The sequence below is a fragment of the Lynx canadensis genome, chromosome A3 (genome assembly GCF_007474595.2).
Source record: "Lynx canadensis isolate LIC74 chromosome A3, mLynCan4.pri.v2, whole genome shotgun sequence".
In the NCBI taxonomy this organism is placed as follows: domain Eukaryota; kingdom Metazoa; phylum Chordata; class Mammalia; order Carnivora; family Felidae; genus Lynx; species Lynx canadensis.
The window spans coordinates 115,296,097-115,584,454 of record NC_044305.1 but is presented as its reverse complement, the minus strand read 5'-3'; the positions used below and the strand labels follow the sequence as shown (position 1 = coordinate 115,584,454).

At 41.4% G+C, this 288,358-nt stretch overlaps 1 protein-coding gene across 1 annotated transcript; it reads left to right on the top strand.

Annotated features, from left to right (window-relative positions):
• The first annotated feature begins 97,938 nt into the window (after window positions 1-97,938).
• Window positions 97,939-281,392, top strand: LCLAT1 (lysocardiolipin acyltransferase 1). Its single transcript, XM_030311367.1, has 6 exons — window positions 97,939-98,092; window positions 162,555-162,723; window positions 172,939-173,137; window positions 205,558-205,704; window positions 211,490-211,606; window positions 277,404-281,392. The coding sequence occupies exons 2-6, from the start codon at window positions 162,559-162,561 to the stop codon at window positions 277,901-277,903; spliced, it is 1,128 nt and encodes a 375-aa protein (XP_030167227.1). The 5' UTR covers window positions 97,939-98,092; window positions 162,555-162,558; the 3' UTR covers window positions 277,904-281,392.
• The last annotated feature ends 6,966 nt before the right edge of the window (window positions 281,393-288,358 follow it).

Below are 288,358 nucleotides of genomic sequence, written 5' to 3'. Positions count from 1 at the left end.
CTTCTGCAAATGTATTTGTAGTTACTATAGAGGTTGTTACAAGCCAGGGATAGTTGGATTCCTGCCCCGCCCTCTCCTCTGCCAAGCTGGGCTGCTCGAAATTCGACTAGCGTCGGTGGAACGCCCACAGGTCTACGGTGTGTCTACCACTTGTTAAACACACCTCGGGGGTTACTTTGTTTAATTCACAAAACTGCTCAGCAATTCGGGGACTCTTGTCCCAATTTATGGACGTCAAACTGTGGCTTAAAGAGTTTTGGGGCCCTTGCCGTGGCTTCAGCGAGCGGATGGCCAGGATTCAGGCCTGGGTCCGTCTGAGGTTAAGTCCAGGGCTCTTTCAAGCCTCCTCCATGAAAGCTTTCTAGACAAATCCTACTTGTGTCCAGCCATTCTAGATACTGCCCAGTAAAACAGCCTGGCAGTAGCAGATACCCTAGAAGATTTGGCCCAGAGGGACAGATTCAGAGCATGGGGGGGAGGGGGAGGGGGAACCTGAATTCTAGCTGGTTCTAATTTTAGCTAGCTCCCTTCTCTAGATCTCAGTGTTCTCGTTTGTAAAGTAGAGGGAGTGGCCCTCTGAGCCACTTCCTGCCCTGCCCCCTCCACCCCATGACTGCCTGTGCGTATCTGCAGCCAGCTGTGCTTGGTTCTGGGTCTCAGTCTGATGTGTCGACATGTCCAGGCTCTTCCTGCCTGTGCTTGACCTGTCCCCAAAAAGGTACCACAGGCCTGCTTCCTCCATGCCCCTGAACTGTTTTTGCTTGCCCAGATTCCCAGCTCCCAGGAGCCCGTCCCACCTGCATGGGACAGTTAGGGCAGAATCAGGATGCTGGAAGGTGGCACAGCCCCCTGGTGGCTGCAGAGGTGGCAACCTCCGGGGCCTCAGCTGAGGACTTCCTCCAGCAGCCTTCCTGAGTAGGTGCCCCATAACAAAGCAACTCTCAGGCCGTCTTAATAAAAAGGTAAACACACACTGCCCTGTGCTCATTTTTTAATTTTCTGATGTGCGTGGAACAGTGTGGAAATTGTGGAGTTGTTAAAAAAGAAATCACACAGTAAGGTGGTATCACAACTCTTCAGATGGGTGAGAATTGTCATGAATTCCAACACCATTGCTCAGACTCAATACTCAACTGTTCTCTGGAAGCATCGTCCACCCCCAAGCTGTTCTCAGCAGTAGCAGAATCGCTGGATTGCTGCAGGCGACGGTGGTGGTGACAAGGGTGGGAACCACTCCAAAGGGGCCATCTGTTCCAGTGGTCACTTGGAGGTGCTAGGGGTACAAGACAAACAAAACAGCCATGACCCTTGACCTCATAGAGCCTAGCATCATAGGGGGAGGAAAAGGACAATAAACAAGTAAAGTAACAAATAAATATGTGATCTCAAATAGAGAAAGAGCTAAAAAGGCAAAAAGCAAAGTGGAATAATGGAGAATAAAGGGGTGTGGAGTGGGGGTGGTGTTCAAAGAGAAGCTTCTATTAAGGCAAGGTTGACAAGGAAATTTTATTTGAGTTAAAAGCCAAGGAACCCGGTTGGGAAAGAGCCTGGGGCAAGGTCGAAGACCTTAAACAGGGGTCAGCACACTTTTTCTGTAAAGCGTCAGATAGTAAACATGTAAGGCTTCGTTGTCCATAAATCTCTGTCTTGCTGATGTTGCAATGAAACTTTATTTACAAAATACAAGCAAGCCGTATTCTGCCAATTTGTGCCCTAAAACAAGAAAACACGGGGTGTGTGTCAGGAAAGAATGAGACTGGCTAACACAGAGCAAAGAGGGAAGTGTCTCGGGTGAGGAAATGACAGGAGTCAAGTTATGGAGGGCTTATAGATCAAGATAAGGAGTTTGGGTTGGATTCCAAGCACACTGGAAAGCCTGGCAAGGTTTTAAAGCAGCCAAGAGACATGATTTGATTTACATTTTTAAAAGATTACTCTGCTGTGTGGAGAAAGAACAGGAGAGAGGAAAGAGAGGAAACAAGAAGACCCACCTGCCATCTACTGCAATCATCCAGGGAGAGATGCTGGTGGCCTGGTCATTGGGTAGAGTGAGGAAACATGGATGACTTTGAGATGTGATTTGGAGGTAGAACCAGAAGGACTTGCTGATGGAGGAATGTGGGGCTGGAGAACTGGGAGACCTCAAGTATGGGGCCCAGGTTTCAGTCTGGAGCAAGTGGGTAAATCTACTGAGCTGTTAAAGATGGAAATGGGGGATCTGGGGCTAGGGGATCAATCCTGGGATGGAGATCAAGAGTTTAACTCCAAACGTGCAAACTTGAGATGCTAGTGAGGCGTCCGAGGGGAGAAGACTGATAGCACGTACATCAGGATCTCAGAGGATGGGTTCCCTGGGTCAAGACAACATGCCTCCTTTTCTGGTTCCACCTGGTCCCCTCGACCCTGGGCTTTGGTTCTCGCCCTGACTCCTAGATGGCCCACCCCCACTAACACTGCTGGATGACCCTCCAGGGATCAGGGTCAGGCTCCATAAAGACTTACTTCCATGACACCTGCCATGTCAGGAGTCTCAGTGGCTCCATAGCCTAGGTTCAGCCCACCTAACCCCCTGGAGTCTCTGACTTCCCCACTGCTACCTGGAGGGGCCCTGAGATATAACCAGAGAGTGCAAACGACTTCGTACCACAAGGGGCAAACTTTGATGGATGTGAAACAGGAGATGGGAAGGAAATGGCAGATACATTGTTTACCTTCCCCCTCCCACAACATTTCCGAGATGTGGCCAGGTGCACAATACAATATACCACCTTGCACTTCCTTCCTTCTTTCCCTGTCTCATTCCTTGTATTCCTCAGTCCAACTTCCCTGGGATTATATCCTCCAACAAAACACTAGACCCTGAGTTTTGCCTCAAATTCTGTTTTGTAGGGAACTAGGCTAATATAAGGGGTTTATATGCTAAATCTGGTAAGCATTATTTATTGATTTCATGGACATTTACAAAGCACTTGTTCTATGCCGGGTATTATTCCATGTATCTTACGGATGTGAACTCATTTTATCCTCATAACACTCCTGTAAGGAAGGTATGATTGCTATTCCCATTGTAGAGATGAAAATACTGTGGCAGAGTTTAAATGGCTATGTTGATTAGCGCTTTCCAGTAGAAACGTAATGCAAGTCACATATGTAGTTCTAAATATTCTAGTAACCGCATTAAAAAAGTAAGAATAAACAGGTGAAATTAGCTTTAATAATATGTTTTATTAATTCATATAGCTTAATATAGCCAAATATTATCAATTTTAACTTGTAATCAATATTAAAAATCTTCATAGGATACTTTACATTCTTGTTTTCATATTAAGTCCAGTGTGTAGTTTATATTCACGGCACATCTCAATCTGCTCTAGCCACAATTTAAGTGCTTAACAGCCGCTTGTGGCCAGTGACTCTCCTCTTGGGCAGTGCAGAAATAGATGATACGTTCTCTTGGGAGCAAATGAAAGCATAAAGAAGAAAAGAGTGCCCTCCAGACTTGGCTGGCATTCCTCAAGCTGAACAAAACATGAATAAAGGTTATCTTTTCTCAGTAAGAGGACAGAACAAAGTAAGTGGTGGTTATTTTCCTCATTTTTCTTAATTCTTTGAGAATTACTGTGATACATCTGTCAATAAGAGCTGACATAAAATACAGTGAATACATAGCAAGCAAGTGTTTATACTTGGCTGGTATTTTGCACGTACTTGCTAACGTTTGAGGGTTTTATACTGCACACAAATAAAATTTGGGTATTTATTACTATTAAAATCATTCCCCTCATTTGTGTGGTTGAAATAAACTTTCAGTTGAATTCAGTTTCAGTTTGGGTGATTACTTGCTGAATGCATGCCGTGTGCCAGGCTCATGCTGAGTGCTGGGACTATAGCAGTAGATGAGATGGATGAGTTTTCCACTCTTCAGGGAGCCTACAGTCTGGTTGGAGAGTAAGAGCAGTCGTTAGGATGCAATGACAAAGCAATATGATGGTTGTTATGGAAGAGAAGGGCGGGGCGCTGGGAGAGCAGGTAGAGGGACACCTGACCTGGAATCGAAGTTTAGGGAAGGCAGCAGGGAAAAAGTGATGCCAAACTAGAACCCAAACCATGAATAAGAGTTAATTAAACGTCAAGCGGGTGAGGGCATACGATGGAGACTTGGTGTGATGCAGGCGGAACTAAAGCCTATGTAAAGACCAGATAAAGAGGGTACAGCATGTTTCACTTACATGTGATACTGAAATAACAAAATGAACAAACAAAGTAGAAATGGACCCCAAAATACAGAGAACAAACTGGTGGTTAGGGGGTGGGGTGATGGGCAAAATGGGTGAAGGAGAGGGGAAGTATAGGCTTCCAGATATGGAATGAATAAGTCACAGGGTCAAAAGGCACAGCATAGGGACTACAGTTAATGGTACTGTAATAATGTTGTATGGTGACAGATGGTAGCTACACTTTGGGGTGAGCGTGGCCTAAGTTACAGAGCTGTCGAATCACTGTTGTGCACCCGAAACTAATCTAACATTGTGTGTCAACTATACTTCACTAAAAAAGAAAAATAGTAGTGCATAATCTAAAGAGAGAGAGAGGTTGAGAGAGAGCAGGGCACATTCAAGGATCCAAAATAAATTCAGAGCAACTGGATCAGAATACAAGGTGGGCACAGCGAGAGGTGAGGTCAAGGAGGTAAAGAAGAGACGGAAGAAGACAGAAGCTTTGACTGATTTAGACGGCATTTCTCAAAGTGTGGTTCCACTGAGCACATCAAATGCGCTGGAAATGCTTCTTCAAAATGAGAATTTCTGGGCTCTTTCTAGGGCTGGGTGGGGTTTGGGAAGCACTGTGCTATTTACTTCTGTGTTTGGAAGCCTCCATTATAAAATGTTTTTGTTTAAATGAATTTTCATGGCATTCATTCATTCATTCACTCATTCATTCATCCGACAACATTTGCCAAACACCTAGTATGTGAGTGGAAAGGACGTTTCATGCTCTACTCCCTAGTAGGTAGGGATCTACTCAAAGTGGAGCCACAAAGTCAAGGACAAAACCTTCTCTGGAGGTAACTTACAGTCATCTGTCACAGAGGTCAGTGTTAAGATCTCTTTTTAATGGACTTTCTTTTATTTTTTTAGGATTTTTTTTTAAGTTTATTTATTTTGAGAGAGTGAGAGCCTGAGCGGGGAAGGGACAGAGTGAGAGGGAAAGAGAATCCCAAGCTGGTTCTGAGTCATCAGTGCAGAGCCCGTGAACCGTGAGATCATGACCTGAGCTGAAATCAAGAGTCTGATGCTTAATCAACTGAAACACCCAAGTGCCCCAAGGATTTTTTTATTTTTAAGTCATCTTTATACCCAACATGGTGCTCAAACTTACAACCTAGAGATCAAGAGTCACATGCTTCACTGACTGAGCCACCGAGGGGCCCTACCTTTCTTTTAAATGATAAGGAATGCACAGTGATGTTTCCAAATCTGATGAGGCCAACAGCTCCTCTGGACAATGATCTGTCAAGCTGATCAAGGAAAATTGCACGAAATATTCACAAAGCTGTGGAGGGAAAAACAAACATCATATGAAGTTTAGTGTCCCACAGTTAGGACTGGTGGTTCTAGAGAAAATACATCCACAAAACCTACAGACTGTTGATCTCTGGGTCATAGTGACAATCTAGGCAAAGTCTCCAGGAAGGATCACACACTGTTGCTGTAGAACTGGCTCTTAGGGCCCATAAGGCCCCTTGGAATGTTACCAGGTAAAACAACCCAAAAGAAGCCAGGCTGAGAACACGATGGAAAGATGTAAGGTGCCCCATATCTTTAATTCCAAGTGATAACTAATTGCAAGACATACCATTAATTTAATAACAGATTTTGGGGGCAACCCTACCCCACCCCGTCAAATGTACACCCTGATTATAATACACATCCTAATTTCATCTATTCTAAATGTAAAAAAGAAAAGAAAAAAAAAAGTGGCCCCTGAGAACTGACGTTATTTATTGAGACCCTACTTTGTAGCCTCATTTCTTTTAGCCTCATTTTAGTCTAACAATCCTCTGGGGAAGCACAGACTTGATAACTAGCTTAGGGTTCCCTGACCCCCATAAGTGGCAAAGCTGAGTTTCAAATTCGAACTTAGCTGTCCCCTAACTGGGATACACAGGACATTCCAGAGGGTCATCAGGCAAAAATAGTAATCAGGACACCACTTTCCAGACCCTTGACTTCCATAGGCCCTCTTCCCTAAAATGGAGCTTCCTGGGAATAAGAGAACTCACACACTGAGACTGTCCCAACTTTACAAAAGAAGGGGGACCCAACATGAGGAACAATTCCCTGGAGTGGTCCACACCCACAGGGTCTGTTGCACTCCTGCACAGGTGGTAGGAGTGATAACAATCTTCCTTTAACAATTTTGTTCTTTTTTCCCCCTGCTTTCATCAAAGAATGTATACTCTTAAGGGAGAGTCATATAGGAGCAACGAGAAAAATTGAGCACTAAAATGGCTTTCTCCACTTTCAATGTAGTCAATAAAATACTTTGAAGCATTAAAAATAAATCAGGGGTGCCTGGGTGGCTCAGTCAGTTAAGTGTCTGACTTCAGCTCAGGTCATGATCTCATGGTTCATGGGTTCGAGCCCCGTATCGAGCTCTGTGCTGACAGCTCAGAGCTTGGAGCTGCTTCAGATTCTGTGTCTCCTTCTCTCTCTGCCCCTCCTCTGCTCATGCTCTGTCTCACTCTGTCTCTCAAAAATAGATAAATATAAAAAATAAATAAATCAGGACAGAAGTCTGTAGAGGAAGTAGGAATAGTAACACACGTTCAAGGAGATAAAAGTATGTAGATATTTTGCATGTTAAATTAGATTTTTCATACATTTTAAACTGGATTGTAGTGGGTATGAAATCACAGATGCTATAGTCACTGGATATCATATTTCATCAGATAAATTTAAAAGTGTGATGTAACAGTTAGTTTTAAATGTCAATATTTACAATATGCCAGAAATCACACCCTTTGCAGCTATTTAAACTTAGATAAACAATTTTTAGATTTCATTTTTAGGATGTGCTGGAGGCAGGGAGTGGATACCCGTAGGAAATTATATTAGGGCTGCATAAATGAGTGAGCAAAGTTGCAGGCCACTGCCCCTGCCTGTCTGATGAAATTCTGCACTGTTTTTCACTTCTCAAAACTGGTCTCTAGGACCTTCTCAATATTTGGGTAATAATTACATCAAAAGGCAATGAAGACTGGGGCTGGGGGTGGGGGGTGGGGGAAGGGATGAAATGGGAGTGGTTGGTAAATTTTTTAGTTATGGGTAAATTGGGGGGATCTAATGTGCAGCATGGTTAATAATATGGTATTGTATACTTGAAATTTGCTAAAAGAGACCTTAAATGTTCCTGAGCTCTAGGAAGTAGGTAAGAACTAATCTATATTGACTGAATTACCTACCAAAGGCCTGGACCTATTGAGGCTTTGCACCTATCAGTCTTTACTGCTCATGGTGGGCACGATTATGGGGATAATTAGAGACTCAGGGTGGTAAAGGAGTTGCTAATGCAACTTACAGCTGCTCTATGCCTAACGGCTACCGGTAAACCCTAGAACCAGGATTCAGCTCTGTCTTAATCCAAACCCAGTGTTCTTCCATTGGACCATGCTGCCTCCAGGAATCAGAGAAAAATCTGGGTCCACATTGGTTGTTTCCTTTCTCTGTGTAAAACAATGTAGACCACACAACCTTGCCCAATTCTTTCCTCCATTCCTCCTCACATTTTCTGAGGCCGGAGCATGGCCTCCCTCTAGCGTTGGGGCAGAAGGCTGGAGAGGCAGCTGGACATCTTCCAAGAGAACTCAACCACGTCCTCCCCTCCCCCCACTTCCTTCTCTGTCCAGGCTCCACAGTGAGCCCCAGACTTACTCCTCCAGAGCCACAGTGATCAAAGGAAGGGAAGAAAACAGTGGCAAGCCAGATCCCCTCTGACTTGCTGCTGAATGGGGATTTTGGTCGGATGTTGAGTTTACCTGGAATGCCCCGGTGCTATTTTGGGAAGGCAGACATCCTATGAAAACAATGAAGTGGAAAAGAAAACAGCAAAAGCAAAATCCAGAAGCCCAGTTGTTGCCAAAACAGCCCCACGCAGCCCTGGAATCACAAGCCAGTCACGCAAAAAGCTGAGACACCAGGTGTCCAACTTACCAGCAGGAAATGTCTGGTATAGGGAAGGGTCCCTTTGAAGTTCCCGACAAGTCGGTGACAAGATGGAGAGATCCTGGGAACAGCCTGCAGGTTAAGAGAAGGGCACGACCTAGCTTGAGTTGGAGGTTCTGCTCCACCATTCCTTAGGCAAGTAGCCTCATCCAGAAGATGGACAGACTCATCATGGTTGCCCCTGGGTTTCTGTAAGAAGGCAAATGAGGGGTGCCTGGGTGGCGCAGTCGGTTAAGCGTCCGACTTCAGCCAGGTCACGATCTCGCGGTCCGTGAGTTCGAGCCCCGCGTCGGGCTCTGGGCTGATGGCTCAGAGCCTGGAGCCTGTTTCCGATTCTGTGTCTCCCTCTCTCTCTCTCTCTCTGCCCCTCCCCCGTTCATGCTCTGTCTCTCCCAAAAATAAATAAACGTTGAAAAAAAAATTAAAAAAAAAAAAGGCAAATGAAATGACAGAACCATAATATGTTGTGTAATACTATTTTTGTGCAATCTCTGAGAGGACTAGTTAGTACTGTATAACCAGCGATTGTCCTTAAAATTTCTTAAAGGAACAGAGAACACACCCATCTTCTACATGTAGCTTCTCTAGGATCCCAGAAAAGAAGCATGTTCTGTATCATTCTCTTTTCCACCAGGGTTGGGGGAAACTCCATTCTGAAGTAGTCTGAGTCTGTGCATGGCTGGAGCAAACAGGAATCACAGTCATATAAATGAAAGTTTAGATATGTTGACATTGATTTCAGGTGAAAAATTTTCAACTACTGGCTTGTGTACAATCCTTTGGTCAAAAGGCCAAAAAAAGGAGGAATAAACAAGAGGAAAGCAACTTTTAAAGGAGATTGGGAGCTCAGATGGAAAAGCCAGACAATAACAAGTGTTGATAAAGATGTGGAGACAATCAGAACTGTCCTACACTGCTCTTAGGAATGTAAAATGGTGCAGCCACTTTGGAAAACAGTGTGGCAGTTTCTTGAAATGTGCAACATCGAGTTACCATGTGACCCAGCAATTCCACTCCTAGGCATCTACCCGCAAGAAAAAGAAGAAGTACAACCACATAAGAACTTTTCTGTGCATGGGGATACCTGGGTGGCTCAGTCGGTGAAGCATCTGACTTCAGCTCAGGTTATGATCTTGTGGTTCATGGGTTCAAGCCCCGTGTGGGGCTCTGTGCTGACAGCTTAGAGCCTGGAGCCTGCTTTGGATTCTGTGTCTCCCTCTCTCTCTGCCTCTATCCCACTCATGCTCTGACTCTCTCTCTCTCTCTCAAAAATAAAATAAACATTAAAAAAATTTTTTTAAACTTTTCCATGCATGTCCATAGCAGCATTATTCCTAGTAGTTAATGAGTGAGAACAACCCAAATGTCCATCAGCTAATGAATGGATAAACAAAAGTGGTATATCCACACAATGGATTATTATTCATTCAACAAAAAAAGGAAGCACCAGTACATATTACAATGTGGATGAATTAACTTATGTCAAATGTCCCAAATAAGCAAATCCATAGTGACAGAAAATGGGTTAGTGGTTTCTGGGGGCTTAGGGAATGGGAGATGGGGAGTGACCGTTAATGGGTATGGGCTTTCCTTTTAGGCCAATGAAAATGTTTTGGATTTATATAGTGGTGATGGTTGCACAATTCTAAATAGCCTGAAAACCACTGAAATGTACACTTTAAAAAGCTGAATTTTGTGGTAGGTAAATCATATCTCAATAAAGCTGTTGAGAGAGGAAGAGGGTAAGCAAGAAATCTCAAGTCCAGGATGTGGAAAGTAATAGAAGTTGCCTTAAAGGAACAGAAGAAATAAAACGTGACTTGTTTGATGAGAATTCTAGATTGTAGGGAATGATCATCTGGGGGAAAAACCAAAGTTTACAAACTGAATAACTAGATTGTAGGGAATGATCATCTCAGTGGGGCGGGGGGGACCAAAGTTTACAAACTGAATAAACAAATTTGTTTAGGGGAAGAGAAAGAGAAAGAAATTCCACAGAGCCAGGTGGGACTGAACAGAAGGCCACATCCCTGTAAGATCCCCAATGCATAGTCTGACTTTGCTTTGTAGCCTGGGAGCTCCCTGTGCATATTATATAGTATTTTGGTTCTCAATGGACCCAAATACTATATGGACATAGTCACTGGGGATTTATTGAGAATTGATTGTGTGCTACACGCCTTGCTAGCTCTGTGGGGAGAGAGGAACTGAGTGGAACCTGGGTCCCCAAGAGCTGCCTCCTGGCTAGCCCCGAGTCCTCCAACTCACCTTTCCCTCCAAAGTCCAGAGCACCTGCCAATCTCTCCCATCCCACTGGTGGTCAGAATTCTAGGCCCTCCTTCATCCCCCTTGCCCAATCCCTGGGAATTCTGCAGTTACGTCTCTCTCAATCCAGCTTGTTTCCAGTGAATGCTTGATCAACAGCCTCATACGTCTGTCCCCTGTAGCTGCCATCTGCTGTCCATGCGGCTTCACCCCACACATGGCGCATCTCCCTCCCTGCATTCCGCAAAGAAGCAAGGACACAAGACAGCTGGCGTAACTGACTTTTACAGTTTGGCAGAAATCAGGGACGGGGTGATGGCAGAGCAGAAGAGAAGGAAAAGCTGAAAATGGAGGAGAAGCCACCACTGTGCTGTTCCCTTGGCCAATCCTGCCCCAGGGACCTCTCATCAGCCAGCCATTCCGGTCCTCACGGCTCCACCCACTGCTGCTGTTTTGTCATAGAACTATCTCCTCCTCCTTCTCTTTTCTTCTCTCCTGACTCTGTCAGCTCTTCAGAGGAAAGGCCCAAACCTCTTTCCTTTAGAGCTTCCAAGGATCCTTCACACATATCTGTTATTGTATTATAGGGAGCCATTTAACCCACCTTTTTCCCAATCCTCTCCCACCCAGCCGGGGTACAGACTGTGCCTAGTTTGGGGGCGGGGGGAGGTGAGGGAAAGTGGGAAAGACATCTGCCTTCCGAACAGCCCAATGTTTCCCAGGGCAGCTCTGACTGTGGTCAGCTTTTTCAGGCACCACTTTCCAGCCATTAACCCCAGTACCTGTCCTCGAAGTTGCAGCAACCAGACAACTGACTGTGGGCTGAGCCTGGCACCGTGGTCAGACTCAAAGTCCCGGCTGGCACATCTCTGTCCCGGAGGGTGGGCACTGCTCTACAGGTGCCCCCCACAGGGACCCAGATGATGACAAAGTCTGGCCCTGGTGTGTTAGTTTCCTAGGGCAGCCATAACAAATTGCCATGAACAGCCTGCTTAAAAACAACAAAAATGTATTCTCTCACAGCTCTAGAGGCTAGACGTTCAAAATCAAGGTGTCATCGCCAGGCCACGTATCCTCCAAAGGCTCTAGAGGAGAATCCGTCCTCACCTCTTCTGGCTTCTGCTGACTCCTGGCATCTCTTGGCATGTGGTGGCGCATCTCCAATTTCTCTCTCTCTACCTTCATAGGTGTTGACACACTCTCTCTCTTCCTCTCTGTGTATCTCTGTGTCTCAAATCTTCCTCTCCTCACTTTCACAAGAACACCATCATTGGATTTAGAGCCCACTCCTGAAATCTGGAACTTAATTAATCCTGCAAAGACCCTATTTCCAAATAAGGTTGTATTTGTAGGTACCAGGACTTAGGATGTGCACACATCCTTTGCGGGGGGGGGGGGGAGGAACTCAATTCAACCTACCACACTTGGCCCAGGGCTACTTTAAAACTCTGGCTTGTCAGCTTTGTGGCTTCAAACATGCCAGAGAGGAAGGTCAAAGAAAAAGTAAGGGGGAAGGGTTGCAGACCCTGGGATCAGGGCAGTGGAAAAACAATAAACAGCAGAAGGCAGGAAGGTCCTCTGTCTAGAGTTCCTTGCTCCCATCCTGCCCCATGTCTCACCCCTTCCCTCTCTGCAGCATCCCAGATTCTTAACTTCAGATGAAGACAGAATGAGCCATCTCTTTCCTAAAACATCCAGTGGAACTGGCTACAGAACATGCAGGAACCTGTAATCCCAGGAGCTTAGCCACCCCCTCCCGGAAACAGACATCTGTCTCTGTCTACTGAGTCCCTGGACCTCACCCTCACTGCGGTGGGGAGAATATGGCACTTTGACCCCACACAGCCCTTCCATTATTCAGCAGCATTCAGCAGGTGCATACAGGCTGCTGGGATAGAGTAGGTCAAAGTTATAAACCAGATGCTTGGTGTTTGAGGTGTTTTCCTCATACCCGTTTCCAGGTCCACAGAACTGAGCATACGCCCAATTCCAAGGATGGAGGAAGAGGTCATTGCAAAAGGGTAGGCTCAGGAGCCTGGCGGCCTGGGTTTGAATCTCAGCACTCTCTTCTTGCCACTATGCAATCTCAGGCAGGAGAGGCGGGCTTACCCTCTCTGAGCCTCAGTCCCCTCTCCTGTAAAATGGGGGTAGCAAATGTAGCTGCCTCGCACGGTTGCAAGGCTTGACTGAGGCAATGCATTAAAGAAAAAACAAAAAGGTGTTGATTTAAGAAAACAATAGAAGATTTCAGCTGCCTCGTTCAGTGAGGCAGTCCTACCCAGATGCAAAGTTTTAAGAGTTTAAAAAGAGGTCAGTTTCTTGAATCATGCCAGCTCTGCAGCCTACAGAAGTGCCGACAAGGCACCAGACTCTCTCTCCTTCTTGGTTTGCAGGAGCACAGTCCTGTCCCGTCTGAGGGCTGGCATGCCAGCTGAGAGATAAACAGAATGGACTCGGAGGAGGACATTGTTCTCCAACAGGCCTGGCCCCAGCCCAGCTGGGGTGAGCACTTCCTTTCCAGAGCTCCAAAAGGCGACAGTCCGAAAGATAATTAAAAATCAGCTGGCAGTGGTTACCGAGAAAAAGGCTCTGAGCTCCTTGAGTGTGGAGCAGACAGGGCATCCCAGGTTATTAATTAGGCATACCACATTTGCATGGTGTAGAGGACAATTGTCAGGTTGGGAGCTGTCAGCTTTAAATAGTGTTTGTGCCTCTCGAGGACCTATTGGCAGCGGAGGTCAGAGAGGCTCTCCAAGTCAATTTTCAGGAGTCTGGAGGAAGGGTTGACAAACAACCTGCACTTTATCTAGTTTACCCTGCAACTCCAGGGACATTCCAGAAAGTCTTGGTTTCAACGGTTTTTCACCTGGGCCTGTGACACAGGTCATATGCTCACTCACCCTTCCATCACTGGAAAAATGAAAGGGCATAGAAATAAAGTATGTGACGCAGTGCAGGGATCCGGAAGTCCAGAAGCTCCCAGATGTGTGCAACTGTGTGTGGGCAACTCAACACACCTCTGCACGCACCAGTCTCTGTGACCAGACGGAGGGATGACATAGGTCTAAACCAGAGGTAGAGAATGAAGATGTGATTTATCCCACTCCTGGGACCCTCCAAGGAGATGAGACTGCCAGAGAAGACCAAGGCCACTGCAGGCAGAGTAGCTGGCTGTCCTGACCCGTGCCAGGTTCGGAAGATGACCCACACTGTGTCTGGATCTGCTCAAGTTGAAGTTTCCCTTCTCATCTGCCTTTGAAATGCCATCCTTTCCAGTTATTGTCCCTAACACAGGGTATTTCATAAGCTGGCCCACTAGAGTGGATCTTGCCTGTCACCCTGTCCTAGGCATGGACTCACCTTCTCTCCTCTGTCCCTACTTCTGCCCACATGCTCAGAACAGCAGCTTCCATGGTTGTATAGTACAGCACTGTCACTATGGTTACATTGGTCCAGATATATAACTTAACTTGAGAGAGGATTTATTTTCTTTCCAGGTGTTCCAATAACAGGTAAAACTTGGAAGCTATAGGCTATCATCCTCTGCCATCAAGACTGGGAGCAGAAAAAGCATAGCAGAAATAAAATCAAATGATCCTGAACTCTAATCTCAGCTCCCCTACTTACTAGGCTCCCCTACTTACTAGCTGTGTGTCTCTGGGCAAATTACTTAGCCTCTCTGAGCCTGATAAAAACAGAACCATTCAGAGTTGCTGCAAAGCTTAAATGAGGCTATACATCAAGAGCCGAACACTGAAAGGCGGTCAAAAATGGTGATCCTCCTTGCCTCTTCCTTCCTTAGCTTCCAAGATGGGGCAAGATCTGGGCAGCCAGGGTGATGTAGTCTTAATCCACTGTCTACACACAAGAAGAGAGCTTAATAGAGCCCAAACACAGGCCTTGCTGACACACGTGAACATTTTATAGGAAGGTTTGAATATGATTCAGTTGTAAAAGCACTTACAAGGGACATCGTGGTGAGTATGATAGGGTTATACTCTCGCAGTCTCCACGTGTGACATACAAACTCCAGACAGTCAGCAGGGCCCATGGATAATGTGGTGAGATCATGCTTCACCCATCAATGAGGACCCCTTGCAACAGGGTCAGGAAAAATGTGGGTTGTGCCAACCCTAGGGCTGCTGGCACAATCTGTCTAGGATCACCAGAGGAGAACCATTGTCTCTCAGCTCCTCTGATGCCCTGGAAGCCGGAAAAGTTACTAGAATGTGCTGGAGAAGAATGGTCATGTAAAGCTCCATAAAAAGAGATGGCAGTTCCATCATGCTGGGAGGAAAGAGGTCCGGGGGCAGCAAGCAGCCTTGCAAGTGAACGTGGTAGCAGCCTACGAGTGGGAGCAGGACAGACGCATAGACTCTATTTAATGAACGACGGCCAGTGTATAGTGAGCTCCTATCATGGGTTAGGTCTGGCACTACATGTTTTATTTGAGAAGACTTATTTAATCATCAAACAATCCTATGAGGATGATACTATTTGAAACTTCACAGATGAGAAAACGAATGCTCTGTTTGGTAGAGAGATTTGTTCAAGGTCACCTTGCCATGAAGTGGTGGGGCCAGGACCCTAACCTAGGTCTCTATGAGTCCTGGGTCCCTGAGTCTCCATTTCTGCACTGTTTCCAATATTGAAGCTGAAAAACCCTTGGGAATCTGCCCTCTGGGACTCACTCGGTGGTATGTATCACCTGGGAGCTTGCTGGCTTCTAGCCCCACCAGAACTGCTGAGTTAGAATCAGCAGATCAACAAGGTGTTTTGAATGAACTTTCAAGTTTGAGAAGCCCAGCTCTGGATTAAAAACCATCATTTCTCATGTGGTTTTCTCCAATCACCAGTGCTCTAGGATGTTAATAGGATTGAAAAATTTTATGGTCAAAAGAGTTTAGGAAAAAGTGAGTTGAATAAAACCAAACTGGTCTCTGTGTTACTGGTTCTCTCGGCACCTTTAACAGATTGATGTATATATATTACGATGTGCTAATTGGGGAGTGGAGTTTACAGTATACCTCAAACTTATTTGACCTTTGAGACTTTTTTTTTTTTTTTTTTTGAGAAACAGCTTGCAAAATTGGTATACCAACTAGCTCACTTTGGGAATGACTGATTTAGACTAACTGCGTTATAGCACAGCTGTGTAAATGAGGTGGAGAGAAGCTGTTGATTTGCCCAAGGTGGCAGTCAGCTGGTGACTGGGCCGGGCTTGCAGTCAGGCTTGCAGACTCTGTGTGCCCTGCTATTTCCAAGGTCCCGGGCTGGGAGGCCCAGAAATTAAACTCCAGTCCTGACCCCTTTGCCTCCTCAGCTCTTTATCCCAGTCATGAGAAAGTTACCGTGCGCCATGATCAAACACAACAGGAGGAGAACGGAGTCAAACAGGCTAACCCGTGTTCAAACTCCTCTCGAGAGGCAAAACCACAAGCCTGAGATCACAGAGCTGACAAGTGGTAAAGTGAAAGGAGGGAGAGCAGGTGTGTCTGGTTCCAGTGCCCGGGGCTCCCTCCCTCTCTCGAGGCAGAGATCCTTCTGCAACAGGCAGAGCTGAGTCCAGAGATATTTTACAGGGTGAGTCCTGAAGAAAGAACCAGGCCTCCCCCCAGACAAACCTTGGAAAGCTCAACCGCAGAGTCACAACAAACAGTGAGTCACATCTCAACCCTTGGGAGAAAAAAAGGGCAGGGTGTGGTGGCCAGGAGAGCTTTGCCGGGGGGCAGACATTGAGGAGGTGCCCACTGCCACGATGAGGAGCTCAGATGCTAAGGGACTTCTTTGGATCTTGAAGATGCAACTCTTCCAGCTTCTGCCAAAGGTTCGGTGGCTGGGTAGCCCATATCCTGGTTACACAGCAGGCCCTGTGTCTGGGCATCTCAGGGACAAGTAAGGTCACAGAAGCAACTCCCTGAGCAGCTAAAGAATGGGTTCATCTCCCCCAGGTGTTCCTGCCTTCCCTTGGGACCTTTTCCTGCTTTCCGTCTATTTGGACACTCAAGACTTCGGGTGATCATTTGACCTCAGACCTTAAGAGTTACGGAGAGAATGGAAGTAAGTCATTCCACTGAGCCATAGTGCCAGGCCTGCCGAGAGGCACTTTGCACACATTATCTCATCCTCCCTACGGTTCTGTGAGGCACGCACTATTTTCTTCCTCATTTTGCAGGCTAGAAGGCGAGGCACAGAGAGGTTAACTGGTCTGCCTGAGGTCACCAAGTGAGAGAACTGAGATGTGAGCCCATAGCCTTTGGAGTCTAACACCCTTTTAGGAGTACTTTGAGTCTGGGGAGCCAGGGAGAGAGAATAAAATGTGGGTTAGCAACACCCATACACCCGTGAAGGGCAGTCTAGCCCCGAGGACCCATGGTGCTGCAGGGGAGCCACAGAAGGCAACACACTCAGACCCCAGCCCACACGGATTCAGCCGGAATCCCCAGGCGGAGCCCACACATCAGACTGTTAAAGCCTCTGAGGTGCTTCCGAAGAACGGTCACAGTTGAGTACCGGCCTCCTTGCTTTACAGATGGGGACACTTGGTCCAGGGAGGTGAAGCAGCTTCCCCATGGCTGTGCACCCCATAACACCAGGGAGGACCCCATGCGAAGTCTCCTTCAGCTTGATTCTCCAACAGCTAGGACTGGCTTTCAGCGCCACCTCTCCAGCCAATGAGCCACGTAACCGTGAGTCATTTACCTTCATGACAAAAGACTTATACACATTTAAGTGCTCTAGATGGCATGAGGGTTCAAGGAACTCCAGTGTTCTCCCAACCCAGCCCTCACCTCCAATCCAGCCCACTTTCTACTAAAGAACAGCAGACAGAGACATTTATGAGCAAGAGTGGGGTTGAGAATCTGACCATCCTTGAGCCTTGAGGACAGGGCAGGACTTGGGGTGCCGTGGAGGGGTTGCCTGCCCCCAAGGAGTCCTGGGAAAGGACCCAGATGCCGTACCAGTCGGCAGGGAGAGGTGCCTGGGGGAGGAGGTGGGGCTGAGATGGCTCCTACTGAACTAGAAGGCAGCCCGGAGCTGGGTCCCTCCTCCCAGGAAATGCAGGTGGTGCCACCAGGTGGACAGAGGTGCTTTGCCTTTGAGAACCCTGGCAAGGTGCTCTCCAGGTAGGGACAGCTGAAAGGCAGCTTAAAACACGTGCTTCCCCTCCTGCGCATGCCTTTGCTATACAAGTAATTGGTTGACTAAAACCCGGTACAAATACCCTAACTGTTAACAGTGTTTATTTCCAGCACAGTGGGCTTATGGGGGACTTTCACTTTCTTGGTCATCTGTTTCTTGGGCTGTTGGCTTTCTCATAACAATCACTGCACTGCCTTTGTTATCATAAATAATGAATTTTTTTAAAGTTTTTCTTTATTTATTTTGAGAGATAGAGAGTGAGCAGGCGAGGGACAGAGAGAGGGGAATAGAGGATCTAAAGCAGGCTCTGTTCTGACAGCAGAGGGCCCAATGTGGGGCTCGAACTCACAAACCCTGAGATCAGGCCAGAGCCTAAGTTGGGTGCTTGACTGACTGAGCCACCCAGGCTTCCCAGTAAATAATGAATTTGTAAATGCTGGTATAAGGATCCCTGCTTTTCAAAAGTTCATGTTGTGCCACCTCACTTTTACCAAAGGCCTGTAAAAATTTTTCCTAACCTGAAGAAATTCGAAGAGGGTTTTTGCTTTTACGAACCTGTCATCTCTTCTTTGCTTTCCGCCAGACTTAGAAAGGTTCTGTGGGAAGGCCCTACTTTCAGAGAGCGGGGGGAAACCTGGATCGGTATTTGCAAAACATCAGTTACCTGCGTCGTCCTGTGGACTTTCAGGGAACATCAGTCATTTGAAGAAAGACTTTTTTAATTATTGCAGCCTGGGCACGATTTGGTGCCCTCTCTCTGATCCTCGCTATTTTAAATTTTTTTTTTTTTCAACGTTTATTTATTTTTGGGACAGAGAGAGACAGAGCATGAACGGGGGAGGGGCAGAGAGAGAGGGAGACACAGAATCGGAAACAGGCTCCAGGCTCTGAGCCATCAGCCCAGAGCCTGATGCGGGGCTCGAACTCACGGACCGCGAGTTCGTGACCTGGCTGAAGTCGGACGCTTAACCGACTGCGCCACCCAGGCGCCCCGTGATCCTCGCTATTTTAAAGGACAGCTTCCTTAGCCCCGGGGTGCCCTTGGCTCTTTCAGAGGAAGCCTTTCTGGCCTCATCAGCTTCTGGCCCTACTTTGTCCCACCATCGAGAGCACCCCCTTCCCCCACCACCTTTCTCTCCACCTCACACCCAGGTGTGTGCCTGTAGCTCTGTCAGCTACAGTCACACTGGAGACTCACACCTTTCACTCCTCGCGCCTCAACAGCAAAAAGACACCAGCCTCTAGTGTATAAGGATTTATTACCCCCTTACCAAGTGACACCTCTCAGTGCAGGAGGGGTGGGGAGGGAAGAGGCCCTAAAACTATGGCTGTGCTGGAGAATCCTGATTGTTCTGTACCAGAAAGTGGCCCCAAGCCTGGCTGTCTCCAGAGGTGATGTCGGGAGGAGACAGCAACAGGGAACACCTCAAAATGAGCAACTTCCCGAAAAGTGACGTGAAGGTAGCCTAGGTGCACAGGGGTCAAGCCTCTGGAGTGGGCTCCCAGCTTCTCAGTGTTGTTCACCCTGGGCCCTGCTGCTCTGCCCAACGAGACACAGCCAGGTGTGGAAATGCTTAGCAGAGCACCGTGGAATCACATCGTGTTGGTTTAGGGACAGTCACCTGGGTGCACGCTTAGCCAAAGTCCCATCTGCTGGCAACACTAATGAGAGTCTGACAGATCTCCAACGTGGTGGTAGCTTCAGAAGGAGGCATCAAGGGGATCGTGACTGTGCACGGTCTTCCCTTGTGCACTGATTTGAGAGAGTAACCCTGTCTAAAATGAGACGCCCCCATAAGTGTAGGATCCCCAGCTCCTTCATTTGTGCCAACGTTCCTTTGTTCTCTTTCTGTCCAGCTCCAGACTCTTGTCCCCAAGTTTTTGACCCTACCCCAGGGATGGAAAGCCAAGTGCTCCATCACAGATGACTCCTGGAGTATCTGGGTTGGATCAGAGGCCACCAGAATTTGGTGTGTGGGGGGGATCCTTCTAATCCTGTAAGGCCCAAAGGGAGTAGAGAGCCTGGTATTCATGGAAAAGGCATCACCTGTCTCATAGAACTCAGCTGGAAAGAGTCCTGCTCATGGGTGCCAGCCTCTTCATAGTTACAGGAATCTGAATTATGAAGACACTGGACAGGGGACAGGCCCCAGGCTGGAAGACAGATGAAGTATTTCTCTGGAAGGGAATCTTGGCCCCGTGCAATCCTGGGAAGTGCCAGGGCTTAGCTCCTAAGTGAGGATTGCTGGTGCTGACAGCTGGGAGTCAGGGTTCTGGGGCCATTCACTGAGGAGGAGCCAGTGGTCCTGGGGCAGAAGGAGCCCTTCCGGAGGTGGGGGGTCATGTGGAGGCTCTGGATTCCCTAGACACCCACAGGCTGGCCCCTCTGAGGGCTCCTGGGGTGTCAGAGCCATTTCATAAGCACCTGCCACACTCACCAGCTCAGGCTGAATGCTTCTGGAGTGTGGAGAGTGGACAGAGGGGGAGAAGCAGGCTTCCTCCCAGGCAGCTCTGTGGCCCAGAGGAAATGTAGACACTGCATTTGCCCCGGAGTTGTCTGCTGGTTGAGAGAATGCTGGTTGAGAGCACACACTTGGGTGGGTCGGAAGACAGAGGTTCTCATCCCACTCCTACTGGGTGCTGGCTGAGTGCTGCAGACAACCCGCTGGACTTCTCTGAGCCTTAGTCTTCTCACCCACAAAGTAGGATAATAATACCATGATCAGAAGGTTGTTGCAAGGCTACAAGAAAAAAGAAGCAAAAGGTATAAAGGTGTGTCAGAGAGTGTGGCCTGCTGTGGTAGCTGAGCCACACGCTGGCAGGGCAGGGAAGGACAGGTTGGGGGGGGGGGGTGTCCCAGACAATGAAAAAAATCTCTGTGTCATCAACAATGTCTTCTGCTTATTTTGTTTCTTTTTTTTTTGGTGGCGGTGGGGGGGGGGCAGTCCTTCATATTATAAATAATTTGCTATAATGTATATAATTTTATCTTTCAAAATAGTCTCCTAGATTTTTTTTTAGAATATATTGTCAAATTGGTCTCCATACAACACCCAGTGCTCATCCCAACAGGTGCCCTCCTCAATGCCCATCACCCACTTTCTCCTCTCCCCCACCTCCCATCAACCCTCAGTTTGTTCTCAGTATCCAAGAGTCTCTTATGGTTTGCCTCCCTCCCTAACTTTTTTTTTCTTTCCCCTCCCCCATGGTCTTCTGTTAAGTTTCTCAAGATCCACATATGAGTGAAAACATAGAGTATCTGTCTTTCTCTGACTTATTTCACTCAGCATAATACCCTCCAGTTCCATCCACGTTGCTGCAAATGGCCAGATTTCATTCTTTCTCATTGCCAAGTAGTAGTCCATTGTATATAAAAACCACATCTTCTTTATCCATTTGTCAGTTGATGGACATTTAGGCTCTTTCCATAATTTGGCTATTGTTGAGAGTGCTGCTATAAACATTGGGGTACAAGTGCCCCTATGCATCAGCACTCCTGTATCCCTTGGGTAAATTCCTAGCAGTGCTATTGCTGGGTCATAGGGTAGGTCTATTTTTAATTTTTTGAGGAACCTCCACACTGTTTTCCAGAGTGGCTGCACCAGTTTGCATTCCCACCAACAGTGCAAGAGGGTTCCCATTTCTCCACATCCTTCCAGCATCTATATTCTCCTGATTTGTTCATTTTAGCCACTCTGACTGGCGTGAGGTGGTATCTGAGTGTGGTTTTGATTTGTATTTCCCTGATGATGAATGACATTGAGCATCTTATGCTTGTTTTGTTTCTAATAAAGCATGTGAGGAAAGGAGAGGAGCTGTCTATAGGGAGAAGGTTCTAGAACACAGGGTGGTGGTGGAGGGGAGGAGGTCACGATGAGCAGATATTTCTCCTCCTGTGTGGTCATGAAGTCTGCCCACATATTTCTGATGTCCCACTTTTCAGATAAAGACTCCTATTAACCAAAATAAACTATACAGTGAAGGGATCGGATGGACTGAATTTCAAACTCCAAGAACAACCTGGTATCTACTAGATATCCCGAGGCTGAGAAACCACCCTGGACACACACACGTGTGCCCACCCACATTTGTGCACCATTGCTCATGCACATTTTGTTCCTGGGGTTCAAGTTAGAATAAACTGGTGTTTGTGGGAAGCCATGGATTTGTGCTCCAGGCTTGGGAGCCTCTCTGCTGCTGCCATTAGGTTGAGAGGACTGAGGCCCAGGGCCACTCTCTGGTCTGGTCTCTGCATGATCCCAGTGGCAAGGTGGAGAGTGGGACCACAAGCGATGCAGCAAAGAAGAGGAGGATGGGAGACAGGGGTGTGGGGCCTTGGCTTTATCACATCCCCAGAGGCACCCAAGAGATAGCAAAATGCCAGGCTCAGGCCTGGGAAGAACCCAGAAGACCAGCCAGTGCCCAGCCAGTACACCTGCATGGTTGGGGTAAAACCAGGGGGACTCAGGAGTGGTATTTACAGTCCTCTTCCCCCAGTCCCCTTGACCCAGGACCAAGCTGTGTGGCTCCTGAGAGTAACAACATTGAATCATTAAGTGATTCATTCATTCATCTAACAACCATTTCTGAAACAGATCTATATTCTGCTTTGGGAAGGAGCTCAGAACTTATAGCTCAATTCTCCCCTGAATGTTTCTTGCATTCCCCCTTTCTCGGCAAGATGGAGAAGGCCTTCTGAAATCTGAATGTGATGTGAGTACCACCACCACCACCCCCAGTACAGCAAACTCCAGTGGAGGGCAGGGTCTGTTGCCTTGGAGTGGAGAAAATTCTCCTTTGCCTCATGTGCCCCACACTTTGCCTCCTCCCTGTGTCTTCTCAAGCTGATGCCAGGCTGGATCAAAATGCCCTGGCCTCATTAAGCATCACCCTCATGCCCCAGCAGCCATACCATCAGGCAGACACAGACAGATGCTCCAGCATGGGACTTACTCAACAGACCCACCACAACAGAGAAGGTGATTAACTCTAGCTTGGGAGAGTGAGGGAAGCTTTGAGAGGGAGGGAAGAGATGAACTCAGCCTGAGAGATGGCTGAAGGGTTGATGGAAGGCTGAGGGAACATTGTTGGCAAAAGCTGACAGGCGAGAACAAGTGAAGGCTGAATACATTTTGATGGATATTCAGATGGCTCCCTGACTCTGTGCCAATCACTTCCTTGTACATGGTGGAAGGAACGTGGGTTTTGGAATCCGAAAGATGTGGCCACATACTAAACGTTGTGACCTTAGGTAAATCACTTAACCCCTCTGAGCTTCAGTGTTCTCGACTGTAAAGTGGGGGTGGTCCTACCTACAATACCCATCTCACAGGTCCTACCTACAATACCCATCTCACAGGGTTGTCTGAGCTTCAAATACATTATCCTGTAAAGCAACATACCAGTGATGACTTTGTACACAGCAGGCAGTGAGAACTATGTCTCCGCCTTTCCCTCCCTCCCTTCCTTCCTTCCTTCCTTCCTTCCTTCCTTCCTTCCTTCCTTCCTCTGGCCTCCACCTCACCTTCCCTCAAATGCCAAGAAGCTACTCTGCTCTCCCCCTGTGGTGCCATTCTCCTCAGGAGACTGGTAGATAACTGAGATCTCCCAGTTCCACAGAAGCAGGCAGTGCAGAGAGGAAAATGGGCTCCAGGCCAGGGCAATATCAAAAGCACTGGTGATTTGGGGGGAGCACCTGGGTGGCTTTCAACTGGTTAAGCATCTGGCTCTTGGTTTCAGCTCACGTCATGATCTCATGGTTCATGAGATGGAGCCCCATGTTGGGCTCTGCACTGAGAGCTCAGAGCCCAGTTGGGATTCTCTCCCTCCCTCTCTCTGCCCCTCCTTCACTCATGCGCATGCTCTCTCAAAATCAAAAAAATAATTTAAAAAGAAACACTGGTGAGGCTTCAGTGGGGGAGCTAAGGACAGCTGGAAACCAACAGGGAGAGGGAGGAGAGGGAGACAAGAGTGGGGCCAAGTTGTTTTTCATTCGCAGAATTTCCAGCTCCAGCCAAATAACATCTTTAAATACTATTGACATGACAAAGCCAAACTTCTTGGCTTAGGCTTGAATTTTTTCTGTTCTTTTTTTAAATCCAGAGTTGAAAAATGTATCTCCTTAGAACTCTGTCTCTAAGCCCGGTCCTTTCTGCCTGTAAGGGTCCAACTTGGAGCTGGTCTGGTTTGTCAAGGTCAAGGAGTGGTTACCTGGGCTCCAGCAGTGCACAGGTGAGGGAGGAAACAGAATTCTGCAGAAGGCCAGGCATAGAGAGTTTCTCCTGCCGGAAAGCGAGCCTCTTAGATACCCTTTCCTGTCTCTCTGTCTCTTTCTCAAACTCCTGTTCCCCTTCACGCCCCTGTGTGTGAGTGCTGCCTGTGTGCTGTGTGTCTGCTGTAGTGCTTGCTTTTCTTTCTTTCTTTCTCTTTCTTTCTTTCCTTTTCTTTTTCTTTCTTTCTCTTTCTTTCCTTCCTTCCTTTTCTTTCTCTTTCTCTTTCTTTCTTTCAATTTACATCCAAGTTAGTTAGCATATAGTGCAATAATGATTTCAGAAGTAGATTCTAGTAATCTATCCTGTATGTATAACACCCAGCGCTCATCCCAACAAGTGTCTTCCTTAATGCCCCTTACCCATTTAGCCCATCCCCCTACCCGCAGCCCCTCCAGCAACCCTCAGTGTGTTCTCTGTATTTAAGAGTCTCTTGGGGGGCGCCTGGGTGGCTCAGTCAGTTAAGCGTCCAACTTCAGCTCAGGTCATGAACTCATGAACCATGAGTTCGAGTCCCACATTGGGCTCTGTGCTGACAGCTCCAAGCCTGGAGCCTGCTTGGGATTCTGTGTGTGTGTGTCTCTCTCTCTAACCCATTGCCTGCTCACACTCTGTCTCTCTCTCTCTCAAAAATAAATAAACATTTAAAAAAAGAGTCTCTTATGTTTAGGGCCACACTCTTAATGAGGAAGGCTTTCCACATCTCTCTGCAGCTAGGACTGCAAGAATCTATTGAAATGGAGAAATTAGGCAACTATTTCAGTTCTTTGGGTTTTAAACTACTTCTGTCTAAAATAACGAGGTAATCAAGGTTAAAGTGGGTGGTTCATTGTTCTCTGAATTACCCACACAATTACTTTAATTTCCCCACTCCCTTGGTGTGTATAAGACATAATATTAATATCACCCAGGTCAAAGAGCACAGATATCAAATAAGCCATGTAAATATAGAGATTCCCTGCTCAGTCTCTCCACAGGTGGCCTGTTTAGTCATTTACTCAACAAATATTTTTCAGGCAATAAATATTTATTTTGCCAGACACCGTGCTAGGTATCGGGGATACAATAATGACCAAGCAAACACGGTCCTTATGCAGGTGGATTGTATATTTTGGAAAGGGAAACAGGTGAAAATAATTAAATGAACAAATATGATGATTGGAAATTATAGTAAAGGTCAACACGAGTCAAAACTTTTTCTATCCTTATCATAAGCGATTTTGGGTAACTGTCCATAAAAATAACTAACACCCGTGTGTGAAGTCAGACACCTGTGATCCTATCTGGTTACCTGTATAATCACTACTCTGGCCCTTTCTAGGCCAAAGGCTCTCCCCAAGGCTATATTAAATTAGCAGGTTTGCAGGACAAACCACTGATCAGGCATGAGAGGCCCTGAGCCTACAGCCTCTAATCTCTGAGTGACCTCGAGCAAATCATTTTAGTAGCCTTCTTCCAATCAATAAAATGGGCGACATACCTACCCAGCCTACCTACTCCACGGCATGCCTGCGAGGACCAAGGGGACAGTGGGGGACAGAGCTCTACAACCTGCAGAGCTCTAACTAAAGGAAGTGGTGTGGATGAAGTATCTCCATAAGGAAGTTTAGTAAATGTGAGCAGAAAGGGAAGGGAAGGGAAGGGGAGGAAATGGAAAGGAAGGGGAGGGGAGGAGGAGAAATAAATTTCTGTTGTTGTCATATTTAACCCCAAACAGCCCTATGAGACAGTAACATCCTTGTCTGCAGATGAAGAAATTGAGGCACAGAGAGGTTTAGGCAGCCATACTGCTGACCCATGAGGAGCTGGGGTTTGATCTGTCCACCTCCAAAGCTTGACTCGTCACCACAAAGCCACAGCTGAACCAGTGGAGGAAAGATGCCAAACTCCCTTTGCTTTGAACTTGACACTTTTAATCCCAAACGGGGCGACTGGGAAATGCCACAGGTGATTCCCTTTCAAGAAAGAATGCAACAAATTCACACAGCTTCAGGGAATCCATAGGATTGACTCACCCTCTCTTCCTGGATGAAAAAACACAAAGGTTCTGTAAAGTTCAGGTGATCTTCCCAAAGCCACATAACTAACTAGCGATAGCATCAGAGAAAAGAAAAAAAGGAAGGATAGCTTGTTTAAATGTTTTTCAAACTGTGGATGCTACTCACTAGTCATGAAATTAATCTGTGGGTCATAACCAGGAGTTTTTAAAAATGAAATAGGATAGGCTAGAAAATAGAGGACATCATATCTAGTAAAGGGAGATAATGCTTCACGTACTTTTCAATTCTCTGTGTGTGCTTCCATGTGTGTACAGAGCTTGGGGTAAAATGACCATGGGTCATAGTCCAAACCCTTGGAATGCCACCAGCCTGGGGAGTGAGCATGGAGGAGGAAGAAACTGGTGGGATTGACAGGAAGTTTGAGCAGAATCCAAAATTTGCTCCTCCGATGGAAGCAAAACAGGTCTAAAATAACCGCAAGGCCTATTTTTAGCACTTGCCAAAATTACCTTTCCTCTGATCTCTGGCATTGACCAGGAGGGCTTCTCCAAGCTCATGGGGTTCCTGGAGCCTTGGAGCCACCACACAAGGAAAAGGCCAGGAGCCAGGCTTTTCTATAAACCCCATGGGCGTCTCCCTTCCTTGCTTCCTCTGCCTGCCTGGGTATGAGAGCCTATCCTTGGAGTCAGGGAACAGCATCCTCCACAACAGGATGTAGCATAGGACCACCACTGCCCTCTGAGTCAGGCCCCCAGTGCTGGGTGTGAGCCAGGCTCTGGCCCCACTTAGTCACTAAGGGACACTTTAACCCTTCAGGGAATAGGCACAGATGCAGCTGAAGGCCTGGAGAGTTCAGGAGAACTTTCCAACCTTCCACAGACTCAGGGCCCAAGTTCCTGCACCTGGAGCCCACCCAGCACCCAAAGCTTGAGGTGGGGAGCAGACAGTGTTTCAAGGATTCCTCCTTCTGGGTATGCTTAGGCACGTGTTAGTGTGCATGAGTGTGTACGTGTGCATGCAAGGGCACGTGCCGCTGGGCGAAGATGTGGGTGCAGAAGAAACTAGAATCATCTGGAAACTTATGAGGGAACACCAGAAACCCTGTATCTGGATCATGGGAGGGGTTGGCAAGGGCCCTGCTGTCAGCAGAGGCACCAGCCTCTACTTTCAACATGTGTGGAGATCGGGGTGCATGTGGCACAAGGAAAGTGAGGGTTAAGCTAGTCCTGACACCAAGGAAAACTGTCATGCCTGATGGCAGATTATAACTAAAGAGCCAACCGAGTGGTGGTAGAAAAAGTAAACATTTGGCCAAGGTGTGTAAAAGAGCACTACAGTCAATATCAGGAACCGTTCAACATTTTGAGACGAATTTCCATAATTTCTAAGGTTGAGCCTTGGTGAGAAGGGGCCCTGGGCCCTAGTTTCAATAATGATCATGCTTGGTGTTTTATCCTAGGGAAGTCTGACTTTGTTGCAGGTGTGTTTGATTCCAGTAAGCCCTGCTCATGGGTGATCAACCTTCTTGGAGTGTCACTCCTGACACAGAGCTGCTGTGCCCACAACTTACAATATCCCTAAGGGAGTGTGGGAGATCCTGAGAAGCAGTGCTGATCACTGCACTTCCCGGGGAGAGAAGTGCATGGTCAGGGACCGTGGCTGGTGAGAGGTGAAGCCACGTGCCTGAGGGCCCTGACTCCCAAACCCTAATCTGCAAGGCTGGGCTGTTCTCCCTCTCTACACAAGGATCTAGTTTTTTTCTGAGAGAGAGAGAGAGAGAGAGAAAGAGAGAGAAAGAGAGAATCCCAAGCAGTTTCCATGCCCAGCACAGAGGCCAACGTGGGGCTCAAATTCACAACTTTGATATCATGACCCGAGCTGAAATCAAGAGTTTGCTTAACCGACTGAGCCACCCAGGCCCCCCCCCCCACACACACAAGGATCTAGCTTAAAAGGCCACAGTATCCAATGAGTGGACACACTAGGCTTCTAATCCTACAGCCTCTCCTTAAAAACTTTGTGACCTCAACCAAGCCACTTAACCTTTACAAATTTCATTTTTCTCATCTCTGAAAAGGAGATAATAATGCCTGTCTCCTGGTCTGTGAGGATTAAATGAGCATAGTGAGCAAGAGGTCCTAGCCCAGGGTGGTCAGAGTCAGGTCCACACTGGGGCTTTCCTTCCGTAGAAGGTTGGCATTGATTTAGAGTCGACCCTCAGGACAAGGAGGCCCAAATGCTTGTCCGCCTGGGTTCTCGGTGTTCGGGGTGGTCTCCTGGCAGCCAGCACTCCTAACTCAGTGAAGTCTGAGACTTCCCCGCCCTCCCCACAGCCTGGAGGGAGCTCGCAGGCCCCAGCAGGCAGACTTGCTGCCACAGCTCCAGAGCAATTGTGGCTTGGAAAGAATCTCTGGCATGTGTCATGTTGTCCCCCAGAAGGCATGATCCATGGTGTGTTGGAGAACTGCTTTGTTCCGGGGCCAAGAGGTCAGTCTGTAGGAGGGTGACCCATAAGGCTACATGGTAGACAGTTCCCCTCATCCCTCACACCCCCTCCCCTGTCAGGGTGGTATCTGCCCTAAATCATCCACCCAGCTAGGGGGATCCAGCTAGGAAGCCCATCCAGCTGGGGGATAGGCAGCTTGCACCTAAGGAGCTATGGCTGTGGGGTAAGGCTGGGCTTGGCGAGGAGGGGCCAGGGTGTGGTTTCCTCACCTGGGTGACCAGTAGCAACAGGAGCTGGATGGGAAAAAGTGGTGGGAAAAGTTTGGGGACCAAGTTTTCTCAGCTGTGTTCAGACCCTATGCAAAGCATGTCTTTTCCTGGTGAACTGAAGGCGTTGGACAACACCATTTCTTTCTTTTTTTTTTTTTTTTAAGTTTATTTATTTATTTTGAGAGAGACAGAGACTGCACGAGTGGGGGGGGGGCAGAGAGAGGGAGAGAGAGAATCCTAAGCAGGCTCCACGCTGTCAGCAAGGAGCCCAATGTGGGGCATGAAGCCACGAAATCAAGACCTGAGCCGAAACCAAGAATTGGATGCTTAACCAACTCAGCCACCCAGGCACCCATGGGCAACACCATTTCAAAGGTCCCCTCTAGCTTCATTATTTTCAGGCTATAAATTCCTGGGGTTTTGTTGTTGTTGTTTGTTTGTTTGTTTGTTTGTTTACCAGGCTCACTGTGCTGTAAAACAGGAGGCCCAGTTCAGCATGTTGAAGTGGACGGGATGGGGTGCAAGATGGGGAAGGGGTAAAGAAGGGAAGGGGTAAAGAAGGCAAGAAGTAAACACAGAGGCTTTGGTTCTCCCGGTCAGAAGACTGGTCTATACAATGTCATTTTCTTTATTTTTCTGTAATTGGATGTATTTTCTATCTCAAACCCCATTCTGGCTGATGCAGAGAAACCAGCATCGTTGCTTCTAGGTTAATCGGTCACTGAAGTCACTCATTTCAGGACCCGGCGCTATTAAATTTGGGACTTTTGTTCTCATTCCTCCCTGAAGTTGATGCTAAGTTCGGGATCTGCCACATCTGTGCAGAGGGGGAGGCAACGTCTCCTGCTCAGTCTGTCCCAAGTTCAAATGAGATGTAATGTGTCTCTGTCTGGTCATCAAAGATACCCCCCGCTCTAAGCCTGTATACTCGCTTTATCTGGCCCCTGGCCAGCTGCTCCAAGCTGCTACATCCTCTCTGCACCATGCTTGCCTGCCACAGGCCCCTTTCAGGACTGCGGTTCCCCTGTGGTCATGCTCTCTAAGCTCATTCTCACTCCCCCTGCAAGGGCCATGGGAAACGAGTGTGTGCAGGGGGTGGGAAGTGTGTGTGTGTGTGTGTGGGTGGATGGGGTTAGGGGTGTTGCCTGCCTAGACCTGCTACTCTGCCTCTTCCACTCTGTGTCTTTGGAGCACACCATGGTGGCCAAGAGGACCCCCCGAGGCTCAGCATCTTCCCTGGACTTCCCAGGCAAGTGAGACACAGGTATTCGCGATGCCTGAACTTAAAGCAGAGGTCGGCCATTTCTGCCACCCCAGGCTCCAGGCGAAGACAAGGCCTCCTGTCTTGTAAAGCCTTGGGGTCACATCTAGCTCTTTAAAATCTCTTCTTCTCTGGGTCGATTGGGGAGGGAGGGTGGGGGGGTAAAAGGTAGAGAGGAACATCAAAAACAAGGGGGTACATGTTTTATATCACATCTTCTTTTCACCTTTCCTCATACTTGGACTGAGACCTTGGGCTTCCAAGCACTTGGTATCTTTGCCATCTAGTTCCTGTAAGACAACTACCCTCTTACTGTCTAAGTGGGAAAGAATCACACAGCATTAACACTTCACATATCAAAGCCTCTGGAAAAGGCTGGGCAGCAGGTCAGAGATGGTCCTAGGCTCCAAAGTGCCTTTGACAACCATACGGAATTGCTGATGTCCCCCCCCCCCCAAAAAAAAAAAAAAAAAAAAAGTCAAATCATCAAAAGCCTTCCCCTGGACTTTCAGGTCTTGCTGTTCGAGACCCACCCCCTTCTTCTCCTCACCCTCTCCTGACTGTAACCTCACAGGCCTTGGGGCAAATTTCTCTCCTCTCTGAGCCTCAGTTGCTTTATCTCTAAAATAGGGTTAATCATTCCTATCTCCCTGTGCTATGCTGAGAATTCTAAGCTATAAGCTAATCAATTTTAATAATAACTTAACTAGAGGGGCTCCTGGGTGGCTCAGTAGGTTAAGTGTCTGACTTTGGTTCAGGTCATGATCTCATAGTTTGTGAGTTTGAGCCCCATGTCGGGCTCTGTGCTGACAGCTCAGAGCCTGGAGCCTGCTTCATATTCAGTGTCTCCCTCTCTCTCACCACCCCCCCCCACTCATACTGTCTCTCTCTCAAGAATAAATAAACATTAAAAAATTTTTAAAAAGGGGCGCCTGGGTGGCTCAGTCGGTTGGGCGTCCGACTTCGGCTCAGGTCATGATCTCGCAGTCTGTGAGTTCGAGCCCTGCATCGGGCTCTGTGCTGACAGCTCAGAGCCTGGAGCCTGTTTCAGATTCTGTGTCTCCCTCTCTCTCTGACCCTCCCCCATTCATGTTCTGTCTCTCTCTGTCTCAAAAATAAATAAACGTAAAAAAAAATTAAAAAAAAACTTAACTAGAAATAAATTCTAGTACAGAGTCTGGCATATAGAGGGTTTAATAGGGCCTTAGTCTCTTCCAACCAAATTTCCAGCCAACTGGAATGTAGCCTTGTATTCACAGCTTAGCTCTACTAAAGTGCCCCTCTGTCTCCTCACCCACACGAGATAAACTTTATCTAACCTCCACCGCCAAGGCTCCTCTAAAATGCTACCACCCCCAGGAAGCACCCTCAGAACCAGGATGAGGCTCCCTTGGCCCCTCTCATCTGAGAACTATTTATGCCCACGACACCTCTTCTATTTATGATGTATTAAGCTTGTTGAGTGCATGAACATTATCCTGTTTTATACACCTTGCCCATAACCATTGCAGCCAGCCTGACCCACCCCTGAACCACTACCCTTCGAGCTTGCCAACCACCACTCAGTGTTCCAGGCAGCTATCCAGGGCCACCCCCTCACTCTCAACCTGCTTGTACATTGATCCCATTCCACCAGACTCCCACTCTCGGATCTACAATTCTGATATCAAGTGCTACCTCTGGCCTTCCAAGTGGGCGTTATTTGTGCTCTCCAGCTTGGCTCAAAATTTGGCTCTTAGCTGTCCCCACTCTTAGCCTTGACTCCAATCCCTGCCCTAGTGTCACATGCCCCTACTGTCCAGGCCTTTGTAACCAATACTATAAAGACTGTGTGTGTGTGTGTGTGTGTGTGTGTGTGTGAATATAAATTCCAAAGATTGCTGAAATGTCCCAAATGACTATGGCAGAAAAATGAGAGTCAACCAGAGCCAACTTCTCCTGGGTTATAGTCACCATTTCCTGCCAGCTAAACAGCCATTGTCTACTTGCTGGGAGAAAGGAAGACAAGACTTGTATATCTGCCCTAACAGGCCTAAAATAAGATACTGCTGAACAAGGATGAGGGGCTTGCCTGTATTTTCATGAATATCTCTGTGAAAACTCTGATAGAGAGTTGGTCACTAGGTACCTGAGCCAATGGCTGGGGTGTCAGATCCCCATTGCCTTAACCCATTCAGGCTTAGGGAAGACCTGTCTTGGGCTCCCAAAGTCATGGGGTATGAAGGGGGAAGTGTGTTGTCACCATCCTGAATTCAAAGTCAGTAAGATAAAAGTGGAATGTTCCGGAGTGCCTACATGGCTCAATTGGTTAAACATCTGACTCTTGATCTCAGGTCTTGATGTCAGGTCATGAGTTCAAGCCCTGCATTGGGCTCCACCCTAGGCATGGAGCCTACTTAAAAAAAAAAAAAAGGATACGACGTGAAGTGAGCTTCTACAAGGCTTCTATCTACATTGAGAGGGAAGGCCTTTCTTCCTTCTTTTAGTACATCCTTACTGGGTCCCTTCTACAAGGGCCACGTACTGTGCTGGGCACTAGAGGTACAGATACATGAGACAAACACAGGCCCTGCCCTCACCGAGGTTGCAAGAGTTACAGATGATGAAACAAGGAACAATGAAGGAGTATGATAGATGCTGTGACCTGGAGAGTACTTGGCAGGGGAGAGCGGTGCTGAGGGCTACAGTTAGTCAGGAAGGTTTCCTGGGCAAGGTGACAGTTATGGGGAGACTGGTGTTTTAAGTCAAGGAAACAGCAGGTGTGAATGACCACTGGCCAGTGAGAGAGAGGACATGACCTTCTGGGCACTGAGAGAAGTTGATGATTAGAACACAGAGGGCAATGTGGGAGGGGAAAATGAGGGGCCCTCAGAGGTAGGAGGGCACCAGAAATGGGTGGGTGAGAGTGTCTTCATGGAGCTGATCACTTAGTACTCATTTCTTCACTCCTTTCCAGCCTTAGATCCTGAGGGGAGACTGCAACTCTTTTTTTTTTTTTTTTTTTTTTTTATGCCATCTATAGTATCTAGGATGGGGCTCTGCACACAGTAAGTGCTCAATTTATACCTGTGGAGTATTACCAAGGATGGGGTAAATGAAAGATTAGGAACTTAGCTCTACATAGACACCCTTGGAAAAAGAAAGAATGCACTTCCAATCACATGATCTGTAAATTTATGGCCCTGCAGTTGTGATTTTATAGCTAAAACAAAATACTCGTTAAAAACTAATAGGAATGTGTAAAATCAGCACTGGCAAATCTCAGTTGGCAGGCAGGAAAGCCTGGCTCCTTGAAGCCTGCCTGGTTCCACGGTCAAAACATGCCTTGGGTAGAGATCCAGAGGTGAAAAGTCATTTGGTTCTGGGAGCAAGAAACCGACTCAAACCCAAAGGAGCAGGTTTGAGCTCTCTAGGGCAAAATGACACTGTGTGCCTCAAATTATTACAGACAGCCAGCTTAAATTATTTCACAAGCACATTCTTTGCAATGGGACTTCAGAAGAGGCAGCCAGCACCAGCCAGAGTCACTAGGGGCAGGTGGTAGGACATGAGACTTGCACTATGATTGGACCTCAGCCAGGCTGGAGGACAGCAAGACTCCCAGAACCCACCCTGTTTGTCCTTCAGAATCCCAGGGACCACCCGACTCTTCTTCCTTCTAGCCAACCTCTTCTGTCTGGGCCCTACCACTTAGCTGGCTGTGCCTTCTCAGTACATTTTCTGTCACCTCTATGCATACATGGGCCACCTCCAAGCCAAGTACCTTTGTCAATCGATTTCCCAGCAATTTAGAAATCGTGAATACAGACAATCTTGTTTTCTGGTTAAATAACATCTTCAGATATTTTCTCCTCTTACCCCAGATCGCCTGTCTAGATCCTTCTCCCCCAACACTCATTTCCTTCCATTGTTTGATTTAGGAGTTGAATGAGTTTTCTAGAAACACACCATAGAAATAAATCCTCACAGGCAATGCAATAAATTATCTAAGCTATGCATGACTGATAGAGCCTTTTGGTAGGAGACATTGAAGAATGCTGATCATGGAAAAACAAAATTCAAGAGGCCAAATTTTACAGGGAGCAATTAGTTTTAAATAAGAACATGTCAGAGGCGCTGGGGCATTGGAAACTGGCTGTCCCTGCCTCCTTTGTAAGTTGGGTTTACTAAATGGAACATAATGATATGTAACCAAAATACTGGAAGACCATTTCTTTGCTAAGGAGACCCAGCCAACAAACACAACGGAAAAATAGGAGTGATACCTTTCACTCTGGGTTTTTTTTTTTAACTTCTAAATCTTCTCTGGGTGCTAGAGGAAGATCATAGAGCCTTGGAAAGCCCTGGTTGTCTAAATATTCACTTGAAAAAGTTCCTTGATTCTCCTGAGCTGGGTACAGATAAAAATGTCACTTTTCCAGAAAGAGAAGCAGTCATTGGTTAAATATCTGTATTTGCCAACCTTCTGTCCCATGTTAAGAAAGGGATTTTTTATTTTTAATAAAAATGTGCATTGTCATCTAAATGATTGGCTGGTTTTTGCCCTCACTAGGAGCCTACAGAGAAAACTATTTGGGGTTACAAAATGGGAAAAATTAGTCACCAGTGATTCACAGAGACTATAAATATGTGGCTATATTGTTCTCTTATTTACGATCCAGCTGGGATGAGCTGTTTGGGAGGAAGCAGGAAGATACACAACAGCACCAGTGTTGAGCAGAGGCCCCACTCAGTTTTCATGGAGAGAGCATAACCCCCAAAACCTCCCTGTCAGAGCCTTTTTGGTCTCAGTGCTCAGTATGGGCTATGCAGCACCAGCCCCTGGAGGGCTGTCCTAGAACATCTGCTGGGCTAGAAAAAGGAACAGGAGAGTGACAACCCTCTTTCTCTCACAGGGCTGTCTGTGCTGCCCTGGGGGGTGTTGCTGACATTGCCATTTCCTGAACTGGGGAGAAAAGCAAAAGCAGGGACAGGGGGAAACTGGCAGCTGGCAGAGTTCAGTAGCCTATTCCTCAGGATTCCAGAAACTCATGCCCTAAGTACCCTCCCCCCCCACACACACATACACCTACATACATACATAAGTCATTCGCTCATTCATTCATCTACCAAAGTATGTTGAGCCTGCAGGCTATGAGGGAAATGATGGGGAGAAAGATGAGCCCAGCCCTGTCCTGACAAGAGCTTTCTGCCAGGTGGGGAAGAAGGGTATCTGCCCAGCAATGACAGTAGAGACTGATGAGTTTGAGGACCAGAAGATTCCGCCAACGTGAAAGCAAAGCAAAGGTGCATCCAATCTCGTTACAGGCCAGGAAAGGCTTCTGGGAGGATGGGAAGTTTCAGGTGACACATGTGAGGGAAGGCTAAGATTCAGCAGGGCAAACCTCAGAGGTGCAGAGGAAAGTAGGTTTGAACAGGAGGTAAAGTTGATGCAGAAAGAGCTGCCTTATAGTTTGAAGCATAAGAGTATAAATTGGAGGGACGATGGCCCCCCACGTGAAGAAAACAAGGGATCAATGGTAACCTTCCCAGGGTCTCATTATGGCACTCTCTGAAACACTGGGTAGCAAGTGTTTAATCTCTGGGCTCATATACCACTGCCTGGATCTGCTTTTTCTCAACATTTTCACTCTGGGACACTCTTACTGGCCTCAGAGTCCCCAATGCAGCACCTAGGTGATACCAAAATGGGAGAGAAGGCATGATTTATTGACCTAACAGTAAATGCAGTTTTTGTTATGAACTTTGTAAACACCATTTTTAATGGCTGTATACTATCCAATCATATGAATATACTCTATCTATCTCCTTGTTATTAAATAGGCTGCTTGCTTCCAAATTGTATTTAGATAGTATTGTGGTGAGCAATGCTGTGCAGCTAGCTTTTTCTATATTTGAGATTTTCTTTATAAGAAAATAGGAGTGCTTTACATATGAGAGTACTTATTATTCCATACCCCAGCTAGCTTTGATTACATTCCTTTTTAAAAGTCTCCAGTAAGTAATGATTGAAAAATTTATTTTCTCCTTTTCAACAGCTGAGAAAATGGTAGATCAGAGGCTTCTAACCTTGCTCAGCATGTGCAAGTTAAGAAGTGGTGATGCTGGGCTTTTAAGCCTGGTCGGTCTGACTGCCAAGTCCTCATCCACACCACATCTGTCCTCTCAGTAGAAAGGCTTGGTGGAAGGAACTAGTTGTCAGGACAGCTGGATCCTACTCCAATCTTTTCCATTAACGAACTAGTTCTCTTTTAGTCTCAGTTTCCTTGTCTGTAACACCTGGGTGCTCCATCTACCCATCTGCCTTCACAGAGCTGTCAGGATGAAATAAGATCATGAATAGGAAGACTCTCTGGAAATTCTAGAAAGTTCCACTTGATTATAGACTTTAAAAAGGCATAAGCCCGGCATTCTATTTCCTCTCAAACATATATCTAGTTCTCATGTTTATTTAGCCTTCACATATGGCAGTTACTATGGGTTAAGTGCTTCATAAGGATTATCTCATTTAATTCTTCTAAGTGCCAAAAGCGTTAGATGTTGTTTCTATTTTAGATATAAGAAATGGAGGCTATGTCTCACAGCCAGTAAATGGTGGAGATGAGTTTGAATCCAGGCGATCTGACACCAATGCTTAAGCTCTTACTGTTGTAAAATGTAGGTTTTACTGGAGCACCTGGCTGGCTCAGAGAAGCATACGATTCTTGATCTCGAGATTCCAAGTTTGAGCCCCATGTGGGGTGTAGAGATTATTTAAGTAAGTAAAACTTTTTTAAAATGTAGGTTTTATTATTATTCAGGTAGAATGAGGCCAACAGATCAGGAGATGATGGCCGTTGAAAATATACTTTGTTACAGTTCTCAAGAGAAGGGGGCACTCCACACACAGGGCCACACAGGGAAGGACCAGGGTTGGTAAGGAGGCAGAGAAGTGAAGGGAAAACATGGGCAAAAGTCTTTACAGTGGTTTTCCTAGGACAGAATGGGTGAGTCAGGGTAAGCAGGTAATACAGGTTTAGGATTGGCTAGCTTGAATAATTTCAGCAGGCTCCCTGGGATATAGGGACTTCCCCTAGTTACCTGGTACCTGTCCCTGGGGTGATTGTGGCTAATGGATAGGCTCTGGGTTTGTTGGTTTGTATATGAAACACAGATTCACAGGGGAGTCATGTGCTATCTCTAAGAATTAGCTAGCCCTGGAAGAGGTAGTCTCTCCAGGATTAGCAAGACCCCCTCTGCTGGAGCACCAAGAATAGAGAAAACAAAATACAGAGTTGATCCTTGAACAAGATAGGGTACTTTGGTAGGGGTACCAATCCACCTTGTAGTCAAAATCCACATACAACTTTGACTCTCCAAAAACTTAACTACTAATAGCCTACTGTTAACCCAAAGCCTTAGCAAGAACATAAACAGTGAATTAACACATATTTTGTATGTTATACTGTACTCTTACAATAAAGTAAGCTGGAGAAGAGAAAATGTTAAGAAAATCGTAAAGAAGGGAAGATACATTTACAGTACTATACTGAATTCATTGAGAAAAAAATCCATGTATAAGTGGACCCATGCAGTTCAAATTTGTGTTGTTCAAAGGTCAACTGTAGCTAATGCACTGTGTGGTAAACTGGGCTGCTTTGTGCAGTGGGATGACTATCATAGCTGAGAGGATTACCGTCACCATCAGGGACCATCATAACAACAGCAACAATATCCCATTCTTGTCCAAATATAAGGTTCGCGAGGACAGGGACCATGCAGCACGCCACACACAATAGCACTCAGGAAGGATTTGTTGAATGAATTAATGAATGAATGGTCCTATGCCTGCTGAATGAAGAACACATAGGCATAGGTGCTCGATAAATATATTATTTTCCTCATTAGGTAAGCAAAAGGGCATTGAGAATACCAGAGAAAAGTGTCTCTCAGTAACCTTTTTAGCCAGGATTTAGAACTATGTGCTTGCAAAGAGCTCTTCCTAGAGGAATATAGTTTTCAGATCTTGTCCAGTGCAAATCTCATGAAAGCCACAAGGACTCTTAACTGTGTCTTCAGAAAATATATGCTGACTCTTCACCTGTCTAGTAATCTGATTTTGATCCTGTCTCTCCACAGGTCAAATGTCTGCCTTATTCAGGCTGTCAGTCACCTAGAGAACACACTCAAGAGATTCTGGCTTTTTTCCATCCTTACATTTCTGCCCTTATCACCAAAGTCACCCTAAGCATCTTTAGTCACTTATGTTTATTCATGTACTTAAGAGTGTTTATTGTGCACAATTATTTGGAGTGGTCTCATTCATAATTTATGACTATCTTCAAGGAGGATCTGTACAGCAGAGTCCTGCTCAACACATTCAAACATTTGTCATAACTGGGGTTTCTGGGAGTTGACAGGTGGAGGGCAAAACACAACTTTTGTGTAGGCATTCTGAGCCCTAAGAGAACGTCATGCTGCTGTATCATGCAAGCAACACTGACAGTTCGAAGGAGTGTTCTAGTGCTAGGTGGGGAGCTAAAAAGAGGACTCCCTACCCTCAAGGCATTTACAAAGCATAAAGAGCAATAAAAACAAAAAGATCCATGGCATTTAATATTGTCAATATAAAGGGATAAATACATTTAAGACAACCATTGACAAAGGAAATATGTGAATAGCAAAAGAACATAATGCACATTAGATTCTGGGCTACTCCCTTCTCTAGGAGTTCCCAAAGCTCACCCAAGCAGTTTGGCCTCCCATCCCACCTCTTCATTGCCATTACATGTCCCACCCTTCTCCCCATCTTCTCTCCTGTCTAGTCAATTGGAAGGGCACTAACTCTCGATGCTGCTTTAAAAAAAAACAAAAACAAAAACAAAAACAAACAAACAAAAAACAAGAACCAATGGCTGTGCAAAATAAGAAGGGCTAGGAAGTAGGAAAGAAAGATTGAGGCTTCAACTCAAGGGAGGACCAGAAAATATCACCCCTTACCCAGAGGCTGTTATGTCCACTTCCTTCTCCAGCTCCATTCCAAAAACATCTCTCTACATCTATTCAGGGATGCCTGTTGCCATGGCTACTGGGTGACAGATGCTTTTTGAATATGGTATGTGAAGAGCTTTTCCAATCTGCAATCCAACCTGGAACAGGTGGCTATTTTTAGCTACATGCTGCTAATACATACTTTAGAAAAGTCAGCTTTTTGCCTTGTACTTAAACATCACCTTTTCCTACACTCCCCATTTCTCTGCTCAAGTGGCTTGACACATTTATAGGAGTTTTATTTACCATGACTACAATGTGAAAGACACTACAAAGACCCAAATGATCAGGCTATATTTCAGACTCGGGACACTCATTAGGAAGTCAACACAAGCTCTGGGCGGCATGTGCCAGCTCCCTCTTTGAGATAGAGGCTGCCCTCTCCAGGGAAACTCGTTGAGTTTGATCCCCAATTTGATGTTCAGAAATGCTGTCACTGTCTTGCTCAGGGTCTCTGTGCTCGTCTCATCTTCTGTTTTTGCTAAGTTCTCCATTTTATGTGCCCAAATCTGTGCTATCATTTGTTAAATAATATTTAGGATTCTGTGTTTTTCCTATTCATGTGTGAAGGAAGCCTGGTTTAATGAAGTTATAGACTTCCCCCACCTCCAATTTACTTTGACATTGAAATCAAGGACATTGATGTGGCCTCGAGTTACCATCCTAAAGTTACCTACTTCTCAAACTTCTCAAACCCCAAACCTGAAGTCCCCCAGGCATTCTCTCCAAACATGTAATATACTCCACTAGAAATTTTACATGGTTTTCAATGCCCATATCAAACTCCACACACCCAAGAATTCCTGTGCCATCACTCCTTGCCTCCTAGTTAAAAGTATTCAAGCATTCCCTTATTTCTCTAGGTCCTATTTCATGATTAAATGTATTGAATATTGGAGCACTGCACACAGCTGCTGGTGCTATGTTATTTGGGCATTTCTTAACTTCTTCATGGCCACTGGCAGCTTCCTGAAACCAGAGAGGGAAGTTTTTCTCCATTCATGTATATATAATGCCTGATTCTGGGCTTTGACCATAGTAGAAACTCAGGAATAATTTGTGGAATTGAATTGCTATATAAAATTCTTCAGACAACATTTCTAGTTTCACCTCTTGTCACTCACCTTGAACCTAAAGTTTTCTAGATCTCCTTTTCCTCATCTGGAAAGGAGGAATAATACATATTTCAACTTCACTTACAACTTTATCATTAGAATCAAACAAATTTGACTTTATAGGTGACAGCTTCTAAGATGAAAACACACACCCCTCAGAAATGATAAAACAGAGCAGAGTGAGGAAGTACTATAGAAATACTAGAGCTCCAGGAGGTCCAGAGAAATTCTAGCAGGCTACCCATGAAGGACAACAAATTAAAGTAGGGTTAAGATAGAGGATGAGAAGGAGGGAGGAGGAGCTGTAGAGAATAGATATGAGAGCACAGTGTAGTCACAAACTATACACAGTCCAGTGGGGACAAAGGGCAGCAGAGCAGAAATATCCACTGGAAGGAATGACAGCATGGGGTCTTGAAAAGGCAGAGCTCAGATCGACTTACACATGTGCTGGCCAGGGCTTTGCTGGGAACAGGGATATCCCAGTTCATAATAAGGAAAACCAGAAGGAGAAGGGCCCCAGACCAAAGTGGAAGAATCAGTCAGAGATGGAGCCCAGAAATCTAAATGTCAGTGATAGCCACAGAGTATTTTGACTCACATAGACTCTGGACCATTCTTTGAGAGACACTAAGTGAGACAAGACAAATTAAAACTAAGAAGCATATTGGTTAACTATTGCTGGACCAAAAACCCAGAAGCAGGAAAGTGGCAATAGAAACAAATCATTGCATAAAGCCTGGGAAGCAAGGAAGAGACAAAAAAGGCAAATTTAAGAGAAAAACAAATATAAGAAAATATGTTAACATGTTAACACAAGTATAGGTAAAGGAAGACTGGAGGCAGATACACATGAAACAAATGGCATAAATATGCAGAAGGCTAAAAAGAAAAATTGGATGTAGATTGATATTCATTTTTCAAGGCTAAAGATGAGTAGAGAAATTCTCTATGTATCAAAGATCTAGGTTTACTCCTGGATTCACTATTTATCAAAAAGCTGGTTTTATCCTGGTTGAAGGATAACAACCATGTAGGGAAAAGTTTTTATGGAGCATATATGGAACTCTGGACTAGTAGGCACTACTGATTCTGAGACCTGCTGATATGAATAAGCAAGAAGATAAATAGAGGCCACATGAGACAGAATAGTCAGTGAAATTCGAAAGAATAAGTGGTGTGTAATGACCAAATAGTGAACAAGTCAGATGGGCAAGAGCGGGGAGGGTCAGTGAGGGCTCAAGGCAAGTGATCTCAGGACCATGGATAGCTCTGTGTCTGCTGTGTCTGGGACAATGGTGGCCTTTAGCCCAAAGTTACCTTGACTGGAAGCACTGTCTGGGTCCCATTTTGGATGTTAAAGGATCTGTTTGCCCAATCAAGGTATAAATCTTTAGATCTGGGGAATAGTTATCCATCCGGTGGTCTTTAATAACTCTCTTCAGCAGTGGTATGGGGTGGTAGAAAGAAAAAGCACTGGGCTTAGAATCAGGAAGTTAGGCTTGGCTCCCTGCATTGTGATTTGCTAGATGTGGAGGTTTAGTGAGGTCAAACTTGCTGAAGCTCAGTTTTCTCTTCTGTAAAATGGGATTTATGAGACTTTTCCTGTTTCCTATAAAGACCTACTGGGAAAAATCAAATAAGAGTATTCATGCAAAAGCACTTTAAACTATAAACTTGGGGCACCTGAGTAGCTCAGTCAGTTGAATGTCTGACTCTAGATACTAGCTCAAGTCATGATCTTGCAGTCATGAGATTGTGCCCCATATCAGCCTCCGCACTGGGTGTGGAGCCTGCTTGGGATTCTCTCTCTCCCTCTCTCTCTGCGTCTCTCTCTCTCTGTGTCTCTGTAACACCGTAGTAAAATATGTGCAGTTGTTGGAGTTAACTTCTTACAAAATATATTAAAAGGTTCCACAGATACTCTGCAGAGTAAGGAGACAGAGGTGGCAGGACAAAGCTGTGTCAGAGCCCAATATCTCCAAAAGCAGAAGGAAGGCTCTGAAAGGAAGGTGGGTTTTCAGAAGCTATGGGAGCAGGTTGGAAAGATGAACAAATGTGAAAGAGAAAGTAAAAGAATAAAATGTAGAGTAAAAAAACAGGCTTGAAAATATATATGACTTCCCCCCCCCCCGCCAAAAAAAAAGCCACAAGGGAAAGGTTGATTATTTTATGTAAATTTATGGATGATATCTGAAACAAACCAGAATGTCAAAGAGGTGAAGTAAATTTCTTGGAAGTTCAAAGCCACTTCAATAATATCAAACTTCTTTCTGTAATACGTAAAACAAAAACAAAAAACCTCTTTGACAAAACTGGATTCCCTTTTTTGTTACTTTTAAGACTTAGTTTTAATCTAATCTTATTACAGAAGTAATATATAATTATTATAGAAAAAGTCAGGAGAAATAAAAGACAAAAGATAATATTAAAAAACACTCTCAATCCTATGACCCCAAAGACGATTTTCTAGCTCTTCCTTGCATACAGAAGGATCTAGGTCACTCACATTTAAAAAAAAAATATGGGACCATCATCACACCACTTTGCAATATCTCTTTTTGTTTTTTAGAGTTTTTTAATGTTTATTTATTTTCGAGAGAGAGAGAGACAGTCACGAGTATGGTAAGGGCGGAGAGAGAGGGAGACAGAATCTGAAGCAAGCTCCAGGCTCTGAGCTGTCAGCACAGCCTGATGTGGGGCTCGAACCCACAAACCATGAGATCATGACCTGAGCCAAAGTCAGATGCTTTACCAACTGAATCACCAAGTCACCCTGCAATATCTCTTTTTAAAAAACCGAAAGTCACATCTTGTCATATCAATAATAATAAATATGTGGGCAACACTATTTTAATGGCTACATATAATATATGCTATATAAATATATTTTACTTATGTAACCATTTCCTTATTGTTGGTTAGTTTGGTTATTTCCAACATTTCTTTATTGCATACTGTGCTATAAGGAGTTTGTGCAGTGGATTAATCCTGTGGGTTCCGGTGACAAACTTTTCTGAAGTCAGCTCCCAGATTCCCTGCATATCAACTGCATATCTTTGGGAAATTACTTAGTCTCATTAAGGCTTAGTTTCTTCATTTGCTTAATGAGTTTAAAAATAGTACCTACCAAAAAGTATTGTTATAAGTGAAATGATATATTTAAAATACCTTATACAATGCTTTGTGCATAATAGGTACTTAGTAATAATGATAATAATTTTTAAAAATCTTCATAGCTAATCTCTGTACTCATCCTTAATTATTTCTATAAGATAAATTTCCAGTATTTTTTGCACCAAAGGAAGGACATCCATATTTTTTAGGACAATGCCATATTTTAAGTGTAGACAAAAGAATTGTCATGAGGAAAAGGGACAAAGCCAAGCCAGATGTTAAAAAGTTGTCTATGGATACAATTATTTAGGACTCATTGCTATTAAACTAAGAATGAGCATATCCTAAAAGCAGCAATATCACTTCTAGGGAAATATCTTACAGAAATAATTGCATGAATATATATGTTAAGCACATTCATGGCAGTAGTATTCATGATAGCAAAACTGAAAACAATCTAATTATCTCAATAAGAGAATGATTAGACATATTATAGTAACCCATACAGTTGAATATTAGACAACCAATTAAAAAATAAGGTAAAGCTACATATGTTAACTTTGCATTGAGTTCCTGATATAATGTTTTTGGGGAAAGTGGAATGACAGCAAGGAAGCATGATCACACTCTGTGTGACAATGTTTAAGGATACAGAATTCAAGTGTCATTAGTTACATGTGCTAGCCATAGGACAAAGCTAGATAATGCATATAAAAGGTATCTGAGTGGTGCCAGGGTGGCTCAGTCGGTTAAGCATCCAACTTTTGGTTTCAGGTCAGGTCATGATCTCACAGTTCATGAGATCAAGCCCTGTGTCAGGCAGGGCTGACTGTGCAGCCTGCTTGGGATTCTCTTTCTCTCTCTCTCTCTCTCTCTCTCTCTGCCCCTCCCCTGCTCTCTCTGTCTCTCTCTCAAAATAAATAAATAAACATTTAAAAAAAGAAAGGTTTCTGAACACTGTAAGGGCTATGGATATTATAAACTTACTAAAAGAAAAGGACTTACTAATGAAAAGGACAGGATATATATGAAAAAGGTTATTACAAAATGAAAACCAACTCTTTTCTGATCACAGAAGTCCAGGTGTTAAAGCAGTAAGGAAACTCGAGTAATTATCTTATCTATCACTTGCCTTTCAGTAAAGTGTATTTATCCTTGTATGTAAATGGAAAACCAGAAGTGCACAGTTAAGTGACTGACCCAAAGTCACAAGGCTCATAAAAGTGGGGTGATGACCAAGATCCTCTCTCCTGATCAAAATGGAATTCTCAAAGTCTTGGAAACTTGGCAAGATAAAATAGAGAGTATGCAAATTCCCATTGGAACAGGAAGAAATTGAAACTATAAAAAAGATTATTAAGGGGAGAGGAGACTTAACTCCCTTTTCAAGAGACCATAAAGAAGTAGGACATGCTAAAAATACATTAAAAATGCTCAAAGGAAGGCACCAACCCAAAGACTTTAACAGAATAGCTTTCCCCTCACTCAGGAGTGATCAATGCAGAGCATTTTTTTCTCCTATAAAGGCGAAGGAAGTGAAGCGGAAATAGCAAAAATCAAAGAATAGATGAGGGAAGTCTCCATCGGCAGGGTCATGGAGATGAGTGAAGATAGAGAAGATTAATGAAGAAAAAGGAAGGATCTATAGATATCTCAGAAAAAAGATAGATGAATTGGCACATGGTGGGGAGAGCGCCAGAATGAGGTTTACCTCCTGAGAGCCATTCACAGGACAGCCCTGCAAATGATCACAACAGATCAAAAAAGCAGCACCCATCAGGCTGATGATAGGGGCCTGCTCCTGAGGCTAATAACTTCATTGCTAGGGACCACACAATTTCCTACAAATCTAGCAAAGTAGGGGAAAATGGTAAAGTGACCAACAATGCCTCAGAATGGTGTCAATTTAAAACAATGTAGGGATGTTGGGAAGGAAATTGATAGCTGAAGGAGAGAAAGCTTGTCAAAACTTGATACAGTACAGAGTCTCTGCAACCTTCCTATTCTTGGAGTTTCCACACCTCTGCTCCAGCTTGGCTGGCTTCTCTCTACGTCTTTACAAGGGAGAGTCATTCGCAGCACTGTGCCCATCTTCAGAGCAGAAAGAAACAATTGACACTTTTCAGATGAAACCTGTACAGAAGACCAAGAATATTTGAGAAAAATAAACCCAGACCCCATTCCCCCCCAAATACTCAAAATGCAGTAATTATGAAAATAGATAACTAAAGCTTAGTTTAATGAACGTGCCATATCCTAGAACAGTCCACAGCTCAACGCAACTCCATCTTGTCCAGTTGTTCTCAGGTACGTTCAAGAGTCGGTCAGTCCCAGCATGGGGTGGCTGGTCTTCTGTTCTACACTTGTCTTGGGCATAGCTTCACAAAGGGTCACACTGGGCATCTTCCCAGAAGTATGATATCCTCAAATTAACTCTTGCACGAGAAATAGACTTCTCATCCTCTTCTCCAGCTCAGAGCCCCTGAGTGAACAGTGTTCACTGTGTCCGTTCCAGAATCACCTAGCTTTTTCACTGCTCACCCAGCCAACTGCCCCCATATCTCCTAGTGCTTCACAGGACCCATTCTCAGGGGATAGTTTGGTTTTTTTTTTTTTAATTGCAACATCCCTGCTCTTATACTAGCTAGGATTACAATCAACTGCAAAAGAAACTGTAGTTTAAACAAATAGGAGAGTCACAGTTTAAGCATGGGGTCAGAGGCAGGTTGAGGAGACCAGTTGCTCAGTCATTCCACTGAGGACTTTTTCTCTGTGGTTGACCTCCTGGATTTCACCTCCTTGCTTGTTGCCTTACAGTTGCAAGATAGCTACTTTCCTTGTAGCCTTGCATCCACATTTCAAAGCAGGAGGATGGAGAAAGGGTGAAGGGCTTTCTCCTTACAAGGCTTTGTATTTTTACTCCAGAAGCTAAGACCTCCCCAGTGGACTTTTACCTACATTTCATTCACCAGACCACATTACATGGTCGTGCCTAGCAGCAAGGAAGCTTGGAAATGGAGAACTGTATTTTTACTGCTACACTGGGAAAGGCACAAGAGAAATTTTTAGTGAATACTGATAAGCTATTGGATGATAAATGCCACAGTTACTCCTTTGGCTCCTCAGCACCATGGACACCTTATTCCTTTACATATTCTCACCCCTGCCCCCCATCACCAAGGATGAAAACACAAAGTCTCATCAAGTTCAAATTCAGGATCTCTGGTTACTGCACACAGTTCCCTGTCAGGTCCATGTGTGCTTTTGATGATCACAGCCTGTAAGTTGAAATGACAGCTTATCTGCCCCAATACACCTGTTATAGAAAGGTAAGAAAGAAAAAGGATAATAAACACAACACAAAAACTCCAGCTCAACTCAAAGAAAGGAAAAGTAGGAAATACACATTGGACCATAGACTATATCGAATCCTGCTAGCCCTGGCAGGAAAGTAAATTCCTAGTTGACCCATCTAGCAGACCCTGGATCTGCTTTCTGGGAGGAAATCCTTTGCCCATTACTCTCAGTTGCTATATCCTGATAAAATCTCTCCCATACTAATGGCTGCCGGTATTATTATACCCATTATAAAGATAAAAAAATTAAGTCACAGAAAGTAACTTTGGCCATGGTCATACAGATCCAGGATCCAAAATCAGATCATTAGACTGCAGAGTCCCTGCTCTTTACCATCAAATTTCCTCTAACAGAACGGGAGTTCTGCTCTAAGGGCCCAGGGAGAATTCTTGGCGTTCACATTGAAGAAAAGGCCAAAAGAAGTAAAAAACTAAAAATAATGGAAAGGACCACCTAGAATTGATCTTAGAAAATAAGGTGTCTGAACCAACATTTTCTGGCCAAGATTGCCTCTTATAGGAGATCATCAGGGTCCCATTAATGGAGCAATGATTCCCAGAAGGAGGAGATCTCGGCATGTCTTCTTAATAATTGTGTTGGTATGTCACCTTTAGCTTAAAGGCACTTTTATACACCTTCCATTTGATCCTTACAAACGTGCTGATTGATGAGCCCAGAAGATTGTTATTATCCCCATTTTATCACGTGCAAAATGGGACTAGAATGACTGTCCAAGGAGGCAAAGGCTGGAACTGAATATAGGTCTTGTGATTCCCTAGCCAGGTGTTCTGCTCCCAATACTGAACTCCCAGTTCACGATAGAACAGATGGAGAGCTTAGTTGGCAAGGTGTGGGTATCCACACCATGCCAGACATGGGGCTCTGTGGTATACAGGCATCATTGGCTCATTAGGTCTTAACGGCAAGCCTACGAGGTCAGTTCTACTAGTATCTTGATTTTACACTGAGGGAACTGAGGCTCAGAGGGCCTAGGTAACTTTTCCAAATTTGCCTGACTAGTCATGAAAGAGCTGGATTCAAGACAATATAGGATTAGGGGCAGAAGTCAGCCATCAAAAAGTGATTTAGGGAGGAGTTGATTCAGCAGCACCAATCTTTGTTCCTCTAATTGTCCTCTCGTCATGAAAGAATTTGCAGACAGGTGGCTAAGCTAGTGTGAGAGCTGGAGGTAGAGAAGCAAGCCACAGGTACAAAGAATGAACCTTTTCTGAAGGTGAGCAGGAAAAAAGAACAAAGGATTACAATCTTAGAGATTTAGACGAGAAAGCAAAATTGCAAAAACCTGTAATTATGGTGTCAGGAGAACTGGCCAGAGGAGGAATGACTGCTTTAGAAAAGACAGAGAAAAAAGGTGAAAGGGATGTGTGTGTGTGTGTGTGTGTGTGTGTGTGTGAGCGCGCACGCGCATGCTGCATTCATTGGAAAGTGAGAGACAATGTTTGCAAAAATATATATATGGTTTGGGTGGTGGAAATTATAAATGCATTTAAAATTTAGCTAATTTTTAAACAGTTTTAAGTGCTAAGAGATCCAGGGAGACAATGCATGGGAAATGCTTAAATTATACAGTGTTGTACAAAAGTAGAGTGGTACTTAGTTTTATATGAGTGTATTTATAATAAAACTGGAAAGACAAGGAGAAGCCAGGCCAAGGGGCTGAGCTGACACTCAGCTGGGCTCTGCTGCAGCTCTCCTTGTGCGTTTCTTACCCGAGAGTTCCCTCTTCATCTTGTTTTATTACAGCTCTACTATACCTCTGGAGCTGAGTGCCAAAGTGGTACAGCTGTTGAACAGCTGGCCACGTTCACCCCAGGTGGTGGTATTTAAGGAATCCGTTGAGCAATGGCTCCACTTTGTGTTGCTTGGGGTTTGCAAAATCCCATCAGGATCCTGAAAGAGCAGAGTCACCTCATAGGAGCCCCTGAATTGGGTAGATGGAGTCCCAGTCCTAAGTTGGAGCAGTCGGTCCTGGAAATGAGGGAATGTTGCACTGGGGCTGCAGGATGGGCAAAGATACCCGAGAGGTGGGGGAATCTCCCATTTGTAGGGAAGGCAGCTGTTTCCTTTCCTGAGAGTTTCTAAAATATGTGATTTGCTTGGGTAGCCACCTCTCTGGCACAGAGAGGTGACACTTTTGTTATTTTTCCGGTGACACTTGGGCTGAGATGGGCTAAGGGGAGATTTTTCAAAAGATGAACCACTCTTAAACCAGATGCCATGCAAAGCAGCTTCTTCTACCCCCAACCCTGAGGGGCAGGCCGTGTGAACAGAGTCCAGGGCTGTGAAGGGACTTTTGCAGGAATCATTCAATGATCATTTCCTTAAAATAAAAAGTCTCCCCCTGAAAGAGCTTTCTGGCAGGCCCACGCTGGCAGTGACAGACCTGTGATGGTGAGGACACATGCTTTCTGCTTATTCTAACCTGGTACACTCAGCATTGCTGCTCCCAGCTCTGGGATCTGCTTTGTTTTTGAGAAGTCTAATCATGCTGGAGACAAAGGTTTACAGGAGTGATTCCCAGTATTTTTGCTTCCAAGTGCCTCTCCTAAACATTTGCTTTGGAAAGATTTGGTCTCCAATCAATTAAATGACTTTTTTTAAAATGACCCATTAGATGACTGTTTCTTCATGTTCTAATTAATCATAGATGAATGTGTTTGCCCAGTCAAGTTTCCAATAAGCATGAGCACTTGGTGTCCCCACATGAGGAAGTACGATTGCAACTTGGGTGCAACGCCATTTGACATTTCAGTTGACCTTGAGCTTTGATGACAGATAAATATGCTTCTTCCCCTGGGCTTCTCAAAATGTTTGAACACCATTGGGAGACCCAGGACATACAATCTGCCTTCCTGGGGAACATTGCTTTGAGGTGTAGAAGATGACAATTAAGGTGACTGATGAGGGGGACACTCAGAACCAAGAAATCTGGCTTTAAAAGGTATACTTAGGAAAGAATGGATCACCTCAAGAAAGGGGAGGAAATGTATACTAGAGAGAAAGAAGGAAGGAGAAATTCTGGAAGAGGTGATCTAGATTTGATGGAGTTTGAACTTTACGCCCTTTGAAGGGCTGGCCCTCTCTAAGGTAAAGATTACAAAATTAGGTATTAGATCTCGAGGAGTCCTGCAGCTTAGGGTTCACTAGCTTCCCAACAAATCTGCTCTGGCCTGTGAAAGGCTTTCTTGTGGGGCTCATCATTCTGCACAGGTGACCCTAGCACAGCTGAGATGTAGCTCCTGGTCTGCTTAGCAGGCTCTTTTCCCAAAATAGCAGCAGTGATCATCTGTCTTGACACCTTGACCCAAACCTGATCCCCTGACCTTAGTTCTGTGTGTTTGAAACCTCTATATGGTTTCAACCTTTGTTCTGGGGCCATCTATCTACTTTATGCCAGGAATTGGGGATAAAGAACTGAATAAACTAGGAGGAGCCAGGGTGGCTGAATGGATTAAGTGTCAGACTCTTGAATTCAGCTCAGATCCTGGAGTCATGGGATCAAGCACCGTGTCAGGCTCCATGCTAAGTGTGGAGCCTGCTTAGGATTCTGTCTGGCCCTCCACCCCCTGTTCACGTTTGTTCTCTCTCTCTCTCTCTCTCTCTCTCTCAAAACAAACAAAACAAGTGAATAAGCCAGATTCATCCTCCAAGGAGAGAGCATAATAATAGTCATGACAAACATAGAAACCAATGTTTAAAGTGGAAGTTGGCAAAGGAGATTCAAGGTATGCATAAGCAGCTCTGGAAACCCCCCAGAAGGGGTAATCAACTCTGTCGGGGATGGAAGGAGAGAACACGTGGGGAGTCCAGAAAGATAAAGTCCACCAAGCAAACTTTTCTCTACTCAACACTCAAGCTAACATCAATGCATGCATAGGCTTTCCTCATATTTTCTACAAAAATGTGATTGCACCGGGAAACTCAGGAGACAGAGTGATCTGGGTTTGCATCTCTGGTTGGCTACTTACTAGCTGTGTGGCATTGGGGGATGATTTAAAAAATTTTTTTTGTAAATCCTTATCTGAAAATAGGAAAAAAATAATATTCTTATGGTTGTTTGGAGAATTAAATAAGTCAACAAACGAAGGCACAGGTGTCCAACACATAGTAAGTTGCTAATATATATTAACCATTATAACATGCATGTTGCTCTCCATGACTTAAATATACATCACTTTGCATATCTCCATGAAATATGTAGAGCACTACCTTTTTCATGGCTGCATACTATTTTGACATGGCTATGGCAGTTTACATAAGCGGTCCCCTATCAATGCCTGTTTGGGTTATTTCTAAGTATTCTCAACTACAAACAAAACTCTAACAAATAACTTTGCACATGTATCTTTGCACAATTGTGCAAATATTTCTGTAGCATTTGTTTCATGAACTGTGCTGCCACTGAATTTGCCTATTTGGGTGTTTCACATATACTGTCAATCACCATCAAATGGGGCACCTCACTTTAAATTTCCAGCAATGGTAAATGAGACTTTTCCCATCTATCTACCAACACGAGGCACTACCAACCACTTAGATCTTTCCCATGAAGGCTTTATTAGAACAGAAGGGAACAAGAGAAAGTCCAAAGAGGGAGGCAGGGAAGCATAAGAAAGTACACCCACGGGTTCAGAAGTCCAAGGAAGGAGGGGGAGGTTGAGAGCAGAGGGCTAATGTCCCATGTGCAGGCAGACCTGTCTCTACCCTAAGAGTACTTGGTCTTCAGGATTAAGAGCAGAACCAGGAGAGTTCTGGAAACATTCATTGCTCAGGGTCTCATGACGCAAGCCCACAGCACTAGGCCATGTCATCTATTCCTTTTGAGGGAGGCCCGTGGCAAAGTCTCCCTCAAACCTCTTGAGCTTCAACCTAAGGCTAGCACAGACAAACCAGTGATTTCAAAACCACATTTTGAGAACACCAGTCTGTGGCATAGCTTTCTATGAAGAGTTTCCTGAACAGTAGAGAAGTTCAGAATCTAAGCTCAGGTACTTTTCAAGATCAGCTCTTATGCTATCTTTTACCCTCAGTGGCAATCTAAGGCAGGAGAATGGCTTTGGATTCATGTAGACTTTCATTAAAGTCTACAACTCTGCCACTCATTAATGTGGTGATGTGAATCTCAGTTACCTCATCTGAGAAATGGGGATAATATTCTCTCTAAGAGGGAGAATCTTTGTGTGAAGGTTACATGATAAAATCTGTGTGAAGGGCTGGGCTCCTTAGCGAATGTAAGCTCCCTTTTCCCCTAATCCAGTGTGGAGCAGGTGTGGGTCTGGTGCCCACAGGCACACTGCACATGAGGCAGATTAGTATGCTTGAGTTGGACTTTCTGCAGAATTTAAAAAAAAAAAACAAAAACCCACCATCCCAGTATCTACTCTCTCAATGCACTACTTCTATTGACAGATTATTTGTGACAACTCAGTGAAGATGATTAAAAAAAAAAAATAACAGCAGCACTGAATCCTATGCTTTAAGTGAGTGAATTGTATGGTATGTGAAAGACTTCTCAATACAATTGTTATTTGAAAAAAAAAAAAAAAGGATTATCTCTGGAGGTCAGTTTTCTACCTAATTTTGCGGCTACACAGAACCCAATGAGAATGAAATGTAATTACATATTGAAATGTCAATCTTTGTGCTTTTCTATGCTTTCTCAGTCTTAATTCTCTTTACGACATCTATGTCATTTTGGAGAAAATTAGGATTATTCAAGCAGGAGTGCAAAGGGGGAAAAGCCAGTGTTTATTTTTTTTCACTTCCAAATTTAAAAATTTTGAAAACGGGATTTTTGATTTATACAAGGAGGATGTTGTTGAAAGGAAAAGCTCATGCCGTCAAAGCAGGCGGCCCTGACAGAAACAAGATAGTTTATGCTCAACATTGAGTGTTAAAGCATGGAGGAAGACCTGCTTCACTTTAGCCTCTGCCCCACCCCCCAGGAAACCAGAGAAGGTCTCTCCGGGGGGAGCAGGATGGAGCAGGATCCTGGAAACCAGTGGACTGGGGTGGTATGAGGTAAGGGTGGCAAGGAGGTTGTGGGGGATTCATGGAGAAAAGTGGAGTCAGCAGTAACCGGCTGAGTCTTCACCATTGACAGGGGCTACCTGCTCTTAAAGATCATACCAGTGGGGTGTGCCCAGCCTGTTGAATGTGAAGAACGGTAGGGGCACAAGTCACTATCCCATGAGGGCCTTCTCTCCATTGCTGTCTGCTCACCACCTGTGGATGTGATACGCGTTACATTCGTCCATACACTAAGATTTTGCTAAGACCCTTCGCAATTGCTCTGATTGCCTGAGGTCGTCACTTCCTTTTCAGTGGCCCCAGGTGCAGATTCTGTAAGCACTGAGTGAGGACATCCTGCAGGCAGAGAGAGTCCTGTCTTCCAGCCTCAACAGAAGTCCCACAGCCTTACATGGTCCCCCACTGAGTGCTTTTCCTAAGTACTTTGTGTGGGAGTCCTTAGCTATCGTTGGGTTCTTTTTATCCTTTATTTTTTAAGCTCAACTTCTACTCTGTCCAGTTCTTGCATCAGCCACTGCTCTGCTCCCTGGCACCAAATGAAAAGCATGAAGAACCCATTCAGCTCACTTTCTGAATCATTTGACGTTTTCCAGACTTTCCAGCTTAGAGGTAGCCAAGAGGAGGAGCAGACAGGGGAATGTGACCCATATATGATTTGTCACCTCCAACATTACTTTGTCAGGAAAGTTTCCAGCTCAAAGAGTGGAAGGATTGAAAGGGAGGACAGGAAAGGACAAGATTCTTGTTGTCCAAAAAAAGAACAAAGGGAAGGGGTGAGGGATGAAGTCACTCTGCCTCTCCAAGGAGCCCCCCTCTAAGAAGTGCCCCTCTCCCAAAAATGCCTTCACAAGAGTGTTGAGATTAAGATCAGGGAAAGATAAACAACTCAGCTGAGATCCAGGATGAGCTGAGTTTGTGCTGGCATTGATGTCCAAGTCAGACCCTGGCTCACCAAACCCAGCAAAACCTTGAACTTTAAAATTATGATGAGATTTTGTTGTGATTATTTCCAGAGGAAGAGAACGATGAAGAGAAGCAAGATTGCTTAAAATCTTCTTTCTTCACCCTGGAAAATGTCCCCTGATTTGGAAAGGGACAACGCTAAAGGCAAAATCTTGAATATACACCACCATAGCTGAGAAAGGATGGGCATGGAGTGCCTTAATGACAATTCACGTGCAGAGAATCCAGTAGGAGTGTTGAGGCTTCAGTGCAATCTGGGCCTGGGCTTTGTTAAAGAACAGGGCCTGGAATATGGAGATGGCCCCTTTGTACCTCTCACTGGTTGGACTATATCTGAAGTGCTGGGCTGAGTTTTAACAAAGAAGAGGTCTTCCAAATGACAGACACTGTCAACTCACTACCACTGCCAGCTCTTACCACTGCCCTACCTCAAACCTGGTGTCCCCAGATCCCCAGAGCAAATCTGGAGTGGGGCAGAGTGTTGAACATCTGTGCTTCCCCAGATCCACCCACATTTCCTCTGGAAACCACCCCTCTGTCATTCTCTGCCTCACATGGTCAGCTGCCCACCTCTGAGCTCCAGAAATGTGCATATGACACAATTCTGGGACTTGTTATTAGAATTCTTAGGAAACATAAGTTCATTTTTAGCTGAATGTGAAACTAGGAGGAAATGAATGAGAACTGCTAGAAGCTACAACTTGGAAACATCTGCCTAAGAGGAATATCAACTTAGAGCTGAGAGATAGAGTCACCTGGGTCCAATAGTTCCTGAACCAGGAATCACCCTCAGACCAATACCTTGGAGTTATATGAACCAGTAAGTTTCCTTTGTGCTTAAAACAAGATGAGTGCGGTATCTGCCCTTCCAAGCAAAGGAATCCTGATAATACAAGAGAGGTTGGTAGCTTTCATCCAACCTTCTGCTAAAGCTTAGATTTAAATAACAATTCTTAATTCGGACTGTTCCTACACCTTCTTCTCTGATCTTTTCACATGGTAATCATACCCAGGATCCAGAATCCCATAGGCATGAGGCTTAAGAACTTGAGTTACTTCCATTGTAGGTGTCCCTTCTTCCCTTCATATTATCCCAGTTGGTATCTCTGTACTTCTTCCTTAATTTTGACTCTACAACCTAGACCCCCAGAGGGCTCTGGATTCTCGGTCTGGGACTCTGCCTGCCTATTTGGAACTCCCAGAATTGGCCTTTACCTGACCAGGGCCTGAACCTACCGTGAACTTTGAGCACTCTCTGACTACTCCCAAAGCACTTCCTGACATTCAGGTCTATTCTTCATCCTAGGAAGAAGGGTCTTCATCTACCCCTTAAGACACTTCTTGACTCAAGCATGATTCTGACACACACCCAAATGGGAAGCCCAAAAGGGACCAACCAGGATAGCAAAGAGTCTGGAAACCAGGTCCTTAAAGTCAGATGCAATCAAGTGGTCACATTCGGCTTGGAAAAAAAGAAGGTTAAAGGAGAGACATGATGTTTTCTGCAAATATTCATAGGACTATCATATAGGACTATAGCAAATGGGTGAATGTCCCAAGGAGATAAATATAGAGTAAATAGAAGAAATTATTTTGGATTGTTTTTATACACTTGAGAATTGCCCCTGACTTTAGCAAGAACATTTTTTAACATCCTTGTCATCCCTGAAATGCCAATCCCCATGCAGGTCAGCAAACGCTTGTGGATGGATTTCTAGCAATGACATCTGGGGGGAGCCTGGGGAGGCTGGTGTGAACTTGGAGGGCACCTTCATGAAGAATACCCACTTCCCAGAGCCGGAGCAAACTCCTGGACCTCAGGAGTCTAGGAGTACGAATCATCGCACATGAGCTGAGCTCAATCCCAGGAAGCTGAAATATTTACTCACTGGAGGACAAAGGAAGAGTCCTTTGTGCTAAATCAGGAGGCAGCCATCTTCCTAAGACTGGTGGAAAATGGGGGCCCAAGTTTAATAATGGTAAATCTATCAAAACCAAACGGACATAGCTCACATCCTGTGGGCAATAAACATCCACAGGTGAAATTTTATAAGGTTTTAAAGGGAACTTTATGAGTTTTGAGGGAGCCTTAGTATAAACTGAAACCAGCCATGGAAAAACAATATAATGTGAACTGTGGAAAGCAATAGCTAAAAATTCTGTCACTGTTACCGAACCAAAGAAACTATTCAGGGAAAGGAGAAAGATATGCTGGACTTTACATCTCTACAATGATTTCTGGTGAGGTAGACTGTCCTACCAGCAGCATTTTTAACTCCTTGACAGCCAAGACAATGAAAGGTCTCGTTACCCATACAGCACCTGGTACAATGTAGGTGAATATGTATGCATGCACACGAAATATTTCTGAGATGGGCAATAACGTTTGTGAGTCCTTCCATGGGCGTGTACTCCCCCCACTGTTCTGGGGACTTTCTGTATTGCAGGCAGAAAAATAAATTCTGAGTGTTAAGAACTTTACCAAGGTCACATAGTTAATAAATAGTTGAACCCTGATTTGAACCTGTGTCTGTCTGCCCCTAGAGCCCATGTCCTTTCAACCACATCTGCATTTGTCAAAACTTTGGGATTTCATCAACCAGTATGTTCCAAAAATACTCAAGAGAACCCTGATTGGGTTGCCAACATTTTGTTGAGAGGATATCATTAAAAATTGAGAAAGTTAAACTACAACAGCCCCCCGCCGCGAAAGAGGACATGATCTCAGAATAAAGAGAATAAACTGAATATTATGAAATACCATTCCTCAACATGTGTACATGCACGCGTGCGTATATGTGTTTATGTGTGCCTGTAAAAATACTGTCATTGACAGGCACCCCCCTGGCTGTTAACACTGCAACTCTCTGCCACATTTTATCCTCCTTATCCCTCATAGCACCTAGCACAACGTTCTATACAAAGTAGGTGCGTAAGACTTGCCATTGAATAACAAATATTACAGGCTCTTTTCTGTTTGATCCTCTGAAAAGACCTCACCGATGCGGGTTCTTAGGGGGATCACAGACCTAGACAACTTGCTTCATCTTGTTTAACTTTGCACTTATGGCTTAATAAAAATGGGACTGTGCTATCACCACCTTCTCCTTGCCTCTAGAGAATAGCAAGATTTCTCCTTTTGGCAAACTCTATAAATACAACTTCATGTTGGGGCGCCTGGGTGGCTCAGTCAGTTAAACGTCTGACTCTTGATTTCAGCTCAGGTCATGAATTTGTGGTTCCGTGAATTTGAGCCCTGCGTTGGGCTCTGTGATGACAGTGTGGACAGGGCCTGCTTGGGATCCTCTCCCTCACCCTCAGACATAATTTAAGCAAAGGAGTCAAGGAGGGGTGTGCAACTTTAAGAGGTGAGTGGGTACCTTGGCCTGGGGGTTCTGTGTTCGAACATCTATTCTCTTGTCCCACTTCTTCCACTGGGTGACCTTAAAAAATTCTCTTCTCTTCTTTGAATCTCAGTTTTTTCATGTACAAAATGAGGGGGGTCGGGTCAAAACATCTCAAAGGGTGCTTCTAATCTTGGCAATCTGCACCTCTCCTCCATCTGGCTGATTGCAGCTCCTTCCACATCAGGGCTCCCTTTGTTTGAGAAAATCTGGAATTTGGGGATGGAGTCAACGGCAAGTTGGCCCTTGAGGAAGATTCTGGAATACGATCGCACAGCTGGTTAGTGATTCTACATGAGAGCAAGATCACTTCAGGGTGGAGTGTCAAAGTTTACCAGACATTATCTTGGACCAATTCTCCTTTTTCCATGAGACCAAATCATTATCCTCAAAAGCATTACTAATTGTGCATATCCACCAGATGCTGGAAGGCCCTAGCTGGGAAGCAGAGGACCCACACAGGGGGTCATCCACCCCACTCAGGTTTCTCCTTGGCTCGGCATACACTGGAGGGCCTGGCAAGAAGCCAGGCTGTGCCCTGGAATAAATGACTTGTCCAGTCACCAGCCATAGCCCCAGGAGGGGCTCTCATACCCACTTGGCCTTTCATTTATCTTTACAGCATGAAACCAGCTATCCTAGAAGACTGCCTCACTGAGGGAAAGGTTTAAGTTACAGGGCCTAACTTTAAAAAAAAATTTTTTTTTTTAAAAGACTTCCTTCCCTTTTAATTTTAGAATAGTGACTTCTCCTGGCACCTGCCAGAACAGGGCTATTTGGATGTCATCTACAAACAGAAAAGAAGGAGAGAGCTGGCAGACTGGCCTGCCTGCTGGATTGACTCTGGTTGCTTTTTCACATACAGATCAAAAGCCTCCTGAGCAGTTAACCCTCAGCAAGGGAATGACACCTACAAATAGAGACGACTTAGCAAAAGTGAACATGCGCTATGTGGAAATGCACTGCATTCTTCAGTGCTGGAGATTTCCGATCACCTCTGTAAATATCCTGAAGGTGAGCTTTGGCTCCACTATGGAACATCCCTGGGAACAATTAACCATGTTAACCTGCAAGAAGTAAAGTTTCTCAGACTCTTGGAGATTGCACAGTAATCCTTTCTCAATAGAGACAACTGGGGGAGAGGCGGATTCAGGTCTGTGTGTCTCTTTCCTCTTGGTGATGCCTTTTACATGATCTCTGGTGATTAGCATAAGAGCTAGAGTGAAGTACAGAAAATGAAAGTCTTGGGAAAGGCCCAAGATCAAAAAGAGATGCGAAGAGTTATGTGTCCAAACAAGAAACACAGAGGACAATGTGAGAATGAGTTGCTCCAAGAAAGGTTTCAAGCAGTTTGGCGAGCAAGCAAGAACACAGAGGCCCCCAGAGAAAGCTGACTTGGGGAGGAATGCACCAAACTAGGAACACGCTTCTGAAGAAATGCCATTGAGTGGGAGATGAGGGTAGAACACGGTTCAGGCGTCAGGGTACAAGGTCCAACCTGACCTCTACTGAAGGCCCAGAGAACCAGGAGAAAAGGCTCCCCATTTTCTCAGCAGCCAGGGAAGTCAGAGGAAAAAGCCAATCTAAGGGCAGCTGAGAAAGAAGGGGAAGGAATGAGGGGGACCTGAGAAGGAGGTGTTGGGTGGAATTGAATAAGGCTCTAACCACCAAAATGGTGGTCAGGCCCCCTAGGAGACAGCACGTTTGACCTATTGCAAAGGGTTATGGAGAAAGAGTTAAGAAACTGAAAAGGCAAAGGGAAGCCTTCTATTTAGGAACCCCCTGGAACATCCTACCACCAACCTGGTGAGCCACAGGGGCTGTTCTCTTCCTTCTGTTGATGGATTCCTCCCACATCTGTGACTACAAGAGCGTGTCAGCGTCACAGAACTAGAGATAAATCCTGCCTCGTTTTACCAATAAAGATGCCCCAGGTCACCCCGAGAGCTGGCGGTAGAGCCCTGCCTGGAGCCCCTCCTTCCCAGGCCCAAATCAACCTCCACTCTTCCATCAATCTCTGGCACCCACAGAGTGTGCATCTCTGCGACACTGTTTTCGGAACCTGAGAGTCTCTCAAAGTATCTGCCTGTCTCTCTAGAATGTTCTAGAGATCTTCCCATCTCGGCCCTCTTGTTCACATGAACCTCGTGCCATACATAGCAAATCTGTGTCCCCTGAGTTCACAAGGGTGCAACAAGCCTCTGTTCGTCATTGTGGGCCAGCCTGTGGCTGTTTTTAACTGCCGGCCCTGGAGCCTCTCCCGGCCTTGGCTTTGGGTCCACAAGCTTCTCATCTCCATTCAGGACAAGTATGTGTGTAATTCGGAGGTGGGGATGGTGTGTAGAAGCACAAGGAGCAGGGAAGCGTGTCCACTGAAACCTGTGCCCAGTGTCCCTGCATATTTCCAAATACAGATGGGGGAGATGATCACAAAGGGGCCTGGCAGTAACATGGCTGAATGCTGACTACATTCTGCCCAAGTCCAACAGTGAACAACGAAACTCTTAGCTCTGAGAAAGGTGGATATCCTAGACTTCTGATTATAGGTTTACTGTTTAAGCCCAAAGCTTCTGTCATTTTGCTTGAGAACTGGTTAAAGGTTAAGAGGATGCGTCCAAAAAAAGTCCTCTAGACAGGTTCCATTAGACCGAGACCCTGTATACATCCAAGCAGAAAAGCAGAAAATGAGATGTAGGGACCAGAAGAGAGACTCCGCAGGAGGAGCTGGTTTCTGTCTGAGGGGGAAGAGCTGTCAGAGGCTTTGCTCTGGAGAATCACCGGCTCCAGAGGAGCCCTGAGCTGGGACGGAACCGAGGCTGCAGGATAGGCTGTAGGAAATTATTTTTCTCGAGTCCTGGTGTGTGGGCTTTGCCAGCGTCTTCAGATATTAGAGGCCCCACTTTTTATTGTTTAAAGGTATATGACCGTAGTTCTCCCACGAAGGCCCTCCAGAGGCTATTTGTTTCTTTCGAACCAAAAAGAACTTATCGAACACCTGTTCTGAGCCAGACACCCTGGTTGGAGTTCTAAGCTGAGCAGGAGCCGTGTCCGCACAGAACTGCGAACTTAGGATCAAGGAAACTCGAACAGCCTTTAATTTGGGAAGTTTTCAAAAGTTTCCCAAAATTCTTCCTCCCCGCATTGCTGAGAAGTCCGCTCCCCAACAAGTCTGGCTGCAGATGACACGGAGCCATTCTCTGATGGAGGCAGGTAGCTGCCAAGACATCTGTCGGGGTCCCCTTCCACTTTCGCTCTCCGCGGCCACCCGAGCGGTCACCTGAGCCAGGTGGCGAGGGCAGGCTGCTCCCGACCTCGGAGGCCTTCCAGGCCGGGTGTCTGGTGCTCAGGGCCCCTGGGCGGAGTTAGGGTGGGGACAGATGTGCCTCAGCCCCTCCTTCCCCTGGCCCAGGAGGCTCCCCTCCGTTTGTACCTACGGAAGGCTTTCCCTGATGTCAGTGTGTGGGGGTGTTGATGGACCCCCGGAGAGGATTTAAACATTGAAAACCGGGCCTGGCCAGGGCCCCACCGGATGATGAGAGAGCAAGGGAGGAAACAAAGTGCTTGTGTTAACAGAATGTCATTTCCAACATGATTCAGGCCCGAAGCTGAGGCAGGAAAAGGAGAGCAAATGCCTCTCCATTCATCACTTCGGACACAGCTATTTTTAGAGCGCACGGCAGCTCGGCGCCCAGCTCCGAGGGCCCGGCCGTGGAAACACTGAGGTCGGGCGTGCCAGCGCGTGGTGTGCGCGGCGTGCGTGGCGTGTGCATGGTGGTGTATTCGTGGGCGTGCATGGTGTGCACGTGCATGTTATGGGGGGGGGGGCGTGAGTGTTTGTACGCGGCTGCGTGGGCGTGGCGTGCGTGGGCCTGTAGGGGTCAGAGGAGGGGGCTGAGCCGCAGGCCCTGAGCTGGCGGCCTGTGTGTGCAGAGGGAGCGGAGTGGAGGCAGTCGTGGGGCGATGGGTGAGGGAGATGGAAGGGCCTGGGACTCGGGTGGGGCCTTGACTCACCGAGCACCGCTCCCATCCCCTTGGTGGCCTGACCTGCCCCTTCACGGACACACGGGAACGTCTTCCAGGCTGAGGGCAACGCCGCCCGTGTCCTGGACTCTGTGGGATGTTGGCGCGCCGCGGTGCCTTGGCTTTGCTGTCACAGCCTTGGGAACATCTGGCCACAGGAAGGCCTCCGAGCCCAGGTGAAGAGGACAGGGCGTCTGGATACTGCGCTGGCGTGTGCGAGACAGAGTCTGCACCAGCAGCACCTAAGCAACAGTTTCCCTAAAGGACGAAATCTTACCTGGCTAGACACCTGCCTAATCCCGCGCGCGCGCGCGCCCCTTTTGCAGGGGACAGAGAAGAAATTTCCTTTCGTTTTCACCCATCTCTGGCTGTCTTCCTCCTACCAAAGGGAAAGGGAGGGCTGCCTTGAATTCAGCCCCGAGGCAAGATTGGTCCGGGGTACAGCTCCAGGCGGTCCTCCTCAGCCCAAGTCCTCTCTCCACCTATCTCAACTACCCTGCTCTCCCAACTCCAACTCTGCGGGTCTCTCAGCCTCGAAACGATGCACGAACTACCCATCGTGGTGAGAACTAACATCAACAGCCTGGGATGAGCCTCCTCCCTTCCTTCTTTCCTCTAAGCTCTCTAGCTGTGTTGCAAGGTCTACAGAAATGCAGTGTATACTACGTGGGCCTCAGGGTTGATTCACTTTCCATTAATACCTCAGCTGTCGCTGAGGTTCTGGCCAGTTTTGAACCTTCTTCCTGGCAGAGAGGATTTAGAGGACTTCCTGCACAGCCATTGGATGGCTTTCCACAAGCCAACACTACCAGGCAAGGCATCCCACTGGGTAAGTCCCTACTGCTACTTATCCCAGGAGAGAAAGGACAGCTCCTGTGAAGTCTTGAGGGAACTGCCAGCACATTGTAAGCAGGAGTCTCCCTTCCTGCCCGACGATAGCACCCAAGAGATGCAGGAGACTTTATCTGCTTTGCACCATGGCCTGGGTGGTAAGAGGATGGAGGGAGAATTGGCAGGGTGGGAAGAGGGGACAGGTTCATTTATTTTCACCTGTGTCCTCTTCTCCTCTGAAGAAGTACTTATTATTATAAAGTTATCATAAAGAAGTACTGTCCAGTCAGTAACTAGCAGGAAAAAAAAATGCACTTGGCTGTGTTCAGGACTACCGGGATCATGGCAGGCAGATGAGGAGCAGTACGGCCTGGGAAGCCAAGTGCCCAAGTCCCAGCTCTGCCACCAGCTTACATCCATTGTGATCCTGAATCAACCATTCACCTCTCTGGACAAAGAAAGAATGGCTTGCACCAAATGATCGTAGTTCCTTCCCAAAAGTGCCCACAAAAAAAAAAAAAAAAAAAAAAAAAAAAAAAAAAAAAAAATATATATATATATATATATATATATATATATATATATAACTAGGGAGGCGGGGGCTTCTAGGAAAATGCTCCTTGGAGAAGTCAGTCCTCACTCTGTTGGTGGAAGCTAACAGACAGCAATGGCTAACAGTTATCGATCCGCCAAACTCCAGGCACTGTGCACATCTTACCACCAAACCTGACAAGAATCCTGCAGGATAGGTGTTATTTCTCTCAGTGTGTAGATGATAAAACTGAAGATCAAAATGTGAAACTGATCTCTCAAGGTCACAGACTGGAAAAGGCAGGACTCAAGCCTACATCCTTCTAATGCCAAAGCCCCGTGTGGCTTTGTCACACCATGCAGGAGAATATTCCTGTTCCTTTGTTCCTTTTTCCATTGTGAGCATCTTTTTTTAAAAGGTCTGTTCCTGGGGCGCCTGGGTGGCTCAGTCGGTTAAGCATCCGACTTAGGCTCAGGTCATGATCTCACAGTCCGTGAGTTCGAGCCCCGCGTCGGGCTCTGTGCTGACAGCTCAGAGCCTGGAGCCTGCTTCACATTCTGTGTCTCCCTCTCTCTCTGACCCTTCCCTGCTCATGCTCTGTCTCTGTCTCAAAAATAAATAAACATTAAAAAAAACTTCTTTAAAGGTCTGTTCCTTCACCGTACTCCACAAAATTACTATGAAAGAACAGCCGTGCTGCCCACCTTGAGCTGTGCTGGGGCAAGTTAAGAACCATGTTGATAAAGCACCAGGCCCTGTATGCCATCAGACTGTTTTACAACCGGTAGTCCAGCGGCCACATCGGACAGCTTCCGTGTATGCTGGGTGCCTGGAGCACAGGAGGATGAGTCAGCCGGCCAGCCCACCTCTTTTCCAAGGACTTGAAACTAACCAACTTCCTGCTTTTCTTTCTTGTGAAGTCCTATGTGTGGTGGTGCTTGAAAGTCCTTGAGAGAGTTAGGCTGCTTGTCCAGGTCGATCACGAGCTCCGTGGTGCAGTAGGCATGTGCATTCTCTCTGCTGACACACCTTTTCTCCTTTTCTCTTTGGCGTGCCCTGTTACTTTCAAAGTCTATTACCTGCCTCCCCATTATTTTCTTCTCGGCCTGTTTTCCAGTCACTCTCCCACATCTCTTTGACCTTCTCCTCCTTCTTCTTCCCATTCTTTGTTCTCCTTGATGACCAGGAGCTAACCACTGGGGAGACACACAGGGCTGTACACACAGCAATTGCCTTCCCACGACTGCGGCAGTCTCCGTGATACTGCAGTACCAGGTGTGAGGTTCCTGGGGGCCGACAAAGGAAATGTTCCACTTCACACTCAATGAAGAACTGCTTCATTAAGAAATGGACCTCACCCACTGCAGTTCCCAGGCACAGCCGTCAGCAGGAGAGGCGTCCAAGAGGAGACCTCAGCCTGCATTAGGTGACAATAGGAGTTCACATTTCTGTTCTTTCTCTTTCCTTCTCACCAATGACCGAGTTAACCGTGGGGTTCTTTGGTGGTGAGGAAAACAAAGGAGTTCCGGAGACACAAGACATTGGCACCATTCCAGAATAACTGGCACTCTTCTCTGGCTTCCATTCACAACAAGGTTTCCTTTAGAAGAACCTTACAAATAAACTCCCCAAACTCACCACCCTCAAAGACGTACCAGCTACCTCTGGCCCCAAGAAACTCTCCGAGTTGAAAAACCAGTGAAATCGGCATGCTTTACCGCATGCTCAACACAAATAACTCTTTGTTCTTGGTAGGCAGGTGAAAGGATTGTTGAAATAAGGAGAAGTGGTATCTAGATACACTGATTGGAAGTTAAAAGGCTCTCGTCTTCTTCCCAGTTCCACCTCTGGCTCTTTCCATGACCCTAAACTAAACACTGTTCTCTTTTTCTGTGTCATGGCTTCCATATTTATGAGATAGGCTCGTACCAAGAAGAAACCAATACATAATTGGAAAAGAGAAAATGTTATGTAAATACTATTAGAGATTCCCCTGCTGTTTGCTTGAAAGCAGTTCACTTAGAAGGTTCAAGATCCTTTTGATCTGAGATGAGAGGGACCAGCTGCTGAGAGATAGAGTCTGACTTAATCCAGAGTTAACCTTCCAGAAGCTCTTTGTAGATAATTTGTGGTGGTTCTTTGTAGTCTAAATCCAGGACAAAGGTGGAGAATGTGATTTGTGGAATTGGTGACAACCATAAACTGTAATATCTGATCAAACCATTTTCTTCCTTCTGTCCTGTTCACCGCTCCCATGTATGTCATCCTGTATAGACTCAATTAACCATTCCCTCTGTACAAGTACTCGTGACTCACAGAGGCCTTTTATATTAACCATGGGGGTCTTTGGTCACGTGCAATTTAAGGAAAAGTAAGAAATGACAGTTCAGTATATCAAAAGCTACACAAAATTCAGAATGGAAAGTATTTCCAGCTTTTTTGACTCCCTACTTCAAGGGGCGTTGAAATAATGTGGCTCAACAGGGCCAATATGAAGAAGGGCTAGCTGGGGGGCAAGGGTCACAAACGTACTTACTGGACTACATACAACTGTCTCCCTATGATCCTCCCTCACGTCTCCACGGCCAGATTGGAGCAGCCTGTGGAAAAAATTCCTGTCTATTTTCAGAAACAGATAAAAGCATTCAGATTATGCAGTGCAAATCTCAGCCTGAAAGCGGCTGGAAAAATCTGTTCCTTGCCACTGTCGCTGACCCCCGACCCCTCCAAGTAAGGACATTCAGGCCTGCTTCCCTCCTCTCTCTCCTCACCCCAACAGCGCAGGCTGAGCCTCCCACCGCACAGCTGGTACTTGTCTGTACTGTCCTGCCTCGGAGAACCAGAGACAATGGAATACAAGTTGGTTAAAAAAAAAAAAAATAGCAACTTGTTCAAGGAGAAGTCAGTGTTAAATCCATTTTCTTTTTATTTGGATTTTTAGGGAGCATATTTACAATGCTGTCTGGTCCTCAGCTCCATAACTGGGGGGGGGGGGGGGGTCACAGGGCAGGAGGGCCAGTCTCAGGCAGCCACACTGGCCTCATGTGCTAACACGATATACTCCTGGGGAGGACAATGTTCTATCCTGAGCGGAGCTGCCTTAAAAAGACCAGGTGTCACCCTGTCCTGATCTCCCCCAAGCATAGAGGTTTGGGAACACTGAATAGTTCATCAAACTGGATCTCTTGTGCAGGCGATTATTCCTGGCTTTAGGGAAAAGCCTGTTCAGCGATGCCTTCACTGTCCAGCGCACTCATATTCGCAATGAATCAGTATGCTCTGAAGATATAAAGTGTAAACATAATAACCAGGCTTATGCTTAGTGCATCGGGGAGCAAATATCAGTCAAACACACTCGAGAGGACTGCTCTGTGAGCTTTTCATCTGGGAGGCACTGGGAGTCTCAGGGCTTCAGAGAGAAAACATCTTTTCTTCCAGAATGCTTTGTGCTTGCGCTCCTCACCAAATAATTCATTAGGCACCAAACTCCTCCTAGAGGGGTGCTTGTTTTGAGCACTTGTTTTTGCCACCTCCTGTCTAGGCAGTGGGTCCACACCCAAATAGAAGCCAAGCAGCGCCAGCTGCCAAAGGAGCCAGACAGGATGGCACTTCCCAGGGGAATGTGGTGGGCCTCTCGTTTCCTCCTCCCTGGTTTCCTCTTCCAGATGTCTGGGAGGGAGGGCAGGGCTGGGGTGAAGACACCACCATTAAGCAAGAAGCTTTAGAAAAGGGAATGAGGGCCCGTCCACCTGGCAGATGGATGGAGCTTGTTGTTGCAGCAAAAAAGGGGTCCCCAGATTGGAGAAACAGAGAGCGGGACCAGAGCCATATGCCAAATACATTCCAGGCACCCAGACAGCCAGAGGTAGGACGCAGGCAGAGCAGGGGAACTTGGGGATCCTAATAAACCCTACCCGCCGGCTCAAGATCCATGCTTCTGTTTCTCTGCTCTTAAATTGACGGCTCATATTCTGTGAGGCAAGAATCAAGGATCACAGAGGAAATGGTTGTGATGTTTAATTAAAAAATAAAACAAATAAAGCGGTGGCAGAAGCCTACAAGGAGAAACCATAGCTCGAATGATACCATCTGGCATATCTGCGAATGCTGTATACAATTGCAGACCTTTGCTCAAGCTGGTCCTCTGCCTAGAATGCACCACCTCCTCCACTTGTCAAACTCCTACTCATCCTTTAAAATCCTGTCCAAATGTTTCCTCTGTTGTAAAGCTTTCCAGTGTCCTTTCAATCAGAATAAACCACCGCTTCCCCTTCTACTCCAGCAGAACCATCTCGCCGTGTGGTGCTGCGTATTACCTCCTGGCTTGTGTTCCAGGTAGCGAGGTACGTGTCTGTATCCTCTAACAGAAGGTGAGCACCTTGAGGACAGAGCCCATGCATCATTCATATCTGTTCCCACCTATTCCTAGCACCTAGCATAAGAAGTGCTTGTCAAATCAAATCATATCATTGTTAGTCACAGTGGAGTCCCCAAGGCTAGCTTAAATCCAGGACGGTGATGTGTAAGGGACCCTCCTCATTCTTTTCATTTTTTTTTTTGAGATAAAATTCATCAGTTGAATCATTTAAAAGTCTTGAGGTCAATGGTTTTTAGTACATTCACACTGTCATGTGACCATCACCACTAATGGCAAACACTTTATCACTCCAAGAAGAAACCCCATACTCACTAAAAAGTCATTCCCCATTGTCCCTTCCCAGGGCCCTAGAGAACCACTAATCTACTAGGGATCTGCCTAGTGTGGACATTTCATATAAGTGGGATCATATAATGTGTGGCCTTTTGTACCCGGCTTCTTTTGTAACGTAATGTTTTCAAGGTTCATCCGCATTGTGGCGAGTGTTGGTACTATTTCATCATATGGATCCACCACATTTCATTGATCCATTCGTCAGCTGAGGGACATTTGGGTTGTTTTTGGCTATTCTGAATAATGCTGCCATGAATATTTGTTTACATGTTTTTGTGTGGACATATGTTTTTAGTTCTCTGGGGTATATACATTTACAAGCAGAATCGGTAGGTCGCATGCCAACCCTGTATTTTACATCTTGGGGCAATGCCAAGCTTTTCCAAGGAAACTGCATCATTTGGCATTTTCACTGGCAATCCATGAGGGCCCCGATTTCTTCACATCCTTGCCAATACTTGCTATTTTCTTTTGTTGTTTTGTTTTGTTTTTATTATAGCCATCCTCATGAGTATGAAGTGGTAACTCAGGGTGATTCTGAATTGCGTTTCCTCTACCACCTAACGATGTTGAGCATCTTTTCATGTGCTTATTGGTCATTCGTAGATCTTCCTTGGCAAAATGTCTATTCAAGTCCTGTGCTCATCTTTAAATTGGGCTATTTGTCTTTTTGTTATTTTTCTTTTAAGTTTATTTATTTATTTTGAGAGAGAGCACGTGAGCGCAAGCAGAGAAGGAGCAGAGAGAGGAGAGAGAGAGAACACCAAGCAGGCTCTGTGTTGTCAGCACAGAGCCCGATGCAGGGCTCAAACTTATGAACTGTGAGATCATGACCTAAGCCAAAACCAAGAGTCAGACGCTAAACCGACTGAGCCACCCAGGTGCCCCTATTTTTTGGTTATTTAATTGTAAGTGTTCTTTATATACTCTGGACGTTAGATTCTTATTAGGTATATGTCTTACAAGTATTTTCTCTTATTCTGTGGGTTTTCTTTGCACCTTCTTGATGGTAGCCTTTGATTCAAAGTTTTTAATTTTGATAAAGTCCAATTTATCTATTTTTTCTTTTGTCACCATATCTAAGAAACCATTGCTTAATCCAAGGTCCTAAAGTTTGTACCTATACTTCCTTCTAAGAGTTTTATAATTTTAGCCCTTATATTTAGGTCTTTGATTTATTCTTTATTTTATTTTTGTGTATGGTGTAAGGTACAGGTCCAAATTTATTCTGTCTCATGTGGGTATCTAGTCCTAGCACCGTTTGTTGAAAAGGCTGTTCTTTCCCGGTTGAGGGGTTTTTACACTCTTGTTGGAATCAATTTCTCATTCATGTTTTATACTGTTACTTTCTTGAAATCATCACTTGAGATGAGGTCATTGGTTCATTCCTAGGATGTGAAACACTTGATAAATGTCAAGATTTCTTTTTAAATATAGCAATTGCATCAACCTGATTTCCCCCTACACAACTCAGAATCCATTCCAGGAAAAGTTAACAACATCCAAGGTTGCATAGTTTCACAAGTGGAAATCACATGGGCTCTTAGACTGGTAGTATAAACCAAAGATAGTTAGAAGGTACGTCTCATGCCTCAATCCAGGGATAGGCAGAGAGCACATGACTGGTGGGGTGGCCGTGGGACATGGTAACATGGGGTTAGAGATGAAGCTGAAGCAAAGGCAAGCACCCCTTGGGAGAAGAGAGGGGAGCAATGATGAGAGTCGTGAGAAGGAAACAGGAGTGAAAAAGTGGACCAAGAACTGAGTGGTTCCCAAGTGTGATGTTTGAAAGAATGGCTTCTCTGGCATCCTGACTATTAAAAGAAGCAGGTGCTGGACACTGGAATGGTTTGCTTTTTAAAAAACACCAGGTAGCTGAAAGGTAGTTCTTCAGCCCACGGTGCTCGCTGTTGTTCAAGCTAGTCTTGGCTAATGCTCCTTCCTCTGTCTCAAACATCCTGTACCTCATCCCACCACCCCCTACTGGATCCCACCTCATCCTTCCTTGTCTACCTAACCCACCGGTGCCATCTCTGAATTTCTAGATCAGCCTAGCACCTTCTTTGTGTTTCCTAGCATGTGCTGCCAGATGTCAGAATTGGGACTTAACACATCAATATAGGGAAAATGTTTGATTTAGTGTGTGTTTTCACACTAGATAGCAAGCTTCTTGAAACCAGGGGCCGTGTCTCACTCATCTTTGTAAGCCACGGGCTGGGAACAGTGTATGGCACCAAAAGACTGCCAAATTGAATTGCAGGTGAACAGAACTGCAGTCTACAGAAAAGAATAGTGGCTGAGGGGTTGGCCCTAAGAAGGGAATTAGACAATAGCTGGGGAGAGGAATGAAGGAGAGCACTTAATTCCCTCTGGTATTCTCTTCCAACTGTTGCAAGTTAACTGCCTATGCAAAGCCTGTACTTCTAATCAGCTAGCCTGAGCTTTACTCTCACTACAGTGAGATAGCTGAGCACATTACAAGGGGCAGATGCATGGGAGTCAGCAGATGCTGTCGGGCAGGCCAAGAGAGAGGGATGCTGCTCTAGAATAGAAGGGGGCAGTCCAGGAACCTTGCAGCCCTGGGATTGAAAGAAAACATTTCCTTCCTTGTTTCCTGCCAGAGAAGTGGCAACACAAAAAGCCACCACAAAAGCAACGTCAGAAAGCCAATAGGCAGCCAGGTATTTGGAGTTTGCCGTGCAGTAGAGCTGGGGGTGGGCGGTGGGGGGGGTTTGCCCTGCAGCAGAGCTGGGGGTGGGCCGTGGGGGACCCCCGCACTCCCGCCAGCAAGAGGTCCAAGCAGAAGGAGACAGAGCTACGATAGGAATAGACCCAAAGTTCAAATCAAAATGGGGAGGGCTTTTCCCTTCTTTTTCCTAGTTTTTTTCCAAATCAAAAATTGATACAGCAAAACTTAAAACACTTTTCAAATTAATAAAAAACAGTCGCAATCTGAATCCCTTGAAACAAATATTTTCAAGCGTCTGCATATTTTCTTCCTCTTCTGCTAAAACATAATTTATTCTGTATGAATTAAATCATTATCTTGATAAAATATTAAATGTCATATTCTCATTTTTGTCATTTTATCGCAAACATCTCTGTACATCAATCTCTTATTATCATTATTTTAACACCTGCGTAGTGTCCTTAAGGTTTTAGGATCATCATATTGTTCTTTTCTGTGCCTTTTTACTTGAGCGTTTAATTTGTTATCAATTTTGGTTGTTACACAACACTGAAACATCAATCGTGTAGCTTTTTTGCCATTGATTTCTTTAGGATAAACTGCCAGAAAAGCAATATCTAGCTTCAAGGGTATGAATATCTTTATAGGTTTTGATATGCGTTATCAAATCACTTTCCGAATGGGTTGTAGCAGTTCACACTGCCTCCGGGAATGTGGACATCGCCAGCACCAGCATAGCTCACAGCTTGATCGGCTGTGGACACCACATTTTATCTTACCTTCTCCTGATTTAACAATGTGAATTAGTGATCCAATGTTGCCTTAATCTACATTTATTTTAGTATAAAGATAAACTTCTTTTCCTTCAGTTTACAGGCAATCTATAGTTCCTCTTTCGTTAAGTCATTGTTCATCTTGTTTTCTCCTTCGCCTGTTGAAATCTTAATGTTTTGTTTTAAATTTTTAATGAGTTACGCATAAGGTATCACGTGCTTATAAAGTATACACTCTTTGCCAGGATTGCTGAAAATATTTCTCCAGCCTCCTCATGGTGTTTTATGTTAGAGTTACCATTTTTCGTTATTTTAAAACTTTTTAAATATTTACACTTGCCTTGATTTCTTTGATTGCTTCAAAATTGAGAAAGCTATTTCTCCATTGATTCGGCAAAGCCTCTATGCTGATTCTTTTGTGTAGTTTTGCCCTATAAATGCTCTATTTAAATATAATTCTTAGCCCAACCAGAGTTTCCTTTATCATGTGATATAAAGTATTGATCTAAACAAAACATTTTCCAAAATTATGATCAGTGATGCCCACAGTAGTTAATAGAGAACTCCTCTCACTCTCTTATGTATCACATACCACATTTATCCAGTGAGATTGAATGCTGGTTTATCTTTTCTTCTGTATTATCTACTTTCCCTATTTGATGATAAAAATTGCTGTTTTAATTATTTGTTTTCTCCATAACTCTGGTGCCAACTATATTGACTGGCATATAGAATATGTTCAATTAATCATTATTGACTTACATTAAATTGACAGTATTTACTAACACCATACTAAGTTTCAATCCGGAGCTATTCGTTGTTTTATTTTTTAAAGAAAAATCCATTTTTACCTCTCTTTGCTGGCTAACTTGAGTGACACCTAGAAATCCTTTTCTCTATTATGTCCAGAGCGTCTCAATTCCTTCACCTTCATTTCTTGCCACATTCTTTTGAGAAGTGTGAGAAGTTGAAATAATAGAATATGAGAGGAGGCAAATTTCCCGACTACCTTCACATGCACGATCACATTTTAATCCTCACAGTATCCCAGGAGGCAAACATTCTCTCTGCATGGAGACAGGGGAAGCTCAGAGAGTTTCACCCACTCGCCCAGGGTCACACAGCTTGGAATTGTGACTCAAACCTGGACCATCCTGTGCTAAGTACAGCATTCCTAAAACCTCCTGATTTCATAGATCCTGAGGTTTTGTGCCTTAGTTACCTAGGCAGGATATACAGTTGTGAGCCAGTCAGTAGTTTCTAGCCAAAGGCTGACAATGATTCGATGCTTAGAGAGAGCATTCTGGCAGATCACCCCCATTAAGATCTGAGAGAGCACAATTCCCCACCCAGAGCTAGTTCTGACCACAGCACAAGCTGTGGATATTGATGCATGGCCAAGTTGAGGGAACCCAGACACCCAGTCTGATACGTGACATACCAGGGGTGAGGAGGGCACCTGGGGAGCCCTCCTCAATGAGTTTCAGATGGCAGACTGCTAAAGGAAAACCACAATGGTGGACTTGAACTTGAGCAGAGAACAGCTCGTTTTAAATACAGACCTTGAGCTGACCACAGGTCACAGGCAGAATGACAGAGAGGGGACTATAAATAGCAGTTGCAGCCGGAAAGCAAAAGAGAGGCCTGACCTGTGCATAGTATAGGAAGGACCTCAGGCAAAGCATCAATCTCCCTCGCTTGCTCCCTCCCCCTGCAGAGAGCGCGGCTCCCCCACAGGCATCCGCATTCCTGCAGGAGACTGCACAGTGTCACTGGGAGAGCAGCGAGCCTGAATCATTTGTCTGTTCCAGTCTAAGGAGTTACAACTTGAAATGGCAAGTTCGGCCTGGGATCTGGGGACAAGGCTCCTCTGGGTCCATCCCACAGGGCCATGAACTGATCCTTTATTTATGCTGGGTTGTCTGTCTTTGTTCAGTTCTGTCTGCTTCGCCAGATTGGAAATGGTCTGCTGGAAAAAATTATGGTGCTGTCTAACATGATGTAACAAGATGTCATCTTCTGACTCCAACGCATAAAATGGATTTACAGGAAGGAGGAGGGGGAAAAGAACAAAGCCCCGGGGAGCACTTGACTCAGATAAAAACCACTGGGTTTTGTTTGTGAATGTCAAAAAGCTGCATGTTATTTTACTTAGAACATGAGAACAGACTGGCGTTTCAGGGGAAAGCAGAAGATATGTGCTCTACAACCCAGAGGAAAAGTTTGCTGAGAAAACTTAAGCTAATATTCATTTCGCGTTGCACACATACACAAACATGCACGCCCTACATGCAAATCAGGCAGTCACACAAAACATGTGCCGCAAATACCACACACACATACACAAACACATATCGACCACCCTACACCATCTAAACCTCCCAGACACAACACCCGCTCACCACCCACACACATCACCACATGTCCTGCAGCATCACCCCAAAGTTGTCGCCACAAAGGCAAACAAACATCATGTTTAATCAAGAATCCTGCAGTTCCTTACCACTGAGCCATGGGAGTGAGCGTATATTCTGGCTGTGAGCTTTTCTGATGAACATCTGCAAGTGTGTCGAGAAAGTGTAATGAGAAAGACAAAGTGGGGAAAAGGTCAAAGGTTTTGTGGTTCTTCTAGAAAGGCACATTCCAACCCAATCCTAATAAAGTACAGGGAAGTAACATGAGTAGAATGGATATGATAGGGTTCCTTTGTCTTTTGTGTTTGTTAGAACACCATTGCCTATTTCTGTATCCAAAGCGAGTTCTGGTGTGGTCTCTGGGGACTGTCAGCCCTCCTCCCACCACACTTCCATATTGACAAAGGGACCTCATAGGGCAACCCATAGTTCTTTCTCCTTATAGTCCTTCCTTGCTTGCCGGTAAACTGAAGGTAGAGCGTGTTGGCAAAATGCCATGTGTCAAGAAATGAAACAAAAACAACTGAATTAGTTTTATGCAGCATATCCTCTGTTCTGGAAGAACCAAGTAGATATGCAAGAGTGAGCTGTGAAATACACATTATGTAATTTCATGATTATATGTACGAGTTAAACGCTCTTGGATTTAAGATTGGCGTTGCACAGGGGCGCCTGGGTGGCTCAGTCAGTTGAGTGCCGACTTCGGCTCGGCTCATCTCATGATCTTGTAGTTCATGGGATGGAGCCCCACAGCGGGCCCTGTGCTGACAGCTCAGAGCCTGGAGCCTGCTTGAATCCTGTGTTTCCTCTCTCTGCCCCTCCCCCGCTTACACTCTGTCTCTCTCTCTCTCTCTCAAAAATAAAAATAAACATAAAAATAATTTATAGAAAGATTGGCATTGCACAAGGTAAACATGAATGGGGAAATTCATGCTGATCATTTTTAAGTGATCATTTTTCTTGGAATGACATTAAATGGCGAATTAAAAATGTCATGACAAGTTGAGAGGGAGAATGCAGAAATCAAAGAAAAAATTCATAGTTTAGTCCCTCTAATGGCACTTTTTCCCCTACTGTTGAGAGAGGGGCCCACATTTCCACCGGACCCCACAAACTAGGTAGCCAAGCCTGATTGTCTGCCTCCCTGACTAGAACATAAGCTCTACCTGGGCTGGATTTTGATGTTTTGATAACTGTTGTATCCTGAGTTTCTATACAGTACCTGGAACATAGAAGGCTTTCAATAAATATTTGTTGGATAAATAAATGAGGGAATAAATTAATGTAAGCCCAAGCTGCCACATCTCATCATCTGGAAGCAGAATTAGAGCGTTGGGCAACTACAGCATATTTCATTCTAGAACCAGCCCACTTACTCCACTGATATCCTCATTCATCCTTTTATTCAACACAAATTTATTGAGCATGTTTTATGTGCCAGGCAAAGACAGAGAAGCCTTAGTCTTTAGCTTTAAGGAGATTACTGTCTAGAAATGAGGAACAGGTACAAAGAGGTAAAAGCCATGAAGTGTCAGAAGTAGCTCGAGAGAACTATGTGTGGGCTCCAAGGGAAGTGCTGCTCAGTAATCCCTCGGGGGCTCTGGAAAGATGCTGGGAGGGAGGAAACCAGGATCCCGGACAGTAACCCAGGGCTGCATTACACCTGGTCTTCTTCCTGCTCACACTACACCGTAGACTTCAACCTTCCTCACATTCCTGATTCTCACTGCTGCCTCTATCCCTTTGTACATGCTGTCCCTCCAGAAGGTCCTCTTGGCTTCTCTGAATTTCTTCCATCTTTCAAGGACTTGTCAGTCCAAACCGAATTATCCTATTTCTGAATGACAGTAAAGCAATTTAGTCCTTGATCATACATGGTTTCATGTATATTAATCTATCCACCAGGTCCTACCCCCAACCACACACATATACACACCCACACGGATATGCGTGCACAAACACCCAACCAGGTGGTAAGCCCCTAAAGAGCAGTGAGCACCTGCATTATATCTGTGTATCATGTGACGTGTGCCTGGTACCTCACGAGTGAAATCATCCAGCCATAGTGAGAGGCACGTGGGCCCCACTCCCCAAATCTGTAGCCTAGAAAGGCCTCCAATTCTGAGGCCTATGCCCTTAGGGAACAGTAAATCAGCCAGAGTCAGCCCAGACAGATATGAGGTCCTCTTATAAAGGACCCAGCCAGATAGGACGGGACGTGGGCTGGGAGGCACCATGACCTACTAGCACTACCTAGGGAATGTAGAAAGAGTGAATCCAGGCTCCCAGGCCCTTGTGTTCAAGCTACTGCACGAAAATGGAATCATCTGCTGCAGATGAAGCTATTAATTAGCTAACCAAAAGCTGTTTCCTTTCTGACTAGCCTGGGCAGATGTTCATTCTGGATTCAGCTTTTCCACAACCATCGATCGCTAAGGGTGCCAAGACACCGAGTCAAGCTGGCCCCCTCCCAGCATCTACGCCTCACCATTCCCCTCCCACTTTGGATAAGATACTGAACTGTCGGTAATGAGAATTTACCCTGTGCTTCTCCCCTCACTGGGTTTCAGTGGGCCAGAGCTTAAGGCTTGAAAAGCGTTTACTTCACACAAAACCAGGTTGGCCGGCCGACTGAGAAGCATGAGCTAATGGGTAAAGTAATCAAGATAAAACCCTCAAAAGCAAGGTCTGTGGGGCCAGTGGGTTCATAAGGCAATCGTGAACACCAGTGAGCTGGAGGCTCATTGGTTTTAATTAAATTAGACATTGAGTACCTGCCATATACCTAGCATAAACCTGTAGGGTAATTCATGACAGTTTCTCACCAGGAAAAATAAGAGTTTACAGAGGAGTAGAAGATTATGAGCAGGAGCGTAGCTAATGGATATGGTGCAGGCTCTTGATAGGTTCACCAGGTCTGCCAGCCCCCAGATGCTTATTTGGGCAAACGAAACTTCAGTTTCCACATCTGAACAATGGGGCTGGTAGCAGCGGTTTCTTCATAGACTTGAGATAAAGATCACATAATGCATTAAATATAAAGCTCTTAGCCCAGGTGAGCCACACGTACTCAATATCTGGCTGTTACTGCTAATGATAATGATGATGGTAAGAGGAGTAAGTTCTAGATTTTCTGTGGAACATGGGGAGAGGTATCTGTTTGCAAATATATCCTTTTCCTAACCTTAAGTCATTTTTTCTTCTAGCTCAGAGTATAAGCAGCAAGGTCTTGTACCTTGCAGTCACTGGTAATAGAGATACTGAAGTGTTGACCCTGGGTAAGACACTCACGGGTCCACGGAGAGTAAATCTGAAGGCAGGATTGGAAGCATGGGGTCCAGGGCCCCTGTGGGAAAGCCATGTCCAGTATCTACTCAGGGGCCCAACGATGACTTAGATGAAGAGGGGGTGAGCGCCAGAATCTAAAAAACACAAAGTCAGATATATACAGAGTTCGGGTCTGTGTGAAATCTCATATGTTCATTTTCCATTCCAAGGATTTAAAAAGGCCAACTTTAATTTCACCCCACTGAGGCTGATCAAGCAATTCCCTGGTGTCCTTGCACAGGAAACGTAAAGGCTTGGGACCTCAGAAACGCCCTCAGATGTCCTCAGGACGTCCTCTGTGGCATTAGGCAGGGCTGTCACTGGATCTCCTAGGTCATCATCCCTGGCCACAGGTCTTCACAGACATAACAATAAAGAATAATAGGTTCTTTTCTGGAAAAGGACCAAGACCTCTAAATGCTTCCAATTTTCCAATGTCTCAAAAAACGTTCTTGTCCCTTTCCCAAATTACCCATCCCAACCCCTTGTCTTTTGTCATTCTGCTTCAGGTAACTGGGTTTCCAACCTGGTTCACCTACTTTTCCCTTTTCTCCAGTCTCATTTGTCTCCACCACTCATCTGCATTGTGCTACATCTGCCTTTGTCAGTGCTAGGAACTATATAAAATAAATCTTTTTTTTTTATTTGATTGCCTTGTCCTTTATTACTGCCTTGCCTTTGTTGTTACTCTACCATCAGGAAACGTGGATATGATACATTGGCTGTCAGCGTCCCAAAGTAATAAAATGTTGCTCTCAGAAATCTCTTTCCGCCGTTCATCACCAGTGATCTCTTCCTACCTTGAAACATTTGGTTTTATTACTCTCCTTTGTTTCCTGCCATTGGGCCAATCCCTGCTCTGCTGGTGCCAGTTTTTCTCTTGTCCCGAAGACCCAACCAAACAGGCCATTGTCGTCTCAGGCCCTGATACATGAGTCACAAGGTTATTACTTTACTTAGCTCCTGCCTGCTTTCCAGCAGAGATCCTCATTGAGCTGCAATACCTTGCTTGCAATTTCCCCGTGTCCCCACTAGCCTTTATCTCCGTGGCTGAGCTGGGCAGTAACTGCCCTGTTTTCATTATCTAGATCCAGAGCTGTCTGTCTGATGAGATGAGCACTCCTTGCTTTTATGTTCAGTGCCCTGTTCGTGTTCAGATTCACTCTGATAGGATATTTCGGTTTGGGTTTTTGTACCCTTCAAAGTCTGATGAACCAGGAACTGTTTGGTTATTTACCTCATCAATGGAGATGATGAGAAATGGTGGAGAAATTCCATAGCTGGCTTTCACTCAGCCTCCTCTCCGATTTGATTTTCAGAAGCAACGCCTGACGCTTTTGTTTTGTACACCTGAAATCTCCAAGGGTTTCAACCTGCCTTTTCTATGTCCTCCTTTCAACCCAAAGCCAGCTCTTGGGTGTCAAGAGCTGAGTACCAGACAGTATCTGTGAAGTAATTGTATCACGTCAGAACGCAGAGTTCCAGTTCTATCTTCCTGTCCCCGTGAGGGTGTTCTGACACAGACTGGAACTTTCCACTTCTCTAAATCCAGTTGAAGTCATGGTAAATTTCAGCAGCCCCCAAATGTGCTCTCTCCTTCCTGAATCTCTGTGTGCTGGGCGCAGGCTACGCTTCCTGTGTACCAGTAACTCCGAGGAGCAACATTGTGCTTGCATATTCTTCTTACTCCATAAAGAACTCATTCTCCATACAAGGAGTTTCTGTTTCTGGGACTCCCTGGAGGTCGTTTTACTCTGTTTCAGTCTCCTTGTCTTGTCTGCAGGAGTGACCCTGGAGTGCAGAGGTGATTCGTGGAATTAAAATGACTCCAGGAAGTGATCTCCAGGGTTAGGTGTTCTAAAAACCTCAGAGATAGTGGCAACCACAAAGGTCCACATGGACTTCATCAGAAAGGGAAGAGGTTTGCTTTGCAGCTTCTCTTTGGTTCCCCCAAATCAAAGATGGTGTTAATAATTCTGCTGTCTCTGGAGAAAGAAAAGAAGAAAGAAAGAAAGAAAGAAAGAAAGAAAGAAAGAAAGAAAGAAAGAAAGAAAGAAGAAAGAGAAAGGAAGGAAGGAAGGAAGGAAGGAAGGAAGGAAGGAAGGTTGCCCAACAAAAAGGAGGAGGAGAAAGAGAAGAAGAAGAAGAAGAAGAAGAAGAAGAAGAAGAAGAAGAAGAAGAAGAAGAAGAAGGGGAGGAGGAGGGGGGAGAAGGGTGGGAGGGGAGGAGGGGGAGGACGAAGAAGAAGAGGAAGAAGAAGAAGGAGAGAGAGAAAGAAACCACATTTCCACACTGCAGGCCTCAAGTCAAGGGGGCCCCCTCAAGTGCAGGCCTAGGGACTGATCTACAGTTTTGTTTTTTTTTAAGCTAATCTTTCCTAAGTTTCTTGAATTTTATCTCATCTAAGAACCACTGGAGCTGGCTGGTGGGATGAGTGTATTTAGTGAGATCCTTTCTGCCCTAATAATGCTTGACTTAGTGTTGATTATATGAGGGGAGCATGTGTAGAGTCTGGTCTTAAAATTATAAAAGCAATATAAAGTGATGCTAGGTCCACCATATGCTGGCTGTGCAATTTGAAGCAAGTCACTGAACTTCTCTGATTCTCTGTTTCCTCATCTGTGAAATGGGAATAATAATAGTACTAACTTGGTAAGATTTCATATTAAATTAAATTAATTTAATTTATATTAAATTAAATAATCCACAGTTCTTGGCACACAGTGAATTAGAAAATGCTCCCTATCAGTATGACTACATCACAAAAATATTAGAAAAATAAAGAAGAGAAACACAATTCCAGCAGAATAGCCACAACTGGGGCAGGGCAGTAGGGAGTTGGTAGGGAGTTAGAGCAAGTGACTAATGTTTTCCATTATGGGCCTTTTGGTTCTGTTGGATTTCTAAACAGTGTGCAAGTATTATTTGCTTTTCATAAATATTAGTAAAGAGCTTGTCATGTACGGCATGGTTAATAATACCAAATTGCATATTTGAAAGGGAATAGAGTAAAGCTTAAGAGTCCTCATCATTTAAAAAAAATGTTTTGTAACTGTAAGGAATAAAGAGAACATCGAAAACAAGAGATTGCAGAGTTAGACTATGAAAAATGACGCCGGGCGGCACGTTGGTGAGTGAGCCATGTTCGAGGCCATCAGAAAAGAAGGGAGCTGGGTTTGGAGGCTTTGGCAATTCTCTCAGTGAGAAGGATGAACCAAGAAGATAATGCAGTTTAAGCTCTTCTTGTTTGATGTGTGATGCAAGCTGTACCTCCTCACTTCTCCTTCAGTCTGAATCCTAGTGTTTTCCCTGCAAGCCTGCGCCCTCCCCCCTGCCAGCCACTATGCTCTCGGTCAGGAGGCACAGCATTTGTGGGAGTCACGGGATGAACCCGAGGTGTGCACATGTGGGCATGTGTCAGAAGAACTGTAAGATTGGCAGGGACGTGGCCCCAAGGCAGGGGTTGGGGGGGGTGGGTCTTCCTGGGATGCTATTAGCTTGTTGCCCACCTGCCAGAACCTGAAATCTAGGCTAGCTTCATTTTTTTTGCACAAACGCGTGTGATATGCCGGCCACCTTGCCCACTTCAGGGAGGGCCAGTGCCTATAATCTAATTTCTGGACGCGTGTGCTGGAAGCCGGCGCCTTCTGGTCATTTTCAGAGAGTTTTTGCCAGTTACCCATAGTCGCTCTTAATCAAATTCTTCCCTTCCTTTGAATTCCTACATTCCTTTCTTGCCTGTGCTGTTGACATTGGCTGTGGTGATGGAATTTTCCAGTTTCATAGAAACTGTAGCAATTTTAAGGTTACGGCTGCTCAGTAAATTCTTTGTTTCTACTAAAGCCTGAGCCCTGGAGCTCTTGATGAAACAACCATTTTATAGGATGCAAGGTTTCTCTCTGAGCAGACACCTCCAGTCAAAGCACAGATTACCACTGCGTCGATCAGCTGGAAAAGTCCTCCGTGTTGCCCATTGATTTGGGTTTTTCTGACTTATGTGGCTCATTTTGTAAACAAACAAACAAACAAACAAACAGAAAAACTGTGAGCAACTAATGACAACAGAAGCAGACCCTTGGGGTGGGGGTAAATAATAGTGCAAGATGACAATTTAAAGCAGTGAGACTTTGTTAAGTGAAAAAAAAGCAGGTTACAAATCACTAAGTACAGGATGACCCCATTTCCTAAATATGTATGCATGTGTGTGCACATGTGTGTGTGTGCATGTATAACACACGTGTGTGTGTGTGTGTGCGTGTGTGTGAGCATTGAGCAGTGATTCTCTGAGACTGAGAGATTTATGAAAGATCTGTCCTTTCTTAATTTTTGCTTGCCCGGTTTTTCCGATATTTTTCAAAAGAACATGTGTTATTTTGTAATAATAAGAAAAACAAGTTATTTAAAAACATAAATAAAAACAGCAAGATCCTGGGCAAACACCATGTGTTCTGTCTGAATTCCAAATACCCCTACATGAAGGGCCAAGGCCTGGCTTGGCTAGTGGGGGGCGGGGGAGGCGGGCAGAGAGCTGTGGGTAGTACAGCGGATGCTTCTCCCAGGTGGCAGCAGGGGACGTTCAAGCCAGCACATTCATACCCCTTTCAAGAAACCAAGTCCATAGCCATCCGATGGGAACAAGAGACAGAGGCGTATGTTAAAGCTGCGCTCAGAGCCAGAAATGCAGGCACGTTCGTTCACTTACCCGTTGAGCACCCACTTTGGGCCAATACTGTGCTGAGAATCAGGGAGTTGGGAGTAAAGGGCTTCCTGGGAGGGCCCAGGCAGAACCTACTGTCCAAGGCTTGCTGTCAGGGCTGGGATGTGGGTCGGCCAGCATGGCTTGAAGATCCCCAAGAAGACTAGTGATGCCAGGATCAGACTGGGGGCAAGAGGAAAACTCTGCTGCAAGCTAGAACTCTGGAACAGTAACATGGAAGAGAAGCATGGGGCAAGGTGTGTGGGAGGGGGCCCCCGAGCTTCCAAGATCTCAAAGTATCCCCATATCTCCATGTGTTTGCCAATCTGGAAGCTCTCCAAACCTCATCCTTTTGGGGTTTTATGGAGGCTTCATTACACAGAAATACTTGATGAAGTCATTGGCCAGTGGTGATGGAACTCAGTCTCCAGCTCCTCTCTCCTCCCCAGAGATAGGGCTGGAGGGAAGGCTAGGACTGAAAATTCCAAGCCTCAGATCAGGTGGTTTGTTGCCTTGGCAACCAGCCCCCAGTCAAAGGTGACCTAGGAGCTTTCTAAAAATCACCTCACTAACATGACAAAAGATTGCTATCATCACTTAGGAAATTCCAAGGGTTTTAGGAACTCTGTACCAGGAACTGGGAGGAAGACTGAATATATATTTCTTTTTTATTTTTTTAAGTTTGTTTATTTATTTTGAGAGGGAGAGAGTGAACAGGGGGAGGAGCAGAGAAAGAGGGAGAGAGAGAGAATTCCCAAGCAGGCTCCGCACTGCCAGCACCGGGCTCGAACTCCGGAACCATGAGATCATGACCTGAACTGAAATCAAGAGTCAGATGCTTAAACAACTGAGCCACCCGGGCACCCCAAGAACATATACTTCTTATTACAAATCACAATATCACACACAGCAGGGAATATGGTTTCCTTGCCTGTAGTCCAATACTCTTTCCATTATACAATCTCAAAACTTTTTTGTTTTTTTTTACCCATTTATTTGTCCAACAAACATTTACTGAGCACCTACTATGAGGGAGGCACCATGCTAAGTATTGGGAATTCAGACCCACAGTCATTCACTCCTTCAACTCTCCCTTTTGGGGCTTGTCACTATGCTATTGCAGATGTATTCAGAAAATCAGGTACAGGCCCCAATAAGTACACTCCAGTCTCTGACCTAGATCAATGATTCTGAATCTTGAATGCATTTAGAATTGCCTGGGGAGCTTTTAAAAAATACCAGTGCCCAGACCCCATCCTGAACCAATACAATTATCATCTCTGCGCTTTTAAAAGCTCCCCAGGTGATTCTAATGTGTAGCCCAAGTTTAGAACCAGTGTTCCTGAGAGTGAGCACAAAGCCTAGCCATGTCAGCTACCTTGTGGGAAACAACAGAAGGTACCAATGCCTGAGAACCACTTCATTCTTTTTTTTTTCTTAATATTTAAACTTTATTTACTTATTTTTTTAATGTTTATTTACTTTTGACAGAGAGAGATTGAGAGACAGAGCGTGAGTGGGGGAGGGGCAGAGAGAGAGGGAGACACAGAATCCAAAGCAGGCTCCAGGCTCTGAGCTGTCAGCACAGAACCCAACGCGGGGCTCGAACTCACAGACTGCGAGATCATGACCTGAGCCAAAGTTGGAGGCTCAACCGACTGAGCCACCCAGGCGCCCCTATTTACTTATTTTTAAGGTGCATTTATTTATTTTGAGAGACACACAGAGCAGTGGGGGATGACAAAGAGGGAGGGAGAGGCAGAGAATCCCAGCACGCTCTGCACTGCCAGCGTGGAGCCCGACGCAGGGCTTGAACCCACGAAACCGTGAGATCATGCCCCGAGCCAAAACTGAGCCGGACGCTTAACTGACTGAGCCACCCAGTCACCCCCAATGAACCACCTAATTCCAACAGGACTGTTCGGAACGCTGGTCTCGAACTACCTGAACTCAGAGAGTCCTCTTTTGTCATCAGATGCTCTGGGCAGGAGGGGGTGGGGTGGACATTGAGTTGAGGGTGGCTGGTGATGGCTCTGTACGAGGGCCGTCTGGGATAGGTGGTGTTCTGGGCAGCAGTCAGAGGCCTCGAGCACCACCTCTACCTTTCACTGGAGAGAACCTGCTCTAAGTAAAGGGCTTGCCTTAGCTCCCGGTCACCACTACCACATTCCGGGTTTTTCTGTCGCAAGTAGAGGTATTTGGGTAGAAGAGGGAACTGAGAAGAACTAGACAGGGCTTACCAAGGATCTTATTCATGCCCAGGCTTCAACTGGCTAGGAAATTGACTCCCAGAGAGGGGAAATGACTTGAAACAATTAGAGCACAATGCAAAACAGGACGTGATTCAGTGCCAAACCATGGCTGCGGGCCAGAACTGCCTACTCTTGGTGCTTTTGAGGAGTAATGGTTCACCGTGGGTCGTGGGTCGCGGTGTACTAGCACTTTCTTTCTGGGTTGATTGACATTCACATTTTCGTCTCCCTAGAAGCATTTAGCTGGAACAGATTCGTAAGCCAAATTAGATAAAGGCAGACAGAAAAAAAAGAAGGGAAGAGAAAGCAACCTTTAACTACTAAGCATCTCCTTCGTGTGCTCCACAGCCAGAACCTACTTTTTACTCTCATGTAACAGATGGGGAAACTGAGGCTCAAAGAAGTTAAACTCATTTGCCTCAAATCATAGGGTTGACAAGTGATGGCAGAACTCAATCACGTCCAGCTCTCTCTACTGTATTTACTCTTTTTAAAAAAATGTTTATTTAATTTTGAGAGAGACAGAGAGAGATAGAAAGAGAGCACAAGCAGGATAGGGCAGAGAGAGAGGGAGACAGAATCCCAAGCGGGCTCCACCACGTCAGTACACAGCCCGATGCAGAGCTTGACTCATAACCTGTGAGATCATGACCGGAGCCAAGATCAAGAGTCAGACGCTTAACCAACTGAGCCACCCAGGGCGCCCCTACTTACAATTTGTGAAACCATGACTGTAATACATCTTAAATGTATTGTATGTTAGTAGCTTGCCTGCAGGTCTATGAACTGGACAGTGCTTCCCGGTGGTAAACTGAAGATTTCAACATCTCCTCTCCCCTCTTCTCTTTCTCATCATTCTTTACGTTTATTGGCTCCTGTTTCCCTAGGTTGATCGACATGACCAACGTAAGCTGAATATGATCATGGAAGATGTATGGCCATGGGTGGAAATAGTAGACACAGAGATTAAGACATAGGAAATGGATCCAAGGTGAAGGTCTGCAACCTGCAAGCCTACAACAAGTGCCAGCAAGGGTGGGCAACTCTCGTACACAGTGTTCTCTGAAGAATCCCAAGGGAAAATGGATATCTGGGCCCTTTTTTCAAGATGGTTTTAATTTATCTAGGAATAGAGGACACTGCCCCCCCCCCTTTTTTTTTTTTGTCTTCTAAACACATAAATATATAACTGATGGAAAGATGGGTATATTTTCCTTTCTTGAGGAAATCTTGGAAACAGGCTTGGTGTCCTGACTGCTGTGATTCACCACCATGGTCCAAGCATGGCACCTCAGGCAGAAGGGCTTTGTGACCTTGTTACAGCCAGCATTGAGCATGCCATTGTTTGTCTGTAATGCAGGGCAGCTTCTAGATGCTTGCTGCCTCTTATTTGTCCATGGGAATTATCTCTCATCACCAGGCAACAGAAAGAACAAGCCTCCATTTCTGAGAGATCACACTACGTCTGATCCCGACTGTTGGTTTGCATGTTAGAGTCTGGGGGCGTTTGTGGCTGAGAATCTCTGAAGATGAGGCTGATTTACTATCTTGTTGGCACCATTTGGCATTTTTTCTCAGACGCCTTTCTGTCTCTCATGAAGAAAGTGGTGACTTTCAGGTTCTGTGACACAGAACATGTTCCAGGATACTCAGAAGTTCTCGCCAAGTCAGTAAGCTAGTCAGTAAGAAGAAAGGGAAGGAAGTGACCATTTATCAAGCAAGTACCATGTAGTCGAAGCCCCAGGGGGCTAACATTATCGTCCCAAATACGCAGAAGATAGGACAAAGGAAGCGACACTGTCACAGTCGCGGGGCTCAGCATCAGATGGACTGAGTGTACCTCTCGCCCTACATGACTTACTAGTTCCTACACTTGGGCCAAAACCTCTGAATCTCAAGATTCACTTTTCTCCCACATTTAATATTTTAATAGCTTTATTGAGGTATAATTGATGTAGAGAGTACTGCACATGTTTTTTAAAAGGGTACAATTTGATAAGTTTTGACATATATGTATACCCATAAAACCATCCCCCAATCACGCTGATCACAACCATCACCCCCAAAAGTTTTCTCCTGCTCCTTTGTACGCCCTCCCTTCTGCTCGTCTCCACCCCTCCCTTCTGCTCGTCTCCACCCCGGTCCCCAACAACCACTGAGCTGCTCTCTGCCTGAGTCAGGTAGACAGGAATAATGGCCCCACCAAAGACAAAGATGCCTAAGTCCTAACACCACCCCCCCACCCCCACCCACCGCAAAGCTTTGAATATGTTACCTTATATGGCAAACAGACTTTGCAGGTGAGGTCTTCCTGGGCCCAGTGTAATCGCAAGGGTCCTTATAAGGGAAAGAGGGAGGGAAGCAGGAGGGTCAGGGTCAAAGAAGGGCAAGTGATGACAGAAGCAGCATTGGAGTCAGTGAGAGGTTTAAAGACTCCACTGCTGGCTTTGAAGAGGTAGGAAGTGGGGCGCCTGGGTGGCTCAGTCGGTTAAGCGTCCGACTTCGGCTCAGGTCACGATCTCACGGTCCGTGAGTTCAAGCCCCGCGTCGGGCTCTGTGCTGACAGCTCAGAGCCTGGAGCCTGCTTCAGATTCTGTGCCTCCCTCTCTCTCTGACCCTCCCCTGTTCATGCTCTGTCTCTCTCTGTCTCAAAAATAAATAAACATTAAAAAAAAAATTTGAAGAGGTAGGAAGCAGCTGCAAGCCAAGGAGTGCAAGTTTACTTGCTGGAAAAGGCAAGGAGTTGGATTTTTCCCCTAGACCTTCCAGAAAGACACAGCCCTTGCAGCCTGCAGCAATGTCATGTGCAGTATGATTTCAGCTCAGTGAGATCCCATGTGATGGGCTAATTGCCCTCAAAACTATGCAGTCCTGATTTCTGTCACCTATGAATGTTCCCTCATATGACAAAAGAGATTTCGCAGTTATAAGGAAATTACAAATCTTGACATGGGAAGATTATCTGGGATTATTTGGGTGAGCCTTAAATGTAATCACAAGTGTTCTTATAAGAGGGAGGCAGGGGTGAGGGGGAATGGGAGATACAGATTTCCCGTTATGGAGTGAATAAGTCACGGGGATGAAAGGTACGGCATATGGAACATAGTCAATGATATTGTAATAGCGTTGCATGGTGACAGGTTGTGGTGAGCACAGTATAACGTACAGACTTGTCCAATGTCGTACATCTGACTAATGCAACATTGTGTGTCAACTACACTTCAATTTTTAAAAAAAGGAAAGAAAAAGGGAGGCAGAGGGACATTTTACTGTGGAAGAGGAGAAGGTGATAAGCTGTGGGGAGCAGTGAGATCAGTGATGTGTTTGAAGGACAGGGCCACACAACCAAATAATGCTGATGGGTCACTTGAAGCCAAAAAAGGGCAAGGGAGTGGATTCTCGCCTCAGAGCCTCCAGGAGGGACCGGCCCTGCCAACATCTTGATGTTAGCCCAAAGTAAAACTGATTTTGGATTTCTGATCTCTACATCTGTAAGAGAATAAATCTGTGTTGTTCTAAGTGGCCATGTTTGTGGCAATTTGTTACAGCAGCAGTAGAAAACTAATACACATTTTTGCAGATGTAAAATGAGAATGATATATCATTTCTGGGGGTATAGTAATATTAAAGAATTTAGTTTGTAGCAGATGGCATTCTTTTCCTAAAATGCCAGTTGTGTCTTTCTCCTCAATGCTGAAAGCAGGTGGTCTTTGGCATGCCTTAAATTATACTTCCCAGCAGTGGCAATATTAGCAGGAAAAGATGTGTTTGTCTCATAGGAACTCTCGTGGGATGACCATGGGGAATATGAGCCTATTCTGGGGAACGATGGTAAGACATGACTGATTGTAGTCCAGGATCAATAACCCCACAGAGCTGATCCCTGGATAGAGAGGGCGATAGATAGGACACCACCAAGGGGAGTGGATTATGGAGAAGGGTTTTGTTTTAAAATGTACGTTTTGGGGAGCGTCTGGGTGGCTCAGTCGGTTGAGTGTCCAACTTCGTCTCAGGTCATGATCTCGCGGTTTGTGAATTTGAGCCCCACGTCGGGCTCTGTGCTGACAGCTCAGAGCCTGGAGCCTGTTTCAGATTCTGTGTCTCCCTCTCTCTGCCCCTCCCCCGTTCATGCTCTGTCTGTCTCTCTCTCAAAAATAAATAAACCTATTAAAAAATAAAATAAAATGTACATTTTGGGGCACCTGGTGGCTCCATCGGTTGAGCATCCAACTTCCGCTCGGGTCACGATCCCACGGCTGGTGGGTTCGGGCCCTGTGTGCGGCTCTGTGCTGACGGCTCCGAGCGTGCTTTGGATTCTGTGTCTCCCTGTCTCTTTGGCCCTGCCCCTCCTCTATCTCTCTGTCTCTGTCTCTCTCTCTCAAAAATAAATAAACATTAAAAAATTTTTAATGTACGTTTTAATATTATCCAGGTAAGGTGAGGTCAACACATAAGTCTACCATTGAAAACGCTGTTGGTTAGTCATGGTTGCCAGGAGGAGGAGACCCTGCGTACTGCAGTGGCCACGTGGGGAAGCACCAGGTTCAGTTAGGAGATGAAGCAGTGGGAAGGCAATGTGGGCAGAGCTTTTATTGTGGTTTCCATAGGAAGGGACAGACAAGGCAGAGTAAGCAGGTTCAGGATGGGTTAGTTTGAGTAATTTCAACAGGCTCTGGGGTATAGGGGATGTCCCAAGTTTTCTGGTTCCTGACCTTGGGGTAGTCAGGGCAGGGAAATTAAGCCTGGAGCATGAGACCCAGAGAGGAGAGATGTACGGGGTGATGGGGGTGGGGTGGGAGTGGGGCAAGCTCTGGACTGGTTAGCTTGCTTATGAAAGGCAGACTCCCAGGCAAGTTGTTTGCCATATGTGGGAGTCAGGCCCCAGACACTAAAGCAGCAAGAACACAGAAATTAAGAAAATATAGTTAGTACAATTTTCTGGATGGCCATTCCAGATGGATTATGTAGACGTCAGGGGTGATTCAATGGAGGTCATAACTAGATGCTGAAGGAATTGGGATTGGGCTTTAAAGTTCACCACCATTTAGTGAAATAGTAGGGAAGAGGTAACAGACATTTCTTATTGGAAGACAAATAACTTCTCAGAGAGGAACAGTTTGGCTGAGAGGGTCACTGGAAGCATAGGATGTGATCAACTGTGTTGGCTGGTTACTCAGTTCGGTTCCCAACCCCCTTTTCTTTTGTGACCTCCCCCTACAGATTCTAGAAAGTCAGATGCTTGCTTTCCCACATTCCTTACAGATAGAGGTGGCCGTGCGACTAAGTTCTGACAGATGGGACAATTGGGGACATGTGTTGGGAAGTTTCTGGGGAGGATTTTTCTTCCTGAATAAAAAGAAAAAGCCTCCCAAGGAGAACACCTTTTCCTCTATTTACGGTTTCCTGCCTTTGTGATTCCTGGGGTTGTGGCAACCATTTTAAGGCTATGAGGCAACATGTAAGAAAATTTAAAACCAACATGTTCAGGAAGGCAGAGCAGAAGAATGGTAATGACTAGGGTCCTTGCTGTCATCCTTGAGTTAGAAAACCAGTTCTGAGACTGCCTACATCTATACTTTGAGTTAATTAGCAAAAAATACCCATGTGGTTTAAGCCATTGTAAATTGAGTTTGCTGTTACTACAGCCGCAAGCATTCCTTACTGATACAGAGGGTTTATGTCAGATAACAGTAGGACAAATGTTTATGTCATGTTGGAGGAGTGGTTCATCACCAGGGTCCTAAATTTACTTTCTGGCATTTTAATCTTACTAGTCTAAGTGAAATTTTGGTCCATTGGTGTATCAGGTAGTATATCGGCAAGAAACAATTGGAATGTTCAGAAGGGATATTTGGAGAGAATGAAAGGGATTATCATAAAGGTGGAGTCTGAATCAAGGGAGACTAATAGAGGATGGTGAAGTACCCCAGGTCTAGATATGATAAATCAGGAAAACCATACATCCTGAAGGGGCAGGGGAGGGAATGGGTCCCAGAACTCAGTGAGTGCTGAGCTGTAGGAGAAGAGCCATGGCCTTTGGTGGAGTATAAAGCTACTGTCACCCCACAGACCACAGGGAAGCAGCCTGGGGAACAAATGCCTTGATCTCTCTCTCAACCCACCCTGCAGACTCCTGCCAGTGCCTCCCATTGGCTGAACTCTGCCACAGACAGAGAGCCAGGGAGCTGGGAGATGCAAGCTGGACACGTCAGCAAAAAGCATCTGTGGGGGAGGGGGGAGGGTTGTACACACACCTTTTAGAGCTAGAGGAGCAAACAGAGAATCGTCAGAATTAGATTGCACCCCCGGTTTGTGCTGACACCAATTTATTGCATCTTCTAAGCCACTCATTCCAGCACCGAGACTCCTGAACTACCTAAGTCACGTTGCCTTCTCGGGAAATCAAAACCCTTACTTCCAAATACCTTTTGAGTTCCAGAACATGGCTGGGTAACTAAGAGTATGCTAAGTCTCAGTCACAGGGACTTTCTCAGATGGGGAAACCGAGTTATAAGCAATGGTTAGCTCTTGGCCTCCTGTCAGGTACCTGTGGCCTCTGCTGGCATTGGGCTGCGTGTTCCTTCCAGTCATCAGCACTGAGGAGAGTGGTTCCTCAGGAGGGAGAGGCAGTAGCTTCTTTGCCTCTTTCTGAGCTCTGTTACTGAGAACATATTTTACCTCATTACTATCCCATTTTGAAGAGGAGAAAGCAATTACAAGGGCGTAGAGATTATCCCCTAAAATAACAAAAGTACAATAAGAATGAGGACTTGGGATTTCCTGCTTGTCATAACATTTCCCTGAACATTGTGGGGTGCCCTATTAAATATGACTATTAAATCAATGGCTCATGGGGTTGAGTAATTCATCAGCTGTGATACTCTAGTGTAGGCTTTGGGAAGGATTCTGAAACTCGTGGAAAACTGACCTTCAGAGCAGTAGAGTGGCTTAACATCATATCCTAATGTTATAGGCACATTAAAGGGGATTTTAATATTTTTCTCCTCAAAATTAAAATGGTAATATGTGCACCTGCTTAAAATTCGGACAGTACAAAAGGCGTCAGTTCAATGGTATTCAATTCTTCTTCCCAAAGGCAGCTACTGCAATGGGTTCCTATACAGCATTCTCCGATATTTGAGGCAGGTAAGATCATATATGTATTCTTTTTTTGTTAATGTCTTTATTTATTTTTGAGACAGAGAGAGACAGAGCATGAGCAGGGGAGGGGCAGAGAGCAGGAGACACAGAATCGGAAGCAGTCTCCAGGCTCTGAGCTGTCAGCACAGATCCTGATGCTGGCCTCAAACTCACGGACCGTGAGATCATGACCTGAGCTGAAGTCGGACACTTAACTGACTGAGCCACCCATGTGCCCCTCTTTTTTTTTTTTTAAAAGGCAACTTCCTTCCTCCCCCCCCCCCCTTTTAATGTTTATTTATTTTTGAGAGTGTGCACAAGCAGGGGAGGGGAAGAGGGAGAAGGAGACAGAGGATCCAAAGCGGGCTCTGTGCTGACAGCAGAGAACCCGATGAGGGCTTGAACTCACAAACCATGAGATTATGACCTGAGCTGAAGCTGAAGTCAGACACTTAACAGACTGAGCCACCCAGGTGCCCATATATGTATTCTTTTAAAAAGCTAACATTTACTTGTTGGGATGAGCACTGGGTGTTGTATGGAAACCTATTTGACAATAAATTTCATATTAAAAAATAAATGGATAAACTCAACCACAAAGTAATGATGATTACATTAAATGTAAATGGTCTGAAAACTCCAAAAAAAAAAAAAAAAGCTGACATTTACTTAGCTTTTGTGTTTTGTCTGTAGTGAATGCTGTTGGTGCCCATTCCAGATGGGTCACCCATCCCCCTGCTGCTGTGAGCACTGGTTCCTAGTGGCTCACAGCTTCCCCTTTTCTGCAAGGACTCCCATCAGCCTGATAGGAGCTGCCTTGCCCAGCTGGTTATGCACCCCTACCCTCAGGCAGCCAGCAGTCAGTAACTGACTGATATGGGAATATAAATGGCTGGTCCCCTTGTCTCGAGGTCGAAAAACCTTGTGGTATAATTTGTGTTCCAGAGTACCACACACACACACATAAAAGGATAATTATTTGAGGTGATAGATGTGTTGGCTAAACTTATTGTGGTAATCATTTCACAATGTATGTGTATATCAGATCATCATGTTGTACACCCTAAATTTAGACATTATATGTTGATTATATCTCAATAAAACTGGGGGGAAAAGGAGCCTTGAGACTTAGAGTTGGGATATCTGAGTAGATGCAACTTGATTCCCTCAGATTCCCTGAACCATCTATACCTGCAGAAGTGGGTCTCTCTGTGTGTTTGGAACACAGGAGCCACCCTTCCTCAAAATGGGTCAAATCTCACCCTGATCTGATAGGGGAGGTTCTTGGGCTATAAAGGAGAGAAAAGATTATATGCCACAGTGGCTGTAGGGTCTAGTTCACCATGTGTGGATCATGAGTGCATTGGACTAAGGGGGTAGAAAAAAATGCTGGTTTAGGGAAATTTGCTAATAAAAGACACATTCCCATGACAGTATTTAACACTGTGGTAAAAACTCTTGGAACCAGTTCTAATATAGTGCTGGGGTGATTCTTAGAAACTGGGGAAAGTAATGACCACATTAAATAAAGTAGACATGCCAGAACTATCATGACAGAATGTGGACATAGGAATCAAAAAGCTTTAGAAGTAAGTGTGCTAAAATACCTTGACCAAATAAGACCAGAAACCCTTTCAGCTAACTCTGTTCTTCAGGAAGGCCTGGATGACTATTAAGGACAAATGCTTATGGTTGAAGTCAAATAGCAAATGCTCCATCGGGACACCAGCATCACTGAGAAGTTCAGTGGTGTTTGAATTCTGTAGACCGGGGCTGATGATGGAAAGTGCTGTTATAGAATAGGATCCCCTAGTACAATGGAGATAACAAGATCCTAGAATAGCAGAGACCACTGTGGCAGCCAGGGAGACTGACCTGAACTATGGAGCTCAATAAGAGACCACAGTATTTCTAGGGATAAGAAGTAGATGAGCAGCAAGGAAGGGTATTGCTTAATATGTAATCAGCAGAGATTAATAAAGGATGAGTAGAAGGCTGGGGTCAATCTCTCTTCAATGGCTAGCCATGATCTCTTGTCTGATTTCAAGAACTGAGCATATTTCCAGACCTACAACACATGGACTGAAGGAGAGATTGGGTGTCCATGAGGAAGGACCTGGAACAGCATGGCAAGTATATTCACATTTCTTCAGTCCTTCTCCAAAGTGATTTAGGGTTATTCCCCAGATAACCATTCACTGGGGAAAGAGGAATAGCCTGAACTTTTGAGAGATGTTGAACCCAGGGTCTAAGTTGGTGGGGATACCCAGGAGTCCAAAGCACTATCATGGGCTCCCTGTTAAAGTAGGGGCATATTGGAGTCAGATAATAAATGTTCTCTCAGGTCTGTCTCACAGTGGGTCCACCAGGTCCACTTACCAACTTGGTGATTATTTCCCTGATTTCTGAATGTATACTTGGAATGGACATACTCAGGAGTTGACAGAGCCCTCATATTGGGCGTTAACCCATGGAGTAGGAGCTATTGTAGCAAGAAAAGCCAAACAAAGCCCCTGGAACTGCTCCCTCTCTCTCAACGAAGATGATAAACAAAAGATTCAGGGGAAAATAACATTCATGTGGGACAGACAATATTACACTTTTAGAGTCTTGCTCTAGGGCTATGTTCATTTCCTGTTTTCTGTCCCAATATATTCCAAAGAGACCTGGACCATCTGGCCATTCTACACACTACTACATTTGGTCTATCATATTGAAATTTCATGCTAGTCAGATCTGATGAGCAGAGATGCAAGTATTTTGTATGCCTTGATGAGACACATAAATTCCAGAAAGTGGATAAACCCCAGAAAAATTCAGAAGCCTGCTACATTGATGACAAATTTATATAAGTTATTATTATAAAAATAAATTTTTTTAAATGTTTATTTATTTTTGAGGCAGAGAGAGACAGAGTGCAAGTGGGGGAGGGGCAGAGAGAGAGGGAGACACAGAATCTGAAACAGGCTCCAGGCTCTGAGCTGTCAGCACAGAGCCCGATGTGGGGCTCAAACCCATGAACCGTGAGATCATGACCTGAGCCAAAGTCGGATGCTTAACCAACTGAGCCACCCAGGCACCCCAAAAAATTTTTGATATAACTTTAGACCTATGGTAGAGATGTGAAGGGAGAACTAAAATTTCTGTATGCCTTCAACCCAGCTTGTCCTTAAGTTAATATCTTATATCAGTGTAGAACATATATAGAAACAAAGAAAACTTTGGCATGATACAATTTTCTAAAGCGTAGACCTTATTTGGGTGGTAAAGTGATCCAATGGTCTAGGGCATGTCAGGACCTCCTCCAAAATCAAGGACAACTTACTGCACCTTGTATTTTTTCCCACTGAGAAAGAAGCATGACACTTGGTGGAACTCTTCAGATTGTGGAAGGTATGGCTCAGATCAAGAAAGGACTCAGCAGAATGTCTAGCCCATGCATGGTATAAGCAGCCCTGTCACTTGTGTCATACCACCTGACACATCTCATGAAACCAGAGGTATCTGTTGTGGAGGTAAGACCATGCAGGGCCCCTGGCAAGTCCCCAAATGAGAATCATGGTGCAGCCCCCTAGGGTTCTGGGGCATGGCCATGCCACCTGCAGGAGAGAGCCATGCACATTTAGAAAGCATCCCCTGGAATGCTGCTGAGCCCTGATGGAATCTGAGCATTTGACCACAGGGCAAGTGATTATGCAACTCAAACTGTCCATCATGAACTGGGCAATAAGAGATCTATCAGATCTACCAGCTCTTGAGTGTGGGTCTAGCAGCAATCTTTTAAAATGGAAGTGGTCCATCCAAAATTGAATTTGAGCAGGCCCAGCAGACACACAGTAGCTGCATGAAGAGATGGCCTGGATCTCCATTTCTCCTACTACGGTTGCACCAATGCCTCTCCCTTAATCCATGGAAGTTCCCTAAACCAGATGGTAGAGAAGGAAAAACCTGAGTGTGATGAAGTTGATAGGCTTGATCTGTGGATGCAAGAGGAAAATGGACTGCTACTTCACTGCAGACCTACTCAGGGTGAGAGTAGTCTTCCCAATGGGCATAGTTGAGGCCAGTGTGTGTAGTCATTTATTTTGTGTGGGAGAGAATTAGCTCAAGAGGAGGATATACACGGACAAAGGCAGTGGCAAATGGCTTAGCTGGCTGGTAAGTGGCCTAGAAGGAGCAAGCTTGAAAGACTGGGGTGAAGACCTAAGGGGGTCAGCATGAATTGTGAGGAGCTTTGGATCATATGCTAATTATCCCCAAAGAAATTCAGTATAGCTGGGCAGAAGGGTTAGGAGTAAGGGCATCAATGTCAGAGAGACACACACTCAAATCCTTTACTCTGCCCCCAACCCACCGTGAGCCCGTGGGCAAGGTGCTTAACCATCCTGAGTTTCATCCTACCCCATTCATCAAAAGGGCTGACATGCTACTTGGCACACTGGCACACTTGGCACACTGAGAGTACTCAATAAATGGCAGGTAGTTGTTGCTATTCCTTTGAATATGCTCAACAATCCTATGACATAGGCACTAATAACCAGGTTTATCAGATAAGAAACAGGCCCAAGGAAATTAAGTGACTTAACCAAATTATCAGTGTACCAAGTGTCAGAAATGGGATTAATAAGATTTGTTTGGCTTCCAACCCCATGGATGGCTTTAACACTGCACTGGAGGAATCACACTTAGAAGTGAGGTACAAGACAAGAGCTTGCTATCAGATGAGTTCTCTCTTTCCTTTACAACTCAAAAAGGAAAGATTATTCGCCCTATTTTACAGATAAAGGCACTTGAGTGTCAGACAGATTGCGTGACCTAAGGCCACATAACTAGTAAGTGGAAGAAGCTGGCATTTGAGCTTTCTTTGTACTATTTACATCTTCTTTTACTAGGCAAGATTGGTGATGGGATTCATTTTAGGAAAATTCTATGGGGAGAATCTAAGAGAACTGTAATTCCATCAGGGCCTGGGGTTCAAGAATGGTTTTAGCCTAGTGGACCTCATTCCTAGTGCAAAGGACCTTCTTTACCAAGAGTCAATAAGTTATTACTGGGGTGATAGCCTGAAGTAGGACAAAAGTGTCTTCTATACAGTTTGAACTCTTTTCTTCCTTGGTATTTACCTGACTGGTAAAGTTTATGATCAGAGATGCCCAACTATATTATAAGTTCATGAAGTTTAAGCAGTGAGTTTAGCACACAGTACAAGAGTGGTCAGTGTGGGAAGTTCCAGCAGATAAACACCACAGGAAATGTCCAGAAGGTCACTTGTACACTGTTGGAGTTCACTTATTGGAGGGGGCGGGGCCCTAATTTCCTGGATGACAGTAGCACAAATTTTCCGAGATTACAAACAGATGGTTTGGGCTCAAGTCTTGTAGTGTCCATAGTGGGACTGAGCCAGGGTGCTTGAATGCCATACTTCTTGTATTTCTCCTTCAAGTCTTTTTCCTTGTACCTTCTGTAATACTGTGCTATAATAAATATATAGTTGGTCTTTGTGCCCATTCCTAGCACAGAGTTTCTAATACCATAGTATTTTGTTGAGTGATTGGGGATAGGATGGTCTTTTGTCATTCATAACAAGCTCCTTTCTACAGGAGTTTATGCTAATGATTGACCCTTGGAGGATGGGGGCTGGTTGCCAGGAGAACCAATCATGGAACTTTCAAGCTAATTGACCTACCTTCAGGGAGGGGGAGAGGGGCTGGAGGTTGAGCTAATCAGCAATGACCAATGACTTAATCAAACACATCTATGTAATGAAATCTCCACTAAGAAACCCTAACTAATGGGGTTCTGAAAGTTTCTGGGTTGGTACCCACACTGAGGTGCTGGGAGGCTGGCATGCTTAGAGGAGCATGGAAGCTTCGTGTCCCCTCCAACCCACCCATACTTTGTCCTGTGCATCTCTTCCATTTGGCTGTTCCTGAGTTTGTATCCTTGACAATAAACAGTAAATGCAAGTACTGTGAGCTGTTCTAGCAAATTAGAACCAGAGCACCGGGGTTGTGGGAATTCCTAGTTTATAGCTGGATGGTCAGAGGTACCAGAGGCCCCAACTTTTGATTGGTGTCTGAAGTGGGGGGCAGCCTTGTACGACTGACCCCTTAACCTGCGGGGTCTGCGCTAACTCTGAGTAGTTAGTAGTGAATTGAGTTACAGTGGAGGATACCCAGTTGTGTCCAGAGAGAATTGGAGAGTTGCCTGGTGTAGGACACTCACAAATGTGGTGGGTGTTGGGAGTATTTTGGGTAAAAAAAGAGCAAATACCCTCAAGATTCCAGTTTCAGTCCTTTCCTTTAGGTCCCACCTTCACCCTCAAGAAAGGCCAAAGGCTAGAAGGTGAAATAGAGAAGACACCAGGGTGATTCACTCAAGTCAGTTAATCTTTATTTAACATCTGTTGTATTCAAATACACAGAGTTCTCTTCCTCAGCTCTAGCAGTTACAGAGATGCAAAGATAAACTATTTGCATAGTCCCTGCTTTCAAAACCCAGGAGTGCCTTCAGGGTTTTTCCCCTGGTCTGACATCAAGAAACTTAAAAACTTGTAAGAGTTGCGCGAAAAATGGAGATCTTTTATTCTAGCAATCTTATTTTAAAGCTAAAAATGAGGCCTGAGGTTATAGAGATAATTGGCAGAGTCAGCTTTTGTATTGGTGTTTACCTCTGCTGTTTCTGGTCGTTTTCTATTACAATTTTAGCACATCTTAAATACTTCCGTATTTCTGAACAAAATTGGAGAGGTTGTGAAGCCGATTTAGGAAAGGAGCTCAGGAACTTTTGATTCACAAAGAAATTGAGGGATAATTTTGCTGTATTGAAGCTCTGCCTCCCAAACCTATATGTCCATTATTATTACGCTATAAATTTTGTGAGGACATGAACCTTGTACTTAGACAATTCATCCCCCCCATCCCGTGATGTGTTGAATAAACAAATACATAAACATACGTGAATGACTGCTGAGTGGCTGTGTGGATGCGTGGCTATATTTGTTATTTTTTAAGATTTTTTACTCTGTGAGTCTTTGTTGAAGGCTAGCAGGAGGAAAGCGTAGTGTGGGAAATGAAGGGGTTTAACCACAGTCCCACCATTATGGATCTTTAGAATCCTGTAGGTCAGGGGGCGGATACACCACAGTGCAAAGCGACGAGCACCTTTTACGAGGGTTAGTAACGGCTGTGGGCGCTCGGAGGAGAAGTTTCTCTAGGAAGGGGGAAATGCTGCGCCTGCTAGGGAGAACTTGGCTCTGCGCATCAGGAACCGGAGTTCTAGAACTGGTTCTACCACTGATTTGCCCCGGGACCTCGAGCTAGTAAAGTAGGCTTGTAAATTCAATTCCCCAGATTTCTGTTTTCCAGTCTGAAACTAGGGGTTGGCTGGACGATGAGGTTCCCTGGGACAATGCCCTCCGTGGTTTCCTATTGCTATTGTTCCTCGCCCTTACACCGCCCCCCTCTTCGGGAGGGCCAGAAGAGGAAGAGAGCGCGGCCCCTTTAAGGGAGCCCTCGACTACGGACACCCGGGGTGGCCCCCGCAGGGGAGCAGGGGCGGGGCGCTGGGAACCCGGGCTTCCCACGCAGCCGGGGACGCCGTCTCGTCATGGAGCTCGCAGCCAATCAGGATGGAGCCTTCCGGGACGCATTACTAGGGCGACGGGCCGGACGCCTCCCCGCTTCGGGATGAATTAGCGGCGGGTTCTGTTCGGAGGTTGTGACCCCCACGGATTCTCCAGGTCGCCCACGTGTCCCCCAAGGCGACGCTCGACGTCCTCTGCTGGTCACAGGTGGGAAGCTGGAACTATCAGGTGGGGGTTGCGCGCCGGTAAAATGGCGGCGGCGGCCGGGGGATTCCCGAGTTGGCGGAGGGGGAGCAGTCTCACGGGCTCTTCCCCTGGAGCCGAGGTTCTCCCCGGGCTGCGGCCCAGGTAACGGTCACTTGGCCAGGAACTGGGGTCCTGACGCAGGTGGCGGCGTCGCGGGCTCAGGTGAGAGGAGGCGCGGGGCAGCTACTCCAGGAGCCTGGGGACACGTCGGGGGGCTTTGGGACCGCGCGGGCCGGCTAGGCGAGGGCGAGGCGGCTGCGGGGCGAGGAGGGCCAGGTGTCCCGTTGGACGGCCCAGATTAGCGTCCAGACCTTCCTGTTCCAGATGTGAGCGGGTCTGGGAGCTGCCTCGCCCCGGACATACTCCTGTTTCGGCCACTGTGCAAAACGTCCCAAGTGGCCACCACGTGCCAGCCCTGATCTGTGTTATATCCTTCAGGCGCCAGATGCTTGCCCATAGGTGCCCGAGTGGCGGTGCCACGAAAGGAAAGGTAGGCCCCAGCCAGGAGCTGCTGTCAAGCCTGATCCTTGAGGTGTTTTTAACTTCTACCTGCTCCTTGAAGAGAAGAAATACTGGTAGGGCACTCGAGATGCCTCAGGGACCTTTTGGTTCCTTTGTACTTACCTGCTTCAGTTGGGTTCCTCGGAATATTGCATCTGCCTTTGAAGCTCATTAACTGTATTCCATATGCACGTGGCTGTATACGCGGCTGAGTATTGGGATTCAGTTTAAGCCCAGGGAAGTAACAAGTATGGTGAAGGGCTTTCAGAGATGAAATACTGTCTATACACGTCAGTCGCTTACTTGGGCAAAGACATGTCATGGAATATAATTAGTTGAGTTTTCAAAAAGTGTCTTAATGAAAGTCCTTTTTGCAACTGTTGATTTTTGAGAATAAAAGGAAATTGTCCGACTTTTAAAGGTTTTTTTCTTTTTTTAAAAAAGTTTCTCTTGCCACGTTTTACTTTGATGTGATAGATGAGCGTAATTATCAAGTGACTTTTCTTTTTGATAGCAGGCTTGATTTTGCCTTGTTCTGTCATTGAGAAACACGGTAGCACTTTGTGTTTCAGCCCCAGTAGTTCTTGTCTTTTAGTGCCCACTGTGTGTCAGGTACTGTGAAAGTGAGGCTTCTCCTACGTTTTAATTTGAGCTAATGGGTTAGTTCATCTGCTCCCATCTGCCTGTTGCTGACCGCCAAGAGGAAACAGTGGGGAAAACCTAAAAGACTTTTTCTCCCAAAGTGCTACCTCGAGATTTGGTCAGTTTGGCCTGGGGCTGGGGTAGGTGTGGTTTCTAGTTCCTACTCTGCCAATTAAAATACATTAGGTAAATCATATAACCTCTTTGTCAGTGTCTCCTCTCTGGACCGGGCAAAGCATTTCTTGTCCAAACAAGCTCATTGTATTGTGAAGAAAACAAAACAAAACAAGGCAATGTATATATGAAAGGGGTTAAGAAAGTTAAAAGTATTCAGTGATAGTAGTTGACATTTATTACTATGCGGTTACTCTGCCAAGAACCTTATTTGTGCTGACTCAGTTACCTAGCAATTTTGTGAAGTACTTTCTCATCTTGTTATACCAATGAGGAAACTGAGGCACCGAATGGAACAACTCTGTTCTTAACCGCCATATGGTCTTCCGGTATCGTACAGATTTGTTACGCGTTAAGGAGATATATAGGAACACGGTTTTCAATGAAGTAATTTTGTTTGTGATTGTTTTGGTTATATTTTATAAATAATAATTGTGTTTCATTCCGTTAGCATCCAACAGTGATTTATATGGTGATGACTACAGTTACTTTGGTTAAGTGGTATAGTCATCTTTTGGTGCCCTTTATTTTAAAAATTATTTTAAAACAAAGCGTTGACTAATTTCTAACAGGAAGCAAAAATCAATAAGGAAGATTTGGTTTTTATTAAACTCCAAAAGAATAATTTGCTGGGTGACTTTTGAACGAAAGCTTACGTTAGGTTGGTTCATTGCTTTGACGTATTTGCATTAAGTGTTCTAGTCTCTATAGGAAAAAAAGGATATGGAATAAAATTAGCTTGGACATTCATTCTTTCTTTGAGCCTTTATGGAATTGCCCTGCCAAGTCTTTGGCATGTAAAGATTAATTCCTGACCTTATCATAATGGAGTACAGGGAGAAATTTCAGGTCCAAAAGTTTGTAGACCAGTGAATAAGATAAATAATTAATGCAGTGGGAGAGGGACTCATATAGTTGTGGTGGGTACAGAGAGCTGTGGAAACACATACAAGTTGCTTTTGTTGGGGGTGGCCGTGGCTAAGATAGGAAGAGAAGTGACTGCAGGATAAAGGAGATAGGTTTTCTAGCCAAAGGAGTTAGCAGTGGAGAGTCAGGACAAGTGAGAGTGCATTGGTGTCCAGGGGTCAGACCAGAGTTTTGCAGAAGTTGCTGAGAGAGAAGCCAGCAATGATTGTGAATTCTCATCTGAGAGAGTAAGTTTATCCTGTGCCCAGTGGGGCCTGTAAAACAATCTTAGTCAAGTAAGTAATATGTTTATGTTCTGGAGAGATGATTTTGGTGACAGGGCGATACTCAGAATGTAAGGAGACCAGTTAAGGACAGTTTCCATACTCCAAGCAAGAGGTGGTGAGGGAGAGAAGCAGGGCATTTACTGGCAGACCAGAGGTCAGAGTCTGCCACCACATTTTGAAGGTGGAATGGAAGATTGACTGGGTGTGAAGAATAATGGGGTGGGAGAAGGGAACCCTCGATAACCAAGTAAACAGGTGTTGGTTGTTTTGGTAACAATATGGTTGCAGATTGGAGACGTTGTTAATTTAGTGAAGGGTAGAGCAGAAATTTCTTTGTTACTGGGTTTTAGGAGAATTGTAAACCCTTTGATGTCGTTGGGTCAATAAAGTTTAACAGAACCAGGCATATAACTTCCTCTAGGCTTCTGGTTTCATAGACTACAGAAAACTTACATATCATAAAAGTCTGCAGGGTCTAGTGTGAAGGTGGATCCACTGGAGCAAAGCCATGAAAAAGGAGTGGGAAGAATCCTCATAAGTGTGTTGGGGGTAAACTGTTAGAATAACATTTTTTCATTTATTTTTACATTAGATTTTTAAATTTTTTTTATGTTTTATTTGTTTTTGAGAGAGAGAGAGAGAGAGAGAGAGATTGCGAGCGGGGGGAGGGGCAGAGAGAGAGAGGGAGACACAGAATCCGAAGCAGGCTCCAGGCCCTGAGCTGTCAGCACGGAGCCCGACGTGGGGCTCGAACTCATGAACCATGAGATCATGACCCGAGCCGAATCGGACTCTTAACCGACTGAGCCACCCAGGCGCCCCACATTAGGTTTTTAATATATTTGTGCAGAAGGCCATTATAATATGGAAGTAATCACAAATGAATTCTCTAGTTGTAAAAGTGATCTCCATGCAAACATTCATAACCCTAGAGTTGTCTAGCATCGAACAGTGCATTCCAAATTGATTGCAAGGTGAAGTTGGAAACCCTGCAGAGATGCAGGATTTCATGCATTCAGAGCAAGGTTGAGAACTGTTCAGACCAGAAGCACAAGTCAGAGAACTAGTACTCTAGTACTCTAGCAATACTAGAGTAAAATTCTTAGAAAGGACTGTGAAAGCAATGACTGTAACAGTGATTGATAAATTGGACTTCAGACTAAATTAAAATGAGAACTTCTCTCCTTCTACACCACTAAGAGAATGAAGGGCAGGAGTGCCGGGGTGGCTCAGCCTGTTGAGTGTCTTGACTTCAGCCCAGGTCATGATCTCATGGTTCATGAGATGGAGCCCTACATCCGTCTCCCTGCTGTCAGTGCAGAGCCCAATTCAGATCCTCTGTCCTCCTGCCCCTGAACTTCCCCTGCTCTCTCTCCCTCCCTCTCCCTCAAAGATAAATAAACATTAAAAAAAAAAAAAATTAGGGGCAAAGTACAGACTGGAAGAAGAAATTTGCAATTCATATATCTGACCAAGGACTCCTACCCAAAATGTGTGTGTGTGTGTGTGTGTGTGTGTATACAATTAATAAGAAAAAGTCAATTAAAAAATATACAGAAATTTTGAACAGGCTCTTTCTACTAGAGGATTTCTGAAGGTCTGTATACATACCTTCAGAGGAGCTCAAGGGGCGCCTGGGTAGCTCAGTCAGGTTGAGCATCTGACTTCGGCTTAGGTCACGATCTCACCGTTGGTGAGTTCAAGCCCTGCATTGGGCTGCTGTCAGCCTGTCCGCACTGAGCCCGTTTTGGATCCTCTGTCCGCCTCTCTCTCTGCCCCTAACCCATTCACACTCTCTTGCTCTCAAAAAATAAATAAAACATTAAAAAAAGAGGTGCTCAACATTATTAGTCAATAGAGAAATGGAAATTAAAGCAGTGAGCTACTGCACACCTTCTAGAATGGCTGGAATCCAAGAGGAATGGATTTATATGTCTACAAAAACAAAACAAGACAAAAGTGAAAGGATGTTTGTAGAACCTTTATTTGTGGCTGCTAAAAATTAGGTAAAACCCAACGTACATTAGCAGTAGAATGGACAAGTCAACTGTGGTATATTTATAAAAGGAAACATTATAAAAGCAGCTAAAGAATGAACTGCTGATACACGCGTCCACATGAATGGATTTCGTAGACATAAGGAGCCAGACAAAGGATTGTATACCATATGATTCATTTAAGTGAAGTCCCAAAACAGGTTCAGCTATTTCCCCGTCCTAGAAGTCGAAGCGGTGGTTCCTCCGGCAACCTTTTGGGGTATTGGAAATGTTGTGTATGTTGAGTTGGGCAGTAGTTACATGGGTGTATGTATATGTAAAAACTCAAGTTGCACACCTAAGATTTGTGCACTTTCTGTTATCCTTTAAAGAGGTGCTAGTGAGAATTGGCCATGTTAGGCTAATTAACTTGATGAGGAAAACCAGCAGGAATGATGACAAGAGAGATGCTTTGTAAGAATTTAAAAGGAGCATGAGAGGCTTCAGGGGAATAAATGATGAAATCTAGAATTTTTCTTTTGTGATAATTGTCTTGCAAAAGGCAAATGTGAAATCAAGATTGTCATATGCCGTTTTACAGTTTAGCCACAAGATTATGTCCCAATCCTTTATTAATTCCTTGTCCTGAGAATTAGTGCATAGTTGTGAGTGTAACCTAAATTTTGGTTAATATAAGATACATTATGCAAATAAGTTGATTTGTATTTCGTTTCATTTTTGAAGGTGAAAATTCTAATCCAGTCTCTCTTTTTCATCATTGTGAAATGTCTCTGTTTAAGAGAAATCACTGTGTGGCTTTTTCCATTCTATGCTAATTGCTCTTGGATAACGAGGACTCCTGTGATCCCTTTGGCTGCAAGGTTTTGGATAAAGTAATGGAGCTGAGAAAAACCTGTGGTGAGTTCCCAGTAGCAGTGAGGGAAAGTTCGAAAAAGGCCTTTGTGAACTTTCAGCCATCACGTCTTTACCTGGTCCTCTCTGTCTGGCACTGGGGACACGGGGATCCTACTGTGATAACCCCAGAGGCAGATGGAAGGCATGTCTGAGGGGCACCATCAATGAAAGCTGACCAGGGGTGATTAGCCACTTTTATCAGCAGACTTTCACAGTTGAGGTTTCTGAAAACTGAAATCGTTAACTTCCTCACTGGAAGTAGGTTGCTGCTCTGGGGACAATAAAGGGAAGACTTAAGCTACCCCTAGTTTTCCATGTCACATAAGAGCTCACCTCCATTTTATGCTTTAAAATAAGTGTATAGTTAATCCCCTTGGGAGAACTCGTGGAGCTGGTGACCTGGTATGGACAGGTGTCACAAAGCAAATGACAGAAGTTAGGAATAAGAGAACCAGGAGGAGGAGAAGTGAGCACTGCAGCCATTCACAGCCTTCTTTGTGTGGAGAGAGGGGATTGTTTTTAGCTCAGATAGTAACTCTTTCCCCACAGGAATGTTCTGGTATCTTGGGGAAGGCAGCTTTGTCTTGGCTCTCATTATTTCTGCTGTCCTGTTGTTGCAATACAAGTGCTTTCTTAGAATTGTGTTTTTATTGCATAGCCTTTAAATAAAAATCTGCCTCTGTGGGCTTACAGAGGAAAATGATGGTAAGTGGAGTGGCTTGAACATGGTAATGTTTATTTACTTAACTGGAATATTTTTGGACACTTAACCATGAACTTGGTGATGGGGACACAGTTGAATAAGACACAATTCCTGTCCTTGCATTTACTGTCTAGAGGGCGGGGATAAATCAGTGCCTTCTGTACAGAGATCACTGAGATTTTTGTCACTTCTTGTCACCTGTGGGTTTTCTGTGATGAAAGGTAAGCATGGCAGCTGTAAAACATGAGGTCCATAGGCAGTCTTGGTGACACTCTCTTTTAGTAGCCATTAATAATAATCATAAAAGCTAATATTGAGTGCTTACTACATATTGGGTTCAGTCCTAAAATGCTGTTAAGTTTGTAATTCCTCTAATTCTCACAGTGTCCCCTGTAAATACTATTATAGTCTTCGTTTTACCGTTGAGGCCCAGAAAGGTTAAATGACATGGGTTTGAACCTAGGCAGTCTAGTTCCAGAGTCTGCTGTTTTGCCTGTTTTAATCCAGTTTAAATTTAAAATATACTTTATGTAAATATACTTATGTGGCTTTAAGTGTAAGAGATTATGATTTGAATAAGAGTATGCTTTGTATTACAAGTTATGCTCAAAGTTCCTGTATATCCTTGCGAACACAATTGACTAGCTGCATAGGGTGATTCTCTCTGTAATGTGGGAGTTTTAATATATTTTTTTAAATGTTTATTTTTGAGAGAGACACACAGAGCACAAATGGGGGAGGGGCAGAGAGAGAGGGAGACACAGAATTGGAAGCAGGCTCCAGGCTCCCAGCTGTCAGCGGAGAGCCGATGCAGGGCTCAAACCCACGAACCGTGAGATCATGACCTGAGCCAAAGTTGGACAGTTAACCAACCTGGTCACCCAGGTGCCCCTATAATGTGGATTTTTATTTTTTTTATTTAAAAAAAAAAAAATTTTTGTTTTTCAACGTTTATTTATTTTTGGGACAGAGAGAGACAGAGCATGAACGGGGGAGGGGCAGAGAGAGAGGGAGACACAGAATCGGAAACAGGCTCCAGGCTCCGAGCCATCAGCCCAGAGCCCGACGCGGGGCTCGAACTCCCGGACTGCGAGATCGTGACCTGGCTGAAGTCGGACGCTTAACCGACTGCGCCACCCAGGCGCCCCTATAATGTGGATTTTTAAATGAGACATCCTTTTGCCCTTTTCCCCTTTCATGTGTTGTGATTATTTTGACACTCTTTATATATATATATCATATATATAAAAATTTATAAACTTATACATTAACATATATATAATATATAAAAAATATATTTTAAAGTTTTTTTATTTTAGGGGGAGAGAGAGAGAGCACGTGAGTGAGTGAGAGGAAGCATGCAGGAGGGGCAGAGAGAGGGGGAGAGAGGGACTCCCAAGCAGGCTCCACACTGCCAGAGCCCAATGTGGGGCTCAAATCCATGAACGTGAGACCATGACCTGAACTGAAATAAAGAGTCAGATGCTTAACTGACTGAGCCACCCGGGTGCCCTGGCACTCTTAATACTCTTGCATGTGCCTTTATATCATTGTGAAATTCAGTAAACATACACTACTGGGTTTTTATTTCTGTGTGTACATAATGGTATTTTATGATGTAGTATTCAAACTGGAGAATTTGTGAATTACTGGACTGACATACTTGTTAATGTAGATAACTACAAATAGAAACTTAAGTTGTACTTTCTGCATGGCTGTTAATTAAGACCAATTGATTAAAAGAAGAACTATATTTGCTTTGTCCTCTGTAACAACGGAAGAGAAGTGTAGAAGCAGGATTGAAGTAATGTAGAGTAGTCTAGGGGGTGCTAGAGTAACCTTATTTTGCTGAGTTTATTTAGGGTTGGAGTGAAACCAGCCCAATTTGCCTTCTCTTGCCTTCTGAGAAGAAATACCTTAGAAGTCAGAGTTAATCAAGACTGAATCTTTGCTAGAGCCACTGTTATAAATAGTTCTTGTGTATTGAGTGGGCTAATCTTCAGGGAACTCAGGCTACATGGGACATAATTATTCCCAAAGCTATTTTTATTTCTCTTTTTGTCTCAGATTTATTTAACTCTCAAAAACTAGGGGCATGAATATTCTTATTTTGAATTAAGCCCTCTAACATTGTGTACGTTTTTCTCTTTTGCAGTTGTGCTTCTGACTTCGTCAGGGCATTTTCCATACATATTTGTTCGTTGTTTATAATGTTTCTAGGAGATGGGTATTTATATTAGTTTCTTGTGGTTGCTGTAATAAATACCACAAACTTGGTGGCTTAGTACATCAAAAAAATTTTTTTTCACAGTTCTGGAGGCTAGAAGTCCAAGATCAGACTCACTGGCTGATGTCAAAGTGTGGGAGGATTGTGCCACCTCCAGAGGCTCTAGGGGAAAATATGTTCCTTGCCTCTTCTAGTTTCTGGTGACTGCCTTCATTTCTTGGTTTGTGGCCACATCACTCTATTCCCTGCATCTGTGGTCACATTGCCTTTTCTTCTTATGTATGTGGTCAGATCTTCCTCTGCCTTTCTTTTAAGTTTTTATTTTGGGGTAATTATAGAGTTACTTTCAGTTGCAAGAAGTAATACAGAAGGAACCCATGTACGTTTTCCCCAAGGTAACATCTTGCAAAATTGTAGCACAATATTGCAACCAGAATATTGACATTGATACAGCCAAGACACAGAATAGTTTCACCATATGGATTCCTTATGTGGTACTGGGATAGCCACACACCCTCTTCTCTGGCAACCACTAATATGTTCTTCCTTTCTGTAATTTCTGCTATTGCAAGAATGTTATATAAGTGGAATTATACAGTGTGTAACATTTGGGGATTGTCTTTTTCTACGTAACATAATTCCGTGGAGGTTCATCTATGTTGTTGCCTGTATCAATGGTTTGTTCTTTTTTTCTTGCTTGGTATTCCTTAAGATCATTAGCATTTGGTGTGGATGTATCCATTGAAGGGTATTTTGGGTTAGTTCTAGTTTTTGGCTGTTATAAATAAAGCTGTTATGAACGTTCACATACAGGTTTTTGTGTGGACTAAGTTTTCATTTCACTGGGATAAATGCCCAGGAATGCAGTCGCAGGGTCATATTGTGGTTTTATAGACAAATGGGTTTGTCTCTGAACTCTCCATCCCATTGTCTATGTCTGTCCTTATGCTAGTGCCACACTGTCTTAATTACAGTTGCTTTGTGGTAAGTTTTGAAATCAGGAAGTATGAGTTCTCACTTTGTTCTTCTTTTTCAAGTTTGTGTTGTCTATTCTGGTTCCCCAACAAATCCATATGATTTAGAATCAGCTTGTCAGTTTCTGCAAAGAACTCAGCTGTGGATTTGGTAGTGATTTTTAATATATTCACTGAGTTGTACGACCATTACCACAATTAATTTTAATACATTTTCATCACCTCAAAAAGAAGCCCTCTGTTCATGAGCAGTGACACTTCCCTAACCCCCAACCTTTCCCCTTAGAAGCACGTTCTAATCTGCTTTCTGTCTTGGTGTATTTGTCTATTCTGGACATTTCACGTAAGTGGAGTCATAGAATATGTGGTCTTTTGTGATTGGCTTCTTTCACCCAACATGTTTTCAAGGTTTGTCCATGCTGTAGCATGTGTTGGTGCATCATTCCTTATGGCTGAATAATGAGCTGTTCCAAGGCATGGATAGGACACATTTTATTTATCCGTTGATCAGTTGATGAACACTTCTTGGCTATTATGAATAATGATGCCTTGAACACTCAAGTACAAGTTTTTGGGTACATGTATGTTTCAGTTGTTCTTTGGTGTTCACCTAGAACTTGAATTTCTGGGCCGTCTGGTAAACATATATTTAAATTTTGGAGGAACTGCCAGACTGTTCTCCAGGCTGTACCATTTTACAATCCCTCGGCAGTGTGTGAGTGTTCCCATTTCTCTACATCCACACCCACACTTACTATTACCTGTTTTTTTGATTATAGGGACATTATAGAGAAGTTACATTATAACATCCCGGGAGGTGTGAGGTGTTTTGATTTGCATTTCCCTGATGGCAAATGATGTCCAACATCTTTGCATGTGCTTATTAGTCGTTTGTATGTTTTCTTTGGAAAAATGTCTATTCCGATCCTTTGCCCGTTAAAAAAATTTTTTTAATGTTTATTTTTGAGAGAGAAAAAGCATGTGTGGGGGATGGGCAGAGAGGGGGAACAGAGGATGCGAAGCAGACTATGTGCTGTCAGCAGCGAGACCCATGTGGGGCTTTAACTTACACACAGGGAGATCATGTCCTGAGCTGAATGAAGTCAGAGGCTCAACCAACAGAGCCACCCACGTGACCCTTGCCCATTTAAGAAATTGGGTTATTTGCTTTCTTATTACTGAGTGATACTAGTTCTTTATATATTCTAGATACAAAACCCCTTATCATATATAAGTTACAAAAATTTTCTCATGTAGGTTGCCTTTTCACTTGAAATGCAGTTGCTTTTTAAAATGTTTATCTTGGGGACGCCTGGGTGGCTCAGTCGGTTAAGTGTCCTACTCTTGACTTCGGCTCAGGTCATGATTTCACAGTTCATGTGTTTGAGCCCCACATTGGGCTCTGCGTTGACAGTGTGCAACCTGCTTGGGGTTCTCTCCCTCCTTCTCCCTCTGTCCCTCACCAACTTGCACCTGCATTCTCTCTCACACACACACACACTCTCTCTCTCTCTAAAAATAAAGGAATAAACATTAAAAAATAGACAAAAATGTTTGTCTTGTATCTACAACTTTGTTGAACTCACTTATTCTGGGAGGTTTTTGGAGTAGATTTCTTGGGATTTTCTGTGTAAACTATCATGTCCTCTGCAAATAAAGACAGTTTTATTTCTTTTCTGTGTAGCTTTTATTTCCTTTTCCTGTCTCCTTGCATTGACTAGTATTTCCAGTACAGTGTGAACTAGAGTGGTGAGAGGGGACATCCTTGCCTCATTCCCAGTAATGGGGATTGTGCATTTTGTCTTCTATCATTAAGTATAATAATGTTTACTGAGGGTTTTTGTAGATGCTCATTACCCGGTTGAGGACATTCTCCTTTATTCCAGTTTTTTTCTGAGAGTTTATCTCATGAACAGGCATTGAATTTTATCAGATAATTTTTCTGTATAGATTAGTGTGGTCATGTGGATTTTTTTTTCAGTTTGTTAATATTGTGGATTACACTGATTGATTCTTGAATATTGAACTAACCACGCATCTCTGATTAAATTCAACTTTTTATGTACTGCTGAATTTTATTTGCTAATGCATTGTTACGTATTTTTGTGCCTCTATTCATATATCGGTCTGTAGTTTTTTTTTTCTTGTACTATTTTTTCTCTGGTTTTTGCATCAGAGTAATATACTAGCTTCATAAATGGAATTGGAAAGTGCTCCCTATTCTTGTATTTTCTGGAAGTGATTGTGTTCACTCCTTTTTATTTTTTTATTTTTTTTTTCAACATTTTTATTTTTATTTTTGGGACAGAGAGAGACAGAGCATGAACGGGGGAGGGGCAGAGAGAGAGGGAGACACAGAATCGGAAACAGGCTCCAGGCTCTGAGCCATCAGCCCAGAGCCTGACGCGGGGCTCGAACTCCCGGACCGCGAGATCGTGACCTGGCTGAAGTCGGACGCTTAACCGACTGCGCCACCCAGGCGCCCCTTTCCAGTGGTTTTTAATTATGAGTTCAATTTTCCTAATGGTTACAGGGCTTTTCAAATTATCTGTTTCATTTTGGGTGAGTTGTAGTCTGTCCTGCACACAGAGTGGGGCTCCTCATTGCTGCCTGGCAGGGGTGGGTATTTCAGTTCCCCTCTAGGCCTCCGCTGAATACTACTCTGCAAACTTGACTGTTTCCTGCCATGTGTCTCCGCTGACCTTGCTGGGAGGGGTGGCTTTCCTACCCCACACTATGGAGGTGGTGAAAGTCTTGCTTTTCTACTAGGCCTTGCCGCATACTGCCCACATGGGGATGGGAAGGAGTGCCTTGTAACTGTCACGGGAGTAAAGTCCAGGCTCTACAGATAGTTTCCATAGACACTGTGTGGCTGGGGAAGGGAGTCTTAAACCTACCTGGCAGGGAAGTCTGGCCTTTGATATCACCCCTGCAGGGGTAAAGGATTGGCTAAGGGAAGGAGTCATGTTGAGGTGTAATGTTACAGCCTGGTGAGGGTGAAAGGTTAGCTCCCTACTTGGCCAATGCTGTAGTGGATGGCGTGGGCCACAGTTTTGTCTGTGGTTTTTGGCTGGAGTGCAGTGGTTGTTATCTAAAAGTTTGTTGTGCTGTTCTTTTCTTGGTCCTTTGAAAGAGAAGAGACTTTTTTTGCCCAACCCCCTTTGGCGTTTCTGGATAACTGGCTTCTTCAACTCCATGTCCGTATGGTATATGAGCCAAAAGGAAAGCCCAGGAGATTCACCACTGTGTTGTTCCATGGGTCCCGGGTTCCCAGCTGGTGTGCCTTTCTCTCTCCACCTTCAGAGTCTTCTTTTGTTTGTGCAGGGTTTTTCAATTGCAATTAGCTGGAACAGTAGGGGCAGCAGATCTAATCGACTTTACCATAGGTGGAAGTTGGACTGGGATTGTTTTTTTTTTTTTATGGAAGAAAACATAGGATAGAAATTAAGATACATAAATAGGCCAGTAAGACACTGAAGAAGTTAATTTTGGGTCATTTACTTGGAAGTGATAGCTTAACTCTGTCTTTATTTCTCCAAAGAGTAATTCCTTGTGTTTTTGTTCAGTAAAACCATGCCTTCATTCGTTCTAGATCTCTTAAGAAATTTGACAATCTAGTGGATTATTTCTGTATTTGTATGTGTGTGTGTGCATGTGCATATGTGCATGTACATGTGTATGTATATATACATTTATAAATTCATAGTGAATCTAAATTTCTGGCTTAGTATGTGACAGAGAAAATGTTATTTTAGTGGAAGATTAGTTTTCTGGAGAGGACTCCGTTTTTCTAGAGGTTGTTGGAAACCTTGAAGCTGTGGATTCTTTTCTAAAAGGAGAAATAGGCGTTGTGCATAGTGATTAAGAGCTATGTAAGGAAATTCTGTGAAAGTCTTTCAGTAACCCAGAGGATTACTGGGGTCTTCGTTGGAAACCGTGTGATGTCTGGAGCACTTTTCTGGTAGGTTTAGCCTATGGGGTCTGCAGCTTTTGTTTTTTCATTTATTTTACAACTTCGTAAGTTCTCAGTAACTGACAGCAATGCAAATTCTTTTTTTTTTTTTTTTTAAAGTTTGTTTATGTATTTTGAGAAGGAGAGCGAGGGTGAGCGATCAAGGGAGAGGCAGAGAGAGAGGGAAAGAGAGAGAATTCCAAGCAGTGTCCAAACTGCCAGCATGAAGCCCAACTCGGGGCTGGAACGCATGAACTGTGAGATCACGACCTGAGCCGAAACCAGGAGTCAGTCACTCAACTGACTGAGCCATCGAGGTGCCGCAAATTATTCTTGTTCTTAAGACATGCATATGAATTTTTTGTTTGGAGATACAATTTATCTCTTTTCCTCTCTTCTGTAAGAGGCCAAGTTTTGGATCTATTAAGCAAATTCGTTTCACCATTTTTTTTTTTTTAATGTTTATTTCTTTTTGAGAGAGAGAGAGAGAGCGCGCAAGCAGGAAAGGGGCAGAGAGAGAGGGAGACACAGAATCCAAAGCAGGCCCCAGATTCTCAGCTGTCAGCACAGAGCCCGCTGTGGATCTCGAACCCACACACTTCGAGATCATGACCTGAACTGCAGTCGCCACCCAGGTGTCCCTCGTTTCACCATTTCTGATTGCCTATATGTTTGTGCTTTTTGGATTCACTTTTGAGCCAGATGGAACATCTTATTTGGGCCATAATTAGTGAGTAAAGTAAAATCATAGACAGGTATTCATTTTATATTTGCATGGAAGACACCAAGTTATCTTTTTATTTGTTTAAATAATCCATTAACAGCTTGAACTGTGAATTTAGCCTGATGGGCTTGAATTCCTTGGTAGCATTTCCTGTCCTTGTGATTCGGAGCAGGGGATTTTGTTTTTTAACCTGTTTAACCACTGGGAGTAGCCTCGGTGCTTTTTCTGCTGTGGTGGTTGTGAGGCTTAAGAGAGATGTCACACCCTTCTCACAGTACCTCCTACATCTGAAGAACTGTTTTGTTATTAGAAGACTGTGGACAATTGGGGCGCCTGGGAGGCTCAGTCTGTTGAGTGTTCGATTCAGCTCAGGTCATGATCTCACGGCTTGTGAGCCCCAAGTCGGGCTCTGTGCTGACAGCTCGGAGCCTGGAGCCTGCTTTGGATTCTGTGTCTCCCTCTCTCTCTGCCCCTCCGCCGCTCATGTTCATTTTCCCTCTCTCTCTCTCCCTCTCTCCCTCTTCCCCCCCCCCCCTCAAAAATAAATAAACATTAAAAAAAATTTAGAAGACTGTGAACAACTGATTTTATTTTCCTGAGACATAAGTTCTTAATTTGTAACAAAAAATGAAGGGATTTTTTCTTGATTGTTAGGTCCTAGATTTCACTGGTGATAATTGGAAAGAATGAAGCAAAGCAACTGATAACAGTTGCTTTTGGAAGTGAGGACATTTTAAACGTGCACGTGACCTTGCTGCTCTGAGAAAGGAAAGTGGACAGTCTGATCTGATGAGCAGTTCCTTACAACAGTGGCCTGGTAATTTAATTCAGTAAACATTGGTCATGGAGATCCTGTTTTGCTTTCCTTTGTACTAGGAAGAAGCATTAGGGCTGGAAATGTGGCTTAACAAGGTAACAAAAAATACTATCTTTTTGCCTTAAAAAAATTTGGAGGGTAGATCTTGATAGAAGGAAGGCTAAATTTAGAGCTCAGCACCTTGATGGACTGGGAATGCTCACAAGTAAGTAGAACCGGAAAGGGCTGAATTTTGCTTAATCTAGGGGTAACCATTTGGGGTTTCCAAGGTGATTTTTGGGGGGAGTAGGACTTGAGGTGAGAGAAGAGGGAGGAACTGGAGAGATGGCTCAAGGATATCTGTTACTTACATTGACTATTCCCTCTGACCCTCAGTATTTACAAATGTTTTACTTCAGGAATTTTGGGGGCTTTGGGGGTTCAGGTGTTGGGAGTAAGGTAGCATTGGTGAATTGATTGAGAGGGGATCTTCAGAGGCTGAGAGAATTTAAGCCTGTCAGAAATTAGCAGTGGGTTGGGGGAGTAGCTTGGCTTTCTGTGGGTTATGTATTTGGAGCAAGTTAGGGGGTGGTTTGAGCCAAGGGCATCCTCACTACTGTTAGCTTAGGATAATGAAAATAAACCACGATGCAAGATGCCCCCCACGCGAACAAGGAGTTTATATGTAGGTAGCTAACTATAGTTATAATTGGTTTACATACTCTAATGGAATTAAGTACTACTATAAACAAAAACAACCATCTGCCTGATGCAGACATTTTCTGTGTGCAGAGTAGAATAGTCCTTTTAATTTGGCCTTAGACCCAGAGTCCAGGAAGTGGGGATAGTGTGTCATACCTGCTTTCTTTCGGAACATCTTCGAGTTCCTCTAGCAGTCTTTGGAACTTGAATACATCAGATGTTGTGGAGTGTGGGGCAGGGAGCTGTCCCTTACCCCATTCCCGTTGGAGGTTGGGATCTAGGCTTGGATTTTGCCCTCACTCTATATTCTGTCTAGAGGTGTTGCTATCTGGGAAAAACCCAAACTCCAAGGACATGGCCGGTTTAACAGTGCTGCCTCCCTTTCAGTCTGGAGTTTGGAAACATGGGACACACTGGGCTCTTACCACACTCTCTGGCATTCCCGTCCTTACTTAGCACTGCAGCCAGCACAGTCTCTCAGATTCCTGAGTCAATAAGCCTGTTCATTAACGCAGTCAGTACTAGAATGTGTCATTCCCATGGGCCCATTGTATCCTTTTGATACCAGGAACCATCTGACTAGCCCAGTATGCTGTTCCCACTCCCTGCTTTCCCTTTCTTCCTCCATTTCTCACCCTCACTGGCTGAAAGACAGAGTTGAGACTTTGTTCTGGGATGCTAGCAACAAGAGGAGGTGATGATATGTGTGGTGTCTATGCCAGTCACATGGGGGCCTCTAGATGTGGGGCGATGTTTGGGTGGGGGATAGTGGCACGGGCTGTGAAAGGATTTGCCCAAGACAGAACAAAGGGATAGAAACGTATTGAATAGACCTCAAGGGAGCAGCAGGCAGGACAACAGAGGGGAGGCTGTCTGCCATGAGGCAGGAGGTGAGGGCTGTTATTAAAGGGGGAAGGTGAGGAGGTATGGGAACATGGGGGATTTTCCCTTTTTTGGTAACTGTGTCTGGTTGTAAGCAGTCCTTTGGATAGTTATGGCCTATGAGTATTTGGAAGTGGGTGGCTTGATGGGCATGTCTGTATTCAGCCAGGGGGGTCTCTGTGGGCCCTTTCGCCTTGATCAAGTTTCCAGTGCTCAAGCCTGTTGTCTAAAAGCCACCTCTATAATATGTACATTGTGGGGTAAAGTAAGTTGTGATGCTTCTGAAGTGTGGGCCATTAAAATGGTAGTTCCTAGTTATTGAATGTACTTTCTAAAAGCTGGACTGTAAAAGCTTTGAGTAAAATCTGTGTAATGGTGTCTGTGCTTGAAGCGTTTATCCTGCTTCATGTATCTGAACAGGAAGATTTTCTGAATTGATTATGGTTGTTCTGTTTATGTTGTGTTGTTGAAACGTTCTGTGGTTGTTCCATAACTTTTCCTTGAAAAAATAAACACTTCTGTTAGATGCATTGTAAGTTTCCTGTTGATAGGTAATAAAATGGTCCTTTTCTGTCAAAGAACAAGACCTAGCATTTCTGTTTGGTATTTGGTCATGTGGTTCGTTCTTTCTTTCTTTCTTTTTATAATTTTATTTTTAATTTACATCCAAATTAGCATATAGTGCTAATTGAAACAATGGTTTCAGGAGTAGATTCCTTAGTGCCCCTTACCCATTTAGCCCATCCCCCCTCCCACAATCCCTCCAGTAACCCTCAGTTTGTTCTCCATATTTATGAGTCTCTTAGTTTTATTCCCCTCCCTATTTGTATATTATTTTTGTTTCCCTTACCTTATGTTCATCTATTTTGTCTCTTAAAGTCCTCATAGGAGTGAAGTCATATGATTTTTGTCTTTCTCTAATTTCACTTAGCATGATACCCTCCAATTCCATCCACATAGTTGCAAATGGCAAGATTTCCTTCTTTTTGACTGCTGAGTAATACTCCATTGTGTGTGTGTGTGTGTGTGTGTGTGTGTGTGTGTGTGTGTGTATGTACATATATGTATACACATGCTATACCTTCTTTATTCATCCATCGATGGACATTTAGACTCTTTCCATACTTTAGCTATTGTTGATAGTGCTGCTATAAACATGGGGGTGCATGTGTCCCTTCGAAACACCACCCCTGTATCCTGTGGATAAATGCCTAGGAGTGCAAATTCTGGGTTGTAGGGTAGTTCTATTTTTAGTTTTTTGAGGAACCTCCATACTGTTTTCCAGAGTGGCTGCACCAGCTTGCATTCCCAGGTCATGTGGTTCTTTTTGAATCTTTATGTTAAAGATGAATTACCATTTTGTTTAGAGTCCAAAATATTAAATGGAGTATGTTCTAGAGGTCAGCCCTTGCCTTTTAGGCTTAATGCAGTAACTAACTTGCTTTTGTTTGGCTCTAGTAGATGGTTATGTGACACCACGAGCAGGTATCCTCTCTTGAGTAGTGAGGGCATCCTTTGGGGGGCGGGTAGGGAATCTTTTCTATGTGGATAAGTCTGAAAACTGAGTCTGCCGTGTCCTTCTCCGTCTCTAGGTGCACATTCTTCATTTGCCTGGGTCCTTTTGAAATCACTGGTTGTGATTCGATCTCAACTTGGTTAACACTAAATTCATTCTCAGTCCCTTCCTCAGTTCCCTGCTGGATGTGTCTGTTTCTATTTAGTCATACAGACTTGAATTGTTATATTCAGTTTGATCCCCCCACCCCCTTTTTTCTATTCTTTTGTAAAGTTTTTTTTTCTTCCTCATCTTTATGCTTGTGTTATTTTGATAGCCTACTACTAGGTTTCTAAAATAATAGCTTCCATTTATTGTGCATGTGATATAATAAAGAAATGTCTGGTTCTTGTCCCTGGATCCAGATGTAGAGCTTCAATAACCCTCGGAATTTTCTGAGTAGGGGTAGGAGTATCTTTTGTTATTCATAATGAGCCCCCTTTAACCTTACCTGAGTTTATGGTGATCACATGACTCGGGGATGGGCCCTTAGATAGTTTCAAGGGAGGGTCTGGGAAAGACTCAGCTCTCAATTAGAGGGTCAGAACTTTACCACCCCTTGATCTCTGGGGTGAGGAGAGGGACTGGAGATTGAGTTCAGTCATACATAAATTATGATTCAATCAACCATGCCTGTGTAACGATGTAACGAACCCCTTTATATAAACTCTGGACACTGGAGTTTCCAGGCTGGTGAACACATGGATGTGCTAGAAGGGGGACACCTGAATTTCCCCAAGAGGGGGGGGGTGTGGAAGTTCTGAATCTCTCCATTCTCTTTCCCTAGACCTGGCCCTATGCATGTCTTCCACTTGGCTGTTGCTGAGTTGTATGTATCCTTTATAATAAAGCTGTAATTGGTTAAGTATAGTGTTCTCAACAAGTTCTGTGAATCATTATAGCAAATCACTGCACTTGAATGAGGGTTATGGGAGCCCTTGAATTTGTAGCCAAGTTAGAAGTTCTGATAGCTTGGGGGATGTGTGCTGCAAAAGCAGTCTTGTTGGGTGTCTTGCCCCTTAGCTTGTGGGATTTGATACTAACGCCAGGTAGCAATTGTAGGATACCCAGTTGATATCAGAGAATTGGTGGCAGGCTGCAGTGTTTATTCTTTGGTAGGCATTGTGGTATGTGTTATTTTATGTAATATTACAGCTAGGTAGGTTTTTGTTTTATCATCCTTGTTTTATAAAGGAAGTGAAGCTTTTATTTTTTTTATTTTATTTTTTAAATGTTTACTTACATATTTATCTTTAATGTTTATTTTTGAGAGAGAGAGAGTGAGCACATGCATAAGCGGGTGAGGGGCAGAGAGAGAGGGCAACACAGAATCTGAAGCAGGCTCCAGGCTCTGAGCTGTCAGCACAGAGTCCGATGCGGGGCTTGAACCCATGAACCACGAGATCATGACCTGAGCCGAAGTTGGACGCTTAGCTGACTGAGCCACCCAGGCACCCTGAAAGTGAAGCTTTTAAAAAGTCCTATAGCTTGCCCAGAGTCCTTGAGCTGGCAGCGGCACACTCAGTGCCTTCTGATTGTAGAGTCCCTACTTAACCCTTTTTGCTGAGCTCCTTCTTGATTGAAGGGTTGGAACTTTACCAACTCCCCCTCTGGCAGCTGTGGACTGAGGACTGCTTTTTCTACATCGCTGTGGAGCTCAGGAACTTGCAATTCTCCATTATGGTAGGATGGAACCCACAGTCCTTAGGCAGCTACTCAAGATTCACCACATTTCATCAGGTCCAGGCTAATAATACTGTCCTAGTCTTTATATAGAACAAATGAAAACAAACACCTCTTGTGTTTCTTGGGTGGGCCACTCAGTGTGTATCTCCAGTGAATTGCATTGGAGATAGAAGATACATTTTCCAGTTCCTTAAAAACTATAATTGAAAAGCCAGAATATATTAAAAGATGTCAGTATAAAAATAGCATGTGATGACCAAGTGAGCAGTACAGATCATGAAATATTTCTGAAATTCAAAAGAGCAATTCATGGAGCAGATGTTACTTGAGTATGGTCTTGAAGAGATGGTAGGATTTTGGTAATTGGCTGGGGAGAGGACCCTTCTAGGTAGGAAGACTGTGAGTAGAAAGGAAAGGAGAAGGTTGATGGACATGTACTGAAAGGTGGTGTTGATGGCAGTGAATGCTTCAGTTTATCTGGAGGGGGACCTTTTCCGAAGCCTGGATCTACTTTGACAAAAGCAGATCTGAAGACACAGCATGTCTTCAAAAGTTTTAGTGTATTGATTTAAGTAACTGAATTTGTGCTAAAACTTTATTCTTTGAAGTTAGAGTTGTTTGTAATTAGCTAACTTAGGGCCAATCTAGGTGATCAGGTCAGGTGATCATGTTGGTTAATACCAGTTTTATTTAAAAATAAGGTGTAAATACAATTGAGAATTACCTTTTTGTCTGTCACCTGAGCTGACCAAAGGATATTTCAAACTATACAAGTTTGAAAGTATTTTTAGTAGTGCAACAGCAGAATAAGTATATTCAAAGTAACTAGTCTGAAGGAGATAGCATTCTTTATGTTGGGTAAATTTGGATGAATATATTTTTTGCTTTTTCTCTTAAGTTTTAATTAATTAATTTATTTTGAGAGAGTGCCAGAGAGAGAAGAGAGAAAGAGAGCGCGAGTGGGGAGGGGCAGAGAGAGAGAGAGAGAGATAGAGAATCCCAAGCAGGCTCCTCATTGTCAGCATAGAGCCCTACATGGGGCTCGATCTTAGGAACCCTGAGATCACCACCTGAGCCAAAATCAAGAGTCGGATGCCCAACCAACTGAGGCACCCAGGAGCCCTGAGTATGTTTTTAAAAGTCTTCTTTGTATATGACTCACTACACCGTTTCAGTCTCCTGTATTCTGTAGAGTTTGAATTGGATCCGTTGGTTTCTGACCAGTAACACTTATTGGTCATGTGGCCTCCCATTTAAAAAGGAAGAACGTGGGGTACCTGGGTAGCTCAGTCAAGCATCTGACTCTTGATTTCGGCTCAGGTCTTGATCTTAGGGTTTGTGAGATTGAGGCCTGCATCAGGCTCTGTGTTGTGTTGGCATTGCGGAGCCTGCTTGGCATTCTCTCTCTCTGCCCCTCCTTTGTGCCCTCTCTCTCTGTCAAGATAAATAAATAAAATTGGAAAATGTGCCCTGTAAAATTATGGCTTAACAGATAATCATTTTTTTTTTAAGTTTTCTTATTTATTTTGGGGGGGGGGGATGGGAATCGCAAGCAGGCTCTGGACCATGAGATTTTAAGTGTTGGATGCTTAACCAACTGAGCCACCCAGGTGCCCCAGACTATCAGTTTTTTTTTTGTTTTTTGTTTTTTTAATGTTTTATTTTTATTTTTGAGACAGAGAGAGACAGAGCATGAACAGGGGAGGGTCAGAAAGAGAGGGAGACACAGAATCAGAAGCAGGCTCCAGGCTCTGAGCTGTCAGCACAGAGCCCGACGCGGGGCTTGAACTCACGGACTGTGAGATCATGACCTGAGCCGAAGTTGGACGCTTAACCAACTGAGCCACCCAGGCGCCCCCAGACTATCAGTTTTTATAAATGACCTGTACTGTGGACACTTGGAAAAAAGGCTATGCATGACATTTGGTATTGGTCTGTTGATTTTTTTTTAATTGAGGTGAAATTGACATATTTTAAAGTGAGCAAATCAGTGGCATTTAGTACATTCAGTGTTGTGCCACCACCACCTCTCTCTCGTTCCAAAGCACTTCATTATCTCAGAAGCAAACCCGGTACCTTTAAGCATATACTTCTCTTTTTTTACCCAGCCCCTGGCAACCCAAATCTGCTTTCTGTCTCTATGAATTTGCCTGTTCTGGATATTTCATATAAATAGAATCATATAGTATGTACTTACTGTGTCTTACTTTTTTTTACTTAATGTAATGTTTTTGAGGTTCATCCGTATTGTAGCATATATTAGTACTTGATTCATCCTTAAGGCTGAGTAGTATTTGCTGTGTATATACCACAATTTGTTTAGCCATTCCTCCATTGATGGGCATTTAAGTTGTCTCTACCTTTTGACTATGGTGAATAATGTTGCTTTTATAAACATTTGTGGACAAGTATTTGTTTGAGAACCTGTTTCTAGTCCTTGGTAAATACCTAGGAGTGAAATTGCTGGGTGATATAGTCATTCTATATATGAGGAACTGTCAACCTGTTTTCCACAGCACATGCACCATTTTATACTGTCATCAGCGATGTTTAAGGGTTCCAAATTTTCCATGTTTTCACCATTACTTGTTATTTCCCATTTAAAAAATTATAGCCATCCTTGTTGAGTAAGTAGTACTATTTCATTGTGGTTTTGATTTGCATTTCTCCAATGGCAAAGGCTATGTGAGCATCTTTTCATGTGCTTGTTGACCATTTGTATGTCCTCTTTGGAGAAAGGTCTATTCACATCCTTTGTCCTTTTTAAAAAGTTATTTGTCTTTTTGTGGTTGAGTTATGAGAGTTGCTTACTTTCTGGATACTAAACCCTTGATTTGCAAACATTTTCTTTTATTCTGTGGGTTGTCTTTTTATTTTGTTGATAGTATCCTTTGGATGTACAAAAGTTTTAAATTTTGATTAAGTCCAATTTACCTATTTTTTTCTTCTGTTGCTAGGGCTTTTAGTCATATTTAAGAATCCATTGTCAAATCTGAAGTTATGAAGATTGATCTGTGTGTTTTCTTCTAACAGTTTTATAGTTTTAGCTCTTGCATTTAAGTTATTGATCCTTTTGAGTTAATTTTTGTCCACGGGTATGATAGAGAGGTCAACTTCATTCTTTTGCATGTGGATGTCCACTTACTACCATTTATTGCAGACTGTTCTTTCCTCATTGAATGGTCTTGACACCCTTGTCAAAAATCAGTTGACCATAGATGTCATAGATGTATGGGTCTATTTATGTATTCTCACAGTTCTATTCCGTTGGTCTGCATGTCTCTTCTTATGCCTGTAGCACACTGTTTTGATCATTGTAAGCTTTGTAGTAAGATTTGAAGTCGAGAAGTGTGATCCTTCAGCTTTGTTCTCCTTTTTCAGTACTGTTTGGCTACTTGCAATACTTTGTAATTCTATGTGAATTTGAGGTTCAGCTTTTTTATTTCTGCAAAAAAAGGCCTTTGGAATTTTGATAGAGATTACATTGAATCTGTAGATTTATTTTAGGGGGAAGCTTTCAGTCTTTCACTCTTAAGTATGATGTTAGCTGTGGGCTTTTCATAAATACCCTTGTTTTTCTTTTAAGTTAAACAAATTTTTCTAGTTGGAATTAATTGCAAAACTTGAAGCTAATTTAAAAATTTTGCCAGTTTATGGGAAGTAGTCTCAAAATTGAGAACAGAAGTAGTTTTTACATGTTAGTAATTTTTGTATTTAGTGGTTACATGGTCAGGAATATACAGAAAACATTTATGGTAAAGGGGAAAAAAGGAGACAGGGCCTTCAGACCTCCTCATTGAGTATAGGGTTTTACACCCTGAACTGTTACAGTTGACAATTGTATCTACTTCTAAGGCTTCACTTTTATTATTGGCTTGTGAAAAAGTACATATTGAGACTTCTAAATTTAAAGTTTTTCATGTGTTAATTTTTTTTCTTGATTTGAAATACATGTTCATAAATATTAGTTTTGTTTGTTTTGTTTTGTGTTCCCTGAGGCTTACACAAGAGGATAAGGATCATGGACCAATGGCTACATCAGAAATTGCTCAGAAAAATGGAAACTTTTTTTTTTTTCTTCTTATCAAAATGGAAGTGCCCTTAGAGTTATAATACATATTGTTCTTGCATTTGGTAAACTGCCTTATTACTTGAATTTTCTATAGATATTTTAATGGCATTCAGATAGGTTTTGGGCAAATTAAAAAAAAATTATTTATTTATTTTGAGAGAGTTAGGGAGGGGCAGAGAGAGAGAGAATCCTAGGCAGCCTCCGCCCTGTGGGGGCACTTCCCCATATGGGGCTCCATCTCTCAAACCAAACTGTGAGGTCACAGTCTGAGCCCAGATCAAGAGTCGGATGCTTAACCGACTGAACCACCCAGGCGCCCCTGTGCAAAATATTTTTGGTAGACCAGGTCTTGGAAGTATTGTTTTGTAGAGAGGCAGGAGATATTACCTTTTTTACTCATTTCAGATATTTTCAGTTTTCTTAAATAGTTTTGGGAAAGAACCCAAGAGTCCTGTTAGATAATTTTGCTTCGTTAAGTCTTGCCAGCAACTCCCCCTCCCTCCCTGCCCCGAATCTTTTGTGCCATGTTTAGCTAATGCATTAAGTGAGACTTTTAAATCAAAGATAAGGAAGAGGAAAGATTATCTGTGAATCATTGTGTTGCCTGAAACTATTTTTTTTTGCGTTAAACAAATTATATCCTTCTCTCCAACCTCTCTGGAGTATAAAACATAGTGTAATGATTTGTTGTGTCTGAATATGGTTGATTTTTGACGTACAGTAGTATATCCATGGCCTCACCAGTCAATGGAGGGCAGGTGTTTCCTCTTGGAAGATAGTTTGCCTATATATATTTATAAACATATACATATATAAATATATATAATAAAAATGTATATAAATATAAAATAAATGAGACTGTTCTGAACAAGAGCAGGATGTGTGTGTGTGTGTGTGTGTGTGTGTGTGTGTGTATGTTTTAGTCAGGGTTCTCCAGAGAAGCAGAACCAGTAGAAGATAGATATTTATATATATCCATTTTTAAAATGTATTTATGTATATTTATTTTTTATTATTATTTATGTTATTTTATAATGTAATACAATGTAATGTAATGTTATTTATTATTACGTATATATGCACATACGTGTGTGTGTGTGTGTGTGTGTGTGTGTGTGTGTAGAGAGAGGGGAAGTAGGAAGAAAGATTTATGAAAAATTACTCACCTGGTTATGGAGTTTGAGAAATCTCATGATCTGTTCTCTGCAAGACTGAGACTCAGGAAAGCCAGTTGTGTCATTCAGTCTGAGTCTGAAGGCCTGAGAACCCAGGGGAGCTGAGGGTGTAACTCCCAGTCCTAGGGCCACAGAAGATGAGATGTCCTACCTAGCTCGGTGAGGTAGGCAAAAAAGGGGTGAGTTCCTCTTCCTCTGCTTTTTGTTTTCTTCAGGCCCTCAACATATTGGGTGATGCCCACCCACATTGGAGAGGGCAATCTGTTTTACTGAGTCCACCAGTTCACATTCTAATCTCATCTGGAAACACCCTCACAGACACATCCTGAAACAGCATTGTCCCTGGCCACACTGGCCCATAAAATTAGCCATCACATTGTAATTAGTAGAAGGGGTTGATATCTATTATGATGCTTTTTTAATTTTAGTGTCTTTGGGGTAAAGAGAGCATGTAGATGGAGAAGAATCCGGTGAGTTTAGAAACCACCTATTCTCTTGACTTAGATCACTTGAATTTGGAACATCTGCTTTGACCCTGTTATCAGTATGTTTCTTATTTCTTTACTTCCCTTTATAATTCTCTATAATTATATTATTTTTTAATGTTTATTTTTGAGAGAGAGAGAGAGAGGGAGGGAGGGAGGGAGGCAGTGGGAGGGGTACAGAGAGAGGGAGACAGCGAATCCAGGCTCTGCCCTATTGGCACAAAGCCTGATGTGGAGCTCCAACTCACAAACCGTGAGTTCCCGACCTGAATTGAAGTCGGATGCTCAACCGACTGAGCCACCCAGGCACCCCTCCATCATTTTATATATATATATATAAATATACATATATATACATATACACACACAAATATACAAAATATATATATACATAATATATGATATATATAATATACATATATATGTATATATATTTGTATTTGTATTTATATTTATGTTTTATTCATTTTTAAGAGAGAGAGAAAGAGAGAGAAAGAATGAGTGAGGGAGGGGCAGAGAGAGAGGGAGACATAGAATTCATGAAGCAGACTCCAGGCTCAGGCTCCAGGCTCTGAGCTGTCAGCACAGAGTCCGACACCGGACTCGAACCTGTGAACCCTGAGATCATTGACCTGAGCCGAAGTCGGATGCTTAACAGACTGAGCCATCCAGGTACCCCATGATTATATTCTTGATAATTTATGAAACCAAACAAAGACTCTTGTGTTGCTATTTTTGCTGAAGTGATATAAACATTTACCTACATTTATGGGTGTGTAGATGAATGTGGACACATTCAAAGGGATGGCACATTTTGAGAACCTTTTATTGAGCAGAGACTATCAACTTATTTGTCTTCTGACATGAATTCTTGGTTGTTTTAACTTTTTAAAGGGAAACATTAAATGGCCAGTGGAGGTGAGTGGACAGCACCTCACTGTGGTGGTTGTTCACTAGCTTGACCATCATCTACACTCTGAACATGGGCTTTGCAGGTTCTGAAACCTGATTTCCTTGCTTCATCCAGAGCTCATGACCTCATTCATGCCAATGAAATTCATAAGGTATTGATTCCTCAAAAGCCTGTTTATTAATTTACATGGGGAGATGGGCCTTTCCAGAAAGTCCAGTTATACTCACTGTTTGGAGTATTTTTTGTGTTGATAATCTAAGTACTGAACAACATCTACGTATTGAACAATGTCTTGCCAATAGTAAAAACGTTGACTAGTGCATTAAATGATGATATGGTGATTTACACAGATAGAAAAATAAACTTATGTTAAAGATTTTATTTAACTCATAATAAATTAGAGAATCAGGCAAATGGTATAACTGATTCAGAGGGAAAAAAATCAAAAGCCCTGCAAATTGATCTGAAGTAAAGGAATGCTGAAATGGATTGCAAGTGGAGACACAAGTGGCTTGTGGGTGAGGGGATTCTCTGGAGCCCTCTACCTGATGGGATGGAATCTGCATGTGAGCTGTGAAATTTCACATACAGTGGGAATGCGATGAGGTGGAAGGGTGTGCTATAAACAATTCCTCTTTTTCCTTGTTTTTTTCTTTCCATGTATCACTGTGAACATATGTTGTGAATTACGATGAGTGGGAGTCAGAGGGTATTCGAGGGCAGTTCTTCCTCTTGGGACCGTCTTGGAGCTAACTGAACCTTTAGAGTTGTACCATCACTTTGTTAATGAATGTGGGCATTTCAAAATAATTTGGTTTTAGATCATTTAAATAATTGGTTATACACAGGTCCAGATTTGGATTTTCTTAAAGAAGTTGATAATTTTCTTTTGGGCACTGGGTCCTTTCATGGAAAGCTGTGGTTACTCGGAGTATGGCTGCAAGGAGCAGTAATAAATGTAATCTGGTTTTGTATGCTTTTCTTTTATAAACATGTAATTATTAAAATTGCTTAAAATTGTTGGGAGGCCTTGTTGTGGGATTGGAAAAAGCCCATGCTTTATGATAATCTGAATTACTTACTTTATTCCCAGGGACATTTAAGTATTAATGATTTTATAACCTTTCTTTGAATCTTTCTGAACATGTATGTTAGTGTATATTTAAATGAATAATTTAAACATTAACATACTTGTATTATACAACTGGGTGCAGTATTTCTCTCAGCCAGAATAAATGTTGAATGATTTTTTTCTGATAGATGATTTCTCCTAATATTGCCTAATATTGCCCTCTAGTGAATTCATCCGTTCAGATAGGAAGTTTATGAGAGTAATTAGGACAGTGAGAACTTCAAAAGGAACATTCTGGTAATTAGAATTGTTCTGTATGCCTTGTTGGTATAGCAAGTTTCTGTCTCTGGAAATATTTAAGCAAATATTTGATAATTTCCCATGACTCTTATTGTTGAAGTAAGTGAAATTGTTCCAGATACTTCTAAAATCTACTTCAACTTCAAGGTTCTAGATTCCGTATGAATTATTAGTCTTCAGTCAATAAATACTGAACATCCACATAGTGTTAGCACTGTCCTGAGGGTTGTGAAGTTTTCAAAAGTAGTGTTAGTGAAGTGACTTCAAGTAACTTTTTAATATACCAGTTTGAAGAAAACAATAGTCGCTAACCTTTGCTGAATATTTACTCTGTCCCTGGAGCTACTCAGAATCTACCCTATGTCATTTAAGCTTCACAATAATCATGAGGTAGGTAGCATTTTTAGTGCTATTTTACCAATGTAGAAATTGAGACCCAGCGAGGTTAAATAATTTGCCTAAAGTCATACAGTAAGTGGTGAAAGCAGGAAGGACCAGCTTATATTAAATAGTGGGTAGGTAAAGGTACACTGTTATTGTTTATAGGTTGGCAGCTCTCTGATGAGGTATTTAGTTGTCTGTAACAAGCTAGCTCGGATTACTTTTGGATACATTATCTTTACATTGCCACACTTCATATGTGTGGTTTCTTGTTCCCTTCAGTCACAGAAATGGTAGTTTTATAGTTTGCACCTAACTTTTTTAGTCCATTTAAGGTTATTGGCCCATTACATACTTAAAGACTTATTTGACAGAATGATACAGTCTTTCCTTCCTAGTTTACCTCCTGTAAAACATCCATTATTTAAAGCTTAGAGACTCCAGTGCTCATTCTTGTGCTTAACAATTCTTTGAGGACATTTTTGACTTTTAACGTTTCTTTTGGCCACTTATCATCATCTTCATTGGATTTCAAGGCTAATATAGCTCTTGTCCTTTGGTTTTCCTCACCCAGACTTAGTAGAAATTGACTTTTCCATTTGTTGGTAAATTAATTTCATCAAGTTGGGATCTGTTTTTTTTTGTTACCCTGAATTCTACCTATTTGTGGTATACTAGGTTCAGGGTTAGTTGTACGGAGACAATGTAGGATACATCTTCACTATAATTATTGGAAAGAAAAGGTGAGCCACAAGAAACGGAATGTTATGTTGTGATATAAAGGTAGATTTTTCTCATTTCTGGAAACTTTGTTATCCATTCTGAAACTATTTCTTCACTCCAAAACTTTTGTATGCGGTTCCTAACTTGTATATAATATGTTGTAGATTAGTGTGACCTTAATGGCCTGAATACTCCCGAAGCACCATCTCTCCTTTAGTTCCGTGTGACCTAAGGACTAGATGTTATCAACATGCCCCTTTATCTTTCCATTTAGAGTGAGAAATGAGAGAGAATGTGAGAAGGAATGGGATAGGTAGCTTTCTTAATGGAAGGGGAGTTGCTCGGAATTGCCCACCCCAGGATTTTAAAAAGTCCAGAAGGACTGAATGGGGCTGCAGTGAAGAACATTTCAGTGAATGTAGGAACTTAGAAAAATTCCATGTGATTGTGCTTTCTGGTGAAAACAGACCTACTTTTTAGGGTTTCTTGAGATTTTGTGATCCCCTGCCCCTACCTCATTTCTCTTTGTCTTTCTCCTCCCAGAGTTTTTTATAGCATTGAAAATCTCAAGGGCTTGCTTAAGGGGTAGAAATTATGGGATAAGTTGTGGTCTGAATTCTGTGGCCCAGGATCTGGGAACATAAAGTGAAGAATATTGGTGAGGGATTAAAAAATAGGCATAAGCTGGTCACAGAGGCATTTTGAAGAAAAGACAGGGAGATAGGAGTTAACATGAGATGGGGGGTATTAAGATAGAGTTTTATAAATTATTATTTGAAGTTAGGTGTTTGTTCATAGTAGTTAAAGACTGTGTTGTTATTAGTGCTATTTTTAGGTATGTTTAAGTAAAGTTGGCTTTTGCAGGCTGATCTGAAAACGTGGTTACTGTGTATTATATAATTTATATGAGAAAGTGCATTCTGAATTCCAAACCACTGATTTAAAAGCAAAGTTTTGGAATGCTACCTGTTCATAATTTGGGACTGTTGTCTCTGTCCATATTTTGTCAGAATTACTAATTTGAGACATTTCTAATCTGGGAACCAAAATTTTAATTTACCGTAAATTAAATAAACCTCTCTGGAATAGTGATACGTATAAAAATAAATGACTTCTACCCCAAACCTCATAATCTCATCGAATGCCACAAGTTAGAGAAGATTACATTTATTTAAAAAGTTTTATTGAAGTAGCTTTGGTAACCAGATACTACAGTAATATTTGGCATAGTGTTTGTAACTTAAGACTTGGTTTTGTATTATGTAAGCATTAAAAAATACCTTTTAAGATTTAAATGGACTTCTGAGTGCTGATCATGTCACATAGTAAAGGGGAAATCAGGCCTTCTGAGATCCAGTTGGATTGCCCAATTGCTATGTTTCTTTGACTAAGTCATTTTCCTCTTCTGGGCCTAAGCTTCTTCATCTACAAAATAAGAGCATTCATTAGCAGCATTATTCATAATAGCTAAAACCTGGAAAACATTCTGACATCTAACAGAATAGATAAATTTTGGTATATATTTACAGTTAAATACTATACAGCAATGGAAAAGAATGGGCCATTCCCACAGGTATTAATATGGATGAATTTTGCACATATAACTTTGAGGTAACCAGATACAGAAGAGTATATACTTGTTTATTTCATTTCAGTAAAGTTAAAAAACAGCACTAACTATAGTCCTAGGAGTCAAATAGTGGTTACAGTCAGATTGGGGGTAGTCAATGATTGGGAGGGAGCATGCATGAAGGAGGCTTCTGGGTTGCAGTAATTTGTGTCTTGATCTGGGTATATTTTGTAAAAAGTCATCAAACTGTATACTCGTAGGAGTTGTGCCCTTCACTGTGCTTTACTGTGTGCTTCAGTTTAAAAAAGGCTGAAACTGTGCACTAAAACAGAATACAAAAAAAAAAAAAAAAGTAAAAGAAACAAGGTTTGAACAAGGTTCAAAACCTCAGCTTTGACACTAAAAAAATTATTTTAGGCAATTCATTGACTTCCCTGAGTCTTAATGATTCTATAAGGTGGAAATAATACCTGCTTTCTGTATTTCAGTTGAAGTAAACATTGGAAAACATGTTGGAGACTAGGAAATACTCTCTGAATGTAAGATGACATTTTTTCTGTTATTCTTTTGTATTACTTGTATTTCTTGTATGGTTATAACTTTTAAATAGAAAGAACTCCGTATAAATTCAAAAACAATAAAAGGACCAAGAATTGAAAGACATTGTGATCAACTCAACCATATTTATTTATACCCGCTTTTGGATTCCTGAAAAAACATAAAATGGCAGTCACGGTTCTTCTGATCTTCCCCATTTTTTATACTAAGTCATTCAGCAAGTAGTAATTGAGCTCTTTCCGAGTGTGCTGGGTTTTATGCTGAGGCTATAATCGTGAGCAGTATCAGTACGGTTCTCACAACCATAAAACTGTAAAACTAAAATTCTGGAGGGAGTTTCAGGCCTAAAACAGGAAAACAGATGAATGAACAAAGTAACCGCAAGTTGTAATGAGAGTCATAAAAGATGCGATCAGGATTGAGGAAGGAGAAAAAGTAGTGCTCTCACTACTACTAACTACTAACTGCTAACTACTAACTACTATTAACTAGGTCAGCCTTAGTGACAGCCTCTCTAAGGGGACAACACTAAGTTGACACCTAAAAAGAAGAAAGGAAGGTAGTTAAGCCAAAGTCTGAAAAGACCATTTTAGGCATTGTGATCAGTTTGCACAAAGCCCCAAGGCAGGAAGTAGCCTGTGAGAGAACCAGCTGGCAGAGAGCCCTTGGAATGTGGGCGAAAGGGAATGAGAGGTGATATACTTGGAAAGGTGAGGGTGGGAGCCAACCTAGGTAAGACTTGTAGATTTTGGGTAAAAATTTGATTTTTATTCTAGGCTCAGTGGAAAACCATTAAAGGGTCTTAAACAGGGAAATGATAATCAGGTTCCCATTTTTGTTTGTTTGTTTTTGTTTTGTTTTGTTTTGTTTTATTTTGCCACAATACAGAGAAAGGACTGGCTGTAGGTGGGGATATGGTTTGGCCAAGACTGAAAGAGAGGAAGTCAGTAATAGTTCAAGCAAAAGATGATGATGGCCTGGGTTAAGGTGGTGGCAATGGCAATTGATGCAAAATGTTAGATTTAGGATGTATATTTGGAGATAAAGTTGACAGAACACTTGCTGATTTTATTGGATTTTGGGAGTGTGAGGGAAAGGAAAGAATGAAAGGTAAGTCCTGGGTTTCTTGGTAGAGAATTGGGGTAGATGCTGATGCCATTTACAGAGATGGAGAAAAATGATTGCTGAGTGGACAGAGAGGAAGGGACAGGAATAATATATTTATTCTGGATGTGTTCAGTTTGACAGAACTTTTAAACACCCAGGTGTCAGGTAACCAGCTGAATCTGAGAGCCTGGAGCTCAAGAAGAGAAGGTTGGGTTGGAAATACCTTTCAGAAAGGTCAGCACGGGGACAATGGAGAGGAAGGAGGGAGGGGAAAGAGGATGGAGAGAAGATGACCAGTGTCCCAGTGGTAGGAATCCCCAGCATTTAGAGGTCCCATAGAGGAGAGGAGGAGCCAACCAAGGGGACCAGGAGAGAGGGGCCAGCGAGGTCAGAGGCAGACCAGGAGAATGGTGTCACAACAGCCAGCAGAGGCTAGCATTTCAATGAGGAGGTGGCCATTCATGTGGAATGCTGAGAGGTAGAGTAGAGCGAGGACAGAGAAGTAGTCAATGGATTTGGCAGCGTGACAAGTGGGCTTTTGTGGGGTGCCTGGGGGGCTCAATCGGTTGGGCGTCCGACTTGGGCTCAGGTCATGATCTCGTGGTCTGTGAGTTCAAGCCCTGCGTCAGGCTCTGTGCTGACAGCTCGGAGCCTGGAGTCTGCTTCAGATTCTGTGTCTCCCTCTCTCTCTGCCCTTCCCCTGCTCACACTCTGTTTCTCTTTCAAAAGTAAATAAACATTAAAAATTAAAAAAAGAAAGCAGACTTTTTTCCTGAAGTAGTTTAAGTGGAAAGGTAGAGGCTGAAAGCTGGACTGTAGTTGACTGAAGAGGAAATGGGAAGTGAGGGACCATGCACTGTGATGCATTTTCCTTGACGTGTATGAGGAATCTTAAAAATCCATTCAGCAAACTTGGGGGTGGGGGTGCTTCCCCCACCCTCACCCTACCCCACTCCCTTAAGTGGCTGTAGGAGGTTAGCATTGGCCTTTAGCCTCCCAGTACTTTTCCTTTGGTTACCATTCGATTGTTCATTTAAAAGCTTCTGAATTTCAGGGGCACCTGGGTGGCTCAGTCAGTTGAGCCTCCGACTTTTGATTTCAGCTCAGGCCCTGATCCTAGGGTCGTGGGATCTAGCCCTGCGTTGGTTCCACGCTGAGTGGAATGAGATTCTCTCTCTCCTTCTGCCCCTCTCCCCAACTCGTGTGCTCTCTCTGAAAAATGAAATGAAATAAAATAATTTTAAGAGCTTCTGAATTTCATAGGTGGCTTCCACTGTAGAGTTAAATATTCAATCTGTGTTAACTTCTAGAGTTAGTATTCTATTAAATTAAAACTTGGAGTATTTACCTTTTCAGGAAAGTAATTATAAGCCTTGGAAATTATGCAAGGACTATTTCATCTTGAAACACTTAGAAATTCATTTTGGTTTTTTGTAATTACAGTGTTTCAGTAGGAGAGACATCTAAACAGGGATTGCATTTGCCAGTTATGTACATGTTCTTGTTCTAAACTAAGCACTGTTTCTGCGGTTTGGACTTTTCCTTTATAAATAGAATTTTAATCCATGTAGGTTAAATTTTTTTCCAGACATGTTATAATTAGCACTGGCTACAACTTAATCCTAAAATGTATGTAAGAAATTTAATAATATTTTATAAGCACTCCTTCCATTAAATGAAAGCAAGTAGAAATTTTTTGAATATTTAAAAAATCCTCTGTTTTTCCATAATAGTGTAGGAAGCTAGTATGGCCACTTAAAAAGAAGCAATCATGTTGCCTGCTTGGTCCTGTCACTGGGAATATTACTTATATTTTGCAGTCACTTGGTCTTACATACCATGACAGCTCATTCATAAATTCTTTTGATTATACCATGCATTAATGCAGTTATCTAGAAAAAAATTATTGTAGGATCTTACTTTCCAAATGTGATTGGTCTGTCAATTCAGGCCCACTGCACTGACCCAACACACAGACTTCCTTAAATTCTAAGGACAGGCAGTTTGGATTATAGGAGATTGTTCAGGAGAGTTGTTAAGAAGCATCTTCTGGAATAAGACCCGTCTGGGATCTTAGTTTTTTACTTTCTAGGTAATCAAAAATAAGGAAAGTTTGAAAAACTTTTATAGCCAGCAAGAGACAGTGTGCACATGTGCACATGCGGGAGGGGCAGAGAGAATCCCAAGCAGTCTCCACACCAGCAACACAGAGTCTGACATGGGGCTTGAACCCACAAACTGAGATCATAACCTGAGCCGAAACCGAGTTGGATGCTTAACCAACTGAGCCACCCAGGTGCTCTTTAATTAAACCCTTAATGGATTTTAAAGGCAATTCTGCTTTTCTTTTCGCAAACCTTGAAGACAACAGGCAGTGTGGTGTATGGGAAAGAATATCGAACTAGGAATTAGACCTCACTTTAAGTCCCTAGTTTGGCTCTAAATAGGGAGGTTTGGGGCAGTTTCTTTCACCTTTAGACACTTTGTTTTCTTAGTGGTAAAATGAGAGAGTTGGACTAAATGATTTTTAACTGTGAAATTGACTTCCATTGACATCTAGGTGAGAAATGTACTCAGAGCATTTTGGGAGGATTTACCCTTCCAGGGTTGTCTCACAAGAAAATTGTCATTGCCTTATGTTTACATCTCATTTTCAATCAACCATGTATTATGTTTCTTGATGATTCATCATACTCTCTATAGCAGGATGTGACTCCTAAATTGCTTGAAAACCTCAAAACGGCTTTCCAAGTTTGAAGATTTGTTGCCATTCATTGAGGATGATCACTAGAATGTGCTAAAGGTTTTATAGGAATTTCTCAAAAAGGAGTTTGAAAAATATTTTAAGCGTAGTGTTGTTGGAGTGAGTATTGTAACCTCCCAAGTCTGTCTTTTTGTAAATTTTTTTTTATGTTTTATATTTGAGAGAGAGAGCATGAGCAGGGAAGGGGCAGAGAGACAGAGACAGAATCTGAAGCAGGCTCCAGACTCATGACCTGAGATCATGACCACGAGATCACCGACTGAGCTACCCAGGCACCCCCAAGTCTGTTTTTTGAATCATATAGGTCTCATTTGGAAATAATGATTTTTCATGTTTTTTTAAGTTGATTTACTTTATAGGCTTTCATTGTACTCTGTGGCCCTAGATTTGAGACTCCTAGTTTAAATTTTTAGTGTTTTCTCAGTGTCTTATAACTCTTAGCTTTATTATTTAAAAAAATTTTTTTTTAAATTTTTAAAAAAAAAATTTTTTTTTTTAACGTTTATTTATTTTTGAGACAGAGAGAGACAGAGCATGAACAGGGGAGGGTCAGAGAGAGGGAGACACAGAATCCAAAACAAGCTCCAGGCTCCGAGCTGTCAGCATAGAGCCCGATGCGGGGCTCGAACTCATGGACTGCGAGATCGTGACCTGAGCCGAAGTCGGCCGCTCAACTAACTGAGCCACCCAGGCGCCCCTAAAAAAAAATTTTTAATGTTTATTTATTTTCTGAGAGAGAGTGTGTGTGAGAGAGTGGGGGAGGGGCAAGGGGAGAGGGAGACACAGAATCCAAAGCAGGCTCCAGGCTCTGAGCTCTCAGTACAGAGCCTGACATGGGGCTTGAACTCAGACTCTTAACTCACTGAGTCACCTAGGTGCCCCTCTTAGCTTTACTATTAACCAGTATTTTTTAAATTGTAATTTTAAGATAGTAGCACTAGAAGAGTATTATGGGCAAGAGCTGTGTTGTGCAGTATAGAATCCCTAGTGCAGATGTAGTTTCTGTTTCTTTGTCCACAAGTTTAGGGGAATGCTAAAGCTTATCCATAAATTTACTAAACCTTAGCCATCAAATTTTAATATGACTAAAACTGGTATGACGAGCATGTTCCAGTATGTGAATGTTTGCTTAAGTGTGTATGATTTAGTAACATATTTGCCAGATGCTTAAAAAAATATATTTATTTTGGAAGAGAGCAAGCTCGAGCAGGGGAGGGGCAGAGAGAGAATGAGAGAATCCCACGCAGGCTCCATGCTTCTGGCTGGCAGACCAACAAGGTGCTTGATACCACAAACCATGAGATCATGACCTGAGCCAAAATCAAGAGGCAGGTGCTCAAAACACTGAGCCACCTAGGCACCCCTGCCAGATATTTTTAAAAAGTGATTACATTTTTAAATAATTAAATTAAACTATTTGTCAAATACTATTTCATTTTGCTAAATGTGTGGTAAATTAGGGGCGCCTGGGTGGCTCAGTGGGTTAAGTGTCCGAATTCTGCTCAGGTCATGATCTGTGGGTTCGAGCCCCGCGTCGGGCTCCGTGCTGACGGCTCAGAGCCTGGAGCCTGCTTCCGATTCTGTGTCTCCTTCTCTCTCTGCCCCTCCCGTGCTTGCGCTCTGTCTCTGTCTCTCAATAATAAATAAATACTAAAAAAAAATTAAAAATAAATGTGTGGTAAATTCAATTTATTTACAGACATAATTTTTCAGATATTTTGCCATAGAAATCGTGTGTATGTGTTAAATTTTTAAAAAGTAATCTCTCAGTTAAGCAGGAAGTATTTTAGAACCTGACTAATTAAATTATCCAAACTAACAGACTGCCGTGTGGTAGAAGTTTGTTTGTTTGTTTATTTAATTTGTTTATTTATATTTTGAGAGAGAGAGAGGTGGGGTAGGGGAGTGGAAGAGAGAATCCAAATTAGGCTCCACGCACCTGCCTGGATTCCAATGCAGGGCTGGAACTCACGAACTGTGAGATCATGACCTTGAGCTGAAATCAAGAGTCAGATGCTTAACTGATTGAGCCACCTAGGTGGCCTGGTAGAAGTATTTAAAAAAAAAAAAATTTTTAACATTTATTTATCTTTGAGAGACAGAGAGAGAGCATGAGCAGGGGAGGGTCAGAGAGAGAGAAGGAGACACAGAATCTGAAGCAGGCTGCAGGCTCTGAGCAAGCTGTCAGCACAGAGCCTGATGCCGGGCTCGAACCCACAAACTGAGATCATGACCTGAGCCGAAGTCGGATGCTCAACCGACTGAGCCACCCAGGCGCCCCAGAAGTATTTTTTGATAATAATTCTACTTAGGCTGATCTTTCTCCAATGAATACTTGAATATTTTCCATGGAAAGCATTGTGATAAGAGATACATATGACTATTGGAAAGCACTCACTTTAGAAATTATCAGCAGATGTTTTCTTTGCATGATTGATTTCATCTAGTTTGGTCACCCCTTAGCTGATCTAAACTGACTAGAAAGATGCATGGCTAACATTTGCACAACCGTTGGGAACTTCCTGAGGCATGCACTGGGTTTCCAGTAAATGGAATTTGCACCTCTTATCTTTCCTCTGCCAGGTTTTCCTATCTTTAAGGAGGCATGCTGTGCAGTGTTATCCTTTTCAAACCTTGCATTAGTGGTATACAGGGGAAAAAGTAGAAAGAGTGATTTTTGTAGAAGTTTGGTTTAATGGAGGCTCAGAATTGGCTTTCCGTCTTGAATAAGCACATATTTCCATTGGTCATAAGTAGTTCTCAGTGTTCACTTTCTTTAGTGTTTCACACTCCTTTGTTCCAAGTAAAAATTCTTATTTTTATCTCCTAGTTGAATGATGACATTTGAATGTCTCTAACAAAGACATTCTTTATTACTGTTTAAAAAAAATTTTTTTTTTAACATTTATTTATTATTGAGAAACAGAGACAGAGCATGAGTGTGGTAGGGGCAGAGAGATGGGGGGTACACAGAATCCAAAGCAGGCTCCAGGCTCTGAGCTGTCAGCACAGAGCCTGATGCGGGGCTCAAACTCACAAACCGTGAGATCATGACCCGAGCCGAAGTCAGATGCTTAACCGACTGAGCCACCCAGGAGCCCCTCTTCATTGCTGTTTTTAATGGTAACTAACATTTCCCCCTGTAAGCTAAGATAAATAATTAGAATAATAGTATATTACATAATGTTTAGATTAAAAATGGTTATTTTAGAAAAGGAAATTTTGAGTTAATTCCATAGTAGATTATTTTTCAGTTTGTCAATTTACTGCTTTGTTGAGCTCCCTTTTTTTGAGTTTAATATTTGTCATATATGTTATATGTTTATATAGAGTCAACTATTTTTTCTTTTCAATCTTTGAGGCATGTTTTTTGAGTTCAATTTATATATGTAAGGCTTTCTGCCCACCCTCAGGTAACTCCTGTTTTTTACATTTAAATTCTTAGGACTATTTAGGAGTAATCAGTGTTTCCTAATTTGCAAAGCTATACATGTTTGTTAGAAAATATTAAGCATTATAATTATGTAATAAACTGGATAGTGCAAGTAAATCCCCATTGCCTACAAGGCAGAGACTGAATTTGTTTTAGTCAGGAAAGGACATTGTCTTAGAAAGAACTGTTGATAGCCTTCACTGCCATGTTTAAAACATTTTTTAATATAAAAATTAAGCCACAAAATTCTGGTACCACGTTTTATGTAAGTCACAGAAAACTGAATTATAAACATGTTGTAATTAATTTAGCATTGTTAATAGGTTATCGACTTGTACTTACTTATCTCACTTCATTGTAGACCAGTAGAAACTTTGACATGTGTTGGGATGTGTCTTCAGTTTACATTTGGGAACCATTGATCTGACCAACGCCGTCTCTGTCACTGTTCTTCAGAATATAGCCAGCTTTGTCCTCTTACTCTTCTGGTCTACTGTTGCCTTATTTTCACTTGCTTGTTTTTGTTCGTGTGGTTCCTTTGTTTCCAGTTTCATGCCACTTACCCTTCCTGGTTCATTTCAAATCCTCCTTGTGGCAGAGACTCCTGGCTCTCCACCAGAATTTGTTCTTCTCTTCCTGAGCCTGGAGCTGGCTCTTGTCTCCCGTGTGACTGAGTTGTAGCCTCTAGAACGTGAGTAGAAATGATGTGTGGCAGTTCTCGGTGCAGTTTCCTCTTCTACTGGCTGGATGTGTACCATAATGTGGAACTAGGGGAATGTGGAGCCACATGGAAGCCACCTGGATCGCTGAGTGACTGTGTGGGAGAGAGTTGTCCACCAACCAGAACCTTCCTCCCCACCTTGCTACGACTACACATGCAAGAACTAAACTAGTGTGTGAAGCCATTGCACGTTTGGTTCAATGGTAACCTCAGTTTCCCTGACTCTAAGAACACCACTTTCTCTAGGAAGCAGTTTCTGACTATTTCAGTTCATACAGATTATTGTTTTTTCTCCCCAAATTCTGTGGTGTTTATTATGTATTTGCTGTTCACATACTTTTTAAAAAAATGAAAAACAAAAGCAGAAAAACAAAGGCAGCATATATTTAATTTGTGCACGGCTAGCTCACACGGACTATAGGCTTTTGGAAGACCATGACTATCTTCTATTTCTTTTGTGTTCTCCATGGTACACTGTTTAGGCATTCAGTAAAGACCTTGAGGAATGAAAACTTGGGAACAAATCTTTACTATTACTTTTTTAAATGTTTATTTTTGAGAGAGGGAGGGGGAGTCAGAGAGAGAGGGAGACACAGAATCTGAAGTGGGCTCCAGGCTCTGAGCTGTCAGCACAGAGCCCGACGTGGGGTTTGAACTCAAACCGCGAGATCATGTCCTGAGCCGAGGTTGGACGCTTAACTGACTGAGCCACCCAGGTGCCTCAGGGAACAAATCTTTAGATGTAGCATAGATATTGACATCTGCAGTGGTGTTAAGTTTAGTTAACTTCATTTATTTTCACTTTCTCTGGTTAGACTTTAATTTTAAAGGAGAAAAATGTACAGAGAACCCATAAGAATAAATTAGAACAAAGACCTTACAAGCTCATGAAATTTGTAGTGGTGAAGCTGCTTCCTTTGCTTTCCTCTCCCTCCCCCTTTCCCTCTACAGTCACTGAACTTTTACAACAGGATCATGTTCTAGGCCCAGGGGGTATAGCAGTAAGACAAAATTGTCACCTCCTTGGAGTTTACAGACAATAAACAAGTAAACGTTTGGAATGCTAAATGTGGTCAGTATCTGGAGAAAAATAAAGTTGAGGGGGTTGAGGGTAGGGGCAGCAGGTGAGAGGATGCTTGCTCTGAGTGTGTGCTGCTCTGTGGGCTTGGTGTTAGGGTGTTAACGTGGGTGTCCTGGAAGGCCTTTCTGGGAAAATGACCTTTGGGCTAAGACCTGAACCAGGTGAGTAGAAACATGTGGCTAACTGGAAACAGAGTGAGTAAGTAGAAGAGACCACAAGTGCTCTTCAGCCCGGGGTGAGTGTGCTGAAAATGTTCTAGAACTGACCATGGTGATATGGCATGCTCTGTGAGCACACTGAAACCCACCGAGACGCACGCTTTCTGTGCGTGACTTCTAGGGTATGTGAACTACATCTCAGTAAAATGGTTAGAAAGAAAACATCAGAGCTTTTGAGGTCTTCAGCATCAACCTGGGAGAAAACCCTTCTCCTCACTGCTGTCTTTAGCAATGTTTGGTTGTAGAGTTGTAGTTACTACAGTAAATCACACGGATCATGTTCTAGTCAGACCCAGATACTGTGCAAAGCACAGTAATCATAATGAATGTTAATAAATTCATATCAGAGTACTTTGGCCATAACTTTTTAAAAACTCCAACCCTAAAATCTGCCATGTATATGAACTCTTAATGGTTTGCTGCTAAAGTAACAGTTGATTATTTTCCGTTTATAACTTGAGGAAAAGGTAGTGTTGGCTTCGTGCTCAGTAATGACCGATTTGGGATTGAGACCATGCTGACTTTGCAGGGCAATTGCCTGAGAGCTTTGCCTTTAGAATCATGCCTGCTTTGTTTGCTTTAAATGGTTTATATTCAGAACAGCCTGTCTTAAGCTGTCTCCCTGGATCTTGGCTTCTTCGCTTCTTCAGATCCTGGCTCGTAGAGACTATCTTTTATTTTATTTTTTCCTCTAGAAATAATCTTTAGTTTATTGTTTCTTTGTATCACAATTTCACCTGGATCCCACTCGCCTAGGCAGCATGGACTCAGATCCCTCCTCCTAAATACATAGGATCTTAGAGCTAGAAAGTTTAGAGTTCTAGAACTATAGTCAGTGCAAAGCTTGTATCTATACTTACCAATCCTTAATTCTGTCCTTAATGTCTCTCTCGGGTACCGTGACTGTATTTTTATGAGGAATTGACAAATAATGCTCATAAAACAGCTTCTTGTTGACCCTATGGAGATTCTTCAGATGCTGTTATGGATTATGTTTGAAATTATTGACTCAAAATTGTATTTTATTAAATTTCCAATCATTTTTCTCAGTCTGTACTCTGCCTTAGGAGCAGTTTTCCCTTGTACTGACAAGCTTTCAAATCACTTCCTTGTCAAGTTGAGAGCACTTGACCTGCATTGCAGTTCTAGACCTGGTGCTGCCACTAACTCACTTTGTGACCTTGGCATGTGGCTTAGTCTGACCATAGACAAATTTTGTATTATTTCAGAGGTAGATTTGGTAAATGGTAGCTTTGATGAGCAGGACCTTCTGCCCCCCTTCCCCCGGTGGATGGATTTTATGCAGAGATTACGACCCACAAGTGTAAGTAAAATGACGGAAAACACACGAAATGTTGCGTCTCTCACTCCCCTGGCCCCGTGAGGAGGGAAGGGAAGGGTGTCTGCCACAAGGAGCAGCGGCCCTTCACAGCTTCTTACCACACAGGCGGCATGCAGCGGGGAAGGAGCCAGCTCTGTGTCCTCTGATCGAGGAAGAAAGGGCGATTCTGCCCTGCAGGGCTTTGTAAGACAGGGGTCAAGGAGTGCCCTGTAGTGTCAGCCTGGTCTGGAGAGAGCCAGTTGAGGGTCTGGAGAGAGCCATTTGAGGCTCTGGCTGCTTGTGTACAGGAAGCCCACTGTTCCTTTTAAAACATTGCAAAAAGCTGGCACACTCTTACCTTTCAGATGAAGCATTTGTATCTAACAATTCATACAGATGCATCTTAATCTGGCTACCATCCATCAGCTTTTAATAACAACAGTAACAGCCAGTATTTACTAAGTATGTGCTGTGTACCTCGCTGCTGCAAGTGCTTTACATGTGGTAGCTCACCTGATTTTGAACAACATCCCTTTGACCTGTGGGTACTGCTGTTACCTCTATTTTTATAATTGCGGAAGTAACAGGTTGGAAGTTTCACAATTATTAAGTGGCAGAGCTGGGATTCAAACCCACAGCCTGTCTGACTACATGCTTTGGTTAATTAAGAGGCAAACCTGATGTAGAAGAGGTGTAAAGTTTCATTGTCGGAGGCCTGGGGCTCAAAAAGATTTTCCAGGGAGCCCCTACTGATGACACCAAGTTTCTTCACTTCTCTGGGTTTCTTCATCTGTAAAATAAAGAGTTTCAAGAAACAAGGTCTTTGAAGTGCTTCCTGTTGGACAAGTCTTAAGATTGTGACTTCACAAGTTATAATACCTAATTCCTTTCAACAGATTTATTTTAATACAGCATGAAAATTTCGTTATAGATTTGATCTTACCTTGTAGTCATCAGTGTGTTTCATACATTCCTGTGGGCTGAAGTATGCCAAGGTGCACTGTGCACTCAACACATGACATTGAGCACTTGTAACGTGTTGGAGTGTGAATTGAGATGTGCTGGAGGGTTTAATATACATAGCAGATTTCAAAACTTAGTATGAAAAAAATGAATGTAAAGTTTCTTATTTATTTTAGATCACACTGAAATGATAATTTATGTATATTGGGTTAAATCTATTAAAATTAATTTTGTCTATTTTGCTTTTTTTGAGAGAGAGCATGAGAGGGAGGGGGGGAGAGAGAGAGAGAGAGAAAGAGAAAGAGAAAGATTAAGAGAAAGAGAAAGAGAGAGAAAGAGGATGGATCTTAAGCAGGCTCCATGACCATTGCGGAGCCCAATGTGGGGCTGCCTCCCAGGACTATGAGATCATGACCTGAGCTGAAATCCAGAGTTGGATGCTTAACTGACTGAGCCACCCAGGTGCCCCAATTTTTTTTGCTTTTTAAGTGTGTCTACTAGAGGATTTCAAACTACATACGTGGCTCACATTATTTTTCTGTTGGACAGTATTATTGTAGAGAGTCTTCAATGAGAGAAAGAAGTTGTAGTTACTGTGGATAGGAAACTAATTTGGAGACATAGACAGGAGCGGTGGTTCATATCTAGTAAACTGAAGTGGTCAGTATATTGTCTCCCACTTAGCCATGGATGAATAATATATATTTGTTATAATAACTTGAACATGTTTGATAAAGTAAACTAACTGAAAGAATAGGTGTATTTGTACCATGGGTAACAAAGTAGTGTATCTATTGAACACTTAAATATACCAGGTACTCTTCTAAGCGCTTTGTATATGTTAACTCAGTACTGATACTAACGCTGCCAGACAGGTAGATACTGCCAGGCACAGTGACTGTTGTTACTGATCTGGACGCAGTGAGCTACTCGCTTAAGGCCATGCAGTACAGTGAATAATGAGTTACTGCGAGTCTGTACAGTTTGACTTCAGAGACTGTGGTATACAGGTATCCCCTGCTTTTCGAAAGTTCATGTTGTATCCCTTTTATGAAAGATTTATATTAGTACCTGTTTTTGCTCATCAAAAGAAGTCAAAAGCAAAATTAGCATTCAGCATTTGTCTGGCAGCAAGCCCTTAAAGAGGCAGCATGCATGCCCAAGCAGCGAGAGTGGCGCCACCAAGCTCCTATCCTGGGAGCCACACACTCAGCATCTTGGTATCAAGCTGCCGTGGCTTTGAACTGTGTGAGCATCTGTGCTTTTTCTCGGTTTATTTTGTGCATCTGTTAGCAAGATGTGTCCTGAGGTATCAGAAAGCCTAAGAGAGGTTATGTTTTGGCCCTGGGAATGCTCAGGTTTTTTCATAATGAAGTAATGGTAATTGCTTCTTCGCTTTATGCCATTTGGCTTATGAAAGGTTTCGTAGGAAAGTACCACTTGCAGGTATGGGAGAGAAACCTGTATTGCCTCTTTAAACTGTATGACCTTATGATTTGCTATATTTTTGAATCTTATGATTTAGTGTGGTAATGCGTGCACTGGATTTTTGTTTTTTAAGCTTAGCAGGTGGCCTTAGTGTTGGCTTGCATTTACATTTTGTGGATTTATTTTTAACTGCCTAAGAGCGAATAATTTTTGTTTACATTTCCTACTTGCAGGGGTGGTTGTTTATGCCTTAATTTTAGCCTGTTAATTGCATTTGTGGTAGTGCTCCATAAATTTTGTATATTGTAAAAGATCTGCTTGGACTTTCTGGGAGAAGTGTATATGGCCAAATGAAAAAAAAAAGCTTTTAATAATTTAAATGTGTCGTATCAAAAGGCGATACAGGAATTTGGGTTTCTTTGCTTGCTTAGAAGCTATCATTTAGATGTTAGCCTTAAGAAAGATAACACATGTAAAAGTTTTTATTCTCAAGAGGAAACTGTAATACTCTGTCTAGGTTAAACCTACATTAGATATTTATATGTATATCACATAAGTACATTTAAGAATCATCCTAAATTAGTTTGTAACCTAAAATTTAAAAAATATATATTTTCTGGTTACCAGCTAGGTATGAGATGCTGTGGATGATACAAGAATAGATGTTACATGTCTGTCCTGTAGAAATGAGACACACATGAAGAAAAGAAATGCAGTTCATTAAAGTAACAGAGAGAGAGAAAATGAGAATCTTAAGCAGGCTCCGTGCAATCAGCACACAGCCCAAAACAGGGCTTGATCCCATGAACCTTGAGATCATGACCTGAGCTGAAATCAAGAGTTGGATGCCTTAACCAACTGAGCCACCCAGGTGCCCCAAGAGTTTGGATTTCTTAAGAAGTTCAGAGTTGAGGGGAGACAAAAAGCTTTGGCTCTGTGATACTTTATCCTTGAGTTACTGCTTATGTGATAGACAACTCTAATAAGTTACGTTCTTGATTTAACAAGATAGATGTTTTTAGTTGTTGGTACAAAAAACTAATGAAGAGCTTGCTTTCTTGATTACTAGGCAAATCCAGCATATGAAATTGGCTTGTTAGCATTATCTCAGACTTCCTGGTTGGAAGAATTTTGTATCACTTAGCAAATACTTGATAGTTGTCTGTTTCTATAGATGACAAATCAGTATTTTGCACTGACAGTTAATTTCATTTATAAATTTCCACGTGCAATGAATTTGTACCCTTATTTATAGTCACACTAAAATTTGCTCTTAAAGTTCTGGCTTATCTTGGCAACTGTGGGCTGCATTGTTTAACCTGCTAAACTCCATGTTCTTTCTTTGTAAAATTGGGAAGATCTCTGTCTCCCAGGGGTGAGGAAATTGTTCAGTGAGATAAGACGCTTTAAAGAAAATGCGGTAATGTTTGGACATATTGGACATATATACTCAGTAAATTTTCTCTCCCTTCTTCCTGATTTTGAAATGGTTGTGACTAGCAACTTCTAATTATATATATACTTAGCTTAAACATAGACTTTCATGCAGCAGAACTCAAAGAAATTTGGAAGGCATTTACTTTTGTAAAATCTGACTTAATATTTGTTGTAATAACCTAAATTTTTAAAATGTTGATATATCAAGAGAAGTTGTTTAATTAGAATCTCCATAAAAAACCTGAACTATCAAAGGACTAAGGTGTTTCTACAATGTTATTTTATGAACCTAAAGCATACTGTGGCTGTGGCATTGAAAGGAAATGCATCTTAAATTCCACATATGAATGAAATTGTATGGTAATTTAAGAAACAAAACAAATGAACAAAGGAAAAAAGAGAGAGGCAAACCAAGAAATGGAGTCTCAACTATAGAGAACGAACTGATGGTTACCAGGGGGGAGGTGGGTAGGGGGATGGGTGAAATAGGTGGTGGGGATTAAGGAGGGCACTTGCTGTGATGAGCACTAGGTGTTGTATGCAAATGTTGAATCACTATATTGTACACCTGAAGCTAATATTACACTGTATGTTAACTGACTGGAATTTGAATAAAAACTTAAAAAAAAACAGAAAGGAAATGCAGTTCAGGAGAAATATTCTATGTCAGCCATTTTCTGTATCATGCAGTTAAGGAAATGCAGTTAAGCTTTTTTTTTTAAGTAGACTTTTTTTCTTTTGGTGTACTTATATGGGTGTAAATGTATGCATAGATTTGTGTAACCTCCATCTCCAAAAAACTCCCTTGTGCTATTTCTTTATAGTCTTGAAGGGCTTTTGTTCCATATCTTCCTGATTACTGAAAATTTCTATTAATTAATGTCTTTTAACCTCATGTTCCTCAGAGAAAAAGTGAACAGTAATATCTACCTTGAAGAGTTGTTACAATAATCAAATGTGATATTACATAAACATTATCCATAAATATAAACACACGTGTGCGCACATGTGCTCGCGTGTGCATGTGTGTGCACGCGCACGTGGCCTGGCCCGTAGTAGGTTTCCTATCAGTTTTTTTTAAGAATATATTTTGTAAGTAATATAGTTTACAGTAACTTTTAGAATAGCTTAGTAAAGAAATATCATGTTCTCTTGATATCTAGAGCTTTTGGAGTGGGAAGGTTGATTGTCAAAGAATCCTCTGATAAGTTTTTTAGAAATGTGTCATCAGTTTCTCTGTTTTGGCTTGGAGGGAGGAGTACCCATATCTGTTTAACTTTATCCTAATATTTTAGGGTTCATTTCACATTATGCCCATTTCATAAAATGTGATTTTTTTAAGTTGATGATTGAGATGTATGGCCTGAGTCTTTGCTAACCCCAGGGCTTCCTTCTGAGCTTGTATTTCTAAGCCCTAATGTAATAGTGATGTGGGGGGACATTTTAATCTTTTTCTTAACAGTGAAGTACACAGTATTCTGGTATACAACATCCTAGGCAGTAGGATATAATTGCTTTTCTACAAATTTAATTGTTTAATCAAGTGCAGAAGCAGATTTAGAAGTTTTTGTTCTTGCTCACAAATCCTCATGTACACTGTCTTTATCACTGTTCTTTGTCTCATTATTAGTGTTCAAAATATTAGTAGGATCAGTAAATTATAGAACTGGAAAGAGCCTTTGAGATCTTCTAGTCAATTCTTGATTCTATCTAACCCAAAGCCCCTTTTTCATAGTAAGTATTTTGTAATACTCTCTTTAGTGTCTTGAAATAAAATTAATAGTTAACAAAAAATTGCTTTACTCACATAATTGAAAGAGATTAATACAATTCCCTAACTGTAATATAAAAGAAAAATAAAAGGAAAGTAATTTAAAATATGAAATATGATTATGCCATAAGACAAAACCACAAAACCCCACAAAAAACAGCCCCCCCAAATTTCTAAGATGCTGTTAAGCACATGTACTGCCCCCGAACCATGTTCCAGACGCAGTCTTCTCTTATCTTTGGTAAAGCAGACGAGGGGTGGGGTGAAAGGGCAGAGGAGAGCGTTGGACAGGGCTTGGTGTCACCTCTGCAAGATGACACTAGTGTGATTGCTAGTAGAGCTTGCACGGGAATCCCAGGTCTTGTGAGTTGCTCTGCCGCTCTTGTTTTATTCATTGCTTCTAGGAGGAGAATGAGTCCAGTGGTACAGGAAGTAAAAACAGCTTCATGGTCTTTCTAAAAGTTTATGTGGGGGCGCCTGGGTGGCGCAGTCGGTTAAGCGTCCGACTTCAGCCAGGTCACGATCTCGCAGTCCGTGAGTTCGAGCCCCGCGTCAGGCTCTGGGCTGATGGCTCGGAGCCTGGAGCCTGTTTCCGATTCTGTGTCTCCCTCTCTCTCTGCCCCTCCCCCGTTCATGCTCTGTCTCTCTCTGTCCCAAAAATAAATAAACGTTGAAAAAAAAATTAAAAGTTTATGTGAAAACATTTTTCATTTTTGAATGAGGGAGTTAACTGCATGTTATTCTTGACTTGTTGCTTGCTGTAGAGCTACATAGATACATTGAAGTTACTCTTTCTAAATTCATCTATTGGCTAAGGGGAGTTCTGTGGTGGAGTGACAGCACAGTGAACGTTTAACCTCTGGCCCTGCCCCTGGCACAGTCTCTTAGGGTCTTTCTTCTGGACATCGTGGAGGTAGTAGACATATGGATGTATGTGTAATAACCAGAGGACATCCTGTAGGTTCAGAGATCCTGCCAGAGCTCCCGTTTTCTGGCTTTATGACTTTGGGCACAAACCCATTTTTTCATCTGTAAAATTCCTACCTTTTCTTTCTCACAGGTTGTCACAAAGGCCAAATGAAAGAGCATGAAGGAAAGTGGTAAACTGGATAGCAAATGCAGTGGATTCATGCTAACTGAAAGCCTCGCATCCTCCTCCTCCAATATTATAAAGAGAATATGGTCCTTTTTAATACTCCGTAGTTAGTATATTGTCATAATAAATACTCTAATCTGAATCTTATTTCAGTTCCTTGAACCCACCTGCCCGAGAGACCTGGAGTGTCATATATGTGCTGTCTCCAGTTCCTGTCTCCACTTGCTCATCCCCTAGTAAACACACAAACAAAAGGCCAAAACCAAAGATTTCCTGACCTTTATTGCAATATCACCGTTTACTTATTTCACTGTTGATTCCCCTGCTGGATTGTAGGTTCCATGAGAATTTTGTAGTCTACCCTACGTGCTTGTACTGCAGGTAAAGTGGTATTTCCAAAATAGAGTCAAATTAACACTCAGGAAGATGTGTTGTCTTTACCCTCCAGGCTCAGCCCTCTCTGATAATCTGGTGTTTCCAGAGGCGCCTGTGGCAGAACACAACAGGAAGCTATCCCAGCACCAGCCAGTTCAAGTTCCTTTGTATGTGTGTCATTTAATCTCTTGAGGGAGCAGTGTCCCCTGAAACTTCTAGAATGTTGCTTCTGATGTTTATCATTGATGTGGAATTCTATAGCAACTTAACTTTGATACTTTTGACTTCAGCCCTTACGTTGAGTTCTTTTTTCATCAAGATTCCAGGTAATCAAGGGTAATTACGTTATAGAGGAAAAACATTTTGTTTTAGTGTTGGACTTTTTGCGTTAAGAACTAATAGTTTGGGGCGCCTGGGTGGCTCAGTTGGTTGAGCGTGCGACTTTGGCTCAGGTCATGATCTCGCGGTTTGAGTTCGAGCCCCGCGTCGGGCTCTGTGCTGATGGCTCAGAGCCTGGAGCTTGCTTCCGATTCTGTGTCTCCCTCTCTCTCTGCCCCTCCCCTGCCCATGCTCTGTCTCAAAAATAAATAAAACATTAAAAAAAAACTAAAAAAAAAAAGAACTAATAGTTTTGTAGAGTTTTGTTAAGCATATGAAAGGCATATTACTCTTCTGTGAGTATTTTTGTTTTAAGTAGAGGATAACTTACTCTTTTCTGGCAGCCTTCTGACTGTAATTTTTTTTTTTTTCTTTTTTGGACTCCATGCTTTTGCTTCAGTGCAACAATTCCATTTCTTATTGTTGATTTCCTCAATATGTGTTCATGAATCTTTCCTTGCATTCAGCAGCTATGCCTCATTAATTTAAATCTGGCTTTGCTTTGCTGGTCTTATGCTTATTTTGTTTCTCTTCTTTCTTAAAGTCTTGTCAGCCATATTCTTCACAACCCAATTTCAGTGCTGCTAACTTAGGGTGCTCATGTTAGTAGATACCTATTACCTTGATTTGATTTTGGAGATTATATGGGTGTTTCTCTCTGCCTGGACTATGGATTTCCCCCTTCTTTTATAGTGTGGCTTTTAAATGTAAAGTGGTTTATTGGAAAGAGCACAGGCTGTAGAGTTAAATGGATATGGGTTTAAATCCTAGCTCTGCTCCCTGCCAGTTAAATAGTTTGAACATGTTTGAATGTTTCTGAGCTCACTTTCTTCAATTGTAAAATGGGTGTATTTTTACCTACTTTTCAGAGTTTTGAGATGTTGGAGTATTTTACTGTAAATTATATTGTAAATATTGTAAAACACTTGATAGAGTATTTATCTCTTTCCTGTGTCTTTGAACATCTCTGAAAAAAAAAAAGGCAGCGTGGAATAGAGGAGAGACCCAACGGAGAGTGAGAGAGAAGTCTGGCTTGCTTGAAGACCCCTTTGGTCTAAAGATTTTGTGAGTTTGTGACTGACTTAATGTGAAGGTCTTTCAAGAGGAACAAACCACTAAGGTAGTCTAGATGGAGAGTTCTCTAGCACTAAGGAAAGTGAATCTGGATCTCTGTTGCCTCATCTATGGTAAGAAGGGTTTTTTTTTTGCTTGGGCCACTGGTTCCAAATGGTATTCTTTAACATCCTTTAGAGCAGAGAGGTCCAGTGACGGTGAGGAGTCGGGTCTGAGAGTGGAAACAGGTCTGAATCACAGCTGCTCTGCTTGTGTTTTACATATGAGCCTTTCTGGTGAGATTTTTGAATGAACAGTCCTATGGCTGAAAGAGTTTGCAAACCAGTGGACTGAATGATCTCTACAGCCTGTCACAACTCTTGACTTTGCATGATAGGTGATGTGGTTTTTAAGTTGAGTTTTCAGAGATGTTTTTCATAATATTTTATACATTATACTGTCCTGAAAACTACCTCCTTGTTCAGGAGTTAGCTTTGTAAGTTCTATAATAAATTTAAAATTCTATAAATATTAATTGCTGTTCTTAAGGCGTCATGAGCTTCTGTTATCAAGTATTTGTATTGGCATTCGTATTAATTTCTCCACCTGTGTTTTTATTAATGGCAAGAACATGCTACATGAAACACGTTAAAATACATGGAGAGAGCTCCAGGGTCATTCTCCATCTGTTATTTATTTTGATTTTTGCAAGTCTAGGGAAAAAAGGTCACAGAATAATGTTTTAATAGCAAAACAGATGTTTCAGACTATTAACCCTGTTGTTATTTGTACAAAGTAGACTTCTATGCATGACCCAATCTCAGTCATGTCTTTCAGAAGTTAGAAAAAATGTTTTATACATTTGTAGTATGTCACCCAGAATTCCACAATGTATGAGTAACAGCAGTGTTAATGAAATTCAGTCTGAAATACCTTGAATCAAGATTACTTGATTCCATTCATATTATAAGGTATTAATAAAGGTATCTCAAATATTTTTAAACAAAGCCTAATATAATAAATATACATAAATAGTATTATGATATGTAATATTTCTGCCTTTGCTTATAATACTTTGTGGGCTTTTTGACTTCCCAACTAAGTTTTTTCTAGAATAATGTCATTATATGATTTATCTTTGGTTTCACCTCATTGCTCAGATACTTGATAAATGTATTTCATAAATGAAAATTACACAGTATAGTTTCTTGAGACTTAAGAATGTCTCCAGAATTCCTTTGCAACAGAAGACCATTTCAGGCTGCTATTCAGTTGTCTCTAAACCAGAAGTGTCTTAACTTTCTTTGAATTACAAATCCCTGTGATACAAATTAGGGATCCTTTCTGAAGAAAAACACCCATAAATTAGCTTACAATTTTAGGGGTTTATGAAGCCTTGAATACATTCCATGAGCCATCTACGGGTAAACTTCCCTTTGCTGTGTGAAGAATAAATTGTAGAAAGGAAACATTTGTTTTGTTTTTATTTTGCTTGTATCTATTAAAAGAAAAAATGCTATGAATGATAGTTGACTTTTTTGAGAATACGGTAGTGTTTTCATTCAGTTTATATTGATTTGTAAAAAGTCTTTTATTAACGATGTTAATGTAATGTTAGAAATAATGTGATCAGTCTGTGATGTGTTGAAGAACTGTAATATGAAACAGAAAAACGTTTTATTCCTTGCCCAGTCAAAACACTTGTTAGGTGCCACCCTGAGACAGTGGTATTTTATACCTTCTAGTGAATACCAGTAATTTATATTAGAAAAGTTACTGATTCTCAGAATGTCAGCATCTTTACATATGAAGAACATTGGGCCAGTGTTTTAATGTTATGAAATTCCCATTTTATGCTTTTCATTAGTGGCTAACTTTATCAAACTCAATGGTATATTATTAATGGCACCTTTCTAGTCCCTTAGTGTAAGAAATCCTGGTCCCTCGTTTTTCCTTTTGAAATAAATGTTACTGGGATTTTATTAAATAATTTAAAAGTAAAACTTTCTGTGTACAATTTGGAAGGAAAATCATAGTCTCACGATGCAAGGAGAGTCGTTGGTAATATTTTGAGCGTGTCTGTCTAGGTATTTTCTGTTCAGTGATTGCACTCTGTCTCGATTTTGGTTCCTTTTGTACTTGTTTTGCTTGTATATGCTTTTTTCTTAAAACTTTTTTTAATGTTTATTTATTTTGAGGGAGAGACAGAGCACAAGCAGGGGAGGGTCAGAGAGACAGGCAGTTACAGAATCCAAAGCAGGCTCCAGGCTCTGCGCTGTCAGCACAGAGCCCAACGTGGGGCTCAGACTCACAAACTGTGAGATCATGACCTGAGTTGAAGCCGGACGCTTAACCGACTGAGCTACCCAGGCACCTGTGACTGATTCTTTTCTTTTCTTTCTTTCTTTTTTTTTTAATTTTTAATGTTTATTTATTTTGAGGGGGAGACAGAGCACAAGCAGGGGAGGGTCAGAGAGAGAGGGAGATACAGAATCCAAAGCAGGCTCCAGGCTCTGCGCTGTCAGAACAGTGCAGCCCGATGTGGGGCTCGAACTCACGAACCGTGAGATCATGACCTGAGCCGAAGTCAGCCGCTTAACTGACTGAGCCACCCAGGCGCCCCTGTATATGCTTTTTTCTAATTTCTGAAGTGGTCGTCATCCTTACAGTTTCTCTTTTCCTTCAGTATTCACGGCCTTCAGGGTAAAGTGGTTAGAGTTACTTGTGTCTTGGTAATCTCCCAGCTAATGAACTTTTTTTGTTCTGAGATATAATTCACATACCATACCGTTCACCCATTTAAAGAGTAGCGTACAGGTAATGGTTTTAGACTGTTCAGAGTGTGCAGCATCATCACTGTCTAATTTTAGAACATTCTTTCACCCTCCAGTCACTCCCATTCCACCTGCATCCAGCCATAGGGAGCCACTAATCTACTTTCTGTCTCTACAGATTTGCCTCTTCTGGACATTTCATATACATGAAATCATAGAATATGTGGACTTTTGTGATCGGTTTCTTTCACTTAGCATTAATAATCTCAAAGTTGTCTGTGTCGTAGCATGTATCAAGTACTTCACTCCATTTCTGGTTGTTGTTGAATGATAGCCACTGATGGCTAAACCCCTTTTGTTTGTCCATTTATCAAATGAAGGACATTTGGGTTTCCACTTTTTGACTATTATGAATGGCGCTGCTATGAACATTCATCTATATGTTTTTATGTGGACATATATTTTCATTTCACTTAGGTATATATATCTAGGAGTGGAATTGCTGGGTTATGTGGTACTCTAACATTCTGAGGACTGTAAGTCATTGGATCAAGGATGGTAGTCTCTTGAATAATAGGTAAGAGGTATAAGAGAGTTGTACTAACCAGTTTTTCTGAAATGATTTAATATAGTAGTGTTCCACTTAGTGTGGGTGTATGCGGTTTTAACTTTTACATCTTACAAGGAAACTTCTATAACAACAGGAAATTGTTGAAATGTAGTGAGTGTGCTTGCCATTTTTGCAGAAAAAGAAGTGGTGGCATTTTCATGAAAAAAAATGCTTGCTGTTAACAGTTCATTTTGTTTGAAACAATTTGGAAGAAACAAAACCCAACAGAAATCCCGAGACTTTGGGAAATCTTTCTCATGCCTAACCCAATCACTGCACAGTATGCACCATCAAGAATGTTAAGAGGTAGCCTCTTTCCCTTGCTTTTAGTCCTAGCTTGACTCACTACTATCCTTCCTCTAAGCCCAGACCTCGTTTGCATCTTAATTCTTCATGTTTCAGTTGGTTGCCTTAGCCATCTATGATTCTTGTCTAATGGAAGGAACGCTGAGCTGGTGGAAGGTCTTAGCCTAGCTCCGTTGCCACCGGCTGTGCCACTGTAAGAACAGGTCAGATCCCTCAACCTTTCTGCTCCCCACTTTCTTCACTGGCATAATGAGAGAATCATCTATGAAATTGAAAGATGTTTAAAGCTCAGTGATCTTAACTCTATCTCTAGACTTCTAAGATTTTGCAAGCTGGTTGTCAAGCTTACTGATTTTCATGAACTTGGCATTTTAATATATACTTCCTTGTATTGCTTCCTCCCTCCTTTTCAGATGTGTTCTTCTTTCTGCACCTAGATGATATTGCCAAGGAGGGCAGAGACTCTATGTTACCATTTGCAGTACCTTGTCTGAGGATGGTTAGTGTTTAATAGTGCAGATATTATTATGACTTTTTAATGACTGTGGAATGACTCTAATTGGTACTTATTCTCTGTTTAAATGATCAGAATTAAATGATCGAAATAACTTGGTAAATTTAGACAGCTGTTTTAACTTTTTCCTTTTCTGTCTTTTTAAGAGTATGCTTTTGATTAAAGTATCCATGGGGATAGTCAGAAATGAACATTCTGTTTTTAGAAACTTTTAAAATAACTGCTTTCTGCTAGAACTTTATCCTTATGAGACTTTTATACACATGTATTCATGGGCTCCTATTTTGTGTATACGAAGAGTTTCAGGAAACTCCTTGCTTGCTTTCCGACAGTCTATATACCTCCATCACTTAGCTCTTTGCACATTTTACCGGTTGGCTCTGTGTCTCATGAAGTGAAAAATGGAACATGAGCTTAAACTTCAAGTTAACATGGATAAATGCTATAAAATAAATTCAGCGGTGGTTTTGAGTGGGTGCTGGCGTACTTTTAGCTTACCCAGGGTACGAACTTTACCATTCCTGTCTCAGTTTGTTTTTAATTGTAGTTTTTAATTTGTCGGTAAAACTTTGAGTTGATAGTATGACAAACAGTAATTTGTCTAAGAGATAGGACTTATTTCTACCTCAACATTTAATCATTTTTACTTTGATTATGGAATTGTGGAGAAAACAGGTATTGCTGGCATCTGACAAGCTGACTTGTTTTGGCTATGTTGACGGTGCTTTTTTTTTTTTTCTCATTCTTCCTCTTTTACCTCTCTTTTCTGCTTCTTCCCATTTTGCTATGTAAGTATCAAATGGAAATGTCTCTTTAAAACATTAAAGAAAGCATCTATTTCTCTTTGACCACCAGCCTTAGTCACAGCCTCTTCCATCTTTACAGACCATGGAAACGTTATGTGTCCTTATAGACAGATTTATGTGCATTTACATTTATTTATATAAACCATATAGCATAAGGTTTTTTTCCCCAGGGGTGTGGTTCCCCTCTTTTGAAAATAGTATCATACTCTTTTTCACTTAGCAATATATCTTAGAGAACTGTTCATTTTAGAAAATACAGTTTGACCTCATTCTTTCCACCTGCTGCATAGTGTTCCATGATCATTGGTTGTACCACAGTTTAGCCCTTCTCCCATCAGTGGACATTTATGTTTCTGATTTTTTGGTTACAGATAATGCTCAACTGCGTGTACAAAGATCTTTGTACACGCAGTTGAGTATTTCTCTGGGGTAAATACTTAGAAGGAATTCGTGATGATAGGCATATTCAAAATTATTATAGCTTATATGTATTATTACAGCTCACTTACCAGTGTGCCCTCTAAAATGTATACTTCTTTCAGCTGTGAAGGCAAAGACATCAACAGATGATGTTTAGAATACCAAAGGCAAAAATTAGACATTTTTGTCAATCTGGTAAGAAAACAATTGGTATTTTTTTTAACTTTTTGTTTTTAATGTTCATTTATTTATTTTGAGAGACAGAGCAAGCAGGGGAAGGACAGAGAGAGAGGAGAGAGGGAATTCCAAGCAGGTTGCATGCTGTCAGTGCAGAGCCCGACGTGGGGCTCAAACTTATGAACCATGAGACCGTGACCTGCACCGAAATCAAGAGTCAGATGTTTGACTGACTGAGCCACCCAGGTGCCTCGGTGTTTTGTTGTCTTAATTTCCACTTTCTTGAAAATAGGTTGAACATTTCGTCATGTTTATGGACGCTTTGTATTTTCTTCTTATAAACTTCATATGTGGAAGTGATTACTTACAAGGTATCCAGTTTAAATTATTACATATATAACTTTTTGGGGTAAATATTGTTGAAATATATATATAGAGGGGCACCTGGGTGGCTTATTTGGTTAAGCCTCTGACACTTGATTTTGGCTCAGGTCATGATCCTCCTGGTCATGAGGTGGGGCCCCGTGGCCGGCTCTGCGCTGATGGCATGGAACCTGCTTGGGATCATCTCTCTCTTTCCTTCCCTCTCTTTCTGCCACTCCCCCGCTCATGCTCTCTCTCTCTCATTCTCTCTCTCAAAATAAATAAATAAAAAATTTTTAAAAAGATATGTATAGGAAAGTAAATAGATCACAAATGTATAGCTCAACAAATTTTTGTAAAGTGAATACACCACATGTAACCAGCACACAAATCAAGAAACAATATTGCCAAAATCCTTGAAGCCCCTGGTGCCCCTTCTAGTCACTACCCATGCTCCATACCTCCCAGTATAACCATTAATGTTACTTCTAACGTTATAAATTATTTTTTCTATTTTTGAACGTTAAACAAATAGAATCATACAGTATATACTGTCTGCTTCTTACTAGGTATCAACTTTTTTATTGTTTAAAAAAAATTTTTTTTAATGTTTATTTATTTCTGAGACAGAGACAGAGCATGAGTGAGGGAGGGGCAGAGAGAGAGAGGGAGAAACAGAATCTGAAGCAGGCTCCAGGCTCCGAGCTGTCAGCACAGAGCCTGATGCAGGGCTCGAACTCATGACCTCATGACCTAAGCCGAAGTCGGATGCTCAACCGATTGAGCCACCCAGGTGTCCCTCTAGGTATCAACTTTAAGTACACTTTAAGTAAAAGAATTGCATCAGGGTTGGGACACCTGGGTGGTTCAATTGGTTAAGCTTCTAACTCTTGATTTCAGCCCAGGTCATGATCTCGCAATTCGTGAATTTGAGCCCCACATTAGTGGGGCTTGGAATTCTCACTCCCTCCTTTTTCTGCCCCTCCCCGGCTTGCTGTGTCTCTCAAAAAGAAAGAGAGAAAGAGAAAAGAAAGAGAAAGAAAAGAAAGAAAGAAAGAAAGAAAGAAAGAAAGAAAGAAAGAAAGAAAGAAAGAAAGAAAGGAAAGAAAGGAAAGAAAGAAAAGAAAAAAGAAAGAGAAAGAATTGCATCAGGGTTTAGAGATAACTCTGAGTATTTACACAGATAATTTCTTTTCTCACTAAACTTTAATAAGATAGAGTCATTTTAACATAACCCTAGATGTGCTAGAAACTCTCACAATGGACCCCTCCCCGCCAGAGGGAGTTAGCAGACTTGTTTACTGAAATCCAGCTTCATTTTGGGTAGGTCTAACTGAGGTTTGACCCCATTCTGTGCTCTGTAACCGCCTGTTGGGTTTATCAGAATTGGTAAACTGTGGTTTTATTTCATCTAAATGATCGTAACTAAATGCCTGTTTACCTTGCAGCTTCTTCTAGTATCTGGGAAAATATTATTCTCTTGTGCAGCTTCAGGAAGAATGAAACTGTGTAGTTTGTTTGGCTTTCCTGTTACTGTCTGTGTCATTTTCCCAAACAGGTAAAGGTGCCTGAGCAAACCTTATACATTATCCTTTCAGCTTCATCCGCCTGCCTTATGATTGCTAACTTGATACAGAAAGGTGTTTTACCTTCTGTGTCTTTGGCTTATTTTTGTTCATTTGTTTCTTTTGGTGATTTGCTTGTTAAAGGAGTATACCTTTTTGTCTTCAGAATATCTTGAACTTAAATTCTTTAGTGTAATAGTCCAGTGATTTCTTGACATTAGAGACTGTTTTTTAAGTAAAATGTGATGAATAAGGTCACTAATGTTAGCATTCTTTTAAATTTATTTTTAATTAACAATCTGCTTCCTGAAAGAATTTAAACTGATTTACAATAAAAGACATACATGATAATGAGAATGCCAATAAGAATAAAAAGGTTGTAAGAGGAGAAAGAGATAATAATAACCCTAATCTTTGCTTCTCAAATTAAATGTTAAATTTAGCTCTGAGCCTCTGTCTTTGTGACTTGAAAGGAAAACAAATACAGTTCTCACTGGGGAATAAAGCAGCAAACCATTTCATCAGGCGAGACAGATGTGTGTATGTTACTAAATTCTGAAAAATGCAGAAATATTCATCAGAATCAGGTCATGCAAATTAACATGCATCCAGGGATTTAAAAATTTTGTTGGATTTAAAAGAAATTAATCAACTCATACATATTTCACTTATGTTTATGAAAGAACTAAATCAGTGTGATTGTGTCTGGGTGTGAAGTATTTATTCATCTAGCTTCTAAGAGTAGTGCATAAAGAACACTACTTTAAATGGCACTGTTGGGGAGCATATTAGTAGCCACCATCCTTAAGAAATAGAATATTGCCAGTCTCTTGTGGACTCCCCCATGACAACTATTACCCTTTTATATTAGTCATTATTTCTCTTTCAAATTTTATCACCTATGTATGTATCTCTAAGCCGTATATGTATACATATGTATGTATGTATGTATTTGAAAAGTTGAGAAGCAAGCAGCGTAATCTATCATTAGATGAAGGCTCCTAGAGGTGCAGAATCTCTGGGTGGTAGTCTGACCTTGGTGTCCCAGAACATTGACCAGATCTGTTTCTGGGGAAGTTAGTGGGCAAGTTCATACATAAATGAGTCCTAAAAAAACCACAGTCCAGCGCTCACCATAGTCAGGGCATCTGGCTGGAGTCTGCAGATTCTGGCTTTCTGGTGGGAATATGTTTTCTCCTAAATTCACCTTGAACACTCCCCTCCCACCCCGTCTCAGGAGTAGATCAAAACAGAGTACTTATGGTAGATAAAATGAGTGTCATCAGCTGGCCTGCAGGAATTTTATCAGAACATGTTCAAGAAGCCAAGTGCAGATTAGAATCTGTGCCAAGGTTCACCTGGACATTCTGTTCTTGGCTCAAAAAGATAGTTTAAGAATAAGGAATTTGGTGATACAGCTTTCAAAGAGTCTTTCTTCTGAGTTACCCATCCCCAATTTGAACTGGACACCTTCTTTGTCTTGTGCGTGACTGTCATCCTCAGATCTTCGTTCATGATCTTCTTGGAGATTCCCTGGACCTCTCACCTATGTGGGAGCTCTCATTTCCCATGTTTCATCTCCATTAGTCTTTGTTTTAGGAAGGCCATTTTCTAATAGTTTCTTGAAAAAAGATTGTATGGGAGGTACCTTTGAGATCTTGCATGTATGATAATGTTATTCTATTATCCTTGATAAAGTGACTGGATAAATAATTTTCTTGAGAACTTTGTAGGCATTGTTCTGTTTCATCTTGCTTCTGGTATTGCTCTTGAGATGTTTCTACTGAGAAGTCCAAAGCCAATCTCATTTTTAATCCTTTGTGACCTGCTCTTCTACCTTCTCTAGAAGTTTTGTAGAATGTCCTTTTGTCTTCTCTGTCCTGAACGTGACAGTGCTGTGCCTTGGTGAGCATGTTTTCATCCATTATCCTAGCTTTCAACAGGCCCTGTTAATGTGGAGTGTCCTGTTCACCAAGTTTGGAGGAAAAATTTTAAAAATTCTTGTGTTGTTGGTTTCTTCCCCTTCAATTCCTCACTACTCTCTTTTTAGCACTCATATGATTTGCATATAGGACCTCCTGTTTGGTCCTCTAATGCTCTTTCTTTTTCTCCAGCCCTTTATCTTCTTGATTTTTTGGGGGGGGGGTTCCTCTGTTTTATTTTTCAACTCTTTGAGTTTTTAATTTTTGCTCAATGTTGTATGTGGTCAACTTCCAATAGCTCGTTTACTCTCTTAATGTTTCCTCACGTTTTTGTTTACTAGATGCAGTATTTTTTTTAATCTTTCTGATATGTTTAAGATAGTTTTCTTCTTCCTGAATAGTTTGTTTCCTTCAAGTTTATTTTTTTTTCTGTTTTAGTCTCTAATGTTATGTTACAGACTTTTCTCAGATGTCTCTTTATCTGCTTACAGTGAAAAATAGGGGACTTAAAAAGCCATTGAGGAACTTGTATGTAGGTGAGGCTTACATGAACTTTGGGCTTCACTATAGGGTGATCCAAGTGGACCGTTTGTTAGGGTACCCCCGGTGCTTCTATATTGTTTTTCCTCAATGTCTGGTCAGATCCCCAGAGAAGTGTGCCCCAGTAGTCTGCCTAGAGCGGTGCTATTCAGTACAGTAGCCACTTGCCACATCCAATGAATAACTCCTCAGCTGAATTAGCTACATACAGCTATTGGCTATCATACTGGACAGCACAGCTACTGAACATTTCCATCACTGCATGAGGTTTTATTGGAGAGCATTGGACTAGGACTAAACTCTTGTTCCCAGCCACCTGAAAGCCCAGTGAGGAAAGATGGTCTGGGTCTCAGCTTTAGGATTCTCTATGTGTAGGGTTACTTAATCCCACTGTGTGTCCCCTAATCTAGAAGCCCAGTTTTACCTTCTTTAGAGAAGATGGGCTTAAATAATATGCTTAACTCTTTCTTACTTTTATTACTCATTATTTATTTTTTTTGTCTTTAAATCTTTCTTATACCTGTTCCAAACTCTCCACTGTGTTTTCTGGGAGTGCCCCTGGGTATAGATAGGCTCTTTAGCGCACCTCTGTCAGTATTAACAGTGCTGGGGAACCGAGTCCCTTAGTTCTATACCTGCAAATACCACTGATATTACTGATACCTTACTTTTGAGGCTCTTGTTTTGATTAGATGAGAATGTTTGTAAAGTGCCTATTTTAAGACATGCTTGACTCATCAAAGGTATATAGTAAGGTCCTTTTAAAACCTCAAATTTACAAATCCACTGTGTTTCTAACTTGCCCTACCAAGTGCTTAGGAGGTAACTGAGACAGAATAAAGGGCCATTGAGATTAGGATACTGGACAGTTGACCAGATTATTACTACCTAAATGATTTGTTTTTTGACACCAGCCTCGGAGTAGTCAAATTTGGGAGTTTCAGCAAAATTTTGAATTATTTACCTATTATGGATCTTTTCATTGCTTATGAATAGTTCAATATGTAGGTGTTAAATATGTAACGACCAGGAGCCTTCTGTAAAGTGCCTGGCAAATATTAGGTGCTCAAAAGGTAGGCCTTTGAGAGTTTCCCCAACTTCCTCATCTGTAAGCATCCAGATGAAGTGATGTGGTCACGATATCAGGCTTTTGCATGGTGGAGCTGGAGCAGATGGTCCCAGACCTTGATACCAGCATCTGTCTATGCTGGGATTTTTGCCGACAAGTTCCATGTGCTGTCAGTTTTGAAGGGAAGAGAAGCTGTTAGCTCTTAAGGCTTTTAACAAAACCAATCTATTTACTCATTGAGTCGACACTTATATATGCACCCTTACCACTTATCCCAAAACATGAGTCATAGGCCCTAGGTTTTTTTCTTACCCATGGTGACATGCTACAGGTGGTATTTCTTGGCTGTCCTGGCCTGGGTGTGTGCAGTTTGTCCCTGGGACCTGTGCTCTTGTGATTTCTTGCAGCTCCCCAATGGGTACACTATACCTAATTGAAATCTCATGAGTTACAGTTCCCTGCTTAAGCCATGCTGTTTTGTATTTCTGTGACTCTGCATGTTTTGTTTTACTGCCTGGAATAATCTCTCCCACCCCCAGCCTCACATCCTCCAAGAGTCTGATGCCTTCTTTAATCCCTTTTAGTACAGTTCATCCTGCCTTACCTTGAACTATCCTTAACACATGTTGCATGCTCTGTTATACCTTCTATTGTAGCATGTATCCCATTGAATTGCACTTATTTCTTAGTATGCCTATTAGAATATGAGAACAATGCTACTGCACATTTTAGTTGTTCGGTGATTACATAAGGACATTTTATGAAGGAAAAGAGGTTTCCTTCCTGAGCGAGAAGCTGTAGATATCTGGTCTATGGATTTATTTGCCTATCCCCTGCCCCATTTGGGTTGCTTCCAGTTTTTGGCGAGTATGAACGAAGCTGCTATAAACAATTGTGTACAGGTTTTTGTGTCATCATAAGTTTTCGTTTGTCCTGTATATTTGGTAGTAGAATTGCTGGATTACATTGTAAGCATATATACTATTTTGCATTGCCACCAGCAGTGGGTGTGAGTTCTTAATGTTCTGCATCCTCACCAGTACTTGGTATTGCCAGGTCCCCCCCCCCCCCATTTTAGCTATTCTAAATAAGCGTGTAGCTGTCATAACTGTTAACCGTGTTTGTTTGTGAAACCTGTGAGACTTGGAAGAAGACCGGATGGCGCTGGATTAAATGCAGAGCCAGGGAGAAGTTCATGAGGAGGAGATAGGCCATGATTGACGAGAGCTTGGTATGACTGTCATACTCACTGTGGTATCCCCAAGTGACTAGCACAGAGCCTGGCACACAGTAGGATCTCTTTGTGTGCTTATTGAGTCATTGAACAAATGATTGAGAAGTTAGGGAAAAGACAGGAGCAGGACAGAAAAGTAATTTTAGATGGGACTTGGCCTGAATAACCCCTGTATGTTCATGGGACACATCCTTTTCTACTTGAGTCTGTGTTTACATACGTGTTTAGAAGCTGACTCGGGCCTCTCATTCCCGGCCACTTGGCGAGAAGGACGTAGTATAATATCATGAAAGAAGTAGAAGGCAGAAAGACTTGATGCTTCCAGCTGGTCTGGGGACATGGGAAAGTCATCGGAACTCTTCTGGTCCTCCGCTTCATCACTGTAAAATGAGATGTTATTAGGTGATATCTAAGAGAAGAAATACACGGAGTTAAAAGAGTTTAATCACATCAAATGAGAAATAGTTTACTAAGTGAGGAAGAGGTATGTCTGAGTCTTTGATGGATGTGTACAGATACAGTGTGGAGTCCCGTTCTTAAGTGTCTAAACAGAGCCAGCTAATGGCTAATTGGCAAAAACAGCAAAAAAGGGAGTTACAGGGTTTCTGATAGAGGAGCAGCACTGCAGATGGTCTTTTTCTTTATCCTGTATAAAAAAAGCTTAAATCTAAAGACTCGATAAAAGCTGCCAAGAGTGTCATCTTTCAGTGTGAAGAGGAGAACCTAGGCCTCACAAAGCAAAGCTGAGGGTGTGGAGGAACAAACACACACCTTTCTGGGCCCTGGGTGAGCAAAGTGGTCACTGCATTTCAGTGGTTTTTCTCTGTACCCTCAGTCCCTCACCTGACTTCTACTTAGAAGTTCAGATCTAGAGTTCAGAAAAAACCAGTTCTTACTCATTCTCTTTGTACTTGGAAGGATTTTGTACACACACCGTCAAGTATTGGTAGAGATTTAAAAACATACTCCGTACCCAGATAAAGTCGAATCTGTGTTGTTAAGGGATTTGACCTGTTTTATCGTCTGACATTTATTAAAGCACTTTGACATTTGAAATTTTGTTTTCTGTTCTGAATATTTAAAAAGAACCACAGGTCTTGATCACTGGAATACCTCTTGTAAAATGAAAAATTTAAGGCCATTATTGTTTTCAGAATTTTAATGATTCCAACAGTTGTATTATCCTGAGGCAAAACATATTGTTGCTCTAATATAGGTTAGGTTATAGAATCAAATGTTTGATTATTCATTTTAAACTGTGTTTCCAACAGTTTCTTTTAAAATGTCAATATTAAGTGTTTCTGGTTATGAGGACCCTGAAAGTAATCTTTTGGCAAATAAAGTGAGGAATCTGACTTCTCTTTATTCTTTCAGCTCATAAAGAAAAAGCCAGTTTAAGAACAGTTGCCCAAAGACATTACTTTCAGGTTCTAGTGTGAAGAATTAACATTAAAAAAAAATTATTTATTTTGAGAGAGAGAGAGAGAGCAAAGGAGAGAGAGAATCCCAAGCAGATTCTGTGCTGTCAGCACAGAGCCTGACATGGGGCTCTATTCCATGAGCCATGAGCCATGAGCCATGACCTGAGCCAAAATCAAGAGTCACGCTCAACTGAGTGAGCCACCCAGGAGCCCCAGCATTTCTAGGTTTAAAAAAAAAAAATTAGTGCACTCTGTAAGATTGTCAACGCTTTTAGGCATGATTACCCTTGGGAAACTGTTCTGTAATTCTTGGTCCATTAAGTCGACTTTTTATAGTAGGATATAAAAAAACCTCTGGAATATTTTAAGAGTTTGTATTGGGTAACTCATACATGTTTATGTTAATACTAATAACTAGATTTAAAAAAACCAAAGGCGCTTCTTAAATAATATAGCTTTGGGGTGGGGGGAGGAGTCAGACACTTATTCTGCTGAGAGTATTCATTTCTAATGTACTGGAAATTTGTTAGACCTGTAGGACATATAAGAGAGTCACCTTTATGGTATTCAAGCTCTTAAATTCTTTACCAGAGCCTTTTCTGTGGCCTTGTAATTTAAGATTATTTTATGCATTCTCAGTTTGGGCAGTTTATATGTATAGTAACAAAATATATTCTTTTTTTTTTTTCTTTATATATCTTTCAGAATCATGGTGTCATGGAAAGGGATTTACTTCATACTCACTCTGTTTTGGGGAAGCTTTTTTGGAAGCATATTCATGCTGGGTCCCTTTTTACCTTTGATGTTTGTAAACCCATCTTGGTATCGCTGGATCAACAACCGCCTCGTGGCAACCTGGCTCACACTACCTGTGGTAAGCTAGAGTCAGAGTTACTCGAATGTTACCCTTTGATAACGTGATAAGCATGTGAATCCTTTCTGTTTCATAAGAGGTATGTTAGCATTTAGAGGAAATACAGAAACTAGAGAACATGAAATATAATTCGTGTCCTTGAAGTAATATCTAAGAGCCATATTCCAAATTAAGAGTTTTCTTTTATATTCCTCATGAAGTTTATTTCCTTCATTGATGTATACTTTACATGTTGCAAAATGCACAAATCTAAAGATATAGATAGACAGTTAATGATGTAAAAATTCTTCAATTTCCCTTTATTTTACAAATAATGACAATTTAAGATTGAGATGAAACTGTTGTTTTGAACTTTTGACATTGATGTGATTGATTTAATTCTTCCCAGTAACCGCAGAATTTAGGAATAAAGTGATTTCCTGACTGTGGGCTAGAATGAGAACATCTGTAAATGTAAGTGCGTACAAAATGTGTAGTAGATTCTTGGAACAGACAGGTGTTTTCTGCACCGTCAGTGCATACAGCTCTGAGCACATTTCCCTGTGATTCTGAGCTGGCCCAGACTCCTCCCTTGTCTGGATTAAAGCTGCTTCAGCCCTTCCCTGTTGCTGCTAACCCACAGTGCCTTCCCCAGAAATGGAGGGGCACCCATGTAGCTGCCTTTACCTTGAATAGGTTGTTATTTCCTGAGACTGTTCTGTTCTTTCTTTTTCCTGAGCAACAGCTGAAACTTCATGTTCCTGGGTTTACTGACCAGTCATGGTAGAGGTGATGGGGACATACCCGACAAGGAAAACAGGGAGGGAATCCTTTTCCTTCAAGTGTTGAAGGGTCTTTCTTCACCCTGTGTCCTTTGAAATGCTGTTGCCTAGTTGCCCTCAGGCGGACGGCCGAGGTTCCATTTGCAGAGACGAAGGTAGACTAATGCTGCGGACTCCTCCCGTGGAGGCTGAGGAGTTGTTTACAGTGCACCCTTTTCATATTTTAGAAAGGATTCTTCTGGTGAATAATTTTAAGAATTGCATTTGTGCCTTGTCAAAGGTTATTTTGTTAAAAAAAATTATTCAGATATGTTTTATGAAATGTGGTATCGTTAAACTAAAAGTAGTCCCCCATCTCTCTCTGTCCCTCCTCCCTTTCCTCTTCCCCATTTCCTTTCTCTATTTGAACTTAATCTACAGGCACAAAGAAAGGGACTTAGAGCATACTGGTAGATGATAAATAACTGGTTCCAGATTAAGGAGAGGAATGACAAGTTGTTATTGAAAGGGTAATGATGATTATAGCTGTTAAAGCACTTATGTGACAGGTACTGTGCTAGGGGCTTTAGGATGTCTTCATTTCAGGCACCACTTTACCGAAGAAGTAGAAGCTTTGAGAAATCAAATAATTTGCTGAAGGCCATACGCATAAGCAAATTATTTAAGCAGAGCTGAGATTAAACCTAGTTTGCTGCCATATCTAGGTGATAAGAAGAATCTTTCAGGATTGGTCAGGGTCACGTGACTCTAACTTACAGTGGTAAGAAGTTAACTAGTACCTCTTGATTGTTTTAAAAGAAGAAGGTTCAGAGTTCTTTCAAGTCAGGGAATGCCTCACTTCGTAAGGGAAAAAAAATCTGGTAGCTGCTAACACAATCAGTCCCGGTGGTGTGGTGATTCCTCACAGTCGAAGAGGAAAGGTGGTAAGGAATAGTCCTACAAAGCCTTTGAGAAGCCAAAGACCTAGGTTGCCGAAATACTTGGAACGAGGTACCCCTTAATAAATACTTGTTGGGTGAGAAGTGCCCTGGTCAGACTAGCCCAAACTTTGGTGTCAGAATTATGCTGGCTGGCTTCATAGAAGGAGTTGTACAATATTCCCTCCGCGTCTGTTTTGAAAGAAAATGGTGTGTCTGTGTGTGAACACAATTTAGTCACAACCTAGGGATTACATAATGTATCCTTAGTATGTCACAGTGTCCTTGGAGTTGGTATTTATTAGCACACTGCATAAAGTGTAAGGCTTGTGACAGTGTAGGACTTTCATTCCCACATCCTTTGTGCTGCTGCTGTCCTACTCTGCTCACAAAATAAACTCGACAATGCAGTGTTATAATTCTTTGCTTTAATGGTCCTATTTCTTTCAAAGAAATCATAGAATATAATCTCTTATGTTTATCTAAATATTTTCCATTCATAGTATCCTTTGTTCTTCCTGTATATTAGAGTTTCTGTCTAGTGTCCTTTCCCTTCAGCCTGAAGAACTTCCTTTAGGTTTTCTTGTAGTGAGGGCTCCTGTAGATGGTTTTCTTTTATTTTGCCTTCATTTTTTTTAATGTGTGTTTATTTTTATTTTTTTTTTTATTTTTGAGACAGAGATGGAGTGTGAGCGGGGGAGGGGCAGAGAGAGAGGGAGACACAGAATCCGAAGCAGGCTCCAGGCTCTGAGCTGTGAGCACAGTGTCCAACGCAGGGCTCGAACCCATGGACCGTGAGATCATGACCTGAGCTGAAGTCAGATGCTCAACCGACTGAGTCACCCAGGCGCCCCTATTTTGCCTTCATTTTTGAAGTATAGTTTGCTGACTGTGAAATTTCTGGGATGACATTTTCCTCCTTCTTTTCCAACTTTCACATTCTACTGTCTTATGCTCTCCTTGTTTTGTTGAAAAGTTAGTTAGCATATATGTTGTTGCTTCCATTTATATAATGTGCCCTTTTCCTCTGGTTGCTTTTAAGATTTCTTGTTTTTCTTTTTTAGCAGTTTGTTTTGGTCATGTTATGCCTAGGTCCTAGTTTTCTTGATGTTAATTTTGCTGTGTTTCATTGGGCTTCTTGGATCGGTAGCTTTGTTTTTTCCAAATTGGAAAATTTGGGGCGGTTATTTCCTCACATTTTTTTCTGCTCCTTTCACTCATCCCCTTTTGGGACTAGAGTTGTAGGTTAGGTTGCTTGTATTGTTAACACAAGTCACCAAGTTCACTGACCCTCTCTTCTGCCACCTTTAACTGCTGTTTTGTTCACACGGAGGATTTCTGTTTAAAATACTGTACTTTTAGGGTGCTTGGGTGGTTCAGTCAGCTGAGCATCTGACTCTTGATTTCAGCTCACGTGATGATCCGTGCTGATAGTGTGGAGCCTGCTTGAGATTCTCTCCCTCTCTCTCTCAAATAAATAAATAAATAAACATTTATAAAATGTACTGTACTTTCAAGTTCTAGAATTTATGTTGGGTTCTTCAGTGGTTTCATAACAGAGTTTTCACCTGTATAATTCATTATAACCTTATTTTCCTGCAACTCAGCTCAGTGGTAAGACTAATACCGCTTATTTTGTCAGGTCTGGAAACAGCAGTCCCTTGCTTATTTATTTTCTTTTATTTTTCCAGTAGGAAGTACTTTGCATTGGATATTTATGATCTTACAGTATCAATGTGGATCCTCCTTATACATTAATGCAAAATTTCTTTTTCCTTTCATAATAGCGGGAAGGATTTTTTGGTAAGTTTTGTTAACTGCTGTCTATGGCAGAATTAGTCAGCAGGATCCTAGAACATTAGTCATTTATTAAGTGTCCACTATGTGCTGAGCATTTTGCTGGAATGTAATGACGAACAGGACGGATATGACCTCTGGCCTTGTGGAGGTAATGGTGTTCTACCTAAACTATCTTTCCTAGCTGTAGGTATACACAGTTTGACCTGTTTCTGTCTTTCATTTGATGAGAGACTACTACTTCCTTTGTTAGAGGACAGAAGGTGACTTCTCAGGCTGTGAATTTTTAGAGGTAGATTTTTAAATTACTTTAAAGATACAAAGTCCATTGTTTCATTACAGCCCTCAAACATACATGGAATTTACCCACTAGAGCATGCTTATTTACAAAGTATTTCTCCAGAAAAGTAAATAAACAACTCACAGATTAACTGTACTAAGTAGATATTTCTAAAAAGTCTTCTATAAGCTTCACTTAGTTGTTGTAAACCAGAGACCCTTCATTTTTTTTTTTTTTTAATTTTTTTTAACGTTTATTTATTTTTGAGACAGGGAGAGACAGAGCATGAACAGGGGAGGGTCAGAGAGAGAGGGAGACACAGAATCTGAAACAGGCTCCAGGCTCTGAGCTGTCAGCACAGAGCCCGACGCGGGGCTCGAACTCACAGAGTGCGAGATCGTGACCTGAGCCGAAGTCGGCCGCTTAACCGACTGAGCCACCCAGGCGCCCCCAGAGACCCTTCATTTTGAAAACTAACCTACTTGTGTAAGAATTCCTTCCAGAACAGTCTGCAGAGTGTCCATTCATTCTCTTGGTACATTTCTACAGTGAGGGGTGGTCTTTGGTCATTCTATTTGGGGACATTTCTATTCAGCATAATCAATACTGTCAAGGTCACACTCTGCACGTGTCCAAGAGCAGTGTTTACTTCTCAAAATTTGGAGTCTTTCCAGCAGACCAATTGTTAGCTAATAACCTGGGATTCTGAAAACTGTTTGGAGTTCTGTCCTTTCACCATAAGTCATGACTTAGGGATTTAGAGATCATTTTCTAACTCCCCACCTAGGATACAGGTCTCTTCCACAGCCTGCTGATTCCAGCCCAGTCCTAGAACAAATAGCCTGCTGCTAAGAAAAGGGATGCTGTGTTTGATGAATGACTTGGGATTGCAAGACCTTAAATAAAGCAAAGGATTTGAGGAGTGAGGCTAAGTGGAGTCTGAAAGGCCCAGGCAGACTGGGAGATGAGGAACGCCACAGAGTTGGTTTTAGCTCAGTCTAAATAAAGAGTCATTGGAATGGTAAATGAGAGCTTGGGGCATAATGGTAAAACCAATTTCTCTGTGATCATGAGGGGAACTTTTAGACACGGTGGAACACTTGGAAGTAGTAATCAGTGGTCTATAAAAGATCTTCAGAAATCGCTTCCATAAAGCATTATGAAATTTCATAAGATTAGTTTGTCTTCTATACTAGTTTCTAGACTAGAAATAGAAAAAAAATGTAAGAATGGTGTCTTTTTAACAGTTTTTGATCTGGATAATTTGAATTCTGGAGTTCTTTACAGACGTTCAATTTTACCTCTGTGTAGTATATATTTGTAATTCTTTGTGAGACCTCTAAATAACGTTGACTCGATTATGTTTTATCTGGTATTACAAATGATGAATGTGAGTTTGAGATCTAGGCTGTCCAAAAGGTTATATATAACTTTCAGGTGCATTCTGATAGAGTGCTGGATGGCAAGGGAGAAAATGCCATATGATATGCTCCTGGACAGACAGTCTGGATTTATTTTGACATTTTCCATAATGAAAAGTGAAAGATTGTTTTGGGATCCACGGGATACATGTATTAGAAATTGCATTGAAAAGATGAGGGTTGAGGTTTGGGATTTATAAGGCTTTAAGATTTTTAACAACTCTTCTGTGGTGCAACACACAATTAGTAATCAACTTCATCTTTCTACCAGTTAAGGGAAGGGCATTCTGCATTTCAATTCTCTGTAAAAACTGTAAAGTATATCATTTGGAAAGCAGAATGGAACTGATCCAAGTTAATAAGCCATGGATGATGACTTCACACATGTCCTCTGGGCCAAGACATATAATTCAGTGACTCATTTTGGGAGTTGATGGCCTTTTATACTTACAAGTATGTGCTTGTGGGTCCAAGCCTAGAGGACTCTGCCATGATCCTCTCTATCATGAAGTCTTGTGCATAGAGACTTGACTGCTCAGAGACTTGGGGAGTGGGGCTTATAATTATTTGAGTGGTTATGGACCCTTTTGAAAATATGATGAAAACTACAGGCATTTAGCAAAGTACCTGTTCATACTTTTCTTTCTTTCTTTCTTTTTTTTTTTTTAAACTAGGCTCCATGCCCAGTATGTGGAGCACAACATAGGCTTGAACTCAGGACCCTGAGATTAAGACCTGAGCTAAGATCAAGAGTTGGAGGCTTAACCAACTGAGCCACACAGGTGCCCTGTGTATACTTTTTCAAGAGGGGTCCATGTTTATTTCTTCTTTTTTTAAATATAATTTATTGTCCAGTTAGCTAACATACAGTGTATATAGTGTGCTCTTGGGTTCGGGAGTAGATTCCCATGATTCATCACTTACATACAACACCCAGTGTTCATCCCAACAAGTGCCCTCCTCACCTTCCCCCCATCAACCCTCAGTTTGTTCTCTGTATTTAAGAGTCTCTTACGGTTTGCCTCCCTCTCTCTTTGAAACTATTTTTCCTCTTCCATTTCCCATGGTCTTCTGTTATCAACTTCCGCATATGAGTGAAAACGTAGGGTATCTGTCTTTATCTGATGGACTTATTTTGCTTAGCATAATACCCTCCAGTTCCATCCACATTGTTGCAAATGGCCAGATTTCATTCTTTCTCATTGCCAAGTAGTATTCCATTGTATATATAAACCACATCTTTTTTATCCATTTCTCAGTTGATGGACATTTAGGCTCTTTCCATAATTTGGCTATTTTTGTTTCCATGATTTTCCACTTTTGTTAAAAGTGCTGCCATAGACATTGGGGTACATGTGGCCCTGTGAATTAGCACTCCTGTATCCCTTGGGTAAATTCCTAGTAGTGCTATTGCTGGGTTGTAGGGTAGTTCTATTTTTAATTTTTTGAGGAACCTCCACCTGTTTTCCAGAGTGGCTGCACACTTGTATTCCCACCAACAGTGCAAGAGGGTTCCCATTTCTCCCCGTCCTTGTCAACATCTCTTGTTTCCTGAGTTAACTTTAGCCACTCTGACCAGTGTGAGGTGGTATCTCAATGTGGTTTTGATTTGTAATTCCCTGATGATGAGTGATGTTGAGCATCTTTTCTTGTGTCTGTTGGCCATCTGGATGTCTTCTTTGGAAAACTGTTCATGTCTTCTGCCCATTTCCTCATTGGATTATTTGTTTTTCAGGTGTTAAGTTTGGTAAGTTCTTTATCTGATAGGTCATTTGCAAATATCTTCTCCCATTCCGTTGGTTGCGTTTTAGTTTTTGTTGGTTTCCTTTGCATTGCAGAAGCTTTTTATCTTGATGAGGTCCCAATAGTTCGTTTTTGCTTTTATTTCCCTTGCCTTTGGAGACATGTTGAGTAAGGAGTTGCTGCAGCTGAAGTCAAAGAGGTTGTTGCCTGTTTTCTCCTATAGGGTTTCGATTGGTTTCCTGTCTCACAATTAAGTCTTTCATCCATTTTAAGTTTATTTTTGAATATGGTGTAAGAAAGTGGTTCAGTTTCATTCTTCTGCATGTTGCTCTACAGTTCTTCCAGCACCCTTTGCTAAAGAGACTTTTTCCCATTGGATGCTCTTTCCTGCTTTATCGAAGATTAGTTGGCCATACGTTTGTGGGTCCAGTTCTGGGTTCTCGGTTCTATTCCATTGGTCTGTGTGTCTGTTTTTGTTCCAGTACCATAATGTCTTGATGTTTATAGATTTGCGTTAACCTTGATTCCCAAACCAGATAGAGACCCCACTAAAAGGAGAACTACAGGCCAATATCCCTGATGGACACAGATATAAAAATTCTTAACAAGATACTGGCAAATCGAATTCAACAGCATGTTAAAAGAATTATCAAGTGGGATTCATTCCTGGGCTGGTTTAATATTTGCAAATCAATCAGTGCGATCCATCACATTAATAGAAGAGAAGAGAAGAACGGTATGATCCTGTCCATAGATGCAGAGAAGCATTTGACTGAATACAACATCCTTTCTTTAAAAACCCTCAAGAAAGTTGGGATAGAAGGAACATACCTTGGGGCGCCTGGGTGGGTGGCTTAGTTGGGCTCAGATCATGATCTCACTGCTTGTGAGTTTGAGCCCCATGTCAGGCTCTGTGCCAACAGCTCAGAGCCTGCTTCTAATTCTGTGTCTCCTTCTCTCAAAAATAAATAAATATTAAAATTAAAAAAGAAAAAGAAGGAACATACCTTAACATCATAAAAGCCATAAATGAAAAGCCCACAGCTACTATCATCCTCAATGGGCAAAAACTAAGAGCTTTCCCCTTGAGATCAGGAACACGACAGGGATGTCCACTCTTACCACTGTTGTTTAACATAGTGTTGGAAGTCCTAGCATCAGCAATCAGACAACAAAATGAAATAAAAGGCATCCATATAGGCAAAGAAGTCAAACTTCCACTTTTTTGCAGATGACCTGATACTCTACGTGGAAAATCCAAAAGACCACCAAAAAGCTGCTAGAACTGATACATGAGTTCAGCAAAGTCACAGGATACAAAATCAATGTACAGAAATTTGTTGCATTTCTATGCTCTAATAATGAAGCAACAAAAAAGGAAATCAAGAAATCGATACCATTTACATTTGTTTCAAGAACCATAAAATACTTAGGAATAAACCTAACCAAAGAGGTAAAAGATCTGTATGCTGAAAACTATAGAAAATTTATGAAAGAAATTGAAGAAGACACAAAGAAATGGCAAAACATTCCATGCTCCTGGATTAGAAGAACAAATATTGTTAAAATGTCAATACTACCCAAAGCAATCTACACATTCAATGCAATCCCAGTCAAAATAGCACTGGCATTCTTCTCACAGCTAGAACAATCCTAAAATTTGTATGGAACCACAAAGGACCCCGAATAGCCAAAGTAATATTGAAAAAGGAAACCAAAGCTAGAGGCATCAGAATCTCGGACTTTAGCCTCTAGTACAAAGCTGTAATCATCAAGATAGTATGGTATTGGCACGTTTATTTACTTCTTGAAGGCTGTCCTTTTAGGACTTGATGTCAGGTTAAACACCCATGCCCTAAAGTGAATCTCTACTGTGGGAAAGTAACTCACTGGGTCCTGTGAGATACCTGTTTTACTCTGTTAAGGTGTTAACACTCTGACTCTATAATTCTTTGGGCATAAAATATTTCTAACTTTTCCTTAGCTGATATTCCCTTTGAACTGTTTTTTTCTTGGTCCTATTTTTGTTTTAAAGTCCTGTTGTTCACCTGTGTCATGTTATTTAAAAAAAAGTTTTTGTGAAATGTAACAAACATATTGAAAGTTAATAAAACATAAACGCACACTTTAAAATTATATATTAAGGTGTAACTATCAACCAGGTCAAGAACTAGAATATTGGCCGCCCTCCAGCAAGCCATCTAGCTTTCAAATCACAATCATCTGTTTGGTAGAAGTAGCCAGTAACTTGACTGTAAGATAGCCCTTTCCTTGCTGTTCTTTACAATTTCACTGGCTATATACACCTAAAATATCTTACTGTTTTAAAAAATTTCTACAGGACACTTTTTGTTTGTTTCGCTTCTCTCAGTATTATGTTTGTGTGTCATCCATGTCATAGACACCTGTAGTTCATTTACTTTCGTTGTTTCAACTGCACTGTACGTGCTGTGCTTCTCTAGAGGTTTTCATGATGTTGTTGCCGGAGAGAAGTTTTGATTTTCTTACCTTTGCTCTGTCTTTGACCAGTTTTCTCTCCATTCATAGTGAAGTCCTATATTAATTTGTTATATATAAATTATTGGAAAATTTAAATAAGGGATTGAAATCAAGGTTTCTTATTTCCTGTTTTTTTTCTCCACAAGAATTCCAGCATGTAATATACTTTCCTCTCAATATTTCATGTATATTATACGGCTGGTTAGCAGAAAAGTTAATTAAACAAATTCAGCAAATATTTGGGCATCTTCCAGGTGCCAGACCCTGTTGTAGATGCTAGGGTTGCAGGACTTTATAAACATCTGGTTTATTATTTATATATTGTTAAATAGATACGTGTGTTTGTTTAAAGAGATCATAATAGAGAAGGGTATAAAATGAAGATTTTGACTTTCTGTTCCTTCAGCCCTGTACTCAGTGCTAAATTTCTTGATTATCCTTTCTGGAAAGTAATCATCCTATGTATCTATAGCCTTAAAAAATTATGCAGTGGAATCTTCTTGTGTATCTTTTACACTTTTTTTCAAGTTAATATATCTTGAAGATTTCAATGAAAGCTAACATTTAATTAGGAAACTGTCAGAAACCTAAATTAATAAAACTAAAAAGTACTGCCTTTATATTCTCATTCTTCCAGATTAACTTCTTTTTCCAGATTTATTATAGAAGCCATAATCTTGAGAAACACTATGCCTTTGACTTACTAGAAATCAGATTTATTTACAGAACATGATACAATTTACCTATGGGAAATTATAACTTTAAATTGTCACATGCCTATATTGTTTATTCCTTAGGCATTGTTGGAGACCATGTTTGGTGTAAAAGTTATTATAACAGGTGATGCATTCGTTCCTGGAGAAAGAAGTGTCATTATCATGAATCATCGGACAAGAATGGACTGGATGTTCCTGTGGAATTGTCTGATGAGATATAGCTACCTCAGATTGGAGAAAATTTGCCTCAAAGCCAGTCTCAAAAGTGTTCCTGGATTTGGTAGGTTATTCACAAATTATTTTAAGCTGTTCATTTAATATGTGATAAAACGACAGAATAATTTGTTAAACTCCCCATAAGTATTAAAGTCGTTCCATTTTTTTTTCTCACTAGCCTAAAAACAGTCACCAGTTTGTTTTTTTTCTTCATGGATTGCAAAAGATTATTTTAATCTTTTTTGAAATATTTTACATTGAGAGACTAAACTGTTCTCAAGGAAGTAGATATGGTTCCAGAGAGATCAGCACTTTGAAGGATATGAATTATTAGTTCAGTAACTTTTTATTTCGTATCAGGCTTATGGTGATTTAGGCCAGAAACCTACTCGAAATAATCTGATTCATCCACATTCATGCAATAAATGTTAATTGACAACCCATTGGTTCTTAGCAGTATACTAGTTGCTGGTATTTTCTGAACTTCCCTAATCCATAGCTTTTTTTTTTTTTTTTTTAAAGTTTTCATTTTTCTCATTGTATACTATGTTTAAAAATTCCTAGAAATGCAACATGTTGTATAGTAGGGATAAAACTTAACCCTTCCCGCCCCATACACAATGTGAAAGGAGTGGGGGAGCAGACTGAATATGTATTCAAACCAGTTATTCACATATGGGTATATGAAAGTCCCCTGACTGCTTTATCTATTACATCTCTACTTCTGTGGCTTCCTGTGTAACATTTATTATTTGAATTCTTTGCCTTCTGAACTCTGCCCCTGTCAGTGTACTGAAATAGTTTTGTGAGGGCAAAAGGCAGGTGTTGTCCTCAGGATGGACTAATCAGGAGATTTGTACTCTCAGGATAAACTGATTTCTTACATAGCAACTAACTTCCTTCAGAGTTCACATCCTCATAAAACCAGCGTGAAACGACAAGGCATTTTATGACCTCGCCTCGGAATTCATATAGTCTCACATATCCACAGTATATTACTGGTGGAAGCAGTCACTGTCCTCAAGATTCTAGGGGGAAAGCACAGACTTCGGTTCTTGAGAGAAATGTCAGAGACCTTATCAGTATTTTCAAAGCTGCCACATCCCTAAAAGGACTGATCAAAAAAGAAAAGAGAAGGCATGTGTCACCAGTAGCAACAATGACAATGTCTTGTTTATTGTTCCTGATTCTGCATAAAATATAGTAATGGAATATTAAAAACTTAGGAAATTACGTACAGAAAAATGCAACTGACAAACTTTGTCAACAACGAAGAACAATTAGCTTTCTGGAGGATAGTGGCAGCAGCCTGATCTTTCTCGGACTTAAAAAGTGTTCAGATTAACAATCAGAGGAAATAAAAACATGGCTCACTCATCTCTTCAGTATGACTAGGAGGCAAAGAATACCATGACCTTCTCATTGCCTTAATAGAGACATAAATTCTAAGTGTTCCTTCTGACTTCCTATTGTTGCAAGCCCGTTGGTGCTAAGGGTGGGGAGGTAAGGCTTAAGAGTAGAGGGACACAGACAACTAAGAAAACGCCTAATACCAAATGCCGAACACAGGTCAGACACAGTGGTTCGTGGCACAAGATACAGGGACATGACTATTAAGACAGCAGGGCATGAAGAGGCAGCCTCAGAGAAGCATTGCTTCTGAGGGAGAATCAGATACACACAGAAGAGTTAGCTCCTCATAGAGGTGTGGCAGTGAGGAAAACAAGGAAATTAAGAATGAGAACGTCATCAAATAAGCATTTGGGGATATGAAAAAAAAAAAAACCTGTATAAGCAACACAAAGAACAGTAATGGTCAAGAAAGCAAAAAATGTAAACAAGAAATGAATTCAAGAAAAGAAAAATAGAACATAAAGGCAAAAAATCCTATCAGGAATGTACAGGAAAACAAAGAAAATGGAAATGAGGGAAAAAATTGTCAGAAAGTGGTTGAAATGGAAGATAGCCAAAGGAGGTCTGACATGTATATATAATTAGAGTCCCTAAAGAAGACAATCAAAAGTACAACCCAAGAAAACATTTTGGGCATAAAAGATAACATGAGAGGCACTTCCAGGATGAAGCATGAGCCTCCATAGACCGACTGCCCAGAGAAATGGTGAAAATTCTAAAACAACAGTCATTTAAAGTCTCTAGAAGTGGTCCCAAGGACATACAGCGAATGGCCACTTATTCGAGAAAGCGCACCAAGATTTGTTGAGAACAGTGAGAATCTGTGGTATTTGAAACAACACACGTTCCTTTCACCTCCCAATTTAGTCAAACAGAAATTCCACTCTAAACTGGTGCAGCCAAGAAAACAGGCCTGCCTCCCTCCCTCCTCATTGCACAGCTGTCTTCTACAAGCCCTCACTATCTTCACTCAAATAACTGCATATTGATTACATGATGACTGAGTTGTCTGGTTTCCAAGAAAGCAAATTAGGCTGGAAGTCTCTGGTAAAATAAAAATTTTACATCTGCATATGAAGAAACAATGAGTTTAGGTCCGTGTGATTGCATTACCTTATAGTGTTCAGAAGTTTTATTCCCATTTAATATAGTACAAAATAGATTTGAAGCTTGCACTCTCCAGATAGGTATTACGTTGACTTGAATCTAAATATAGAATATTTATCTCCTATTGTGAAATTAACTTTAGAGCCAAACATGTTTAGGCAGAATCTAGGAACTATTAAATTTTCTCTTAATGTCATGTATAACTGTTTTAATAGCCTTAGCTGGTCCACATTTATCTAAGAGCTTATTTTAAAAAACTATATAAACAATAAATGAGCAGGATGAACATGTGTGGATCATGCTACAGTAAATGGGGGAGGAGTACAAATTGTAGAGCTTTAGAATGTGTCCCAATTTAAGTTGTTATTAACTTAAAATTGACTGTTAAAGATATAAGTAGTCTTATGTAAGTCTCAGGTTAACTACAAAGCAAAACTTTGGAGTAGATACACAAAAGAGAGAAAATGTTTGGGGCCCCTGGATAGCTCAGTCGGTTAAAAGTGTCCAACTCTTGGTTTCAGCTCAGGTCATGATCTCACAGTTTGTAAGTTTGAGCCCTGCCTTGGGGCTTTGCCCTGACAGTGAGGAACCTGCTTGGGATTCTGTCTCTCTCCTTCCCTCATTTTCTCTCAAAATAAATAAACTTAAAAAAAGTTCAAGTACTTGTTGCATTTATATATAATAAACTATCAGAGATATTAAGAAAATAATCCCATTTGTAACTGTGTTAAAGAGACTAAAACACCTCAGAATAAATTAAACCAAGGAGGTAAAATAAAGTGTACACTAAAAACTATAAGATATTGGTGGAAGAACCTGAAAAAGACACAAATGAATGGAAGGATATTTGGTGCCCATGGATAAGAATAATTAATGTTGTTAAAATGTCCATACTACTCAAAGCAGTGTACAGATTCAGCGCAATCTCTATCAAAATTTCAGTGGTATTTTTCACAGAAATAAACAATCCTAAAATTTGTAAGGAGCCAAAAAAAAAAAAAAGCCCCCAAACAGCCAAAGCAATCATGAGAACAAATATGAAAGCATCACACTTCCAGATGTCAAAGTGTATTACAAGTCCATAGTAATCAGAGCAGTATTGGCATAAAACACACAGATAACTGGAAGAGAATGGAGAGCATCAGAACTAAATCTATGCAAATATGGTCAATTAATTTATGACAAAGGAGCCAAGAATATATAATACACATTATTGAAGAGTAAATGATATTGGGAAAACTGGACAGCCACATGCAAAAGAATGAAACTGGACCATTATCTTACCGCATACACAAAGATTAACTCAAAATGGATTGAAGTTGAATTTGAGACCTGAAACCATAAGACTCCCAGAAGAAAACATTGATGGTAAGCTCCTTAATACTGGTCTTGGTGGTGACTTTATGGATTTGACAATAAAAGCAAAGGCAACAAAAGCAAATAAAGAAGGACTACATCAAACTAAAAATCTCCGGTATAAAGGAAACCATCAAAAAAATGAGAAGGCAGTCTACAGAAAATATTTGCAAATCATATATCTGACAGTGGGTTAGTATACAAAATACATAAAAAACTCCTCAAACTCAACAGCATAGCAGAAACAATGCAAACAAAAATCACACCAGAAATCCCCCAGTAAGCCTGATTTTAAAAATGGGGAGAGGATCAGAGTAGACGTTTTTTGAAAGAAGATATACAGATGACTGACTGGTACATGAAAAGGTGCTCAACATCACTAATCATCAGGGAAATGTAAATCCAAACCATAATGACATATCACTACACACCTGTTAGAATTGCTACTGCCAAAAAGATGAGAAATAGTGTTGGTGAGGATGTGGAAGAAAGGGAAGCCCTGTGCATGGTTGGTGGGAATTTAAATTGGTTTAGCCACTATGGAAAGCCATATGGAGAATTCTTAAAAAATTAAAAACGGAACTACCCTGTGAGCCAGCAACTCCACTTTTGGATATTTATCTGAAGGAAAAGAAAACACTAACTTGAAAAGATATATACACCCCCATGTTCATTAACAATAGTCAAGATACGGAAACAACCTAACCATCCATCCATATCAATGGATGAAGAAGATGAGAGATAGGAGATTGCTGGAAGATATGGGAACAGGAGGACCCTAATTTCATGTTGTCCCACTGATACAACTAGATAACACTCCCAACAGGGTAAATAACCCAGAAAATAACCAAAGACTGAAGAACAAACTCCATAACTTAAATGTAGAGAAGAGGCCACATTGAAGAGGGTAAGAAGGGCAGAGATGCAGTGGGGAGTGAAACCACAGTACTGTCCAAGAAAAGGAGGGACCTGTGGGCATGGAGAGGGGAACAGAACTAAACTATCACACTGGGAAGCCAGCATAGGGAAGATGAATCCCCATAACATTTGGCTTCAGAAACCAGAAGGGCTTAAATTTGTTGTGAGTTCTTTTAACCAGTAGGGCTTAAAGTCTGCAATTTTAAAAATCAGTGGGTTAGCTCTCTGAGAGCTGGGAGGTCAGAAGGCAAAAGAAGACGGAGTCTGTGCCCTTAAAGAGACAGCATAACAAACACAAAGAGATAACAGCAAAGCAGCAGCAGCTTAAAAAATGTGTTGGGTATACAGGAGGGAGAATTATTTACTAATCTCAGATTGGATCTCTGAGGGACAGAGCTCACTGGGAGACTTCTCCAGGTACAAATGAATGGGCAGGCGCCACTTCCCTTTCATGCCCGCCCCGCCCCACTCCCCCCGCCCCCAGCATAAACACACGACCACCTGTAGTATAGAAATTCACTACCTAACTTGCTTATACTGTACCTTGTGGATCCGTCCCATCCAGCCAGGCTTGCCTCGTTCCCAGTGCTGCTGGTGCCCTCTCCTAGAAGACCAGCACGAACTTTGCCAACACCTTATCTCCTGACCCCATGATCTGTGGGGCCTGGGTCCCCTCTCATGGAGGATCAGCTCACAAACCTTGTTAAAACTGCATGCCATACCCCCAGCATATTGCAGATCCACTCTGTCCAATACTCTCTTGGCTGGAGCCTATTCAGACCAGGGCCACATGTCCAGGGGTGCCTGGGTGGCTCAGTCAGTTAAGTGTCCAACTTTGGCTCAGGTCATGATCTCACAGTTTGTGAGTTTGAGCCCTGCGTTGGGCTCTGTGCTGACAGCTTGGAGCCTGCTTTGGATTCTGTGTCTCCCTCTCTCTCTCTGCCCCTCCCACACTAGTGCTCTCTCTCTGAAAAATAAACATTAACAAAAATTTTCTTCAGGGGCACCTGGGTGGCTCAGTCAGTTAAGCATCTGACTTGATTTTAGCTCAGGTCATGATCTCACAGTTTGTGGGTTCAAGCCCCCGCATCGGGCTCTGCACTAACAGTGTGGAGCCTGCTTGGGATTTCTCTCTCCCTCTGTCAGACCCTCCCGATGCTCTGTCTCTCTCTCAAAATAAATCAACATGGAAAAAAAAAAAAAAAGGTACAAGCCTGGCAGTATACAAACAGCCCCAAGAAGAGCCACCACCACTCCAAAGTGACTCCTGCCCTGCCTGACACTATTCAGATTACAGCCCCCAGAAAAGAGCTGGGGGGCCAACAGCTGGTCTGATTGCAGTCCCTGCCCACCAACAGAAGCCTTTTGGGGGACAACATGGGGATAGCGTCCTGCAGTTTGGTGCCACTGCATCTCTGACAAACATGTAGTCTGACTCAACTCAAGCCCAAGGTGGCCTCAGACTGGCCCACCAACACCACAGGGACCAAACACTGCCCAAAGCAGGCAGCGAGCCACTGCAGACAACTGAACTGAAGGAGAAAGCAGCTCAGTCAAAACAGCAGGGTGCACACAACACACATAGGAACCACCCCTGAGGTGCCAGGTTCCAGTAAACAGGGGACATTGCACTGTAAGACACTACAGGGCCTCTTCTTCATAAGGCCACTAGTTTCTTTTTAAAAAGTTTTTTTAATGTTTATTTTTAAGAGAGAAAGACAGAGTGCGAGCAGGGGAGGGGCAGAGAGAGAGGGAGACACAGAATCTGAAGCAGGCTCCAGGCTCTGAACTGTCAGCACAGAGCCCGACATGGGGCTTGAACTCACAAACCATGAAATCATGACAAGTCGAAGTCAGATGCTTAAACAACTGAGCCACCCAGGCGCCCCAAGGCCACTACTTTCAAGAGCAGAATACATAGCTGACTTTTCCTAACACATAGAAACAGACACAGAGAGGCATACAAAATGAAGACACAGAGGAGTATGTTCCATATGAAAGGATAAGACAAAAATCACATCAAGAGACCTAAATGAAATGGAGATAAGTAATATGCCTGATAGAGAATTCAAAATAATAGAAAGATACTCACTAAACTTAATAGTGGAGGACATCAGTGAGACCCTTAACAAAGAGATAGAAAAAGAACCAATCAGAGATGAAGAACACAATAAATGAAATTAAAAATACACTAGATGGAATAAATGTCAGCCTAAAGGAAACAGAAGAATGAATCAGTGACCTGGAGGACAAAGTAATGGAAAGTAATCAAGCTGAACATGTGAGAGAAAAAAAAAAAATATGTAAAATGAGAATAGACTTAGCAACTCAGCGACTCCATCAAGTGTAGTAACAGTTGCATTATAAGGATCCCAGAAGGAGAAGAGAAAAAAGACAGCAGAGTGTTTATTTGAAGAAAATAATAGCTGAAAACTTACTGAATCTGGGGAAAGAAACAAATTCAGATCCAGGAGGCACAGAGATTCCCCCAACAGAATCAACCCAAGGAGGTCCACACCAAGACATATGGTAATTAAAATGGCCAAAAATAGAAAGAATTTTAAAAGAGCAAAGAAAAAGGATACCATTACATATAAGGGAAACCTCAAGACTGTAGTAGATTTTTCAGCAGAAACTTTGCAGGCTAGAAGGGAGTGGCATAATATATTCAAAGTGCTGACAGGGGAAAAAATTTGCAGCTGAGAATACTCTCTCCGTCCAGGCTATCATTCAGAATACAAGGGGAGAGAAAGTTAAAAAGTTAACAAAAGTTAAAGGAATTCATCACCACTAAACCAGCCCTGTAAGAAATGTTAAAGGGGATGGGGCGCCTGGGTGGCTCAGTCGATGAAGCATGGCTTGTGAGTTCAAGCCCTGTCTCGGGCTCTGTGCTGACAGCTCAGAGCCTGGAGCCTGCTTCAGATGCTGTGTCTCCTCGTCTCTCTGCCCCTCCCATGCTCATGCTCTGTCTCTCTGTCTCTCAATAATGAATAAATGTTAAAAAAAAAAAAATGTTAAAGGGGAATATTTGAGTGGAAAAGAAAGACCATAATCAAGAATAACTAGAAAGCACAAAAGCAGTAAAAATAAGTATAACTATAAAAAATCAGGGGTGACTGGATGGCTCAGGCCGTTAAGCATCTGACTTTGGTTCAGGTTGTGATCTTGCGGTTCGTGAGTTCAAGCCTTGTGTCAGCTCTGTGCTGACAGCTCAGAGCCTGGAGCCTGCTTCGGATTCTGTCTCTCTCTTTCCCTCTCTGGGCTGGCCCTCCCACTTGCACTCTCTCTCTCGAAAATAAACATTTAAAAAAATAAAAGAAAAATCAGTTAAGTGACTCACGAAATGAAAGTATGACACCAGATACCTAAACTTGGTGGGAGTGGGGGAGTAAAGAATAGGTTCAAACGTAAGTAACTGTTAATTTAGACTGCTATATGCAGCAGATGTTATCTACAAACCTAGTGGTGATCACAAATCCAAAAGCAGTAATAAACATGCAAAAAATAAAGAGAAAGGAATCCCAAGTACATCATCAAAGAAAGCCAACTTATGAAAGAAGAGAACAACAGAAGAAAGGACCAGAGAAGAACTATGAAAAAAACCTGTATACGGGTGACTGGGTGGCTGAGTTTGTTCAGTGTCCAACTTTGGCTTAGATCATTATCTCACAGTTCATGAGTTCGAGCCCCATGTCAGGCTCTGTGCTGACAGTGCAGAGCCTGGAGCCTGCTTCAGATTCTGTGTTTCCCTCTCTCTTTCTTTGGCCCTCCCTCGCTCACACTGCCTCTCTCAAAAATAAATAAACGTTAAAAAATTTTTTTAAAAACCATAAACAACAAAATGATAATACATATCTATTAATAATTACTTTGAATGGAAATGGCCCTGTGCTCCAGTCAGAAGACACAGGGCAGGGGCTCTAGGTGGTTCAGTCAGTTAAGTGTCCATCTCAATTTTGGCTCAGGTTGTGACCTCATGGTTTGTGGGTTCTAGCTCCGTGTCAGGCTCTGTGCTGACAATGTGGAGCCTGCTTGGAATTCTCTCTCCCTCTCTCCTTGCCCCTGCCCCACTTGTGCCTTCTTTCCTTCTCTCGAAAGAGAAAGAAGGAAAGGGAAGGGAAGGGAAGGAAAAAGCAAAGGGAAAAGAAAAGAAAAAGAAAAAGACATAGGGTGACAGATTGGTTAAAAAAAAAAAAAGACCCATCTGTATGTTGCCTATAAGAAACTTATTTCAGACCTAAAGACACATACAGATGCAAAGCGAGAGGATGGAGAAATGTTTGTCTTGCAAATGCATACGAAAAGAAAGCAGGGGTAGTAATAGTGATCTTGGATAAAATAGACTTTCAAACAAAGACTGTAACAGAGACAAAGACACTATATAATCATAATGGAGACAATCCAACAAGAAGATATAACAGTTGTAAATATTTTTGTGTCCAATATAGGAGCACCCAAATACATAAAACAGTTAATAATAAAAAGGAACTAATCGATAATAATACAAAATTAGTAGGGGACTTTAAAACCCCATTTACATCAATGGACAGATCATCCTGACAGAAAATCAAAAAGGAAACAGTGGTTTTGAAGGACACCTTGGACCAGATGATTTAACAGATATATTCAGAACATTCCATTCCTAAAACAGCAGAAGAAGATACCTTTTCGAGTGCACATGGAACACTCTCCAGAACAGATCACATATTAGGCCACAGAACAAGTCTCAAGAAATTCAAAAAGACTGAAGTCATACCATACATCTTTTCTGACCACAACACTATGAAACCAGAAATCAACCATAAGAAAATAAATCTGGAAAGAACATAAATACATGTAGGGTAAATAACATGATACTAAACAATGAATGGGTCAACCAAGAACTCAAAGAGGAAATAAAAAAATACATGGAGACAAATGGAAATGAAAACACAATAGTCCAAAATCTCTGGGATGCAGCCAAAGTGGTTCTCAGAGGGAAATTTTAGCAATACAGGTCTATCTCAAGAAGCAAGAAAAATCTGAAATAGCTTAATCTCTTACACCTAAAAGAGCTAGAAAAAGAACAATCACCCAAACCCAAAACCAGTAGCAGGAAGGAAATAATACAGGTTAGAGCACAAATAAGTGATATAGAAACCAAAAAAGATAATAGAACAAATCAATGATGCCAGGAACTTGTTCTTTGAAAAGATCAACAATATTGATAAACCTTCAACCAGACTTACAAAAAAAAAAAAAAAAAAGAGAGAGGATTCAAATAAAATTAGATATGACAAAGGAGAAATAACAACCAATATCATAAAAATACAAAAGATTGTAAGAAACTATGTGAAAAATTATGTGCCGACTAATTGGACAACCTAGAAGAGATGGATAAATTCCTAGAAACGGAAAACGTAGCAAAACTGAAGCAGAAAAAAATAGGAAATTTGAACAGATTATTAGCAATAAAATTGAATTAGTGATCAAAAAATGCCCAACAGACAAAATTTCAGGACCAGACAGCTACACAGGTAAATTCTACTAAATATTTAAATAAGAGTTTAGTACCTCTTCTTTACTAATTTGGATGCCATTCATTTCTCTTTTTTTGTCTAACTGCTGTGGCCAGGACTTCTAGTACTATGTTGACTAAGAGTGGTGAGAGTGGACATCCTTTGTCCTGTTCTTTACTTTACAAGGAAAGCTACCAATTTTTCCCCATTGAGTATGATGTTTGCTCTGGGTTTTTCATATATGGCCTTTATTATGTTGTGATAAGTTCGCTCTAAACCTACTTTATTGAGGGCTTTTATCATGAAGGGATGTTGTACTTTGTTAAATGGTTTTTCTGCATCTGTTGAAATGATCAAATGGTTTTTATCCTTTCTCTTATTGATGTGATGTATCACATTGATTTGTGAGTATTAAACCTCTAAAAAACCACTAGATCATGGTGAATGATTTTTTTAAATGTATTATTGGATTCTGTTTGCTAGTATTTTGTTGAGAATTTTGGTAAGGAAGAAGTAAAACTTTGGCTATTTGCAGGTGACATGATACTATATATAGAAAACCCTAAAGACTCTACCAAAAAACTATTAGAACTGATAAATGAATTCAGTAAAGTCACAGGATACAAAATCAATATGCAGAAATCTGTTGCATTTCTATACACTAATAGTGAAACTGCAGAAAGAGAAATTGAGAAAATAAGCCCATTTAGAATTGCACCAAAAATAAGATAACTAGGAATAAACCTAACAAAAAAGGTGAAAGACCTGTACTCTGAAAACCCTAAAACATTGATGAAAGATGTTGAAGATGACACAAAGAAATGGACATTCCATGCTCATAGATTGGGAGAACAAATATTGTTAAAATGTCTATACTGCATAAAGCAATCTATAGATTTAATGCAGTCCCTGTCGAAATACCAGCAACATTTTTCACAGAACTAGAATAAATAATCCTAAAATTTATATGGAACCAAAAAAGACCCCAGATAGCCAAAGCACTTTAGAAAAGCAAAGCTGGAGGTATAACAATTCCAGACTTCCAAGATATATTACAAAGTTGTAACAATCAGAATAGTATGGTATTTGCACAAAAATACACTCATAGACCAATAGAACAGACAGAAAGCCCAGAAATAAACCCATGATTATAGGGTCCATTAATCTTTAACAAAGGAGGCAAGAAGGGGAAAAGGCAGTCTCTTCAACAAATGGTGGCCAACTGGACAAGAGAAAACTGGACAGCAACATGCAAAGGATGAAACTAGACAATTTCTTATACCAGACACAAATTAAATGGATTAAAGACCTGGGGCACCTGGGTGGCTCAGGTGGTTGAGCGTCTGGCTCTTGATTTAGGCTCAGGTCATGATTTTGCGGTTTGTGGGACTGAGCCCAGCGTTGGAGTCTGCACTGAGCGTGGAGCCTTCTTAGGATTCTCTGTGTTCCTCTCTGCCCCTCCCCCTCTCACTGATACACACTCTCTTTCTTTCAAAATAAATAAATAAACTTTAAAAATGGATTAAGGATCTAAATGTGAGACCTGAAATCATAAAAATCCTACAGTAGATCACAGGCAGTAATTTCTCTGACATCATCCATAACAACATCTTTCTGGATTTATCTCTCTTCTGTGACAAGGGCAATAAAAGCAAAAATAAACTATTGAGACTACACCAAAAAAAGCTTCTGTACAGCAAAGGAAACAGCCAAGAAAACTAAAAGATAACCTATGGAATGGGGGAAGATATTTGCAAATGACATATCTGATAAAAGGTTAATACCAAAAAAATATAAAGACATCAATTAAATAATCAAATTAAAAATTGGCAGAAGACATGAACAGACATTTCTCCAAACACGTACAGATTGCCAACAGACACACGAAGATGCTCAACATCACTGATTGTTAGGAAATGCAAGCCAAAACCAAAATGAGATATGTCCTCACACCTGACAGAATACCTAAAATAAAAAACTCAGGAAATAACAAGTGTTGGCAAGGATGTGGAGAAAAAGGAACCCTGAAGCACTGTGGGTGGGAATGCAAACTGGTGTAGTCACTGTGGAAGACAGTATGGAGGTTCCTTAAAAAGTTAAAAATAGATCAATGAAACCAGAAGCTGGTTCTTTGAAAGAATTAACAAAATTGATAAACCACTAGTCAGTTTGATCAAAAAGAAAAAGGAAAGGGCCAAAATAAATAAAATCAAGAATGAAAGAGGAGAGATCACAACCAACACAGCAGAAATAAAAACAATAATAAGAGAATATTATGAGCAATTATATGCCAATAAAATGGGCAATATGGAAGAAATGGACAAATTCCTAGAAACCTATACACTACCAAAACTGAAACAGGAGGAAATAGAAAATTTGAACAGACCTATCACCAGTAAGGAAATTGAATTAGTAATCAAAAATCTCCCCCAAAACAAGAGTCCAGGGCCAGATGGCTTTCCAGGGGAATTCTACCAAATACTTAAGGAAGAGTTAACACCTATCCTCTTGAAGCTGCTCCAAAAAGTAGAAATGGAAGGAAAACTTCCAAACTCATTCTATGAAGCCAGCATTACCTTGATTCCAAAACCAGACAAAGACCCCACTGAAAAGAACCATAGACCAATTTCCCTGATGAACATGGATGTAAAAATCCTCAATAAGATATTGGCCAATCAGATGCAACAATACATTAAAAGAATTATTTACCACAACCAAGTGGGACTTATACCTGGGATGCAGGGCTGGTTCAGTATCTACAAAGCAATTAATGTGTTTCATCACATCAGTAAAAGAAAGGACAACCATATGATCCTCTCAATAAATGCAGAGAAAGCTTTTGACAAAATACAGCATCCTTTCTTGATAGAAATCATCAAGAAAGAGGGATAGAAGGATCATACCTCGAGATCATAAAAGCCATATATGAAAGACGCAACGCTAATATCATCCTCAATGGGGAAAAACTGGGAGCTTTCTCCCTAAGGTCAGGAACAAGACAGGGATGTCCACTCTCACCACTGTTATTCAACATAGTGTTGGAAGTCTTAGCCTCTGCAATCAGACAACACAAAGAAATAAAAGACATCCAAATTGGCCAGGAGGAGGTCAAACTTTCACTCTTTGCAGATGACATGATACTCTATATGGAAAACCCAAAAATGCACCAAAAAACTGCTAGAACTGATTCATGAATTCAGCAAAGTTGCAGGAATCAACAATGCACAGAAATCAGTTGCATTCCTATTCACCAATGAAGCAACAGAAAGAGAAATCAAGGAATCGATCCCATTTACAATTGCACCAAAACCCATAAAATACCTAGGAATAAATCTAACCAAAGAGGTGAAAAATCTATAGACTGAAAACTATAGAAAGCTTATGAAAGAAATTGAAGACACACACAAAAAATGGAAAAATATTCCATGCTCCTGGATAGAAAGAACAAATAGTGTTACAATGTCAGTACTACCCAAAGCAGTCTACATATTCAATGCAGTACCTATCAAACTAACACTTGCAGGGGCGCCTGGGTGGCTCAGTCGGTTAAGCGTCCAACTCCGGCTCAGGTCATGATCTCGCGGTCGTTGAGTTCGAGCCCCGCATCAGGCTCTGTGCTGACGGCTCAGAGCCTGGAGTCTGCTTCAGAGTCTGTGTCTCCCTCTCTCTCTGACCCTCCCCCGTTCGTGCTCTGTCTCTCTCTGTCTCAAAAATAAATAAACGTTAAAAAAATAATTTAAACTTTGAAAAAAAAATAACACCTGCATTATTCATAGAGCTAGAACAAACAATCTGAAAATGTGTATGGAACCAGAAAAGACCCCGAATAGCCAAAACAATCTTGAAAAAGAAAACCAAAGCAGGAGGCATCACAATCCCAGACTTCAAGCTGTATTACAAAGCTATAATCATCAAGACAGTATGGTACTGGCCCAAAAACAGACACTCAGGTCAATGGAACAGAACAGAGAACCCAGAAATGGACTCACAGACGTATGGCCAAGTAATCTTTGACAAAGCAGGAAACAATATCCAATGGAATAAAGACAGTCTCTTTAGCAAGTGATGCTGGGGAAACTGGACAGGAACATGCAGAAAAATGAACCTGGACCACTTTCTTACACCATAGTCAAAAATAAACTGGATGAAAGACCTAAATGGAAGACAGGAAACCATCAAAATCCTTGAGGAGAAAGCAGGCAAAAACTTCTTTGATCTTGGCCGCAGCAACTTCTTACTCAACACGTCTCCAGAGGCAAGGGAAACAAAAGCAAAAATGAACTACTGGGACCTCATCAAAATAAAAGCTTCTGCACAATGAAGGAAACAGTCAGCAAAACTAAAAGGCAACTGACAGAATGGGAGAAGATATTTGCAAATGACGTATCAGATAAAGGGTTAGTATCCAAAATCTATAAAGAACTTATCAAACCCAACACCCAAAAAACAAATAATCCAGTGAAGAAATGGGCAAAGGACAGGAATAGACACTTCTCCAAAGAAGACATTTGGATGGCCAACTGACACATGTAAAAATGCTCAACATCACTCATTATCAGAGAAATACAAATCAAAACCACAATGAGATACCACCTCACACCTGTCAGAATAGCTAATATTAACAACCCAGGCAACAACAGACGTTGGCAAGGATGTGGAGAAAGAGGATGTCTTTTGCACTGCTGGTGGGAATGCAAACTGGTGCAGCTACTCTGGAAAACAGTATGGAGGTTCCTCAAAAAATTAAAAATAGAACTACCCTAGGACCCAGCAACTGCACTATTACACACACACACACACACACACACACACACACACACACACACACAATGGAGCATTACTCGGCAATCAAAAAAAAAAAGAAAGAATGAAATCTTGCCATTTGCAACTACATGGATGGAACTAGAGGGTATTATGCTAAGTGAAATGAGTCAGAGAAAGACAAATATCATATCACTTCACTCATATGAGGACTTTAAGATACAAAACAGATGAACATAAGGGAAGGGAAACAAAAATAATATAAAAACAGAGATGGGGACAAAACATAAGAGACTCTTAAATATGGAGAACAAACGGGGTTACTGGAGGAGTTGTGGGAGGGGGGATGGGCTAAATGGGTAAGGGGCATCAAGGAATCTACTCCTGAAATCATTGTTCCACTATATGCTAACTAACTTGGATATAAATTAAAAAAATAAAAATAAATTTAAAAAAGTTAAAAATACAACTACCCTATAATAACTACTGGGTATTTATTCAAAGAATAGGAAAACACTAATTCAAAAGGATACATGCACTCCTATGTTTATTGCAGCATTATTTATAATAGCCAAATCATGGAAGGTACCCAAATGTCCCAAATGTCTGTCGACAGATGAATGAATAGAAGATGTGGTATATGTATTCAATGGAATATTATTCAGCCATAAAAAAGAATGTAATCTTGCCATATGCAACAACATGGTTGGATTCCAGAGAGTTTAAAGCTAAGTGAAATAAGTCATTCAGAGAAAGACAAATACCATATTATTTTAGTCAAATGTTGAATTTATGAAAAAAAAACAAATGAACAAAGGGGAAAAAAAAGAGGCCAACCAAGAAACCGACTCCTAACTATAGAGAACAAACAGATGGTTACCAGAGGAGGGGTGGGTGAGGCGATGGGTAAAATAGGTGGAGATTACGTTTACCGTGATGAACACTGAGTAAAAATGGAAGTGTTGAATCAGTATATTGTACACCTAAATCTAATATAACACTGTACATTAACTCCACTGGAATTAAAATTAAAAAACAAAAGATTTGAGTTATACACACAGAGGAATATTAGTTAGCCATAGATAAAGAGTAAACTCTGCCTTTGAGACAACATGGATGGACCTTGAAGGTATTATGCCAAGTGAAGTAAGTCAGAGGAAGACAAATATCATATGATCTCACATATATGTGAAATCTAAAAACAAAATATAACGACAAAGAAAACAGCAAAACCTGAATTCAGATGCAGAGAACACATTGGTAGTTGCCAGAGCCTGGGGGTTGGGGATTTAGCAAAATTTGTGAAGGTGATCAAAAGGCACAAACTTCTAGTCATAAAATAATAAGTTATGGGGATAAAATATACAGCATGGTAAGTATAATTAATAATACTAGATTGAACATTTAGAAGTTGCTGAGAGTAGATGCTTAAAGTTCTTATGAGAAGAATTATCTATTGTATCTATTGGTAATGATGTTAACTAGACATACTATAGTGATCATTTCCCAGTATGTATTCATATGGAATCAGTTTGTTTTACACCTAAAATTAATGTTTTATATCAGTTTCATTTCAGTTAAAAAAGTAGCACTGCTTTATTGGGTAGCTGTGAGGATTAAGTTCCAGTGGAGTGCTTTTGCTGCTTCTTGTCGCTTCTGTAGTTCGGTTTGGAACATCCCTCCTCTGCCTTTTGCCTCACAGAGGTCCATATTAGGCCTCTCATTTTTCCAGTGTCTCAGAGACCCATACTCTTTCTCTTTATCCCACCACCTAAGCTTTATTTCTTCCTGCTCTTCACTGGTATAGTCATTTTTATTGTCACAAATCTTTCTCCTCTTTTGTCATGAATTCCTATCTAAGTATTTCATTCTTAGCTTTTCCATTTGTACATCTTACCCCCACATGAGTTATAAGCTCCTTATAGAGTATCCTTCACATTGTAGGTTCTTGAATATTTGTAGACTTGGTAGGATTTCTTGAAAATGCAAAATTTAATGAGAACTGATTATGGATTAGAGAAAATGATTTTAGAACCAGTGGTGAATAAGTGCAAAGAAAATTAAGGCAAAAATGTAGGCAGAAAGAAAACAAAACACGAAAATCAAACCAAACTTCAAATGGAGCATGTTTGCAAATGAGAGTATTAAAGCTGGAATTTGCAGGGGGAAATGAAAGGGAAAAGAATGGAAACATCCCAGTCCTGCTTCAGATTATACTAGACTTAGCCTGTTGACAGTTTGACATGACTTTAGGGAATATTTAATATTGCTCTTTGTAATTATTTCTGATAAATGTTTGTTTACCGGATGTTTAGAATAGGGTTTTCTAGTCTATTTAGTTCATTTACAAATGACTGAAGAAAAATGATATTTTATATTTGTAGTGCCAAGTTGGAGAATGGATGAGAGTTTGGAATTTAAGAATTCTTTCACTAAGGTATAAAAATAACAGACTAATATAACGGGTTAGGAAAGAAATCAGTAAGGGTATTTAGATTCCAGGTCAGGTTATAAAGAATTTTGTTAAAGTTAATAGTTTGGTGGAGTTTGCTAAGATACAGGAAATTAAATTTTAACCAAAAATGTCCTATAGTTAGAATTCAGCTGTATCTAATGGTAGTATACACATAGATTTTTATTTTTAGCCAACTTTGTAACCACTTAGTTGCAATTAATGAAATGAAATATTAACCCAAAGATGTCATAAAAAGCCTATTTGCCTGGTACAGAATCACCAGGCAAATGGGCTTTTTGTTCAGGTGTGCCTACACAACTCATGGCTTCTTGATTTTTCCAGACACTTAGTGGCAGAAGAGTTTGAGGCCTTTCCAAAGTATAAAGAGGAGTAAATATTAAAGAGATAGTGATTTAAAAAGTGGCCCATGTTGTGTATTAAATTTAAAATCTCCCTGACCTGACATCATAGTTGCAAAGTAAATTGTCACGCAGTTCTGCAGTTCTAAAACTGCAACATAACAGAATGGTGAAAAGTAGGAAAATCACAAATTGTGAGATAGAATTGTTATGAAATATGTGAAATTGTGAAATACGATTGTTCAGAATGAGATCAGGGAGAAGGGGGAGTAACAGCATGGCCTCTGATGAATGCTTCTATCGGTTCTGTTGTTAAAGACACGCAGACTGAGTGTATGCCAGAAGCTCACCTGGGCTGGGCTGCTTTCCCAGGATAATTCAGACTGGGTGGGGGGCAGCTCCTAAGTTTGGCCTCCCAGAGTACTGACCTGTCTGCCAAAACATTAAATATTTTTGGTCACATTAAATATTTTTTGTGAATTTGATTTACAGAAATAACTGCAATTTTATTTCAAATACCTTTGGTGTTTTCTAAGCATTTTTCTTTTTATCAATCCTGAATAAAACAGTCAAAGTCTACTCTACAACTCCCCAGTAACAACAACGATTATAGTGCACCCAGCTAGTACACATGGAAGTGCTGTAACACAGGGAGGTGTTGATGCAAAGATAATCATTTAGGTGGTCCAACTTTCCATCTTAACTGTGTTTCATTGATGTATTTATAAGGATTAGTAAAGTATACATTGTTGAAATAAAGATGTCGTTGCTCCTACAGTGTTAAGAGTTACCAAATTGATGTGACCTTAACTTTTATTAACAACTGTGTATTAAGCACAAAGAATGGATGTTTTCCTATTTGAGATATGTGCAATTTATAATACCAAACTTTATCTCCTATGAGAAGGAAAATTCTTCCTCTCCTACATAGCTTCCTCCTATTTTATTTTCTTTATTATTATTATTATTATTATTATTATTATTATTACTGTTTGCTTTCTCGTACTTTAAATTGACATTCTCTAAAACTAATATCTTTAAGCCCTGGAAGTCTTTGACTTCATCCAGTTTGGTGGACCCTGATTTTTACTTTACCAATTTCACACTGTATATTAAAAGCATCATTTGCCATGATCAAGTGAGATTTATTCCAGAGATGCAAGGATGGTTCAGTATCTGCCGATCAATCAGTGTGATACACTACATTAACAAAATGAAGGGTAAACATCATATGATCCTCTCAATAGATGCAGAAAAGCATTTGTCAAAATTAAATACCTATTCATGATAAAAACTGCAAACAGTGTGAGCTTAGAGGCCAACATAATAAAGGCTATATATATGAAAAACCCAGAGCTAACATCATGCTGAATGGTGAAAAACTGAGAGCTTTTCCTCTGATATCAGGAATAAGACAAGGATGTCTTGCCACTTTTATTCAACATAGTACTCGAAATCCTAGGCATAGCAGTCAAAGAATTAAAAGACATCCAGATTGGTAAGGAAAAAGTAAAACTGTCACTATTTGCAGATGACACGATACTACACACAGAGAACCCTAAAGACTCTACCAAAAAAACTATTATAATAAATTAATTCAATAAAGTTGCAGGATACGAAATTGACATATAGAAATCTGTTGCATTTCTGTACACTAATAAAGTAGCAGAAAGAGAGGGGAACAAAACAGTTCCATTTACAATGGCACTGAAAAGAATCAAATACCCAGGAATAAAATTAACCAAGGAGGTAAAAGACTGTACTCTGAAAACTATAAAACACTGATGAAGACACTGATGATGATTCAGACCAATGGAAAGATATTTTATGCTCATGGAATGGAAGAGTTTATATTATTAAAATATCCATGCTACCCAAAGCAAATCACGGATTCAATAAAATCCCTATCAAAATACCAATAGCATTTTCCACAGATCTAGAATAAAAAACCCTAAAATTTGTATGGAACCACAAAAGACCCCAAATAGCCAAAAAGAATCTTGAGAAAGAAAAGGGAAACTCAGAGGTGTCACAAACAACCCCAGATATCAAGATGTACTTACAAAGCTGTAGTAATCAAAACAGTACTGTACTGGTACAAAAGCAGGCACATAGATCAATGGGACAGAATAGAGAGCCCAGACATAAACCCATGTGTGTATAGACAACTAATCTGTGACAAAGGAGGCAAGGGTGTACAATAGGGAAAGGCAGTCTCTTCAGTAAGTGGTGTTGAGAAAACAGGAGCACTTTCTTACACCGTACACAAAACGTAAACTCAAAATAGTTTGAAGACCTAAATGTGAGACCTGAAACCATAAGACTAGAAGAAAACAGACAGGAATCTCTTTGACTTTGGCCTTTGCAACATTTTCCTACATATGTCTCCTGAGCCAAGGGAAATAAAAGCAAAAACGAACTATTGAGACTACACCGAAATTAAAATCTTTTGCACAGTGAAGGAAACTATCAACAAAATGAAAAGGTAGCCTAATGAATGGGAGAAGACATTTATAAATGATATGTCCAATAAGGGGTTCATATCCAAAATATACACAGAACTTAAATAACACACACACACACATAATCCAATTAAAAAATGGACAGAAGACATGAATAGACATTTCTCCAAGAATATACAGATGGCTGGGGTGCTTGGGTGGTTCAGTTGGTTAGGTGTCTGACTCTTGATTTCAGTTTAGATGTGAAACTGAACATGGGATCAAGCACCACACCAGGGTCCAAGCTGACAGCATAGAGCCTGCTTGGATTCTCTTTCTCCTTCTCTCTCTGTCCCTTTCCCACTCAATGTGTGTTCTCTCTCAAACTTAAAAAAAAAAAAAAAAGACCTATAGATGGCCAACAGACACATGAGAAGATGCTCCACATCACTGATCATCAGGGAAATGCAAATCAAAACCACAGTGAGGTATCACCTTCCATTATAATGGCTAGTATCAAAGAGGTCAGAAGTAACAAGTGTTGTCAAGGGTGTCCATAAAAAGGAACCCTAAGGCACTGTTGGTGGAAATGCAAATTGGTATAGCTGCTGTGGAAAACAATATGGGGCTTCCCCCCAAAATTAAAAATAGAAATGTAATCCAGTAATTCCAGTACTAGGTATTTTACCCAAAGAAACCAAAAGCACTAATTTGAAAAGATATATACAATCCTATGTTTCTTGAAGCATTATTTACAATAGCCAAGATAGGAAAGCAACCCAACTGCCCATCAATAGATGAATGAAGATGTTGTATGTATACAATGGAACATTAGCCATAAAAAAGAATGAAATCTTGCCATTCGTGACAATATGGATGGATTTAGAGGGTATAATGCTAAGTGAAATAGGTCAGAGAAAGACAAATATCACGTGATTTCATGTATATATGGAATCTAAGAAATGAAACAAATGGATAAACAAAAAAGTAGAAACAGACACATAAATAGAACTGGTGGTTGACAAGATGTGGATGGTAGATATCGGGTAAAAATGGGTGAAGGAGGGAGTGGGAAGTATGGGTTTCCAGTTATGGAATAATCACAGGGATGGAAAGTACAGGATAGGTAAAAGTAGTCAGTGGTATTGTAATAGTATTGTATGGTGACAGATGGTCGCTGTACTTGTGCTGAGCATGACATACATACAGAGTTGTCAAATCACCGTGAAACTAACGCTGTGTGTCAACTAAGAAAAAAATTAGTGCTACTTCACAACTCGAAGAGGAAGAGGAATAAATTTCTAATTGGAGAAATCTCTCACAAGACTTGGTGTCACTAACATCCCAGCCCCACTAGTTTCTTTGGTACAACCAAGACATGAGTTTTGTCGCCTACCTTAGATAAGTGTGTTCATCATCCAGGCTAACAACTGGTTTGGCCTTCCAGGAAGGAATCTCTTCCACAAACATATTTGAAGGTCCCTCTGTGACCCTTTCTTCAAAGGGGACTTCTCGTCAAGGGTTCCTGGTTACTAACTAGACAAATCCTGGCTACTTAATACCTATACTGTAGCTGTTACTCTCACAGCAAACTTTTGTATGGCTAAACCACAAGAAACTGATTAATGTCTGGCTTCTTCTTGTATCTAAATTATAGAAGATTTTGCAGCAGCCTTGTTCCCTGTGTTGTTGCATTTATTACTAAACACCTAAAGGCCACACAGAGATGATGTTTCACCATTTTTGACAGTGAACTGTTTTTTTTTATTATTATTAATGTATACATCTCATGACAGGATGAAAATACCTGATACTTTCTCTGCCTCCTAATAGCCAGTGTCAAGACAAAAGGGAGGGAGTGTGTCAGGAGGCTCTAAGGAAGATTTCCTCCTTCATCAAAGGGCAAGAGTTGATGAAGGGAGGATGGAGCTGCCTCTTTCCTGCTTGGGACATTATTGTTAGAGCACATCATACTTGGAGCTGCCGCAGCTGTCTTGTGTCCAAGAGGATGGCGGAGTAGAATACGAGAGCCTGGCCTCCGAACCAGCCTTGGGGCCAGCTTTATTTTATGTAAGAAACATAAATCCAGATTGTTTATATGACTTACAGATTAGTATTCTGTCATTCATGGCCAAAAATTTGCTTTCCCCATTTCACCACGCTCTAAAGAAAAATATCCAATGATTGATTTACTCATTCAGTACATTTTATTCAGTGCTTACCATGAATCAAAATCTTTATGAAAACCATCAAATGAAATATAGTACAGTATATTAAACCTTTTAGTTCTGTGGCTAGATATCACATTCGGATCTGTGCCTTTTCAGATACAAAGCAAAGATAAGTTTCATCTTAGCAATTCTAGTTGCAAAATAAGTTCTTGTAATTGTTGATTTTATAGTTTCAGTTGCCAGAGTTACTTGGCTGAGATGAGTTTTGATGCCTTTTTTTTGGCGGGGGCGGGGGGTGGTCAGGGAGGGAGGGAAACCCATTGGGAACAAAGGTTCAATTCAGTTAAGTCATGTGCCAGGCTGTATACCAGGATTATACTTCTTTCTAGGATTATACTGAAAACTAAGTAACTTTTTAGGATTGTCTTGAGATCTAAGTAATTTAAATGAAGCTTATGAATTTGTTAGTTTACTTCTTAACAAAACTTAAAGCCTGAGCTGTATGGAAGTTTACAGTTTCTTTGGGGTGGGAGAAACTGCTCTGGGCTTTAAGGCCATCCAAGCAATCACTTACTGAAGTTAATACAATTGGTTACCTCAGTTGGATGTCCCAATTAGAGATGTGTACCATCTCTAATATCCCAGTCAGATTTGCATTGCTTCAGGCTGCTTGGCCTCCCAAATACGAGCTTATGAAGCATGTTTTGATTCTCGGCTTTTCAGTACCCCTATGCCTACTGAAAATGAAGGGATTCCTTTGCTTAAATTAATAAGTAGATTCTAAAAATTACCTAAAAAGAATGCTTTTATGACAGGGTGATTTTTAGGAGAGAGCAGTTAAAGAATTAGGGGGGAGCTTTAGGGTCTTGTGTCTGTTTTGCATTTAGTGGAGAAGCACAAACAAAATAAATCTTTCAGTGGTCAGTTTGAGCCAACTTTGAAAAGAGTACTTTATAATAATAGTAAAAAGATAGGAGAGATGGCCCCAGTGGACCCCATGGACCCTGACCTTAATGTCAATAGAGAACTGGACTGCAGTGCCTTCAGCTGTCCTTTCACTTGTGGCTAAGAGAGGGCTCTCTAAATTGAAATTTTATTTATTTTATTTTTTATTATGAGAAAGGCAGCATTGCAACACTGAGGAAAAAATGAATTGGCTGTTAGATTTATTATATATGTCATTATTAGGGGAGTTTAAAAAAAACTGTGGGTTTTTTTTCTTATTCCTTATCATAAATCTTACAGAAAACATTTTCTTTGTGCTTGCAGTCAGATATTTCTGAGTGTTACACCATTGTGTAATGAACACCAGGCAGGGACATATGATGTAGCCAAGAATTAGAAATGTTCCTCCACGGTACAAATAATGCCAAAACTATATCTTAGAAATGTTATTACTGATAATCTTTTAACTATTATAGTCAAGTAAATGGTAAACGAATCCCAAGTAAGAATATTAAGGTCTCCGAGTTTAGAATGCAAAGCAGTGGTTGTTTATATATATATTTTTAATCAAGCAAAAATTTGGATCAACTAATAGCTGATTCTTAAACACCTTTTTATATGGAATAATTTTAGATTTATAGAAAACTTGCAAAGATAGTACAAAAAATGTTTCTCTTCACCTAGCTTCTTTAGGACATGTGTCAAAAGAAGAGGGTACAATCCCATTAACTACAGATCTCATTCGGATTTCAGATGTCCTTTTCCTGTGCCAGGAGCCAGTTGAGGATCCTGTCCTTTCTTCTGGTCACCATGTTTCCTTAGTCTCCATTCAGTGGCAGTCTCTCTTTATTTTGGTGCTTTTGACAAGTACTGGTTGCATACTTTGTAGAATGTTCTTCAATTTGAGTTTGTATATCTTCTCATGATTAGATGGGGGCTATGGGTTAGAGGGAAAAGCACCATGGAGATAAAGTGCTCTTCTCATTTTAGCAGGGAGGTCCATGATATCAACATGGCTTATCACTGGTGCTGTTAATTGTAATCATTTGGCTTAAGGTGGTGCCTGCCAGGTTTCTCCACCATAAAGTTTCTGTTTTCTCCCCCTTTTTATATATGTTTATTCCCTAACAGCAGCCCACATACAAGGGCTGGGAGGGGGTGGGTATTGAACTTTACCTCCTGCAGTGAGGAGTGTCTACATATTTTATTTGTAATTCTGTAAGGAAGATTTGTCCCTTCTCATTTATTTATTCAGTCATTTAATTATACCAATATGAACTTGTTGATATTTTTTCCTTTGGGTTATAATTTCGTATTATTTATTACAGTGTTGTTGACATTGTATGGCTTTGTCCAGTGGAATATCTTGGAGGTTGGCGTTTGTGTCTTTTTGGGCCTCCATCTTTTTTTTTTTTTTTAACCTTTTTTTTTTTAACTTTTCACTTTCTAGTGGTATAAGATTCTTGTGTTTTCCCTCCCCAGCCCTGGACTCCACATTTCTCTAAGGAATCCTAGTTCCATTTCTTAATGAATGCTATTAGAAACTGAGATCTTAGCCCTGATTGTGCTCTGTATTAGTTTCCTATTAGTTCTTGTACTGTGAGTGGAGTGGCTTAAACAACACACATTTATCATCTCACAGTTATGGAGGTTACCAGTCTGAGGTGACTCTGTTTGGGCTAAAATCAAGGCATTGGCAGGACTGGTTTCTTTCTGTAGGCTTTTGTATAGAATCGGTTTCCTTGATTTTTCCAGCTTTAATTGGACACTCAGTCCCTTGCGCTTGGCCCCCTTTCTCCACCTTTAAAGCCAACAAAGACTGGTCGCATCCCTCTCGCTTACATGAGTCTTTTCCTGCTTCCCTCTCCCACTTTTAAGGACCCCTCTGATTGCATTGGGTCCAGTAGGCTAATCCAGGATAATCTTCCTATCTTAAGTTCAGCTGATTCTTTTTTGCCATGTCACATACTCACAGGTCTGGGAATGAGGATAGACCTATTTTGTGGGGACATTATTCTGTCTATCACATGCTAGTTGTTCTTCTCAGTGTACAGAACTAGTAATGTACTTCACTTAGGAATTCATGTTGCACAGCAGTGGGCTTCTTAGATGTCAATTCATCTAGGAAATTGATTAAATGGGAAATCTTGCCCAGTATGAAAGACAGATTTTAGTCCCACACTAGTGTGAACCCACAAATTATAAGCAAGGAGCCTTATCTCGCCAACCAAAAGCCATCGGTAGGTGTTTCCTTAGTGTCAAGCACGACATCCTACTCTCTGCAGGTAGATAGGTTAATCTCTTTGTGGAGTCTGTGAAATTTGCAGTAAGGCTGGTTTTTATCTTGCAAGTTAAGCAGCTTATGAGAGGGATGTAGACAGCATTACCTAATATAAAATGTTGAGTTCAAAGAAGATAGGGCTTCCCTAACTTTGTGTAGCATTTAACACCCTGACCAAAGTTGAAATTCTGAGAAATAATTACTTGTTCTGGATTTATATGTAAATTATCATTGTGCATAACTGCACCCTCAGTAAATACAGTATTTGCTCATGACTGTTGTGATGTAAGTTTGTACAAAAATTTGCATCTGTTTATATCACTCATTCTCATGTATTAGATGCCTGTGGATAGCATTCCCTTAGGATTGAAGATGTAATGAAGAGAACAATTTGTCTCTTCCATGTTGTTTTTGGTGTCACATTTATAGTCTCATAGTAGATACCATAATGAATTAATGAATACATGGACAACAGTGATACATCAGATTAATTTATCTTTGAAGTTCAGTTTTCATAGGACTAGGTGAGTAGTGCAGATGTTTTTATGATTCCCTTAACTGTATCCTCATTGAAGTGGAAAAAAGGAAAAAAAAAATGTGTAAAGAGCTTTTTTTTTAATCAGAAAGAGTGCATGATGTTAAAAATCCACTGAATTCGTTTTTTTTTAATACAACTCTGAAATTTGATAAAATTTGATAAATTCTCTTATTTAAGCCAAGGAAAACCAGTTTCTAAAATTTTTCAGTGGTTTTTGACAATAGAGTATGCTTGGGGATTACTCTTGTCTGCTTTGAGAAAGAGAAGGCAATGCTGATAACATAAATGGGGTTTTAGAAGGAAGACAGAAGGAGCCATGCCAGCATGCACAAAATCTGTCTTTATAAACCTGCCAGACTCCCAATCCTTGTCTGAGAAATTTAGGTGATGGATGGAATGCCCTCCAATGGAAAAGTATGGAAAAAACAAGTAATACAGACTAATTTCATATGACACGATCAATTGTACTGTTATTTATCTAGCCATAGGCGTGTGAAGTAAATGTCATAAAAATGTATGTTTGAGGATCTCCAGAATGTTAAAACTGTGGATATTGCTTTAAGCACAAAGTATACATTGATGGCAATGACATGGGGAAAAAAATTCACAAGATTGTTCCTATGATTCTTATGAAAGGGAGAAAAACGTTCAAGCTTAAGGGAGTAGAAAAGATTCAGAAGCATTAGTGATGTACAAATGGATTTGAGAAGGCGAAGGCACAAAGGAGATGAATAATCCCATCTTCAGAGGAGAAAGGTCCAAGAACCTGACTGATGCATCCATTTTACTTCCCTTTCTGGGATTTCTGAGACATATACAGGCCATCAGACAAGTTTCATGGCACAGCCCCAGAAGTCTTGCTACAGCTCCCTTTCCCCAAGGGAGCAACAGATATTCTCACTTGGTTTGGAGAAATACATTTTACCTGTCAGTATCATTCAGTCTAGAACATCCTTTATAAATTTGAAGACCGTTTAGAATTGAAATTTGAGGAAAATGCACAGCATTAAAGAGAGTCTAGTACTAAAAAAAAAAAAATGGGAAGTCTAACCTCTGAGGAATATATAATTCTCCTAGAAGAACTTAAACTATGTTTATTTACCTAATACCTTTAAAGAGATTTAAGTATATATTGCAGACAGACTGTTTAGCACACTGGTTGAAAACATCAGCTATGGAGCCAGATTGTCTCTGTCTGAAACTTGGTTTTAACCACTGATTTGCTCTTTGAGTTTCATTATGCCTCAGTTTCCTTATCCATAAAATAGGATAATAATTTTACCTAATTCATAGGGTTGTCTTGAGAATTAACAATTCAGCTTAGAATAATATCGGGCACATGGCAATCATTCAGTGAGCAGTTTTATTAAAATTATTACTCTTCTTATTTGTCATAGCTTCTATATTTTGCCGTTTGTCCATAATAATTGGCTGCTATAGAAAGAATCAACTGTAAGTCTTAAAAATTAAAGAGGCAATTGCTGAAATAAACTCAGTAAGTAGGCCAGATAAAATCAGACTAGTGAGGTAGATGATGAAACCAATGGATTGGATTTTCCTTGAGCACAATGTCAATTGAAAGGAGATGAAAAGTAGGAGAAGATGAGTCCAGAAGTTAACATCTAGCTAACAGAAGTTCCAGAGAGAAAGTTTGAGAGAATGAAGGGGAGAAAAGTGTATCTTCTTAAATACCGAAAAGAACAGTCCCAGTGTTAAAGACTCATATTGGAGGAATGTAACGACTGCTGGGCAGACACTAATGAAAACATGCCTCACCTAGACTCATACAGGTCACATTTCATAAAACTAAGAATAAAGAGGAAATCATGAAAGCTTCCAGAGGGGAAAATTTGGTTATCTCCACAAATCAGATTGATGTCCAGTTTCTCACAAGCCATATTAGATGATGGAAGAGTGTGGGAAAAAAGCTTTAAAATTCTCAGGGGAAAATGATTTGGAATTTCAAGTTTTGTGTTTAGCGAAACTACCCTCCAAAAAGTTGAGGACAAATAAATACATTTTAGGAATGCAAAGAGTCAAACATTTATTGAAAGAAATTCCTTCAGGAGGACTAACAAGGACATAAGATAAAAGAACCAGTGATAAGCAGGGAAGCCAGTGAACTTGAGTCAGGTCTAAGTAATTAAAATTGTTTCCATGAAAAAAAAATTGTTTCTGTGAAGCATAAGGAATGTGTTAGTAATAGCAACTTTGGAGAACTAGTAGATGATTTATACAAATTTTGGAAAAGGGACAAGAGGAAAACATACTTTTTTTGTTTGGAGAGCATTATTGTTTGACTCAATGTTGATATAATTATAGAAGTTTAAATGTTTGTCAAAAATAGAAAGTTGAAAAAACTTTGATGACCATTAAAAGAACAAAATAGAGTATACAGTTTCCAAATCACTGGAATAGGAGTTAGCAAACTGTTTCATAAAGGGCTAGATAGTAAAATATTTCAGGCGTTGTGGGCAGTACTGTCTCTGCTGCACCTGTTTGACTCAGCCCCTGCAGCACAGAAGTGGCCGTGGATAATCTATATAAATAAATGGGTATGGCTGAGCTCCAATCAAACTTTGTTCATTAATGTGAAATTTGAATTTGATGTATTTTTCGTATCTTCTAAAATATTCTTGGATTGTGTGCCATTCAAAGACAGTGGGCTGGATTTGGTCCATAATTTGCTGACCTCTGCATCAGAGAACAAAGGAAGGAGGCTGAGAAAACTTAGTAATTTCAGCTAAAGACAGAAAAGGGGAGAGAGGTGGGCAAGAAATCAAAGTCCAACACACATGAAACATAAATGTCAGGAAAAGAAACAGCAGTTCCCCTAATAAATGTGAATGGAGTAAACTTTTCTAGTAAAGACAGATTCTCAGATTGGGTATATCCTAAATGCTAATAGGTTAGTAGATCATGGTATATCTGCACAGAACAGTGTTACTTAAAGTGTGATTCTTGTAACAGTGACTGTTAGCAAACTCAGGCTGGTCCACTATGAGATAAGGACATAAACAGGGAAGAATAGTAGGTGGGAATTTTTAGAGTGTCGTGACATTGTTATAACTTCCAAGTGTGTGATCGTTGCCCTAGTAATTCATTTTATTGTATTTTATGAAACTGTTAGTCAATAATGGTTAAGGAATTAAAATTAAAACTGGTTTGAGAAACACTAGTAGAGAATACAGTGCAGGTATTAAAAAATGAAGTAGATCCATATGTATAGACACGTTCAATGAAAAAAAGGAAATCACAGAACAGTATACAAGGTATGACTCTTAAGTGTTTTTTTAAAACCCCAATCATACATGTAATGAATTTTTTAAATGTAGAATAAGTCACATCAAACTATTAGCTGTGATTATAAAACAAATTATGACAGGTGGACCAGGGTTGAAAGATGTGGTAATGAAGACATATTTCTTTTTTTTTTTTTTTTAATTTTTTTTCCAACGTTTATTTATTTTTGGGACAGAGAGAGACAGAGCATGAACGGGGGAGGGGCAGAGAGAGAGGGAGACACAGAATCGGAAACAGGCTCCAGGCTCTGAGCCATCAGCCCAGAGCCTGACGCGGGGCTCGAACTCACAGACTGCGAGATCGTGACCTGGCTGAAGTCGGACGCTTAACCGACTGCGCCACCCAGGCGCCCCATGAAGACATATTTCTTGTTTGAATCTATATACTTTTATCTTGTTTGATACTTTTTTTTATAGTAATAGGTTTTCATTTATTGTGTAATGCTTTTTAAATATTTTATTATTTAATGATCTCATGGTCCTTTCAATACTTGTCATTTGAATATCCATATGGAAAATAGGACCTATACTGCTACTTCACATGATATATAAAAATTCATTTGAGATGGATTATAAACCAAAATGTGAAAGTTAAAACAGTAGAGCTTCTAGAAGAATACGTGGAATAATGTCTTCACAACTTTGGAGCAGGCAAAATTTTCTTAAATGATGCACTACAAGCACCAGCCACAAGGAAAAGATTTGTAAATTGGGCTTCATTAGTGTTAGATGTTAGGTGTATAACAAGACACCGTTAAGGGAGAGAAAATGCAAGCTACAGATTGAGGGATGATATTTGGCATATTGCATCTTTGAAACCTAGAGTTATATAGAGTTACTGTGTATGTGTGTGCAAAAAGTTTGGAGAAGCACTTCACAAAGACATCGAAGACTTGCATATGAAAAGGCTGTCACTGTCATTAATCATAAGAGAAATTCAAGTTCAAACCACTGTACCTGGATTAGAAGGGCTAAAATTAAAAGGACCTATAAGACCTAGAGTTGCCGAAGCCATTAATAGAGCAGGTAGAGCGCTCATACGTTGCCGTGGGAGTGTCAGTTGGTACAATCACTTCGAAAACATGCTGTCTACTGAAGCTGGGCATACGTACATCCTGCGATGAAGCTGCTTCACTCCTGAGTACTCAACTCTATAGAATTTAGTGCTTGTGTTTGACAAAAGATACAAGAATATCCATATTAACTTTATTCCTAATAGCTAAGAAATCTCTCCCTCAAGAGTATAAGTTGTGGCATATTCATATAACTGACCGTTAAAGCATTTTTGTTTTGATATTGTGAATAGGAACTTGTTACATTTTTATGATCCTTGATATAATAGTATTATTATAACTTCTTAATCACAATAATGATAATAGCTATTATTTATTGGAAGTTTGTGATAAGTCTTAGTTCTTACAACAATCCCTATTCGGTACATACTATCACGGCATTATGCTCATTTTGACATTTGGAGTCGGTGAGGGACAAAGACTGAACAGCTCTTTTGTGGTAGAGCTATGGTTCTAACCCGGGCAATCTCACTCCAGAGCTACACTGCCGAAAGGCGCTACACTGTGGGCCTCGGTGTCCTCGGGTGAAGGAGGAGAGATGATGGGATCAAGTCCAGTACTGATGGATATGACTGACAGTACAGTGCGTGACTAATAATTGGGAGTACAGCAGCAAGACCTACACTGAAGTGGGTTGTTGGGTGTGTGTTCATTTGTATTTGTAGACTCCAGTATTCTAGCTCGGACTTATTCAAACCAAAGAGTCTTATGGTTTTTAAAATCATTAACAAATGACTTAATGATCCTTTTATATATTCCCAGGGTGCCACTGTCTTTACCAAGTGACGTTTTAAAACTATCGTTTTAGTCGTGTTCTTTGTTTGCAAGGAACTACCACTTACTGCAAAGATACACGTGGCTGTAAGGGAGATGGACTCTTACGGACACCCAAGAGGCGGATCCATAGACTGGCCAGCTTGTGGAGACTAAAACTGTCTTCTGCTCTGGATTACAATCAACTTTAGGCAATTCAGCAAGATTTTTAGATCTGTACTAGAGTGTGCAATGTTTATTTTCCCTCAGCTGCTACTGTCATAGTATCTGCTTTTTTATCCATCCATTTACCTTTATATTGCCAGTGCTTTTTCTCCATGGTCTCAGGTAAAATTCTGAGGGAGAACATTTGATTGGCCATGAGAGTTACTGTGTTTGGGCCAAGTGTTTCGTGCTTCATAGACTATTGAACAGGCTATAGATTGGCTGTCTTAAGTCAGCTATTTACCACACTAGTTTTAGTCATTTCTGGCCAGGAAGGGATGGCTGGTTAGGTAAAACATGGCTCGTCCAAGGCGGGCTACCTCTTTAGGTAGCAAGGTTGATTCGCCCTAAGTGTAAAGGGATTGTGATCACAGTGTATATTCTGGTTAGTGTGTTTAGTACCCATTACACATTTTGTGTTTTCAATAAAATCTAAAGAAGTGGCCAGCATTGAAAATAGTTGAATTTAGACACTGACTGGTACAGAATGGGAAATATGAAAGAGAATGCTTGTATACATGACTTGAGAACAATCCTTTGCTTACTGTTTTATAAGCCTAATAACATATTGTTGTATATCTCTTGTAGGTACCTTGGTTAAAATGGTTAGGATTGTTAAAACTTTGGATGATTTACTGGTAAATATTAGGAAAGTTTTTTTCCCTGCTATTTTAATAGCTAGGCTTGGCTTGAAAAAAAGTTTTTGAGAATTTTGCAAACCCTTTAAGACTATTCTCTGGTATAGGTGTTATTTAACCCAAGGTATATCGTGAGGTGATTAGGATAGTAACTAATCCATAGTAAAAAAAAAAAAAAAATTGAAATACTCAATACTATGTGGATATTGGTAATAAAATTGTATGTAAATACTTGTTAAATTGATTCTAGGTTGGGCCATGCAGGCTGCTGCCTATATCTTCATTCATAGGAAATGGAAAGATGACAAGAGCCATTTTGAAGACATGATTGATTATTTTTGTGACATCCATGAACCACTTCAACTCCTCATATTCCCAGAAGGGACTGATCTCACAGGTAGGTAACCTAGGCTTAGATCACAGAATTTTAAAACATGAAGGAAGTTAGAAATCACTTAGTCTAAACTTATTCCTCACATGAAGCAACTGAACTAAGATTAATGGCCCGCCACTAAGATCACTCACTCAGTTCATCGGTAGCACATCAGAACCTAGAATTCCTGGTTTCCAGACCATAGAATCTATGATGGGCAACTTCAAGAGGCCATTACTGTTCCTCCTTGCCATCCTAGAGCTTTATATTTTTATTTTATTTTTAATTACAGTACTTATTTCAGAGAGAGCTTGAGTAGGGGAGAGGGTCAGAGGCAAAGAGAGAGAGAGCATTTTAAGCAGTCTCTACACTTAGTGTGGAGCCCAGTGTGGGGCTCGATCTCAAGACTCTGGGATGACCTGAGCTGAAATCAAGAGTCAAGACACTTAAGCAACCCAGGCGCCCCAAGCTTTATGTTTTAAGTCTCACTATATATTTCATGTATCAGCTTTTTATATAGTTGTATATGGTTTGTATGGATCCACTGTACACACACACACACACACACACACACCCAAATAGCCAATGAAATGTTAAGAATAAAGGCTAATTTTAAAATCCCCTTCCTGTTCTATATATTCTCTGTCCTCTTTCAAGATATATATATTTATCCATCAAGCCCTTCTTTCTCAACTTTTTTTCCTAAGAAAAACATATGATGTAACCCATTCATTTATTGTTGATTTAAGTTATTATGTTGCCTTTTTCTGGGTATTTCTTAAAAATTTTTTATAATGTTTATTTTTGGGGCGGGGGAGAGAGAGAGAGAGACAGAGAGAGACAGAGACAGAGCGTGAGCATGGGCAGGGCAGAGAGAAGGAGACACAGAATCAGAAGCAGGCTCCAGGTTCTGAGCTGTCAGCACAGAGTCTGACATGGGGCTTGAACTCACAAACTGTGAGATCATGACCTGAGCCGAAGTCGGACACCTAACTGACTGAGCCACCCAGGTGCCCCTTTCTCTGGGTATTTTAAAGCTTTATCCCTGCTATAAGCAGGAAAGGCTTTGCCCTGTCCTCAAGAAAATTCAGCTACCACAGATTTGTGGAGGGCGACACAGGAGGTTATATTTAGGACTTTTGTGCCTTCCCAGTTATTAAACTATATGCATGGGTCAAGAATACCAGTGGATCTCAAGGAATTCTTTACAAGATTAAAAACAAAATAGTCTTTTATTCTTCCAGATCAGTGGTTCTCACACTTTTTAAGACACAGATCATTTTTGCAGATGAAGCCACCTACTGCAGTCTAGCATTTAAGACAGAAGAACTGTTGTGGTTGAGTATTGGCAGTGTGGGTAAGCTTGGACAGGAAGCAGTTCTATAGAATCCGACTCAAAAGAGCAAAATTTTAAAGCTGTTAATAACCTGGCTACTTCAAGAAAGATACAGTAGAATTTGGGAAGGATCTAGTCGATGAAGGTCTGCTGTACGAGAGAAGACAAACTAAAGTCTAAAACTCACAAATAGTATGGAGAGACAGAACATGAACTTGTCTTCCAAATCTTCAAGACCAGATCGAGGCAACTTAAGAGCTACTGAGAAGGGCAACTTTTAGAGCTTAAGAGGGGAGAAGATGTAAATGAACATACTAATTCATTATGTGGACATAATAATTTGTGGAACCTGGTACCTACAAAGAGTTCAAGATGAAAAATATATTTTATACAACTATTTAAGTGAATGGGTGACTAAGCCATAATATGTTAATGAGGAAAATTCAGATATTTTGGGAAACATTCACCGTTGATACCACGGAAGAGATCTTGGATTTACCTGTTTGGATGGAGCTAAGTAAACCATGGCAATTTTTATTCAGTAGTATTATGTACTAATGTACTAATATATGCTTACTATATAGGTTTGATTTTTATAGTTAAAATTCTAAAAGTAGTTGGATCACAGAGAATAATACTGAGGATAATATTGGATGCATATCATTGAAGCTTGAAAATGTATTGTAGCTTGTAGATTAATTGATTCCCAGAACTGAACTATCATTAGGAAATTACCATGGACACATAGCCATATTTAAATCTTATAATAGTTAAGAATGTAATACTTTGGGGTGCCTGGGTGGCTCAGTCAGTTAAGCATCCAACTCTCTCGGCTCAGGTCATGATCTCACGGTTTGTGAGATAGAGCCCCACATCGGGCTTTGCACTGCCAGCGTGGAACCTGCTTGGGATTCTCCTCTCTCTCTGCCCCTCCTTCGCTCATGCTTGCTCTCTCTCTCTTTCAAAATAAATAAACTTTAAAAAAAAGAATGTAGAATATATTTGGGTGTTGAAATATCAGCCATATGATAAAAGGTAATTTACTGAAGTGATAGATTGGTTTATATTTGCAAATGCCAAAATGTACATTAAAGAATGGCAGCTCTAGAAGTTACTTAGTCATTAAAAGCTAAAGGAAAAAAAGCTTCTGGATTGGTGTGACTTTATGGTATATTAGTGTTAAAATGCTTACATGTTAGATCTTCAGAGCCTATGAAGTATATATTTAAAACTTTTTTCAGTCTGTATTTGTTCTCAGCTGTCTCTTTTATGTGATGAACTTAACATCTAGTTGCTTATTTTCAGGGTTCTGCTCACCATTACATGTTGTGGTTGTATATTTTTTAAGTTAAAATGATATTTACATTTTTTAAGGCCAGCTTACAAAAGCTAGAGAAAACAGGTCCTGAAGCTTTCAGAAGTTTTTTTTAACAGGGTTATACATGTAGTTTTGAGTTAAGATAATGATTGTCTTTGAAAAAGTGTCTGTTAATTCAAGGGTGTTTTTAGTTACCACAGTTAACTTGAAACTTGTTTTTTTTTTAAGCCTGAAGGGAATGTTTTATAACCTTAAGTTCAGAGTCCAACTGGCTTGCAACATTTTCAAGTTAGTGTTTTTAAATGTAACTTTACATATATTTTATCTTTATATGTTATTGGTTATAACTTTTTTCTTGCGTATGGAAGTGATAGATGTGAATTTGGGGAAATTTAGAAACATAGAAGAGAGCACAAAAATTATTATAATCCCACTGCCCACAAACAAACACCATTGTAATTTTGGTCCATTGCTTTGGTCATTTGGTCACACACACATACACATATATATGTGCATATGTACACATGTATAATTTTGAATAATGGTGAAACTGGAATTACACTTTTCTTTGCACTTAATGTGGTATTATCTCTCCTTTCATTATTTATTCTTTCAAAACATGTGTTTTAAAGGTTGGGGAGTTTTATATTGGTTTATTAGTTGGGGTCCAGAAAAACAGAACTAACAGGGTGTGTGTGTGTGTGTGTGTGTGTGTGTGTGTGTGTGTAGAGCGAGAGAGTGAGATGGAGAGAAGTTTTGATGGGAATTGGGACTTTATTTTAAGGAACTGACTCACATGGTAGTGGAGGTTTATCGAGTCAAAAATCTACAGGGTAAGTTAGGCTGGAGACCCAGGGAGGAGCTGCAGTTCAAGTCCAGAGGCAGTCTGCTGACAGACCTCTTTCTTGCTTGAGGAGGTTAGTCATTTTCTATTCAGGCCTGTAAGTGATTGGATATGGCTCACCCATATTATGGAGAGTAATCTGTTTATGCAAAGTCTTCTGATTTAAATATTAATCTCAGTGAAAAATACCTTCACAGAAACATCTAGAATAATATTTGACCAACTGTCCGGGTAACCTGGCTATGCCACTTTGATAAATAAAATTAACCATAACAGCTGGTATACTGTAATTTTGAGTTCTGTGTCTGTGATTTGGAAAAAAAAAAAAAGCTTTTCCGGGTTTTAACAATTATAATATTTCATGTAATTAAACACTTTGTGCATAGAACTTCTTCATTTAAGAAATGTGAGTACATGAAGTTTTATACACAAAACAAAGTCCCTACTTTCATGAGGCTTACATTCTATGAGGAAAGATAGAATAAAAAACCAATCAGTTAATAAAAACATGTCAAGTCTTCATAAATGCTGTTCAGAGAAATAAAGCAAGATAAGGACAGGGAGAGGAATAGATAGGGTATAGAGTACTCTTTTATAGAAATTGTCAAAAGAAGCCCGTTAAATTTCTCTTAAAGTAGAGACTAATTGAATGAAGCAGAAAACCTTGCAGGTATCTGGAAGGCATTCCAGGCAGGGAAAGGAATACCTGCACAGACCCTGAAGTAGAAACATGCCTGGCTGGTTTGAGAATGCAGAGTGGCCAGTAGTCAACTCCAAGTGTAAGGAGTGAGAAGGGCTGGCACTGGAGTGTTACCAGCAGTGAGCTGACGAGACAGGAGGCTGTGGTCAGAAAGAGGGAGGCTGGTATGCTTACTAATAATCAGAGTCCGGGGTTGGGTAGATGAAGTGGGGATGGAAGGAAAAATCTGCATCTCTAATCTCTTTGTGTCTCTGATTATCTCTACTGCCCCACGTTGTGACCTTACATTTTTAGAACTACTTGTGTTCCCATTCTACGACAGAGTTCCGATCCCCAGAGTCTGTGATGCACCGGAAGAGGAAACCGAAGAGTAGTTAACTATTCATCTTTGTAGTGTCCCTGGGATTCTTCATTCCATGGAAGGGCCTCCTAGCTGTCTATCAAAAACTATTTTAGAGTCCCATGCCCAGGATATTCTCAAATGAACGTGAGAAGAGCTTACTCCTTTTCATGTTTCCAGCCTGTACTTTTGTCTTTCTAGGGACTGTGGTTATTAGTTCTTTGACTCGATTCTTCAACTATAAAATAGTGTAACACCTTTAAAGGGGTATTCTTTGAATATTGTCATGTTGAAGAATTCATCTATGGTTTTTTGAGGTTTGAGGACTCCGTGATCTTAAATTTATTCCGAGGAAGGTTGGGTTTATATAGAGAAAGTTTTTTTTCTTGTGACTTGGAATAGTCTATAAATTTTAGGATGCAGCTGAGAGTTGCGGATTCTAACATCTGCTGTCATCAGAAGGTATTTCATGATCTCTCCCAGCAGTTGAGGCCAAATTTCTGAACACTACTTTTTCCAAATATATTTGCTGAATAATGGGTTTGGTTCTTCTTGGAACTTATAAAGTTACCTCATGGAATGGAAAAAGCAACTTTTGCCAACAACTGGAACATATACTTGACTCTGTAACTATATTCAGCCAAACCATGTTCAGATGTTTGTACACGATGTGCTAATCATGTGCCCATTCTGTTGGGGAGAGGTTTTGGTTAGTAATATTAGCATGCTCTATGCCTGAGCAGGGCAGAGATTTCACTTTGCATTGAAGCCCTAAATTACTGGGCTAAAAAAATGTTGATTTGATATATTTGGCATATTGACTACTTGTTTTTTTCTGAGTATAGAGGTCCTTATGTTTATTTAAAGTATTTTAGTTTTATTAACCTCTTTTGGTATTTCAGTTTTTGTTATGTAAGGACTATTTTATGAAAATTTCGGTTTGTTAGTATTTTATTTGTACCTCAGTTTTCATTGTATGTTGACTATTTTATGAAATCCCTTTAAGAATTTTAAAGATTTTAATATGAATTTCAGGAAACATTCTAACAAGTCCTATTTAATACCTTATTATAAAAATTTCAAAATTCCCCAAACTCTAGGATCTTTGTTAGGGACTGCAGTGTTTGTATCTTCTCATTTGACTCAATATGCCATATTCAGTATTTACAGATGGAATAACTGCCATTTCATCAAAGAAATCCTTCAGGGCTTCCTTATCTCACTTCTCTTCCTTTATTTTATGGCTTCTAACAGTTTGTTGTTTTGTTTAGAAAACAGCAAAGCTCGAAGTAATGATTTTGCTGAAAAGAATGGGCTTCAGAAATATGAATATGTCTTACACCCAAGAACTACAGGCTTCACTTTTGTCGTAGACCGCCTAAGAGAAGGTAAGCACCATCAAAAGGCTGTGTTTTTATGTAAGTGGCAACGGTTGCTGAACTTTGTATGTAGCCCTTTAGAATTTACAAAGCACTTTTTCATATTTTTTTCTCAAGGTATAAGATACTGTCACATTTATACTAAATTGACCCCATGCACTAAAATGTCTTAGTATATATTCTTTATCAAATATCAAAGATAGCCTTATAAAAAATGTTTCCTTCTCTTGGGATAACAGAAAATAATACAAATAGACTATCATTCTCTTTTTAAATTTTTCTCAAAGTAGCAAAACTACCTTGGAAGTATCTTAACACTTACACTATTGTTCTTTATACCTTATAAAGTATTTTTGCATTCATTATTCCGCTCATTCCAACAAATGATTCTGGTTGGTAGGAAGGCAAGTACTGACTGCATCCTCCGTTTTATAGTTAAGTTGAACTGACCTCCAGGTGGTTAGGAAATTTCTGTAGTCAGGGATAGAACCTCATTCTTCTGCTTCCTACTTTGTAGCTCATAATTTTACCTCACACTTCCTCAAGAGTTGTGTCTGTTGAAGGGCATATCAGGACAAGGTGATTCATTGATGATATCACATCCATTTAAATGCTTACATTTTTATATTTGTTGTATAAAAGCCATTGTACATCTTATTGCTGCATGTTTGTACGTTTGTATATGGATACATACATGTGTAGAGACACATAACATTTATGAAAGTATATGGAAATGGAACTATCCAGAAATGTGCTGACGTGTTACTGATTTTACAAGAATGATTTGAAGCCCACAGTCACCTAGAAGAAAAATCTTGTTTACGTGTTTCTGCTCTCCACTCTGATTTCTACCAAGCCATATTGTACGATGATGGCATCTGTGACAAATTATCACCTTCATCTGATAATTGCTACATTGTCATAAAACTGCTTGTGGATTAACATGAAAGATGTTGAACCATCATACAAGCAAAGGTATAAAGTTCTTTTATCTTTCCCTAATGGCATCATTGTTGTTCCTTTAGGGTTTAATGTGCTTTAAGGTACAAAGTATAATCTTAATGAACTCTGCCAGGCTGAAGCATCTTTCCAACTAAATACCCATGATTAAAAAAAAGTATAGTCAATCCAAAACTACATTGTGATAGTAAACCAAAAATGTTGTTCCTATTAGTTTGGCTTGCTCTTGAAATTCTATGGTCATAGGTAATGTGAAATGGGCTTGTGGGCTTGATGGCCATATTGTATATGAACAGCAAGTGTCCATCTACCCAGTGAAGCTCCTGGAGAACACAGTTTTTCCGCCTACAGAATGGGACAGGGAGGCACCAAGACATTAAAGTGGCGATGGTTTTTTGTGTGTTTTTGTTTTAATATGTGGTACCACTTAACTGTGGCATCCAGCTTAGGCTCACCCTTCTTATTCAATAATGTGTTTTTTATGTCCTTACTAATCTGATAGCTTATAGTATTTAATGATTTCTTTGAAGGTATTTCTGACATCATAGAACACATTCATCAACTGGATTTCTCTGTAAATACAAGCATGCTGTTGGAACGCATCTTTTGCTAAAAAAGATCTTCCTAAATGTAGGCAGGATAATAGATTATTTTATAGTGGATAAGGATATATCTGTAGAGCTCTCTTGTTCTGAGATCTGGAAAATATATCAGAAGCAAGCTGATTTATAACTTTGGGGAATGTGTGTTACTTAGTCATCACTCAGAGAACTAGTCGACAACCACTGTGTAATTTTTCCTGCTAGAACTGGCAACTGATTCCCCCACCCGCCATATCAGAAAAAAGAGAAACACGGTTAGATGGTTCTATTTACTTCAGTTAGAAAAGTGGAATAGAATCTGTACCTTATAATAATAATAAAGAAATAGGATTGTGATTATAGTAACAGCAGCTAACATTTATTGAGCACTTACTAAGTACCAGGCATTGAGCCAAGTATTTCATATGCCTAAGGTCAATTAATCCTGACAATTACCATACATGGTAGTTATCATTATTAATATTTAACTTGTAGGACAAAACTGAAGCAGAAATTGAGATGAAGAAGCTTGTCAGAGTTATTAGAATCTGGTTCCTCTGACTGAATATCCTATGCTCTTTAAAAATTTTTTTCTTTAATGTTTATTTATTTTTGAGAGAAAGAGAGACAGAGCACATGGAGGGGAGGGGCAGAGAGAGAGGGAGACACAGAACCTGAAACAGGCTTCAGGCTCTGAGCTGTCAGCACAGAGCCTGACGTGGGACTCGAACTCACGAGTTGTGAGATCATGACCTGAGCTGAAGCCAGACACTTAACCAACTGAGCCACCCAGGCATGCCCCATGCCTCTTGTATTTGTAGTATGATTTTAGTTAACAGAGTCTCCATAAAGCACTTTTGTAATAGTGAACTGCGTGGTTTCCCTCAAAAAAGATGTTGAAAAAGAAAAAGCGGTAGCTAAATGGCCAGATCATGGAGGGATGGTAGTCCCAAAGGAGGAGGTTATGGTTCTGCCTAACATGACAGGGGAGGGGGAATCAGGTGGAGAGTCAAGGGCAGCTCTACTTTTGGGGGACGAGGGGTGGTATCTAGTGAGCATCAAAAGTTTCATCAAGGATCAGAAGTGAAGATCTTAGAAACAAATTAAAGCCCCCAAAAGGGCCAAGCCCAACTTTCTGATCTTTAGCTTCCTGAGATCTGCTTTTGATAAGCAGTTAGGTGAAAAAAGAAGCTCTCTGTTAAAACAAATGACTGTATAAATAAATTATTGCAGTGGAATACTGCTCACCATAATAACTAAATTCAGCATTGCCGATGTCTGTTTGGCAATGGGCATGTGAGAAGTTTAGGACATCAAGAAACTAAGGATGAAGTCCTACCAAGAAGGACTGGATAAATGAAAATGCAAAACAAGGAAAGTAGCTTCTGCACTTCTGTTCAGAATACATGTCACAGAGATTAGGAACATTTAGAAGACACACATTTACCCTGAAATATAGCACCCATTATATAATGTTACACAGATGTGTTATTCCTGTGGTAGTAACTGCAAAAGGTTTACCCTGAGTACCTTAAATTTCACCATTAATGTGCTTGCTCTATACTCTTACTAGATTATAACCTTCTTGAGGGTATGGAATGTTCTGCACATGGTTGAGTTAAATGTTTTTTCCTTTTATCTGAAAAATAAGACAAGCCTAGTGTCCTGGATGTTCTTCTAAGTATGTATTACACTGATAGATTATCTGTCTTGGATGATTTCACAACCTTTCAGTATGTGATTATATGTTTTTCCAGTACTATATTAACCCAAACCCAAAAGGAATTTTCTAACTTAGGGAAAAAAGGCTTTTTATGAGAAAGTTTTTTTTTTTTAATTGACAGTGCTAATAAATTTATCAGACAATTTTAAACTTGTAACTCATTCATACCAAAAGTTAGTTATATTATCATCATCTCTGGTGCTGTATCATTTTTTAAAAATTTTTCTTTAATGTTTATTTATTATTTTTGAGAGAGAGCGAGCAAGCATGTGCATGAGCAAGGGAGAGGCAGAGAGAGAGAGACACAGAATCTGAAGCAAGCCTCCAGGCTCTGCGCTGTCAGCGCAGAGCCCGACATGGGGCTGGAATCCACAAACTGCAAGATCATGACCTGAGCTGAAGTCGGATGACCGACCGACTAAGCCACCCAGGCTCCCCTGGTGCTTCATCATTTTTAACAATAGCTTTACTCTTCTTTGATTTTAAATAAAGATTTGGTCCCACCATTATTTGATTTTGTTAAATGTTTTAGAAGCCAATTACTAAGTTATAACCCTGCAATAATTACTTTTCACCATTAGGCGGCACAAATGCGTACATTTGAAACACTTGAAGTTAGGTTAAAGTGGTTGGGGGTGAGGATAAAACACTTCATATTTGTTTGAGGGTGTGTCTTGTTTAAAATATGACCTTGCTTAGTGAACACATCTACATACCAGGAAGATAACTCACCTAACTCCACAGGGACAGAGCTGCTCTGCTTGGGACCCTCCCAGACCCTATGTATCTCTTCATCTGACTGTTCGTATGTATGCTTTATCATATCCTTTAATAAACTGGTAGACATTAAAAATAAAATATGACCTTGCCTAGAAGTTTACAGTCTTCTTGGGTAGATAAGAATACATCTAGAAAAATCTTAAAAAATATCACATTACATGTTAAATTTTATGGTATATAGTATATAAACATTTTGAGTAATTATAGGAGTGTTCAGTAAAGAGAGAGCATATAGTATTGAAACACTTCACTTGTAACATTTATTTATTTTGAGACAGAGAGAGAGAGAGAGAGCATGAACAGGGGAGGGTCAGAGAAAGAGGGAGACACAGAATCCGAAACAGGCTCCAGTCTCTGAGCTGTCAGCACAGAGCCCGACGCGGGGCTCAAACCCACAGATCGTGAGATCATGACCTGAGCTAAAGTCAGACGCTTAACCGACTGAGCTACCCAGGCGCCCCGAAACACTTCACTTCTTTAAGAAGCTTAATTTCTTCCTTGGACTTTCAAGGATGGCTGAGGGCAAGATAGGAAGAGTACAAGAAAGGGCATAGAGTTTGGGCCAGTATGAGGCTGTGCGGTAAACTAGGCACAATGAACGTGATCGAGCTGAAGACTTGTACTGTAGAATAATAGACAGTAGTTAAGAAGGTTGTTTGGAGCCATTGTTGAAAAACTTAAACTCCTGCCCCCAAATAGTCATGTTTTTAGACGTCCATTTTTAGCTGAAGTCATTCAAGCAAATCAGCTCATGTGTTAAGACTATAAAACATCATATAGATATATTTAAGTTTTGGGTTTTTTAAAAATAATTTTTTTAATGTTTATTTATTTTTGAGAGAGAGAGAGGCAGAGTGTGAGCAGGGGAGGGGCAGACACACACACACACACACACACACACACACACACACACACACAGAATCTGAAGCAGGCTCTAGGCACTGAGCTGTCAGCATGGAACCTGATGCGGGGCTCAAACTCACCACGAGATCATGACCTGAGCTGAAGTCAGGCGCTTAACTGATTGAGCCACCCAGGCACCCCAAGTTTTGAGTTTTTAAGTTCCAAGATAATCCATGTTTAGCTCATATGTTTATATTCTAAATATGAAAGATGGTGTATTTCTACTAATCTAGGGGATATAGGGTTAGTCACTAAGGAAAAAATAAAATTCCCACCAGGTAATTTAGATCAGCACATGTGATTAAAAAACTCTTCGGTCTGTATTCAGGGACAGAGAATTGCTTACTTGAACCCCCAGATTACATATGTAGTATCTGGTAGTCCTGTGTTTGGCTCTCTCATTTTGGTCTATGATAGTTCTCATTTGCTCCACGAAAGTTGGCACTTAGGCAGTAGACTAATCATAGATAGCTCAATCTTCAGTGTTTTCAGAGTGTTTTAATTTCTTGGGCTTTTTGCTTCATGCACAGCTAATAATCCATTCTGTTTCTTGCCTATAGTAGATGTAGATGGTGGGGGACCAAAGATGGCCAGCAGGAGCCATTGCTCTCTGTGGCTCACATTATGTTTATCCTAGTTGAAGAGTGATGAGCCTCCCTTGGGATTGCATTTCGGTGACTCTTCCTAACAGCTAGCATAATCTAGGATACTAGGAAGAAAGACAGAGAGAAAAACTGTTGAAATATTGGGTGCATTAAATGCCATGCACTCTGACCTTTTCATGTGACTTTTTATTGCTGGAAACTATGAAAAAGGATAAGACCTTTCCCTTATGTTTAAAAAATGTAATTATACAGTAGATCTTTGACATTTGCTAGAATACTTTCTGAAACCTTTTCCATTTCCCCAAATTTGCAAATTTCTCTGTAGCATAGCATTTGACTCTCTTTTGAGACCCTTTTACAAAGAACAATGCTTTCATCTGTTTATGGTGATGAATAGAATACAGCAAACCTAAATGAACCTGGGTTCTGATCAGTAAAAAAGCACATGGATCAACTAAAGGACTTGGTCCTACATGTCATGAAGCAGAAATGATTTAAATTCTCCTCAGCAAAATTATATGTGATTACATGTCAAAGACCTTTGGAGTCTGTCAGGTTGAATCTCTGAATGCCATGGCATGCCTTTAGGTCTTTAATGACATTTCTGTTATCTTTGTTCATTTTAGTTCTCTTTCATAGCAGAAAATCTGAGCTCATTTAGGACAGGTCTTGGCATTGTGTTAATGAAAAGTGACAGAGCCCTCTTTCTCTACATAAAAACAGCCATCTAACAAGTACCTACCATGTGCCAGGCACTGAGCGGTTCACATGTTTCTCTACCCTGCCCAAGCAGTACTAATGCCCAGGGAGCTATTTAAAACACAGATGATCAGGTGTGGGCTCAGACCTGCTAAATGAATCAAAGTCCAGTGGTGGGGCCCTGAGCTCATGTCTACCCGACTAGTCACTGTCATACAGATCATTTCATTCCCATGGCTGCGCTAGGCAGTGCTTTGCCCCATGCCACCCCTGAGGAGACAGACTCACTCTAGCGACTTGCCCAGGGTCACATGGCTGCTGGGTGGTACATGAGTTCACTTCTGCTCCATTTGATGCCAAAGCCCATGTTCTTCCCACTATGTAGTAAGTTAACAATTTTTCTGTGCCAAGTGCTACAAAGATGTAACCTTTGTAGGATTTTTTTCTTTTTCTTCTCTCTTTCCAAGACCTTCTCCCTGGTACCCTTAGCTATACTCTGCATTTTGTTTAAATGGAAAAATACATCAAGAGTTTCCTTTTTGTAAAGCATGTCATTATTCTGGTTCCTATATTTATCTGCTCCTCCTTCATATCTCTAATCTGTAAGGCAAAACAAAGAAAGTGACACTCCTACTGTTCTTTCAAATTGTGGTCCCGTAATTTTCTTTTGCCGCTGAGCCTCAAAAACAATAAACTGGTGACTTGATTTTTCTCAATACTAACTCACTTCCTGTAAAAACGGGATTTTTTAAATTATAAAAACAATATATTTATTATAAAAATATTGGAAAGTTCATTATAAAGAAGGAAAAGGTACCTATGGTCTGCTCAGTCACATCTCAGAAATACCTGGTGTGTGCCTTGTATACTTTTTGACAGAAACTCTTCCTGTGTTTTTCCACCTGTATTCATACATCGCAAACAAAATTAAAGTCAGATCATATATTTTGTTTTAGAAATATTTTTAAGACTTATAATAATGTGCATGTTTTATCATTATCCTTGCATAATTGGCATAAGTATATGTTAATGTGTGCACATATTAGAAGGACCACTATTTAACTAGTCCTTCATTGTTCAAAGTTAAAATTGTTTCCAGTTTACCACCCTTATAAATAATACCAAAGTATGCATAAATCTCTAATTATTCCCTTGGGATATATTTCCAAGGTTAATTACTGAGTCAAAGGGTATTCCTTTTTTTAAGGTTTTTAAATGACTTTTTTTTTTTTTTTTTATGTTTATTTAGTTTTGAGGGAGAGACAGACAGAGCGTGAATGGGGGAGGGGCTGAAAGAGAGGGAGACACAGAATCCCAAGCAGGCTTCAGGCTCTGAGCCGTCAGCACAGGGTCCGATGCAGGGCCTGAACTCACAAACTATGAGATCATGACCTGAGCCAAAGTCGGACGCGTAACCGATTGAGCCACCCAGGGGCCCCCATTTTCTTAAGGTTTTCTAAAAAAATTTACTCCTGTTCTCTGTCCTATTTCAATTGGCCACCAAATTCTACTGATACTGCTTTTTAGAGAGACATCCTACCTTCTTCTGTTTCCACAGTGGCCTGAATGGATGGGACCCCATTACTTCTCCTTTTTACTTCCTGGCTTTCTGACTGGTCTACCTCTGGTTTCTTCTTTGCCAATCCATATTACTTAGCTCTCAGTCTTCGTAAGGTGCCACTCTAATGTCATTGTGTATATATTTATTCAGAAAATGTTTCTTGGGCACAGGTGTTGTTTGGCCTGCAAGACGCAAGACGCAGGTACCAAGACATAGTCCATTCCTGTGAGTATCATACGGTTTAGAAAACATAATCGTAACGCAGTGCCGTAAGATGTAAATAGAAAGTATTTTGAGGACATGAAGGTTAGTTGATCTTTACCTAAAGTGACACTGAAGAGGTGGCATATGAGCTGAGAATTAAAGAATAATTAGGCATTTTCCAGGGAGGAAAGGCATTTAAACGTTTGCATCACTTCCATATTCCATGGTCAGGCCTTTCTATAATATGGTTCTAATCTACTTTTTAAATTTTACCACTCAGAAGCCCCTCTTCATACCACATGAGCCAACCTATTTGAATTAATTGACTATTCTGGACTGTGCCTTATGCTTTGTGCATCATGCGTCTAGTTAAGTCTGTTCAGGCTAAAACCTGTAGTGCTTTGTTCCTTGCTTTAATCCCCGGATACTGTCCTTTAGTGATCTTCTAAGGGTCCATCCCTATTTCCACTGCTGGCAGTCATCTGAACTATCTTTTTCCACTCTAATAGGACTTAGCATAGTGGACCTGTTATTAATAGCTGCTCTAATACATTTTACTTCTTAGCTTTCGAAACGGACAGCAGTGGCCATGTCACCTAGACCATTAGGGCAAAGATTTTATTACTAAATCCATTGAATATCTTTCCATCCATATCTTACTTCCTCTCCTAGCAACGACTGGCACTGTAGATTCTTCTTGAAATACTTTCTCCCTGGGGCTTCTCCTTTTTTCTCCTACATCTCTGACCACTTCTCAAGACTCATTTGTAGAGTCTTCCTACCTGGGTATCCCTTCAGTGTCTGGGTTCCTTATAAGGCTTCCTGGGTTCCTTTGTTCTCCCACTCCATGTCACTCAGGTTGGTGGCTTGAATGGTCATTCCATATGCTCTTGGCTTGAGTCCAAATCTTTTGTTCGTAAATCCCTTTCTTAGTGCAGAGCCATACATGTGACCTTTGCCATTTGGAGGTGCTGTAGGCACTTCAGTGTTGAAAATTGAACTTGTCATTTCCCCCTACACTGCTGTTCCTCCCATATCCCCACACCAATTGCTGGCACTATAATGATGATAATGGTAATATTGGTGAGATTGTGTACTTATGTGCCAGGATTATCCTAAGTGCTTCACATGAACTAAATCATCCCATTCTTAGAGGAGGTTTCATTATCATCTTCCTTTTATGCATGAGGAAACCGAGCTACAGAGAAGTAGTCATCCAAGATTTCCACCTTTGAAATGGCAGAGCTAGGAATCTAGCTGTGGAGCCTTCGCCTTAACCGCTGTTTATCATCAACTCAGTTACTCAAGTTACAACCTGGGCGTCATTCTTGGATCCGTCCCCTCTGCTTCTCTCACGTGCCGTGAAACCCCAACCAGTAAGTGCCTTGGGATTCTCTTTACTCTCAAATTCATTCTTCTCTTTTCATTCTCTCTGCCATCATATCTCCCCTGAATTACCAGATAGCAGCTCAGCTGGTCTTCCTAGTTCTGGGCCTGCCTTAACCAGTCCTTTCTCCATGTTGTACTGGAACATCAAGCCTTTTTCTAAATGAGGATGGCAGCACACTAAGTTAGAGGCTCAGGCTCCGGAGTCAGGAGACCTGGGGAGAACCCTGGCATCACCGGAATTAGCAGTGTCCCTCAGCAAGCCTTACTTCCATCATCTGTAAAATGGAGTAACTGTGCTTTCTTTGTAGGGCTCTTATAAGGACTCAGTGCAGTACATAAAGCACTTAGCACAGTGCCTGGAAAAGAGCAAGCACTCGATAAACGTTACAGTGCAAATCTGATTGTGTCAGCTCCTGGCCAGAACCCGTCCTGGGTTTCACAATGCTCCAGGGTTAAATCTACTTTCTTGAGGTGTACCGGGGTGGTTCAGTCAGTTAAGTGTCCGACTCTTGATTTCGGCTCAGGTCATGATCTCATGGTTGCGAGATTGAGCTCCGTGTCGCGCTCTGTGCTGATAGCACGGAATCTGCTTGGGGTTTTCTCTTTCTCTCTCTGCCCCTCCCCCACTTGTGTTCTCTCTTAAAGAAATAAACATTTTTTAAAAATCTCCTTTTTTTTTTAACATGATTTTCCAGGCCCTCCATGACCTGGTCTTTGCTTAGCTTTCTCACCTCTCTCCATTCTCCTTTGTTGTCCCTTTACTCCTTGCCTTCCTGAACTGCTTCCCATTCCCAGAGTGCACAGTACTCTGAGCCTTCCCTACCAGGGCATAGCCCCTCCTAGCCTCATTCAGGAAACCTTCACGGCTCTTAGACTTCTTTGTTCCCCATATGAGTGTGTTCCCTCCTCTGCCAGCCCTGCATAGATGTTTTACTGACTGTATTATCATTTGTCTATTTCATCTATGAACTTTCAATTTCATGCCCATTAGAATCAAGTCTGTCTCCCTGACCATTTTTATCCCCAGCCTTCAGCATAGGCCTCGCATATAATACTCTAAGTTTTTTGAACCCATCAGCTAACTGGTTGATGTATTTTCATACCCTGCTGTGTTCCCATAAAGAGCTAAAGTGGTGGACCTAAATATGTATGCTACAATGACAGCAGCACCACAATATTAGAGAATAAATTAAAGGGAAAATAAGGGTGTAAGGTTGGTATATAAAACATATGTTATATGGTTAATACACAAAATACATAGGTTCTATATTCTTATAAAATATGGGTCCATAAATTGGCTTGAGCTTTCTGGCATCTTCTCTAGGGGGAAACTGGATAGTATCATTGACAAATCCGTAAGATTAAAGCATATCCTATGCTCAGAAAAAATATGACCATTTCTGAAGGACTTGAGAGAAAGACCTCCCACGCATGGCTCCTCACGGAAGACATTGTACACTGTCGTGACCAGAGTCTTTATCTTTAAGTTTAATGTCACACATAGCCTCAGAGCGTTCATCCTCACTGGCTGACAGCAGAATGAGAAAGAGCAGTTCAGTAAAGACAGTCTCCTAAGAGGCCAGCACAGCCGACTATATGTGATTGAGAGTGTCTCAACTCCAGAGGTTTGGAGACACCGCATGTCTTCAACCCATTCTCCATGAATGGGATTTCACTCACTGAGATTCAGGTAGGAATTAGTTCACGCAGGGTTTGATTATTCTTCCTAAAGGATCTGTTCTACAGATATCTCGTGTCACGAGTTTAAGTGTGGGGCCAGGGGCTTTTACTAATAGGATTCTCTTAGGGTCGTTGAGGAGCCTACTGAGTGAAGCGTCCTGTGTGAAGTGAAGGCAACCTACCTCTGAACTGAGGTTGGCCAGTGTGTTTCTTATAAGACACTTGGGATTATGTCCTCTGCAGTGCTTAACCAAATAGTCACATAGTCAGTGGACCATTGCCCAAAGATCAGTCCCTGTCTGACCTTTCTGGACTGATTTCTTCCTGTGACCTCTTGCCCTGTCTTCAGTCCACCTACGTGGAATATACTTTTCTCATGCTATTCCTTTTCCTAAACTGTTCCAACCATTTGGGTAGTTCCTGTTGATCCTTCAAGACAGTTCAAATGACTATTCTACTTCATACCATCTCCTGGCTTCTCCAGGTTATTGGGCTTCCTTCTTCTTACTCTCATTTATACATTTGTCTTCATCACTTCTTTCATCCTCTTTTATAGTTTTTTTTTTTCTTTCTCCCTTGGACTCTGAGCTCCTTTAGGATAGATAATGTATCTTGTTTTTGTATTTGAGCCCCTAGGACACCGTCATGAATATTACAGGTACTCAGTGTATTTATGGTTTGTACAGATTTTTGTAGATGATCTATTTTTAGCATCTTATACATATGCACTTGATATGCTTGTTTATGCACGTCTGATTGGTAATGCCCCTACCACCCTCAGTCTAGCGATCAGATATTAATTCACATGGACTCTCTTATTGCAATAGAGGAGAGATTTGTGGCAGTGCTGGAGGGCCACATAAGGCAGGTGCACATTTGATAATAAATGTTATCTTAAGATAGTCTTTTTTTTTTTTTTAATTACCAAAGGACAAAAGTAGGGCTGATTTTTGTTCCTGTTTTTTAGATTACCTATGCTTTTATAAGGGACATTAATAAAAGCATATTAATTTTAACTTAAATGAACAAGGTCTTGGCATTTGATCATGTAAAAATCAGTATGGAATTGGGGTTCTTAGGTAGGGTTTCCCTAGTTTATTAGTATTTCCCTACTCAGTGAGGAATTTGCACTAAATTGCACTAAGTGCAATTGCACTAAGTGCACTAAGTGAGGTTCAGATTCTGAGATAGTGCTAAGGAGACAATCATTGCAACCTAGGGCCTCTCTTGTACTACTTGACTTCAGTAGGAGGAAACTCTTGCCCTAGGGCTATCTACTGTTTTTCTAATACCAGCCAGCTATAATAAATACCTATTAGTGTGGAAGGTAGGCCAGGATGACTATGGATGCAGGTCTTGTGGCGCCATTAATCTATATACTAGTTTTGGTTAGATTATCATTTTCATAGGGGAGTGAAAATTATATACTTGGTATATTTTACTCATTCAAAAGGCTTGTCTTTGCCTAAGTATTGATGCCATTACCATGTTTATATTATTTTCTTAAGAGTAACATGCTGAAAAATGCTGATAACTGTGACACTCAAAAATATGTTTATTTTAGAATACAGCGTTGCGGAAGAAGCTGCGTAAGTAAAATTTGTGGAATTGCCTTTGAGAACTTTCTGCAAACTGTACATTGATTGCAAAGAATATTGTTACATACATTAAAACGTTCTGCCAGCTTTCCCTCTGAAGGCAGAAGTGGGAGCTACAGAACGACAGTAGAGGACGCCAGTACCATTCCCTCACGTGGTTCGAGACCCGTGTGGCAGCTACATGCTCAGTTTTTCTGTCCTTATACTGTTGTATTGAAGCAAATTTTAAGAATTTAGTGCAAATGCAAAATGCATGTAGCAATATGCTTTAGTTTCCTGTTAATGTGAAAATCAAAATATATCCTCATGCAAGTTGAATTGTTGGCCTGAATCTAAACCCTCTGGACCCGCGAATCCAGAAATTCATCTTAACAGGAACTTGTGACTGCCTTTTGGTTTTATATAGTATATAATTTCTTTGCGGATAGATTTCTTTTTTGGGTTTGTCCAAAAAAGCTTTACTTGGTTTCTCCTTTATTCTGGGCATGTGTCCATTGCATTATTTATAAAAGGTTGTACCTTTTTCTCTTTTAGCTTTACAGATTTTTTTCTTCCGTATTAAAAATACTTTCTCTGTATAGTGTTCCACTTGGTAGGACCTTTTCTTATTTTGTTTTTAAATAAATTGATGTTTGAGTATTGCAAAGGTATTGTTAAAACAACACTTGGGGCGCCTGGGTGGCGCAGTCGATTAAGCGTCCGACTTCAGCCAGGTCACGATCTCGCGGTCCGTGAGTTCGAGCCCCGCGTCGGGCTCTGGGCTGATGGCTCGGAGCCTGGAGCCTGTTTCCGATTCTGTGTCTCCCTCTCTCTCTGCCCCTCCCCCGTTCATGCTCTGTCTCTCTCTGTCCCAAAAATAAATAAACGTTGAAAAAAAAAATAAAAAATAAATAAAATTAAAAAACAAAAAAACAAAAAAAAAAACAACACTGACCTCGCTGGTGTGTGTGTCTCTGCACACGCACATGCAGACCAAGTTCATGTGCCTTCGCTTTTTACAAATAGATGGTGAAAAATCAGTCTCACAAGAACATAAAACTACATACTGAAATTGTTTACTTATTCATGTTGAACAATATCTGGACAGCTTTTTGAATGAGGCATTTTTTTTTTTTTCGTTTTTCTGCAGGAAAAAAAATTTTTTTAGTGTCTATTTATTTTGGAGAGAGAAAGAGAGCGCAAGCAGGGGAGGTGCAAAGACAGAGGGAGACACAGAATCTGAAGCAGGCTCCAGGCTCTGAGCTGTCAGCACAGAGCCCGACCCGGGGCTCGGGCTCATGAACCGTGAGATCGTGACCTGAGCAGAAGTCAGATGCTTAACCAACTGAGCCACCCAGGTGCCCCTGCAGAGAATATTTTTATATGTGATGTAAATCTCACTTCTATATAATGTCATTATACAGATTTTGTAACATAGGCACCCTACATTTATCATCGGATTGCTAAACGCAATCTCACTTTGTCATAGAATCTGGACGAGGCAAAGCGAGTCCTGGCACAGTTGTCACAAGCTGGTCCCTCTGCATTGCACTGAGGAAGGGCCAGATGAAAGTATATTAGGAACTTTCTAAAATTAAGTTGCTTTCTCCTAACAGAGTTGTGTGGGAGAGGGAAGCATGTCTGTCCTCAATGGCTTTCATTCCCTCTGTACAGAAGTATTACATTTGAACACATTAAAGCACATTCCAAGTATTCTCCTACTTGATAAGATAACCGACTTAGAGAATCTGTCAGAGCAGACACAGACACTCAGCATGCCCATGTGAGTGTGCTTATCCTGTCATAATAACATCATGCAAATACTTTTCATTATGGCTTAGTTGTCTTTTTCATAGGAAATGATAATTGAAAGAAACGAAAGTAACCACTGACTTCTACTGATTTCTCAAGTTTTGTTTTATCAAGTCCCTTTTCCAGTTATAGTCTCATTTGAATATAATAAACACACAGTAACCTACTATGTGCTAGATTCTTTCCATTCTAAGATTACATGAGAACAATACTGTCTTAAATCTTGGGACAGCAGGTGTTCTGTTTGTGCCCTTCTTCTTGGTCTTTGTTCTTTTCCTGTTCGTGTTACAGGCCTGTTTATGGGGACTAAGATACTTCTCCAACAGAGACTTCAGTACTGTGAAGTAAACATCTGTCTGTGACTCCTTATCATACAGAACACGTTTTAAAAGAGTTTACAGAACATATTATAGACTTTTAAACAATTAGCGTTTGAAGCTGTGAAGGTGCTATACAGTTTCCTAGATGATAATGTGAGATATTTGTGTTGAGGGTTGTGTGTCTCATTGGTAGGTTAATAGCTACTTTCTTTGAATTGATAGATTGTATCGCCAAACAATGTCCATTGTTTGGAGTAATTTTGCACTGCATACATATAGTCTGAAAGTAACTTGGGGCTCCATGTGGGAACTTGTGGCAGAACTCTTGAGTCTGTTGTACAAAAGTTTTAAAATCTGGTATTCATCGTTTATGATTTGTATTTCCCATTTCCTCATAGGTTTGAAATGGCCTCTAGCAGAAGGTCACCTAAGGAAAACATGGCCCGCAGTGCCAAAGTCCGGTATTAGAGTGTATGTGTGCATAGGCTTTGAAGGGAAGGCATATTATTACCCAAACTAAGAAAAACTGCCCTAGTCAAACATGAACCTTGGCAGTGACCTTCTTAGAAGTCAAGACACAAGGGGCCTTCCTACATTTTACTCACTGGGTGTGAAGTTCTTGGTGACTTACGATGGTAATGAACTAACTTAAAGCAGAAGAAGTGGTGTTAGTCAGTATCTGCTCTGCCACAGTTATCACTGCTCTGGGGTAGCAGATCTGACGAGCTCCTCAACCAGTTAGTCAGTCCTCATAGCTGGACAGCCACCTGTATCATGTTTTTGCAGACTGCCCTTAGATGTCATTTTGATAGACAGTCTATCACTTGGCCAGTCTATGCTTCTGCTCAGGAGAGCAACTTCGTACTGTTGGTGGGAATACATGGAAATGACTTTACATATTCTTTTCTGTGTCCTAAGGCTTACTTGCTTTCCTCTAGAACAGAATTTTAACAAGCACAATAGATTCATAATAGTAAATCCAGATGAAGTTTCCAAGTAGTTTACCAGTTAATTTTTTTATGTTTATTTCGAAGGGGGTGGGGAGAGAGTATGCACACATGAGTGGAGGAGGAACAGAGAGAGGGAGCGAGAATCCCAAACAGGCTCTGCACTGTCAATACACAGCCTGATGCAGGGCTCGAACTCATGAACCGTGAGATCGTGCACAACCTGAGCCAAAACCAAGAGTCGGATGCTTAACTGACTGAGCCACCCAGGCGCCCCACCAATTAATTTTTGTTAAAGAAATTAATAACCTTTCTCGTCAGTAAAAACAGTATGTTGGTTCCAATATTAGTTTCCTTAGTAATTCAGGTAGACTGTACCCACTACTTACGTTACTAAATCAGTCATAATGAAGGCTTATATTTTAATAGGTTAGAGATAGACATTGGTAAGAGCTGAAGTTAGGATAGACTTGATAGAGTTTAGGCAAAGACAAACATTATAAAAAATTTGCCCTGTAATGTATTATCATTAAAATTGTGACTAAATATTGTAAATATAAGGTGTTTATATTTAAATATTCTTTTTTTAAATATTTGTGTGTGTGTGTGTGTGAGAGAGAGAGAGAGAGAGAGACAGAGGGTCCAAAATGGGCTCTGCACTGACAGCAGAGAGCCCGATGTGGGGCTCAAACTCATGAACTAGGAGGTCATAACCTGAGCCGAAGTGGGATGCTTAACCAACGGAGCCACCCAGGCACCCCTGTATTTAAATATTCTAAAGAAAGTGTCTTTTTGTTAAATGTATGTAACCTTAGATAAGAATCTTAGATAAGACCCGTGTTTTATATTTAATACTGTGTGATCAAGGCATGCTCTTGGCAGCATCAGAATAAACACTGGTGAGCACATCCGTGTGCTCACATTTAGAAAGTGTATGATCAAGTACCACAGAAACAATATACGAGCGTAAAGTAGAGAAGCGTTGTAGTGAGCTGGCAGAGTAAGGGGGAGAGTTAGATTGAGTTAGACCTTGAATTAGAGCTTTTTAAGTTTCTTTCTTTTGAGAGAGAGCACAAGCAGAGGAGGGGCCGAGAGAAAGAAGGGAGGGAGGGAGGGAGAGAATCCCAAGCAGGCTCCTTGCTGTCCGTGCAGAACCCAACCTCAGGCTCCAGCTCATCAACAGTGAGATCATGACCTGAGCCACAATCAAGAATCGGACCTTAACTGACTGAGCCACCCAGGTGCCCCAGACCTTGAATTAGATCTTGAGGAATAGGAGGGTTTGATTTGGTAAGGAATTGAGAGAACAGTGAGGGCTCAAGGTCCAGCAGTGGAGACTGGCCTGACTAGGGGCCAGAGGTCATCTTTTTACGTGGTAAGATCTGAAGTTAGAGAGGTCGTCTTAGTTGTCATGAAGCCTCACTTCTAACAAAGTAGACATTAAAGGGAATCAGAAATAGTGGGCATTTCACAAGTAGTATTTACGACTTTATATAGTCTACGGCTGGGGAGTAAGTGATTCTCTTCTCAGCATTCTAAGAGAATACTAGAGAAACTTTGAAAGCAGTTTACTACTTGTTCTCAGATAAAGTAAGATCTCTTGGCTTTGTCATCATCATAGTCGTTGCCAAACAGTCCTATTTTGAGATTTCTGAATTATGTGCAGTTTAAAGGAAGAACTCCGTAAAAGTAATTGCATCTTTTTTTTTTTTTTTTACATCTCTTTTGATTCATGAGTGAGGTATTTACAGACTGAATGGTGGCATATAGTAGGAAAAAAGTATGATTCATCCTAATTACAAAGCTATTTCCTAAGAAAGAATCATGGGACAAATGTCTTATTTGTGTTTGTACAAATGGTTTTGAGACTTTAAAAAACATCTTGGCTTTTCTGTATATGGCTATAAATGGCTACAATTTTGTATTTGCAAATATTGATTTCATCTAAGTAAGTCTTTTTCAGCAGTAGTTGGCCTGTTAGCAAGGTCAGATGCTCATGGACTTTAATGGATTCGTTCTCTGAAACACGTGCAACTTCTCTGAAGTTCTAAGTGTCAACGGAATCTTTACTTGCAGAGTCCCTTGGGTGCAGTGCAGAGTCCCTTGGGTGCAGTGACTAGGTGGTATTTGTTGATCTCGGCGAGAGGAATTTCTCGGTCCTGGGGGTTTCTGAAGCCAGATTTAAGTGGTGCAAAGATGGATGTGAGTGGAGACAGCAAGTTTAGGTGGCTCCTCCAAGGAGCTTACTGATAAAGGAGAGGGCAGAGCTGGGGTGGTCACTAGAAGGGGCAGCTGCATCAAGGAGGACTAGGGACGTATTTTTAAAGGTGGAGAAAACTCGATAGAGGAAAAGCTGAAAGCAGAGTGGATTCATGACAGAGCAAATTTTCTCAGAAATCATGAGGGGACAGGAACAGAAGGAAAGAACAGAGGATTCCTCACTTGCTAAGGCAGGAAGCAAGGCTGAGCTTGAATATATATTTTGGTTTAGGGAGTAGGTGGTGAGACAGTGAGCCATGCTTTGATGGAAGACTGTTCGGTCACATTGGAGGTCAGGTAATGTGACGATGATGGTTGGGTGCCTGGGACACAGAGGTGATTAATGAGATTTTGGAATATTTGCTGTGGAAAATAAGAAAAGGAAGCTGATAAAAACAAGTGAGAGCATTGCTGAGCTCTCTGACCTTGGGCTACAGGCCCCGTCTGGCTTCCCAGACTCCCCACTGCAGCTCTAAGCCCCATCCAAAGTGGTGACTCACACTGCCTGCACCGGCCTCACTCCTCCCTCCCCCCATGGCCTGCAACACTTCCGTCTCTTTTCCTTTTGAACAGACCCACCTGTTCTATGTCCAGCTCATGTCTCCATCTCTTCAGCTGCAAGACCGATCCTGCAGCCTTCTGCAACAGTTGAACCACATTTAAGAGTCAAATAACTTGCAAACTTATTTTATCTTCTTCCCTAGATTGAGGTTTCTTTGGAGCAAGACTCACGGGTGTGTCCGCCTGCTGTGTGCACCACCCCCTCTTCTCTTCTCTCTCTCTCTTCTCTCTCTCTCTCTCTCTCTCAGTGCTGCTCTGCTGTTCAGTAGCTGCTGAATGACTAAATTGAGACCACACATCCACTGCAGCCACATTGTAGAAGAGAATGGTGGCCCTCTATAGAAGGGTAAAGTGTGTCAGAATTCTTTACCAGGCTAATACCCCAGAGGCATTAACTTGGAGAATGCTGTTTTCTCTAGGTATTTAACTTCCCTCTCAACACTAACGGTGAAGTATGTTGTATTTGTAGGGAAGATCACTCTAACTTGGTGGCTCAGGTGATTTAGTGTTTAGATTATTTGTATTCTCCTGTATTATCTCTGTTCTCCCCAAGCTCTAATGTGCCCACCTTTGTTTCTTATGGAGCTTTTACCTTGCCTTTTCTATAGGTAAGGACACTCATACCTTAATATACCATCCGTCCAAAGATTAGGCTTCCTTTTTAAATTCCCTTTTAGTCTCTTGCTCAGTGATTCACTGTGCTATGCTGAAGGAACTTTGTGTACCAACTTGAACATTTTACAAGGTTTGGCTAGGGGAGGGACACTTACCCTGAAAACAACAATTACAGAAAATGGCAGAGTTAGACACAGCAAAATATGATGAAGCATGCCTGAGAGTTCTTAGCTTTTATGAAGCCTTGATTCCCATTGGGTAGGCGCTCATAACATTTGCATAAATTGAAGCACATTGTTATTCTCACGTAAAGGTCATCCTTTTTTTATATCACTTGAAATTTTAATAATTCAGATCTTTGTATTCTGACCATACTTCCTGCCCTATAAACCAGTTCATTTTATTTTATGCTCTTACTAGCTCTTTGGTGTTTTTATCTAAAGTGTTGGCCTACACAAATTTAAGATACAGCTAAATTAGCCAACAGATAGAACTCACTATTTATTGGGTATTAATTACAAGGTCGTTACTGTGGCTTGTCGTTAAAATAAAGCTCAGTATAGCTGACCCCTGAACAACACAGGGGTTAGGGGCACCACACACACTGTCCTGCACAGTCAAAAATCCACATATAACTTTGACTTCCCCAAAACTTAACTACCAATAGCCACTAGAAGCCTTACCCATAACATTCACAGTCTACCTTACTGCCTTTATTAAAACATAGCTGTCTCCTGATCTCATGCTTCTATCCTCTTGCCCTCCCAAGTGAAATCTGTTCCTTGTCTGGTCTTTCTACCTTAGGAAGTTTTCTTCACTTCTGACCTATGCACCTTGGAGCTATAACAACAACCAAAAAAAAAAAAAAAATCACAAAATAACTGATTTCTTTGAGGCTTTTGCATATAAATGCAGCGACTTTTACTCCTCTTGGATATTAGCCATACTTTCTCAGCCCTCACTTCACCGGAGGGAGGAGATTTGGCACCTGGCTCCCTTCGGCCTGCCTTCCTGCCTCTGGTTTAGCCTTCCTCTCAGGTCACCACACTGTCAACACATGGACACGTTTAGCTTAGTGTCCTGATCTCCCCATTATCCACACTAGTTCATACTTCAGATTTCATCTTTTGGAGCTGCTCCAACTGTGAAACATTAAATTTAAACACCTCATTTTCTGGCCATTTCTTATAACTTTAAATTATTGCCCCCCATAGCTATTCTATTAATACCTCCCTTTGCTTAATGCCTTTATTCTTTTCCCCACTCATAGATAGAACTACAAGATTTCTGAGATTTCTTCCAATTCTGAGATTTGATGATTTTTGAGATTTCAGGAATCTTGAGTTCTCTGTGTCTATAAAACTTTTAGTCTCAGTGGCTAAAATGAACAAATCAGGAAACTATAGATGCTGGAGAGGATGTGGAGAAACGGGAACCCTCTTGCACTGTTGGTGGGAATGCAAACTGGTGCAGCCACTCTGGAAAACAGTGTGGAGGTTCCTCAAAAAATTAAAAATAGATCTACCCTATGACCCAGCAATAGCACTGCTAGGAATTTACCCAAAGGATACAGGAGTGCTGATGCATAGGGGCACTTGTACCCCAATGTTTATAGCAGCACTTTCAACAATAGCCAAATTATGGAAAGAGCCTGAATGTCCATCAACTGATGAATGGATAAAGAAATTGTGGTTTATATACACAATGGAATACTACTTGGCAATGAGAAAGAATGAAATATGGCCTTTTGTAGCAATGGGGATGGAACTGGAGAGTGTTATGCTAAGTGAAATAAGTCATACAGAGAAAGACAGATACTGTATGTTAACAGAAGACCATGGGGGAGGGGAAGGAAAAGAGAGGGAGGGAGGCAAACCATAAGAGACTCTTAAAAACTGAGAATAAACTGAGGGTTGATGGGGGATGGGAGGGAGGAGAGGGTGGGTGATGGGCATTGAGGAGGGCACCTGTTGGGATGAGCACCGGGTGTTGTATGGAAACCAATTTGACAATAAGTTTCATATTAAAAAAAAAAACTTTTAGTCAATTTGTGGTTAAACATTGGTAGTGCTTTTTTAAAAAAGTTGAGACTACAGAATTCAACATCTCTCTCATGCAGTTACTGTAATTTCAAAGAGATTATTTTTAGTAACTGTATTTGTTGTTGTAAAATTTCTCAGAAATAGAAAACACACTAGGGAAACTTTAAATAGAAACTAGCTGTACTGAGTTTAAAAATTCTAAGATCTGAAGATACAGACTTTGATGTATTAAGTTATCTTTTGAAGTTCTGAAGTCTGAAAGGTCCTCTTGTAATATCCTAAGGCTTTATATCTATAAAAATAGGTTTATTATCTAATTTAATTTTTCAAAGAGGATAAGATGACAAAGTAATAAGAGAAAATGGAAAGAAACTGTGATAAAAGAATTCAGCAAAACATGAATAGTTTAGAATTTCCTCCTTTTCCTGAAAATATCTAGACTATGAAGAACTCCATTGTTTATGGTAAAAAAAAATTTAAACACCTCTCCCTTTAGACAAACCATTTGATTCTATTAAGCAATTTGGTTTTTATCCAAGAGAAGTGTTTAAAAGATAATCGGCCGGGGGCTCATAGGCGGCTCAGTCGGTTAACTATCTGACTCTTGATTTTGGCTCAGGTCATGATCTCACAGTTCATGGGTTTGAGCCCCATGTCGGGCCCTGCACTGATCGTGCAGAGCCTGCTTGGGATTCTCTCTCTCCTTCTCCCTCTCCCCCTCCTGCCCCTCGCTCCCTCCCTCCCCTGTTCGTGGTCTCCCTCTCTCTCAAAATAAATAAATATTAAAAAAATAACAATATAATTGGCCAGTCTCGATGCTGTTGCACTCATTCTAAATGTCCCAGATTCTTTGTAGCCTACAGATGCAGATGAGACACTGTTCATACCGGCAAAGTCCTGTCCTGGAGGCCCTCCAGCCCGGGTACTGAACCTTGGCATCTCTCTCCAGGTGTTTCTCACCAGTAATTCCAAATATTTCTCCTGGGCGTGAGCTCCTGGTAGAAGTCTGTCCTGCAGTCTGCTCAAGGAAGCTACTTGACAGGTCACGTCATATCATGGGTAGCAAGGGCCATGGATATGGCTTCACTGCCTAAGGCTCCCCAGCCTGCCCACTCCCAAGGGCTATGTGGCCCTGTACTCCCTTGGATATGACCAAAGGCCCTCCTGGAAAGAGTTCCCTCGGCTTTTAGTTAGCATCTGCTCACCGCCTAGTACTCAGACCTCATCCTTGGGGGAAAACTCCTTGCTCTCTTTTCTGCCTTCTTTGTAGCAGTTTCTGCTCCTGTGGCTGGACCCCAAACATCCTCTGCAGAGGCCTCTTGGCACTGCCGTGCTCATAAAGGGAGGTGAAGAGGGCAGGAGAGTGGATGAAAAGTCCCGTTGGAGACTTTGCTACAGCTCTTGGGAGCCAGACAACTCCAGGGTTCTGAGGCTTCAGACTCTCCCCTTGCCTCTTAGTCCCCCAACCCCCATTTTGTCCAGCTGTAATAAATTAGTGAAACACTCAAATCTAGTCAAATAAAGCTACACAAAAGTTGTTAAAAATATCTTCCTTTCCAATACGAATTGCTACAAACTTGATAGGTAAATAAGATTTTGGTAAATGGTACATTTTGTAAACTCTGCAAATTGGTTATTTGGCATATGGGTCCTTTAGCAAATGGGCCTGCTTTCCAGTACATCAGATATTAAATCTCAGCTTCAGTTGGGACTTCCTACTACCATAGCTCTTTCAGGACAGTGGGCTTCAGAATGCTTTTTAAGTATATATGAGGTCTTCAATTGAAATGTTGTTCCACATTTAGGTTTATTGAGAACAAAATGGTGTCATCTCTCTGGGGTTTATAATCGGTGTTTGCAACACAATTACCGTAGTTCTTCCAGATACAGCGTTAGAGTACCCTGCAGCACAGCTGGATGCTGACCTTATTTTCATTTCTTTTTAGTTGGACAAAGTGAGGAAAGGGTGATAGCTGGAATACGTTTATCCTAGGCTTGGAGCATAACTGAGGGGTACCGTGTGAAGGAGAAAAAGTAGAGAAAAGGGACAGTATATTACCATCTATTAAAAATTTAAATTTCACATACAACTGAGTGAGAATATATTTTTCTCCTGTTCACCTAGTTCCTAAATTGTAGAACTATTAATGTCTGTTCTTTAAGCTAGTATTAGAGTGAATTGAATTTATACATTAACATTGCAAAAAAACCCACAAAGCAATAAAACAAAACACAAATGTGTATATGCACACATAGACACAACTATAAATAAAAAGCTATTTTAGATATATTTTTTTATTGCAAGCTTATTAAAGTATCCAATGATGAGGGACGAACTTTCACTCAGTAATGTTGTAGTTCTTTTTGGGCCTGCTGCCTCTCCTACAAGCTTTCTTATCCCTTTTGTTTTCTTTGGTAAATTAGGGCCAGGATTCTTTCTTGCTGTTTATTCAGCATTTGAAAAGGGACCCTTGTAATAAAATTCAGCATCCAAGAGGCAATTTAAACTAAGTTTTCTGCCTTCTGTATGGCATTTTCAATTTTATTTTATTGAACTGTTTTGAAACAGAGGTGATAATTATGTTTCCTCATGAGCGAGAGTTCAAAGACATCTGCCTTCAGTGCTGCCCTTCTGGTGCATTTGATTTTCCTTATGTAATTGTTCTACTCTTCAACTTTATCTAGAGAAGAATTTTGGAACCTGCTGTGTCTGTAAGAATTCTGGATCCTTCTGCATAGGAAGGGCCTTCATCCAAATAAACCCCTAGAGATTCTAGAACATTTGGAGGTGAAGATGTGACTTAAAACTTCAAAATAACTTTTGCCAGCTCTTTACTTTCAGCTTCCATCATTGACCTTATAATACTATAATGAGGGTTTTGAGAGATTACTTTTTAAATAGGAAAAAAGATAGTTGCTTAGTTATTCCTTAGATGAAGCAACTTTATAGGAGGCAAGGAAATCACTTGGCTTCCAAAAAGAAGAATGCATTAGAAAGAGATTTGATGGCCCTACCAAGAGGCAATAAACCTATTTATTACCTACTTTTATGTGAAGGTGGTCCTCATCTGTATTCTGGGAGTGATAAGGCATGACTCCTACACAGAGGAGGGTAATTAATAGGAAAATTACAAATTTTCTTTGCAATGGAAACTTGACATTAAAACAGATCATCTTAGGTTTCACTGTTTGAAATTCAGTAAGAGTTTCAGGAACTAATTGTGTAGCAGCAGGTAGTGGCATGGAAATAAATATACATAGAAAACTCAGATACTCAGGCATACCAAAGGGCCAGGTCAGTTTATTTTTGCACAAATAAAACAAGATTTGAAGGTGCCAAATACCGTATTAAAACAAGAAAAAATAGTACTAATAAACCAGCAAGGCTATGCCTAGCCAAGGCTAATTAATATGCCATCCATTACTTGTCTAAATATCACTAATGGAATACACTGTGTGATTTGTAACATCAAAACATGCTGTCAGTTACAGGCTTCACGTTCTAAAATGTTCCCCTCTTCTCAGTCCTTCTTAGAGGTAAAATTGGATAGCTGATAGGCAGTTTGCTTGACATTTGTCAATCAGCAGATAAAATAGTGCCATTTCCACAGTTTAGGGCATTGTAAAAACAGTTTGTATCACTGAAATGTATTGATTACAGCCATAGGAGAAAAACATTTTACTTTACAAACTAGAGTGTGATGATCAGTGGGCTAAACTATTATCCCTGTCACATCTGTAAAATGAAGATACCTGCCTCTTGGGATTATTATCAGGAACAGGTGACATAACCTGTATAAAGAGCTTTGCTCAGTACCCGGACCGTGCTTGGCATTCTATAAATACGTCATCAGGAGTATTACTATCTGTTCAAGTACAGATTTCAACTGCTGTGTCCTGAGTTTAGCAATGAACTTAGGAAGTAGAATATTTGTTGCATCCTCTAAGGTCAACAAATGGAAGTCCTTCTTATTGCATTAAGTAAAATGACATGTTGCTTTAATTTTTAAATTTAGGTCATTATTGTCTACAAATGTTGAAAACAAGTGTTTTATGGTTCATGTGTTATAGGTGGAATGTTATGGCCACTGACAGAGGAAACAATCCTGCAAAAGTTGTTTGTTTTGTTTTGTTTTTTTATTAAGCACCTACTATATATAACCAGGCCCTGAAACTACAGTAGTTAATAAAATGTAGGCCTGTCTTGCATAATAGCCTTTAAGCCCGCAGACTTTCAGGGGAAACAAACATGTGAACAATAACACTGTATACCATTCTACCTTTCTTTATCTTTCTCTTTGCCTTATAAATACTCCCGTAGTCTAGAGGTGAATAGCTACACACCTTGAAAATGGGGTTTGGCTGTTGCTCTTCTTAGAAATTTCCTTGCCTCAACCCTCCACCATAGTTACTCATTCCTTTCTTTGAATGTCTCTGTATCTCATACGTTCTTATATCAGTACTCTCGTAGTTTATTTCTGTGCCTATCTCTCTTACTGGACTGTTAACATCATGAGAGTGATCATTCATCTTTTTGATCCCAGCTCCCCGCACAGCACTAAGCACCTCCCAAGGACTCCCTCAATGTGAATGACTGGATACTCTCTATCCTTTCTTCTCCAGCCCCTTTCCCATATTCCATCATGCACCTTGAAAACAAGTGGTGGAACATCAAACACCTGAAGTGAAACTCATTAGTAGAAAGGAATAATAAATTATGAAGTCGATTGATAGGAAAACATTTTTCATTCCAAGCTTAATAGTTTTGTTCATGTATAACAAAGGCCTATTAATGTGACTTTCTCAGTTCAGAATGAATTACATTGCTTATAGAACAGGACTGAAATAAATCACTATTTTATGTATGAAGAAGGAGGTTGCCAAGCAGAGAATAGTGTGAATAAAGCTGCTGGATGATTGTTTAACCATTTTGTACATTTTAATGGCACTCGTTTGATTATATTCAGCTACGTATGATACTGATTACAAATGACAATAAAAGAGTGGTCTGTTTGTAAAAGTATATCTAGTAGGAGCTATTATTTGCCAAGTTAGCAGTTTCCTTTAACAGAATACACTTGAGGCAACAAAAATGCCATTTTTGAAGAAGTCTGAACTGGAAAATAGTTCCTCATCTTCCCACTTAATCCAAATTAAATAGCTTTTGAATTCCCCACTCTTAGTGTTGAGTAGCTATAGAACAAACGCTTAGATGAGGGCTTTTCTAATTTAAGATCAAATCCAGTATATCAGTATCTTCTGGCATGTGGATCATGGATTCTACACATCCCTTTAAAACCGATATTCAGTATTTAGGATACGATTAACCACCAAAGAATGCTTTATCTACAAGGATTTTACAGATGTATATAAAACTTACTATTCAGAAGTCACTCTCAGCACTTGAAAGTCTACTTTTTGTGAGATGCAACTAAATGATGAGCTAAACCTAAGACTTCTTTAAGTAAAAAGAATTCCATTTGTTACTTATGCTGATTTTTGTTTTAGTGTTGTCCTTTCTATGATTCTACATCACAAAAATATTTTAGAGTAATGTTCTAAATCTCTAGGAAGTTTTTCCTGGTTGACTGTATTTGTTATTTGAAAACTAAGGTTATTTGACATTTATACTAAAATGATGTGTGTCTTATATGACAGAGTTGGACTACACTAAAAAAATCGATAGAGCTAGAATCTGTTTTGGGTCTCTTGGGCTTCCCTTTGTGTTAACTACATATTCTTCTTGAACTCTTTCAGCTCTTAGAAGTTAAGAGCCAAGAAATCCATTGCTATTTCCAGTTGTTTTAAATTACTTAAGGCAAAATTCAGTAAGTCTTAAGCTTAAAAACTATGAAAAGAATATTATATTGAAACTTCAGTGAATTGTCAGAAAGTCACATTCAAGAAAATACTTTCCCTGTGCTTGGTAAATTGTTCATTTTAATTATTGGCAGAATGAATTAATTAGAATTTAACATCACTGTTTAAAAAGAGTGATCCTGACTAGCTAATCAAGAATTTGGACATACTAAAATCTTGGTATTTCTGCAAAATTCCATATGAAAAATTTTTTTTAACTGGCAAAATGGCAGATCAATTTTAGATTTTCCCTGGGATCGATCCTAGCACCTATCTAGTTAGAGAATAGGTAATTTTGCCAGAAACTAATTTCAAGGCAATATACCAATCCGTTCCTTTCATGTAGTACTTGACTCAGGTTGGGCTTTTAATCAGTGGGTTGGGCAATGATATAAATGCTCAAATCTCAATATTTAAGTTGTTGTGTGGCTTCCTAATCAGCTGAGCGTTTTCCTTTCTCTTGCCTAAGAAATAAGCACCACTAAGAAACCTCTGCTCCACTAGGCTCCCTGCGTTTCGCTGTGATTTATTCACTCCCTCCAGTTACATGCAGAAGACATTTTCTGTGACATTTTAGAAGACAACTTCCTGCGAGTTTCATCACAAGGTGTAAAATTTTAATCGTAAAATTTTTGGCATTCCGTGACTCTTCATTTATTCACGCTCATTTTCAACTTACGCAAGAGGTGTAATACAGGTTTTATATTTTGATAAAGTTTTTCTAGTTTCATACTAGTGTCTTTAGGATCTGGAACTCAGAGATATGATAAGGGCCTGCTTATTTTTTCTTTTAATGTTTGTTTACTTTTTTGAGAGAGATAGAGTGCGATTGGGGGAGGGGCAGAGAGAGGGAGATACAGAATCTAAAGCAGACTCCAGGCTCTGAGCTGTCAGCACAGAGCCCCAGGTGGGGCTTGAACTCATGAACCATGAGATCATGACCTGAGCCAGACACTTTACCGACTGAGCCACCCAGATGCTCGAGGGCCTGCTGGTTTTCATTTTAAGCCTTATGGTGCTATTTGATATTTTAATTGATGTGTATATGTTATTCTAATAAAAATTAAGGGAAAATAATCAGAAGTTTTATAAACTTGTTCTTGCCAGAATATATGTTTTTTCCCCTTCTATATTCTCTGCAGATTCACTTAGTTATTAGTTTTTGTCAAACATTATGAAAAATTTCAAATGTACAAAGTTCAGGAAAGTTTACAGTGAACATCCAAACAACACCATCAAGATTCTACACCAAACACCTTACTCTACTTGATCACGTATCTGTTAGATAATGTTAGATACTTGGGTAGTTGGGTGTAATCCCTAATTAGTGCTGTTTTATGAATTCTTTTTTTTTTTTTTTTTTTTGGCTTACCTTTTTTCTTGATATGCATCAAGCTATATTGCAGTTTCATTTAGCCCTATTTACTAAGATTCCCTTGATCATGAGTGTGTATGTGTGGGTTATTGCATACATTTTCAGAACCAGAGTTCCCACCAAAGTGACCAGTTATTTCTACTAGATTAATCATCATGTGGGAAGGTCTTATTTCTCAGCACCGTGTATAAAATTGTGATCTCCCTTTTCCTTTCTACTCTTGTCTCAGGAATTTTAATTGAAATGAAACAGTACATAATTAATGCTTTGCTAAGAAAAAAGCAGTGAGGCAAATTTTAGTGGATAAAGTTGTCTACGGAGTTTATGCCATATAGGAATCTTGCCATATAATCCTCAAATATTTTAATCAAGCACAAAATAATCATTGTACACATATATATTTTCTCCATAAATCATGAACCTAAAGGCTATCACCTTGATTATGCTAGTTTTCAGAAGTGATTGCCTATAGATTTTACTGGTTTGCCTTTGATCATTTTCCTGTGTTATTGAAAGATCAGTTTTAATCATAGCCAGTTTTGAAAATAAGAGGTTTATTATATTTCTTTTATTCCCTGAAACTTAAAGAGAATCTGTTTTCATTTTTGTTGTATGGGATACACCCATTTATATTCCTAATTTCTGCCATCCTTTACCTATTTTTTTTTTTTTTTTTTTTTTTTTTTTTTTTTTTTTTTTTTAGGTACTGCTCTGTGTACTACATTATCACTGGTGTACCCTTCTGGTCAGCCCCTCTGACCTTTCACCTTCTTGTCTGCTTTCCCATTCCTTGTCTTTCTCCCAGACCTGCATACTTCCTGATTTTTTATAGTAGACCCAGTAGTTTTCTTCTCTCAAGCTTTAGTTATTCCTTCGCATCACCAATATATTGAGTGTGCCAGGCCGAACTTGAGCCAAAAAGATGCCTCCACCCTATCTTCCCATTTTGCTGAGTTTGGATTCTCAGTACCTCCTGAACACATTGTAGCCTTTTCCACCTGGAACATTTGCCCTTGTTTGCAATGCCATTCTAATTCTATCCACCCCATGTCATTCTTAACCAGCGTCCATCCGGACCCAGCTACTTTGAGCTTTTGTTGACCTTAAGAGGTACATTTAAAAATAGTATGTTAGAAAGGCTTCTTTGTTTATATCAAGGTGATATTTATACCAAAGGTTTCAAATAATAGGTCTGCATAGTTTTCAAGAGTCTGAATTTTGGGATTCTGAATTTGAATATGGTATGCTATCACTTTTCAAATATTTTTACCATGTGCCAAGAACTGTTGTAATATTTCTGGGCGACTTTTCAACACTTAAGTTGCTCTGTCAGTGAAGATAATTGTTGAAGTGGTAAAACAACCAAAGCAGAACACTAACTTTGCTTCAGTGTGTTATTTCTTTGGGTTAAAGACCAATAAGACCAAGATTGTGGGTTTAATCCCACGTGGGCCAGTTAACTTCAACACATACTTTTCAGTATTCACATAAATAAGACTAGTTTAGCACAGACCCATTTATCATGGTCAGTGGTACAAGCTTCATATCCCAAAGGTAGCAGATACAGAAAAATAATACATTTTAATGAAAGTATTTGCCTTTTTTTTAATGCAGTGCCAGAGACATACCAACAAAGTGATATCAGTGTTATATATAAGTGCTTTGTAAATAGTACAATTCAATTGCTATATCATATAAATATAAAACAGTTGTTAGCCATATAAATTTTTTAAATGCAGGAGAATGGAATAACAAAGTTGAGAACAAGACAGATTTGGGCCAATTCCAACAGTGGGCTGTCAGGGTGAATAGAAGTGATGGGGACAGGAGGCACCTGGCAGACCTCTCTTGTTAGGTCAAGGGGACTGGTTGCTTGTCTTTCATCCAGCGTTTTTCTCAAAAGGATTTCCAGTGCTAGGCTACAGTAGTTAGATTTCATCAGACAGACAAGTGGATGACCTTAGGGCTTTGACCAGGAAGTAATGGGCTGGTGAGTGTGCTTGAGTGAGATTATCCTTGTAGCTGTGGTAACAGTACAGCAGAGCAGACTGAGCTTGAAACCACACACCCTTTCTAGTATTATCAATCTTACTGGGCCTTACCAGCACCTTAGAAAATTCCTCCTCAGAAGAATGTGTAGTTCATTCCTCCTGCAGGCAACCAAGTCCAAAGTATTTCAACTCCAAGAGTTCAAGAGAGTCCTGAGAAGTGCTTTTCATGAAGCCACCCTTTGGTAAAATGGTTAAGAAGCTGAGATTGGTTTCAGAGGTCATTGCCTATCCTTTCTGGACTCCCCATCCTTTACTGAGATCCTGCCGTTCTTTGGCCACCTGAGGCTTCTGCCTGGACACACATGGCACTGTGGATTCTTCTATCCTCCGGACCTGTTCAAAAGCATCAGTTCTGTGTCTGTTTTCCCTAAGTTTTTCACAGACCAGTGAATCTAACCAACTATTTCTTCTGAAAGCCTTTCTTTTTCTTCCTTTCTATGTATAACAGAGAGCTTTTTTGTTTTAATGCTCTGAAATAAAGGAGTGATTCTAATGGTGGAAAGTTTAAGCATCATGGCCATCTACTCAGGAGTCTTAGTTTGTTGGTCCTTAGGTAGGGCTCTTCCAGTCACACTTAGTAGAAGGCCATCCCTGGTTTCCCTTCTTTTGTCTTTAGATTGCTCCCACATGAATTTAGAGGAAGATGAGATCTCTAGAAATAGAGACTTCCCATCTTTCTTTCAGAAACAATCAAACCTAATAATTTAGAACACTGTCATTAGTAAAGCGTAGAATTTTGCTAGAATCATGATTTATGTCTTCCTAGCTGTGTGACCCTGGTGAGTTAACATTGGTAAATAAGGATAATAAGGCTTTACCTAACATTTATTGTGCTGCTTCAGTAAAATAAATGTAAGAAGCTTAACATTAATCTATAATGCACAATCTATAAGACAAAGTATGTAAGAAACAGTACGTGCACAGAGTAATCACTCACACAGTCGTTTCCTGAATGCTGCAGTCTTTGCCCCAGGGAGTTATTTATCAAAGAAATTCTTCAAGAAGTCATCAGGCCAGAATTTCTTTAAAAAACATGACTGTTTAAGATGGAGAAAGCCGAGAGGGTACACAATATAAGGAAAAGAAAAAGACCTACCATAAAACATAAAGTATTAAATTTCAGAAAACTGACAACAAAACAAAGATCCTAAAAGTTTCCAAAGAGGAGAAATAACATTCAAAAGATCAAAAATTAGAGTATTTTGTTATCCAACGCAACACTGGTAGAAAAAGTGGATGAAGTCCTTCAATTTTTTTTTTTGAAGGAAAATGGTTTCCATTTAACAATCCTGATATATCCAAATTCTCAAGTGTGAAGACAGAATAGGCATTTTTTACACATTCAGGGTCTCAAAATTTACCTCTCATGCACCTTTTTTAGGTGGCTACTGAAGGAGATTTTCTTTTCTTTTTTAGGTTTATTTATTTTGAGAGAGAGAGAGAATACCTAGCAGGCTCCGCACCACCAGTGCAGAGCTCTATGTGGGGCTCGAACTCACGAACCACAAGGTCATGACTTGAGCTTAAGTCAGACGCTTAACAGACTGAGCCACTCAGGTGCCCCTGAAGGAGGTGTTCTAACAAAATAAAGAAGTAGACTGAAAAAGATGAAGAGAGTGGACTCGGGAAACAAGGGAAACAACCCAGGAAGGGAGTTTCCAGGATGATGGCTGTGCAACAGGTCTTGTGGACTATATTCCTGATCAGAGCAGGGACACAGAGGGCTCCAGGAGGAATGTCTTCAAGAAGATGAGACTGATAGATTGTCTGATGTGTATGAATCTACTAGAAAGAGATTTGTCCTTCTAGCCAAGTTTGGGGGATGAACTAGAGGCAGGTCTCTAGAAAAGTAAGCAAAGAGAAAAACGTGGAACATTAACTCCAGGGAAAATGGTTAGTAGCACAAAAAAGATACATAATAGCCATTACACCACCACTCTGTGAATATCTGTCTTGTTAGAGAAGACTAGATATTAACCTTACTGAGAATTATTATTATTATATTGGGACCTTGGAGGAAGGGAAATATGGGGAGAAAATGCTGTAAGAGGAAAATCCTCTTATATAACAGGAAAGTTGATAACAGGGAAACTGAAAAAAAGTTAAGAAAGATCATTGTAGGCATTTTATTTAGCTATATGGAGGTAAACCTGAGAATAAACAGCTTAAAATGTTGGAAATGCTTATCTTTGGGGAGTGACATTACAGATCAGAGGCGTCGGGCAGGTGATTGCTTTTTGTATTGATTATAAGCCATGGCAAACATTACTAATGCTCATCAGTGCAGTTCTTCTCTCGTTTCGGACAAATGGAAGCACATGTGTGTTCAAACACCCTCCCAGCTGGTCAGGACCGTATGACCAGCTCTGGCCTAGACGGAGCACTATGGCAGCCTGGTCCTTCAGCTCGTCCTTCCCATGCCTCAGCAACCTGGAAGGGACAGGGACAGACTGGAATATGTCCAGTAGTCTGGAAAACTTTCCTATGTTCTTTAGAACTGTGACCTCTTAGAAGACTAAGAGAAGATTTGGCAAACTTTTTTGTAGAGGGACAGATAGTAAATATTGTAGGCCATGCAGGCCTTACTTACAGTTACTTTCATAGCTACTTAATTCCACTGTTGCAGTACAAATGAAGAGGTGGGTCTGTGTTTCAGTAAAACTTTATTTATGGATCCTGAAATTTGAATTTTATATAACTTTCATGTGCTGTAAAATTTAATGTTTTGATTTTTTTCAGCCACTCAGAAATGGGGAAAGCCGTTCTTAGCTAGCCCACAGGCTACACAAACACAGGTGGAATTCGCTGACTTGCTTTAAATATTCAAAGGATTATTATGCACAAAATCTAACAGTATCCCTATTGTTGGTCTTAGAGGACAACCTGAAATTCAAGAGTGGGAGTCCCAGGGGCATCAGTTTCAGCCTCAAATTTCCTTGCATAACGAGACCATTTCTACAAATTTAGAGCTACCTTGCAATGAAAAAGGCTGCCTCAGGGTGTCTCTGTACTTGAAATATTCACACAGAGGTAGGAGGTTGCCCTAGATGACCAACCACTGAGCTCCCTTTTAATTCTTGTGTTTCCTGGCCCTATAACACAATTCAGAGGAAAATCCTTCTGATAAAGCTATTTCCATGTTTTCCAGAGTATAGTCACTTCCTATGGGTTTTAGGACAGTTCTTAGAAGAAGTTGTGTGTGTGTGCGCGTGTGTGCGCGTGTGTGTGTGTGTGTGAAGTATTTTAAATTAAGCATTTATGGTGCCAAGGTTTGCAGAGCCTGCTTGCTAGCCTAAACATGTTTGCACACAGCAGTATTTTCTAATTTAAATTCAATCATAATCTCCAAACAGCCCTAGCCTAGACTAGCGGAAGGTATAAACTTCATTTTCATCTCATTAGGCCACCTGGAAGCTGCAATCAGTGAGTAGTCTTGACGTCAATAGTCTGTCTGCTTCATTAAAATGTTAATTTCATGGCTTTAATTCCCTTTGTAAAATGTACCACTGCAGGACTCTATATGCAGATTTATTCTAAAGTAGACCAATTTGCATGTCACATTTTAGTATATTTATTTCTCCAGATTTCTCTGTATTGCTATTCTTAGAAATTGCTTTGGCTTTCAAAAAGTGTTCAAATATGTACAATTTTTAGATACTTAAGGCAATTTCAGTCTAGCAAAATTAATTTTAAAATAATTCTGAAAGCTATTTTCTTTATCAGTGACATAATTCCCCCTCCTATGAGTGAAATACGCATCTCTTTTTTCCCCTGTAGTTTAAAAGCTCCACCTTTAAAGAACAGTTCAGTAGCAGTTTTAGTGAACGATTGCAATGAATCTAGATTGTTCTAGAAACTGATGAGCAAAATCTCATGTGTCACGTGAAGTCCTCTAAATTATCTTTTATATTCTGAAAGTGCCAATTTAAATACCAAGTTCACATTTTTACTCCCCCAAAATCCTGAATTCTAACTAATTTTCCACAAGAGATAGTTAATCAGAACAAATAACCTAGGGCATCTGGTGGCTCAGTTAGTTAAGCATCTGACTCTTGACTTCGGCTCAGATCATGATCTCACAGGTTGTGAGTTCAAGCCCTGCGTCGGCCTCTGTGCTGGCAGCATGGAGCCTGCTTAGAATTCTCCCTCTCCCTCTTCCTCTTCCTGCTGCTCCCCAGCTTTCTCTCTCTCCCTCTCAAAATACATAAATAAACTTAAAAACAAGGGAGATAACCTAGAGTTTGCTGCTACCCTGACACAAAAAGGATCTCCCAGCCGTGCCAAAAAACCAGTTATCAGAATGAGTGCAAAAAGCTCAGATAAGGGGCACTTGGCTGTCTCTGGCAGTTGTGAGTTGTAGCCCTGCATCAGGCTCCAATGCTGACAGCACTGAGCCTGGTTGGGGTTCTCTCCTCTCTCTGCCCCTCCCCCACTTGTGCGCACATGCTCACTCACCCTCTCTCTCTCAAACATTAAAAAAGTTCAGATAGAAAAGTTTCAGTGTACCTAGACCCTGTGGGTATCTTGGACCTTATCTTTCACCTATTTGCCAGTACCTTCCTATCTTGCTGATTTTCCTCGAAACAGTTTTATTCTTTTGGACTTCTTTTGCTGGCTTCCTTTCATTTTATGGTCTCCAGTGGAAAAACCATCCAGCAAAGTTATGTCCTGCGCTTTGGCTCTTCTTTCATTATAGTGTCTCCTGTAGAATATACCTCCATGCACTGTCATCTGTTTGCTAATGATTTCCAAATTTATGCTTCTGGCTAACCTGTCTCCTGGGTCTGAGTTACTTGTGTCTCCAATAAGTGGATTGGATAATTTTATTTAGATATATTGCTATTGCTTCAAATATAATGTACCTAATGCTAAACTCCTTCCTTCCTTCCTTCCTTTCTTCTTGGTTTCTATTCAGCAATGCCACCATTCTTACATCCTCTCAAGCTAGAAATGTTCTAGGAGGTAGCCCACAAAGCTTTAATATAGAAAATCTAAAGAATAGTTCATTTGTTTCTTTTGATGAATGCCAAAAACCTGTCTTATTTTTAGGCCAGTTGAATAGAATTAAGTTCTTCTCAGCCCAAGCATACCCATAGCATCTATTCCATTAATAATGACCCAGTGAAATTATAGTTAGCCCTCAGTCAGGTACCCTCAACTTCCACCACGGCCACCATGCAGAGATTTATGGGGCTTCTCATTAGGCAGGGAGGATAGGGATTTAATTGGATCAAGAGTTTCCAAATCATTTGAAGTTTTAATTAAAATGAACAAAATTCCCTGAGGGTCCTGAAATTACTCTGTTCTCAAGCATCATAAGGGGAAGGGTGGTCCAGGTCATCAGCCCAGAGCTATTGGCTATTTATTGGCTATAAATGGATCTCCCATGGTTACTTTTTAAAATAGTTTAGCAAGTGGCATTCCACTCTGTTTCTTGGTTGAGTGGCTCATGCAGCTCTTTTCTCAGGTACATGACTGAGGATCAAGTACAGCTGGGCTTATAATTCAAATGCAATAAGAAATGTGAGTATACCCCATTTTCTGGCAAATCTGATATCATCATCACTGATTGTCCCAGGTGACTGGGACATGTAAGTCATGAATTTAAAGCCACATAAGTTTAAAGTCATTAAGATATAACTTAATATCTTTTTGATACGTCAGTGAAAATGAAGGCTGAGACGGTTTTATTAAGCCAATTATGGTAGTTATCCATTCACTCAACAGATACTTATTGAATGTCTATAATGAGATAGCATTGAACTAAGTGATATATGACCTATAAAGGCATCATTGTACTCATTACTCTTGAGGAACCTACGCAATTTAGTAAAATTCTTGATTGAGTTGGTGAGTTAAAAAAAAAAAAAAAACCTATCAGATTAAAAGCTTCCTGCTTCCATATGATTCAGTGATGAATTCCTATGGTCTGTGACAATTTTTGGAAGTCTCAAGTGTTAATTCTCATTTTAGGTATATTTACAAGGTTCCAGAGCTGATTGTGTGGCTACTTTTAAGCCATTGTAAACACTGATAGGATCAAGAATGAGGTGTTCTCAATCCCTCCCCATCGTAGAGCAGGGACAGCCTAGTTTGACTTTGAAATGGACTTTGACCTTGCAACTTGGAGCAGGATCCCCCGATAAACACACACACACACACACACACACACACACACGGAACCTCTATAAACTGTATCTGCAGCAGTATGTAAGACAAATAGCCTTAGAATGAGCTGTTTTTCTAGACTGACAGATACACCAGAGTGTAAGTTTAGCCTTCGTTTTAAATGTGCAAGCTAATATTTCTGAGGGAGTCTTTTTGAATGTACTTTTGCTGTCAAGTTGCTTTGCCTGACTTTCTCAGTTAGATTTGTACTTAGCCTTTGGTTAAGAAAGGTGGATGTTACATCTGGAGAGGGTCTCGGAGTGTGTCAAATCAGAGAGACTTGAAGTCATTCTGTGACTACAGCTGAGCCAGATATAACGGAACTACAAGAGAGTATTGCTATGTTGCCCCAAGAGTCACTGATTTTCACGAGAATAATGGACAGTAGCAGCACCATAAAGATAAAACTATAGAGGTAAACGAACCAGTAGAGAATATTCATTTATATGATCACCCTCCTCACTTACAAACTTTTAGTTTACTCGGTCAGACTGGATATAGAAGATATATGAACAAACCTCCTTTTAGTAAAGTAAGAGTAACAAATTTATTTCAAGCAATGTAAATTCACTGGAGTAAAAGCTAACCCAGTTCACCCTAGGAATGTGATCGACCATACTATTTCTTACTTTATTATAGGTCAATGAAGGAAGCATTTAAAAATTTACATGTGAGCCCATTATTCTTTCAAGTAAAATTAGGCATTCATAATCATACCTAGAAGAGTAATGGAAAACTTTTCCATTTCAGTACCACATGCAAGAAAACATACCATAGCCCCCTCCTTTTCCATTGGACATATTCTCAATTAGAACAGTGTGTTTTTTCTGCTGTGGGTAAATGTTGATTAATTGATGTTTTGTTTGTAATACATTTCAGAAATGGAAAGAATTTCAGTTATATTTGCAGTGTAATAAAATTAAGATATTTAAGTGTGTCTAAAGGGCTTTTGTTGCCAAACTTAACATTTTAAGAGACTTTTTAAAAGATAATGTAGAAACCAATTGTATTCTTCCAGATTTTAAGAACTGTGCTTATTGAGAATACCAGAGTACAATATGGGGGCCTTCACTCCAGTCCTTTTACGCAGTGGAAAGTGCTAACTACAGCCGGGAGGCAGGAAACTTAGCTTCTAAATGTAGTCTTTTTATTCAGCCAACTCTAAGCCTTTTTGAAAATTTACTTAATCTGTCTGATCTTCTGTTTACCAAACTGACAAGGAGAAATTCTCAACTGTCTCCCAATATTATATTCTTAACCCCAACCCCAGGGCCTTAGAATCCTATCGACCCTACGTTAGAACCGTCACCTTGTCCCTTACTGGCTTTGTAACCTTGGGCAGATTACTCAACCTGAGTCTCAAGACCCACTTCATGGGGTCATTATGAGTGTTGAATAAAATAACAAGAGAAAGTACCCAGCATACTGTTTGGCACTTATTCAGTGGGTTTCTTTTTTTTTGTCTTAGTCTTCATGATACAGGAGAACCATTTTTCTCCCAGCTGTTGGTACAAAGAGTATGTTCAAAGCAATGTGGAGACAACAAAGATGAGAAGGACATGCATCCTGCCTTTAAGGAGTAGATCATCTCATCTAAGACAAATGGTTTTGAATAAATGCTTAGTATAAACTAGAAAAATGGTAGGTGCGTGGGAGAAGGCCACGTAAAGAACTGTGGGATTTAGAGAAGGAAGGCCACGTGGATGTTGTCACAAAACCCCAGAGGTTAGAGGACTGGGGGGTGGGGATAAAACCTGACTTTGAATGTTGTAACTATCACCACAGACCACACTGATGTATACGTTAAGAGGTGAATGTGGCCCATCACGAGTGGCATCAATTTATATTGAATAGATAATGGATCCTGATAGGATTTGCTGAAAAGGGCACATCATCACTTCTGAAGCATTCATGCCAAAATGCATACCTTGGATTTAGTCATAAGGAAACATCAGGCAAACTAGACAGAGATACTCCACAAAATAACTACCAGCATCAGTTCTTGGATTGGATCCTCAGAAAAAGGACAACAGTGGGACAATTGGAAAAATTTGCATAAAACTGGATCTCTAGGTTAGCTAATAGTAAAGTATCAGTGTGAATCTTGTTTTGCTTAATTGTACTATGGTTGTAAAAGATGTTAACGTGTATAGGGTGTATAAGGTCAAGTTTACTTGAAATACTCTTCCTGGTACTTCACAGTATTTTTTATAAACTTGAAATTATCTCAGATTAAAACCAAGAAAAGCAAGAAAATGGATCCTCATATAGTATAAATCCTTTGCAGATTCACATAGCTCAAGGAGAGATCTGTTTTAGATTTATACGGGAGAATTAAGGGAAGCTGAGCAAACCCAGCAAAGCTAGTTCCTAAATCTTAAAAAGCTTTTGACAGGTTTCATTTGACCCACAACCAAAAACTAAAACGATGCATATAAAAACCAAAGAGATCTAAATAATCTTGTTCTCAGAATCTGTCATATTCCAGTTTACAACAGGTTTTACCGGCCAAGACAAACCATCCTCTCCTCCCCTATCCCATGATGTGTTTTAAAATTAGAGCATTCTATGGCAGTCAGGATTGACCTTTAAATTCTGCTTCAAAAATTTGTTAGCTCTTCCTTTCTTTTTTTTCTTTTAATTTTTTTAAATGTTTATTTTTGAGAGCATGAGAGAGAGAGAGTGCAAGCAGGGGGGTGGGGAGAAGGAGGGAGGGAGGAAGGAAGGGAGACAGACAGACAGACAGAATCCAAAGCAGGCTCTAGGCTCTGAGCTGTCAGCACAGTGCCCACGCAGGGCTCAAACCCACAAGCCGGGAGATCATGACCTGAGCTGAAGTCAGACGCTTAACCGACTGAGCTACCCAGGCGCCACTGTTAGTTAGCGCTTCTTTTCTAAATATGCTATTATTTGAATGGGTAGGGTAGCTAGTTGAAAGACTTGTGGGCTGTGTTATTTTAAAGGGCCTGATTGCTTTTTTTTTTTTTTTTTTTTGGTGTCTGTTAACTATTTAAGAATACTTTTATTACTTGATAAAGACCTTGGGTTGAGATGACTGAGTTAGTCATACTTCTCAGTTTATGAGGATATTATCATTGCTTTTGGGAAAAGCTTCTCTTTTGTTTTATTGTTATTTATTCCACTTTATCCCTGTACCCTACTCCCATTTCTTCCTCATTCCATGGGCGACCATTCTGATATATTTAATTTGTATCTTTTGCTCTACAGCGTTCCTGTAAAACTTGTTTTACATTCCTATATTTTTTAAGCTTATATAAATAGGACTGTTCTATATCTCATTCTGTTTTCTTGCTCTTTAATTTAGCATTTTGCTTTTAAAATACATTCATGTTGGGGCGCCTGGGTGGCGCAGTCGGTTAAGCGTCCGACTTCAGCCAGGTCACGATCTCGCGGTCCGTGAGTTCGAGCCCCGCGTCGGGCTCTGGGCTGATGGCTCAGAGCCTGGAGCCTGTTTCCAATTCTGTGTCTCCCTCTCTCTCTGCCCCTCCCCCATTCATGCTTTGTCTCTCTCTGTCCCAAAAATAAATAAATAAATGTTAAAAAAAAATTAAAATACATTCATGTTGTTATGTGCTTATCTAATCCTTGGCTTCTGACTTGGCCTTCTTCTCCATGGTATGTCCTTTGCACAACTCATTTATGAGAATCCCAAAGATGGATTCCCAGGTAGCCCCCGATTCTCACCATCACAGGAGCATTGCAGGGAGTATCTTCTAAAGGCTCTCTTAGATGCCCGTGGGAATTTCTTTAGGGATAGATGCCCAGGAGTGGAATTGCTGAGTCCTAGGCCTGGGTGACCTTAATTTGACTGGTTTCTTTTTTTTTTTTTTTTTTTTTTTTTTTTTTTTTTTTTTTGGGACAGAGAGAGACAGAGCATGAACGGGGGAGGGGCAGAGAGAGAGGGAGACACAGAATCGGAAACAGGCTCCAGGCTCCGAGCCATCAGCCCAGAGCCTGACGCGGGGCTCGAACTCACGGACCGCGAGATCGTGACCTGGCTGAAGTCGGATGCTTAACCAACTGCGCCACCCAGGCGCCCCAGACTGGTTTCAAATTGACTAACCTAATTGGTTACTCTCCCCTGAACTTCCACTGGGAAGCCACGAGGGTGCCTATCTCCTCTCACTCCTACCGACATTTGGTATTATCCAGCTTTCTACTTTTTGCCAGTTGAATATATATAAAGTGGGTACCCTGTTGTTTTGATTTGCTTTTATCAGATCGGAAAGGATTTTCATGTGCCTGGTAGGTCTCTGGGTTTTCTCTTTTATGTTTATAATTTGTTTTTGTATTGAGATTACCATAGTGACTTACTGATTTGTACTAATTCTTATGTGCTAGATATTTAATCCCATGTCCAGTTTTAGACATTTCAAATATGTTCTTCAATGACATATGCATTAAACAGAAATTCTTGATGTAATCAAAATCATTATTTTTTACCTTAAAATTTATGCTCTTGAAATTTAAGAAAACCTTCCTTGCTTCTTATTAGAAAAATAGCCTCTGTTCTCTGTTAATTATAGAACTACCTTTTACATTTATTTTTTATCCATCTGGAATCCTCCTTTGTTATTGGTGAGGTCCCAGTTTTATTTTTCTCCAACACCACGTATTAAGCCATCAGTCATTCCGCCATTGCTTTGTGGGGTCACCTGTGTTCTGAAGTTCCCGTTCATCCATCAGAATGGCTTTGAACTCTATTCTGTTGCATTAGTTTGTCTTTTTAAAAGAGATATCTGGTGTGTGTTTTTCCCTAACTCAATTCTTTTAGAATGTATTTCCCATATTAAAGACCCTGTTTCTTCTCAATTTCAAGCAACTAGTTTATGCACATATTAAACTAGAATACATGGTTTACACATTCCAGCTCAGTGATCTTGTCCTTCTCTGAACCCATGATACTCTTTTTCTGTTACACTCACTTCACTTCTGTTAAAATTTTGCATTAACTTTTATTTCCTGTGTTATTACTTAACCTTTCACATGTTTATATTTTATATTTTAATTAGATTATAAACATAAAAACACGGATTTCTTCTCTGTCTTTGAACCTATTGTAGCTGTAGCTAACATAGGATCTATGATCACCATCGTAACTGGGACTTAGCACTTACTGGACCTTTCATCAGTACTTTTGATTTGACGGATGTGTGTCTCCCTAAAAGAACTCTAAGCATAGAAGGGCAACAACTGACTTATGAAGGACATAATACAAATATACAGTGTCTACATGCACTAATTCAACATAGCCATATCTTGTGTGGCAGGATTTTTTTCACCATTAGACTTTGTTACATCTCAATCTCTCCATATTAAAAAAAGTTTTAATTTACCAATTCTTTTTTCTTCCCCCCTTTATTTTTAGTAATTACATTTTATTTAGTTTTCTTTAATGAACCGAGTGGTGGTAAATAAATCATGTGCAAGGGAGAGCAATACATTATAATTAGGATTCCATTATCATTTAATTAGGCATTCCATTATTGAATTGGTGTCTCTGGCTTCTCCTGGTCTCTGACTAATCCTGAAACAAATTCTTCTTTGTGGACAAATACTAGCTTGTAATAATTAGAGTATTCATCTAAGCTAAGGCTTTTCATTAAATCTCTTTCTGATTAAGATAGCTCCCCAAGTACAGACTGATTTAATTTAATGTGATTTATCCACTTGTGTATCAAGGTCTGGTAGAAATTGTTTTTAACACCAGAAGATTAGGAATATTAAAATCATCTTGATATTCACAGATCTCTCAAGTATTTAAGGTCTTGCTATTTGAATTGTTCTGTCCACCAGGTCTGATGTCCCTGCTAAATTCTAGTGGATCACAAGTGCTGGAATGGGCCACCACTGAAAATAGTACACTGATTCTATTTCATATCAAAATACTGAGCTTAGAGTTAGGACACTGTTGTATTCCTCAGGTTTGGAAATCAGTTTTCATTCCAGTTAGCTGGTTCAACATATCAAATGTGCCTTTTCTGTCTTACCAGAACTTCACTGTTAACTAGAAACAAGCAGACCATCTATAATTATCCTTAAGGGCCTCCATGAACATGAATGCAACTATTTTTTTTTTTAACTACTTGGGACTCCTTCTTGCTTCCTTACCTTTTACCTTTCTTCTGCTTTTCCTCTGTTTTTCAATGATGAACATTTAATAGATATTAAATATTGAATTTAATTTTGTTTGGGGTCAGTTTACTTCTTTCTTAACCATTTCTCTTCAACATTCCCCCATACTTTATTATGGGATCCTTCTTAACTATTTTTCTCCCACATTCCCCCATACTTCATTGAAGTCTAACCTGACCACTCAGTCTTATACTTTTAGCCTTTTTCTTCTGACTCCTGTGTTCAGCTTATTTTTGGTTTTTCAGTCCTTCCTCCTTTCCTATTGTGTGACCAGAAGCAAGCCTGCATTTTTGTCTGCATGTGAATAGGACTACAGCTACGTGAACTAATCAGATGAAGCCAAAACATACCTGTTACCAAAAAAAGATCCTGAAAATACTCTTTTGTGATATCAAGAAAGTCCATTATGAAGCAAACTAAATTTGTTCCAATCATAATTTCACTCTAGTTTTTGGAAATCCTAGGGAAAGGGGAGTGTGTGTGTGTGTGTGTGTGTGTGTGTGCGCGCGCGTGTCCACATTCTCAGTGGAGGTGAGAGGGAGTGCCATGAGAGGAAAAGAAAGGCATTCTGTATCCTGAACTTTCTGAGGTCCCATTCGCAGCCTGTCCCTTCAGGCCTCAGCTTCCTGAGAGTGGCTTATCCTTCCCTTCCAACTCCCCTCTGCCCCAGTGAGCTATTCTCCATTTGAACACAGTGGCACAGAGAACCCAGCCAGTCGGGCTGGGGTGCTTCGAGTCAGGACTGGAAACTGAGGGGTCTTAGACTGCATCCAGTAAGATTCTTCACAGGTCGGCATGGTTTGAAAGGCTCTAAGCAGCTCAGCAGCGGCGAAAGGTGCTTGTCTGAGTGAGCAGAGGGAGGTGGTTGATGAACCGTGTAGCAGACAGACCACATGAACCCACAGGATGCTAAACTGTAAGTGATGAAATACTGTGGTCATTGACAAAGAACCCCCCCCCCCCATAAGCGATCAAAGTAGAAACGGGGGTGCCATGCAAGTACGGCACCAAGTACTAGTTTCAGAGGAACGTCTGGGCTGATAGAATTGCCAGCTCTGAGAGTTTTTCAAGCTGGTAGGAACCCATGTGGCTCATGGACAGAAATTAAAAACCAGCACAGTAGAGAATTACAAGGCTTTCTTTGGGGAGGTTGGTGCTTCTATTTCAAGACGTATTTTTGAGAATTGATTAGGAAACAAATACTTCCACAGTAATAGCTCAATTAAGGAAGAGGCTGCATTCCAGCATGCTTAACGAAACATCTTCTGTTATCAGAGAGAAATGATGCAGAAAGCACTCAGCACTGCATTCTGAATTTCAGGAAACAATTTCAGCTTAAAAAACATATATTTAACATTATCAAATATGCCATCAACTAGAAAATATCCATCTGGGAGTTTGAAGGTAGTGGGAGAGGGCGAATATCAAACTCACTTAGCTCTTCAAACGTGCAACAGGCACCTGTCCACACTGGATAGGTTAGATCGCTAGCGCCTATCCTTGTGGCTCCCTGTAGAAATCCTGCAGTTGGCTCCTTTGACCTAGTGTTACCACACACCTGACCTTGACTTCCCAACAGATCACTGAAATTATCCCAGGTTGCCCACTAACTCATAGAGAACTCACGAACACCAGTGCTTGTGACAGTAAGAGAGCAGTGATCACACAAATAGGCATAGAGGATGGCAGGAGCAGAGTGTCTGATATTCACAGATGAACAGAAGCATACATTCTCATCTTCCTTCTCTCCTGTGGTTTGGAGGACCATTGGTCACAAGGACTCTCTGGTGGCGGTCTCACGGCGACTCTCTCTCCAGCAGGCTGTGAGTCAGGGCTCTATTCTCAGGCGCTCCTCCATGCATAAATACACTAGAGAGGGAAGCTCAGCTCAGTTTCTCTTTTTCAGCTTATTCAGCTTATTCAGCGAGCAGTATTTACCGAGCACATTGAGGAATCACCAGGGAAGGTCAGTGAATAGACAAAAATTACTACCCTGTGGCACTTTTAGCAGGAGAAAAAGACAGTAAACAAGTAAAATACGTGGTACGTCAGAGGATGATAAAGCCTGTAGAGCAAAGTAAATCCGGAATGAGGGAAGCCTGCCATTTTAAATAGGGTACTTGGGCCTCCCCGAAAAGGTAAATTTGACAGAAGAACATCTCAGGTACAGAAACAGCACAGGTCCCGAGATGGGAGTGTGCCTGGTGTACTCAAAGAAGGACCCAAAACTCTGTGTGGCTCAAGCAGAGTGAGCCAGGGGCATGATCCTCGTAAATGAGGACAGAAAGGTAATAGGCTGCCAGATTACACACAGCTTTATGGAGCGTCAAGTGTGGGAAGGACTCTGGTCTTCTGTCTCGGTGGGTGGTCTGCCTGTCGGGGTGAGGGGACAAATGAGGGTGTTACAGTGCAGTGACTAACATTAAAAGGATTACTCTGTTTTCTCCTGTTAGGGTGAAAAAGTCTGTAGGGGGGAAGGTGGGCAAACAGGGAAACCAATTAGAAGGGTATTTGCAATAATCCAGATGAGAGAGGGGGGCTTAAGGTAAAATCAGTGAGGTGATAAGAACTGGCTGGATCCTGGGTATCTTTTAAGGTAGAACAGGCAGGACATTCTGACCGATTGGGTGTGGAGTTTACGAACAGATGAAACATCGTTGGCTGCGAGGTTATTGGCCTGAACTGGAGGAAGGACAGTTTGGCCTTTGAGGCAAAAAAATGTGGGAAGCACAGCTTTGGGGGAAAAGACCAGGAAGAAGTTAGTTTAGACGATGTTAGACTTGAGGTACTAATTAGACATATAAAAGGAGATGTGAAGTTAAGAGTCAAATATGTGAGTCTGCAAGGGTGGGAGACAGGCTGACAATACAGATTTGGGAGGCATTAGCACACATTTGGAATTTAAAGCTCCAAGACTGGACGAGGTCACCTAGGGAAGGAATGCAGAGAAAGAAGAGTAAAACCCAAGTCTAGAGGAGCTCTAGTATTTAGAGATCAGCCTGCAGTATTTAGAGATCAGACTTAAGAGTGACCGGTGAGGCTGGAAAAGCACCAAGAGTAATGTGGGCGGGAAGCCAAGTAAAAAGGTCTTTCAAGGAGGGAGGAACTTATTGGATCTCGTTCTATGAAGGTCACCAGTGACCTTGATGGGAATGGTTTTGGTAGAGTGATGACAGCAGGATTCAAGAGAGAAATGAGAGAGGAGGATTGAAGACAGTATAAACAAGTTTAGCTGTGTAGGCAAGCAGAGAAATGAGTGGTAGCTGGAAGGAGATGGGCATCAAGTGAATGATGGGAGAATGATGGGAGAACTTATGAGCATGTTAATGAGCTAATGATGAGCAAGAAGGGCGGGGGGGGGGGGGGCTGACCGATTAAAGGTGGAATTGACTTAGGAGAGAGGGGAGATTGCTGGAGCAGAATCATCAAGTAGACAAGAGGGGAGAAGATCGAGCACATAGGGGAAGGCATTGGCTGTCAACCCAAGTGTGTACAGATCATCCATACAAAGCAGAGAAGGCAAAGTAAGTACGTGGATTTACATGCCCACTTAGGTGGGGAGATGGAGTGGTAAGAGCCTGTGGAACTTTCTTATTTATTTCCTGGGAGAAACAGGATGAGAATGAGAGATGGCGAGGAAGTAGTGAAACTTTAAGAGAAAAGCAAAGGCATGAAGCACTCACATCTGGGCAGATGGGACACAGAATGGACTACAAAGATACATAGGATTGCCAAACAGCACTGAAGGCCCACTTCTGCGTAACAATCCGGAATCTACCAAGGACTCCCACTTGTCTCCGTTCCCAGCCAAAAAAATCAAATAAAATAACGCCCACCAAAACATGTACCCATCTAATAAGCTCAAATGAATTTCTGGGCAAAGGAGAGTCAGCAAACTCAGAAACCTTTAGCAGTGAGAGTGGTACCATAAATGGGTGAAGTGAAAGGAGATAAACCTTCAGAACTGGGCCTTCCAGTTCACTTGCGTTGATTTGCTTTGTGGAGGTACGGTGGAGAATTTTTACCAGGAAAAGAATGAGAACTTCTATGTCAGGAGGACAAAATCAGATTACTTTATGGTAAAGTCTCAAGACTGATTGAATGGTTAAGCCTTGTTGAAATCCACTCATAACAAAATATTAAGCAGTCATTGATCACCTGTATAAAGGACTGAAGGGAGACCTTTCCCTGTGTACCAGAGGTGGAGGGGGCACTGGGTTACAGAGCAGGTGTGCCCTCCACAGTCTGCCCAGGCCTGGCCTCATCTACAGCCACTGGGCAAGAGTCAGCAAAGCTATGCAAGGTCATTTTGACACAAGTGTCATGCTGTATGCACAGCTGAGAGAGAATGCTGCCGTTGAGTTGCTGTGGGGGGTGAAAGGATTGTCCTTTTGAGTGGTGGGGGAGGGAGGATCTGCCAGGGGAGGGGGAAGGTTAGAGGGGGTTATGTAGAACTAGTTCCCAAATGTTTTGTAAGTTTCTGTGTCATAGCATTAAAAGCAGAAATACATACTCCCAAATCTGAAGAGATTAGATGCTATACTGTTACTCTAATATTGAAGGGCCCAAGGATGGAGAGGTGTGTGTGTGTGTGTGTGTGTGTGTGTGTGTGTGTGTGGTGTGTGTGTGTGTGTATTTGCTTCATTTGATAAACCTGCCACTGTGGTAATCTAATGAATTAGAAATATCTGCTCCTAAAAAATATTGATCTCAAGACACATTGTCTTCTGTTTATCTTGTTATCTTTATAATTTTCTTTGTCAATCCTAATCGAATTATCTGACTTTTTCAGGAGCACATTGATTTGATCTTTTTCCTTTCTAGATAGCAGCAAGAAAACATGTTAGGTATTATTTGTTGACCTGAAAGAAATTACGATAGCAGAAATTTTAAAACATCGGGTTGTATTTAGAGTAATCTTTTAATTAGGAAATTATATCTTGCATTAGCCAGGAAATGTTGCAAAACAATAATGCAGAGCATATGGATATGTTAATGCTCATTTGAATGAATAGGAAAATGTTCTGCATTCCACAAAATGCTAATACCAAAAAAGTCATTAAAAATTAGTACATGAAAATAAATTTGGATTTGTTTCAAGCTTTAAATACTTTGTTTTCTAACCTTTTGGTTAGAATCCAACCAGCCTATATTAAAGCTCCATTTAGACTTTAGCAGATATTACAAATTTGGGATATATTATCACTTTAAGTATTTTTTAGGGCACATATTTGAAAAGCTTTAAAAAAATAACTGCTTTTAGAGGTACAATTTACTTGCTGTAAAACGCAAGTATGTTTTAAGTGTACAAATTAGATGTATTAGATAAATGCACAGTCACATAACTACATTATAGTACAAATTTAGAACATTCCATCACTCCCAAAATTTCTTTCATATGCCCCCCCCCCCCAGCCACCTTTGCACTCAGACATCTCCCCTGAATTACAGTTGCTAGCAACTGCTTATTTACTGTCACTATGGTTTTGGCTTTTCTAGATTTTTATAGAAGTGGAATTAAGTAGTATGTAGTCTCCTCTGTCGGCCTCTTTCAGCATTTATCAGTTTATTCCTTTTTATGGCTGAGTAGTATTCTGCTGTATGGAATATACCACAGTTTGCTTACCCACTCATAGGTTGACAGACATTTGGGTTGGCTTCCAGTTTTAGAATATACTATAAAAAATTGAGATGAGCATTTGTGTATAAGCATTTGTGTGGGCTTCTGTTTCCTTGGCAGATACCTACGAGTATGGTTGCTGGGCTGCTGCCAAACTCCCTTCAAAGCGGTTGTGCTCTCACATCCCCATCAGCAGTGTTGGAAAATTCCAGTTGTTTGGTGCCCTCACCAAAACCCCATGAAAGCCTTTTAAATTCTGACCATTCTAATAAATGTACAGTGTATCTTACCTTGCAGTGCTTATCTTATTGTGGTTTTAGTTTGTATTTCCCTAATAACTAAAGATGTTTAAGTCGTGTTTCTTGGACTTCTATGCCTTTCCTATATCTTCTTTGGAGATGTGTCAAATCCAATCTTTTTACCCATTCCTAAAAATCACATTGTCTTACTATATTGTAAGACTTCTTTATATATTTTGCATAGAAGTCCTTTCTCATATATACAGTTCGCAGATATTTTCTTCCAGTCTGTGGCTTGCCTTTTCATTTCCTTAAGGTTGTCTTCTGAAGAGCCCAAGTGTTTAATTTGATGAAGGAGGGTTTCTCCATTTCTTAATTTTAGGTTGTTATTCTTGTCCTAAGAAATTGTTGCTTACCTCAAGTCACAAAGATTTTCTGTGTTTTCTTACAGAAATGTTATAGTTTTAGCCTTTCCACTTAGGCCAGTCATGCATTTTGAGTTGATTTTTGCATATGGTATGAGGTAAGCATCCGATTTGTTTGCCTTTGCATGTCGACATCCACTTGTTCCAGCACCATTTGTTGAGAAGACCATCTTTTCTCCATTGAGTCACCCAGGCAACTTTGTTGAAAATGAAGTTGTCTGTATGTGGCTCTGTTCCTGGACTCTGCTTTTGCACTGATGTATACATCTAGCCTTCTTTCAGTCCCTCACTGAACCGTTATAGTGAGTCCGGACATAGGTTAGTGGAAGGCTTCCAGCTTTGTTCTTGTTTTTCAAAATTGTTTTGTTATTCTAGTTCTTTTGCAGATCTTTATAACATTTAGAATCAGTTAATTTACACAAAGCATACTAGGAGTTTTAATGGAGATTGCTTTGAATCTATAGGTCAGTGTGGAGGAGAAATATCTTAATAGTCCATCTTCTAGTATCTTTCCAATTGCTTAGGCCTTTTTCATTTCTATTAGCAATGTTTTACAGTTTGCAGTCTTGCACATATTTTGTTAAACTTATTTCCAGGTGTTTCATATTTTTGATATATTTAAATGGTATTCTTTAGAATTTGAATTTCCAGTTGTTAATTGCTAGTATGTACAAGTAACTTTTTATGTTGAACTTGTATCCTGGAACTTTGCTAACTCCACTTATTCCAGCAACCTTTTTTGTAGATTCCTAAAGATACTGTACAGTCTTTTATATTGCTTTGAATAAAGATAGTTTTACTTTTTCCTTTTCAATCTCTGTGCCTTTTTCTGCCTATTGCAATGATTAGGCATTGCATACCATGTGTGTCATATTAAGTGCTATCATATTAATGTAGGACAGGTATATGCTTTGGTGTTATTTTAGATACGTGGAATGAGAGACCAGGAATATTCTACCTAATAAACTTGGGTTAATTTTTCAAACAGCTCTCCCTACCCCTTGTTGAGCATCTCTGTGCTGGTGAGCTTCTAGCTAGGTCTGGGAAAAAAGGTGAGAACCACTGGTTTTTATTATACATTAAAACTTTAGGTCTTTACATACTGCTTATAAATACTGGAATGTAAAAAACCCAAACCCACTATGAAGTATAGCCTCAGCTGAGTGAATACTGGTGTTGGGAAGTGGTAATAGGTTACTGTACCACATGGCTCTAAGACTCTGGCCATAGCTTTCTCCTTAACCTTAGGGTGCAGACCACCAGATTTCAGCGCCCCCTGCCATCAATCAGGAAGCCTCTAGTATGTGTCTGCCGTTTCCCTCGCTCATGGTCAGCAGCCCCATCCCCATTGTCCCACTGATGCAGATTTCTACAAATAGGACACTTTGTATTCTAGCACTAATAAGACTTTACTCATGTACCCTTCAAAAACATTCCTGCCCTCATCCTGGTGTATGAAGGTAGTGGGATTAACTGAGGAAGTAGGCTGAGTTAGAAGGCAGGCCGGCTGCTGTCTCCAGTCTAGCCGAGCACCTAACAGCCTCATCTCAGTCCTTAATGACATCTACCAAGATGCCAAGACCCTATTTCGAAATGAGGTCACATTTGAAGTTCCAGTAGAAGTGAGCTTTCAGGAAGACACAACTCATCCCACTACATATACTTATTTGCTTCCCTCATACATTGTTATTCTCCCAGTTTAAATTTCAGGATTGGTAGTTACATATCCAGATGTTGACTTTCCATATGTCTGTAACTAAATGTTTTTAAGTTTATTTATTTTGAGAGAGAGAGAATGAGCAGGAGAGGGGCAGAGAGAGAGAGAAAGAGAGGAAGAGAATCCCAAGCAGGCTCCGTGCTGTCAGTGCTGAGACTGATGCAGGGCTCAATCCTACAAACCACAAGATCATGATCTGAGCCAAAATCGGATGCCCAGCCTACTGAGCCACCCAGGCGCTCCTATAACTAAATTTTATTTATTTTTATTTTTATTGAAGTATAGTTGCCACATAATGTTATGTTAGTTTCAGGTGTACAATAGTGATTTGACAGTTCCATACATTACGCTGTGCTCACCACAAGTGTAGCTACCAGCTGTCACCGTATAGCGCTATGACAGTACCATTGATATTCCAGTATATTCAGTATCCAGTACCAGTATATTCCCTATGCCGTACCTTATATTCCCATGACTTAGTTCATTTCACACCTGAAAGCCTGTATTAGCCAATCCCCTTCCCCCATTTTGCCCATCCTTGATCCCCCTCCCCCTGATAATCATGAGTTCTATATTTTTAGGTCTGTTGCTTTTTTGTTTATTTGTTTTGTTTTTTAGATTCCATATATAAGTGAAATTATGTCTTTCTTTGACTTATTTCACTTAGCATAATACACTCCAGGTCCATCCTTGTCATGAATGGCAAGATCTCCTTTTTTTTTTTTTTTTTTTTTTATGGCTGAGTAATCTCTCTCTCACGCATGCGAGCGCACGCGCGCGCACACACACACTATATCTTTATCCATTCGTCTGTTGATGAACATTTAGGTTACTTCCATATCTTGGCTCTTGTAAGTGATAATACAGTAAACATAGGAGTGTGCATATCTTTTAAAAACTAGCATTTTCACTTTCTTTGGGTAAATACCCAGTAGTGGAATTACTGAATCATGTTATTATTACTTTCAAGTTTTTTAAGAACCTTCATACTGTTTTCCACAGTGGTTGTACCAATTTACATTCTCACCAGCAGAGCATGAGTGTTCCTTTTTCTCCACATCCTCACCAACACTGGTTGTTTCTTGTGTTTTTTATTTTAACCATTCTGACAGGTGTGTGAGGTGATAGCTCATTGCAGTTTTGACATTTCCCACATGAGGAATGTGTTTATAATGAACTTTAAACAGAAAGTTTAAAGTTATTATTCCAATGACTGATTTTATGCCAATTCATAGGAGTTGATCCTTAGCGGGGAGCCCTTTTCTCTGTCTACGTCCTGTGTCCTGATGACTGTTTTCAAAGAAAGAAACTGCTCCTTAATAAACGGTACTTTAGTGGCCCCCAGTCCTGATTCCACTCCTCTGCGGCTCAAATGGAATATAGTCACTTACTAAACAAGTGGGCTAGATTATCAGCCCTGACCTCTGCTTTCTGATGAAACTGGACAAAGTTTACTAGAAAATAAACTCACCCTTAATTCTCCTCCCCATCCCCAGTCTCCATTGATTCTTTGGAGAGTATTCCTTTGAGAAATAGGTCAACACTAAGGAAGTTCTCATTGAAGTTTGGGGAATATTTAGAAGAATCTTTGATCCTGTCTACTCTAAGGCATAAAATACAAAGAAAGAACATTGTTATGTGGAATATTCCCTCCCTCATGTCAACAGTTGAGTCTAGAGTCTATGGGATGCAAACAAATGAGTTTTCTGCCTGGCAGAGCATGTAGCAGGGCAGTTATTCAAAACTAAGAATTATGAGTCTATAGGTGTAGACTGCCACCTGGATGGTATTCTGATCAAAAGGCTTAGGACTATTTGGGTTCACGTCTAATTCTGTGTTATGTTAACCATTTGTCTTTGAGATTCATCCACATATAATTTTTAAAAGAAATAAAGAAGTACAAAAAGGAAAACAACATGCAAAAAGAAAAATGTAACCTCTTTTGGCCGGAAGTATCAAAATGGTATACGATGTTGTTATCGGTAGGTCTGCTCTGTTCTTTGAGACACATCCTCTGACCTACGTAAACTTGATTTGCTTTTTCATATTGTTTTAAACTTCAAAAGATGCTCCATATACTATATAAGAAAAGAGCCTGCTGTTCTTTTGCCATCTTGGAAGCACCTGAGACTTTTGTCCTTTGGTTGAGCTACACACAGCCTGATTCTTTATCCTCTCAGTAAAAAAGAAGTTACAGTCCTGTCAGATTATCCCTTCATCCCATGGTGGCACCCTTTGCACAAATGAAGAACTGGATATAAGACGACCTGCATTTGAGAGTTCGTCATTTGAAGTTTGGAGTGGTCCCCGGATTGATCCATTTTCTTCCCCACCACCACCGCCACCTCGCTTTGTACTTTGCCTTACAGGACTCGTTAAAACAAAATACAAACACAAGAAAGAACAAATTATGACTAGTTTGAATAAAGAACTCAAGGCTATAAAGTATTTTCCCTGGTGGCATATTTAATTTGGTTGTTTGAGAGAACATCATATGAGCAGGTGGTGGTGGGATGAAGAAGTGGCAGTCTTCAAAAGAGGCGTAGCCCTTCACTCAGAAAGATCTCCCCACATGCCTTCCATCGCCCAGAGGGTCTTGTGGATTAATAAGCCCCTACTGTAGAATGAATGCATACAACTGTGGTTGGATCAGTCCTGGTTGATGGAGAAAACCTTGTTTTACTGAGATCTCCGAATCTTAGACTGCAGTCAAGCTTACTAAATGGGAATTCGGACTCTTAAATGATTGAAAACAAATTTCCTGGGTGGCTCAGGAAATTTAATTCTTAGATCATCCAAGGAGAAAGTGTGTCACAGGGGGTGTGGCACAAGCCTAAGGCAGTTTGATGAGACCTTTGGGACCCGTGTGGCTCCCCCTGCGGAGCCCAGGGCAAGGATCAAACTCATCTGCCACCAGAGGCCTTCACCTTCTACTTTGTTGCCTTGCTCTTGAAAACAGCAACTTACCCTACACCCCATTAATAATACCCCATATCCTCAGCCAAACTTCCTTTCATTCTTAGAGGAGAAAAAGATGAAATTGCAGAGAAGACTCTGTAGTCACATTAGGCTTTGCTTTGGGAACTTTTTTTTTTTTTTTTTTAAGTTGAGCTACACTGTTACTAGCAAAAATTTTTTTTAAGATTTACAAGATTGCAACTTAGATACTCCACTGTATTTTAGATAGCTACCAAAAATGGGTGGTAGGGCCTAGCTTGAGACTGGGTGGGTCCATCAATGAAACATTCCAGGAATGCATAACAGAATTTTATAGAAGGTCATCATTTAGACTATATATCAAACCATAACAAAGCTCTTACTCAGAACATGTGTGTGATTGTGCTTCAAAGATGGAAATAATAATAGTGCAAGGTTAAAAGAAACTTGAATAGAAACATCAAGACCTTTCATTTGCATAGAATTGGTTTCTTTACATTACTAGACCACCTTTGTAAACTGGCTGACAGGTCCTCCTTCTCTGGGTTTTGGTAGCCCTCCAAGAGAAGCATTATTGATTGCAGATGAGGGGCCTGAGGCTCAGGAAGGTTAAGTAACTTGCTCAAGGCCACATGGTTAATAAATCACTGTGCCTAGGTATAAAACCAGGTCAGTTTGACTCCGTAGCTCCTGTTTTTAATATGCAGTTCTTAGGAGGTAGAATAGGGTAGCGGAAAGGCTTTGAGTCAAACAGGCAGTTAGTCAAACTAATTGCTGACTAACTGATCTTCAGCAAGTGACTTAACTTCTCTGTGCCTCAGTTTCTACAACTATAAAAGAGGGATGATGTCACAAAGGTTGTTAAAGATCGTATTTTAGGGGCTCCTGGGTGGCTCAGTCAGTTAAGCAACCGACTTCTGCTCAGGTCACGATCACACGGTTTGTGGGTTCAAGCCCCGCGTTGGGCTCTATGCTAACAGCTCAGAGCTTGGAGCCTGCTTCAAGTTCTCTGTCTCCCTTTGTCTCTGCCCCTCCCCTGCTCGTGCTCTGTATCTCTCTCTCAAAATAAACAAACATTAAAAATTTGTTTTTAAAAAAGATCCTATTTTAAAGTGACTGTATCCTGTTAAGCTCCATGAGGGCAGAGATCTTCCTTTTGTCCACCAGTGTGACCCCTAAGCCTACAGCTGTGTCTGGCACAGTGAAGATGTGCTCAAAAGAGAGCTTGTTGAATTCAAAATCCTGGCACTTAGTAGTCATTCAATAAATAGTAATATCCCAGGGCTCCTGGATGGCTCAGTCGGTTAAGTGGCCAACTTCGTCCCAGGTCATGATCTCCTGGTTCGTGGGTTCAAGCCCCGCAGCAGGCTCTGTGCTGACAGCCCAGAGCCTGGAGCCTGCTTCGGATTCTGTGTCTCCCTCTTTCTCTGCCCCTCCCTTGCTCATGCGTTCGTTCTCTCTCTCTCTCTCAAAAATAAAAACATTTAAAAATTTTTTTAGAAATAAATAGTAATGTCCCAAGTGCATTACTAGTCACCTTCAACCCTAACACCAGAGCGAGGGGACTAAATGTGTGGTCTCTGATCTCACTGAATTTGAAGACCAGCAAATGAGTAGAGAGGATGCATGTGCTGACACTACTGATCTTTTCATCTGTTACTGATGCATGTTTAGCAGTTTGGGAACATCTAAACAACTTTGAAACGACAAATTATGTGTCGTCAATGCTCTGGTTTTTCACACTGCATTTTGATGGTCTTCTCTCAACAGCGTTTTAGCACAAATATTTCTTTTGAAGAGTAATGAGCAGAGTTTAAGTTTTTCAAAGACCAGGCAAAATACGTTCATGTCATCAACACCACCCTCTACAGATAAACAAGTGTAAGTGGCCGTTGTGCTTAATAGGTCCTGGGATGAATTTGGAACTCGGATTCTTGTCCCTTTACTTCCTAGCTCATTTTGCTGTTCTGTTCCTGGCTGTCCATTTTTGCTTTGTAATTTCTACACTAAAATCCCCGTGATTGAGAAGACGTGGCACCAGAGTATAGCTGCTGGGTTGGCCTGCCTAGAAAATTAGCACCTGTGCCCTTTGTCCTGATCACACAGTAGTGCCAGAATAGTTTGCATTTCTGGTGAAAATAGACTCAATAATGATATTGGATGGCTTTTGAATTGACCACAGAATTTTATCAGGCACGTCTCTAGTATTGCGATACATTTGCACAAGCACACTCTGCTCTAGTTTGTATATGTGTAAGAGCGATTTTATCATGTGTACATTCCCATAATTCTTTTCATCTCTTCCTTATTTATGATGGTTTCCTCTGCTATCTGTAATCTTAAATTTGCCTCTTTTTTTCCCCCTTAATCACATTCATAGAGTTTAGTAGTTTATGGATCTTGTTAAATAACCAACTTTTGTACTTCTTTATTCTTTCACTATTTCCTAGTTTTCTTTCATTAATTATTGCTTTTTATCTGTAGTAATTTTTTCCACTATATTTCCCTTTGTATTCTCCCCCCACCCCCACTTCCCCACCACCACCACCCAGTTTCCAAGCTTAGTAATTTCTTTCTCTTTTTCCTTTTTCCTCTTTAATAATAAAGCATTTATTGTTGACTACGGCCTTCACTATATCCATTGATTCCATTTTTCATTCTTTTTTAAGGAGTTCATAATTTTCCTTTTGATTTTGTCTTTGATCCAAGGGTTATCTAAAAGTGCTCTGTTAAAGGAGGACATCATACTTTATTTTTTTATGGGATTTTGATGTAAGGATGTGGCTTTTAATATCTTAACTTTTACAAAATGGGTTTAAATCTTCTTATTGCCAAGCACGTAATCCTATTTATTGGTGTTCCATGGATACACCCCTCTAAAATATTTTTGAAAGACCTATAGACCTATATAATCTTATTAAACCAAATTTATCAATAGTTATTCAGTTCTTTCATGTGATTGGTTATTATTGGAGTGACCTATTATGGAGGACACTGAAGCCTACACTATAATTTTTAATTCCCTTTGCATTTCTCATATTTTCCTTTTAATATTTAACACCTACTTTGGTTCATACAGATGTTTGGCTATTATTTTCTTTAACAAAGAAAAAGTTTAATCTTAACCATAGATGCTTAAAAAGATACTTGATAAACCTTAAGCCATTCCTAATAAAAACTAGAACAAAATAGAACTAATAACATACACTAGTGTTTTACCAAAACTCAACAGCAGTGATCTAATGCACTAAAATACACACCGTAAAGTCAGAACTATCCTTTTTATTAGTAAGTAAATGCTAATGAAGGCACTAAGAAAAGACTACCTTGGGATGCCTGGGGGGCTCAGTCGGTTAAGCCTCTTGACTATTGATTTTCGGCTCATTACTTTAAGGTTTGTGAGTTGAGGCAGGCTCTGTGCTGACAGTGCAAAGCCTGCTTGGGATTCTCTCTTTCTTCCTCTCTGTTCCTCCCCCGCTTGTGCTCTCTCAAATAAATAAACTTAAAAAATTAAAGACTACCTTAAAGATGAGAAAATTGAACATGAAACAGTTTTTGCAGCTGATAGAAAATCTAGAAAGTCAAAAAGAATGTAGAAAAAAAGGAAACAATTTAATAAGAAAATTTGTTAAGACGGCTGCACATAAATGTACAGCAAACGATTTCTCTCTAGCAGTAACTGCCTAAAAGCAGAAGTGGGACCACATATTCCATTCATAATCACAGCAAAAATTCTTAAATTACTTAGGAATAAATGTTAAAAGCCACAGAAGCTGTGTGAAGAAAACTAAAATCTTATGGAAAGACATAAAATAAGTTTTGAACAAATGGAAAAGCATACTTTTTTCTTAGAGAAAAAAAACAATATTAAAGGTTCAGATCTTTCAAAGTTACAATGTAAATATAATGCAAATGAAATTTCTGAAGAAGTTCGGTGGGGGGGCGGGGAGGGTTGTTATTTTAGAATGGAATTAAATGCTCTCAAGTTTACATTGCAAAACAGTTACCAGAAGGAATCAAGAACAGTGTGAAAAAGAAAACAGGCAGATTTGCTTTACCAAAGATACGTCACTAGGGAAATCAATGTGGTCTTGGAACCAGAATAAACACAGATAGTGCAGAAGAGAGGAGGGAGACTAGATGTTTATATATTTGAGAGTTTAACATGTGACTGAGTTGGTATTTCCAAACTATAGAGAAAGAGGAGTCATTTAATAAAAGATGCTAGAAAAACTGATGTCTACTGAAAGAAAATTAAATTATAAAATTAAATGGAAAAAATGTTTTTCATCTTGCAGAAAAATATAGAATATACATACAGTCTAGGAACAGGGGAGATAAATAGGAATCCAAAAGCTATAATAGAAAAATGAACTTATATAGACACACACACACACACATACACACACACACAATTATTGGAAAAGTTGCTATAAATGGCATAGATCATGGATTGTGTAAGAATATTTGCAACAAAAAAATGCAGAGGATTAATAATCCATGATGAAGAAGGAGGTTTGCAAATTTGACTGAAAAAGAGACAAACAACAGAGGAACTGGCTAAAAGAAACACTGCTTTCACAGAGCAGCAAATCCAACAAAATCGATTCATTGTGGCCAGGGAAACACTAGTGACCAGCTGATGAAACCAGTGTGAAAGATTCACCGCTTAGGATAGAGGGTAGAGTTCTTACAAACCAGAAGATAAACAACTGAATTTTCAAAAAAGTTAAGGATATGACCAGTATTTACATCCAATGGACTTTTTAACCTAATCAAAGACATACAAATTAAAACAAAAATGATACAGTTTGCAACTTAATAAAAATTATAATACCAAGCATTATAGGTAAAAGTGTGAAAAGCACAATCCTACGTTTCTCGGGTTTTAACTGAACATTGTAGAGGTCATTTACCCATATTTAGCAAAAAGTGTTAAGGTGTTCATATTCTTTGATCCAGCAATTTATGGAATTTATTCTAGAAAATCACCATCATTAGTTATATAATGATCAATTTAAATGTAGTTTATGTGGGAACACCTTAAATATCTGAAAAACAAAGGAATTTTTAAGATTTCTACACAAGCAAATATTATGCACCCATAAAATGACATCTTAGAAAATCTTTAATGGCACGAATGGAAAAATGAATGAAAAAACAAGTTATGAAACAGTATGTATAGTATGGTCCTATTTGTTAAATGTTTACAGATCTCTTTTTTCAGGACATACATTTTATATACTTATGTATGTATATGTCTATATGTATGTGAGTCTGTCCTCACCAAGTATACACTATTCTGATCTTGCCTTAAATGATCTATTAATACACCAATATTGTAAATTGTGGAAAATGTCAACATGTTTTCATTCTATCTAGAAAATGAAACTTGTTTTAAAGACTCAGAGAAGCAGTGTCTATTGGACAACAGATTGTCAAAACTGAAAAGATTTCATACATTTATACAAAACACCAAAGCTGAACAGATTTAGGATAGGAATGTGAAAATATAGGTCCCTGAAATTATCTGTAGGAACCAAATTCAGTTTGGATAAGCAAAATTGTTCACAAATACACAATTTTTAATTTTACCTTTCCAGGTGAAAGTTGATTTTTTAAGTATTTATTTTGAGAGAAAGTGTGTGTGTGTTGAACGGGGGTGGACCGGAGAGAGAATTCAAAGCCAACTCAGCACAGAGCCCGTCATGGGGCTGGAACTCACAAACTGTGAGATCATGACCCAAGCTGAAATCAGGAATCAGACACTTAGCAGACTGAGCCACCCAGGTGCCCCTAAAAGTTGATTTTTAAGCATAGGATGGTTCTTTCTTAGAAAAAGAGGAGGTACTAATTTTGATTTCTAAGAAAGTAAAAGCAAGATGGGGCAGGTCAACAATGCTAGAGCACTGACCATCACTTTCTGATTCTGAATGCCAGCAGAGGATTAATATCTACACTTCCCAGAGAATGTCTAAGGATGAGTTGGTAGAGATGGAGAGAAATGTGTATCCAAAGGGGAATTAGGGCCTCCCTCTAGAGCCAAGGTCAGTCTCCTCAACGGTTTTGCTTCTGTGCTATGGGAGAGGCATGACTGCAATCAGAGGATAAACCACAAGGTGTGCTAGAGCCCACTTGGAACCTCTCCCAGAGGAAGAGGAAGTCTAGAGGAAGAAAGGAAGGCCGAGGGTAGCAGCCTAAACCTAAACTCCCTTCAGGTGCTCTAAGTGGTCACTCCACCTGGAGGAATAGTGACAGGAATCTGAGCAGATCCCACAGGCCAGGACCTTCTCTGAGCACTTTACAGGTCTTACGTAGTGGATCCTCACAAAACCCTAGGAGAGGCACTGTTATTATCTGCACACACAGAGGAGGCTTATGGTTAACAAGCTAAGGCCGGAGAGCTGGTGAGACGTAGGATCAGAAGCTGCCTGCCTCTACTTTTCATTCCTTAAGTAACTACTCAACTTATACAAAAGCAAAATGAATAATGTTCTCAGTGGGAAGTAGTATTTTCTGTAAGAAAATGGTACTGAGTCCCAATGCCACTTAATTTTCAGTGGGTTTGTGCATGCCCTTTTATTTTGAAGCTGAAAGTTGTCTTATTAGTGTTTTTAGTCTGTCTAAATCTGTCTGTTCAAAGCCATTCTTCAAACTGTTCTGACTAGTGCCAATTTGTCACGCTCATTATTAGCCATGTACTATTATATGTCAGTGTTAAAGTGCCACAGTGAATGATTGTCAAGTTACTAAATCCAACTTTTATCATCTTGGAGTAATTTTTTTTTTTTTAATCTGAAAAACAGTGCACAAAACCAGCAGCCTCAGCATTTTCTTTTAACACAAATGCATCGTAGATGACAAGCTACTTTATTTAAAAGTCTCCAATATAGGGGCGCCTGGGTGGCTCAGTCGGTTAAGCGGCCGACTTCAGCTCAGGTCATGATCTCACGGTCTGTGAGTTCGAGCCCCGCGTCGGGCTCTGTGCTGACGGCTCAGAGCCTGGAGCCTGTTTCAGATTCTGTGTCTCCCTCTCTCTGACCTTCCCCCATTCATGCTCTCTCTCTGTCTCAAAAATAAATAAACGTTAAAAAAATTTTTTTTAATAAAAAAATAAAAGTCTCCAATATATATAGTTAGATTTATGGATTTAGATCTGAGTAATAGAATATAGGCTTATATGTTTTTTTCATTTTTTTTTAAGTTTATTCATTTTTGAGAGAGAGAGACAGAGCCTGAGTGGAGGAAGGGCAGAAAGAGAGAAACACAGAATGTGAAGCAGGCTCCAGGCTCTGAGGTGTCAGCACAGAGCCCGACGTGGGGCTCGAATTCACAGATTGCAAGATCGTGACCCAAGATGAAGTCAGATGCTTAACTGACTGAGCCACCCTGGTGTTCCAGCTTACATGTGTTCTTAATTTTTAAAAAAGTATTAAGGTGAAATCCAAAATAGATTGTACTTTTGTATATTCTCCATGTATTTTAAAGTAGAATGGGGAAAGAATAAAGTTGATAACTGAAATTTCAGACCATCTTGGGTTAAAAAAAAAAAGTTTGTATTTCTGTTGTTCTGCCACTGAACTGTATAGATGGATGTGTTCTTCAGCAGCTATGGGCAGACCAGAATTTCTTCACCCAACTCTTTCATTTGAAACATAAACTTGTCTCACTCCCAGTGAGCTTTTCATATTGAATAGGACTCTTGTAATCATCATGGGCTCAACTTGACATGCTTGGAGACACTCCCTGCTGCATATTACATTTATAAATTCCAGTCATATCTTTTAAACCTCTGTTGGTTACTTAAACCTGACTGATGTATTAAATATTCCCTCAGTCTCAGCCTTAGACTAAAAATTAAGATTTGAAGTACTAAGTGTCCTGTTCTTCCAGGAGAGGAAAAGAAACATTTATGGGCCCACATGAGTGTGGTTGTTCTAACAGAGTAGTAGCTTTACATAATAATAATAATAATAATAATAATAATAATAATAATAATAAAGTTTGAAACTTTCCAGAAGACACAGTATCAGCAACAGAACAGATTATTTTCTAAGCGCCATACAGACAGATGGCAGGTGGCTAGATAGTTGAGATTACAACTCTAGATGCTATCTAAAAAGCAATGAGATCTTTTAAAAATGGATATTACTGATGGCAGCCATCTTAATTTGCATATTTTAAAGTATGTTGTTTTCATACCAAAAGCTTTAAAGGCCGTATAAATCCTTTGCACTTGAAGGAACTTAATCTATTATTGCATTATTTTAGCCCCATTACAAGCTGATACATGTAATGAAGGCACATTTCAACTTTTGAATATGCATTTTGTTATTGTCACTTTGGAACGAAGCATGCCCCTCGAGTCTGCTAACCCTCACCTGTTACCTTCTGGGAGGAAACTAACAGGTCCAGTAGTAATGGCTGCTCTAGTCTTAGAGGCCAGGAGGTCTTGATAGGATGTCAGTGAAAAGTAAGCTCCTCTATTAGTGATAAAGGGTTGTGTGTGGCTCTGGGTTATCTGGAGACAAGAAACGTACTATAAAGTTTACGAAGTATCAAGGTACCTCAGGGTGTAAAAGCCTTTCTCCATCTTCTCTCTTGCTCTGGCTTTAATGCGTTTCTGAGTCTCTGTGATTCTTTTTTTTAAATTTTTTTTAACATTTATTTTTATTTTTGAGACAGAGAGAGACAGAGCACGAATGGGGGAGGGACAGAGAGAGAGGGAGACACAGAATCGGAAGCAGGCTCCAGGCTCTGAGCCATCAGCCCAGAGTCTGACGCAGGGCTTGAACTCAGTGACCGCAAGATTGTGACCTGAGCTGAAGTCGGAAGCTTAACCGACTGAGCCACCCAGGCACCCCTGAGTCTGTGATTCTTAAGGATCCAGTGCACCTCAAGGGAAATGAGAAGCAAGGTATAAGCCGGCTCTTCTCCCTTCCCCAGTTCTCCTGCTCACTCAATGTTAGCAGCTAACATTTATTGAGTATTTACTATATATACTTTTGACCCTATTTTTGTGTTTTTATATGTATTAGCTCATTTGATGCTCTCAACAACCCTGTGAAGTAGTTTGTAGATACAGGAACTAAGCTACAGAGACAAGTAATTAGTCAGTAAGAGGCAGAGCTAGGATTTGAACCCAAACGGTCTCCTTCCCCAGCTCTCCGTGCTCTACACAGCAGGGTTTCTAGAATTTTTCACTTAGGAACATTTCTGTAAGTGCTACCAACACAGTCTTAAAACTTGCCGTTTGTACAGTGAACAGACAGGTGTTTGCATACACGCCCTTCTCCATGGGTTGCCCAGAAAAAATAGAAAGCAAGGGCACTTTAGTTTCTTACTAGTATGGCCTGTCCTTTTGATACCAGTTTGTGAGCATGAAGGGCCACGTGTGGAAGGAAGGCGGGCTCGTAGGAGCCCCCTGCTCAGGAGGAGCCCTGTGAAGTGGTTTGGGGTGACTGAGGATGGTGGCAGCTGCTGGGGGAGGCCGTGGATGAGTGAGGCTGAGGAGACTGGCAACCTTTTCAGGGCAGGGTGTGGGCAGGTGAAGCAGAAATGTTGACTGATTGCAGCGGAGTTTTGAAAGTAAGTGAAATGAGCACCCGGTTCTGAATAAGAGGCTAAGCGGCATGACGAGTGACAAAACGTGTCCTGTTATTTTCCCGTCGTGAGATGAAGTGGACCCCCCGCTGGAGTCAAAAAAGGTCCAGCCTCGCCTTTTTTTGTAGGCGTTCTGATCCAACTCCACCAGAGCCGTCCTGCGCGGGCCTTCTGTCCCCCTCCGCTCTCCTATCAACAATGCTCAGCATCCCTAAAACACTGTCCTCCAATTTTGAATCTAAGCCTTGTTGACATAGGTATTTTCATTTTCTAGACCACAGTCCTAATTAAGGACTGATTATATCTATCAGACACTTAGGAAACCAGACTGCAAGCCAGTCCTTATCCTGAAGTAAATCACAGAGTAAAGGAGACAGTAGACATTTACAGAAGACCTAATCATTAAAAAAGCAAGGAGAACAATCTCTAATAGTAAGGTCAATGGGAAGGGTAAACATGGTGAGTTAAGGTGGGAAGTTGCTTTGTGTCTTGTTCATATTGGGGTAAAATTTAAATGCTATGAAGTGCATGGGTCTTAAATGCACACAGTTGGGTATATTCCACACCCTAATCAAGATCCAGAGTGTTCCAGCCACCTAGAACACTTCCTTGTGCTCCTTACCGATCAGTTCTCACCCCCGTGGCAGCCACTGTTTGGATTTCTATTCCCACAGATTAATTTTGCCTGCATCATACATTTCTGTAATGAATCAAAGCCCAGATCCAAGGGCTCTCACTGAAGAGGGCATGGTATGGAAGAAAGCAACATTCAGAGATTGTGCACCAACATGCTGTGTGCATTGGGCAAAAAGCTTAACCTCTCTGGCCCTTGTATACAGGATTCAAGTAGGCGATCCTCATGTTTCTTTAAGGATTTACTACTCCTGCTTACATTTCTAATCTCAGAGACACCACCATCCACTCAGTACCCTGAGCCAGAACACAGGAGCTCATTCCACCTTATCCTCCCACATCCAGTTGACCGCTCTTATCGTGTCAGCTCTCTTGTAATTTTTTTAGACATGTCACTTCCTTTGGCCCCTACCTCACTGTCATTTCTTGCCTTGTCATGACCATCAAATTACTCTTACTACCTCTCTTGCCCGTGGTCCTCTCCAGACCATTCTTGTCACTGCCCCCAACGTAATCATTGCCAAAATGAAACACATTCTCATCCCTTCTCTGTTGATAATCATTAAGTGCTTCTCCACCATCTAAGGTGCTTCTCTGTCGCTTACAGAATAGAGTTCACATTCTCAAGTTTGACCAGATGCCTCCAGTGTACTTGTGAGCCCCTTAGCCCCACTATGCTCTCTGGGCCCACTGCACCTGCCTGGCCAGCTCCCTCCCCTCCCCTCCTTCCCCTCCCCTATTAGGGCACTGTTTATGCAGCTGTCTCCCTGATTCTCTTATTCTCTTATGAACTCTTTTTTTTTTTTTTAATGTGTTTTTTTTTTTTTTTTTTTTTTTTTAATGTTTATTTATTTTTGAGAGAGAGAGAGACAGAGTGCAAGAAAGGGAGGGGCAGAGAGAGAGGGAGACACAGAATCCGAAGCAGGCTCCAGGCTCTGAGCCATCAGCCCAGAGCCCGACGCGGGGCTCGAACTCACGGACCGCGAGATCGTGACCTGGCTGAAGTCGGACGCTTAACCGACTGCGCCACCCAGGCGCCCCTCTTATGAACTCTTGAGTGAGATTAGAGATTATGTTCTCCTTCTCTCGTGTTCTCTCTCTCTCTCTCTCTCTCTTCTCTCCAGCATCTGGCATGTGACTTTGCTAAAAACACTTAACCCCAAAGTAATTAATCAGGAGACTGCTAAGGATGATGGTGTCCTGGCAGGGTCTCACTTGGACTTCAAGCTGATATGGTTTTAAAAAATAGAAAAATCACATAAAAAATGTTAAAAATTAAAAAAAATTAAAAATCATGTGGAAGTTTTCATGCATTTCTGACCACTTCACTAAGTCTAATTCTGAGTGTTTCTTTCCAGTACTATCATAGCAATAATGAGTTAAAGGTAAGAAATTCTGTGTTTTTATTTGGAAAGAAGGTATATTAATAAGAGGTATCAAAGCAGTGACTCCCCCTGGTATAAAAGGGCTAATCCTTTTATTTCTACCTCAAACCTGACTTAATGTGCTTATCCATTTAGTTCTAGAATGACAGGTTACTCTTTCTGTGAAGATAATTTCTTTCTAAAGGTTTTGGTGGTGATTAGCAAACAGATAAAAGACTAAAAATGACGGGTAAATTTATTGACCCAAATGCCTAGAAACACCAGTATTTAAATAGCCCTTTTTGTTCACCGTGGCTCTCTCTGTCCCGATTCCACCCCCACCCCCACCCCCGTTTTTGGTTCTGCCTTGTGGTTTGCATCAGCATTACTACCCCCATTGATCATCACTCAGTCTGTATTTTCATCTCTTCCAAAACCTAGGGAAGAACCTTGATGCCGTCCATGACATCACAGTGGCGTACCCTCACAACATTCCTCAGACAGAGAAGCACCTTCTCTACGGCGACTTTCCCAAGGAGATCCACTTCCACGTGCACCGCTACCCAGTGGACACTCTCCCCGCCTCCAGGGAGGGCCTCCAGCTCTGGTGCCATAGGCGGTGGGAGGAGAAGGAACAGAGGCTGCGCTCCTTCTACCAAGGGGAGAAGAGCTTTCACTTCACCGGCCACACCATAATTCCACCTTGCAAGTCTGAGCTGAGGGTCTTTGCGGTCAAACTGCTCTCTATACTTTATTGGACCCTGTTCAGCCCTGCAATGTGCCTCCTCATATATTTGTACAGTCCTGTTCGGTGGTATTTTATCATCACCGTTGTTGTCTTTGTGCTACAAGAGAGAATATTTGGTGGACTGGAGATCATTGAACTTGCATGTTACCGTTTTTTACACAAGCAGCCACATTTAAATGTAAAAAAAAAATGAGTGAGATCGTAGGGTAACAACCCAAAGGTCTTTTGGAGATGTGTTGAGCCTTTTTAAATGGAGGTGCATTTTTGCATGACTATGTCAGATATTTCTACTACCATCATTATTTGTTAAAGATATTTTGCACTTAGTTTTGTGGGAAAATATTGCTACACACGATTTTTTTTTTTAAATCTCTGAATGTAATTTCAATACACGAAGCAGGGAGCGATCGCTGTGAAATAACTCGGGCCAGAGTTTTATTAAGCAATCGCTAGGCTGTTAAGGTACACATACACGATTTTCCTACAGGCCCAGTCCTCTTCCCTAACCAATTCCCCAGCCAACTCCCCAGACAAGAAGCAGATCTGGGGCTTGGGAGCACTGGCTCAGATCAAGTGCTGGCACTTGACTGTTGAGGTGAGGGCCCTTCTTCCCAGCTCCCTCCCTCGGCACTGTCCCCACACTCATTTCTACACCAGTCAGACCACTGCAGCCTTCCTTAAGGCCAGAGACCAGAAATCCCTTGCCCTTAAACCAACCATTTCGATAAGAAGCCCTTCATTACTCATAAAACCTTGGCATTTAGCCTTGCACTGACCTAGACATCAGAAGACCACCTGTGCCCTCTTTTCACACGAAGACCTGGACGTGTCTCAGGGAGCAACCACAGGCTCTCCACTTAGAAACCTTGGTTTGAGTTTTTAAAGATAGGAATTAATACAGTTCTTCATTTCTACGTACTCTAGCATGTTCAGTGCTGGGGTCTCTGCTGCTTATTGGCAGGTGTAGCTCTTTCTGCGTAAAAACGATACACATCACATCACTTACCTTTCTAAAGGAACAGCATAGAGAAGGTTCTGTTCTTGGAGTCAGAAATTCTCGAAGTTGTGTCTTTTGAAATATTTCTTTCAAACCTGCCCCCAGAGAGAAAGTTATTGTTTTTCTTGTACGTGCATAGGTATCTGTAACATCTGCCACAAAAACAACAGCATTTGCAGACGGGGCAGTAATGGTTTATCCTAAATTATTCAACCCTCATAGCCTTGACAAATTTTACTCTTGGAACCAAAATGGTAGCACGAAAATGAACCCCTTTTTAAGGATAACCAGGGCTCGCTCACTCTTTTTAGGCCCAGGCTTCTTTTCAGTAGTAAAATTCAGACCCACTTTTGACCAGTTGTTTGCCTCAGTAGTCCTCGATTTGGAGCCCATGGGAAATCCAGCAAACCAACAGCACCACTCTCCTCTGAGGCAGAGGTGCGGGGTCATGTTCCCCACCCTGCTGGGGCCAGGCACTGTGCTTTTCGTCATAGGACGGGGGTGCTGGTCAGAGGCAGTGAAAAGCCTTTAGCTGTTAGCAAACCCGTCTACTTCACCCCTGCCTTGAACCAGCCTCAAAAGCCATTGCTTTATTACTCTTTTGGCATGAATGCCTTCTCTTTTTGCTCCACAGCGACTTTTAGCCCGACAATTGAAGTGTGCATTGCCATGAAAGGTGAGCACATCGTGAGCCCAACTTACGGAGGACATTCTTTCAGAGTACAGGTTGCGCGTACGACGCTGTTGACACATCACCTCTCCTGGGAGGGACCTGACCAGTGCCGCGCAGACATGCACCAGCCTGTATTTATCTGCTCCCCCCAAGGCTGTTCTTAATGCTGCCTGGAGCTACTAATTCGTTATTATGAACATCTGCTCTAAACCCAGCTGTTGAATCTCCTGGCTTTTTCAGGTGTTTTCTTTTTTAGCTTTTTTTTTTTTTTCCTTAATGAAAGAGTTTTCTAATTTAGGTTTCTCTCAGACTTCCTTTTGGTTATATTTGGAAACATAGAAGGAGTTTCACAGTCAGCATCGCATTCACATTGTCCTGGGCGATAGAGAAAAGCTGTGTTTCCCGCCCCACACTTTATACTGCCGCCCGCTGCCCTCTTCCAGCTTCTCATGGCTCCTGGTTTAAGTATAACCTCCATATGAGGCGTGAGATCCGTAAAAGAGGAAATCTTTTTTTTTCTTTCGTAGAAAATGTTTTCCTTTTGATCATAAAAAAATACACATAGAAGATTCAAACTTTGTTTTATCTACCCAAAATTCGTACACACTAGAACTGGGGAATAATAGACCTTGTACCTGCTGAATCAGGAATGATAACTTCAAAAAGAAAAAAGCTGCTTCTTGTTGGTTTTTTGGTTTTGGGGGGAGGGGGTATTTGTGTTTTTGCAACAAGGCGTCTTTTAAAATCATAATTATTTGTGTTCCTACATATTGGTCCTTTTCTTTTAAAAAGTGTTCAAGATCTATTCATTTGATGATTTGGAACTCAGAGCTTTGTAAAATTGGTAACAAAACGTCAAGCAGGAAGTAATTGAACTTTGGTGTCGTGATCGGCCTCAGGAATGCACCCCCCCTTCCCACCCCTCACCCTGGACTCCACAGCTACTTGTCAGGCTGCGTCTACACACCGTACCCCACCTCACACCCTCTCAGGCCCTTGAAGGTAAACCCATTGGAGCGTGAAACATTTACAGTACTGTCTGTCCAATTTGCTCGATCTTCACTGTTTAGAAGCGTTTTAACTGAAGTGTGGTTTGTGTGGGCCGTGAACCATTGTAGTTGAAGTAGGCACCTGTAGGGAAGGGCACCGGCCAGGTCACACGTTCTAGCAGACCCCACTGATGAAGCAGGCCAAAGCCATCGTGCAAATCAGCAGAAGCAAGTGGTGAGAGGCAGGAAGAAAACACGGTCAACGGCCGTAATTTGAAAGTCCTACTAAAACCCTTCCTTGTTTGTTATAACACTAACCCACAGCTTAGGGAGAAATACCAGCTTCCCTTCACGTCACTTTGAAATTCATTCCTTCCTCCTCACCACATCAGGAGTCGGACATTGGTGGCCAAGCCCGAATTCTGCAGAAAGGGGGCCCTTCTCGTTTCACCCGGGCCGCGACCATGATGCCCCTGTGCACTTCCCTAATCGACACTCTGCTGGAGGGAGCCTGTTGGTAGCCAACTGTTTACATTTCTTTATATAAATAATGTGCTTTCAGTGCCTTAGTTACGGGTCCCTTTCTTTTTCTTGTTCCAGGAATTCTGCAATGTGTTTCTTAGGTAAAAGTCTCTCTTTGCTACTCACTGGGAAGAAAATGGTTTGTAAACACTGGTCACTGTCGTAAACTCTGTGATGACATCCAGAGAGGAGAGCTAGATGCTGAGGTGGCTTTTGCCTTAGAGCTGTTATTTATGCCGTAGGAAACAAAAACGGTCCCGTCACACCATGAGCTTCAGATTGGAGATGACCCAAAAGCCGCCTTGTACCGACCTTAAGTTTTTATTTCAGAAGAGAATCTTGGTTTTGGTAATTTATTTTTTAAAAGATTATGTACAAAACACCAAGTTTTAAAAATAACTCACAGAATGGCCTTAGTTTTCAATGTCCACTGGTATGTTTGTGAGTTGTGTTATCTGTAATTTACATCCCAGAATAAAGTGGAATGAATTAGATACAGTTTGCCCATGTGTCATGTTTCTGTTCTTGCCGGGCGACTGGGTGCTACTTTCTTTTCCCACGTTGGTAAAGCCATACAGTATGTAGTATAAAGAGATCCTCATCAGGGCTCTTTCTTTCACAGATGTTTAAAAAAAAAAGCCCACACACAAAGGGAATATACCTCTTCGATAACTGGAAAAAGTCTAGGGGCCACAGTCGAATTTAGGTCTCAGTAAATGTCATCAGAACTTGGTTTTCCTCCCATTTTTCTCAGTTCAGCCCTGAGGGCGATTTGGTTATTTCACACTAGTGGGGCTGTAATGGCAGATCTCCACACCACCAGCTGCAAGAGGGAAATGGGACTCTGCACCCACCATCACTGTCAGGGAGTATGTAACTGGGAAAGCAAATCTTGGAGCAAAGCCTTGAATCAAAGCATGAAAATGTGCCTGGCAAGTATGCTTGCACACACACAAACACACGCACACAAAGCATGGAACCTAAGGGTGGCAGAATATGCTACCCCAAAATACGGCTATAGTTAAACACATGCCACCCAAACTATGCCACTTGGGTGCATTGCTGGTTTTGAGCTATAAGCACTTGAAAAGCAGCAAACAGAGGGAAAGACTTTCTATGAACGGCCCTCATCTGCCTGAAGACCCATTCTCATTCCCCAAAAGGACTCAACAGCCATAAACCCCCACCCTGGGAGTTTCATCAACCAGCGAGGGTGGACTCCTGTCACAGGAGAGAAGATGAAGTCAACATCACACCCAGATCTTCTAAGGGCCAGTACATCTTTCCTAAAAGTCATTGACTCCCCGAAGAGGCCTCCCTCACTCCCCTCTTCCCCTTCCTGATGAAGGTGTTATTTAATCCTGAGTTCTTTGTTGTTGTTTTTTTTTTAAGTTTATTTATTCTGAGAGAAACAGAGACAGCAGGGGAGGGGCAGAGAGAATCCCAAGCAGACTCCACGATGTCAGCACGGAGCCCACTGCAGGGCTCCATCTCACCAACCATGAGACACCCAGGCATCCCTAATCCCGAATTCTAAGCTATCTCTGGGAGTCACTCCTTTTTCCTTGGGTATCTCTATGTATACCTGAGGGATACATGTTAATAAATTTCTGATTGTCTTCCTCGTGTTAATCTGTTATCACCAAGACAAGAACTCAGAAGGGTAGAGGGAAAATTATTTTTCCTCTCCTGCAGAACCTGTCCTGTAAACTCTACCATGCCTGCCGCTCTGTCTTCAGGGTCTACAAGCATTTTGCTTGAAGGATTCACTCTGAGGGGAGCCCACGGTGTCATTCTCTAGCAGAGGGACACCCAGGGACCGAGGAGCCCAGATCTTGAGAGCTGGTTTCAAGGACTGGGCCATAGCCTGGTGGGATTTCCACACACTGTTGATGCAAGGGAGAGAGAGGAGAGCATAGTCTTGCTAGATGCCCACTTGTCCTCCACATTACTCACTTTACTGATAAATTGTGTACAGGGCTTAAGCAACTCCCAGTGGAGTATGGCTTTCTGATGAGGCATTTTAAATGCCAGCCAGTGAGCCCTAGGGTGTGTACAGAAGCTCATCTATGCGTGTGCAATGCTTATTGCATTTTTGTGCCATCGACTTCGTGCTAATCTTCGTGTCAAAATATTTTAACAGAAGTAAATTGCTAAGAGGCAATGTGTGCTCTGCTGGCTGTGCTTGACTTGTCGCAGGATCCACGTGATGACCAGAGCCTGTGGTTGCTGTGTCCCTATATCCTCCCAGGGGCAAACCTAGTGGGAAAGAGCCCAGGGGACCGCTTCCCCAGTGGCCCAACAAAAACCCTAAACTGGGTTTCAGTGATTATTCCTGAACTGCTCACTTGCCCAGAAACCCTGTGTGGGTTGAGTTCCTGGGTTGCTTGCCACCTCCCGGAGTAGGGGTGGAGTTTGGTCCCTCGTCCCCGGGATGCGTGTCGGGGATGGATGGATTTTAAGAGGACTGTTATTGAGAATAGGATGGGGTGACAGTGGATGGCCACACGGCCACCTCAACTGTGAGAGCTCCCATGTCTCCTAATGCGGCCCAAGCAGGTCAACAAGGTGTCCAGCCGGGGTTGCTGGTCCTGCACAGTGGGAGCCTTCTCCATCAACAGTAGGGGGTATTTGGGAACCCAGGTGTCCTCCATGGTTGTGCACAGACCATCTCATCAACGACTGGTCCCTCTGAATTCTTCTGTTACTGCTTCCACACACAACACCCAGACTCAAGCAAGACAACATGGACAACATTTTTCTCTCCATGGGGATTTGTTAAAGTAACGACACTGCAGCTCTGACGCCCCTCCATGTCCCAGCACTGCACACGCACCTGCAGTGTCACTCAGTCTTCCCTCACCTGCCTCCGAGTGTGTCCTTCCTTCCTGGTGCATTAGATCCGACAAATCTGGGGACCTGTTACCAGCTCTCCCTGCTCCACGGTCTCTACGTACCGACCTCAGAACACCTGACCTGGTTTGATCGTGGAACCCCCTTCTCACAGTCCCCAGTGGCCTCCTGCTGACTGCCAGACAGCCTACTCCCAACCCAGCCAACCAGTCCTCGGGACTGTCCCCAGGTGTGAACCGGTTCACATGAATGTACCTGACTGCTTCTTGCCCCTTCCCACCTTCACACAGAGCCCTCACACGTGAAAGGCATTTCTGTCACCAACCCACGACCAGTCAAATCCCACTTTTTCTCTCACGTTTTCATGATCAATTTAGCTTAAAATGTCCTCTTGCCACAAAGTCATTTCTCTGCAGCTCATGCTTGACTGCATTACATACTATCTTGTGTTATAGTTATTTTTCAGTCTTATCACCCCAGCTGGAATATAAGCTTCTGGAAAGCCAAGATAAGGATGCCTCACATTTCTCTTTTCCATTCTTTTTTGCACAATAAATTCTTACTGGTGATTCCATGGGAGTCATTCAGAAAGGACTTAGTGTAGCTCTAAACTAAAGCTGGGTGCAAAAATTTACAAATTTAAAATAACAAAAAAATCAAAATGCAAAGCCGTCTACATCTGGGGGATGATTCATTGTTTTTTGTTTTTTACAAGAATCAAATCATTTTGACTGATATTATGATTTACATGATATATTAGCATGTCAACTATTAAAAATGGAAACTTGGGCGGTGGGGGTGGGGGCGGCGTGGGGAGCCTGGGTGGTTCAGTTGGTTAAGCACCCAACTCTTGGTTTTGGCTCAGGTCATGATCTCAATGTTTGTGGGTTCGAGCCTTGCATCAGGCTCTGTGCTGATAGCATGGAGTCTGCTTGGAATTCTCTACCTTCCTCTCTCTGCACACCCCTTTCATGCTCTGTCTCTCTCAAAATGAATAAATAAGCTTTTTAAAAAAAAAAAGTCAGAAAAAGTAGACATTTGGCTTAAAATGTACATCCTCAAGAAGATGTCCAACTAATCTCACTTTCCTCCAACTATGCCTATGGCGGAAAATTTCCCAAGTTCTAACGTAATGATTACGCGTTTACCTTTGTCCCACAATCCCACCTTGAGAAATCTATGCCAAAAACATTGGCCAAAAGGAATGATAAGATGCGTACACAAAACTCTTCCTGCTAGCTTTGTTTGTAGGGATAAAATCCTGGAAACAACTGAGAAGCTCATGGGAGGGAGTAACTGAGTACACTACAATGTGATCCCGTGACTGGGTTGTGTACAGCTGTCCAGTGGCATGATGAACATCTGTGTAGACACTGTGATAGGGGACTTTTCTCTAGAATATTATGTTAAGTGAAAAAAGAAAGGTGGAGAACAATGTGTATCCTCAGGCTGCCTTGTATCAAAGGAGGTGAAGCCATACAGATGCGTGCACACAGGCTTATGTTAAAACTAGTTCATTAGTCATTTCAAAATATGAATCATGAAAGTAAAATGGCAACATGAAGAAGGAGGAAGGGAACGTGACAGGTGGGACCACAGTAGAAGCTAGGCTTCTTTGACTACGTCTTATTTTTACATGATACACTTGACTTGGGAACCAAGTGGATGTTTTATGTAATTATAAAATTCAATGAAAAAATGAAAAAGCAACTTCTAGAAATCAAAAGAAAAATGAAGCAAAGGAACATAACATATCAGGTGTGTGGATTAATGAGGCAGAGAGGAATTACTTCAGGGAATTATAATGTAGATCCTTAATGGTATATATCCTAAGGACAAAAAGAATTACAAAAAAAAAAAAAAAATCTCAAATTGTTTTTGTCATCATACTCTTAGTAATGATAGCTATTTTCTGAAATTATTGTGTTTATTTTCAGATAATCCTGCGAGGGATTATGATGTCATTGCTAGGAACCAAGAGTTTCATTGTTAAAGGAAAAACATTTTATATAAAAAATTTTTTAAGTTAACCCAAATCCCCATAATTCTAAATTTGAACTGAAAACGATCAGAACGAATCAATGACGAATGGATAAGCAGAGCCCTGGGTGGTGGTCGTGCAGCTCGTGGTGGGTGTGCGAGCCTGCATCATTCTGGTCTCTCTAAACCGTGTCCACTTTGGATAATAAGCTGTTCAAAGAAACTGTTGCTAAATAATCGACCTCAAGAGCTCCATGCATGTCTCAGCTCCCCTGGCTGATTAGAAGAAGGCAGGGGGAGTCTAAAGAAGAGAGCAGGGTGTGTGGGGGCTGCAGGGGCCGCATCTAGTACGAGTTTCTTCACAGCAGTGGGGCTCTGAGCGAATCCCTTATTCTCCCTGAGCCAGGGCTGGGGGCCTGTCCCAGGGCAAGCTGCTGCCCCTCAGCCTGTCCTGGGCCATCCGGCCAGGTAGACACGAGCTTGCACGAATCCGCCCAGCTCTTCTTCCTAAGAGATGCCCGCCTGCAATCTCTCCCTGGGGGTCCCCTTGCAGGGACCTCATGGGCACCGCGGCTCGTGCGAGCAAGCAGGCACCCGGACAGTGCTCCCTCTGGCCTGGTCCCCAGGCGTAAGCTCTGCCTCTGCCTCCCTCTGAGGCCAGGACTCTCCAACCAGCTCACGTGGGTCACCTGCTATGATACCTGCACCCACGTCCCACTCCCTGAGACACTGATTTAATTGCTCAGGTGTGCGGCCTGGGCATTAGGAGCCGTTGAGGCTCCCCAGGTGACTCTAATAAGGTGTCTACCTTCTTAGAGCTCAGAGTGAGGGGGTCCACTCTTTAGGCCCCCATGCCCCTGACCATAAAATGAGCCTTTGGTCTGAGATGTTCTGGAAATCTGGATGATTTGTGAGGTGATTTAATTCAGTAAATATTTATTAACTACTTACTGGATGTAAGGCCCAGGCTTAGGACTGGGAAAGGAGCCAAGACAAATAAGCTTTATGCTTTGCCCTTCCTGCCCACATACACGCTTGCTTTTTTTCTTTCCCCCAAAACCGCTGTTTATGAAGCGCCACCTTCCAGGTGTGAAGCCAACCAGACAGAAAGGAAGAGGGTAAATAAGAGAAGGCATCCTGGCCGCGGCATAGCCCTGTACCTGGTGCCAAAGTTTGGCCACAGACAGGACCGGAGACTCCCCGAACGCACCTGGCAAACAGAAGGCACCAGCCCGGTGACTGCTTTGTCCGCCCCGTAGGGCTAAGCAGGCAATCCGCACAGCAGCTGGCAGCACGATTTCCAGAAACTTTGGTAAGACGACAAGTAACCACAACCCACAGCGGGAACTTCCCATCCCCTGGGCTGGCTGGAGAGGGTCCGTCATCTCTTAACCTCTTTGCTCCATAAGGGCTCCGCTCCAACAGGAAATGGCCATTAGTGACCGGCACTTGCCGGGGAGTCTAGTAGCAGCCTCGTCCCCTGGTCTGTCCCTCTGGGTCCAGGGAGTGGGCCAGGGAAGGGGCCCGACTGCTCAGAGGGCGTGAGGGCACAGTGAGAGATGCAGGGCTGGGCCTGCAGCCAGAAGCCAGCGCACATGGGGCCTTGAGGAAGAATGAGGTCGTTCGGAGAAGGAGAGTTGGGCAAACAAAGGGCCCAGCTCCCCCTCGCCTGCCTCCTGCTTTGGAGATGACTTCATTTGTCCTCAGGTACATGGGACCAGAGGGCCGGCCGCCTTGAAGAACCGACCCATGACTCTATCCGGGAGAGCCACTGAGGATGCAAAGTCGGCTATGGGTCCTTGTGAGGATGTGGCTGGGGAAACAGTAGGCAGGGGCAGGTCTGGCTTCGTGGGCATCCTGGGCAGCCGCACCGAATCCCTGGGCTCAGAAGGGCCCCACACTTGGTTCAACGCTCTGTTCTCACTGTCCGGAAGCTCTTAATAGTTTTCTGAACAAGGGGCCTCACATTTTCCCCTTGCACAGGGCCCCACGAATTGCATGGCCAGTCCTTGCTGGAGGCCGTAGCAGACTCAGGAAAGTCTAATTTAGAATCATCGCCCTCAGCCCTGCTGCTCATGGAAATCACCAGATGCTCTTTAAAACTACAGGCAGCCAGCCCTCCCCAGAATGGGGATGGCACGGGCATCAGTGTTGTGTCCACCCCCCCCCCCCCCCCGCCGCTGCCCCCTGGGGCAGTTTTCACGTGCAGCCAGGCTTCACAGAAGCTCACGGGCTCCCATTCCCTGGGGCAGAGACTGGATGGATCTCATTAATCCTGGAACCAACACACAGCCGGTGCTCAAAAATCATTCCCCTCCACCCATCCAAATCCTTTACACTAAAACCCCACGTGCGACCTACACCGGTTTCACTGCCTCTTGAGACCTTGGGGCTAAAACACCACAGACACCCCAGGGCAAGCTGCTTCGACCCGCCAGAGGACAGGGTGACAAAGAGGGACTTGGGCCTCTGCGGGATTTCCCCACTGTCCCTGGTGCCCACTTACAACTCAAGAATTCCATCTGTATCACAGCCCCTTCGAAACTAGAAAATATCTGCTTGGCAGATGTTTTAATTATCCTGGTATTTTTCATAAACTTATATTGTCATTTATTTTGGAAATCTCCATTATTT

Excerpts from the sequence above, each read along its gene's own strand:
- LCLAT1 (XM_030311367.1), top strand. The coding sequence starts at position 162,559 with ATGGTGTCATGGAAAGGGATTTACTTCATACTCACTCTGTTTTGGGGA. Across the intron at positions 162,724-172,938 it reads CCTGGCTCACACTACCTGTG|GCATTGTTGGAGACCATGTT; the intron begins GTAAGCTAGAGT and ends TTTATTCCTTAG. Across the intron at positions 211,607-277,403 it reads CGTAGACCGCCTAAGAGAAG|GGAAGAACCTTGATGCCGTC; the intron begins GTAAGCACCATC and ends TCCAAAACCTAG.